Source organism: Manduca sexta, chromosome 10, assembly GCF_014839805.1.
Source record: "Manduca sexta isolate Smith_Timp_Sample1 chromosome 10, JHU_Msex_v1.0, whole genome shotgun sequence".
Classification (NCBI taxonomy): Eukaryota; Metazoa; Arthropoda; class Insecta; order Lepidoptera; family Sphingidae; genus Manduca; species Manduca sexta.
In genome coordinates, this window is record NC_051124.1 from 11,589,231 (window position 1) to 11,877,588 (window position 288,358).

At 35.5% G+C, this 288,358-nt stretch overlaps 9 protein-coding genes, 1 long non-coding RNA gene and 3 other non-coding genes across 25 annotated transcripts in view; 7 read left to right on the forward strand and 6 right to left on the reverse strand.

Annotated features, from left to right (window-relative positions):
• The window catches only part of LOC115448699 (espin), a 71,870-nt gene extending 52,191 nt beyond the window's left edge, over positions 1-19,679 (forward strand). For 2 of the 5 annotated variants that reach the window (XM_037437161.1, XM_030176214.2), the window contains exons 11-14: positions 6,705-7,273; positions 17,185-17,393; positions 18,189-18,373; positions 18,723-19,679. In XM_037437161.1, the coding sequence (XP_037293058.1) occupies positions 6,705-7,273; positions 17,185-17,393; positions 18,189-18,373; positions 18,723-18,832 (1,073 nt within the window). In that variant the 3' untranslated portion in view covers positions 18,833-19,679. The remainder of the gene's footprint in view (positions 1-6,704; positions 7,274-17,184; positions 17,394-18,188; positions 18,374-18,722) is intronic. The other 3 variants (XM_030176216.2, XM_030176217.2, XM_037437162.1) reach the window with 3 other exon arrangements.
• A 2,031-nt stretch (positions 19,680-21,710) lies between these two features.
• Positions 21,711-26,583, reverse strand: LOC115448698 (aladin). Its single transcript, XM_030176213.2, has 6 exons — positions 26,382-26,583; positions 25,723-26,315; positions 25,088-25,300; positions 24,514-24,665; positions 23,808-24,006; positions 21,711-23,525 (listed from the first exon to the last, which is right to left on the reverse strand). Exons 1-6 carry the CDS (start codon positions 26,502-26,504, stop codon positions 23,384-23,386), a joined length of 1,422 nt encoding a protein of 473 aa, XP_030032073.1. The 5' UTR covers positions 26,505-26,583; the 3' UTR covers positions 21,711-23,383.
• A 14,041-nt stretch (positions 26,584-40,624) lies between these two features.
• On the forward strand, positions 40,625-63,435 carry LOC115448695 (aquaporin-11). Of its 2 annotated transcripts, XM_030176210.2 has the most exons (8): positions 40,625-40,838; positions 40,972-41,078; positions 55,588-55,771; positions 56,468-56,590; positions 57,617-57,768; positions 60,599-60,737; positions 61,060-61,161; positions 62,588-63,435. In XM_030176210.2, exons 2-8 carry the CDS (start codon positions 41,028-41,030, stop codon positions 62,812-62,814), a joined length of 978 nt encoding a protein of 325 aa, XP_030032070.1. In that variant the 5' UTR covers positions 40,625-40,838; positions 40,972-41,027; the 3' UTR covers positions 62,815-63,435. The 2 variants fall into 2 exon arrangements, with proteins under 2 accessions (XP_030032070.1, XP_030032071.1); XM_030176211.2 differs by lacking the exon at positions 61,060-61,161 and having other exon boundaries at positions 40,630-40,838.
• Positions 63,436-64,915: 1,480 nt separating this feature from the next.
• Positions 64,916-68,273, forward strand: LOC115448694. The gene is made up of 2 exons (XM_030176209.2): positions 64,916-66,348; positions 68,129-68,273. Exons 1-2 carry the CDS (start codon positions 64,916-64,918, stop codon positions 68,178-68,180), a joined length of 1,485 nt encoding a protein of 494 aa, XP_030032069.1. The 3' UTR covers positions 68,181-68,273.
• Positions 68,274-80,134: 11,861 nt separating this feature from the next.
• LOC115448704 lies at positions 80,135-82,388 on the forward strand. The gene is made up of 2 exons (XR_003939118.2): positions 80,135-80,495; positions 81,909-82,388. It is a non-coding gene; the product is annotated as an uncharacterized LOC115448704 (long non-coding RNA).
• A 2,159-nt stretch (positions 82,389-84,547) lies between these two features.
• Positions 84,548-216,814, forward strand: LOC115448693 (GTP-binding protein rho1). 4 transcript variants are annotated; one of them, XM_030176206.2, is made up of 7 exons: positions 84,548-84,732; positions 171,011-171,169; positions 196,514-196,601; positions 205,321-205,430; positions 208,503-208,637; positions 211,755-211,898; positions 213,497-216,814. In XM_030176206.2, the coding sequence occupies exons 2-7, from the start codon at positions 171,026-171,028 to the stop codon at positions 213,575-213,577; spliced, it is 702 nt and encodes a 233-aa protein (XP_030032066.1). In that variant the 5' UTR covers positions 84,548-84,732; positions 171,011-171,025; the 3' UTR covers positions 213,578-216,814. The 4 variants fall into 4 exon arrangements, with proteins under 4 accessions (XP_030032066.1, XP_030032068.1, XP_037293221.1 ...); XM_030176208.2 differs by having other exon boundaries at positions 213,500-216,814; XM_037437324.1 differs by having other exon boundaries at positions 84,554-84,763.
• Positions 160,076-161,278, reverse strand: LOC115448692 (mitochondrial import receptor subunit TOM40 homolog). Its single transcript, XM_030176205.2, has one exon. It carries the CDS (start codon positions 161,209-161,211, stop codon positions 160,246-160,248), a length of 966 nt encoding a protein of 321 aa, XP_030032065.1. The 5' UTR covers positions 161,212-161,278; the 3' UTR covers positions 160,076-160,245.
• Positions 189,860-189,931, reverse strand: Trnae-uuc. The gene has a single exon. It is a non-coding gene; the product is annotated as a tRNA-Glu (tRNA).
• On the forward strand, positions 203,615-203,687 carry Trnaf-gaa. The gene has a single exon. It is a non-coding gene; the product is annotated as a tRNA-Phe (tRNA).
• Positions 216,815-248,930: 32,116 nt separating the features above from the next.
• On the reverse strand, positions 248,931-253,952 carry LOC115448700 (lysozyme). 3 transcript variants are annotated; one of them, XM_030176219.2, is made up of 5 exons: positions 253,452-253,952; positions 252,542-252,654; positions 251,813-251,995; positions 251,152-251,225; positions 248,931-250,591 (listed from the first exon to the last, which is right to left on the reverse strand). In XM_030176219.2, exons 2-5 carry the CDS (start codon positions 252,618-252,620, stop codon positions 250,451-250,453), a joined length of 477 nt encoding a protein of 158 aa, XP_030032079.1. In that variant the 5' UTR covers positions 252,621-252,654; positions 253,452-253,952; the 3' UTR covers positions 248,931-250,450. The 3 variants fall into 3 exon arrangements, with proteins under 3 accessions (XP_030032079.1, XP_030032078.1, XP_030032080.1); XM_030176218.2 differs by having other exon boundaries at positions 252,542-252,640; positions 253,452-253,945; XM_030176220.2 differs by lacking the exon at positions 253,452-253,952 and adding an exon at positions 253,127-253,218 and having other exon boundaries at positions 252,542-252,640.
• A 2,681-nt stretch (positions 253,953-256,633) lies between these two features.
• On the reverse strand, positions 256,634-261,426 carry LOC115448701 (lysozyme-like). 3 transcript variants are annotated; one of them, XM_037437286.1, is made up of 5 exons: positions 261,306-261,426; positions 259,008-259,101; positions 258,530-258,712; positions 257,476-257,549; positions 256,634-256,922 (listed from the first exon to the last, which is right to left on the reverse strand). In XM_037437286.1, exons 2-5 carry the CDS (start codon positions 259,084-259,086, stop codon positions 256,782-256,784), a joined length of 477 nt encoding a protein of 158 aa, XP_037293183.1. In that variant the 5' UTR covers positions 259,087-259,101; positions 261,306-261,426; the 3' UTR covers positions 256,634-256,781. The 3 variants fall into 3 exon arrangements, with proteins under 3 accessions (XP_037293183.1, XP_030032082.1, XP_030032081.1); XM_030176222.2 differs by having other exon boundaries at positions 259,008-259,117; XM_030176221.2 differs by having other exon boundaries at positions 259,008-259,106; positions 261,306-261,425.
• A 10,072-nt stretch (positions 261,427-271,498) lies between these two features.
• Trnag-ccc lies at positions 271,499-271,569 on the reverse strand. The gene has a single exon. It is a non-coding gene; the product is annotated as a tRNA-Gly (tRNA).
• Positions 271,570-272,391: 822 nt separating this feature from the next.
• On the forward strand, positions 272,392-286,099 carry LOC115448702 (zinc finger-containing ubiquitin peptidase 1). Its single transcript, XM_030176223.2, has 16 exons — positions 272,392-272,576; positions 275,195-275,430; positions 276,943-277,277; positions 277,403-277,464; positions 277,545-277,652; positions 278,018-278,332; positions 278,557-278,664; positions 279,221-279,337; positions 279,867-280,035; positions 280,493-280,616; positions 282,116-282,269; positions 282,513-282,604; positions 282,718-282,848; positions 283,264-283,352; positions 283,423-283,563; positions 284,013-286,099. Exons 2-16 carry the CDS (start codon positions 275,198-275,200, stop codon positions 284,046-284,048), a joined length of 2,214 nt encoding a protein of 737 aa, XP_030032083.1. The 5' UTR covers positions 272,392-272,576; positions 275,195-275,197; the 3' UTR covers positions 284,049-286,099.
• The last annotated feature ends 2,259 nt before the right edge of the window (positions 286,100-288,358 follow it).

A 288,358-nucleotide genomic window follows, 5' to 3' on the forward strand; every position in this document is an offset into this window, starting at 1 on the left:
TGTGTTCCGTCCAACGTAATAAAGGCGACTCCAGCGCCACATCGACCATGAATTCCAGATTCTGCGCTGATAGCAGAAAAACTCAATCATATTATTGATGTTTTAATCCAAGATCAGAAAATACCAAGTCATTGCTGTTTATTAGCAGCTTTAGACGAATGAAGAGCAACTATTATCGCTTGATTAACAATATTTTAACGGTTATTTATAGTTTGAAGTTTGCTTTCGTGCTGAGTGGCTCATTAAAGATATTAGGTATAGTATATTGTATTAATATAAATACATGCGAAAGTTAGTGAGGATTTGGACTTTCGTTAGTTAGTCGCAAAAACAATTAATTAATTAATTTAAGTCCATTATTATTACTTTTATATATTATTGGAACTAGTTATAATGTCCTTATTATAAATAAATAAATAAACAATAACATTACACCAGTGATTAGATTTCAATGAAACTTATCATGTTAGAACAACTGGGTTAATACAGGATATTTTGATCTCAGAATAGTATACAGTGGAATTATACTCCGGAAAAGGATTTCCATGCAGGTGGAGCCGTGAGTAAAAGTAATTATGGAAAGATTTAGAACGTTATTTGTATTTATTTTAATTTGTAATGATATATTTATTTATTTAACAAAAACTTATAACTAACGAGTAATAAAAAATGTAAACAAAGAAAGATAAGTTTCCACAATTAAAATCTAGGACAAATAAAATAAATGCACTTAAGTGATCAAACTTACATAAAATCGAGACACCAGTATTAGTAAGCCATTATGTCACGTTTAGCTTTCTTAAAAAGCTCGTAAACACATCTTGTAAAATTAAACAATTTTATTACCATGAAAGTGATGGAAAAGCGTAAATAAGTCCGCGAAAGTAACCGCACAATGAAAGTAACAGACGATTAATCTTTGACTAAGATGAGCTTTTGTGTGCCGTTCGCTTTAATTGCGATAAAAAGTTTATAATTCTTGAATAATTAATTGGTGATCTCGGAAAGTAGATGAGTGAGCAACTCGGCCGCGAATGTCTGGTCTAGTGTTTTTAGACTAGGTATACCGTTCTCTGCTCATCGCTCTACCTTTTGTGTCTCTAAAACGCCTCCTTAGTTCATTATTTCGTCTCCCGCTTTGCTATGGCGGGAAGTAGACAATTAACATTTCCAACTCCTCCCTATCTTGCTATTTGAATAATTTCGTTGCGGGATAATGTCAAATTGGTTTTCATCCATCCCTGTTGTAGGCCATTGTATTGTTACATCTATCGGGTATGAACTCAATATTATTATTAATAACTATTAAGCCAAGCCAAGCCAGCCAAGGTATCTTATGCCTTGCAAACAAGACCTTTGAAGTTTCTGATGGTTTCCAAGACAAAATGTAGTGATAGGCTCGCCCCCTATCATATTATGAGATGGAATACACACTGCAGAAAGTGGGTGCAGCAGTTGCGTCTCTGTCTACCTTTTCAGGGATCAAAGTGTTGGTGTCTGTGTAAAATAAAAAAAAAAGTGGAGGGTAAATTGGCATTTTGGTCGGTAATGTGTGGTGGCAAAACTATAAAACTGCGTAATAATTTGATTAAGGCAAGTTTGTATAATTTAAGAAGTAGCATTTTTTATACGTGCGCGACATTGACCCCACTGCACCTAAGGGTGAGTTGAATGGGGTCCAATAGAATGACGACAGAGGCGAGATGATTACCCCTTGGCAGTCGACGTAATTATGCCGGCCTGTTGGCACTGAATATACACAGGCTGATCCCGGACCGCAATCCTTACGTGGGCCTCTACGACGGGTTTTAACACCTTGTGTACAGTGGTCGCCATTCAGCCGGATATAAAATATATCCAACCACCAACAAAATAAATCAATAGTATTACTTAGCAATTAAACTAATTAAAGAAACGTCGTTAATTTCGCATCCAGACTGAGATTAATGCGTTATAATGCATAGTGTTTGTTAGAAAGTGCCGACGCGGTGGACTGCTACAGCACAAGGGGAAATCTGTTGATTAATTTTATACACGTTTCATGTGAATTTTATGATAACATGCTTTACTGTTCTCTGTATGTCTTCAGTAAGTCAATACTTTGTTATTTGGAGTGTATACGCTGACGCATATACGGCGGAGAGCAGCGTAGAATTTTTTTTACTGTCAAACTATTATCGACATTGTCTTAATTGAAATAATATTCAAAATCCATTAATACATCAATAAAATCCATTACATTGTAATGTGCTGGCCTTATGTGGGTATTACTGCGGTAATAAGGTGCTGTGTAGACGCTGTTAACGGTTGCAAACACGACGTAAAATAAAATGCAGTTAAATTAATTTTCTTAATATTCCTAGGAAGTCAAAAGCGTTTTTAACTGGATTGCTATTTTAACCACCTTTGCTTACAGTTGCTTCCTGCAAATTTTGGGTTTTTGAAAATAAAACATATTAATGATTTGGGAATTGCATCTAGATCCTCACGATTCGCAATTGAATGACTAAACCATTGACCCGATTGATTCTTAATCCTTCATTCAATTCACGCTTTGATACCTCAATAGTTACCTCAAATGAATCACTAACAAAAACACTATTTAACTCGTTCAGTTATTTTATAATGCGAACAGCGCGTGTAACTTTCATACGTTCCGAACGAGTTCTCTAATTAAAACTGAAGCGGGTTTTCAGCAAACAGAGTGAAACGGCTTCAGCACCGCCGTGACATATGTGAATTTTTAATTAACTACGTCTGCTTGCTGGTGCTCTGTTACCGCTTTCTTATTATTTTGATATTTATAGTCTAGATAAAAGTAAGATAAAATTGTCTACAGTGTATTAGTGTTGTACCAAATATGTGACCAATATAAGCTTTATTCCAAACTAACTTTTGCTCATAGTGTATTAGCATTGTACCAAATATGTGGTCAAACATTAGCTTTATTCAAAATTGCTTGCAACGTCGCTTGCGTGAAAAAGATTTCTCGGTATAAAAGTTTGCCTATAGTACTCTGAAGTAATGTAGATTCCTATTAAAAAAAATAAAATTGCTTTAGTAGTTGCTGAGATTAGCGCGTTTAAACAAACTCTTCATCTTTATATATTAGTAAAAATATGCCTTTGTGTGAGGCGCAATATGCCTGGATTTAGAACAAGCTTGTAGCTCAAGTCAATACTGTCTTCTGCAGTATTGTTTGTTTTCAATGTCATTTTCATTGTAACGTTAATATCGTATGATTCTATATAGATGTGTACGATTTCTTATATATTGATTGTAGTTTGATGTGCAGGCAGCATACTGTGGAAGGGTTAAGAAATATTGATTATAATATTTCAAGAGATACATGTGAAGGTAAATTTGCCCGCGGTAGGATATATTTTATATCCGTCCGCATAGCGACCACCGCACAGAAGGTGTTAAAACTCGCCATAGTGGCCCACGTAAGTTTGTCGCCTCCCGGGATCAGCCTGTGTATATCCGGTTCCAAAAGGCCGGCATAATTGTGTCGACAGCCGCGGGGTAATCATCTTTCGTCAGTCGATTTTGCCGTGCAAGTATGAAAAAAACTTGGATTGTCTTGTTTTAAATGCCGAACCGGGTCAGCATTTATATCATTAACTTCTACGGTTCACTAACCTTGACCAAGAGTAAGTGTTCTTTGAAAATTATCTGTAATATCATGCAATATTACCGAGTGAACTACTAACCTTTTATTTAAGTCAGTTCATTCAAGTTAGCGTATTCGTTTTCATCTGCATTTCTGAACCCAAAAATTTTCGCTTCGTTCGCTTTTTTTTCTGTATTGCTTTAAATGACGAGACGAGCTTGCCGTTCACCTGATGGTAAGCAATACGACCGCCCATAAACAGTAGAAACATCATCTAACACCTTGAATTACAAAGTATTGTCTGGGAATCCACTACGTTCGCCATCTTAAGACATGATATGTTAAGTTTTATTATGTCCAGTAGTTACACTTATTTTTCTTTATTGTATATCTTATGGAAAAGTAAATATGTAATAGAGATTATGAACAAACAGGAAATACAAATGGCGGTTTTATCGCAATCGGCGATTTCTTCCAATCTTTGGATGGATTTTGATAACTAGGAACGAACCGAGCGGGGGGGGGGGGGGGCATTATCAAGTAATAAAACGGATTGGAAACTCGATGGTATCGTTTAATAAGCGTTAATCAATGAGTAATAGTCGCAATATATTGTTTAATACAGTTACTATTACTACTATACTAGTAAACTAATCATAAACTTAACAACTATCAACTATGATACTTGAGTAGATGACGTTAAAGTTTCATTTTGAATCGTAATCAGCTTTTGATTTTAATATTAATTTTCTTATACGTGTTTTGATTATATAACTTTGTACTGTTGACTATAACAAAAGAACATGAGCAGGTGCCGCTGCCAGATGTCTTACTACAATTGTAAATGCTAATAGAAAACAAAAAAAAAGCGGCGATAGCCTAGTTGGTTGTGGAACGGACTGCCGAGACGAATGTCCGCAGGTTCAAATCCCAAGGGCACACACCTCTGACTTTTCTAAAAAATTATGTATGTATTCTTTGTGAATTATCGCTTGCATTAACGGTAAAGGAAAATATTGTGAGGAAACCTGCATACCTGAGACGTTCTCTATAGGAATTTCGAAGGTGTGTGAAATCTACCAATCCGCACCTGGCCAGCGTGGTGGACTAAGGCCTAATCCCTCTCAGTAGTAGAGGAGATCCGTGCCCAACAGTGGGGCAGTATATAAAACAGGGCTGATATTATTATTATATATAATAAAAAACAAAAATATGTACAAGAATCGATAATTCTATCTCATTTTTTCACATATATTTTTGTTTTCTATTGGAGTAATGATTATAGAAAAGCGTCTAGGCTACGTTCACTAGTTCATTGACATATATAGTAGATAGTCCACTGAAAAAACGTACTTATGGCTCTCAGGTCCTACCAGCAGTGTACTGCAGCTGCCATTGGCAAATAAATAGGATTGAAATAAATGCATGAAGCCATAGGCGGACCGAGAGTCGGTTGGATCTTAATTCTAGTCCTACTTCGCCGGGCTATAGCCCAGAAATCCCTTATATAGATCCGCTATTGCATGAAGCTACATTTTTATAGCTGGGTATGGGGTAGGTACGTACTCGTACGTTACTAAAGGAGGCTGGCGTGCAGTATTCACGGATGGATTCATTGGATGGCGAGAAGCTTTGCCCAAGAGCCGACTCTTACGAGGGTTGCGGTTGCGTGTACTTGAGTACCTCGCGACCTTTGATATTAGGGAGAGAGTAGAACGGCGGGGTTGTAGTGGGTAGGACGGTTTATACCGGCGAGTTCCGCAGAAATTTGTAAACGGATTTCCTCGGGTTAAAAACAAAAAAAGGTACGTTAGTAGAACACATGTGGATTCACAGATCTTCAAGCAAATTGTATAGTCAATAATAGAATCTCAAGTTTGAGTAAATCACGTAAAGGTAGCCAAATTTAGATTTAATGAAATACAAAGTGATTACGAAATGCAACCTCCAACTTACTGAACGTAAAAAAAAACCTTGGCGACAGTTTCACTGGACAATTCAGTAGCCAATGGGCTTACCAGTGGAATTTTAGTGTTGCGTTACCTAAGAATAGTTTGTCTATGCTGTGAATGTAAAATTTTTGGAGTGTGAAGTTTTGCAAATATACAAAAACCGTTACTACGGCCTAACAGCTGTTTATTTTTTATTATACTCATTTAAATTTTCGTTGGAGAACAGTAGCGTAGATACGCAGGATCTAGGACCTAAAATTTGAGAATGGAATTAGAATGGAAAATACCTAAGCATAGCAGTTCAAGACTCCAGTACACAAAATTATAACTAGAGTATATTTTCGTGCTAAGTAAATTTTACTTTTTGGTGTAGGAATAACATAGGAATAGAAGCTCTATCCCAACTAGTTAGAGCGCCCATTCACCTATTTATCTTAATTTTAATTACTACCATTTGGAAGATATGTCACTCTAATTTACGATACACGAATAATTGTATATAGTCACTATGAAGTAGACTTTAGTGCCATATTTCACACGAGGACAGGGGAAATGCATTAGCTGTCAAGTGTAATTAGGATGTGAGGCATGCGCGACGCGCGGGTGCTCGACTGTGAACGTTTCTTATGAGATGTTTAGTATGACGCGGTAATAACCACAATATTTGCATAATTTATTGAACTTTACCAAGACTTGATGAAGCGTGCGCAATCCGCATACTTGATTGTCTTGGGATGGAATGGTTATGGGAAATTCTATGCATGAGAAGGTTATCGTGATTGATAAGTGTGTTTTGGTTTTTGGTCCAATTTACATGAAATATTCAAAATTATTATAATTTATGTGTAATAAAAACACATTTGCGAAGCAACGTTTCATAATGCGAGATATTAAATAACACTTTCCACTGAAAGTAATATTATGTTAATAATATTGACCTACATCCGTACAATCACCGCTAAAAGCCGAGCAAACGCGACAACATGAGCCTATTAAAAAAAGAAATTACCAGCAATTAAACGTTTTGGCGTTGATTGTACAATGCACGGCGACACGCTCGCATCAGCGCGGGGTGCGTGCGCGCAGCACCGCGGACTTTCTCTCCCCCCTTGTTCCTTCTAACGAGCGCCATTTCGCAGCGGGGCGGCGCGGCTCGGCGGCGTCCGCAGACGACGAGCGACCGCGCGGGCCCAACCTCGTCAACAAACAAGCAGTGCTCCCGTTCGTGCCTCCCGCCTTCCCTCACAACGCGCCCGATCGGCTCATCAAGCCATCGGAATACTTGAAAACAATCACGGCTCCGTGCAAGCGGGACGATGGCGCGGCGGAGGCGAGACCTCCGCCGCCGCCGCCCGTCCCTGTCGACAACGTGCCGCCGCCGCCGCCGCAGCCGCAGCCGCCCGTCTCCCACCAGCCCTTGGCAGCCATCAGTAGTGCTGAGCTCACTGCTGTGCGCCTGAGGACTCCGGCCACAAAGACGCTGTCGGCACCGCCACCAGCTCGCTCCGTCAGTCTACAATGTCTGCCAAGTGCCGCCGAAAACTACCGAAGCGCGAAGACGGATTTGATCGAGGAGCTGAAGATGTCGAAGGATATCAGTGGGATCAAGAAGATGAAAGTGGAACGAGCGCGTCGGGAGAGCCTGCAGGACAAAGAGACATTCACGGAGTTCACCAAGAGGTTCACCGCGGAGAACTTCGTCGATCAGGTCAGTGACATTACTTTTATTCAGATTAACAACGTACTGATCATTACCAGGTATCGAATGACTAACCAAAAGTTCATTAACCTTTATGTAATGAATTTCGTTTGTTACCGAAGTTTTTAATAGCTTACTTTTTATTTGTTGCCGTGTTTTCATTTAGAGAGTAACTGCAAATTTATGTGCAATACAATATACGCCGTTTATTGCAGGCCCGTTATGATATACATTGTTGCGAGCCACTTTAATCCTAAATGGATTATTTACCGCTCCTATTACTTGTTATGTTCTCGTTGTAGTTTCTGTAATATTTTATGTTGCTTTACTGTCTACGCTTAAATCCTTTTTAGATAATTTGTCTGCAAGATAACTTTGTTCACATAGGAGAAATCGGTAAAGATTTAGTAACAATATGGAAACAGTTAAGTTGTGTTTAGGATAACAATCAAAGATACCCTTTAAGAAGACTTTGTTAAATATTACTCTAAATTATATTGGAAATACAAAATGGATATTTGGCTAGAATGCTAAATATATCTAGCAATCCTTCAACCATTTTCTTGGAATTTGGTTCGATTTATTTATAATTTTATGTGCATTATGTCCACACGTGATATACCAATCACAATTATGGAAGCTATGCACATGTATTATTCCATACAATGATTGATCAATAATTTGATCGCGGAATTCGAACCACGCATGCGCCATATGACACTAATGAGGGGAAGAAATCATGAAACGATCATGAAACTGATGCAGCGTGTGTTGAAATCATTAGAGGATTAGTGTTGTTTTTAGATGACATTACTTGTACGTTAATCATCATCATTGAACGTCCAAATAAAAAAACTGTTTTGCTAATTTAGTAGAATTTGTAGTGGATGTTTACGGCATTCAAAGATTATTTAGTATCAAGGTACTGCGTTGTTGTTTCGCAGGCCTCTTATCAAAATAGAAAGCTTTAGGGCGTTGTGGGTTTTTAAAGAATATATTGAACTTGAACAGGTATTCAAAAACGTTCAGTACGATCTCTTGGATGTTCAATCGATTTCGTAGGATGCGGTTTAACTACTCCATTGAATTATGATAAAGTTTCCTTCCAAAGATCGTGTTAAAATCAGAAAGGCAATGCACGTTTAATGTCCATAATACTGTACTTTAGTATTGTAAATAACTGTAATGGTGTTACATATATGTATCAATAATTTGGATAAACTTTAAATTTATTTCATGAAACGACTTTCAGATAATTTAGTTGCTCATGTTAACTCGCGTCTGCATTTTATTGTCAGTTTGATTTTCACTTTTTATTGTCACTCCTTCATGGCACAATGAGGGAATAACTATGAACATGTCTGTAATTCAAGTCTCAAAACGAAATAAATCGCGAATATTATTTGTCAGGTGTTTAGCACCGTAAATTTACATCATCATCATTAATTTGCATCTTGTATTACGTTGAATCTTGTGTTTTCTCTTAAAACTGATCCTTTTTTATCATGCACATGTATGTACACTCTGGAATGAACTTCCTCCCACGGTTTTTCTTCGATGTAATGCCTTTAAACGAGGTTTAAAAAGTTTGTTTCTGTATCCTTAATAATTCCGACGTCCTTGGTGACGATTACCTTCATAGGGCTCTTAGTTCGTCTGCCTTCGGAAGCAATAAAAACGTTGCTGTCATTTTGTTTACCAACAGCCATAAGATCCCCATAGCATTTCAGCGGTAAATCGGTTGCAGTAACCCAGTGATCTACTTCGCCCCACCCGCTGCAGATATCTCTACGCCACGGCTAATAACCGTGAAACGCATCATGACTGGCGTTTTCGACCAAACTGCGTTCCGACAATAGCCGGCTGATTGCCCAACGGAATATAATGTGATTTTGATTCCAGCTTCTATCAAGAAGCTACACATTAGTGTGGCTTTAGTAGTTTATTGTATATACAATTTATTGATGGTTTCAAGTTGTGATTTGATATACTGCATCACGTTTATTTCCAAAGGTAGGCTTCTGCCTTCTCTTGTAACTCCATATGTATCTCCAGTCATCATGAATTGTTTTCATGCATAACCTTTGCTAGTATAAAAGATTAAAGTAAAATATTTATTTAGCTTTTACAGGTTGTATGAATATTTATAATAATTTCATCAATATCGAATATGATAACTTACCTAATTTGTATATAAACGTGTTACGGATTACATCATCTTTATTTATTATTAGGTATCTATTTCCCACTGACAGTTGCGACTGCGCATTTCGTGTAAAAGTCATTTAAGATTTTTCCGTGTGGCTAAAAATAGACACCTTTTCAATAACATTTAAAAGCGGAATTACGGTAGATTCTTAGAACTTCATGTAAAGGATAAATGGTAGAATACAAAAAATGATAAAAATCGTGTAGTAAAATTTGTTATAGTCTGAAATTAGACTGCCTCGTTAGCGTAGTTGTATTACGGTACGATTGCGGTGCTAAGGTTTCGGATTTGATCCCCGGGTCGGGCAAATTATTGGCTTTTTTTACTTCCTATCAACTCGACTGTGTGCCTGATATAGCGATAGGCTTGTCCCCTATCACATCACGGGATGAAAAACGCACGGCAAAATCTGGATGCGCCTGTGCCGTTCGGGGCTAAAAGGTGTGGGTTTGTGTGTAAATTGTCAAAATGATAACTCGAGACAGTAGTTATCAACATTGTTATCGAAGCAATACTGATTTAGCATCATCATCAATGATATACCTTAGGTAACGTACTACAAACATTCACATAATCATTGTAGTCTTCTGTACTGAACAAGTAACGGAACCAGTAATGGACATTACTTCTCTTATTGCCACCGCGACACGCGGCAACTTAATCGACTTTTAAATGTCATTTTACAGCTGTCATTTATCACATTGAACTAAAAACAAGTGGGGCGTGTTATAACTTGGCATAGTTTTGAGAATTGACATGAATTACACCCAACGTGTTATACAACTTATTTGTATTGTTACAAAAACAATGTTGCAATACAATCAACTGTAAAAATTCGCACAGCATCTTAATTGTTTATTTCGAATGCAATGCAAAGGTCACGACAATTATTTCATGCGCAAGCCGTCCCAGATTGGACAGGTGAATCATAAGTTCACCAACTTTTGGTGTTTCATGTTTCAATTACTTTCTTGAGAATTGTTATTGGTAGAGTTAATTAAATAATTTGATTACGATTTTAGTTTTATTGGTTTTTGTCATTATCTTTATGTTTAAACGATATAATACAGAGAGAGAGAAAGAGACAGAAAGGAGGGAGATTATTTTGCAGTTATATTTTTAACTTACATACATACATACATAACATCACGCATTTTATCCCCGAAGGGGTATGCAGAGGCGCAACTAGGGCACCCACTTTTCGCCAAGTATATTCCGTCCCATGATGTGATAGGGGGCGAGTCTATCGCCATATCGGGCACAAATTCCAGACTCCGGGCTGATACTGAGCAGAAAAACCCAAATATCACTTTGAACGACCCGGGATTCGAACCCAGGACCTCAGAGCGCTATTGTACCGGACATGCAATACAACTACGCCACCGAGGCAGTCGAGGCACATTTTTAACTTAACTAAAATAAATAATTTAAATAAATAAAACTCTGTAGGTAAATGAGAACATTTTATGTATCCGCTTCCAAAAAGCTGAGCTGGACTATTTATATTAATATTCTTAAAAATAAACAAAACGAATACACGTCGTCTAGACCAATTATTTATTTCACAGCATCAGTAATTAAATCAATGATGCAAATTTTAAACTCGTGTAGATCACACTATAGTTTGGTAGATATTATTATCAAATTAAACGTGTTTATTTGGACAAGCTATTTATTCAATCTATATTATAGGAAGTATGATATCCAAAAGCGTACATTATTAAGGTCAATGTATAAAATTTAAAAAGCGTTTATCAGATTGAAGCAGTGACTAACAATTCACTGATAACTTCAGACTCACACTGGAACTCCAGATGAGAGACACGCGTATGAATGATTAAAGTAGCTGGACCAGTGCCTTCAGTAAGGCGGTACCAGCGGTGAGCAGGAACCTGTGCTTTGGCTCAGATTCCCGCCATGATGACACCCAGGGGCCCACGGGAGATTTGACGTTGGCGTGACTATAAAATGGGGGTCCACAATTCGTAAGCGGGGGTCAACGAAAATTTATCTGGTTTGTTAATAAAGTACTATTGGTAGCTTGACTTTACCGTCGTAGGAGGCCAAAAAACTCCACCGCTACTAGCAAAATTTTAAAAGTGGTCTATGAGAATAATAAAAGTTTGGGAACCTCTGCTCTACACGTAAATTCTTAGGTACTGTCCGACAGCCATCAAGTATCCCCTCGTAAAGAAGGTTTGAATTTCAGTCATAGAAATAATTTAATGAATCTGATAACTAGAACGGAAGGGTTTTCTCCAGAAAGTGATGAGATTGATGGAAGATTTGCGTGTGATATACAATTCTACACGTCGCATCACGCACGTACTAGCAATTTGGAATCTTTCCACTCATATCTAGTGGTAAACTTAATTATTATATTCCGAAAGTGGATGTAGACAAGGCTATATAAATAATTTATTATTCTTATCTCAAACACGTTTAGTGGATGCATCTTTGCCATCGCGATCTAAGATCTGATAGAAATTATGTTGCAATTTGAGAGTTGTTTTGCAGGTGTGATGTTATGTAATTTTTTGGCGTTGAATAATATTATATATTATTTATACATTATGATACTAGTTAGACATGGGGAAAGTATTAGATAACATATTTTGTATAGCACAAGTTTAGTTATAATTTTCTTATAGTAGGAAAGAGGATTATTATAGCAAGCGTCATATTTGCCAGTGTAATAATAACAATTAATAGTTAAAATCATTTTGAATAACAAGCTTTTATGTAAATTCTCTAAAAATAAAAAATAACCTTTAAATTGAATTAAACTTTGTTTGATACTATGTAGAAATAAAAGATGGTCGCGAGATTTACATTGTAAAGATCAAGTTACATAATTATTGTATTATTACATTTATTTAGAATTACGTTTCTTAGCTAACTATGTATTGTCAAACTTAACGTGTATGCTCAACTTAATGAGCTAAGAATAACTGCTTTAAAATTAATTTGATTTTTTTTATTGGCTCAGTAGACAAAGGAGCTAGCGGTCTGCCTGATGCAAAGCAACATCTGCCGCCCGTGAACTAAAGCAATGCCAGAGGCACAGCCAAGTCATAACCTTCCTGGAACACTATATTTTACTATTATATACTATTTCCAACTCCTCCCTATCTTTCTGTTTGATTCATTTCGTTGCGGGACAATGACAAATTAGTTTTCCCTGAGACTCGCCGAGCTTTACTGCTCGGTGTCGTAAAATGCATGCCACTGCTGATCCTGGCTTACAGGAGTTGTAGTGGTGGGTGTGAGGGTGGGAAAGTGTCTATATATACTACGATGTATATTTGACTCAAACATACATAGTATACATACGATCATTGTATTAAATAAACGCCCGTAACGACAGAATAACTAGTGAAGTTACAATTAGAAGCGTAATAATACTTATGAAGTAAGAAGTATCGCTTTGAAATCGTATCGCGGTTTTGCTATTACCACTAAGGGATGTTTTGATATATGCCACCGAGTTTCGCTCTCAAGAGCGATATCAGTTGAGACGCTGTCAAATTAAAGTCAGCATTAAGGTCGCCGCTATTTAATAAACAGATATAAACAACATTTCAAATGTTATCTTTAGTCACAGCATGATACGGATTTTGACATGTTTATTAAAAGACACCGACTCAGATGAGAATAAGTTCTAAAACCTTAAGCGTTGTTTATTCAATAATTCAATACATTAAACGTGTACTTGAGATCACACTCAAAGGTGAGATTGAGTAATAATACGGCATTAGAAATATAAAGTATTCAGAGATACCCAAAGATCTCTGAAGAACTGTATTTAGCTTTAAATAATAAAATATAATGTGTGAATACAATATAAAATTCGTATTCTACAATCGATTATCGACAATAAATAATTTAAAATATGGGACCATTAGTATTGTGTTGAGTAATTTGCAGCAGACAAATTATAAGATGACACAATTGATATTTTGCAGAACCGTAAAATGAAAACAAAACATTATCTATGCAATTCGCATTACAATCTTTATAGCAGTGTTGAAATTACATTTTATCATTCGTTTAAAACACTTTTAAACGCTATCTATGTTCTACAAGAAAAAAAAATGCCTTACATTGAGAGGACGGTGTAGGAACTTCTAGTACCAAACATATTTCTTTAAAATTACATACATGCATAGTGTCACGTTTTTTCCCTACTCAGGGGTAGGCAGACACACATACCCACATTTCCTCAGATTTGTTAAGTCCCATGTATTAGGGGCAAGTGAATTACTTACCATTCTTCGAACACAATTCCAGACTACGAGCTCATTAGAATTTAATTTACTTAGATTTATTTTGATTAGAATTACGAGAAGAGAAAACCTTGTACCCCTTTTTAGGCACAAAGCGCGCACGGCATGAGAGATTTGGCATAATTAAAGTTCATATAGATGATAGAGGAATGAAGAAAAAAATAGTTTATGTATAGTATGAGTTTCAAATATATTAAATTCGACGGTCGAATTTCGGCCACTGGAGGACAGGTTTATCTATACTTGAAATATAAAGCATTTTCTTTTTAAATTTCATTTTAACGCGTTCGTTCGAAGAAGACTTTCGACATCTCCACATATAATGAGGGATGAATTTCAAAGTATGTATTTCCTTAAAATGATCTCTGTATATTACAATAGGTCGATTTGGAAATCTTTGCTGGGGCTCATGTTTAGCAGTGGATATCCTGCGACCGATGATGATGATGATTTCTGTAGAACAGAGTTTACAAGCTGTTCATCGGAGGCTATGAATCTTTCATAAGAATGAGAAACCACTAAAAATACTCTCGAATTGTGATTTCCTACATGTAAATATTTTATTATGCGACGAATAATTAGTTTGTTGTATATTTGAGACAGGTAAAGATAGCGATCCTTTGATTTTGATGTTTGTACTAGCTTACAAAAGCTATTGGTTTATTCAAACGATTCACTTCGAATCATATTCCCATCACGATCGCTAATTATTATGTAAATCATGAACAATGACATCATTGTGGCTACCTTAGCGAAAGTCTTTTATGTCTCTCAATTAGTCCAAGATTTGAAAGGAAAATACTTTATTTTGAATAAGCGATGCTCGGCGCACATCCGTTTTCACGCTTTCACTGTTCTGCGCCAGTCGTGCACTTTTGCACGAGTTTTAAAACTTCAGAAATTTGAATATTTTTTTGGGTTTTTGTTTGGTTATAATTTGGTCATGTTTGTCATGTTATTCAAGTCTATTTCGCTCTTATAAAGCAACTTAAATAATGAGTATTTATTGAGACAAACGTTCAATTATTGGTATTAAGTCTTGTTTGGAAAGCCCTAAGAATACAGGGACAGGGGAGACGAAAGAGTAAAAATATGGAAATGTAGTTCATACCTACATTAGGAAAACATCGTTGGGAAACCTGCATACATGAGAAATTTTATTATTATTATTTTTATAGTCCATACTTAGTTATGTTTAGGTGTTTGAAGCTTTGTGTAGACCGTGAGAGCCTTTTACAGTAATTCTCCTCAACACAGTAATATTTTCCAAAACGAAAACTAACTAAATCGCTATGCTGCGCTCTTAAACAGAATTACTACGCTATTAACCTCTGTCGCTTCGGAAGCAGACTAAATAATAACCAACTAGCCCGATCTACTTGTATACTACTCATGAAATCAATTATATTTTCATCAAGGAAATCGATTTTGTACGCCTTATCAAAGGTAACGGTATCATCATGAACTGTTTTATGTGACTATACACCAAATAGCTGATTAGCATAAAAATCGTTACATAAAACTTACTTTCAATAGAAATCGATAGATGACACGAATAATGCTTAGTAACCATCACGTCTGTATGATACCGTTTCATTCGAGTCATTGTAAATCGATCTCGAGTTGTTACATATGTTTAATTTAGAGAAATTTATTTTCTAATTCCAAATATGAATAAAATTGTGGCGTGGGTTATGTATGACTAAATAAAATAAATATATTCTGGTTCAATTAGTAAAAAATGTAGAGGAAGACGTGGGAGGCAATTATTTCGCAGCGGATGAAGCAAAAGACAGTGTCGAATAGAGAGTAGACACCGGGACTATAATATATACCACACTAGGTGATGCTAGCGGTTTCCGCCGCATCAAAAGTCTATCCTGCTATAAAAGTCCCGAAACTTACGACGTCAGCCACGTTTATTTATAAAATTTTATTTAAAATACTTACCATAACTTTGCATTGGAGCAAATTATCGGCATAAATGATAACCCGGTTTAATTTAATCTAAAGATCAGCGTAAACTTTCAAGATTTATTGTATAAGTTTGTACAAAGAAGTCAAAACAAGTTTGCGCCGAGGCTACTAAACGGAAGAATCACTGCTATGCTTTGTAAACACGTTACGTACACTTCACATCTACAAGCCAATCTGATATTACAAAGGAATACAACGCTTAAACTTTTACCATTTAAAATGTCTTTTAAATGTGTTGTAAATTTTGGAGATAGATCACTTAGATTAGAAACCTTACCCAATAATTTCAATAAGTATTTAATCTTACTAGTATTGTGATTTGTAAATAATTTTATGTACAAGAGTGAGAAAACAATGGTTAGTAAAACAATGAATTAATAACGTTTGTTCTAAGGGAGAAGATACATTTCTACGTTGTGTTCTTCAAGAGCTGACTAATGCTTGTGTATCGAAATTTTGCACTTGAATTAGTGTCCAGAATGTTCGATGGAAACATTATATTTAGCTCTTGTATTTTGAGACTAGTTTTCAGGACTTTATAATAATAAAATAAAATTACATCTATCTATGACGGATTTTGAACTTTCAAAAACCTTAGCTCATATCTTTACTTAAACCATATCTAATCGAACAACCTTTTGCCTAACAATAGCGTTAAGAATATGAACACTACACAATGAGTTAGTGATTTAATATCTATGAACAGCTTAGAAACATGATTAATAAGTATCAAATCTGACAGCGCAGATCGGAGATACTACGACTTATCTGAGCAGCATTTAGTGATGGTTAAATGTGGTGTTTACCGTTACTGTTACGGTCAACGAGCATCGCGTGTGATGTAACTGCTTCATATAGCTTGGTTACTGCGATTTATTGGATAGCCTGGCGCTAGCGATGGCTCGGCAGAAAGTCATGATCTCATCCTCTACAAGTTTCGTTATTCAAACATTTGTTTCGGATCTGGGTTTTGTTGGACCTCAAGTTTGTTGGAGTTTTTGAGAAACAAAAGACTTGTATCTTAGTGATGCATGATGGGTCTGTTAGATATTTCTTGTTATTAACCGTAAATTCATCGTTTGGATTTTTTTCCTAACTGTTCATAGTTATCGGGTCCGCTTTGATAGCACCGTTAGGTATATTTTTTATTTAGTTACGCGGTGTTATGTTCAAGTTTTGTTGTCACCCATTATGGACTTTAGGTTTCACCATTAGAGTTACTATTTTAATAGGTTGTTAAATATTGCTTTAATTAAATGTACTTCGTTTTTACATAGCCTTATTAACGGCGTCTATTGTATTGCTAGTATCTTTATTTCCTTTTTTTGTATCTATGCAGTTTTCTTTACATTATTAATTGCCATACAATCTCATCTCTGTTTTCACATAAACTTGAAGATGGTCATGTCCAAAAGTCATCCTTGAATATTCGGGCTGGTCGATGGCAGGGTTTTTCGCAGGTACCGGAACGGGACGCTGCTGGCAACATCATACCAGCATGGAAGCGGCAGATGCTGGCCAGGAGAGCGGCTGAAAAGGCGAGAAAGGACCTGGAGAAGGAACTGGCTAATGAAGCAGAGAGGCGGCGCGCGGCTGCCGTCCCAGCGTGGAAGAGGCAGCTGTTGCAACGGAGAGAGGAGGCTGAGAGCAGGTTGAGGTTGGTTTTATACAGGATGGAAGGTTCTGGAGTGAATGGTGAATGGATATTTCGATCGAGGATTTGTATGGAGACGAATACGGCGAGAGTGCAAGAATTAAATCTATAAGTACGAATAAAAGGTTCCTTAAAAATGATGACATTGTTATAAGGTTAAATAAACATTGTATAATTATCCTTAAGTTTCTTGGTATTCCAAAATTACCTAAAAAGAATTTGTGTAATACCATTTTCGTAGAAAGCCTATATTGTATTTCTAGATATATGGATGTTTGTTAGAAAATGATTCGAAAACGTCTTAATGATTTTAAATGAAGTTCAGCGAAGAGATAGAGCAAGCCTTGAATACCCACGCTGATAGAGCCGTGATCAAAAGCTAATAACTAAAAGTAATACTGCATAAGTAATTCTTCAGCAAGCAGTAACTTAACGTCGGATATCCAATCAACATTTAGTAACCACGGCTAACATATTATAGTGACGGAAGAGATTGTGAGGAAGTGTCTACTCTGATTGCTAACACTAATGTTTTAATGTTGATGAAATGGACCGTCGAGAAGTTAGTATGATGGGAGATGTATGCAAGGATTTTATTTATGACCAAAATACAAATAGGCATACCTATAGTTTTCGATTCAAGGCACATGACTTGTCCAGTAGTCTGCATGGAAATAGGCTTCCCCCTTTCATTATCAGAAAGATAATCTTGGCGATGAGACTGTGCATCAGTTACGACTTTGCTTAACCTTCGACAAAAGCGTAAACTTTAAAGCTAACTAACCCCCCATATTGCAGACAAACCCTATACACTCCAAAAGTGGAAGAGACCAACGGGCACACCAATGGTGGAGAGTGGCGCGCGTACCCGAGCGGCACGCAGCGCGCCGTGTCCATCGACAACATCACGCTGTGCTACGACACGCCCTCGCAGCCGATGCGGGCGCCCTCTGAAGCTAAGCTCTCCAGTGATCATTGCAATGGTAAGTAGAAAAAGCAGTCAACAAAATCGACTTATTGGAATATTTTTTTGTAGAAAGAACTTGTAGTAAAGACAGGAGTATTCGAATAAATATATGTTTTATTGGAATAACTATGCTAGGTTTCTAATTTTGTAATGAGATTAAATTTAATCTGCAATAAATTTACTTTTTGGATTATAAGTTTACTAGAAACATCTGTGTTTTCAAAAAAAGAGACAAAAAATTAACAAATGTACATACCTCAAAATTTTGGGAAAGATAAAAAAATGTTTGCCAACTATAACTCTTGCATTTAATATTATTAATTCTTGCCAAGATTTTTGTTAATCCATTGAAATGTAATTTACAGGTCATTCGACAACAAACGGCAAACACGAGGATGAGGAAGAAAGCGCCAAAATAATACCGTGGCGAGCGCAACTTCGCAAAACCAACAGCAAGCTCAATCTACTCGAATAGATAATTTATTTTTGTATTAAGCCTACTTAGTTTAGCATTCTCTATGGTTGAGACGGTTACAGAATTCGAAATTTAAATGTTGATAGTTTAAAAGAAATCAAACGATGTTATGCCCAGTGTCAATATTGCGATTATGTTATCACTTAAATTAAAAGAAAATATTATTGTAATAATTACACTTAGACTCTAACTTGAATGTTTCATGCTCTATGACCGTCTCAACTATAAAAAATAATTGTTAGTTATGTACATCAAAACGTTTGTAGCAACGCCATAAAACGTAACAAGTTATGACCGTTGCTGGTAAAAGTAAGTGATTTATGCCAAGATTTATACGTCGACATATATAAAGGAAATCCTACAAGTTTAAAATTAAGTAGAGACTTAGAAAGTCGTGTTGCATGTGTTTTTGTGAGAGTACGTCTTGAAAATAGATTTCAATGTATAAAAGAATTATAAAAGCTCCGTAATATCATTTTGGTAGGGCAAGAATCAATACATCTGTTCATAGATTTATTACGTTTGTTTATGGTATTGGTCATCTATCTAGTGTCTATGGACCGATTTATGGATTCTTGCACTCACGCGCAGTAAGGGCTACAGTTTGACTATTTACTTGACGTAAATTCACATCAAAACACGCGGCTTAAACCTATACATTTTGTTGTATAATTTTAAACGTTTTTCATACAAATTACTTTGAGATTTCCAGCTAAATTTTCATACGTATCCGAACGCACTGGATACGTATATTAAATTTAGTAACACGAAAACTTAATTTTTATAGGTACTTACTTATTTTTACTGTAGTCATGTAAAAATGTAAATCTACTTATATTTTAGATTTTTTAACGATTTAAAATATATAAGTATAGACCAGTAAATTTTGATAATTTTATAATGAATTGAATTTGTATAAGATTATTTAATATATTTAAGATTTTTAATGCAAGTGATACCATTGTTGCAATATTAGTTTTAAGCTTCATCGTAAGCTTTGCAATGAACTTTGTGTAATTGTTCAGGCGAGATCTTTACTACGACATGGATTATATATTATAATGTTGTTAAATAAAACGCTGTTGCTTTATCTGTGTTTCTGTCAATCCTTTTTAACCCTCGGAGGAAAAAGATGGGTGTTTTTAAGGTATCTGTGTCGGTCTGTGGCATCGTAGCTTCCAAATATCATCAGCTCTTTTTACTTTCACAGGTTCGATTGATTTGAAGTTTGGTACATTTATTAGGTAGTATTTCTAAGATAAGGCAACCTTGAGATGATGTTGGGCCATTATGTAGTCTGCCGGATATCCAACTCCTCAGCAACTTACAGCTGGTATATCGTGTTTTAATTGAAAATTAAAAATTTTCCCAGACAAAAATCACACATACGGTTAAATAAGTATTTTTATTTTAGGGGGTTTATTCCAACTGTTTTCCCCAATTATTATTTCAACGTAGCCAACGTTATATTATAGTTAAACACTTTCAAAAATAATAATTAAAAATGGTAAGGTCTACAGGTTCAATATCATGCTATCGTGGCACAATATTTTTATAGAAAAAATAATCTTATCAATTGAGAACTATTCATAATAAAATCACATACATTTCAAATATTTTCAGAATATAGAAACTGCTTGCAATAAAATTTTAAATTTAAACCTTTAGAGGCAATATAAAAGATCATAAAACCCACGTTGGAATAAAACCACGTATAACGAGTGAAAATATGAGGGCGATGTAAACACGACAATAAAATGTAGCGAAACTAGATCAAAGTTACAACATGAGACATTTTGCGATATCGAAAGGTTTGTCATACGAATATTTAGTGCTTAATAAATTATTATAAATGAAAACTTTCTCGACATCACTAATAAGCCAAGACTGTGTGGCAATAGCGCGTTCATATTAAAAATAAGATCTGGTACAAGGATTTTACTTCATGGCTAAATTAGTTGACGGTGTGTTCGGAATTGGATAAAATATTTTCTCGAGAATTTAAACCAAAATTATCTACCACAAATTTCCTTAAATTGTAAGTTCTACTTATTTTTCCAGTAATACTGCTGCTCTATGTGCTGACATCAGCAGAATCTAAAATGATTGAAGGAAACCTCCCCAATGCATCACTTATAACTAATTTAATTGATCAGTACGTAAAACCGTATATTAAGTCACTACATTTGCAGCTAAATGATACCTATAACTTTCGAACCTCCAAGGATATGACTATAAAAAATGTAATAACACAAAAAATACTCGAATTAAAACCTTTTTTGCAAGACGACGACCACAAAGTTATTGAAAGTGAAGAAAATTTAACGCTAAATGGAGGGGAAGAAACAACGATTATTGAATTCACACCAAGTGTAAAAAATAACAAAGAAATTGCCAGAAACAGAAAAGGCATTAAGCCAGATGCGTTTAAAGCCGACATAAAGGCATACAAAAAACTTAGAGAAAAAATTATGAAGGCACTAAAAAAAGAACCAGTTTCCGACAAAACGGTAAAACTAGTGACAAAAACATTCGACGGTTTGATGGCGAAACTCATAGGGAGTCAATGTATGTGGAAAAGTGCTGATAATGCAGAAAAAACATTCCGTTTCGGTAAAACAGAAGAAGACACTTTACTAAAAATGCACAACATGACCAAAGACGAATGGGAGCATTTCAAACACCAGTACGTGAAGTTAACTCAAAACAAATTTGTTAATGAAACACTTTTATTGTTTAACAGAATGAAAGATTTTTTCTCAAGAATCAATAACACTATGGCATTACCACATAAGTATAAAGTAAATTGTCGATTAATAAAACTCAAAACACCAAAGAAAGATTACAAAAATGATATAAACCCAAACGTACTCAGAGACAATAGTAATGATGCAGACGAATGCGCAGATTTTCAAATATGTTCCAATGAATTGACTATATTTATGACAGATTTTTACAATTCCCTTAACGATACAGCTGTGAGTGCTATCAGAAACTACGCCGCAATGTATTCACGAGACGTAACGTCTGATCACAGCGTCGAGAAAGATTCAGTAGTCGATCTTATCCATAACGTTAGCAATACTGTCGAACGAAAAGTAATCCGGATATTCGCAAAAGAAACTAAAAAGATAAAACTCAATGAAAATAAAAACAAAGAAGCCAACATAAAAATACTTACACGAATCATAAACAACACCACGGCACACGTAAAGAGGCATATAAAGAAACATCTAGAAATTTACTTAAAATCTTTAAGGCTTAGACTCCTATTGAATGTGAAGAGAGATATAGATGTAAATTTAAGCGTTGATTTAGGGAATTTGGCGCGGGATTTCGTTAGTAGAATTTGTACAGTCTTTATTACATGTAATGGGAGGTATTTATCTAGACGGGCTCAGCATGTTTTAAATCCTTGGGGAAATCTGCATGTACTAGATGGAAAAAGTGTATATGTGAAGGTGCAAATGACTTTTGATGATGAACTAAAAAAGTCACTATTAAGTCCCAGGGGAACACTAAAAAATACTTTGCAAGGAAAAGGTGGTAAAATTAAAAATAAAGACACAAGGCGTATTATTAAGGAGAAATATAAAAATGTGAATATTACTAGAACTACAAGAAACGATTTTAGTAGCAGTTTGACAACTAACATTGATTCTCGTAGAAATGTAACCAATATTGGCTACAGTGCTAATATTGGAGATAATAAAATATTCATAGAATTGAAACGCATTTAATATTATATTCGATGTTTCAGTCAGTTTATTGTTATTTAAATGCACTTTAAAAAATACAAAAATATAACTTTACAGTATTTTTAATAACTATTGGAATATGAGATGAAATAGGCTGTTTATTTGCTTATAATAATTAAGGCAGTTTTATAGAATTTTAACCGAAATTAATAAATGACCCCAAAATTGGACCATCACAATAAAATTTGTTAAACATGACGAAGATTTATTTTTCTTGGTTTGTTCTCAAGATAGATCATAAGATAGATAAGGCATCATTTATCAATTTCAGCCATTGTTAATAATTAGCAATTTATCTTAGGAATAATTATGTATAGTTTCTAATTTTCTTTAAATTGGCAGTTTAGTTTTTTTTAATACAAATAACAATAAATGATGAATACATGAGTATCATCTAGGGTCCACTCAAATGATATTTTTAACAAATTTTCATCAACCAGAGTTAATTTTTTTCAATGATTTTCTTTACTTATGTTAAGGTCATCTTACCAATATATTTATTTTTTTATAATGCCAGTGTTACTCAATAAGTTAAGGCCCTGCTTCAACAATAAGTATTCAATATTATGTTTACAAATTCTTTAATATTCGATAGAAACAAGCAATATTATGGATCCAAACTGGAGTTTTATCTTTCTTGTGACATAACCCTCAAGTCGCATTGAATGCCTATCAGTTTAAACTCAGAACCAGTTAAAAAAATACTCCTTTTAACTTAACTTTTTGACACAACGCCATCTCTGAATATATATTTAAAACTATATTTACAAGATTAACCTACCTTATTTACATATTAATAAGAGTCAGTATACACTATAGGGAAATGCTGTACTCTCCCACTGGACCATGCTACTGTTAAACAAGCACCCTCAGTGAAATTCTGCTGGAATGTCATTGTAGTGGGTAACTCCTCTTCTATGCCTGTTACAAAGCAACTGCAAGAGAACAAACATTTTGAGGAATTAAATACATGCTTAAATAAATTAATTATTGCATTACATGTCAAATAATTACAGGAGTATATTGTTATATTAGACTGTAAAAGGCAGGTCTAAAACCTACTCAAACAATTAAATATTTAAATTAGTTGGTTATCCATGGACTTGAGGGTAGAATGGTTTGACATGATGCCTAGGAAGGAGACAACAGGACCCAACGAAACATGGTCAGTAGACAAAGATGGGACCAAACACCAGAAGAAAAATTCAGTGACTTACCATGGTGTAATCTTCAACTGCATCATAATATGCGTGGTACAGAACACGGCGATCAAACGCGACTCTTCGAACAGCAGCGCCAGGTACTTCCCTGTGGGATCCCAGCACATGTCCAATATTGGCCCACCAACTATGTCACCCGATGCTAATTCCACTCTAGCTACATCTAAGATGGGAACAGCCTTGCTGGTTTGTGAACCTGAAAATTAATATTCTATTTGAAGTAAAGTAATTTGAGTTATAGCTAAGTTTTAGTAGTGCGGAGGGATTTAATAAATATTACAACTAAAATCTGCATTGAATGAACTTTATATTCATTTGAAAAAGTATCAGAAAGTTGTCAATCACAAAAGGTGTAAAAGCAATTGTTGAACAATCTTTATTTCATGGGGAGGGGAGACCTAACACCACCCTGGCTATGACCATGAATAGTACCATACACATCATAAAAACATACAAAAAGATAAAACACAAAGGAAGCCAGGGATCTTTGTTAGTTTGTATTTATATTTATACATCTTTAGTATTGGACCTGCATATTTCCATCTATATCCAGAGCTATTGGGATTTTATCTAGTAATATTGATTGTTATATTCAGTAGCTTCTACTAAAGTTGCTACGAAAATGGCATAAAAGATTTTTCAACTAAGTATTATTACTTAGCACTCATGTGCAAAGGGTTTTAAGGATTGGAAATATAATTACCGCTAAGAAGACCAGTGTTGGTGAGAGCGTAGACCATGGGCTCTCCTTTGGCAGCAAACAGGAGTATATTCTCTGGCCCCCAGCACGCCGCCACCACGCGACAGCCGCGCGCGCACCATCTCTCCGGGGTCCAGTTTTTAGTATCCCACACCCTGAAAATGGATATGTGAGGATTTTTATTTATTTTTATTTTTTATTTCTTCAACTCTCTAAGTATTTGTAGTAATAGTGCTATAATTTTGATTTTATTCTTACATTATACAGGTCTTTGGTATAAATGAGCTTAGAATAACAATAAAAATTATGGAATTTAATTTTTAATTATGAATATTTATATTTTATGAAATTCTATTGTAATTGTAGTAGACTCTACAAAGTTTATATTGTAGTTGTATAATCTATTATGAGATTCAAATAAGATATATTTTTACATAATTATTTTTTTAGTAATCTAAGAACCTTTTTCACAATATCTCATAGATTTCATAACATAACAGTATTACATTGCTATATATTTTAGCAAAATATTTGAAAGCATGACTTAAGTTAGCAAAGAGTGATATAAGCGCCATACCTAAATATAATGGATGAAGTAGCAGCAAACACTTGACCAGCATCAAATGACCACTGTGCGAAGACTATGCCTCCACCTGCCACCCTCTTCAAAGGCACGGCTACCTCCATGGCCACATCCCACATGAGCATGGAGGTGTCTGCTCCACTGCAGCTGATAAGGAGGTCACCGTTCGGAGACCAGCTCACATCTGTCACTGGGCTGTGACCTGGTCTGGGAATTTGAAAGTGTGTTATAAGTATTATTGAATTATCTAATAATAAATAAATGAATAAGTTTGATTTGATTGATTATAAAATTTTATGTGTATTGTAAATATGATGTTATAAAATAATTAAAAAGGTGATTGCCCTGGTTGCATAGTTGGATTACTGTACAATTGTAGTGATGAGGTTTAGCTTTGATCATAAGGTTGGGCAAAGTTAAGTTGAGTTTTTCTAATCAGTATCAGCCCAGTTTGGAAAGTGTGCCAGATATGGTGATAGACCTCTATCACGTTATGTGACAGAATCCACACAGTGAACAATAGTTGCATGAGTTGCACCTCTGCCTACACCTTCAGAGATAAAAGGTGAGTGTGTTATTAAAGTTTAGCAAATTCTCTAATAAGAATAAATGTGTAAAATATGAAATACCTTGTCAATAACACTGCATTGCTTGATGAAGGTTTAGTAAACATTGAGTTAGGGTCCACAGTCCACACAATCACTCCCTGTTCACATCCAACAGCTAACTCAGAAGCTGAGAAAGGCCTCCAACTTACTGAAGACACATGTCCCTGTGTTTTACACTTCAATGTAGAAACAAATGATGTATCTGAGCAATATATCCTTATATTATCATCAGCTGTAACCACCGCAATCTTTGTAGTATGGGGATGCCATGCCAGACATTTAATTGGCACATTGCCCCAATTCCTACTCCTAGAATAGTTGGCCACAATCTTGGGTCCAATGTCTTTTAAATGAGGTTGCAGGAAATACCTAAATGTTGTGAACACATTTGCCACTTTTAATATGTACGATGCAGTTACTGCGAGTAGCGGTCGCTCTCGGTTCACGTTCGGATCCGCAGCAACGCTTAGAGCCTCCAAAAACCCTTGCTTGTACCACACACTGGTTATTTTCTTCAATAAATGATCGTCTACATCGACATACATGGAGATATTTTCGTCCGTTGTTCTGTGGTGTACGTCCCTCGTAACGTTGATAACTGGGTGACTTTTCGTCTGAAAACAATTATATTATAAGCAAGTTGCATGTTTTGGTAAATTTGGGACAGTTTCTAACCTTACCGCATTAGTGAATGTTGTGACATTTCCGTATCGGATGTTGCCGCAGCAGTATACTTCGTTAAGTTTGCAGAATGCTGTCTCGTTTCTTTGAGGCAAATCGGGAAAGTCACAAAAAGCAGACATTTTCACAAAAATAAATTATCACATCAACGGACCGGCGTTAACAAATTTAAAATATTTGACATTTCACCGTTGTCAAACGACAATGACATTGACAGCCATTATTTGGGGTTTCAATATGTAAAAATATAATGTTTTTCGTTATACGAAGTTTTTTATTTCATTTATTTAGATTGAAGACACGCAAACATAATAATTATTTTGTGCAATTTTTTTTATATAAATTGTTCTTCATGTTCTTGTCAATATGGAAGTCATTCTATGCAGATCTCTGTAGATCCATTATTTTTACAAAAATTGCAATGAACTGTTAGAGGTGGGATGCGTTTTAGAGGTCAGGAAGAGAAGGGGAGAGTTGAATCCGACCAAATCTCACGGAGGAGAGGGGGGTGCTGGCTAATAACATATTTTTTTTACAAGAAATATTTTAAAAACTTTGTTAAATTAAGTAAGCAATGTAAATAATCTATAAAAAATCTTAAAAAATAAAATAAAAAACGTACAGTCATAATTGTTATTTTTGCTAATTACCGCTATAAATTGGATTTATAATTTTGAAAACATTGAATTTTTTTTATTTTGATTACATATATTGGACTGCCTCGATAGCATAATTGTATTGCGGTGGGACTTCAGTGCTAAGGTTTCGGGTTCGTTCTCTGCGTCGGGCAAAGCAAAAGCAATTGGGTTTTTTTACTTAGTATCAGTCCGGAGTACTTATTTTAATTAATTTATTTATTCCCGATAAGGCGATAGGCTCACCCCCTATCACATAGAAGGGAATACATACAGCGGAAAGAGAGTGCATCAGTTGCGCCTCTGCCTACTTCTTCGGGAATAAAAGGCGTTGTGTGTGTGTTTCATTATTTCCTTCGGTTTAAAGTGTTATAATATTATAACAAAGAACGTATTCACAATACCTAAAACTTTATAAACTATTAAAGACTGAATCTATGGCAATAAATTTAAAATTACAACTCAGCCGGAGTACTAAAGTGTTACAAACCAGGCTAAACAAAGTATACAAGTTCATTCGAATAATTATGTTACTTGAAGTTGAGAAACTCTTGTAATTTATTATAACAAATTTGAAATTAAAATTCGTCCATTCCGCGTAGGTAATTTTCACCGCACGAATAACGACACAGATAAGATTTCTACTCGCGTATTCAAAGCATAATAGGGGTACTTTGCGAGAATTTACTGCGCTACCCGAAGATTTATGTAAAGTAGCACGTCGGTAGGTGACAGTCAAGTAATTGATTCTTTGCCATTCGCGACTTCGCGTCCTCACGTGTGATATGGTATCGCTAGAGAAGGGCGGGATCAGATGCTTTACCTTTAGTGATTTATGTTTGATTTAAATGATTGCTAAGTTTCATCTCACATATTGTACAATTTATTTATACACACTTACTTGCCTTAGGCGCTGGAACATGGTCGTAGCTAGGGAGTAGGAAAAGCCTTGCACTTACAGTGGCTTCGCGTGGGGTAGACCTTTTGTTGAATTCGCCAAGTATTTTTTTTGGCCCCGCCAATTATCACCCTAGATAAAATCTGTAACAACGCAATATGCGGGCGTAGAGGGCTAGACTTGGTTCGCCGAGATTAATAGGAAGAGCAAATCGAAATGAGTACAACAGGCCAAAAGAATCACACAAAATTAATCACTCAATAAAGAGATAACACAATTTTGCGACTATAGCTGTTCCTTTTTTATTGTATAATGGTTTACCATATGTGGGCCGTATGATCGTCTCTCTTGCACTTTTCTACAAGTATTCCTGAGTGGTTAGTCCATTCTTTAAATCTATAAAGTAGCCTACAACCACTAGAACAATAAAATAATGCACTTGGACCCAATTTATTAACTACCTTCTTCCTTTACCTTACCTTCTTATAAATTAAACTAATTTTCGATAAGACGAGGTTAGACATTTTTTAATTCATGGCGTATTTCTAATTCAAATTCAGTGGGTCGCAAGAATTTGGACCAAGCAAGGAATGCCTTCCATGATGATTAGTGAGGCGGAATTTGTGGGGAACCGGCTCAATTTTGAATTTTTATTTGGTTACGGAATTTATTTAATAATTAAAAAAAAACCTCTTCGCTTCTTTAATTGGAATACCTAGTTTAGAATTAGTAGTTATTAAAGAAATACTTCGGTTTTTATAGTAAAGTTATTTGTTTATGTAAGTGGGTAGTCGGGATCATAGTACGTTGCTTTTTTTTTCGAATAACCATTTTATAATATTATTATTATCAAGGTACTCAAGGTGTCAATACACACTGCTGGCCTTTGAGAACAAGGTAGACTAATTTATATAAGCTTAATTAGATTACTTATTATAAAAAATACATGACTTCACAATAAAACTGTTGACCGAACTTCAAGGCGTAACTTTTCGCTCTCTAAATCCGGTAAAAAAATGTGCAATGTTACACAATGACATGAGTACAATTTAATGAAACTTGTCCAATTTCTAGATTAGTTTCTAAGAATCACATCTGGCGTTAAGTTTCAAGTCCAAGGGGATGAAACAAAGTTGCGAGCACATAAAGTAAAATTGTCCTTTGTTGTTTCCACTCTAGTGACGATTGTAGAGCCAAATTAGAAACGTGTGTTACTGCAGTCATATCGAAATTAAATTGTTTTGAGAACATTGTTTCAGTTTTAATTATCTGAGTTAATTGGAAACCTCAATTACAAATGTTTGGGCGATATTGGACACATTCCAATAAAGTAATTCTTGAAAAAGGAATGTGGGCTATTGGTTTAATGAAATCGTGACAATATTTGTATCATGTAGGTAGATATTTAGTATTCTTCATTAAAAATAAATAAACTTAAATATGTCAACAAACCAGGATATATGATTTAGTTCCTTTGATTTTTGGAGGTAAATTTAAAATACATATCATAGAAATTAAATAAAAAAAACTTTAAATAAATTTACGTGGCCAATTACAGATAAAATATATTAATTTTATTTATTAAGGTATACTTGAAATTGGCATAATGTACAAAAATTGCCAGTAAAAAAGGTATCTTTCTAAGAACACGTCCTTGGTATTTAATAATTTGTACCTACTCATTCCAAAAATGTGTGTAAGTAATGATGGCGGATAAAATTCGAAATTGCAAATACGAGCAAACACTGAAAACTAATATCGCTATTGGGCACGCATGATACTAACAGCCTATCTGTTACCCACACAATTAAAATTTTAATTAAAACGCAAATTTCCATTACCTAGCCATCGTGTCTAGATAATTGTAAATTGCTAAAAAGACTGGACTAAAATAGATAATTTTCGGTTTTAAACTTGATGATAACTCTGGGATAGACTTATCTTTAATACCCAATAGATTTTATTTTCTACAGACGATTTATTTTGTTTGATCGTTGTAGTTGCTATTATTAGAACTCAATTTTTATTATTAATTATAAATTTCACAACCGCTTTCTACAGCTATGTAGAAGTCTTCGAAATTAGTTTTAATACTTTTGTTCTCAAATCAAGGAATTGATTTAGTGGATAGAGAAGGTTGAATCAAAAAGTATCTTGAATCAATATAACAATACTAATGATTGCATTCATTTTATTTTTCAATATAATTATGCACAATGTTGTCGCAAGTTCTCGGGAAAGCGACATATGGAAATTCGAAATGACTTTGCCTACTTTTTTGGAAGAATATTTTTTTAAGAAGAAGTATACAAGGCAATCAAAAATAAATAGTGAGGAACAGTTTGATAACCTACGGATAACAGTAAGTTACTTATGTATAATATGGAGAGGCATAAGAGGGAGAGATTCTCTAACATCACAAGGGAGAGATATGCAAACAACATTACAAAATGAACGATATTCCATGATTTTACACTCAAGCAGAATTGCAATAGAGTTAAGTTGCAGCAGCACTATTATTTTAAGCAATATTTTCCACACTTGCACAGTTTTGCTGACCTCACTCTGATCTGAAATCGGATTATTTTCTTTAGTATTAATGACCGGTCACGGGAATTCAACTCCATCTAGGGGCAATTATGACACATATTGCAATTTTATAAAAAGAATCTGAAAAGATGCGTTGCATTATAATAATATATGTATGAAGACATAAATTATTATAAAGGCATTGAAATAAAAGTGTTTTTCGGATTTTATCACGGTTTTTATATTATGATTTTCTCGACGTTTCGAAGACTTTGCAGCCTTCAAAGTCAAGGGGCGGACTGAGGTGTTGGCCCTCCGAAAAATCAAAGTTACAATATCAACCTATATATTTTTTTTTATTATGCTTCAACTACTTCTGCGTAGACTGGACCGTCAACAGGTAAAAATTTTAAATACTTTTTTTTTAATTCGAAAAGTAGTTTTATTTCGATGTCTTACATTCGCGTAAACATAAGAAACCGTTACTATGAAGGTAATATGACAGCATCGGAACTATAATATTCATAATAATTATCTCAAAATACTTTACCATGTCATATACTCGCTAATTTAACCGCCTTTCGGTAAACAAATCCTTGCATATTGGTTTCAACCAAAGATGTTAAACCATCGACTAAACATAGTTAAGAACTCTTTGGTTTCAACGGATGAAATCTGATTCCACGAAGCACGATGATGACTAAAAAGGCGGGAACGAAAAGCAATCAGTTTAAGCAACTGCTAAGGATTCAATTGCTGGAAACATTATTTAAATTTGTATTTTTAAAACTAACAAACGAGGAAATAGATACCCTAAAGTTATGTGATTTCAAACGGTCATACACAATTCTCCGAAAATTATAGGCGTTTTACCGAATTAAAGGCAAAAATTAGGAATCACAAAGGGGGAGGAATCGCAGAGGCGGCCTTAGGGAGAGGCGAATCGGGCAACCTCCGGGGGCCTCGCGCTTACAGGGCCCTCGCACAGTGCCTTTGAGGACCTTTTATTACGATCTTACCTGGGAACTTTTCATTTTTCCGCCCGAGGTCTCGCGTAGATTTTTGGTTTCGCCTAGGGTCTCGCGTTGGTAAAAGGCGCTACTGCGAAGGAGAGAGTCTACTGAATATACTAAATATAGGAGGGAGTGTTAAACATTTGAAGATATGCCTTACGATACAAATCTAAACAACCTGTAATTGGTTATTCTTTTCTTTTTTTACAAACCTATTAAAAGTTGTATTCAGCTGTTAGTTTTCCAATAAATAAATTAGATACAAAATTCAAACAAGTTGTCAATTTATATAGGGTTTTTTAATTGACGATACCTTTAAGACCTCTTTGGAACCCGTCTATTCATGCTGCAAATAAATGTGACGTACTAAATTCTATTAAACGAATATACTATGTATCTAAATACATGGGCTTATTATTTCGTTTAGGGAGGTGCATCTGCAAGTAGGTACTACATAATAATAATATTTTTTTATATTTGTTTCAAATAAAAATCGCGCAGGTATTTGCATATGTTAAACCATAGTAAAACCTCTATAGTCGATAGTTCCCATAGTGATACCAGTTATTTTTATTGTGATTTGTTCCGGACAGAGGGGTGCATGTGCAGCCCCTTGCATCCCTTTCCCTGCACACATGTCTAAATACAATTCAATTATAATTGAAAATCTTTTTTACTGTTTCTATGTTAATTTATCTCATATTTAATAAAGAACAGCAGCAACATAGAAGATAAAGATTAAATTATAAACACTTTTTGATTAGCTTTCAGGTCCTGGCGTTGCCGCGCTGCAAAGAATATTGGGAGGGGTTGCTCGCAAGTCTATCCAGACACCAGGCGTCGAAGTCGGCCCAGGAGCATTCAAATCCGACATCGTGTCGTATCCACCAAACAAATTTATTGATGATCTAAAAAAACTCATTAAATTGAAGCAAAAAATGGAGGAAAGTAATAAAAATTAGGAAGAGTACCTGTTTTTTTTTCTTATACTTATTGTGTTAAACATCTTTTATAACCAATCTCATCTATTTACATATGGAGCACAACTGGACTTGTCAAAAGATGGTAACTCATCAACCCAGCACAGATAATCCATGATCTCTATTTAAAAAGTGGCGGAGGCCTTAGCTTTTTTTTTCATTTCTTGGATAATAAAAAGAAATAAAGAGTCAAGATTAATCAAAAATGATTCGAAAGCACGTACAATTTTTTAGGTACTGTACTGTTTGGCTTAGGTTTTCTAAGAAAAAATCATTTCTATAAATTTTCTTTTCTATTTCACAGACTTCAAAGCACGCTTTATTCAGCGCAATTGTATGTACATAAGATTTAACTGTTATATTTTTTATATTTAGTTCAAAGATTACTTCTCAGAATTCTCGTGTATATTTTGTTTTGAAGTGTGTTATTGATCATGGTTATTTTTGAAACAATAGTACTTTCATAGTATCTCTTTATAGGATTTCGTTTTTTTTTGTAGCTGATATATTTAGGAGGTAGGTCCCACTTAGTGAAAAATAAAAATAAGAAAGATCAAAGTCTGTTTTTGCTACCGTCGACCAATGCGAAGTTCATAAATATGACAGTTTCAAAAATATTTTATGAAAATTAGACAAATATGACCAACGGAACGATACAATTTTACTATTTCTAGATAAACTCGAGGGAGTATCGAAAAAAAATTAGATAAATTATCATTTTCTATCGTTTCATCGGCTATCATTAATTTATGACACAGAGTTGTAATAAATCATCTGTATCTCAATGAATATACATTGGGTGTGGAACGGACTGCCAAGACGAATGTCCGCAGGTTCAAATCCCATGGGCACACACCTCTGACTTTTCCAAAATCATGTGTGTATTCTTTGTGAATTTATCGTTCGCTTTAATTGTGAAGGAAAACATCGTGAGGAAACCTGCACATCTGAGAAGTTCTCTATAGGAATTTCGAAGGTGTGTAAAGTCTACCAATCCGCACTAGGCCAGCGTGGTGGACTAAGGCCTAATCCCTCTCAGTAGTAGAGGAGGCCCGTGCTCAGCAGTGGGCAAGTATATAATACAGGGCTGATATTATTATTATTAATAAGTAATAAAGGTGTTGCAATAAAATATTTCGAACAATAGCTGTTTGATATATCGAATTTTTAATGCACCGTGATATGAAAAACAAAATGAAGAGGCTCTAAGCTCTATGTTCTTAAACTAACAAACCTCCCCTTCACCCGCTCCTCACCGCTACGTCACTACCCCCAAATTATTCAACGAATATCACTGAGTACACACATAATTTTCAGAGGTCATTTGAAAAGTCAGAGGAGTTAGAGCCCTTAGAATTTTAACCTTAGACATTCGTCTCGCTATCGGCTGTCGCCGTTCTATCTGATGGTAAGTGATCAGCACAAAATATGAGTGTAATATCAGAGGAATTGTGTTTTTGATATTTATACTAAGAAATGACGATTGGCATTAAAGTTTGCTGTATACAAAGTTTCCATAAACTGGTCATAATTTATAAAAATTATCATAGATTTCTGAGGAATGGTAGCGTCATTTAAAACCCTATCGTACTGTAGACAAATCTGTCTACAGAACAACATTAACAATCTTATGCAGCAACTTTGTCTGCTTTCAATGTAACTTTTCATTAAGAAATTCTTGCAGAGTATGATTAAATTTGGTTTTATTAAGCAACTTCAGTTGTACGAATGGTTAAAGGAAATCTCTTATTGCTGTAAACAAGAAACGTCTTAATACTAAATATGTTTACGTTTGTTTCTCGGCTTGCTTTTATTTTCCACTTCACAATATTCATACAGTACGGTTTATTTACAAGACTCTTCAGTAGTTACGTCGCTACTGAGTGTGTTTTTATAAGTACTATTACGAGTAATCCGCACCTGATTGTAAGGGTCATTATTGTCTATACATTGGATTACTACGTTGAATTTTGAATTATGGAACTGCGATCATTTTTCTGAGATATATGGGTACCGAGAAGCTATAAAATTGTTTATTTTAAATCTTTCATATTAGGAAATAACGTTAAGAAATATTTGGCACTAGCTTTTGCTACTGCCGCGTGAAAAAGATTTTCTGGGATAAAAGTTTATGTTTTCCATGATGAAATGGACCCCATATTTTAAGTGAAACCATTAGCAATATATTCGTAAGAACTGCATTCAATTCCATGCCGTAGGTAGTCTTTGAGTGATGCATGTATAAACATACATACATACAAAAAAAAATGTTGCTGTAATAAAGACCCCTTATTTTATTTTTTATTAAATATTTATAATGTACAGACATCGGCTTGGTACAATTTTATTGTTGTAAAAAATGAATATTCCTCGTGTGATAATACGCAATTTTATTAGATAAGTATGTAGTCTCAAAATGCTTATAAATGATACTGGCTATAACACCCCGTGTCGGCCGAGCACTAATTTCCCTTATTACCCATAGATATCGTCGTTCGGATTGTTATTACATTTATTGCATGTTGATATTCATATCATTCGATTGAAATGTGCCTTATGTTTTTAAATAATGATGTATTACTTCAGGTACTCGTCTGAGCCTGTATCTCCGCTTGATATAAAATCAAATATACTTAATGTAGAGATAATTATGGATGTATAATGGACTAAAATTATCGTTGCTTGTGGACAAGGATTAAGCATGTTGGATAGTGGTAGATTTTTTTAGATTAAATATTTTTTCAGAATTGCGACAACACAATCGATGCTATGGACTGACGACTTGAAAAAGGCGGCGGTTAGCGGATGGATGCGGGCTCTTCAAGACTTTCAGCATTGCACGGCGATAAGCTGAATGAAAATCGATGCTAATGTAAAAGACATAAGGACGTATTTACGTTGTTACTACGTACCGCACTACAATCGCGCGGCAGTCGTGCGAGTTTTTTTTACATGGATGTACTTGCAGCGCATCTGCCTCGCTGCAACCGCGCGGTTAATTTGAAGGCGCCCTAATAAGGTGTTTAAATAACGTCTTCCTTTTATTTACAAGGACATGGAATAGTGACCCCATCCTATGGTAAATGAAGTGGGGTTCAGATAGTGTCGACTGTCGACTGACTAGAGATGATTACCTTCGCTATTCGACAATTATGCCGGCATGTTTTGACGGCTTTTATTTGTTTGCTGTCTTTTAGCAGTGCTAGAAATTTATACGGCCATATACAACTAATATTAGTTAAGTACTAATTTATATTAATTTTACAGATGAGTATATATAGTATATACCAAGATACTAGATATAAAATTCTTTTACACTTCAAAGTAACAGTTTTACGGCACTCAGGGCCTGTTTCACAAAGTAAGAATTTGACAGTTATCGTATACAGCTAATTTGGATATTACGCATTTTATTACCATTTTTGAGCATAAAAGTGACTTTTGTATTTGGTCGGCTTATATGTTTATGTTTTGAAGCCTTTCGCTTGTTAGTAAGCGTCACTTCTGACAATAAATTCAGTGAGGAGCAATACTCCTGGATACTGTTGAGGGACGCAATGTTTATAAGCCGTTTCATATTTGTAGTTAAGATAAAAACTAATGGACTCATTGAGGTTACGTATGACAGACGCCATATTAATTATCGAAAACATACCCGTATTTTCAAAATGGCATGTCTTTGGTCGGCTTTTACATTAATATGACGACTAGCACTTAGAAGTAGTGAAACGAGCCCTAATTTTATGAGCAGACTCAGGTGATGCCAGCAGCTATTTTTAATTAAAACGTACCACTCTCATTACAGCTCAGCTGCGGGTGCTCCCGACAACATTATTCACGCTGTTCCGAAAACTGTCCCTTTGTTGTAAAAACACTTAAAAATATTTTAAAGGTAGATGACATTATACTGTGCAAAATTTGCATTTTACCTTTTCACAATTAGATTGCAAATGCATTATGTGCGCTCGCCATGGGTTGTGATTTTGTTGGATATGTTTTATAGGGTATTTGACTATGTTTAATTTGTGCAAGTTTTAATATGTAACAGCAATTGGTACAAAAAAGAAATCCTGTGAAAACAACATTAACATTCGATAAGAAATGAGGCAGTCATTCAAGTTTTAAATATTGCTACAAGCAAGAGTGGGCGGGCTGTCGGAATATCACTCCATGTCTTTCTTTCGCAATCATCGTCATGCCCGCTGACGTCACATGCAAGTTTTTCGTCCCTTTTCTGTTTTTTTTTACAATCAGCCCAGCTTAGGCTTATAAGTTATAGATTTTTCACCAGATTGCAATGGTTTCTTCTGTTTTAAAATTTATTCGATAAACATATTTTATAAGTTAAAAATAAAATTAAAATAATCTCTGTATTTTGGGAAGCAGGTTTAGGCCATTCATATTAAATTTAAGGATTTTTGTTGCGTAAATAATTTGTGTTGTCTTTTTCTAGACGGATTTGTACCTAAGCGGCCAAAAGACGGAGTAGAAGTATTCCAATTAGCTACCAACACTTTTACTCAAAGAATTCCTAGATCTGTATCATAACTTAATAATAGTATGAAGAACTGGGTCACTTTATCTTCTTCTTTATCTTGAAGAATACATATTTTACGTTCATTTTATACAATTCTGTCAGACTTTGTTACTGTAACGAACTAGTTATAAATATTAAATAATTAAGCCAGTTCTTTCGAAAGAGATTTGTGAAAGTTTCCAAAATTGCCAAACGATTGTCACCTCACAGCATAGTCGCCAACTCCAGGTGTCAGCTGGTAGAGACAGCTCTAATGTGATTACACTGGACACGGTAATGTCTTCAAAGGATTTACTTTCAGTTAACAACACTGGCATTCCTGATTTATTTTAAGGAATACCGGCAAACTGCATTCTGTAGTTCAGTAAAGTAGGACAGGGTTATTGTTAATGAATATTTTTTGAGTAAAATGCTTTCGGAACATTGGTTACTTTAAAATTATGAGTTACTTACAATATTTGTGCTATGAAGATGAATTTAGAATTAAAGATATTATTATGAAAAAAGATCTACTTTATATATATACCTACTACTAGCTCATCCTGACGACTCGCCTAACTTGGTCACCCTGGCTAAAGATCACCACACATTATAGTGTAAGTTGCTTTAATAGGAGAAAAATCCGATTGAATAATCAACTTTATCCAATGCTCTTCTTTTAATGGCGTATTGACATCAGTATTGTACTCAAATATAAATAAATTTAACTTTAGGCTGGAATCCACAAATTTTCTCCACTACTATATTATTGACATATTTACAGTTTTTCGACTTCACTAACTCTGTACGCAATGACTTTTAGGCCTTTCGTCCACTCATTGACCACTTCAACCTCACTTGGATAGAGCTGGTCCTACGAAGGTGCAAGGCGCAAATTAATTATAATAATAAGAAAATAGGGAGAAAGATTCCCGGCCAAAAGTCATCATTCAAACAAAAATGTTTTGAAATTTTAATCGCCATGTTGTTTAACTTCTGTGGTTTTAGGTTATTCTTTAACATGAAACGACTTTAGGAATACAGAAAAGTGACCTTTTTTTCTATATAAAATTGTTTCAACCGTCTTCCATATCAACTGTTAAAAATCAATCAACAAGTAATTGTTTTTTTTATTTTTTACCAAGAACGTCAAAATGCCAAATTGATTTTTTAGACTCTTTTGCTTTGTGTCTGCTATTGTTTCTCGACATGGGCAAAATCACCGATAAGCAGTGGCAGCCATAATATAAGAGAAGAAGAAGAATAAACAAATTAATACTTAAATAATAAATAAAACTGACATGCTCTTCTTCGATATAATTACAATTATTCACCGTTCATGATATGCTGGGATGCTAGTACATCACATTCGTCATTTAAACCGTACACATCGCCTATTATTGATCAATTTAACTCAATGATCTCCCGTGGCGTTGCATAGACGAAGAGTATACAGAACCGATAAAATATTTTTTTATGTTAAACAGGTTCATTTTGATATTACGTTACTAGATGAAACTACCTATTTATTTCAAATAAAATTTTGCAATAAGATGTTAAATGAAAGTTTCGAACAAACTAAATATCAATAAAAAGTCATATTAATTTTACACGCTCTACTGCAAACTACAAAATGAAAAAAACATCAGAAAATATTCACTATTCGTGAATGAATTTTGGCATAATGTTAGCAAAAATCGAGACGAGTAGGTACTTATGTGGTTTCATTTATTAATGCACTATTTGCAGGACTCTGTCATGTTACAGGTTAATTTTATAATACTTAATGATGAAACAATAGGTTACTAAGCTGATGATAATACCACAGTCGCCTTAAACAATTATTACATTATAACATTAAAAAAAACAATTATATTTAGAGTATATTATCTTACGCTATAAATAAAAGATATAATCATATCACGTTAAACCTTAAGTCTGCTGGAAAACCATAATAAATAAATCGATGAAAAAATTCTAGACATTTACAATGACTTCGCATAAATCGCATGCTTTAGAATCGAGATAAATCATTTAAATTCTAGAACGTTAACCGATTTATGTTATCGATATACTATCTGTTAACCCTAAATTATACAGTTGACAGCGTAATCGTTACGCTCTACTGAATCGTAGTTAAATGATTTCCGTTCAAGTATTAGATTTATTGAATCGATACATTATAATTGTTATACTATAAAGTCATTACTGTGATAAGTAATTGTGCTAATTGCAATGTTATTCAATTAGACTTGATAGCTTACAAACAGAAATGAAATTTGTTTGCATTTTGTATAATGTGGGGACGATGTTGGTAAATCCATGACCAACATATGAATAGGAATTTGAAGCACTCCACCATGGTCCTCATTCAAGGACATTGAGTATTAAGTCTTACAATGCCTATTAGATTGCCTTATGATTCTTGAATCTGTCTTGATATACTTTGGTTTTTGTGGCTTATTGGCGGAAATTTAAACCGAACATAAGCGATATCCGAAATTTTGGGAGTAACTCTATCCCTTTTCCTGTAAGGAAACGAAGAGGGATGTCCTGTAAGCTCATTTTTTTATTACCTTTTGATTCTTGCAAATATTATCATTATAGAATTCATTTGGGATAAATATTAATACTCTTTTAGATAATAAACAATCGTGTTGAAACATGTACAAGTATATGGACTTCAAGGATCAGTTCAAAATAAGAACCAAATAAGTAAAATTTTTTTGAGCAAGATTAATACACTTTAAATCAGCTCTGATAAAAAATATAAACCCGTAGTAATAAGACATTATTCAATGTTTCAACTCTTGTTTTCAACAATTTCACACCAAAAAGATAAAGCAGCAAGGTCCAATTTAAAGGCGTATTTTCCAGCTTTTATCAATACTTTACGGTATAGTACTACACACTCATTGTTGTAAAACAGGCTAGTTACTAAGGCGAGACATTTGATATGCTTCTCATGCGGTCACGGAAGATGCACAGGTGTAACCCAATGCATTGTGCAGAGAGACTGCCAGCACACTTAGGGATATTAGTTTGTGTGAAGAAAATTTTAAATTAATGGCAAATATAATGGAATGATTCAATTGTTTTAAGACTGCAGAATTTGCTGTGTTGTATTATTTATAGAATTTGCTGACTAGACTTGTCATTTTTATTTTATTTTTTGGGATAAAAACAATTATATAAAAGTGAAATTGCATATATATCGGAGATAATTGTACAACTAACTACATTATCCACAGTTTATAAGTAAACTTCTGACGTACGTTTACCGAGATTGCATAAACTAGGAACATTGAACATCGTGGCCGTCGACTGCTTAAGAAAATATGTTGAATAAACTAATATTTAAAGAACTGTTCAATATAAAATCTAATGAAAGTTATTAAAGCAAGGGAACCAACATGGATAATTCTTATTGATAGATGTCTCTCAGAGACTTTATACAGAAAGGTATTAACATAATTTTGCCTCTTCGCAAAAATTGTCAGCTCTGCCTCAACTTACAGTCCTTACTCTTTGCCGGCCACATGTCGCATCGCTCTTACATTTATCCGCCTTTTTATAACGTCACCAAGGAAATAACCACATGTGGTACCACAGGCGTCGATTGTTCTATTTTTTATCCTCGCACAGTATATAACCGAATCCCGGGGTGATCCGATCCGTTAGTGCTGTTTGTCCGTTTCTATATTAAGATCGCCTTCGTTCGGCCTCGGGGCAAGATGCGTGCGCGCAGACGAAACGTCCGCACAATAAAATTCAAACGTAGTACATATTATATTTTTCCAACGAATCCGACTTTTCTCCATATCACATGAATATCGACGTGATATTGTGAAAAGATTTATCATATATTACAGCAGACACGCAATGGTGAGTTTTTATAATGTTTAAAAATAACTCGTGATGTCCAATAGGATTTTTACTGCCAAACGCGTTGACATGATTTCGTAAGATGGTAAATTGTTAAATAACATTTGTTTAATTGGCACATGTTGGTTTTCAGTCTGTGAAGTGAATGCAAAGTGAAAATCGAAGTGTATCGCAGTGAATTAGAACAAAATGAAGTTCACGGTAGATGTTTTGGGAATATTTCTCAAAGTTGTCATTAGGGTAAGTGTTTAATTTCGCACAACTTATCAAAAAATATTAATGCATAATATTTTTGACTTTAACCCAGTATAAAAATAAAGGTGATGTATTTGATCAGTCCGATACGTAAGGAAAATTCGTTTGATAGCAGAAATGTCTGCCAGAATTCGCTGTCGACAAGATTTTTTGGCATAGTCTAACCAATGTGGCTTGACAACAATGTTCTTAAATATAAATAAACGGTTCTATAGACGTCACATTACTCTTAATTACCGGTGTAAAGATAATTTCAAAATTTGATATAATCCAGAAAATATTTTCCTAAAATACAAAATAATATACAAATTTAACTTTAAGTTTATGGAGAATTTGTTTTTTAGCGAAAATAATTATAGTTATTTTTTCTTTTAGTTTATATTCTAAAATATAATATCAGGACTTATTATAATGCTTTAGGATTTGGTATCACGTCTCTAAATAACTAAAACATTTTTTTTTTATCTAATTCTTGTTCTTCGTCTTATTTTCAACAACTGTTATCGGGTTCTTCTTAAAACAACGACTACATTTTCTACAACAACTGTAACACTGGCTTCACTGGCTAAAGTTAATATATCTTTAGGAATGCGATCAAAAATAGTTTGTTGTTTCCGCGAAGGTGTTGGCAACTGTGTTGATTCTGAGTTATTGGATTCTAGTTTATCTACACAATTACATTGTGGGTGTGTACAATACTATATTTTCGAAACGATATACCTAATTGAACATTTGTAATTGATGTTTACATAAACCGTACTCACTTATTGGACTGTATAAAAATCTTATTGAATTAATTGGTTGTATCTTTCGTGTTTCAATAAAAAAATGTAGCCATATTATTTGACTGCTAGAATCGTCCAATAGTCTTGCGGTTGTAATTTGTGCTCGATATGGCGATGGGGTCATCCTCTACAACGAATACAAGCTCGGCGAACCGTAGCTTTACTAGTTGGTAGTCCGCCTACACGTTCAACAAGGTTACAGAGACTGCTGTATTTTTGCATTCGTTTTTTAATAAGCATTTTTTTGTAACCACCCTGTGGAGTTTTTTGGAACGACCCCCGTGAAGTTTTTTGGACCCATGTTGTAAATAAAGATATCTGTTGTAGGACTCTACAGTCTACACTCTAAAACTTTATTGAACGCCAAAAAGAATACATAATTATGACAATACATTATTTCCAAACAATTGAATAACTGATCTATGCCTTCCTCGTTCATATCCTGCATGCTAAACAGAAGTATGACCTTGTATGAACGCTCCTATGCAGCATTGACACTAGTAAGTTTCTCGTCTGATTTTAAGGTCCCTTAAAAAATATTAAAGTTTTGAATTCCACAGAATAAGGCGCATATTCCTGAGATATTGATGTTAATAAAATGTTCAACGTGAATTGTGACGTTGAATAGTTTCAATAACTACTGAATACAATGTTAAGCCTGATTACAGCAGTGTTTGAACATTACTGCTTGACTACGGATACAGACAATGTGGTGAATTTTTTTTTATACAGGCGTCGCAATGTTACCCTCTGCACCTGATGGTAAGTGGAGTGGGGTTTAATAGAACGTCAACTGACGAGAGAAGAGTATCCGTCGGCAGTTGACACAATTATGCCGGCCTGTTGGAACAGGATGTGCACAGGCTGATCTCAGAACGCGACGCACTTACGTAGGCAACTACGACGGCACCTTGTGTTCGATGGTCGCTGTCCGAGCGGATGTAAAATATATCCTACCACCAGAAAAACGGACGGGTTCTCAGACACGAGAAAGCAAAGCTAGGATCAGGAAAGCCAAGCTGGGATAAGTCTGTTTATAGCCGTTTCCGAACTGGCTGGCACAATTGTGTCGATTGGCAAGGCATAACCCTTCATCATTGAAGACTCCACCTACAATCAAGCGATGTTTTTAGCTAAAGAATGATACCAACTGATAGCCAGTTTATTTAGCCCAATTATACTTCCTATTCACCGAAGTCTCCAGTTAGTCTACGAACTATCCGAAACAGCCAAACTGGATAAAGCAGTGAGACATTAAAATCGGATCACCACGCTTTCGCCCCAGTTCACTGGCTGAAGTTAAATTTGAAATGAATAGTTGCACTAAGTCGTGAATGAATTTCGTGTTGAAGTTTTTGGAACTTTGTTACACCAATGATTAAGTAAGTTCGCAATTAATCGAGTGAAGGTTTAAATGATTGATGAGTGTGTAGCAGAGCTATTACAATTTAAAATTACATAGAAAAACTTTATATCTAAATTTATATCTATATTTATGTTAACTTATAAACAAACTTACATATAGTTTTTTTATTTATAAATTTATATATAAGTCTAGATGTAAGTTAATTTATAAGTAAACATAAATTTTGACGTTTAGACTAAAATTTTTTATGTAATATTTAATGTACTTTATTTATAATGTGGTTAAGAAAGGCGTTTGTACAATTAATTGTTGCAAAACTACATGAGGTTTATAATAAAAAAAAAAAATAGTACAGATATAATAAATGGTACTTGTCTGAAATCAAAACCCGAAACAAGACGTGATATATTCGTTTGTAGGTGCCAAGTTATTTAAATAAGGAAATATGGCAACGGCAAATGAAAATTATAGCCTTCTTTAGGCTCCGCCGTTGTTGGATAATAATAAAAAAATGGTATGTAATATTGTATCGTAGAAGATACATAAACCATCTGTGGTTTCCTTTCGCTGCTTTTTTGTATATTTTAATTGTAGTTTCTTTGTATAGGAATATTCAATAAAAATAAATATATATGTATCAGATTCGTTAAATTTTATTATTATTATACATAAATATCGAAAATCCCTAATTATAATGAAAATTTAAAAATATGAAAATATTTTGTTGTTTAATTACATTGCCATAAAGTAAAATTATTTTTGCGTACGCATTAATCTGATGAAATGTGAATAATATAAAAATTCATGCAATGGTTAATTTCGCTTTGACTCGTGGAAATAATTTTAATTCACTGACGAGTAATTTCGCAATTTTTGTTTACGTTAAAGTTAATTAAAAATGTTAGCGTATAATAAATCTTTTAAATATTATATTCATTTTTGTTGGACTAATTGAGTTTGGCTATAGAGGTCTTTGCACCCGAAATATCTATTACTAATGATGGCTTCTATTAATAATGATGGTAACTAAGTTGGATTTTGGAGTCTGGTTGTCTCGGTCTCCCAAAGTTCGACTTGAAACTGCTACCTCCAGTCTCTGGAATAACGAAAACAAATCAAGCATTTATCCCCGAAGGGGTATGTTCCGTCGCCACGTGTGTTCCGCCCCATGATGTGATAGAGGGCGAGCCTACGGCCATTTCGGACACAAATTCCACACTCTGGGATGATACAGAGCAGAAAAATCTAAATTTCACTATGCCCAACCCAGGTGTCGAACCTAGGACCTCAGAACACTGCCGTACCGCGTTATCGAGGTAGTCGGGAATAATAAGACTGAGATTTAAGTCAAAAAGATTCAATAATTAACTAAGCTACCAGTATTTTTTTTTATTCTGGTGACGTAGCAACATTTCAAAGTGACACTTAGGAATTGGTGAAGACTGTCCCCTAACCAAAATTTGTTAAAAAAATCCTGTTTTCCCGGGAATTTCAAGTCTCGACAGTCTCGATTCATTTTCCCGGGACTCGTAAATAACGAGACTGAAAGCCTCTTTCTCCTGTATCGGACTCAAAATATCTGAATGAGTGTTTTGGCGAAGAGAAGTCATATTACTTTAGCAATATTAAATTTAGGCGTCGGGCCGTCGCTCTCAAGTTGAGAAGCACCTTTATAATACTACTGATAAGACAATACTGATTAATATTTTGCCATATAAGATAAATATCTGACTCCCGCTGATACCGAACAGAAAAATCCAATTGCCCAACCAGAAATTCAAACCCGGGATCTCAGAGCGACTATTGTACCGCGTTCGCAATACAACTCATACACCGAGGCATTCTATCTATCAATTTATACATCATCGAATTAAACATAAACATGGCGGTTCCCCTGCGATGTCACAGTCAAAGCGGTACAAATTGAGAGTTTGACGCGTTCTGTTCCGACTACAAACAGGGCACATACGAATTGATGTACGCGTGGAATAGGGTTACTTGCAACACATACGGGCTGTTATTTTGTACGTACCCGTTGCGAATGTTTTAAAGCGATTATTTTATTAGTAAAATATGATGACTTTTCTTTGTGTTAAAGTACGAACATTTTAATAGCTCGGATAAAGAATCTTACAAACAAAACATTTAATTATGTGGTTTTTTATGTACCTGACTAATGCATAATGCATAAAGTAGTAGCATCTTGAAAGGCTAGTCGAATTGCAAGGGTATAAATACAATGTATGGGTCAAATAAGACGTTGTTCTAGTATGTTACCCGAAAAGTGGAGGAGGTTCTCAATTCAACTGTATTTTTTTTATACATTATGTTTCTATGTGGGAGTAGGGCTAGTGAACGAACGAGTGAATGAGTAGATAAGTTATTTGTAGTCTACGAACATGATCAATACGCGAATATTTCTTTAAGAAAGCACTATTGAATCAAAATGTTTTGAACAGTATGTTATGAAAGTGATATAAACATGTTTTCATTCTCGAATTAGTTTTATGTGCGTTCGCAAGCATAAAGATAAAAATAAAAATTTGTATCGCTTCGAAATTATTTTCGCCATTTGCCTGTTAAGACTTATGAATGGAATTTTATTTATATCTATATCTTGCCGAGGCGTTTTTTCAATGACGAATCAAGTGTATCACATATAACAGTCTGAATATATATCAAAAGTAATTTTAAATATGCGTTATGCTGCTTTTGAAACTGTGAAAGTACAGAATGCTAGAACGACCCGCTATAGCGGGTTTTCTTTATGTGATTCCCACCTAGTTAGTGACAAAATACCACCACTAATGGGTATGAATTATTTTTTGTATACGTATGCTTTCAAATACACAATAGCTCAATCAAAAAATGACGTTTATCTATCATCCCAGCACCAGATAATCCTAAAATAGAACATTGAAAAATAGATTTAAGCCATCTGGCTCAGCTCTCAATCTCACAGTAAATTATAATGAATCAGTGTACTGCATCATGCTAAAAACTTAAAAACACAATGTATTTTTATCAATTTTATAAAGATCAAAAGTGTGTTAGTAAGTTTGCATATAGAGGTCTTATGAAGCTACTTTTATCTGATTCTAAAAATTATTTTCCTAATAAAAGCTACATTCTGAGAGTTGTAGGCTATCTTTTTCTACGTAAGAGTTTAAAAGTCGTAGAGTCGAGTAAAAGTTATTGAAATCTGCTCTATGTTATATGTCAAACCGTTTTTCAATAACTTTTGTTTTTATTTTAAACGGTGATTTATTGTCACAGCAATAAGTTAAGCTGAACAATCTTACCTCATACCCACCGACAAGTACAACGCCGCGCAATCGCTCCAATTTCCCGGCCGTGTGTTTACAAATTTACATTTCGTCAACTGTTGAACTGTCGAGCAAATATAGTACGCGACAGAAACTAGATTTAGGTACTGGACGTTAAACGGAACTATCACTTCAGCCTACCCCGGACCGTGTGGGCTTTGAACCGGACATTGGCATGTTCTAGTGTCGTATTCAGTAACATAGACTTAATTTAACGAAGTGTTTTAGAAATTCATTAAATTTTCCCATGCTTTCTGAATTGTTAATTAAATTGATTTTATGATAAGTATAATTTATTATGTTATAGTATGGCGTTTTATTTCATTTCGAGTAGCAAGTAACACTAAAAGCGGCGGTAACTTTTGTGGGATACATTGCCAAAATTAAGGCGGCAGGTTCAAACCCCGGCAAGGGATGTCAGATTTGAGATCAGTGTAAAACACTTTTTCAAGAATGGTAAAGAAATTAGACTTTATTATCCTTGACACCAGGATATAATATTATAGTATCTATTTACACATGATATTCTGTAAAGAGATTAGCCATAAAATAATAAGATAGAGTCATTTAAAAGTAACACAGACAATGTCGGTCTTACGGGCTAGACGGTTTTTAAATATGGAACTCTAAATAATCATGAAAATCGTTTCACTCAGAAAAAGTTCTGAAATAACAAACATAAAAAAGTACAGTAGAATTGAGAACATCCTTCTTTTTTGAAGTCGGTTAAAAAACCTATAAGACAACGTTTATCCAAACAGTGTCAATTGATTTACAATCATATCGTTACGACCAAAATACCGTGTTATCTGCGAGCTCGTAGCATTCCATTTGATTTACTGTTATTGTAACCTATTATTGAGAATGTTTGACGCGTTCTGTTAGAGCTAAAACTAGGTAACAGTTTGGAAGTGTAGTCTTTTAACGTAGCTCTACCTGGACACAAGATTCTTCTGGTATATTTTTATGGGTGCCGCCAAGATAATTTTTAGGGAGGTGCATCTGCATTTACATACTAAAGTAGGTATTACATAACATCATTAAATTTAATTATGTTTTTTCAAATAAAAATCGCGTGGGTATATGTATATGCTAAACCATAATAACACTTCTATGGTCAATGGCTCCCACTGTCATTCTATTATTTTTATTGTGATTTGTACCGGGGTGCACGTGCATTCCTTTGCACCCACCTCCCGGCGCCCATGTATATTTTACTAGAATAAATTAAGTTTTAATGCTTGGTTGGATTAGCTGGTTGTGGAACGAGGGTGCGAGGTTTCGTTTTCCCGACTGAAATATTTGTGAGCGCGAACTTTAATGTCTGAGTGTTATGCGACGTAAAATTCGAAAGATGTTATTTTTTTTTAATTTGTATATGACGTGATATCAAAAAATATGCAACACAGTTGTATTTATTCATTGACACCATATGCATTAATAAATAAATAAGAACACCGTTATACAAAAACAATTCTGATGCACATGCCCATTAAAGGTATGTACTACAACATTCATACAATACGAGTAACATTATAATATAATTTTATAAGACAGACGGTAGAGAGAGTAATTTAAAAGAAACAAAAAATACTATTAAATTAAAAGAAAAAAAAATACAATAACAATATCATTACATAGTATAAAACAAAGTCGCTTTCTCTGTCTATGGATACTTAAATCTTTAAAACTACGCAAAGGATTTTGATGGCGTTTTTTTTTAATAGATAGAGTGATTCAAGAGGAAGGTTTATATGTATAATAACATCCATTAAATAGTCAGCATTGCACCCGTGCGAAGCCGGGGCGGGTCGCTAGTAAAAATATAAACTAAAATTGTATACATTTCGTTCGGTGAATTAAACATATAAGAAAGCTGTAACACGAACAAGCACCACTCTCCTATTTCATCCACAATTCTATAAGTCCAAGTCCACACCTCCCACTCCACCTCTGTTTATGGTAATGGCTGTGATCCGGACTCTTTGCGTTATAGACTTGGTTTAAGAGCGAAAAGAAATAGATTTTAAAGCTTTCGAACCAACGAGTGCCATTCAGATCGTTTCTGCGATGGTGTTCCGCATTTAGTTGGCATTCAAACCTGAAAATGTTATTTCTAAGATATTCGGTTGAGTGTATTGGATGTACTAAGATTTTATGTTGGAACTAGTTTTAAGGAAGCATTTGGATTAATCGATATCGTTACGAACTTTAACGAGCCTGTGTTTTTTAGCGTATATTTTTATTAAAGACTTGATCGGTTTTTAAAATTCTGACATAAATGAAACCGCCGCATTGACGTCGGAGAAAAATTTAAATTTTGCATTGATTTTTTTTTGACACACACGCTTTTTATCCACCCATTCTCCGCCGTGTTTAATCCGTTCCATGATATGATAAGATGCAAGCGTATCGCCATATGGATCACAAATTCCAGACTTCGGGCTGATACAGAGTAGAAAAACCCAATATCACTTTGCCTGACTCGGAATCGAACCCGAGACCTCAGAACTGCAGTCGTACCGTAATACAAGATGCCACCGAGGCAGTTGAACCGGGTTTTTATTTTCTTACAATTTAAATAAATATCCTGTACTATAATCTTAATATTTAAAGGTGTACATAGGGATTAGGGACACAACAAATAAATCTAACACATCGATATATATTATGTACTACGTACTAGATTTGGCACTCCGAACATTCACTGTGTTCAACTGAATTGAACTGTCATCCATTCAAACTGATTTTAGTATGGTGTCTATATTGATGCTTGTGGTTATGTACGGAGTGCGCTCATAATATAAAAACGCTAGTCTAAGTGCAATCTTGGATGTGAATAAAAAATATTAGTCAAATAAGTAAAATTATTTGTTGTTTAAGTGAATAAATAAGTTATAACAGTGACGTTTTGGTTGCCATTTTAGTTCAGATGTTGAACAAATAGTTTGTATGGACGTTCGTGTCTATAGAATATACGTCAATGAACAGTATTTACTAGCAGTTAGGTACTTACTGTATTACTGAAATCAAAAGCGATAATCTACCTTATTTTTATCAGCAATAAGACAAACACGATTGTTATAAAACGATCGTAGTTTGACAAAGTTCGGTCGGGTCATCGGGGAGAAGACCTACGAGGTAGAAATCGTTAAACATCTCCTAGCAACGGGTAAAACATTTTTATATGTTTGGGGTAAATTATCGCCCAAGAAATATATTGGGGTAACTGCTGTTGTCTGAATGATTATAGAAAAAGTGAATTTGGGAATGTTTTATGTTTGTGTGGATGTAGAAATCTCGTACTGATAATTATTATATAATACTTTCAAAGGTATATGAAGTCTGCTAACCTAGGACTTCATGCTGGTGTAAGACCCTTTGAGTAACATTCGAGACCCGTGCTCAGCAGTGGGTATTATATAATACAGTCCCCTTAGAATGCCCTAAAAACCGCGCTTCGTAAGTCGATTTTTGTGATTGATCGAGAGACCAATGCCTCAGTCATGTGTTACTCTCACCCAATCACAATAACAAGGAGTCGTGTCGTGTTTTGTTGCCACATTTCAAGTACACAAAGCTGTTTTATTAGACCGTTCCAAATGATTTGGTTTGGAAATCTTTGCGGAGGGAGGGGTTCTGTTTATCTTTTGGGTTCTTTAGTAATCTGCATTCATAGACTATGAGCATAAATTTTCAATTTATTTACAGGAAAATCTTTGTTGAAATTTTAATATTGTACATTCGAATTTATTTATAAAAAATATTTCTGTACCTTTTTCATTAATAAATTAATATACAGTTTCCTCCGTGTTCATGTATTATTGATACCATTTTGCAACACACGGAACAAGTACGATTTTATGGGGTAGCCTGGCGCTAAAGGAATAACATTAGGGTAATGTTAAGGTAAACAAAGTGGAAATTATTTGAAACAATGAGGAAATAACAGCACTTATGTTATTGTTGTTATAAAAATGAGTTATACTAATGATTCATAAAATATCGACTCTGGAAAAGCAAGTGTATCTAAACAACATAATGAAATTTTATTACGTACAATGTACATATTTGTTATTGTTAGACTTTTATACGTCGTTTGATCTAGTTATCTGTAGGACAATTTTTATATTAGATTTTATTTTTACCAAATAGTTTTTTGTTATGAATTTTCTTTGATCAATACTTTAAATTGCTTTACTTAGAAGTTTACTGATTGTCGTTGTTAGATATGACAACCTCTCAAGTCGATATGGATATTGTTATCATATATCTAGATTAGACTACTTCGGCGCAGTAGTTGTATTAAGGTACGACTGCGGTACTGAGGTCTCGGGTTCAACCACCGGGTGGGACAAAGTGATATAGGAGCTTTCTATTCAGTATCCGCCCGGATCCTGGAATATGTGCTCGATATGACGATATGCTCGTCTTCCATCACATCATGGGATAGAAAACGCAATGCGATAAGGTGCAATAAGCGATTTAGATTAAAATACCTGAATGTAATTTTTTTTGTCTTAAGGCGATACCTCAAGGTCCATTTTCATACATTTTGTTTCACCTTTAATCTGGGTAACTAAACAAGTATTGGCAAGTAAAGAATTTAAATTCACGTCTAGTTAGTGATTAGTTCTCGCAGTTGAAGAAAAACGTAAAAATAATTAATAATCATGGATATTTCGGCCTTTAAAATTTAATATGACGAAATTTTAAAGGCCGAAATATCCATGATTATTAATTATTTTACGTCTTTCAACTGCGAGAACTAATCACTAACTAGACGTGAATTTAAATTCTTTACTTGCCAATACTTGTTTAGTTACCCAGATTAAAGGTGAAACAAAATGTATGAAAATGGACCTTGAGGTATCGCCTTAATAGCATTCAAAATGATAAAGCTTGTTCGAATGTTTGGATATTTGTAGAAAATAAGTTTAAAAACCTTAATATCAAAATTTAATGAACTTGACATACACGTAAACCATATTTTAGATTAACATAATATAGACTACTTTTAAATAATTAACCAAAGAACCTCGAAGAAAATCTACAGTTCACACATTCAGGTTATTTTAGTAAAATGACTCTTGTTTACCCCTTTTTTGGGGTGTAAACAAAATAATAAGCTCACAACGGCTAATAGTGAATCCACAAAACTACTTTGAACTTTAAACGCAATTATAATGCCCACCAAATAAATTGTTGCGTTATACACAGTATCAGCCTTTATCTGCTTTGAAAAGGGGTGTAATTCTCATTCCTTTCGATATTCATAATTATATAATTAGAAAAGAAATCGGGGTAATTAATTAAAGAGTGATGATTGACTGTTACATACGTAATGTCATCGTGATTTGATTTACAGAACAACTAAATGACATACAGTCTTACTTATAAACTTGTTTTAGCGTTAAGAGTGGTTAAGAATTGCTTAAATAGCTGTCAAAAAAATCACCGGTTACATACCTTATTAAGAGGCAAGAAGAGAAGAGAGTTTCGACTCACAGCTGATCGAGTAAATTTGTATTTTAACTAACCATAGCTTTGCGATTTATTTGTAAGTAAGACTAAGTCGTGCTAAATATTATATTGCAATATAATATTTAGCACGACTCAAATTTTACGTAATGTAACTTAGTAACCCTAACAGATATCAATTTTAATAATGTATTTACAGTAATTATTGGATATTTTGTTTATCTGACCGAACTGACTAAAATAATTCAATCCGATCTTTGACTTACAAAGTACTTCGAAGCATTTTGCACCATAAGAAAATAGACGTAAATTACTTTCACAATCTTTATTTAGTAATTAAATAGTTAAAATTTTCATTCAAACCGGCTCAAAGCTCTCTGATTATACGAAACGTAATTCAAACCACTTCACGCTGGTGTCTGTGTGAAAATGATACCACTTGAAAAGAGCTGACCCATTTGATGCAACCAAAACTGTCTATTGCTTGGCTCTAACTATTTCTTCCTAGTACTATTAGTAGATAAAACAGCAAAATTCAGTGTGTAGGTAAATTGAAAGAAAATTTATTAAAAAGAAATAGGAAGTGAATGTTTTTTTCTACCTGTCTGTTTGTTTGCGCACATGATCGAAACTACTTAACGACGGATTTTGATGTAGTTTTCACAGATGGACAGAGCATCATTGGCAGCAAAATATAGATTGAATTGATTTACCCTGTAATTTATCCAGTCATTTCCGTAGTATAATTTCTATTAGGGCATAGATTTAAGGAAGATAATCTAGTCTTAATATAATTTAGTGCTTTAGTATTGTTTATAATGATTATGTTCTGTGCTATGCCTTTTGTAAAATAATAAAAAAAAGACTGTGTGTGTGTGTTGTTGAATAAAGAAATAAAAAAAAAATCTTCGCTTCATTAAAATCGGATATCGAAAACATTACCCACACGTACCACGTACGAAGTCGCGGATACAGTTAGTCAAATAACAACAGAGTTCCTTATCGATGTTATTTATCATTCGTAATTATTTCACTTAATACAAAATATATAAAGGCAGACTTAATTCCAAAGGTATTCTCCAGTCAACCTGGTGTGGACTGAAGACATAACGTGCATAGAAATTCTTCAGTCTACATAATTCGACGTTTACAATTTACATCATCTATCGATATGTCTATTTCCCTCAAGACGTTCGTAACAAATCGATCGGTTTCAGAATACGAACCCCGACTGTCAGTTCTTCAGGGAATAAATGTTCCACTTGTTTGTTTACGTCCTTTATTCGCATTGAATGTAGTTTGACAGAATTTAGAATGTAACTCTCTGGGGCAGTGTTTTTCATTTTCATTGATAGCTTGAGAGGCTGTTCGTAGAAATATTTACAACTTTGTTATTCAATCAATTTGACAGTTTTTATTGGAAATTCTCCATTAGTTTATTACTTTTGATATTGAACTTAAATGAAACAAGTTTGGTCGAACAATTCAAGACTTAATTGCCATTTCTTTTAAAATTATCGTAAACAATCAAATCACGGTTAAAGTAATGCTTACTTCTGATTCCATACTGTATTTTAGAATATAAATGCTAATCCTACCGACTTACTTATCAAAAACATGATATTATGACCTTAATGTTACTGACGCATACGCGTATATTTTATTTCTATAATAAACACATTATTAAATTATACGTATAAACCTTACTCTTGAATTTCTCCATCTATTAACGAAAACTATGAAAATCGGTTCGGCAGTTTTGAGTTAATTGTGTTCAGAGAAAAGTGTTTTATAATAAGTAAAGATGACTTCTTTAGTTTTGTCTAGACTAAATCCAATTCCATTACGTTATTCCTATAATTTTAAATAGATTCATTTAATCCCAAGACTCTAAAGACCAGCAAAGATGCGGATATAGAAACGCCTTCAACGTAACTGCACTCAGGTAATGTTGAAATAGCGGATGCAAACTATTTGCTTCAGAAACTTTAAAGAAACTAACATATTGAATGTGAAGACGTAAAGAACGGTATTAAATGAATTTTTCCGTAAAAGGATGCTTTGATGTTAAGAATTGCGCATTTAAACGTATGAAATTGATGTAAATGATACTCAATTATGAAACACATATGAGTGAGTTTGAATTGAAATAATTATTCAAATAACTAAGAAGTTTATTTTTGTATTGATGTTACAAGTATGAGTAAATGTAAATTTTGTTTGGTTTTATGTTTTTAGGTGATAGGTTTCTTTTAAATATTCATAGTCTAACTAATATTATACATCGACGCTTGAGGGCAGAGCGACTTCAGGTTTTGATTTCAATAAGACAATTTATATCAATTAACCTATGAGTATTTACTTTATAAAAATATAGTCTAATGATATTCAAATTGTCCTAGAGCTACAAAACCTAGATCAAATAATGCAGAAAAATCTGGTGATTCCAAATATTATATATTTCAATTTCGGTATATTTGTCGCTTAGATACGATTGCTTTTCAAGCATTGATATGCAAAAGTTTGTGAATGTTTGGATGTTTGTTAGAAGTTAACGCGGAAACAACTGAACGGGTTTGGATGAAATTTGGCACACGGATAGACCCCGTCTTGCTATCTTTTAAGTATTTTGCTCCCGTGGGAAATAGATAAAATTTTAATCCAGTTTTTAATGGATGGTGCTGGCATTAGAATACTCTTTAACTTGAAGTTTGTAGCGGAAAGTATCTTCACGCGGATAAAACCGCGAATAAGACACAAGTTATATATACATATGATCATCTAGTTACAGTCAAAACACGAGGAATGCCGATAGGTCTAACCTAAGTTCGGTTTACTAAGTAATCATGCTAAAAACAATATAAGATGTTCCAAAAAAAACTCTGAATCAATCTCATACTGTACTTTTTAATCATAAATATCATCGACATCATTATTATGAATCGCTGTCAAATAAATCAACGAGAAAATGTTACACCATTTTTTACATCGTTTTTCATGAGAACTTTTAAATGTTCAAATACCACCACTGCTTCAGAGCGTATATGTAATAAATTGCAACAATTTATCTTTGAATTCGAGTAAACCAAAGGATTTTTACCGTCGAGATATTCTGGGATTATGTATGCTTTTCTGAATCGTACTGTTGATAGTGCATAGCTTAGTGCTGAGTAAAGATTTTTGTGCTTACAATTTCTGAACTTAGCCTAACCCTATGCTCCTGTGGATTTGTCTAGGTTTCAAATAGCAGAACCTTCCGACATCCTATATGCAAAGACACTTCCATAAAACATTGTCGCGAAATATAATTGTACCAATACATTAAAAAAAAAAAAACTCTAAGCCCCTTGGAAATGTATTGATATTCAAAAAATCCTTTTACAATAGCCATTTTTACGCTTCTTGAGCTGACACTTAACCGACTTCAAAAAAAGGAGGAGGTTCTCAATTCGACTGTATTTTTTTGTTTGTCAGTCATTATTAATAGGAGATGAATCCAAAGAATTGTAATTACATACCTATAAAATCGTGTTTAGATAAACAAAGTGACGTTCGCCCCGTTGGTCGTGTCGACGTTGTTTATCTTGCTGACGTCACTCCTGGCCCACTGCGCGCGGCGGCTCGTCCAGAAGTCGATCAAGGAGCCCTTCATCAGGCTCCTGTTTGAGGAGGCGATAGCTGCAGCTGAACTCTGCGGGTGTTGCTTCGAGCTGATTGTTGGTAAGGAAAGAATATAAAGGCGTTATAAGGTATTCAGAATTAAATAGAAAAAATATACACACAATCCGAGACCTCAGCACGGCTGGCGTACTGTAATACGAATACGCTACCACGGCATGAATATTATTGTTCTTTATTTTTTTTTTATACGGACAAAGTGACCCCACTTCACCTGATGATATGTGGAGTAGGATCCAATAGAATGTCGACTGACGAAAGGCAATTGATACAATTTTGCCGACCAGTTGGAACCGGATATACTGGCTGATCCCGGAAAGCGACACATTTACGTGGGCCATTATATGGCAGATTCTAATACCTTGTGTACGGCGGTCGATTTCCGGGCCAATATAAATTATATCCTACCACCAGCAAAGCTTTTTATAGACTTCCTACGATACTACACTAAGACTAACTTTTTCAAAGATTCCAACAATATTTTTAAATATTTTTCAAAAATAGTCATCTAAAAAAAAATAATATGGCAGATTGCCATTGTACTTTGGATATGTATTTTATTTACACAAGTATCAGTGCGTAGAGAACGTGAGTTTCATAAAACAAATATTCAGCACAGTTTAAAATCACATGTTTTCAAACCCTTTCCAAAACTGTAACATAATGACTTCGAATATCTCTTTAATTTACATCTGTAGATCCTAAAACTTCATTATTGTGTAATGTGTTCTGTTACAGTTGCCGATAACTTTGGGGTGGCCACGTACGCGATATTCCTGTTCGCGTTAACGATCTGGTGGTCTCTCAACTGGGGAGACGCTACTGCCTGCCCTTACACTCATATTGAAGATGTTATCGAAGGTAAATTATCTGTACACCTCCTCCTAGCCGAGTTTCGACCATGGCGGCCAATCTCAACGGAGATCAGCCAGCTACGCAGGATATACATATTATAGTGCAGAAGTGTGTACGCAATACAGAGGTGCACTCTCTGTTCCTTCACTCTCATAGTTCGGTGAGACGGCAAACCGACATTACCGGAAAGAGATCAGGCGCAGGATCAACGGCTTTACGTGCTTTCCGAGGCACGGGGGTATCACACCGCCAACTTCCTGACTCCGAGCTGCGACTGAGTAATTTTTAAGATGGAAAAACCCAGTCACAATTATTTTGGCCTGACCCGGGATTCGAACCCAGGACCTTAGCGCGGTAGTCGTACTTGTACCGTGTACAGTTACAACTACGCCACCGAGGCAGTCAGTATCTATACATATTATACAATAAATAAATAATAAAACAAAGTCCCCAAAAGCTGTCTGTCTGTATGTGATCGATTTCCTCAAAATCTACTGAAAGGATTTTCATGAAATTTGCCAATCATTGCCATAATAAATTTTGAAACTTCCACTTTAAAGAATTAAGTTTTTGATTTCTATAGTTAGTGGTATACTTAGTAGGTTTTATATATTATTATTGGCCTCATCGTAGCGTGTTTTCGCATTAAACTAAGAAGTTTTGGGTTTATAGATTAGCACCTACGATACATTTGTGTGTTTTGATCAAAAATATTATTAGATTTTTTTGATAATTAATTATCGCATTGTGGGTTGAATTTTTACTATTACTAAATGTGGAAGTGGACAGATTACCTAATAAAAGTCGCAGGAGTACACTTAATGCGGGCAGCTTCCAATAGGTCGATCTGGAAATATTTAAGGAAGGCCTAAGTTCAGCAGTGGACATCCTGCGGCTGATAATGATGAGAGGCGTTATACAATACCGCCGTTTATAAGATTTATCTCTCTAGTGCCTAATATAAAAAAAAAAACATAATACGTTATTGTTTATTGTACAGCATTCCAAATAAAAAATTGTTTTTACTTCCAGGCAAAGGTGACATCCGTAAAGCCTTCCTGAAGACTTGGGCGGAGCTGGCCGGTGGTCTTCTGGTCTTCAAATACGTACAAATGTACTGGGCATTGGAAATCTCTGACACACACAAGGACAAGGCTTATGAGGATTGCAAGGCAGATCTGCAGGTATTCATGCATGCTTATCAAATATTTCGGCATAACTTCTTCGAATGGCGAGGGGCAAACAGCTCTGGCCATTCAATACAATTGGAACAATACTACACTTACCATTAGGCGCTGAGGTTTGCTGAGTAAAAAAATATATTTTTGCTTGAATATGCTAAAATACAATGCAATCAACATATTTTATTAAGGTGGTTCACTAACTCCTTTGAGATCCTAACGAGGCACAGTGTGTGTGGTGCATTCTCGGCCAGTTAACGAATCAGTAGTAACAAAACAAAGAACTCTGGACCACCAAGGTATTACGGCCCTCTCCCCTCTTCCCTATTAAAAAGGCGAAATAAGAAAATTAGGTTATTAATTATAGTTAAAATATGAAGTGTAGTCTTCTATTTACTGATTAAAATTATATTAATAATAGCTCTTGCGCCTCGTTGTACATATTTGATATTTTTTTTCTTCAGGCGTTATGTGGAGTTTAAAAATTAATAAAACTTATTAACGCAAGTTAAAAGTCCTAGAAAATATTTAAGTAAATAGGTAGAAAAATAACAAATTAAACTACATGTATATTTTGTGACATTCGCATAAATTGTACAAATGAGCAAATAATATCATAATCCATACTACATTATATTTGCTAAAGTTATCTTGAATCGTAATTCTACCCTAACAAACATTTCGCTTATAGGACATTTATATCGTAATTTATTTCGCTTGTGTAATTTGATTTCTTATCAATGAAACCGCAGTTTATGTCTTCATTTGTAATTAAGTTAGAACCCGCATTATTTAAGCCCCTTCTGAATTAACTGATTTGCTTTAGTTACTTCTTAGTTATGGTTGCAAATTTGATTTGTTTTTAGGGTAAGATAATTTACCTATATCAGCGAAGGTACACAGACATACTTATTCTAGTTATAATGAACCATAGCCTTATAATAAAACACACACGTTACGCATTTAGCTCCGAAGGGGTATGCACAGGCGCAACCACGGCCCCCACTTTTCGCCAAGTGTGTTCCGTCCCATGATGTGATAGGGGGCGAGCCTATCGCCATATCGGGCACACATTCCGGACTCCGGGCTGATACTGAGCAGAAAACCCAAATATCACTTTGCCTGACTAGGGTTCGAAACCAGGACCTCAGAGCGCTGCCGTACCGCGCATACAGTACAACTACGTCACCGAAGCAGTCTTGTAATAAATAATAGCAAAAATTCCCAAAAGTTTATATTAAAAGGTACTATTTACAACCTACAAGGCAAGAAACAACGCTCGTTACCTTATAAGAATAAGGATTTATCATGTAGTTTCGATTCGATCTCGCTTTAATACCATATAGACAGGATCAGAGCGGTGTTTATTACTGAGCAGTCTAAATGGCAGAAATAAACGAACGAATACCTTTCGAAGTTTCCATACCTTTTTTCACAAGCGGAAAACTCTATAACTTATATTTTATTTAATATAATGTCTGCTAATGGATTTATCAACGTAATATTATTATAACGAATACATTCAGTCACCAAAATCTATAAGGAAAATATTATAATTTGAATGCATTCGTAAAATATAATGGTAAGTGGATCATTTCGCCTATTGCATGTAATAGGGTTGTTTGTTTTCCTCCGATGTGTTTGTTTTGGGTTTTTACCACCACCCGTCTAACTTTGGCCCAGTGGAAATTCTTTTGTAAGAATATATTGTGTTAAGATGTTACCTGTAAGACATTGTAATACGCCTTCTAAAAATAGTCTGAATACAGCAAAAAATATGCGTGAAAAAATTCGGACTGCTTTTTTACTATGTTTTAGGATCTGGTCTTAGGTTTTTGATATTTATTAATCTCACTCCACCCTTACGGTGACGTAAATAAAAACCAAATTCGATGATTAATGTAGATTTTTATTCTAATTATCGCAACATTTAAAAAATGTTCTTCAATGCTGGGCGAGTTAGAAAACTTTCGCACACTTACATCCAAACGAAACGATGGAACAACGAATCCCGGTTCGTATTCAAGTGGTGCTATAGTATTACCCTATCCAGACAAGGCTGCATTTTTGTAGATGCAAGCACTAGAGTCCGTTAGGATACATTGTTTTTGTTTGCAAGCGCTTCTGCATTCTGTACCTTGCGTCTATTAGTTTGTTTTTATTTCACGTTCGTTTCGCTTGGCAATGCTGTAAAAATGTCCGGGGCTAATAGCTATGTAAAGCAGGAAAGAGATTTGTATTGAATGTTTAGAAACGTTCCTTGGAATGAAAATTGTGTATGGAAACATAGTTTGTAGTCTCTTACAAATTATCTTAGTTTCATTTCAAATGATTATCTGATTTTTCTGGTTATACATATACATATTATTACGTACCTTTCTTATTTGAAACATAATATCAGAGTTGTGAGTCGCGATTTATATGTCTCGCTGATAAAATATTATAAACAACATACGTCTACTACGCACTACAAATTGCGAGTATAATAATTTTATCGGCAGATACAATTCTTTACTGAGTCTCAGTAAATTTATAACAACATTAACTAAAGATAAATTGATAAGTTCTATCTAAATTTATTTTCATTTACCTCTGATATTTAGCAGATAGGACATTAGTAGACCATGGATAAGATTCCCACCATGAGTCTAATATTTTCGTAGTCTACAAATATTTATTGTATTTGGTGTTATTGGAAACTTTGCTTTACAAATATAACACGATTTGGGGCAAAGAATATGTTCCGCGGTGGACTCCTATGATAGAAGATGATACCACAAGGTTTATGTTTTTGGAAGTCAGGATTGTACATGAATATTGTATTTATTTAAAGGTACCAATGCTCTACGGCGCTGTTGTGGAAGGAATTGCGACATGCCTCTGCCGCCTCGCTTCCAAATCTCTCGGAGATTTGAACCCTCGATTCGCGACAGCTATCGACTCCTTCATTGGAACATCTTTGGTCGTTGCAGGTACGTTTTCTATCATATTGTTTCATATGCCATCCACAATGCTAACTTTTCAGACTAACACTAGTACAATAGGAGTGATTTCAATGTGTTGAACGTCCTTTTGGTTTGCGTGTACATTTTTAATGAGAATATTATGAGGTTTATTTCTAAGACAGTAAGATTCGTTTTTCCTTTCAAAATACAGATATTCCGCGCATTAGCTACATTGAAAATGAAAACATGATTTAAAAATTCTTTAGTTTCAATCATAGCTCTATCTTCAACAAAATAGAGTTCACATTCATCCCTAGGTGCATTCTGACCTCGGGCTTCACTGTTACAGGGGTCCTCACTAGGCACAAGGTATTCGTCTACCGCTATCAGGACTCTAGTGCCAATGCGGACCTAAGCGTCTCCATCTTTTGCAAAATCCATTTAGGAAAAGGTACATTTAAATAATAATGGGACACACTAGCGGGGTAACGTGGTTGCACTTGAAAATTTTGAAATTTATTTTTGGACCATATATGGTAACTGACTGAGTTCATTTTTAGGCACTTTTTAAGCAAATTATGTTTCGATTGCTGTTTAGCGCATCATAAAAAAAATTGCCCAAAACATTTTTTGGTAGGCTACTTCTATTATAGTAATATGGTTTCATTGCATACATTTTAAAAGAATTTTGGAAAACTGAAATTAAAAAAAGAAAGCAAATGGTTATTGAAAATAAAATTAGCAACGTAAAACAAAACAATTTGTCTAGCAAGATTTCATCGACAATTGGGGATCTATAAAAACATCCGAAAGATGAAAATAGAGTAATCCTTAATCATCAACCCTCGCTCGTGTGTCTGTAAGTGTCCGTCATCATAAGTAGCATTAGGTGTTGCATGATTCACGAGAACATTCCATCATTTAATCATCAATCATTGTTATGCGACATCAAAATGACTCCATATTTCGTCATTCCACTGTGCTTATCTCACGTATGTGCGGTCATTATTGTTAATTTTTGCATTTAGTTCCACAATATCTATTTATTAAGGCTCCATCGATAATATTAATAAGATATTCTATATTTACGTATTTTTTAGCTAAGTACCTTTGATGTAGTGAAAAGCCTTTGTGAATCTCTTTATTTGTTTTAAAATCTCCTGTAGTTTTGTTATTTTATTGTTTGGAAGGTTATGAGACCCCTTGGACCGTTGAAAATTGCTTTTCAGACCGTATGTTTCATTAAAGTAAATTATTCAAGCATGTGTGGTCAAGTTTGGTGGATAGAGTTGTAAAGAATTTAAAAATGTAAAATAAATTGGTCACAGTTGGCCTTTAAACGGGATTAAAAGGGTGTCCTTGTGCGCTTTAACGAAATTTGTGGATTACTTTTTTACTTTTATACGTTCACAAAGTATTGAAATATGTAAAGTTTTTTGTATCAGAATTTCGGTGTTAGTCCTCGGAGTTAATTGTTCTTACATGAAATTCTTCCTAGATAGATATCTACTAGGTAGTACCTATTTCTTTATTGGGCCAGAGGTAATTTAAAATAAAAAAAATAAAGAATATCAACTTGTAGCATACAAGTTCTTAAATCTCGACTTTAACCACGTGATTTTTTTTATTCTTTAAACGCACTGTACTGTATCTCTTTATAAGGATATTTTTTGGTGCATTTTACGTTTTATAACTTAGAGCATAATATTTTACTTATTTTCACCTGGTATCTAAAAAAATACTTTGTGTAGCATTCTCAGATTTCAAACAACAGTTGAAGGCCCGTTATCACGTCTGCCTTCGTAGTAATTATATATAAAACAAAATGTTATCTCTCGTTTCATATGTGACTCTTTACCCAATTTTTTTGCTTTCAGCGTTTGATTACTCCGGTGGATACTTCAACCCTGTCCTGGCGACGTCCTTGAAGGCTGGCTGCGAAGGTCATACCCTCATGGAACACGCTGTGGTCTACTGGATCGGCGCGTGCGCAGGTTCCATCCTCTCAGTCTATATGTACAAGCTACCTGCCATCCAGAAGTTCGTCAGAGGAACAGACACTGTCGTTAATGGTGACAGCATTTGGGCTGATAAGGATGATTAAGAGAACAATAATGCGACTGCACTTAATAATTGATATTTCAGATGTTGGATTCGAAAAGATAACAAAATCTCATATTATTAAGAATTCGTTCGAACAGGCCGGCATAATTGTGTTGACTGCCGAGGGGTAATCATCTCTCGTCAATCGACATTGTATTAGACCCCACTTACCATTAGGTGCAGTAGGGTCACATTGCCCTGAATAAAAAAAAAGAAGTCATTGAATCTTTCTACTGAGAATTCACTTTTCCTTCACATGAGAAGTTTGGCCTAATAATTCAAAAGTTTAAGAAAGACGTTCCTAATCTGAGGTGAACAACAATGAAGTCGAGATTTATTGCAAGAAATCAATCATTTTACGTCTTAAAGTTGTTAATAAAACAAACATTAACTGGAATTACAAAACATTTTGCTGTATTAGGATGACCTCAATAGTAAAATAATGATGAGGGCAATGTATGAAGTGCAGTCGCAACGAAGAGTTCAAAGTATGAAAGTGATTTTTATAAAGTGATATTCAGCGGTCTAGTCAAATATTTCACCTAAGAATAGGTACTTGTTCTGTTTGTGAATAAAAGTATTATTTTTGTTGAGCCCTTTGTGATGTAATCGTTTATGAAGATGTATTATTATAGGTTTTATAAGTTATATTTTTCAAAAATATAATAAGTGCTACGTACTCCCGTTGTAAATACATTAAATGTTTAATTTATTTATTATTGTTTTTGTTAAAGTTTATTTGTTTATTCCCAAAGTATATAAAGATTCTGCTTCTACAGTTCTCAGAACTCCTTACCGTAATACAGACAAGTCTTTTAAATATTCATAGACAATATAATGTTTCTACTCCAACATATATAAAATTTTGGATGTTGGATCCAAAACCCAAATAAACCCAGAAGCCCACCTTATAATCTAAGTAGGATAACTAGACAATGGACTCACATTTTTAACTAAACCTACCTCGTTAAGCACAGATATCACTAAATATAATACAAAATATAAAATTTTCGATGTTCGATCCAAATTCCAAGTGAACCCTGAAACCCTAAGTAGGATACCACTAAACAATAGACCCGTATTATTAACTGAACCTACCTCGAAAAGCCCAGATATCACAAGACACATTCCGAGAATCAAGATGTATCTCGATCGGTATTGATCGCTAGTTACTCGAGGATTTATGTGCACTCTCCCGAGGGATGACACAGTATTCTTGTAACTCGCTTGCTTGTAACAAGATATTACGACCCAGATGGAGCATTACATGGATTAATCTGTGAAATGGAAATAAATAGGGCAATACTTCTTGGATGGGTATATTTTCTTATAATTATTGTTTCAGAAGACGTTTGGAATTTAGTACTCAACGGAAAACGTTTGGATGTTTAGCACGCAAAGTATATAATTAAATACAAATAGGTTAAAGCTAAAAAAGACTAGAGGGTCTTAAAAAAATATGGTGAAAAAAAAAATGAATCAGCCATCGACATACGAATTTTTACATTAACGCCTTTTAAATTACTGGTTACCTTAAAACGTTGTACGTGTAAAATAAAGAGGTTTTGAAAGACTTTTCATGTTTGTTAAAACGATAAGAAATAATAATCACTTTGTAAGTAAAGCTAGTCTTATAAATAATTCTTGTCATGAAAATCAAAATAGTGTGACAAAGAATATTGTACACTTTACAATGATTACTCAAAGGAAATAGTGCCTGCTTTCAAATCCACAAAAAAAAAATGTTGCAAAGGATTTTTTTGTTCTGCTGTATAACTTTAGTTTGTTCAACATTATTAGACGAGAAAAAGTCGAATACTTCCGAGCTAAGTTTTGGTTCGATTTCTAAATGCATAAGTGAATTTTGTAAAATCTCCCTACATTTTAGATCAACTGCTATACTCGAATACGGAAACAATGAAACAGTCGAGAAACATTTGTTTTTCAATGAAATCATAAAGACACTTTCCTCGGACGGAATTCAACAGATCATTATCGAAGATTTAACCAAAATAAAAAATATCGAGGTTGCTGAAGCTGATTGGATGGTCGTAGTATATATATACCATTGTGAGTCGTTGTCTAAATTCAATAATGCGATGATGCATGATAAAATCAAATATTTAATCATCGTGCCAGATCATCTTGAGACAGAATGCAAAGACGATTTTATAGACGTTGGGAACAAAGTTGCCTATTATGATGTTACATTTATATTCAATAATAACGAAGAAGAAGATAATACAGAAACGTATACAATTTCGACATTTATACGCGAAGTTGATGAAGCAACGTGTAAAGAAATTGTACATGGATTTATAAACATAAATAATTGTCAAAATGGGATACTTGAATCCAATATAGTTTTTCCTAATAAGAATCCAACGAATATAAAGAATTGTCCGTTAAATATTGGCATGGGAACATTATATCCATTCTCCATTATTCAAGACAGGGACATACTTAAAACTTTTGACAAATTAAACGAATCACAAATAAGAGGATCGGATTTGGAACTAGTCAAAATAGCAGCTAAGCAATTTAATGCTACATTGAACTATAACTACGTTAGAAAGAAGGAAGAGAATCCTATTGGCCAATACGATTTTATACCGTTTATAATGAATGGTAGTTTAGATATTTGTGCTGGGGGTTTTTATAGAATTTACGGCGATGTCGTTTCTTACTCCGGCATATATGCCAGACAAGCAGTTAAATGGATGTACACCGCAGACAGAAAGGATAAATCATGGCAAAATCTTGTTCATAAAGTTAATGGTCTATATATATTTATTATTTACTACGTCGCATATAGTTGTGTTTGGTGGTTGATTCGTAAATTTGATAAGCAATCTGTGTCAGCCACAACTACTTTGATTTTCGCTTGGGGTGCGCTTGTAGGAGCCGGTTCACTTCAAGATACAAGATCACTAAAGCAAAAAATTGTAAACTTGATGTATTTAATAATGTGCCTACATTTATCAGCCTATATTGCAGCCCAATTGTACTCATTCTATACAATCTCAGAACCTCCAGAAAGGCTGGAAACGATCAATGATATAATGGAATCAGGAAGACCAACCTATTTAGTGCCTGTAGTAAAATACTTTGTGATTGACGAGAATTTTAGAAAATATGCCAACCAATCAAAAGAGTGCGATACGTTTTATGATTGCTTTGAAAAATCTTTAATATATAAAGGCATGACGTTACTTTTGCACGCATTTTTTGCTAACTACCAAGCAAAATCGGCTGTTGGTGATGAAGCTAGAATTCTTTGTACTACGCAAAATGTCCTTACTGTTTATTACGAAATGTTAATAAGAAAAAATAGTCCATATGTATCTAAATACCAAGACATTATAGTGAGATTATTCGAAGCTGGAATTCCTGAGAAACTCTACATAGAAGCAATTGGCCTAACAGTTGTTGGAAGAGCTGAAAGTGCAAGTAAAAATATAATTGCCAACAGTTATAGTTGTCAGACAGGTTGTACAGTAACTATAAGACAATTGGATGGAGCTTTCTACATCTGGTTAGTTGGGTGCGGCGTATCTTTTTGTGTATTTATTGTTGAAATTCGTAAGAAGGCTAGGAGAATGTCTTTGCACTTGATATAGAACCGCAGTGCCCAGCAATTTATAATTATAATCTTACTTCGTATTTTAGCTATTTTCGTAGTAACATTATAAATGATAAAGTTTTTGAAATATTTGGATGTTTTGATGTTTGTTAGATGTAAATGCAGAAACAGCTTATTGCAGGTTTAAAACCCAAGGGCACGCACCTCTGACCTTCTAAAGTTGATTGTGTATTCTATGTGAGTTTTCGCTTGCTTTAACGATGAAGGAAAACATCGCGAGGAAACCTGCGTACGTGGGAAGATCTTTATAAGAATTTTGAGGGTATATAAAGTCTACTAATATGCACCAGGCCAGCTTGGTGCACTAAGGACTACCCTCTCAGTAGTGAAGGAGGTCAATGCCAGTAGTGGGACAGTATATAATACAGCTGATTTTATTATACAGTAACAGAGTCCATATTGGTTTAAATAGAACACAATAAATTGGACATCCAGTAACAAAGAACATGTGAAAATATAAAAACGTTAAAAATGTTTCATTCAACTTAATACTTTATTCATTCGCTATTCGGTTAATTAAAAAGTTCAATTTGACTAGTTTCACGATAGTTTTTGCTTTTTTAATCGAAAGTCGGGTACACGCGACTGGAATACATTGGACCTATCCTTTAAAATGAGATATTAAAACGGCTTTAGGATTAATTGAGTTCTGTTAGTTTTAAACAGTGTGGCTTTGAACCGTCGAAAATTTTTGACTTTTAATGAATAAGATGAATTTGAGAGATCATAAAATATACATATATCAAGTAGTCAAATTGATAAATTTAATATAAATGCGAAAGTATAAGATAATGTTTGGATGTTAAGTGTAGAGGAATCTACTGAACAGATTTATAGAATATGAAAAGCAAATTGTAGAACTTTTAATCTACGAAAAGATTGTCACACAGGCGGATCTAGTAGTAACACCTAGTCATTGTATATTCGTGATGAAATATTAGTTCTGTTCATAATTTTTAATAAAATTGTTTCGAAATAAAAATACAATATTCAATAACTGTAAAATGGGGATATTTTCATAAAATAAACTCGAAACTCGATTTTTCTATGTAAACGGTTTTAATAAAATACTGCCTTTGAAGAAATGAGTTTAATATTATGTTGAGTTGGAAATTGTTATTGCTGGGTTAGTGTGTTATTTTATTTTATCAAGAACTCGATTTATATTTTATACTTATGCACCTTTTTGATACGGTTATAGGTAATTTTTAGTTTGTATAATTTGTAGAAAATTTTAAGTTTTAACATTATGTTAAAAAAGTGACTTGATTATTTAGTTATGTCATCACTGCTTCGAGATAATGAATTGTTTTCTGTTGTTTTTGCATAGTATTTACTTACGATTAGCTGGTGTTTTGATAATACAGATTATGTTAATATTACTATAGAATGTACAGTCAACCACAAAAGTAGCCAAACAAATATTTTTTTTAAATCGTATTTTAACTTTTTCACTAAAAAATCTTCAAACTTTTACTTCATTTAAATGACGGAAAAATAATAATTCCATTGAAGGTAATCTGTATAATATATGTTTGAAAGGTTCGAATTTGTTCTGTTAGTTATGTGGCTGACTGTACCTATATGGGCTATGGACTAACGATTCGAATGAATCATCCACTTGGTCAATTTGCCGTTTACATAAAAACTGAAGTATTAAACCTTCTTGCAGTGATCATCTATCACACAGCAGAATGTGCTTTCCCGATAGACATAGTGACTGAAACAAACAGCAATCTGAAGTCTAAGCGGCCAGCTATCATCGCGATGATACCTGATAAGGATCCCATCATATCCAGGAGAGGTCACCACCAAGGTCCTCAAAAATACCACCTCAGCCATCGTATAGCCCCTTATTACTCCTTGGAGCCTCTTCGTCGTCGTCGCGTGACATGCAAAGGCAAATCGAAGGCAGTACCAAGTTTGAAGAGTATTGTATTAAATAAAAGGTATTTTAGAAGATTAATGTAGAAGATTTAGAGGTATTTGTGTATTAAATGTTGGAAATACAGTACCGGTTTGATGTATTTGGAATGTAGATATAATGCTTAGATCAATGAAGTAATTGAGTTTAGAGAAAACTACAAAACACGACAGATAGGGAACGAAAAGTACAAACTTTTCAGGTCTCTTAATATATTCCTTACCTGAATACATCGAATAGGACGACAAATAGCATTTCTTTTTTATAGCTTTGAGTGACGAGACGAGCTTGCCATTTGCCTGATGGTAAACATTACAACCGTCCCTTAACAGTAGAAACACCACCTAACACCTTGAATTACAAAGCATTGCTTTGTATTCCACTGCGCTCGCCATCCTGAGACATGAGATATTAAGTATTATTATGTCCGGTATCATTACTGGTCTTAATTCGAGTTAACATTTATCATTGACGATGGCAAAATGTAGTTTTGAGTATAATTATTTAGGTTCAAACGAGAGACTTCGGCAAACTGTTAAATCGTCACTCTCTTGTCACTCACCTGTTTGTACCGTGAATTCTTTATTGCCTTCAATATCTGCCGTCCACAAATCATTTTCCACAATGAAATCAAATTTTACTTATGATGTATCTTCTAAATAGTCTTAAGAATTTCAATGACTTCCCGAATATTCTAGACTATTCTATGCCATTAATATTTCAATGTGATCTACAACCTTTCCGCTCGACTGACTTTCGCCTTTGACTGCGTACCCAGTTTAGGTTTTAGACCGAGGTATGTTACTAACTTTGGTTCTCCACCATCTATTCTAAGTGAAATAGTTTTGGAAATGTCTGTATTTGATTCAAAGGATTAGATCGAACTGAAATTATTACTTAACCTATAAACTGGACTAGGTTCCTTGGTAATTTGTTGTAAATTAACTCATGACTCTAGGCACCCTGTTATATTATGGTTATCAAGATGTCGTTCATCAGAAGCATTATTTTACCTAAACTTATTGCAATACTATCGTAGGTGACTATTCAATGAAGAAATATCGGCGATTTTTTCGTTTCAAATAGGCATTATATTTTTAAATCACTCTTCCAAAATAAATATACATTTTTTGATACAACAACCGCAACTCCCTACGAACTATTGTTCGAAATTTTAAACAGTTTTACGTTAACGTGTATTGGAAAATCATTGCAACATCCTCGACCGCGGTAATAGAAGGAACTTTATTAAAACTTTGTGATTTCATCTCAATAACATGCCCGTCGGACCTGCCTCAAAGGGATCTTTTCACAAAGTTAGATAGCACCAGAAAAAGGTTGCAGAAGGTTTGGTTGCTAGAGGCCGACAAATTAAAAATGTTGTCACTTGATTGTGATTTGCAATATTTTAAGATGTTAGCAACTGCATCGTCTAGCTGTAAGACAGAATAGAAACATGGGAGCTACTCATAAATTTGGCAGGTATTAGATATTTTGTTAGGTTTTCAATCTAATAAACGCAGGAATATACAAAAATGTGTTTATAAGTAACTGGCTATGATACCAGTCACACACACCACACATACTCTAAAAACATAAACTTGTGGATTTACTGTTTGTTATCATCCGGGGCTCACAATGTAATGTTTATTTTGAAGTCACTTCCACCCAAAGGCGGCCTTAGGGGGAGGCGCACTGGGTAACCGACCGCAGCCTCGCCCTTGCAGGTACCTCGCACGGTGCCTTAGAAGAAATATTTTTACGATGGTACCAAAACTATTAAAACTAGGGAGCAATTTTTTTGCTCTGCCTGAGGCCTAGCATCTTTTTTTGCTTCCACATGTAGTACTTTGTCACAAATTAGATGCTCAACACATATTGACGATCTAAACAAAGGTATGCTAAAAGGTAAGTAAAAACTTACAAATTCATCTTTGGTTATTTACCCTAGCAAAGGCAAAAATCTTTTCCTGTACCTAATCCTTCTGCAAGAAATCTCTTTTGCGGCACAAGTTTACGGTCGGTTCGTCGCATTCAGTCTCAACAGGAAATAGTTTTAATTCGCAGGATCTCAACTGAGTACTTTATGGCTTAAAGAGAAATTCCTTGATATTTCTCGCACATTTTTTAATTAAACTTTATAGCACTTTAATCTTGATTTTATTAAAATCGATTATAAGCTTACAGGGAAGGTACACCAAAACGGTTATATTATAGTTAAATTAACATTAAGAAGACCTTAGACCAATGTTGGACTAAGGCCTAAAAACCTTTCAGTAGTAAAGGAAGCCCACACACAGCAATAGAACAATATGAAGAAAGACTTAAGTATAGTAAGTATGAAACTGCTGTCCATCAACGCTAGTCAAATACCAACAACTAACAAAAAGGTATAAATATCAATTCCAGTATCATACTTCGCTATCCATCCGACCAATAAAGTGCTCATACATTTTACAGCGATCAAACATCGCCAAGTTTGGACGTGTAGACGCAAATCCGATCGCTGCGTATTCAATGAATAGCAAATAGAATTGCAAACGGATTACGTTTGATGTGGTTACCTACAGGTGTTTCATGAATTTCGGCAAGTAGTATGTGATCGGAGTAATTTCTAGAACTTTCGATCTGATTATACTTGGATGAATCCGTTGATAGACATAATCTATGTTTCCTTCACGGTTTTGTTTTTTTTGGATGTAAAATTATTTGATGTAAGGAACATGTGACACGTAGTGATTAATTAAAAGTCTGAATCATTTGTATTCGTAAGTTTGTGGTAAGAGACATATTGTAATAAAGTCACGGATAATGTTCCATTTTGATTGTAAGCTGTAGAATTCCCCCCATAGGAGACGGGCCGCTAGGCGGCACCGCGCAGGCGCGCCTGCGGACGAAGACTTAGATATTTCGTTGGTAGAGTTTTAGTTGGTAGGCCGTGGCATGGGCCGTGGAACTTTCTCGGCGACAAAAAAAGGTGTAGAACTCCCGATACGTGTTAAAGAGAGCAAAATCCACCTTTTTGTTTCACTTCACACAGCACATATGTTCTAGGTCGTAGCACCAACTGCGATATAACTTCTTGAGCTTATATATTCACCCAATGCGGAGTGTAGGCCTCTTGCAATGCACGCTAGACTGTTCCGTCCAAGGCAGTCCTCATCCAGCTTCGTCCCATCACGTAGACCAGGTCGTGGTTCCATCGCATTGAAGGCTTGCCCCGGTTTCAATGACCAGTTCATGGTCTCCATTCAAGAACTGCCTTACACCATCTCTCATCATTTTTACGGCACATGGAGTATATAGGGTGGGTCAAAAAAATAGCGTACCCGCTTATGTAACCCTAACTAAAAAATAACTATAATTTGTACAGTATACGATCTTACCACTTCTTCGATCTTAGCCGAATACACTTTTAATAACAAACAAATAAATACAAATAGCAGTTCAATTTCAACAATTGCAATCTACATTGGTTAAAATTATATATAATAGGACACAATACAGTAAAGTGTTTGTTTGCAAGTTGTATCGAAAAATACTGAGTAACATGTAACGTTCAGTTGTTCTACAACGGAAATGATTTCTCTTTCCCGAGACCTAAAATTTGTATTTTCTTTGCTCGCAGTGTTATTTTAGTTTCTAGGTTTCTGTTAATTTTGTTCTAGCTTGTAGCTATATAAAAGTATTTTAAAAGTTGTGATTGTATTATTAGCAGTAAAATGTTATCTCTTCATGTGTTAATGATTTCTAACGTTTACGTGAAGTTGGCAAATGTCCATGTTAAGTTGTCACCATTGCTCATAGAAATCCAAGATGACAGATAAATTATGAAGTAAATCCGTTGCTGCAAGGTAAACAGGTTGTGGCGGTTAGACGATCTAAACCTTCGCCAACTTGCGTTCAATACATTTCTACTTCTCAATTTGCCATCATGGAACTATTCAATGGCACTTAACCAAAAGGACTTTTTTTATACAGGCATGCTAGTGTGACTCCACTGCATCTAATGGTAAATGGAGTGGGGTCCAAAAGAGTGTCGACTGACGAGAGATTATACTAATCACATCGACAAATCATCTGATTTCCCCTCGACAGTAGACACAATTATGCCACCCTGTTGAAACCGGATATACACAAGCTGATCCCGGAACGCGTCACACTTACGCGGGCTACTGTGGCGGGTTTAAACATCTTGTAGACGGTAGTCGCTATCTGGGCAAATATAAAATATTTCCTATCACCAGCCAGGAATTATGGATGCGTAACCGACTTTAAGAAGGAAAAACGTGTATTGGGAAAGGATTAATTAGGATTCCGACAAGGTCACAGCTATATCTAGATAGCAAGTATTTCTTACTCTTCCCCAGTTTTTCTGATCAGCCAACAGGTTTACGAGCAGAGTTTCTCACCGTTACTAAGCGACATTCCAATTTAGCACCAATATTGACTTACCACATCCGCAAAGACTAAGCTAAGTAAGTTAGTCAAGGTGTAAATTTAGACCTGTCCTAGATACGAGCTAGTGTCACCGTGGTAATCGGCTTAGGATCCAGTTAGTGCAGGCAATAATTATTCAAGAACTAATATGCAGTCTGCTTCCCATTGCGATCCTGTGGTAGAGTCCGTTCTAGAGATCAGATAGCTTGTACATTAAGGGAGAATACAATATTCTAATAAGAAAGACTGAAAAATTGATCCAAGTTGTAGTGCATAATACGTGTGAAGAAAGAAGCAAAAATCAATTTCGTCAAATTCGCAGCTTAAATCAGAAGTGATTCTTATTTCGTTCCGTCCAAATTTCAAACTTGTATATCATGAGAAAGTTTTTATAGCAGCAACGGACTTTTATATGGGAGCGCTGCGAGCAGAAGATAGTAAAAGAACATTGCCTTAATCTTTGTCTCTATAAAAGATAAATCAAAGATTCAAACGTATGTAAAAAAGTTAAAATGCAAATTATATTAAACGTTCCAAACATCCATTATTAGAGTAAAACTCACGGCGAGTTATGAACGAGGGAAATTTACTTTTTATTATACTCGAATAAAATGAAAGCGGAAGTGCTAAAAGAATTCCGTAGTAGGAAGCGAGTTCCCTAGGGTTGCCAGGTTATTTAAAATGCCGGTACTATCGACGTATATTCAGACCTACCTTTCTCAGTTATTTTGGTGTTTTTGCGCAAAATCATAAAAATTACATAACTTGTCAATTAAAACTGCCTCGGTGGCGTAGTTGTACTGCATGCGCGGTACGGCAGCGCTCTGAGGTCCTGGGTTCTGATCCCGGGTCGGGCAAAGTGATATCTGAGTTTTTCTGCTCAGTATCGGCTTGGAGTCTGGAATTTGTACCCGACATGGCGATAGGCTCGCCCCTTATCACATCATGGGACGGAACACACTTGGCGAAAAGTGGGTGCCCTGGTAGCGCTTCTGCATACCCCTTCGGGGATAAATGCGTGAAGTTGTGTGTGTGTGTGTGTGTCAATTAAAAGGTTTTTAAAAAGTCGTTGAATTGATGAAATTGCGCATGTTCATCTTTAAACACACAAGCATATGTGCACACTGTTATAATAATATATTCCTAACCAAACTCAGAATCTAAGTCGTCATTAGTCAAACCCAAGTTCTTTGTGTAGGTAGATTAGGTAATCAGTGTTATTATAATGCTGCAGTTTGATTTGCATTTATTATAAGTGACAATGATTGGGCAAATTATAATAATATCAGCCCTGTATTATATACTGTCACACTGCTGGGCTCGAGCCTCCTCTACTACTGTGAGCGGTTAGGCCTTAGTCCACCACGCTGGCCTAGAGCGGATTGGTAGACTCCACACACGCTCAAAATTCCTATAGAGAACTTCTCAGGTATGCAGGTTTCCTCACGATGTTTTCCTTCACCGTTAAAGCAAACGATAGTTCACAAAGAATGCACACATAACTTTAGAAAAGTCAAGGGTGTGTGCCCTTGGGATTTGAACCTGCGGATTCTTCAAATTATGAAGACAAATTTTATATGGCACACTCGGGATATATTTATCAGAAAATAATATTAAGTATGGTCTTAACTATAATGGAGATAACTTACTTAACTACTATTATAAGTTCATCAGCTAGGAGAAAGTTTAAATTTTAAACTTTTTATATCTTCTCTTTAATTAATAACTGGTAACCCCACGAGAAGCTATTACCGAGATACTTCTTGTAGAAAGAATTTAAGGTTAATAAAACAGAGTTCACTTTATTGCAAAATGACTTGAAGAATTTTTAGAATGATTTTATTCTTTTCGTTTAAATGATTTTGATGTTTGCAAACATTTCAAATGAATTTTATTCCTTTGGCATAATTGATTTATTTTTATGGTTAGTTTTTAACACTAGCGCAGTAACAAAGCCAGTTCCTGATAGAAAAAGACCACCTATACATAAAATGTATTTTTGTTTTGTGTATGAAGTACAAACAAAACAAAAACGCATTGTTTTCTTAGTTATATCTATCTTAGTTATATCTGGCTTCTTATGATTTCGTCGGAAAATCAATGGAGTTGATTTTTTTTAATCCAAGAAATGTTGTTTTGAACTAATTATTTGCACCTGATTAGTGGTAAAGGCTTATCAAATATCGTTTATGGAAAACATTTTCCTCGTTCCATTTTCCGGGAAAGATTGAAAAACTTCGATGAAATGGGCTGGGGAGGAAACAAGCCATTTTTGGTGTTCCGAGCAAAAATTTATGGTCGAATGAATATCAGAGTATCAGAGATTTTTCAAAGCATTTTGTAGTGTCAAATATAAGGTCATGTGAGAGCCAGGCCCAAAGAATAGATGGTAATATTACTAACCATAAGAATATACTTCTTTTTGCTTTTGATTAATATTATGCTTTAATTTGCAGTTAAATTGGCGTATATTAAATTTCAAACTTAGTTTTGTATTATTTGCCACACTGTAGACATAATGACGACATCATTCGCACGGCCGGGAAAGACTGGATGCGGAAAGCCCAAGACCGCACTAGTTGGCGAGATATGGAAGAGGCCTTGACACAGTATTGGGTAGATGAAGGCTGAAGAAGAAGAAGACATAATTATTCGTCACACTGTCTACACTACCAAAAGGTCGACTCGACCAGGATAGTGCCACCTTTTTTATCGATGTCACGGCAAAGTAATTTCACTTGCATCTGATAGTAAGTGAAGAGAAGCTCAAAAACATGTCGACCAGCAATAGAAAATAATTTACGAACGACCGGCACAATTATGCCGGTTTGCTTTTTGCTCCTTCACGCTCTGCTTGAAAGCCTCCACGTTTTAGGATAGAGTACACGTACGCTGGCAAACTGTTCTACAGCTTAATGATGCGCCAGAAATATGAGTTACTAAACCTTTTAACTCGAGCTATAATAGAAGAGACCATGAAGCTGTGATTTCGTAAGCCAGCACTCGAGAAACATGTTGACGTGAATTGTCAAATGACCGCTTGTTTTACGATATTTTCCGAGTGACAGACGCCATGGTGTCATTCTGGTAACTTAACGTCATAACGGCTGGGCCCTTATTCTGTATGATAGTGTAAACGCGTAACGCAGCCGTGTCATGTTATCTTCGAGAAATGTGTGTGGAATGGTATTCTGTAAGCCAAATTTCTATAGTCCTGAACATGATGCGTTGTGTTACGTGCTTGTTACACACTGTCAAAATAACGTGCGGGATAGAGAATAAGGCCCCTGTTTTGTATAATGAAACGACGATGGTCGGACAACAACTGTATTTTACAGATACCCACATAATATTTATGATTCTCATAACCACTACCACAGCGATTACAAAAACGGTTAACTTCAACAAAACATAGAGCTATACAAAAATAACTTAATGAGAGCATAGTTATAGAACCCGTTATCGTATTTATATTAACTGCTCACTACAGCAATACAACTTCCAAAAATCGCGCTAAGCGTGAAGTGAAATCTCTTTGTAGAAAGTCAAGCGGCATAATTCCTGTTGTTTTTTTGAAACAGTACTGAAATGTAACCGTTAGTGTTTTAGTAACAATTCTACTGTTACTTTTAATTTTTCTGGTAAATGGGGAAGGTTTTTGATCATAAAGAGTAGAAATGTCACCCAGGACTTTGGATTACAATCAATGAATACTTCTTTTATCATTGATTACAATACGAGTGGCATTGAACGTTTGACACTCATACACTTTACATGACTTATTTCACCCGATTTAATAACTTTTCTTTGTTTTTTTTTTTGTTGGGGGTGGGCACCCTTTGCTTACTTGGGACGATTTAGGCTATAATAAAAAGACAAGGACCATCTCAAATATAAATTGATTGTCGTTTGGGGTCATCTACTTCAAACATCTTGTTGAGGTTAAGATTCACCTCATTATGTACAAGAACAATTGGCCCTAATTCAGATTGCAGATATAAAGCTAACGCAGTGGTGCATTCAAGTGTAAGTCTAGAATACTGTCCTAGAGTAGCCTATTGTGTCCTTATTACTTGCTGTTTTATGTATAGAAATTTCTGCATGTTTGATTTAGTTAATCTGATTTTGAATAGATGGCGCTCGTGCCGTAGACTTATTATGGATCGCTATAGATATTTATCGCTATGGTTATTTTTTTTGCAGTGGAAGAGGTGTTTATCTCGACAAAGTCGCAAGCAACACTCAGTGCAAAATAAGGATACTTTTCCTCCAAAATGTATGTGAATCTTTTATTGTAGGAGTTAGTTTTGACGAGACAGAGCTTCGATTTATATTAATTTCATCAATTTTCTTCTAAAAAGACATTCATGAGGAAGCACGTATAAATGATGACAGTTAATATTATTTTAAAATAATTACATACTCTTTCCTTGTAGGTCAGAATGAACAATGATTGAGCGATAGGTAATAGGCATCAAAGCGTTTTCCTGTAATGAGCACATTGTCATGTGTTACTGCAGTGAAAACCGCATAATAATCTATTGTTAGTAAAATCCAATTTTGAACAATTTATATACAAAACTTTTGGCGGACTCTACATGTTTTGTAAGGCCCAATAGGCACTGCAAAGTGACCTCACTGTACCTGAATGTAAGTAGAGTGGGGTCCAATAGAATGTCGGCTGACGATAGATGATTACCCCTCGGAAGACGACACAGTTATGCCGGCCTGTTGGAACCGGATGTACGCAGGCTGATCCAGGAACGCGACACACTTACATGGGCCACTATGGGGGGTTTTAACACCTTGTGTTCTTGTGGCTAACCGGGCGGATATAAAATATATCTTACCACAAGCAAAATCATTTGATAATTCTTTATATATTGCAATTCAAGTATGCTAATCACTGTAGCATAATTGGATTGCAATATATATGATTATTAGTTAAGACATTTTAAAGAATTTTCTAAGGGTGGTCTTCTTGGTACAAGCACAAGAGCTGTCACTGAAGAACACGGCACACTACTTTATTCTAAAAGCACGAGTTAGTTTCTTGATATTCCACGATTCATGCACGCTTTTGTTTTTATTTTATTTGTTGAATATAATTCAGGAATATATCTGATCATATAGAAAATACCTTAAAAAACGCAGTAGAAAATAGTAAAGTCTACAATCAATAGATTCGATACTGGCAGTAACAAAAAATAACAAAAGATAAAAAAAATTAACCAGGAACCAAATCCCTAAGCATGCAGTAACAAAAAATGTTGGAGCACGTGCATATGAGGGTGCAAACGAACTTGTCATGACAGGTTCAGACGAGATTGATTCAATATTTACCTGCTTTGTGATTTATGTGAAAGAAATTACATGAGATTTTTTTTTGTAAATTTCAAAGTCAACAGTGGGAGGTGATGGACTGATTGATTGAAATGTCTACAACTCTGGTCGCTCATCAACTGCGCATAAACAGAAGCCTGCATTTGGTAATTTAAACTTAAAGCTTTGATGCTGTCTCATATTGTCAAATTATAATTATAAGAGCGTGCCTCACTTTTGAAGGAAAATTAAGAGGTATTGGGAAACTAAGCGGGACGGTCTTCTTTTTGTTTCATACAGCTTTAAAATATGATATACAGCTTCAAGAATAACTTGTGTGACAAAGACACCCTCTCGAAGGACTCAAGTATTTAGACATAGATAAACCTAGCAGTGCGCCAATGGCTTCTGATAATCTGGGTTGTTATGGTCAGCAAAAACCACAAAATTGTAGGTGTTCTGCGGTGAAAACCATTTATCAATTGACGCACTTATTCGAATCCCGGCCTCTGCAAAAAAAAAATTGCGGGTCTAACCCCATATTCCGAGCACTTGTCTCAACGTGTTCTATCATGATCCAAATTGTTTGCACATGTTTGTAAAGGAAGCGTGCGAATTGAAAGCTATATTGTCCCATTTTGTAACCGCCACGCAGGTAGAAGGAGGCAATTCCTTTTAAATATTTTTTTTATTAAGGTATACAATTTATATAAATTGAAAGATCAATTATGAAATTCTTGAATAATATGCATGAACGAATTTGAATTCCTTCTAGCGGAATTTCGGCCACGGCGGCCAATCTCAACGGAGATCAGCTAGGTACGCAGAAGATATAGTGCAAAACTGTATGCGTAATATACAGGTGCACTCTCTGTTCCTTTACTATGATAATCCGATGAGATGGCAATCTGACATGACCGGAGATCAGACGCAAGACCAATGGCTTTACGTACTTTCCGAGGCACGGGGGTATCACTCCGTCAACTTCCTAACTCCGAGCTGCACCTGAGTAATTTTTAAGGTGGACAAACCCTTACAATTATCTTTGGCCCGACCCGGGATTCGAACCTAGGGCATCAGCGCTTTAGTTGTTCTCGTACCGTGTGCAACTACGCCACTGAGAAAGTCCTAATAATTAGAGGTTGGACACAAATACTAAGTTTTTAGAAGCAAAAATTCATGTTGCAATATTATTAACAATTTGTGCAAACAATGAATTACACGCAAGAATGCTTTTTATCAAGTTGATGGCAATTCAAAGTAGGTTACCAGCGCAGACTACTACAATAAGGCCCAACGTAATGTGGATGCTATAATATTTAATAATACACAAACATACTCATTAAAATTTATATAACAATTTATTTATACAAGGTAATTTCGATATTGCGTTAATAAATGAAAAAAAATACTAGTCTTTATTTCTGCTAACATTGAGGCGAAAATCATCCACGAATAACGAATATTTTCAACAAAAATCTCGATTTTACTTTTCTGATTTTTTTTATAATTTTGTACTTCAGTGCAAATATGGCGTGTATGTGAGTGTATTTCTGACTGAAAGTGTGATGTTCCCGTTCTAAGGAATTCTCTTAGAATATTAATAGTGGCATTACGGCGCGTAAAATTAAAGTTACTTTTTGTTGGTATTTATTTTCTTTAAACCTTACACTATTTTTATATCTACGAGTCGGGAATCTTATTACAGTGTTATTTTCAAGATGTGGTTTATTTAATAACGCAATGTCAATATTACCTTGAATATTATGTATTTATTAAATCTCTAAAGGAACTGTCTGATAATATAAACGGATGAATGCATCATAAACGAAGTCATGTCCGTCTTAGGATGGAGGATGCTTTACTCTCAACATATCGGTTAAAATTAACAATAAAGTGCATGATTTTTTTTTTAATTTTGAAACGTATTAAGTTTAAATTGATTAGATATTAAACCCTTAATTCACAGTACCTACGCTAGACCAACTAGATCAGCGAAATACTGCACAAAAATCCGTAACCGAGTCAGAATGTAAACGAATAGAATACAGTTAAATCCTTTGTACATAAATATGTAAATGGATCAGATGATCGAAGATTTAAATGCATGTTCCATGCAACTCTGGGATTGGATCGCATTCTTCCACGATGCTTTGATCCAAGACTTTGTACACCGTCTAAATCCAGGAATGTCAGGAATTTCCAGAAAAATATGAATAAAACATCCCGCCGTTCGATTTCAAATATGTTTCGTAATAGTGCATTTATCTGAACGTGGTTTGGAGTATTGAGATTTTTGATATGATTGGTCAACTTCAGAGAATAGACGTGAGGTTTTGGTTTCGATTTCTAGGTGAGCAACTGTTATTTTATTTAAACAAATGACAAGGACTCACCTGATGATAAACGACCGCCCAAAACAGTAGCAACACTATACACGTAACTTTGAATTACAAAGTACACTAAATTTGTTTTAAGACTTAGTGGCTAAAACATAACATTCTTAACACATAGATTGTCCAGTCTCATAACGATTAGTAATGACGAGTTCATTTTCAATTAACACTACGTGAGATGATTAAGTAGCGTTCGTAGAAGATGCGAAGTACGATATACACCTACGCTGGTGACTTATCAGACCGATTCTACTCCGAAAGATACGACCACAGTTTTGGTAGCAGATTTCTGTATTTGTGTATGCTGGGGGTAAAACGGTGTAATCGCGCCAAATTTCGCGCTTGTGGGCTTGCTGCTTAAACCAGGCGTTATCACGAGCGGGAACACCGATCAATCACAATCAATGACGAGTAATATGCTTCATTAACCAGACAATGACATATCTTAACAATACATTTAGGCCTTAAGATAAGTGATTCATTGTTAAAAAGACATCTATCTACGATCCCTACTTCGAATCAAAACACTGCCTACGGATCTTGCTCGTTATAGTGTAAAAATGTTTGGAAAATCCTTTGTAATTTAGCCGGATTGAACGTCCAAACGTAGAGGTAAGTGGGATGTGGATTCTCACCAAATTGGGCTTGATGAAGCCGAAAATTTACAATCATTTGCATTTTTGTGTAGGAGTCAGATTGCTCTTGTTTGCACCTATCCGGTATACGAGATGAGGCCGAGAGTAATATCATGTTAACGCCACGTCAAATATTTTTTTACATATCTGTGATACAAGCTTTCTTTTTATTTATTTACGGCAAAGTAACTCTACATCTTAGTTTATAATAAAATAGTGGGCACGGGCCTCTTCTACTACTGAGAGTGATTGAGCCTTACTCCACCACGCTAGCCTAGTGAGGATTGTCAGACTTCACATGCCCTCAATAATTCCATAGAGAACTTCTCAGCTACGTAGGTTTCTTCATGATGTTTTCCTTCACCGTTAAAGCAAACCATAAATTCACAATTAATACACAGAACTTTAGAAAAGACAGTGTTGCTTGCCCTTGGGTTTTGAGCCTACGGGCATTTGTTTTGACAGTCCGTTCTGCTTCCAATTAGACCATCGCTGCTTATAGATTGATTTGGAGTAACCTTCAATCGAAAACAGTAGAACACTTCTACTAACAGCGGGTGATTTTCGTCACATGTAATCCACCGCCAAACTTTTGTACAATAAAAATAGTCGTAGTAACTGACCTTGATCATCATACAATTATTCATTAAATTTATTATTTCTAACACCCGCTGCATTATTTTACCGAATCAAAGTATAAAAAGTAGTACATTGCGCTATTTTCTTTGTTCTCAGAACTTCCTACCTTAACGTGGCCGCCTACTGTGAATGACGTCATGAAAAACAATACCCTGACAAAAATAAACTAAGAAACCTATTAAAGGCATTATTTAGTAAACTAAAGAGAAGATATTGAATTATAGCTCTAAGGACTGTAGGCATTAGGACCCATTATTTATAGCCTTTGGGATTTTTCTGTTTGTCTCAGATGTTTTTTTATCTATAACTGAATGGCAGTTAGAGCTGTCCACATGCCTGGTGTCACCTGGTGAGCTGGTCCACATGATGGATTGTATAAGCAATATACAATCCATGAACAGTAGCAACACAATTCAAAATTTAATTACAAAGCATGGTGCATGGTACTGCCCCGTCCTGAGATATTCAATTTTAAGTTCAAGTTACTATTACATTGGTTTTAATACCTTCAATCCGACATACGCATGCTGGAAAAATGTTATTTGGCGGTAGGAATAAATATTATTGTGTATCCAACCAGTCGGATTTTAGTAATTAAGAAACTACTCAGAACAATAACAAGCATAGAAGGAGTCTAAATTATTCGTATATATATAATAATAATATCAGCCCTGTATTATATACTTGCCCACTGCTGAGCACAGGCCTCCTTTACTACTGAGAGGGATTAGGCCTTAGTCTACCACGCTGTACGGATTGGTAGACTTCACACACCTTCGAAATTCCTATAGAGAACTTCTCAGATGTGCAGGTTTCCTCACGATGTTTTCTTTCACCGTTAAAGCTAACGAAAAATTCACAAAGAATACACACATGATTTTAGAAAAGTCAGAGGTGTGTCTCCTTGGGATGTGAACCTGCGGACATTCGTCTTGGCAGTCTGTTCCACACCCAACTAGGCTATTTAATTCGTATATACTTATCCTATTTTTTCATATACGCCAAAACCATTAAAAAGAGCGAGTCAAATATTATATTGCTAAGATCGGCTTGTCGGCCACTGCGATCATCTCGATGATGCCGAATTAAAAAGCAAATTATTGTCAAATGTTACAACTTGTTAACGCGTAAACACAACGTTATACTTGTGTTAGAAGGAATCTCAACACAATTAAATTTCTTGCTGTCAAAGACGGTTTACACTCAAATATAATAGTATTACTTCTGTGCTTGTTATTATTCTGAGGCAAACTACCACCTAGAAACATCAATCGATTTGATTATTTATTCATCTTACAAACACGTCTTAACAATTTTATAATAGGGAACATAAATGACAGTGATCCCAACCCCATCAATGGGGAACGATTCCCTTTTTTTGCTCTTGGCAGTGACGTTTCTCCTCGCAGGTACCTTTGTTTGTCGTCCTCAAAGACCCGCCGAGAAATATTTAGGGTTGTTAATTGTGGGAACCGTTCTGGAATGCTATCTCGGTATCAGAAAAAAAGGAAGTTATTATGGTAATCTTTGTTAAAGTGTTGAGGTCTTTATGTTTTTGTGATGATTAGATTGGTGTTTTTAGGGTATCTTTTATAAAATTTCTTCCTGATTTAACCAGGAAGGCATATCTTTCCCGCAAATATATGAAATGGCACCTATGCGTTTATCATTAGACAATCTCAGTTTGACACTCATGTAAGCTAATATCGAAACCGCACACATTTACTGACCGTATTCCTTCAGAAAATTATATAATATCTTGCGTATGTTATATGTCATAGAATGTTTAGATTTCATTTTTTAAGACTTAGCAATTAAAACATAAGGAGTCAAGACGCAATACGGAATATATCAACAGGTTTCTTTTTTGCAAAGGAACTGAAGAACAATTTCTAATTTAATTAAAATATTTATCAAGCTTGCCTAGGTTCAATAATATTTAATTCCTAACGTCAAGTTTCAGTTTTCTGCCTGACCGTAAAAATTAAAGCAATTCCCTTTTTTATGCTGCAAACATAAATAAATTGGGGTCAAAGAAGAACGATGTTGAGTTGTCCAATTGACAAACAACTAAAACTCAACAACAAAATAGTTGCAAAAGTTCGTTCCCATTCGTTCACCAGCACTTTAATCACATGCATGCAAACTTCCAAAACAATTTGCAAAAATAGTTTCGCGAACAAACAGCGAACAATTCGCGCTCGTTAGTCAAAGCAACAAGCCCCGGGACTTTTCAATACGATGGTGAATCAAAAGAGGCGATCCAGCGCTGCAGCGATGCAAATGAATATTTCCAGGATCTCCCGAGGAAAGTCTGCTAACGAAGACACCAAACAAAAGCCGCACGAAGCTGCTTTAAAACAATACAATTTCACCCCATCCCTTTCCTACTTAAGGGCGAAACTGAGACGCAAGGACAAGTTGCATTAACCACTATTCACTATTGTTCCGACGCTGCGCTTTTACTGCAAACTGAATATAAAAATTTCACGCCCCAATCATCTTGATGTCGAAATAGTTGCGTCCCTTTCTCGCTTCGGCATTGCGTATCTGCCGTCTCTGTCGCCATGGTCCTAGACACAGCTCTGATATCGACGCAGCGTTATCAGTACCACCGGTGGCATAAGTTCTGTCGCTATTCGTACCACATACAGTCGATATTTGTTTGAAGTCTCGTTGGCGAGGTTGTTCACATACCTGAATGGCCGTAGCTCGTAGTATTCGAGAATGGAACCGCTCACATTTACGAGTCAGTACCGCTCGAGACTTGGTGGGAGGTGGACGTGTTTTGTCGAATTCAGCCGAAAGCCGGCGAACGCGTGTGCAATTTTCGATAAGTGAGTGACTTGGCACATATTTAAATTTTACGTTTGTGAAGTTTGAGATTATGTGTGTGATTGTGTTGTGCTGAGTGCGTAAGGTAGGTTGGTTTATACTACAATTTCCTTTCGGTATGTAATGTAAACCTGTTTTTCGTCCGGTTGCCGTGGGAAGGTATTTGGTCCGCGATCGGGTGCATTGTTTGCAGACCATGTTCTGTATGGATTGCACATCATTTCATTAATTTCTCTGAGTATTGCTTCAGATTGTTCGTTCATTGCCGTACTTTTATTCATATTTATAAATTCTAGGGTATTTATGTCTTGCGAATGAGTAGCTTTCTACCCACATAAACTTATCAAATTCTGAAAATGAGATATGTTAAGTTGTAATTTATAGCAAGGAGGTTGTCTTCAAGGTTTCAAAAGTAATTGCTAGCTGTTATGTTCCGTACAGTATGTAAATAATTGAAGTAATTATGTTTGTTATTGCAATACCAGCTTAAAATAAGCGTAACGTTTTACAGTGGTTTTGCTATCTAGGTTTAGTCTATTTAGCTATTTCAATATCGCTGTGTTAGTTTAAATAATCTCTGAGTACCTACCTACTATTCTCCATTAAGAGAATCTAGTACTTATTTACAGTTTATCTATTAAAATGTCATCTATGATGCTTATTAGAAAGTTATGTTATGGTAAGTGAACTAAGAACTGACCATCTTTTAATTGTAATTTCCGATGGATGTGTGTTTACTTTTTACAATTGAAAGAATGTTATTTGCTGCTCAGAGCAATTGAATAACTTGTTAATTAATCATTCAGCCATGAACACATTTTATTCTACTAGGAACGTGGATCTGAGCGTTTTGGGAGAAATAGGCTTTCGGTAATCATTCAAAACGCAATTATAGCTGTCACTTGTTCTCGTCTACTAAATAGCTCCAACGTTTCGTTACCATATGAAATTATGATAGATAAATATTGTAGATTGCTTTTCTTTTCTTTTGTGAAGGGATCATGGTCTAAATTATATAACTGCTTTGGTAGCAAGAATAGTTACTAGACCTTATAACAAAAGATAATTTGAACCTAAACGCCGTGTCGTAACTTTTTATGGTACTCGAATATTAACCATACAAGATTGCAAGCGGCTTCTTAAAGACAATTTGATGTATCTCCTTCCGATCTTATACAAAGGAAATGAAGGGAAATAAACAACTTCCTTTGTTTGTATTCTAATGCGTTCCCAGTAATGTAAATATTTTGAATAATGATCTACGTAATGTATGTATGTAATGTGTGATAAGATATCAATTTCCCTACATTAGTTAGACGCCATTTTATTTTGTAATGTTTAAAGTCTAGCTATTCGTTATTGATGTTACTTTTTTACGAATACTGCTTGGATGGAAGTAATGGAGTTTTGTGCCCATATTGGGAGAGAAATCAGGGTCCTTATGTTTCATTCGTAATCATTGTTTAACATACTCTTACTGAAAGCCGGCAAATCTTATTTCTTACTAACATTAAAAATGCGAAAGTTTGTGAAAATGTTAAATGCAGAAACAGCAGAACGGCTTTGAAATTTGGCACACGGATAGACCATGTCTTGGATTGAACACAGGCTTTTTATCCCGCTAATTTGCTCCCGTGGGAAATAATAGGATATTTTAAATTGATGGCGTTGACATCGTACTGGAGAGGCTTTAATCGCAATCATGTTTTAAACGCTTTTGTAAAGGGAAAGGTTATGCACACGGACAATGCCGCGAGCAATTTATTAGCACTGCCACATTGTACATATAATAACAGTTACACATAGTGACACTAGTTTTAAGGTTATAGCTTAAGGTCCATTTTTCATACATTTTGTTTCACCTTTAATCTGGGTAACTAAACAAGTATTGACAAGTAAAGAATTTAAATTCACGTCTAGTTAGTGATTAGTTCTCGCAGTTGAAAGAAAAACGTAAAAATAATTAATAAGTATGCATGGATATTTCGGCCTTTAAAATTTAATACGACGAAATTACTAACTAGACGTGAATTTAAATTCTTTACTTGTCAATACTTGTTTAGTTACCCAGATTAAAGGTGAAACAAAATGTATGAAAAATGGACCTTAAGCTATAACCTTAAACAATAATTATAGTCACTGATATGTACAACAAGCAATGTCTAGTTATAATTAAAAGCTTATGATTCCCGTGTTGAAATATTCAATAACTTTTCTTAAACGTGTATGGTAAACTGACCTGCATCTGATGGTAAGTGGAGTGGGGTCCAATACAATATCAACTGACGGGAGATGATTACCCCTCAGCAGTCGACACAATTATGCCGGCCTGTTGGAACCGGATATACACAGGCTGATTACGGAACGCGACACACTTGCATGGGCTATTTGGCAGGTGTTAACACTTTGTACGGTCGCTATCCGGGCAGATATAAGATATATCCTAACTACAAGCTATTTGTTAACCACTTGTGTTTGATAATCAAGTCTTTGTTTGCCAGTACGTGCTGCGTATTTGTATTATTTATTAATTAATTTATTTATTATAACTTATCTAGCTATAATGTAAGCCCAAGTTAGGAAAACTCACCACGCACATAATTTAAAAGTTAAAAGTTAATTACACTATAATGTAGTAGGAATCTAATACGGGATGGGATATTCTAAGTTTCGCAATTTACTTATTTATGCATGTGATGTTTATGTAAATTTGATTATAAATATAAGTCATTTACATACATATTATAGCTACTTCCGTCGCTTACGTGTTTATAAACAAAGATCTGACACAGTTCTTAATTACAATGACTAACTGCTGACACATTCTTGCGTAATGGCAGGTATGGATTCAGATGATAATATTATGGGGATCAGACCCACACTATGTTCTATCACATTTGATATTTTTTTAAGCAAGTATTAGAATAGCTTTAGTAATGTGTAAATTATATTAACATATTGTCAATATTATTTATATCAATGTACCAATGAAGATATTCTCCTTTTAAGCCGTCACATTTGGGATGTCTATGAAAATAATTGGGACACAATATTAGTTGAGCAATATTCAATATATAATGCGTACCGTCATCAGAAATTTGCGTCGTTATTATTTAATACTATTACCGCAATCAAACTTGAGCAATTTGACCCCCGCCTTAAATTTTCACGACTCCATAGATGCGGCGCTTTGTTTACTTAACTGTTAACTAGTTACTACACTAAATATTGTAGCGACAAAATGATAGCCTCCTTGGTCTAGTGACAATATAGTTTGGTCCAGGTTCCTTTTTCGGGTCAGAATTAAACTTTTAGTATCAAACTGCCTAGGGGGCGCTGTTGTATTACTGTACGTCTGTCCAGCTGAAGACTCGGGTTCGATAACCGGTACGGGCAAAGTAGTCTTGAGTTTTCAGTATTAGCTCGGAGTCTGGAACTGTGCCTGGAAAAAGAACGCCCTCTATTACATGAGACTTATCATAGCTTAATGGTGGTTAGATAACAATTCTGCCTACCCCAGAGAGAAAAGAAAAGTGTGATGCTATGTTTGATGATCTGTCTGTCCTTTTAACAAAATCGCCTAATTGTAAGCGTCCGCCTATAAACAGTAGAAACACCAACACCTTGAAAAACAAAGTATTGTTTGGTATTCCACTGCGCTCGCCATCCTGAAACATGAGATGTCAAATCTTATTATGTCCAATAGTAAAAGTAGTGCTTACACACTGCTGTTTGGTGGCAGAAATAGAAATTGCAGTACCCAGGCGAACTCTCACATATAAGAGACCTACCACCAGTACCTCAGACTTATTGATACGTTGTTATTCCTACAATTTTTTCTTTTAGCTTTAACGATTGCAACAAGGCCTCTTGACTTCAGCGATTTAGTTATACTATATTACGTACAATAAAATTGTTATCATATTTTATAACGATCAACCGTAAATAACATTAATTGTTATCACAATATCAATGCAGGAGCCGTTATCGAATACTCATTATCAGATTAATTTGTTATCAAGTGACCGACTTTTCCTTGCGCACTAATCTTTGCCCGCACTTAATATTATTTTAATGTGTTCGAGCCACTTCCCTTCAAGACTAGCTAATGTACGCGCCTTTTCTTTTCAGATATAAAAATGTAATTTTGATAATATATTTTAATATTAAGTCCTGGGGTTAAGGGCCTGGTTACTATGTCAAATCATCGAATGTAATATGCGGCGACTAAACACAAAAGGCTACCATCCAAATAAATGGAAAATAATGGCGCTCCAAGATAATTTTTTATCCGGCACAATATTTGTTCTGGAAAAACTTTCGCGCGCTGCACAACCAAGTTTATTGCATATTTAATATAAATCAAACAATAAATAAAGAACTCTAATATATTTATTTAAGGTTTATAATATGTTCTTATGTCTACTAATCTGATTTTGTTTATAATGATGCGTTTTACCGTTTGTATGTAGGCTCAGCGGAACCCTTTTTAAATAAAACAAACTGGTGTTGAGTGTTGCCAGATATTTGCCTTTCTGTTGATTTTATAAATGGCGATGATCTCTCACCATCAAGCGACCCACTTCCTTAATATCGAAACATTAAAGAAATCGAAAGCGAATCAAAACAAACCCAAACATCTGGCCCAACGTGGTTCGCTAACTATACGCGAGTTCAATGTATTCTAAATTGCGTAAACATCTTCCGCTAATATTTACATACATACATACATAACATCACGCATTTTATCCCCGAAGGGGTATGCAGAGGCGCAACTAGGGCACCCACTTTTCGCCAAGTATGTTCCGTCCCATGATGTGATAGGGGGCGAGCCTATCGCCATATCGGGCACAAATTCCAGACTCCGGGCTGATACTGAGAAGAAAAACCCAAATATCACTTTGCCCGACCCGGGATTCGAACCCAGGACCTCAGAGCGCTATTGTACCGGACATGCAATACAACTACGCCACGGAGGTAGTCGTCAGTAGCATCGGTGGTTCAGTGGTAGAATGCTCGCCTGCTAATATTTAGTTAGACTAGTATATCCTCTACATTGCTAGATAACTTGGTTAAGTTTATTTATTAACGTGTGTTGGTGAAATAGTCTGAATGATGGAGTTGCAGTTGGAGTTTGTTGGTGGAAGGATATGTTTTATATCCGTCCGGATAGCGACCGCTGTACACAAGGCGTTGAATCCCGCCGTAGTCGCTCACGTAGGTCAGTCGCGTTCCGGGAACAGCCTGTGTACATCCGGTTCCAACAGGCCGGTATAATTGTGTCTGCCAAGGGCTCTCTATCGTCAGTCGACATTCTATTGGACTTCACTATACTTACCATAAGGTGCAGTGGAGTCGAATTGCCGTACGCGTTGTAAAAGTTCAATAAATATTATGTTATCTATTTGATCATTTGCCGAACGTCAGGGCTCTAATGCCGTCTTCTGGCACGTATACGTCTTTTCCCAATTAGGTGTCTTTTAATCTAAGGATATTTTTGTATTATTATGCCAGTATTATAGTAGCATTGTTGTCGTTTACATAATATTTATATTTTGAAATAATATATATCTAATAACTCTATTGGATAGTATCTCTTTTTTACTTCTCTCTTGCCAGTCGGAGCTAACTTCTTTGTTTCCTTTGTACTCTTTCATTTATAGCCCAATATAAAATGTATTTAAATAAGCGGCTTAATTGGAGTAATAATTAAATATTCTCATGTTCTTATCACAAGTGCAAGTATGTTCGCCTACGTGATGAATAAAGCATTTTATTTATGTAATTTTTATTTATTTAATACGCACTCACAAAACCGTTGTATCTCGTGAAGTTGGATATAATTATGCCGGCTCGTCTGATTGTTACTTTACATTCATCTAAAGTCGTATATTATAATTGACTTCTTACGTTATTCTAGTTAGCCATTAGTCACAAGAAAAACCGAGTATATTTGCACAATCATAATATTTAAATCACATCTATATCTCGATTTAAGAATGGTCCATTGATGACTGCGTCATTACTTACGAGAAAATCTGAGTGAATATACATTCATTTGTACATTGCGTTACGAAATACCACATATTCGTCTTTAAGGCGATACCTCAAGGTCCATTTTCATACATTTTGTTTCACCTTTAATCTGGGTAACTAAACAAGTATTGGCAAGTAAAGAATTTAAATTCACGTCTAGTTAGTGATTAGTTCTCGCAGTTGAAGAAAAACGTAAAATAATTAATAATCATGGATATTTCTGCCTTTAAAATTTCGTCATATTAAATTTTAAAGGCCGAAATATCCATGATTATTAATTATTTTTACGTTTTTCTTCAACTGCGAGAACTAATCACTAACTAGACGTGAATTTAAATTCTTTACTTGTCAATACTTGTTTAGTTACCCAGATTAAAGGTGAAACAAAATGTATGAAAATGGACCTTGAGGTATCGCCTTAACTCTGTAAAAAATGATCCATGAATAACAAATATTTTCGCGAAAAACTCCGGTTTTACTTTCTGATTTTCTTATTATTTTGTTGTTTAATGCAAATATGGCATGTATACCTAAGTGTATTTCTGACTGAAAGTATGATGTTGCTGCTAAGACATTTTATCTAGGAGTAGTAGTGGCATTAAAATTAAAATTACTTTAATATTTATTTTGTTTGACACTTCACAATTTTATTTTACAATTATGGTTCGAATAACTTGGGTAAAGTTGTTTGTAAATTTGGTTTCATTTATTAACGCAATATCAAACGACGTTGTATGGTAATAATTTATATACATAGTTAATCACATCCGACTCCTAATGCATAAGAATCGTTTATTGCATCTTATACAGTTACCATTTACGGCCCACCTTTTTGCCCGCGTGAGTCATTGCGGTGGATCGCAATGATTTCACATTACATAGTAGCTCACTTCGCCCATAGATGTTGAGATCCAGTATTCCCTTTCAACTGTTAAATGAATATTAGTGTGAGAGAGATAATACGAACGTGCGGCTGTTTTTTTCTTCTATTATTCGAATATTCGCCATGACACATTATTCAAGCATATGAAGGAAAGACATTGCATACCACATATCAACATTGCGTACTAATTTGTGAGTGTTGGGTACTCCTATAATTGGTACACACATCACAATGTGGCTTTACTACTTTTATGTTATGAAAAAGAAATGTGTCTACTGTTGGAGAATCATATTTAAATAATTAAATAAATAAAAGACATACAAAGAGTTTCACTCAAAGGATTTGACTTAGATTTCTAAAATCTCTCAACTTGAGCGTCGAACCCAAACTTTGCTAGTCGTCCATAGTCCATCAGCGCTGTCGCTAGACCTTGAAGGCGGTATATAACTTTGATATGCACATTAAATCAAAGTAACAAAATTATAATTTTTATTATATTAATTTAAATAAATGTTTATTGCAATGCTTATAAAACTGCGTGAGTGTAAGGCCTTGATTCGTAATATATTATGGGAAATCAAATGTATAGAAGCCTACACGTTTAAAGTCTTGATTCATAGCGCCTACTCTAACATTAAATATACAATGTCATGTGAAGTACATTCAAATCATTCGTGTCTTTATGGTGTAGTTGTTATGCGGCTGTCGTGTTGAGGTGTCTTTTTCTATCCCGCGGTTTGTTAAAGTGATATTGGAATTTGGATGATCTTGAGTTTGTGCCAAGTAAATGACAATAGACTTTTTTACACTATACTATATACTTTTTACTATGGCTAACATATGTAGTTAGCGAAATGTAGGTGATACACCTCTGTCTACCCCTGAAAGGGAAAAGGTATCATGCTAAATTTATTCATCGCATCCGAGTTGTTTAGGATAATATCAAAAATAAAACCCAAATTGCTGCTTTTTATGAATACTTGAACAGTCTTCGTAGAGCGCCGCACGAAATGCTGGCCGTAACTAAAGTACGTTTTTAAATCATGCACGATAAAATGACGTCACTGCACCTGATGGTAAGTGGTGTGGGGTCCATAGAATGTCGACTGACGAGAGATGATTACCCCTCGGCAGTCGACACAATTATGGCCGGCCTTTTGGAACCGTAGATTTAACCCCACACAGAGATTTAACCTGCAAACATTTGCATCGGGTTTGTTGTATTAAAGTTTTTGATACCCATGATATAAGATTTATATTTAAGTACAGAGCTGTATTTATTGTGGTGCAATAAGTATTACGATACTTAGTCATAAGTACTCGTTACAGTAGTTTGAAGGGTTCGATATACTAATAAAATGCGGAAGTAACTGTTACGCTGTCATGGTCAAACTACTGAACCGATTATGACGAAATTTGGTACGAAGTAACATTGAATCTCAAGAAACGATATGGCATTTTTTTTAAACGTATTAACTGAATTGCACGCGCGTAAAACCGCGGGAATATGTTAGCTCCGTGTGAATAAAATGCAAGTATAAGTTCGCCCACATTACACCCGTCATTACAGCTGTTTACGCGCGTGCAAAAATACACAAATAAGATATTTGACTGTGTTTGTGCAAAATAAGATATTTGACTGTGTTTGATTTTGCGCATTTTATAATACGTATCAGCACTGAGTACAAAGAGAAGTCCTTTATGAAAATAGCATTAAAATTCGATAAGAAATGAGACAGTAATTCATATTTCAAATATTGCTACGTGCAGAAGTGGGCACGAAGTGGGAATATCGCTCCATCTCTTTCTTTCGCACGCCTAGTAAACCCGATGACGTCACATCAAGTATTTTGTCCCGTTTCTGTTTTTTGACAGTCACCCCTGCTACCTAATTTCAATGGCTTATAACATGTATATTTTTCACAAGATTTCAATGATTTCTTCTGTTTTCAGAATTTATACAACGTATATATTTTATAAAAGTTATTATAAGTCAAATAGCTTATTCTTAAAATGTATGGATTAATAAAAAAATAATCCATACATTTTAAGAATAAGCTAGGAAATAAAACAATAAAACAGCGACAGTAAACTAAAAGCTTACTCCACGTGGTTTCCAAAAAATACTCGCGTTAAAAGCTTTCAATTTTATACCGAGTTTCCGCCATTTTTAGGCATAAACCCCTAAAGACTAAATCTGTGTTATCCGTCACCCGGTCTGATCGATCGTCTCATTGTGAAAACGGGGCAATTTTTCACTTTGACGTTTCTCTAATAAGTTCCAATATTGCTTGAAGGCCGGGCTAATTTAAACGAAATGTGCCTATATTTTACGTATTAAATATTTTTCCTAAACACTTTCTTGATGAATATTTTATTTTATCCAAGTGTTGTATTTATGTCTAGAAAGTAGTAGTTACGTTGTGCACTGGATTGGCTTTCCTAATATAGACAGAAAGTAGTAATGCTGGTCCGGCGAATTCAGATGCATTTTCGCCCGTTTGGAATCGTCTTACGGGCGCAGAAGCAGGCCACCGCTGGTTTTAGTTGGTATGACGGTATAAGATCGGTAGGGAGCCAGAGGTAATCTAGATGCCCTCTAAGTCAGAAGGCGGGTGAGTCCGATATAATCATACTTCCGTTTCCTCAGGTTTAAGAATGGCACCCAGAAAATGGATTTCTAATGCGAGACAAAAAAGGCGGTAGTAATGATTGATTGACACGACGTTGCTTATATTTTTTTAAACTTAATGTGGCGAAGTGAATGTGTGAGCGCTGCAGAGGTATCAGTTTAAATAAAATATCGTGTTGCTATTGCAAAAAATAAATGTTATGCACTTGAAAAATTCCAATTAAAAGTGAAGAAGATTTTATCTCTTAGGCCCTTACTAATTCTACGCATGCCTGTCTACTGCTACATTATTTAAACTAGCGATTGAAGAGTACATACCGATTCGAAAATAGGACTTGTTTTCTGTACAGTCAGCCACAAAAGGATCTGAATACATTAAAAACTTTTGCACTCTTCTACACGATAACTACCGCAATATGTTTTTTATTTAACTAAAATGTAGGTAACCTTTTGAATTGTATATTAGTGAAGAAAAAACGATTATCGATAAAGAAAAGTTTAACTGCGATTTGAAATTTTATTTGTTTAGATATTTTTGTGCCTGACCGTACAACGAGGCAGGAATCTTGACGCAAAGCCTTCTAGATAGCGTGAAATGAAGTACGCACGTCTGTTACACACAAGAAGCTTATGTTACACCGAATAAGAGTTAAATCTGTCATGGAATGTAAATGGCGTGTTAGACTGGCAAGCTGCAGATAATATGGCAAAAAATAAACAGGAAGGTTGTATGGATTTTTTTAAACACACACACGTCTTTAATCCCCAAAGGGGTAGGCAGAGGTGGTACACCCTCTTTACATATCAGGCACAAATTCCAGTTTCCGGGTTGATACTGAGTAAAAAAATAATATCACTGCCGAACCCAGGGAACGAATTTGAGACCTCTGCAGTCGTAATATAACTACGCCATAGAGGTAGTAAGTGTTTTGGAAACATTATGTTATAGATTACACGCAAGAAGAATAAACGTTTATTAATAAAGTTTTGCTATTGAACTTAACATCGTAAATGCATAATTGTATGAAGTTTTCGGAGGTTTAAATATTTTGAGGCATGGATGAACGAGAGCTAGAAGACAAGGCAGAAAATGCTATATAATACGAACCCAACTCTACCTGATGATAATTGGAATAGGGGCCAGATAGAGTGTTGATTGACGAGGGATTACCCTCGCCAGTCGACAGAATTATACCGGCCTGCTGAAACCGGACATACACAGGCTGAACTCGAACGCGATATACTTACGTAGACCACTATTCCAACTTTATTTCTGTTCTAGCAGATACAAATATCCTACAAGCAACATTTAAGCTATTATTCGTGGGAAATGTAGAGTTTGAACAATGGTTCTTAATAATACCATTATTCGGTGTAATATTCAACAAACATTCGCTTTGCATCGTGGGCGGATTGATTTATAATCCGAAGAGAGGCTCGGACACGATTACGCCTTGCGAATGCACAATGCAAGCAGTTGTATTTTTATGGCATGTACGCTGGCATTCCATGGGTTTTCGTATGAAATCCAGGCCTGTGTAGCTACCTTAATAATTATTACTTAATCTTTACGGCATTAAGATTTCCAATAGGACTTAAATACTTCTAACCTTCAAATTAGTATGCATTCGATTTATGAGAAATTAAACGCATTTTGTGCGGCGATAGCCTAATTGGGTGTTGAACTGTCGAGACGAATGTCCGCAGATTCAAAACCCAAGGGCACACACCTCTGACTTTTCTAAACTTATGTATGTATTCCTTGTGAGTTTTCGCTTCCTTAATGGTGAAGGAAAACATCGTGAGGAAACCTACATACCTGAGAAGTTTTCTACATAAATTTTGAGAGTGTGTGAAGTCTACCAATCCGTACTAAGCCAGCGTGGTGGACTAAGGTCAAATCCTTCTCAGGAACAGAGGAAGCCCGTGCCCAGCAATGGGACAGTATAAAATACAGGGCTGATATTATTATATTATAAACACATTCGTTGCATCCGCCATTTCAGATTAATTGATATAATTCCAAAATCGGGGTAGTTGGTTCACGATGATGGACAATCTGCTTACATTTATCTTAAGATTTTACTACATAAGTATATAATATTCGTTTGTCCAATTTGTTATGATTGTTACATTTATCATTATTGAAATACATGCTTACTATATAAGACTAATAAACGAGGCAGTTCGTAGTTCGTGTATTTTTATGTTGTTAATGTATCCATATCGACTATTCTGAGATTTGAAGAGCGATTTGCGTGATTCCTTTTTTATTCGGACGAAGAAGTTCGTGAAGAGGTCCCATTGTAATATATTTTTGTATTGTATTTATCGTTGATATTTTTTTAGCAATTAATTTAAGGAGAATTTATGGTTTGCTAGTCTATTTTATTAGTTTGTGAAGGTGGCATCACTTATAAGAATAGTTGAAGATTTCTTTTAGAGTAATCTAAGGCCCCACATGGTTTATGTAGGTCATGTACCACTCATACAAGCTTAAATTGGGATCATGAAGGGACTTCGAACCCAACGCTTGAGCCAAAACAAATATTTGCAGGTTTGTTTAGTGCGGGGATTATGGAATAAATTGTTTTTGCTTATAGTTTCTTCATATTGTATTTAAGAATATTCGTATAATACGCGTAAATATTCTTTTAGGACTCGTAAATATTTTTTAAACCTATAAAGACTTATCGGGTAGCGACCAACGTATACCCGGTATTAATACCCGCCAAAGTGCCTCACATAAGTGTGTCGCGTTCCGGTATTAGTCTGAATCCGGTTCCAACAGGCTGGCATAATTGTATCGACTGCCGAAGGGTAATCATCTTTTGTCAGTAGACATTCTAGACCCAACTCCTCTTATTATCTGGTGCAGAAGGGTCACTGCCGTGCACGCGTAAAAGAAAAAGACATTGATTAGTGACAGTTCATGAAGATGTTTAGAACTTTCGATGTTGGTGGCAATAAACTGCTGCATCGATTTGGATGAAGCTGGACACACAAATAAACGTCTGGACTCTTCTTCCTGGCAAAGACATGGACAGAGCCGTGAGAAAAATAGATAAATAGGTTGAGTCCACCGACTTTGTGGAAAACGTGGTGCCAAAATCTAGACAGATGTCAAATAATTACTAAATAAATTGATAATAAGGATTATGCAGCCAGTGTTTTTATTTAAATGTAATCGTTAATTTTAAATTGGAATGCGTTTCGAATGTTCTATTTAAAAAGAAGGTTTTTTTTAATTATGTTTATTAAATTATATGTGCCATGACTAGCCCCCAATCAAATTTAACACCAGCATGACAGGTGACGCATAAGCAAAAACTATCTACACGCAATAATACCGCCAGGTTTAATGTTTAATTTTGAATTATTAATTTATTATTGCCTATAATTATACTGTTACGCACAAATGATATTAAGTACTACTTACAATATTGTATGATTCATAAGGATTATTTATTTTAGTTTGTAATAAAATATAAATATTCTTACAAGACTATAAAAGATAATTTTGCGAGTTTTAAAGCAGTTTTTCAACTGAAGAAGAGCCACTACCACATTGAAATAAAGAGTATTATTGCGCTCAAAAACAATAATAAACTAGCCTTTATTGCTTATCGATAGCAATTCGCACACAGGTTGCCTAACTCAAAGATCCCAGGAGCATTCGATTACAATCACGTGTGGCCTGCGCAGGATGTAAGATTATTATTACAATCTGTCCGGTTCTGCCCACTGATTTATGCTAAAATGTCGCCCGACGACATGCCTGCGCGTACGCACACCGCGCATTGAGCACTGATTTTATTTGGAAGTCGTTTGATTGATCTTTTATGTATGTTGTGTTTGAATATAATGAATACTGACATCAGACGTGTTATACCACGCATTTTGTTAATGATTAGGCGATGGTTGTCCAAGGTAACCATAATTCAAGATTTTTATGCACGTAGTTTCTTTCCGCGCACTGAATGAATATTTGAGTAATCCACAATATTTTTCGGTTCGGGTTTGTGAGATCGAAATTCATCTTATTTCATGCACCCGATACAACACTCGTAACTCATTGGTAGGCTAAGACCATAATAAGTATTAGTGTCTAACTCGTGTGTATATTTTTTTTGTTGACTCTACAACCCAATACAACACTCGTAAGTTATTGGTAGGCTAAAATCTTAATAAGTATTATTGTCTAACTCGTGTGTATATATTTGTTGACTCTACAAACATACGACAAAGAAATAATTGCCCTCGACCGAATCACATGTCTTTAAAACCACGATAATAATTAGAAACATATTTGGCATTTTGGGCACAATTTATTTCGTACAATACAAAATTAATTGAACATCAATCGTTCACTTTTAGATCCGCAATTACCTTTTTAATTATTCCTCGTTTGGAGTTTTTTGTGAGATGGCAACTCGTTCCAATAAATTACCAGTAATTGGTGCTTAACCTTTAAAACAATTGTGTTGCCAATGTTTGCAAAAACATACAGCCGATGCCCTTTGCCTTGTTATGTAAAGATGTGTTCGCATGTTCTTGAGAAATGTTTACGCCTTTTGAATATTTAGCATGTGACATTTATACGGTTTTTATTATATGACGAGTGTGTTGTTCGTTTGTTGGAAACGTAATTCCAGTAAACAGTATCACCTGCGTTAAGTTTAGAGTACTCTTTGTTTACTTAACCGTAACTTAGAGCTTATACAATATACCATACTCTCGAGGTTGTAGAAATAGACAAAGCAGTAATACCTGCGCAAGATAGACTCTTGCATGACAAGAAACTTACTGTCAGATTTTGCACATTATGAAATTGATAATAATTATGCAGCCAGTGTTTTTATTTCAATGAAATTATTAGTTCAAAATTCGAATGCGATTCGAATGTTCTATTTTAAAAAGAACATTATATTTAAAAAAAAAATCTTAAAAAGACTGTTTGAAAACGATTTTTTTTAGGGCAGTTACTGGTAAGTATTTAACTTTACTTACGACAGGGTTGTCGAAGCATGACGTCATTAAGAACTTATGCAATTGCAGTTGGTATTTTAAAGTGCGCATGACCATCACTCGATAATTACTACAAGGCTGGCCTTTACAGCTGTTGTATTCCGTTGGGGAAGTTTTTGTAATAATAAATACGCAACTCCAAGTGTAATAACGTTTTTCCCTTCGGTAGAAGGGAGAATTGAAGGTTTAAAACAAGAAGATGGAATTCGATTCTGAAAATGATATATGTATTTGTATGATGAGAATTTATTTGGGTTTCGTGATACTGAATCTCCTCATGATAAGCCAAGGTATACCAACAATGTGGGATTGGAACTATGCATGTACTATTGGGCGTTATTTATTATAGCCACGGATATTTTCTCGGGATAAAAAGGTCTATAGTACTCGGGAGTAATGTAACTATCAGTGAAAACATTTTTTTATCGTTCTAGTACAACTACTAGAACGATAAAAAAAATGCGCTAACTTCAGCAACCTGAAGTTAGCGCATTTCAACAAACAAACTAACTTATAACTAATATTAGTATAGATTATAAAATTTATTATTACATCCTAAACTCAGATTTGGGGTGTGGGCTGACACAAACCATTTTTTGCCAGGCACGTTGGTAAAATGATTTTGCTTTCTTTTACAACGCGCAGCTAACGTCTAGGAGATCTACGTATACGCTAAATCATGTAATAAAACCTATAGTGCTGCTCAGCTTGAAAATTTTCTGAAAATAGAAAGCAAATCGACTTCTGGAAATTTCCAACTCAAAAATTATTTACAAATTCTAAAACTGGGTTCATTGACTCACAATCCGTTGCTATAGGAACGGGCGAAGGCATTCTCCTTTGTCGGCAAGCGATATTAAGAAAAATTGTTCAACGTTATTTCTATCGAAGAAAACTGATATTTATCTGGATTCATCTTATTTATGCTGTAAAATCTGATAATGATGTTATCTTTGCGATCTTTTATAAAAGAGTAATGATCTTTAACTTTATTTTGGCAATTATGTCTGGCCAATCACGGCATTTTGAAACAGAAAAATGGCTGAATTAATTTTAATACAAATTTCATTACTTTGAGATTATTTTTTAAAGAGTAGGTACTAGACATAATAACTTAACATCTCATGTCTCAGGATGGCGAGCGCAGCGGAATACCAAACAATATTCGTAATTCAAGGTGCTGGATGGTGTTTCTATTTATGGGCGGTCCTATCGCTTACCATCAGGCGAACGACAAACTCGTCTCGTCAATCAAAGCAATAAAAAGAAAGAGTAATTCAGACTATATTAGATCTTGGTAACAGACTGCGTGGGCATCAGTGCGAAAAACTAGCCCCTTTAAAATGTCCTAAAAAAACTCGTAAGTCGATGTTTAATTTTATGTTTGTGATTGATCGAGAGACCAATGCAGTCACGTGTTAGCTTTCAAGCAAAACCAATAACACCGAGTCATGTCGTGTTTTTTTGCTATATTCTAAGCACATTGTTATAATTATAAGTTTTTACGAAGTGCTTAGATGACTATAGTATGAATGTATTGGGATGGATGAGAAGGGTATGCATAGGGCAGGTAGGCTTGTAGTGGCTTTTCGTGTACTGTTTCGTTGTGTGCTTATTTTGAGAAACACTTATAATTAAAATTAAACTACTTTTCGGATTTTATGGCGGTTTATTTTATATTTTATTTTTTTCCCGACGTTTCGAAGAATTTGCAACCTTCGTAGTTCCCATTCGTCGTAGTCCCCGTGACCATGAAGGCTGCACATTCTTCGAAACATCTTATCATTAAAGACTCATAATTATAATTATTTTGTAAATGTAGTATGCCTGTAATTGGCATGCATATCAGCCAATTGTTCACTTACAATGTTTTCTAGACTTAAGAATATGTATGATTAATAAAAAAATAAATTATTATATGTGAATGAGGAATCGTCGCTTTTTTACACGTCTTAATCAATGTTGCTCGTCGGCTGATAAGTCTTGACCAAATAAAATGTTCCGTGTGGGCGAATTTAATAACTAATTCAAAAATATTTTAATAAATGTCTCGGTGCCATAGTTGTACTACTGCAGTGCTGAGGTCTTGGCTTCGATTCCTGAGTTAGGAAGTGATTTTGGGTTTCTATACTCAATTTCAGCCCGAAGTCTGAATTTTAGCCCGAAATGACGTCACGATCATTGGTTACACAATATGGTTACCAAGGTTTATTATCCTTTAAACCGGTACAGACTAGGTTACTGGTGCTTGGTTGCAAAAACAAACAAACCATTGCATGTATCCAGATAGTGAATAAGAAAAGCTCCTTGCAAATAATGAGTGGACTTTCATGACAGGTCAAGATTAAATTAGTTGCAGTTAACACACCAATTGGAACTCTATGTCATTGTAATAAAGCTTATTTCGTTAAATCCACTGGCTTCCAACTAAATTAGATAGATTTATAGGGATATAAGTTAAACAACGGTTAATTCACGAGAAACATTTGTATTCAATTTATCATTCAGTTTATCGCCTTCGAGAGGTATTTAATTAAAAGCGAATTTATTTTTCATGGATTTTATAGTTTAGCACTTTAATTCGGGGCTTGATTGCTTAATTGAATTGCGCGATTATAAAATGTATTGGGCTGGTAACAGAATGTATTTTGCTTTGAAAAGACTGATTAGCGATCACCGAAATATCCACTGATTGGTTATTATATTATTATCTTTCAAAATTGAGATGTTGGTTTTTAAATATTGGCTCTGAGGAGGTGAGGCTTCTGAATTACTGACATGATAAACACTAGTACATTAGGAATCAGCACTTTAGACTTTTGGGTCAATTCAAAAAGCTAATAAATTGTACATAAAGTGGCGATGGCCCAGGTTGGAGGGCAATGGACAGTCGAGACGAATGCCCGCAGGTTCAAAACCCAAGGGCGCGCACCTTTGAATTTTCTATAGTTATGTGTGTATTCTTTGTGAATTATCGCTCGGCTTTAACGGTGAAGGAAAACATCGTGAGGAAACTTGCATACCTGAGAAGTTCTCTAAGAATTTTGAGGGTATGTGAAGTCTGTAAATCCGCACTAGGCCGGCCTAATGGACTAAGGCCTAAGCTCTCTCGGTAATAGAGGGGGCCTGTGCCCAGCAGTGGGAGAGTTTATAAACTGCACTAAAATTCAAGCGTAACCTCATCGACAAAACTTAGTGTTTTTTTTTATTTGTGTACGGCAAAGTAATCCCTCTGTGCTGATGATAAGTGGAGAAGATCCAATAGAATGTTGACTGACGAGAGATGATTATTTCTCGGCAGTCGACACACTTATGCCGGCCTGTTGGAACAGACCTACACAAGTTGATAGAACGCGACACACTTCGATAGCCACTATGGCGGGTTATAACACCTTGTGTATGGTGGTCGCTATCGGGGCGGATTTAAAATATATACTACCACCAGCAAAAATAAGCTGCAAAGATAAAGCATTATCGTAAATTTGTTTACAATTAAAAAGGAATTGTGTATCTTTAGAAAAACTCGAGGAAGTTAAAAGAAAGTGTGCGAAATAGCACCGCAGAAATTAATTAATTTTTTAATCAACTCGCCGCGGCTTGATTTAGCGTCCCAACATCCTTCGCGAAGTTATTATTTACCATTCCAACTTGTACAAACTAATTTTTAATTAATTATTTATTTAGATTGCTTTAGTGGCTTTAGTGACGATAGGACACTGCTCTGAATGGATGCATAAAGCAGCAGATCGGGCTCTGTGGCTTACATTGGGAAAGGCCTATGTCCATCAGTGGACTGCAACGGGCAGATGATGATGATGATGGTGATGATGATGAAGATGCTGATAATGATGATGATGACCGCTCTAAGGTCCCGAATTCGAATCTCGGTTGGGGCAATTATTTTGGGTTTTTCTGCTCAGTACCAAAATGGAGTCTGGAATTTGTGCCCAATATTGTGATAGACTCGCTACCTACCACATCATGGGACGGAATACAGGCAAAAAGCATTTGCCATTGTTGCACTTCTGCCTGCCCCTTCGAAGATAATCGTGATGTGTGTTTGTAAACCGCAGTAGGATAAAGGCGAATTTTTTATCCACTTATTAACTTAAAAGAAAATTGTAATTTTTTTTTCTTTTGAAAAATGTGCCATATCTATGTTTTTAAAGATTATGCTCTAATAATTTATTAGCGTGTGACCTAACGGTCGAAGAGATTTTGATGAAGTTCAACTTTTTTTTTCGCGGAGGAAAAACGCTTTCTCGTTACCACAACATGGGCGTGAGTGAAACGGTTATGTTGCATGATAAATGATAATACTCGGGAATATAGCATCATCCAAGCATTGGACTGAGTCCCTAAAACTATGCACACCCTGCACCGGCAGCCAACCAAACCCCAAAGCCTTCGGCGCATACGGTAAGAACCCAATGCGAAATAAGAAAATAAGATATAATGATTTTTTTTCGCATAGAGTTATTATTTCTAAACAGCGAAATTAGAAAATAAGATATAATATTTTTTTTCCGAATAGAGTTAATGTAATATAGTCTAAAAAATTTTACTAAATTACAAATTTATTGTTTACCGAAAGATAGCGGAAAACTGTAATGTACAGAGTAAATAAAATTATCTAAGACCTAATGATGCTTTGTCAAACACATATACCCTTGAAATATCATTATGTTGTTTACGAACTGTAATCATTGTTCGCGTGGTTTTTTCCGTTTGCGTCTTAATGCTCAAGAGAACGGTATATGAGAATCGAATGAGATTTTAGATTCGAAATATTCGAAAATAACTGATTAAAATAATTAAAATGTACAAAAAAATATAGATATTGAAATAAAACTATTTTTCGGATTTTATCTAATGTGTTAGTCTTCCGAAAAGTCAAAGTATATCTACCGCCAATTTACAATTATACATTTTTGTTTTAAATCTTAGCTTTTGACGGTCCGTTCTACGCAGAATGAATTCCCCGTTTCACTTGTAGTCGGACCTCGGTCTAGTTATCCTATTATACTAATGGCAGGGTCATCGGAAAGATTGCTGATGAGTAAATGGCTCCAGAATGGAAATAACTAGGTTAAGGGCTCAAGAGATGAACTGAATTGCTACGGAAGAGTTCTCTTAAACAAAATGACTGACGGCTTAGTTTTGAAAGCGTGACTATGTTCGATAGTTTAGTTTTTTTCTATTATAGGTACAGTCAGGCAAAAAAGTGGCTGAACAAATTCAAAATTTTAAATCGCCTATACGCGTTATGTTTCATTGAATTTCTTTTGCGTTGTGTGGAGTAAAGAAAATCCCTCATTTCTTTGTTTTTGTGAAGCGAAAATTAATGTTAGTAAGAACGTCAGTGTAGAGGCGATTGGAAGTTTTGAATTTTTCAGCTACTTATGTAGTGACTTAACGTAAATTTATGTTCAATATAATAATTAAAGGGTTTTTAAAGGAAATTCTTGGTATTTTTTTGCAAACCAGTACGTCTAAGTCTCATGATGCTTAGTAATTAACTGACTTTAATGTTTTTCCAACTGAGTAATATGGTTCTTTAAAGTTATTAATGTATCTTTGTAAATTTTATATAATACCAAAAAGTATTTTCATAATTAACCCGCTTCGCTGAAGTATTTTATTAATAAACTTTTAAAAGTGGACGAATATGCATTTTTATGTCTGTTTTTTTTTTGTTTATATTAATTTACATAAAAAAATTCCTGGACCAAAGTATTTTTCGCTTAACATTTCCCTTGTCGATACAAAAAAACTTTAATTAAATTCAATTCTTATAACAAGTCATAATAATATTTAAAAGTAGAATTTTTCTGAGAACTCTGTAGAATTAGATTAAAATTTCTTTTGCAAAATCGTCCAGAATATAGACTCAACGTTACCGTTCGTTCTGAAACTTTCTATTTGAGTCACGATTCAAATTTATTGCTACATCAGGGACTTTAGTACTATACTTCTTACGCTGGAGGTACATACTAAAAGTTTTATTCTAGAACAATTAAGTATGCACTTCTTTTGACACAAACAATCATTCTGTTTCAAAGATCGTAATAATTGTGCCGGAACACCATGACATCTTTTTTCCTTTTGTTTGCATTATTGCTACATTCAATCATAACAGGGATATCTGTACACATAATACAATAAAAACGCGCTAATTATGTTCAAAATATTAATATCCAGAGCCGTAAATGACAAAAAATAACCCCTTAAATTCTTTGCAAATCGTTTTCAAAATAAAAGCCAAGGAAAACAAACTGATAACGATATTCAGCCAGTACTCGACAAAAATAGATTTAATGTCGTTATGACTGCGCACAGTGAGTTTATGGATAATCGTGTACACATTGTTTCACTTAATGGACATTAGGTATCCTTGTATGTTTACAACAGGACAATATATTCACATACTGATACTTATATCAAAACTGGGACAAAACTAAGTAAGGTCAGTGCACCTTATTCCATCTATAATAGGGGCTAATTCGTCTTTTTACAATTATGGAATAGTGCTTACCTCCTGGTAGGCAACGGCTTGGCTGTGCTTCTGTCATTGTAGAGTTCATGGGCGACGGATGCTGCTCACCATCAGGCGGACCGCTTGCTCGTTTGCTAAGGCAATAAAAAAAATAAGCTATTGCCGCTTACTTATTAGCAGGCACTTAATATTTAATATTTCAGTCCTTACTATATTTTTTTATTGCTATGAATGACGAGCGTGCCGTTCGCCTGTAAGCGATACGAGCGCCCATAAACAGTAGAAACACCATCCAACACCTTGAATAACAAAATATTGTTTGGTACTCCACTGCGCTTGCCCTCCTGAGACGTGAGATGTTAAGTCTCACTATGTCCACTGGCTACAATGTTCTTCAAACCGGAACATAACAGTAACTACACTCTGCTGCTTGCCGGTAGAAATAGACATTGCGGTGGTACCTACCCAGGTGGACTCTCACATAACAGAGACCTACCACTAATAACATAGCTTCAGTCATTACTATATAAAAATAAAGCAAGATATAACATGTCCATCTTAAACCATTAAACCAATTTCCCTATAAATAAGTACTAAAGCGATCCGAGGAGTCAAAACGTTAATTATTCAAAGTTTTAACAGAACGCGTTGTACGAAATAAGTAGCCATTGTTCCTCTGTTACGGCCGTTTGTTAATGAAACTCTCTGGCCGTAAATGTAGGCTTTATGTCTTGGATTCAGGTCATTCTTGGATAGAAGTTTTTGAATCATTATGGGGTTAAATACAAAGGAGGAATGTTTAGTGAGTTGGGTCATTTAGAAAATAGTGTAGAAATTATTATAACAAATGTAGGTAAGGATAAACTACGTGTTGTTGAATCGGGTATAATTTCAATGTGTAATAAGAAAAATAAAATTTTAGCCAGACAATAAACTTATCCAGGAATTTTTACCTTGAAGTGCTTAGAAATAGACTATTTGAAACGTGGAAACGATTAGCTCACTACCCGCCATTTCTTGCACATTGCAATATTTGAAATATGAATTGCTGCCCTGTGTTGGTTTCAAAAAAAATATTTTTTTTTTTATTTGTCATAATTGTTAAATTTGAATATAGTAAAATACCCTATCGCTCAGTTTTTAAGGAATTTAGAACCCGTCGTTAAGTTAAATATCTGTTAAGAGTAAGAACATTCAGAAGTCATAATAATTAAATATTTTCCTGAAATAAAAAGAAGCCAAAGCTATGTATGAGGTAGTCATAGAATGAGGTATTGTTTGACAGTATTTTCATACAATACCTCATACCAAATTTCATCGAAATTTTTAAGTTTATGGCATTCTGTCAGACGCGGTGACGAATTTTGTTTTTTAATATGTAAATTTGTAGTTTTTCGTTACATTATAATATTAGTAGAAGCAATGGAAAAGTATGTAATTTAATTCAAAATGCAATTCTAACATATGCTAGATTGTTCTAAAATTGCGATCAATGATTTCGTCCCATCGCCATATGTGCAGGCCACACGTGTTCGCTTATAAAGCGATCGTAGCGTGTGCCTGCGTTTATTTTTACATCATATTGTAAGATAAGACCTCCTCCGAGATAATCTATTTGACATAAATAATCACCACGTTTTCCAGAACATGACAGAAATTATGTTTTAATATTACATTAAAACAGACAATTTTGAGTATTCAAAGCATAATATATTATAACATGTATTTATCCCTGAAGGATTATGTAGAAGGTTATAAATAGATCTTAACAGGAAAAAATATTATGTTATTCGCTGCACATCATACCCGTGATATAAGCATTTTATTTTATATCTGCCTGGATAGTGACCACCGTACCAAGGTGGTAAAACCCGCCATAGTGGCCTAAGTAAATGTGTCGCGTTCCAGGATCAGCCTGGGTATATCCGGTTCTAACAGGCCGGCATAATTGTGTCGACTCTTGAGGAGTAATCATGTCTCGTCAGTCGACTTTCTATTGATCCTACTCCACATACCACTAGGTGCAAAAGGGTCACAATGCCGTGCCTGAAAAGAAAATGTTGCGGCGCAAACTACACTCGGAAATAAAATTAGCTGGCTATGGTTAGCCCTACTATGCCCATAGTAGCAAAAAAGTCTCATGATAGTGTTGTTGTATCGTTCCTTCTTCCTGTCTCGGGAAATTCTGTATCTAATCGAAAAACACACAAAGATACATTTTAAATCAGAAGACGAACTTCTCGCTTCTCTTTTAGCAATAACACTACTAACAGTGACTTAGTACAGCGCAAATGACATCTCCCGTCTTGATTTCTTATGTTTACGCGAATGTTAGACATTGAAATAAAACTGTGTTTGGATTTTATCGTTGTTTTTATATAATTTTCTCCCGCCATTTCGAGAAGACTGCAGCTTTTATTGTCACAGAGGGGGGATGGAGACAGGGGTCTGTTCCCTCCAGTTAAGAAAAATAATTTTATTTCAATATGCTTCTAGAGATTTTAGATAAAGCCTCATAAACACCGCTGCGTCTATATAAAAAAGAATAACAACGCGTAAACAAAAACAGACATGCAATCCAAATGACAGGCATCATACAATTTTAATCATTTTAATGCACTTACGGCGTACACCATAAATGTTGATTTAGAGTGAAATCGGTTAAATTGAAAGCATGGCGCAGCGAGGGCTGGCACCAGACACTTTTATTAAATCTGTATAGCACCCAGGATTTCTTTTGTCATGTATATGAAATAGTGCTTTGAAGAGCAGACGTAATATTTCTTAGAATACCTTGTATAAATGAATTATTGTAGACTTTTGCAATAAGCGGATCGAATTTTAAGCAGCATTGGACATGAATGGTAAATCTAAATTGATTTTTTTTAAGTAAATGACAATTAATTTAAGTATGCTAGTTGTTTAGATATTACTTATTACGACGATGTATCGCATTGTGAATAATTATTTCGGCTTTTAATTTTTGCTTGTATTATTTTATTTTGAGTTCATCCTGATTGTATGCGCTTCATTCGCGCTGAATTCTTAAAATATACGAATACTTAATTAAAAAAAGGAACACAATTAAATTAAAAAAACGTTTTGAAAATAGAATGTGATTTGAAAAAGTTCCAAGTTATTCTTTTTTTAATGTGCCACAGATAAAATAGCCCCAGAAAAATCTATAAGTACGTAGTAGACTGGAACTAAATAGACCAAGCAACCCTGCGAGTTTTCAACCGTAATTGCAAGCCAACTGCATACCGATGACACGCTGGGCTACTGGTGTGCAAAAGTGCTTCCTTTTTCACCGTACCATGCAATCAAAATAAAGTAACGAGCTACGCTAGGTCCGAAATTACTGGTATCTACAATGTAGTTTTAATGGTTTTGTTAGGTTAGCTATGGTTATGTTAAAAATTGATGTTTATCGCGCCACGTCTACAATTTGTTATTATTTTTTTAATTTAGATAGGAAATATTTTATTAAACTCTTAAAACACATTGGTTTTTGAAGTAGACGCTTGTTCGTTATTTGTTGGGAATACTTACAAATGGCATGATTATTGCTGTTAGGTTGATCGTTTTTACTATTTTACTCGAATTACACTAAATCGTCAGGCTCTGTAGAGTCAATCGTCGTACTAGAAAAGGTAGCGTGCTACTCTAATAATGATAAATACTTTCTAATCTAAAACAACTTACGTATACCAAAATTAAAATAACTTCAAAAAACGTTAATAAAAGTTTAAAGTTATTGTCTCCAATAATTATTTTCCCTCTATAATCTACCACTTTCTTTGCCGACTGTACAAACGCTACCCGCAGAACTTTCAATTTGCTTATTATCTTTGAAAACAATATAGTATTTTATGATAGTTATTTTTTGCATCTGTCTCCTGCCCAGTGACTGCGTTATTACCTGTCTACTGACAGGATAAAGGTAAAAAATGGTCTCAAGCGGATTAACCATTCGTTTTTATCGAAATGAATGTGTTTTCGAACGGAAATATTGGTTTTTATTTTATATTTTTTATTCGAGGCGGTTTACGGGATAATTGCTATGCTGTATATTATGATTCTTTACTTGGTGTATGGTTCGAGTATGTAAGCACCAAAGAGGGGATGGGGGTCTATGATTTGCTCTTTTCTAATGACATAGGTGTGGGGGGGGGGGGGGTGAACAGTAATTATGTCAGCAAATATGATTGTATTATTTTTGATAAATAAATAGAAATAAAGAAACTGAAACAGATTTATAAACATGATTGATTACGTAAGCATAGGAAAGCGAGGTAAGAATTTTGCTTACTTTTGCTGACAAGGGTAAAATATACTACAATTCTGGTTACGTAATATATGCACGGCCTTATAATCTTGTCTTGATATAAATGTGAAAGTTTTTGAATAGGTTTAGATGTTTGTTGTAAATGCAGAAACAGCTGAACAAATTTGGCCCTAATTTCGTACACAAATAGACTTATACTGGATTAACGTATCCCGGATCTCGGGGACATAGTGTAACCTTCAACCCGGGCTGGGTTTTAGGTTCGAGCGATACCTTATTATAATATTATCGGCCCTGTATTATATACTATAAGGCAATGAAAATCAGCTCCCCGCAAAACATTTTTGTCAAGAAACAAGTCCATCGCCACATCAAACATTTTCTATATCAGACAGGTATTTTGTGATCAAAATCGAAATAATACCCCACCAGGGCCCTTATTCTGTATGATAGTGTAAACGCGTAACGCGGCCGTGTCATGTTATCTCCGAGAAATGTGCGTGGAATGGTATTCTGTAAGTCAAATTTCTATAGTCCTAAACATGACGCGTTGTGTTACGTGCTTGTTACGCACTGTTAAAATAACGTGCGGGATAGAGAATAAGGCCCCAGTCTCCATAACAGATAGACTAAACTAAGAAGCTGTTAAATTTGCTGGTGGTACGATATTTCTATATCTGCCCCGATAGCGACCGTACACAAGGTTGTTAAGATCAATTGTGGCCCACGTGTTTCGGGATCAGTCTGTACATATCCGGTTCCAACGGCCGGCATAATTGTATCGACTGTTGAAAGGTACTCATCTCTCGTCAGTCGACATTCTATTTTACCCCACTTACAATCAGGTGCAGCGGAGTCACTTTGTTCCTATTAAAAAAAAAGTCGGACATACATTTTATTTAACTTTACTTTCTAACTGTTTAAGTTAGCCAGCATCCCTCGATTGATGTCCCAGCTAAAAGGATTAGCTAGTGGTCATAAGACCCGGGGTGAATGCGACTTGGAGTGGAAATCGTGTCTAGAAACCAACGGCGCCGGCTTGCCAGGTCAACGACCTACGTACATTAACTTGTATTTCTAACGACTAAACGATAAATCGTTGCGATATCGTAACGATCATACCTATTATTTGTTGTAATTCATATCAACAACGTTTTTATGTACAATTATTTTGTCTATGTTTCTATCTATACTGTGTTCTGTTGTTTATGGTATTTTATTTAAAATAATAAGTTAGTTTGTTCGTTGTCACCAAACACGTCGTGTTATTTATCAATATTCGTGTTTTATTGTTGTAAAAGTTTCATGAAATTATCGTACTGATATGCGCGATGCGCGTGCTAGGCACTCATTCCCTATTAAATTTTGTTCGCAGCGTCGCCCGCGTGACTTTTCCGGGATAAAAGTCCCGCTTTATATTTACCTGGGATAGAAAGTAGCCTATAACCTTCCCAGGACTTTAAACTATCTCCATACCAAATTTCACAAAAATCTGTTCAGTAGATTTTGAGAAAATCGATAATATACAGACAGAGAGAAAAAGGGACTTTATTTCATAATATGTGTAGATACCACGTTATTTTGACAGTACATAACAAGCACTTAACAAACGGCGTTTAACATCTGATTTCAATAAATGATCTCAATCTCAATCTTCAATCCCATTTCGAGAACGAACCAATCAAAACAACTCATATGTAAGCATGTCAAACTTTGTTCTGATTGGTCCATTTTCGAGATAGAACGAATAAAGCTATTGGCATCGTATATTGAATGGCGGCAAAACAATAGTTATTGATGTACAGAATACTATTCCACGCAAATTTCACAAACATAACATAGCCGTGTTAACAGTTTTCGTTATAGAGAATAAGGGCCCTAGTTACGAACTGACAAAATAATGTGTGACGTAGGGAATCAGGGTTCTGATCTCTGAAGATGCGGATAGTCACCAGCGAAGTGACAGCAATTTTCGGATATTAGAAGGTAAAGATCATGCGGAGAATGCGAATGCGAAAATGCTTGTTTTTTTATTAAGCTGAAGGGAAACTTCAGCCTAATAAAAAAACAAGTCGAATCGAGAACCTCCTTTTTTAAGTCGGTTAAAAATATTGAGGATATTTAGTAATGACAATAGTATCTCCCTATTACAGTGACGGTTAAGTTCGGTATTATGTAGATGCGTTTCTGCTTTACATTTTAATGGTAAAGGCGTGATCTTACGTAGATAAAAACTAAAGACATTAAACTAAGTATATACTTAGTTAGTTATAGACCAGATATCAGATTTAAATTTTTGCTCCAAAAGGTATTACCAATTGGTAACGACTCACTGTGTTATTTGAAATGTTCGTATGACAAGATGTCCTTAAATATTAATAAAAAAATAATATATTTATAGAAATATCCTAATATTCGCATTAAAAACGTGCAAATCACGAGATGGAAAAATGTATAGCACTTTACATTGATGTTTTGTCATTTTACGGTAGATTGAGAGACCATCACATATGCGCAAATTTGTATGACAATCATCCCAATGTTCGCTCTATATAGCCCTAGAACTCTGATACAAACCCACAAACACCTAAAATACAAACTCCAGCGATAAAGGAAACACATAAATAAGGATATTCGCTAGAATTAACTTCGTTACTGACAACGAACAATTTGCTCCTTTAATTTATCTTATAATCTAGTAGTAGGGAACGACCGGGAGTTCATTCAACTTTCATCGTCAATAAAACATATCTGAAATGTCAAAGAAAGTTCGAAAATGTTCTGGAAATGTAGTTTATTGGTGAAGTTGAAGGTGTGAATTAACCTCAATAAACAGTTAATTTAGTGTTTGGATGTTGTAGCTTGTGTTATATGTCACTTGTGGCGCTGCTGTTGTTACTCGAAGAGTGGGTGCATTAGTTATGGACTTTGCCTAACCCTTGGGGGAGAAAGGCGTGAGGTTACGTTTATTCATACTTATAATTGTTTTACTAGATCTGCCTGTACGTCTGTTACACTATCACAGCTGAACCAATTTTAATATTTGGTATCGAGATAGTATGAAACCCTGGGAAGAACGTAGGCTACTTTCATCCCGGGAAAGTATATAGCACGATTTTCGTAGCAGTAAGAAATTTCACGTAGATGGAACCGCGAGCTAAAACTAGACACACGTATGTCTATTTTGTGAAGGAACTAAAGTATGTTTTATACAGGCACAGCTATGTGAACCCAATGCACCTAATGGTAAGCGAAGTGGGGTACAGATAGTGTCGACTGACGAGAGATGATTACCCCTCAACAGTCGACACAATTATGTCGGCCTGTTTGAAACGGATACATTTAGGCTGGTCCTAGAACGCGACACACTTATGTAGGCCACTATGCTGGGTTTAACACCACATGCATGGTGGACGCTAACCTGGCGAATACAAAATATATTCTACTAGAAACAAAGTAAAAATATAGTAAGTAAGAGTATCTTTTTAAATCGAATGAAAATGTTTATTGTTATCGAGTAAATGTTGAGTGAATACCGAGTATTCGAATTAATTGATAGCGGATCCTGTTTCATTAATTATAAATTCCGTTGTGCAAATATACTTCGATATAATGAAACCCGTACAAAGATAATATAAATAATTTTCTCCTTCACTGTTTACAATTATAACATAGCAATATGTTAAAAAAATTAAAAATAATGGGCAATATAACATCATTATAGTATAAATCAAAGTCACCGGCGCGGCTGCCTGAATGTGATAAACTCAAAAATTACTGAAGAGATTTCGATGACATTTGATATGGAGATAGTTTGAGATCCTATAAATTACATATGGGCTATTTTTTTATTGCTTTGAATGACGAGACGAGCTTGCCGTTCGCAGGATGGTAAGCGCTACGACTGCCCATAAACTGTTGAAACGCCACCCACATTGCCCGACCCGGGGTGGAACCCGAGACCTCAGCACTGCAGCCTTTCCATAATACAACTACGCCAATCTCACTAATCTACCTCAGGTTAGTGAGATTTTTAGTGCGATTATTAATTATATTTATGACCTTTCGAACTTAAAATTTCTACCAAACTTCAACAAATCGACATCGGTCCTGTTTTTTGAAAATAGCTCTTATATAATTGGTTTTAAACTCAATTTGACCTAACAGCATTCCATTAAAACATTTTACCCGCACGCAGATATTTGATCTTACTTCTACCCGTTGTTTAATGTTTAGTACATTCACTAAAGAACTTCCGTAATATATGTGTTAAGGCGGAGAAACTAAGACCATAAAAAGGCAATATATCTAGTCTACGCACTTAACTGCTGGAAGGTTTCAGTAAACGAGTTCAACTGTTATATCGCTTTGTCTATTACTGTCGCTAAGCATCTGTATGCATTGTTTTTTTTGGGTTTCGGACTCCGTAGTCAACTCCAGGGAAACCTCCGAATGGGATTTGTAATCCCCTGGCTCAGCGGCTGCAGGGGCCTGGAGGAAAGTTGGAAGGAAGTATCTGGGGGAAAGAAAAGGAATCCTCTTAGTATTGGCGGAGGGAAGGCCAGAAAATGTTTTCGAGCCCTCATAGGCCTTAATGTCTATTAACAACTAAAATGTATGCACACTTAATTGTGCCTAGAGCCGCGACAAATGATTCCCTCACATGAGCGTGCATTCGGTGTGGAGACTGAGCATACAAGAATTGTCTTGGGGGGAACAATATTTTTGTTGCTGTTTTTTTGTTGGGGAACGCCATGGTTATCACCGGGGGTACCCTGCTAATAGTGTACAGGTTATCCCCCGGCTTAGCAACCTTAGCAACCATGGCGTTCCTTAGGATAGGGGATGGGGATGGAGGGATGTGGGGTAATGGGAAGGGAGGGGGAGGGGAGGAGGGAGATTCTTTTGTTGCTGTTTAGAAAATTTTACAAGGTACTATTGGACTTCATAATTAAATGACGAGATGAGTTGCGTTGCGTTCATCAGTTTCGACATGGATTAGATAGCCCTCCGATTGTGCAAAGATCATCACCTGAAGAAGTTCGTTTCCCAATGTCTAGTATTGGCCACAGTGTTCTACAGGAAGATAACAGTGCGCGTATACTATTGCTTGATGCTTGAAATAGTCATTACCCTGTTATCTACCTAGCAAGCATACGAGCGAACTTAGCTACTAATTCATATTGGAATGCTCATGTAATATTATTCATCGCAATATCCAAAATGGTTCAACAAATATTTAATTATCGAGAAATGCAAACATAAACGCATTATAAGTGCATAATTACGGGCTTTAGTTATGAATGCGGTTGTAATATAATAATGTATATGAATAGAAGTAATTGCATTTTCATTCAGAGAAATATGGAAGAAATGTTCATTTTATCTACAACTAGTTTTTGCTCGCGGCTTAGTTCGCGTAACAGTTTTTCCGGGATAAAACTCTCGCTATATTTTTTACGGGATAAAATGTAGCCTATGTCCTTCCCAGGGTCTCAATCTATCTCCATACTAAATTTCATGGAAATCCCGTCGTTAGTTTTTGAGGTTATCGCGTTCTAACATACAGACAGACGTGGCAGAGAATTTTGTTTTATAATATTTAAGGATGATAATTTTTCCGGCGGGAAATAAATACGAAAAATGCTGAATAAGTCTTCGATCTGACCTTCAATAAAAAACAAGATAAAGAATATTGTAAACTAGCAATATATACTTAGAATATTAATTAAACTTTAAAGGAAAATAATTTTTAAACACATATTTAAAGTTACTTTCTACGCCTTAACAAATTATCTTAGAAGCTATTTCTTATGTCAACTGCGCGTAACACATTAGTAAACAATCTCTTATCTCTTGTGCTTTGCTAAATATTTGTTCTTTCTTGTTTTTAAATTATGCTTTATTACATAATAAATGTAGGTATGTAGACTATTTATGTCCAAGATTAATTAGATGTGGAGTCAATTTTAAATAGACCTTCCAAATGCTTGATACTGCATACTATAGAGGTGTCATGCTATTTTAAATATTAACATTAATACTTTGATGCTAGTGTGGGATCTACCCACATAACCACATATCGCTGTTAAGCATGCGAACTGGCTACAGTGGGTGCAATCTCACACCGCGTACATGGAGCGCAAAATGTCTGTCCAATCGAACAAACCAAGACGGTACGTGGCGTGCTCACCGGCATCGGACCTGAGGTGCAATCAGCCATCGGCGCGCTGAGGCGCGCATATTTATAGTGTGCGAGCGGGCGCGCTATAGGTTCGTGCGAGAGAGATGGACTGCTGCCCGCGCGCACTCATTGGTTGTGTCGATCTTACTGGCGTTAAGCAATTGATATAAATATAGGGCACCTGTATCAATAAATCATTCATTATTAATCCGAGCTTCGAGTTTCATTCGTCTCCAACAATTACCATATTCATTCTGTGTCCCTACATTTGGTGACCCCGACGTGATGGAGAAGACCGAAGCAAACCAGGAAACGAAGCTCGAACTCGACGTGGCAGCTGTCTCCATACAGTCCAGACTTCTACCCTTTCTGGCGAGAAATTCCTCGGGCATGGTTCGTGCAATTTGAAGCCGTTGTGGACCCGCTGAAGACTTCGGATGATCAAAAATATCGCTACGTGCTGCAACAGCTACAGGCAACGGACCTCCAGCACCTCACAGATATTCTTTACAATCCACCCGCAACTGACAAATATAATACTTTGAAGACTCGTTTGTTAGCTGCGTACGAAGACTCTGATGTCAGAAACTTCCAAAAACTCACCAGCGGCTTAGAGTTGGTGATCAAAAACCCTCTCAGCTGCTGCGCAAGATGCGAGAGCTTGGTAGAGGGATGATTACGGATGGCGGACTGCGTATTGAATGGATGAAGCATCTACCCGCCCAAGTACGCGTTGTGCTCTCAGTTAACACCGAGTCGTCGCTGGAGACACTGGCGGCCATGGCTGACAAGATGGTAGAGTACTCAGAACCCGCCACAGCAAAGATTGAAGCGGTATCGGGAGAAACAAGCGACCCGGGGTACCCACACAGTTGGAAATATTGGCAAAACAAATTGAAAGGCTGACCTTGGAGGTTGCTGAACTGCGTGGACGGTCAATGCAGCGTTACTCACGCAAGAGACGCCCTGATCGTTCTCATTCGAGACCTCGACAACGCAGTAAGTCGTCTACCAAACCTGGCGACCCGACATGGGAGTGCCGGTTTCACTATCGTTTTGGTGATAAGGCAAGGCGCTGCGAATCGCCGTGCTGCAGAAGACAGAAGCCGTTAAACTAGAACAGACATCGAATGTGGCGGGCGTCGATGTCCCCAATACCACAAACCGCCTATGTGTCTACGATCGCGACACGCGAGAACGTTTCCTCGTTGACACTGGCGCCGAAATATCAGTGTTAGCGGCCACTCCTGGCAGAAAAATCAAGAGATCAAGTGACTACAGACTATACGCAGCGAATAATACCCCCATCAGAACATACGGAGAGAAGACGCTCAGGCTCAATCTAGGCCTTCGTCGTAATCTGTCGTGGACATTCGTTATCGCCGATGTCAAAACCTCTATCCTGGGAGCAGACTTTCTCCGTCACTACAAGTTGCTAATCGATCTTCATCGAAAAAACTGATCGACAAGGTCACAGAATTAGCAATCGACGCCTTTGAAGTGAAAACATTCGAGGGAACAATACACATCATTAACCATGACCAAGCATACCACGACATCCTGATCCAGTATCCGGACCTTTTACGACCGATGTCACTTAAACAGCCGGTAAAACATGATGTCGTTCACCACATAGAAACTTCAAGCCCCCGCTCTTCGCCCAGCCCCGCCCCCCCTTCCTCCCTGACAAGTATAAGGTGGCAAAGGAAGAATTCAACAAGATGCTAGAGATGGGTATCTGCACACCCTCCAAGAGTCCGTGGGCGAGCCCTCTGCACGTCGTAAAGAAGAAGGATGGAGGTCTACGTGTATGCGGCGACTATCGAAGATTGAACGCTGTCACCCTGCCCGACCGCTACCCGATACCTCGCATACAAGATTTTACATATCAATTGCACAATATGAAAATATTTTCTAAACTAGACATAAGGATGGCATATTATTGGATCCCGATTGCCAAGGAAGATTCCCAGAAAACGGCGATAACCACACCGTTTGGCTTGTTTGAATTCAAATGTATGACGTTCGGATTACGCAATGCCAGCCAAACATTTCAAAGGTTTATGCACGAGGTTCTACGAGGCATAGACAATTGTTTTGTTTTGTCGACGATATTTTATTATATTCGATGGACGAAGAGAGCCACAAAAATCTATTACGGCGAGTCCTAGAACGCCTCGATAAATATGGTATCACTATAAAAGTCGAAAAATGCGAGTTTGGAAAAGAAAGAATCAATTTTCTTGGCTACAACGTGTCTGCTGATGGCATACAACCCACTGATGAACGTGTCAAGGCCATATCCAGCTACCCAAAACCAAAAACAGTCGCCGAGTTACGCCGTTTCCTGGGCATGATCAATTTTTATCGTAGCTGTTTGCCACATCAAGCGGAGCTGCAAACTGAGCTTAACAAATATTTGCAAGATAGGAAACGCAACGACAAGTCACCGATAGAGTGGAACGTAGAAGCTAATGAAGCTTTCGAAAAGTGCCGACAAAGCATTTTGAAAGCCACGACTTTGGCGCACCCAGTCATCGGTGCCCCACTGGCAATAATGACAGACGCCTCTGACTGCAGCCTTGGTGCCGTATTGCAACAAAAGGTGGGCGATGTGTGGAAACCACTCGCATATTTTTCCAAGACGATGAGCCCAACACAGCGTCGCTACAGTGTCTATGATCGCGAATTACTGGCTATTTACACTGCGGTGAAACACTTTCGACGACTTATAGAAGGCTGCGAAGTGACCGTATTCACTGACCATAAACCGTTAGCTTATGCACTCAAACGTCCTGCAAGCAGTACCGACACGCCAAAGAGAGAGAGGCAGTTGCACTTTATCAGCCAATTTTGTGGAAACATAGAATATGTGCGCGGCGACGAAAATGCGGTGGCCGACGCATTGTCTCGCATCGAAGAATTACAATGTCCTTCCCCATCGATTACGAAAAGCTATCTCTCGATCAACGCGGCGATCCTGAACTAGAGCAACTTGAAAAGCAAGCCAATTTGAACTTCAGTGACGTCACCGAACAAGGAAACAACCGACCAATCAGATGCGAGATGTCCACTGGCAAACCTCGACCATATCTGCCGCCAATATATCGTTTTGCTGCATTCAGAGCGCAACACGATTTGTGTCACCCAGGTATCAGAGCCACACGGAAGCAGATCAGTACGAAATTCTTTTGGCCAAACATGAACAAAGACATCAGCAACTGGGCCAGAGCATGCCTTGACTGTCAGCGAGCCAAGATACACCGCCATGTAACCACACCTTTAGGCGAATTTCCGCCTTCTAAGCGTTTCGAACACATACATGTCGATATTGTGGGACCACTGCGATTGTCTAATAATTGTCGCTACTGTCTTACTATCATCGATCGTTGCACCAGGTGGCCGGAGGCAATTCCACTAGTTGACATCACGGCGGAAAACGTAACGAAAGCTATATACAACAACTGGATTACAAGATTTGGATGCCCGTCACGCATATCAACCGATCAAGGCCGGCAATTCGAGTCGCAACTTTTCAACTCACTGATGAAGAAGTTTGGCATCTCACGCATCCGCACTACAGCCTATCATCCACAATCCAATGGCCTTATCGAAAGATGGCATCGAACCTTGAAAGCAGCACTAATGGCCCGCGGTAACTCCGTTCAGTGGACGGATGAATTGCCTACAGTGCTTTTGGGATTACGCACCGCACTCCGCCCCAACGGAAAATTTAGCCCGGCAATGATGACATACGGAACAACACTCCGTTTACCGTCTGATTTCATCATCCCGACGGCTAAGTTAAGTCATGAGGAAAATGACTACATTCGTCGGCTTATGGACACCATGGCATCGCTCAAGTCTACATCTTGCTCTAACAGTACTGGATAGTGTTGCCCAAATGCAAGAACAAGACGAGACTTAGCCAGTCTTGGTCTTGGTCTTGCGCCAATACACCTGATCTTGGTCTTGGTCTTGGTCTTGCGCTCCCAGTCTTGGTCTTGGTCTTGGTCTTGCAGCAAGAGTCTTGCAAGTCTTGCAATTACCTATTAGTCTATTACTATTTATTAAAGTTTACTTTAAATCTTAGAAAAACGTATTAGAATTGGAACATTGTGAGCTTGAATTAACATACCCATAGTAAAGATCAAGCAGATTAATAAATAACTGAAGATTTGATAAGAAATTCGAAAAATCAACTGACCTATATGTCGTTTTCCATGGAAGTAACTGTTTCTTAATAAACATTTATGATTTATAAGCTTACTTTTGCTAAAACATGTAAAAAAAACAAATTAATTACAATAACTTGACTGTATTTTAAAGAACAATACTTATCTGTCTAGAAAGAGATTGAACCTTCAACTTATAAGAAATTTAATAAAAGAGTTTTACGATTTATCATTGTATCCCAAAGTAAAAATGAAAAATTATTATTAATATTTCCCAATTGGGACCCGAGTGGGGCCAAAGTGGGAAATCCCAAAGTAAAAATGAAAAATTATTGTTAACATTTCCTAATTGGGGCTTGAGTGGGATTTAAGTGGGAAATCCCAACGTTGAAATAGTAAATTATTGCTAATAGTTCCGCTTGAATAAATCTAACTAAGATAAACGAAAAACAGAAACAAATATTAAACATTTAACCGCAATATTAGTAATATCATCTAGTTGATTCGATGTACATCAAATAAAGCGACGAATGTAATATTCCCGCTTGGACCAGTGGTAACGTGAACGACTGATGATCAAGAGGACCCGAGTTCGAGCCCAACTGACGACAAGGATGCATTCAACCAATAGTTCACTTTCTAATCGAAATATAAAGTTATAGTACCATCAGAGTCCGTAATTCAAAATTATTTTTGATTTTTTGAAATTTTAGATTTTTTATAAATTTAGATTGGGATCTGATGGGGATTTCCCAATTGGGCCCCATTTGGGATTTCCCAATGGGGGCCCAAGAGGGCTTTGCGTGACATCCCAAAGTGGGCCCCAAGAGGGAAGCCCAAGAGGGGCCCCCTTACCATTTTATCCCAATCATAATACTACTTGCGTGATCACTATAATGTATTCATTTTCATTATAAGCACTCTGAAACTTATTTATTCTTTGGAACACCTGTAGGTACTCTTAAAATTCGAAATTATTTTGCATGAGTATACCTACGCCCTATGGCGGCAATCAAATAGTGTCAAATGTTATGATTTCGGCGTGGCGGCAACGATTGTTTTAGATTTCAAAAGAAGCCGCCGGCGCGTGTATCATAACCATGTACTTCCGAAAAGCGGCAAATTTCTTTGAGAAGTAAGTACAAAACCTTTGATGCCGCATTATCAAAGTGCCGATGGTTAAAACATAGCTATGCATGCACTCAGTTTGATTTTAATAGATATTTTTTATTCGCTATGTTTATGGTATTAGTCGTAATGCGCATAGGTCCAGTTTTTCATATTCTTTGATACAGTTTTTGCGTCTCATAGAATTCCTAAGCGTACCTACCTATACACCGAACTGTTACACCTAACTACTCAGTGAAATAGCGCTAAGTCCTAGCTGCAAGACGCAAGAGTCTTGCAGGCTATGTCTTGTTCTTGCTCAAGTCTTGCACGGTCAGTCTTGGTCTTGGTCTTGCTAAAAATACGCGGTCTTGTTCTTGGTCTTGGTCTTGCAAAAACGCAAGAACAAGACCAAGACTGCAAGACCAAGACTGAATTTGGGCAACACTAGTACTGGACGAGAGCCGTTCGTGCACAAAGACCTGGCAACGTGCACACATGTTTTCGTGCGAAACGATCAAGTCGTTCCTCCGCTGACTCCGCCCTACGACGGCCCTTACGAAGTTATCAAGCGTTATGACAAATACTTTAAGATCAAGTTACCGCTTCGTTCAGCTGTGATATCGCTAGACAGGCTTAAGCCAGCCTACATCTGCACTGAAACGATCGAGGAGACAGCCGACCTTAGTTTTCGACAGTCTAACCAGCCCTACGTCACCAGATCCGGGAGAGTGGTAAAACCAAATGTACGCTTCGCTTGAGGGGGGAGTGATGTGGGATCTACCCACATAACCACATATCGCTGTTAAGCATGCGAACTGGCTACAGTGGGTGCAATCTCACACCGCGTACATGGAGCGCAAAATGTCTGTCCAATCGAACAAACCAAGACGGTACGTGGCGTGCTCACCGGCATCGGACCTGAGGTGCAATCAGCCATCGGCGCGCTGAGGCGCGCATATTTATAGTGTGCGAGCGGGCGCGCTATAGGTTCGTGCGAGAGAGATGGACTGCTGCCCGCGCGCACTCATTGGTTGTGTCGATCTTACTGGCGTTAAGCAATTGATATAAATATAGGGCACCTGTATCAATAAATCATTCATTATTAATCCGAGCTTCGAGTTTCATTCGTCTCCAACAATTACCATATTCATTCTGTGTCCCTACACTAGTTTCGGCCCGGGCTGTTTGTGTAAACGTTCATTATAAGGATAAAAACAAGAGTTTTCATAATCTATAGTTTTGGAGGTTATCTTTCCCAATAGAAGTCATAGACAGATATTACCAGACCTTTGTAATATTATAGATGAATGCAATATTCCAACTTTCTGGATTTTTATTGACCGAACCGCATGAATTCGATAGCATCTTAATATCTTCCGTTTCTAATAAAACACGCAAACATGCGAGCTATTATACAATATCTATATATAAAACGTACCTAGTTATATAAGAGTATGGGAAACATAAAATAACATTTTTGAATATATCTGGGTAGCGGAAAAAAAACAACGGCCGTGTGAGTTAGTTTTGCAAACTTAAGGTTCCATACCCTCAAAAAACAAACACATATCAAGCCTTTATCCTCGAACGGGTAGGCAGACTGCAACTATGGCACCCGCTTTCGCCGTTTGTTCCGTCCCATGATATGATAGGGGGCCAGTTTATGACAATATAGGAGTTAAATTCCAGAATGCGGGCTGCGGATAATAGGCAGAAAAAGGTCGCTGCCGGCCCCGGGATTTTAACCCAAGACCAAGACGGAGTAGAGAAGTACGCCACCCAGCCCTTTGCATTATTATTTATTATAACATCTTCTATATGTTATGTTCTGCGAAAGTTTTAGCTCGGATTTTGACATTTAAAAAGTCCTTTGAAAGTATATGATATAATAATAAGATACCTTTAAACTTTTGCACGGAACCTTAAAAAAGACCTCGCAGGATGTATTACCAAATCGATTAATTCGATTTCACGTTACGCAACTCCTGCGCAACACCGTGACAATCGAGCTTTCACTGCTCGCGTGTCGTCTGGGTTCAACGATCTGTTCGGTATTGTTCTTAGGCTTAACGCCGATTAAGGTCAAAAACTAAATTGTCTTAATGTAATTGGCTGACAAAGGTGTTTTTGTGGTCATACATCTTCCATCGGCTCCGTATATGTAGTACATGAAGAAGCGGCGCGCGCGCAAGTTTAATCAACAATAATGAAATTGGTCTACTTCAAGAAATTAAAATGTCTAATGATTTCTTAAGTTTATTTATTATTTTCGTAAAATAGTTTAATTTAAATAAAATGTCTGATATAAATAATAAGTAATATACGTCAAAATATTCGCATTATTGATTAGTCACCAATAGTTTAATCATTTTGTGCTAAATAAATAGGAAATACTTTATACAATAGTTACATATTATCTAACACCACGAGTATTAGATCTTTATTACTAAACCCCTTACTCCATTTTTATTAGAAGGAAATAGAATTACATCCACAGAGTAACTCGGAGTTAGAGATATATTAAAATAGAATTATGAACCAAATTAACCTTAAATCTGAACCCAATTGACCTTTATTTATTTACTTATGAACATCAAAATCACATTCAAGTAATTTTGATATCACAAATCAGCCCATTAGATCCATAATTGACTCCAAAGGCATTCGATATTTCTCTAAAAATTATAGCTGATTATGGCGTGCCATCCGAGAGACAATTTAACGGCCGATATATTTTCCAATAAACAACATAGGTTCTGTACTGAAAGATAAACGGGTATGCCTTACTGTTTGCGTGTGGATTGTCTACGTGTCTAGGTCCAAGTGAAATATTTGAGTTTTATAAAACTAGACCTATTAGAATAAACTGTTTACGGTGAAATTTGTTTGGTGCGAAAAATTGAAAGTTGGATAGCGTGCTTGAGGTTACTAGAATGAGAGCTTGTATTTTTTACTATTAGGGCGACGTCGTATTATTATAATGCTGAAATTGACACTTCATGTACGTTTTAATCTGGGGTTTCGTTTCTTAATTTGGTACACAAAAGGGTGGAAGATGACTGTTGGTGGAAAAGAATAGGTGAACATTCTAGATCTTCTAATGCCGAAGAATTATGACTAAGTTAATACCGATGATGTTAATCATAATCGCAGTAAATTTATCGTAAAATTCTGCGATATTGAATCTCAATGTCTTGAATATAACAAAGGTTCAAACAATGTAGGATTTGTATAGTATTTCTAATTCTATCTAGACTTTCTGTAAACTATATCGTCTAGCTCAGTTCAATACATCAAAAGACACAATCTACAGAACAAAACACAAAAACATTGGAAGAAATAACTGAGTTGTATTTCCAATACCAACGCAGAGGAAATGTTGGGGCAATAAATTGAAAAGTGAACTCTTGACGCCCAGTGGCGGATTTGGCGTAGGCGGTACGGGGCCCACGCATCTCCCGCGAATAACTGTATCGCTTACAACATACCGGTATTTTGTTAAAACATAAAAACATAAAATGCAGTGATTTCCATGATTTATTAGGTTTGACTTTTAGTGAGACCACAAAAATAACGGCTATGTTTTGCTATAGATGTCGAATGACCCACTTAAGAATTTTAATGGATTTATTAAACCAACAACTAAATAATTCTATTTTTGTACTTTATCTGATTAGTAAGATATTTGAGAGACATACTTTTATTATAACTACCTCGGTGGCGTAGTTTTACTATGGCACGACTGCAGTGCTGAGGTCTCGGGATCGATCTCCGGGTCGGGCAAAGTGATATCGGGTTTTTCCACTCAGTATTGGAGTCTGGAGTTTAAACCCGATATAGGGATAGGCTCGCCGCCTATCACATCATGGAACAGAATTTACATGGCGGATGGTTTGCGCCTCTGCCTACCTCTCCGAGGATAAAAGGTGTAATAGTGTGTATAGTGTGAAGAAAAGATTCATTCATTTCATTCCTTCAAGTAACATTTTTTTCTAAACGATGTTTACACCTAGCAGAAATAGCCTTAATCAACGCGTAAACTTCTTAAACCTTACTCAGGCTACGTTTCAAATATTACCTTCCAGCCGTAATAGCCATCAACAACCTCCATCTAACACTACTTTCTAAGTTATAAAGCCTAAAACATTTTTACTCCCAGTAATGTTTCCAAATCCGCCCCCATTGTAAACGTTGATACAAGCCAGACAAAGAGATACGTAATCATCTCTGGTCTTCGGTCGATCATACTTGGGGTTACTACTTCCATTCTACCGAAACAAATAATATGGACTTATTCGTCTCGGGTCTACTGATATTCTGTTGATACACCTACTGCATTTCGATATGAATTTTAGAATATTGGTTTCTTATAATAATATCTGTTGACTTTGCAAGATGGTAAACTTTATTAATATTTGTTATATTCGAATTCAAAATATTCTTTGTAGAAACTGTGTTTGATATTGTATGTTTGTGTAATAGATATTTTTCTTTCGATGAAATGAAAAGTGTTTGAATGAAGAATTTATTTTTCATATGATGACAATGTCTCTAAATTGGAATCAGTTGAGATAAAAAAAAATCTATGATTAAATTGAAGTAGCTTTTAAAAATATATTAATTGTGTATTATTATGATAGATCCATTTCTGTGGATAATTTTGATACTTCAAGATAGTGTAACTCTTGCAATAACACACTGAAATTAAATATTGGTTCTATATCAAAATATCGGAAATCGAGGCTTCGAAGTTTCAGAAAATATTCTAACACAAGATGATACATATTACTTAATAATAAACAACTGCTCAAAACAGTCTGAAGCATCTAATCAACTATAAGTCCCAGTTGAGTTGCGTTTAGTTTTAATAACGTCTGCAATGAATTACATAGAAACAGAAATTAAACAAATGATATGAAGTTTTATGCCAAGTTGGAACGTAGACGAACTTCTTCGGAGTTTAGAAGACATCCTTATAATGTTACATAATGTTCTCGCTGTTAACTAGGACATAACTTATAGTTTAAATTTATGGCTGGTTGCTTAGTATGTGGCATTTTAAGCAATGATGTGGAAGGATGTAGCTGACTTCTAAGGGTAAAGAAATGACTGAATGGTTACTGTCTCGGTGGCGTAGTTGTACTGCATGCGCGGTACGGCAGCGCTCTAAAGTCCTAGGTTTTAAACCCGGTTCGGTCAGTTTTTCTGCTCAGTATCAGCCCGTACCCTAGAATTTGTGCTCGATTTGGCGATAGGCTCGCACCCTATCACATCATAGAATGGAACGCACTTAGCGACTAGTGGATGCCCTCGTTGCACCTCTGCATATCCCTCCAGGGATAAATATGTGATGTGTCTTTGTTTTGTTTTTTGTAAAGAAATGAAAATAGCTTTAGACTAAGTCAGCATCGAGAGAAAACTTCCTGGTGGTATCCTGCCAAGCCGATTCCAGGAATTAGCGTCTATCTTAGATCTAATTTATGGGTTATTTCAAGTTTTCTTTTTATGTAATGTAGTAGTACTAGTTAGTCCGTTTTGTTTCTTAGAAAAAAATATTTTTGCGTTTGGTACGAATAGCGAACCATTAGTGGTTCAAAATATAACCTTCATGTTCTCGTTCTTCTTTTTAATAACTACTACGCGTCCAGTTTTTTTTTTATTTTTTTATTTAAAAATATTTTGCGCACAATTTTTTTTATAAGTAAATTGCTTTAGTATTGTGGGGTACTGCGCAATGACGATTACTTACCATCCAAACTGGCTTCTCGTTTATCGGGTTCGGATGTAAAATAATATTTCATCTTATATTGTCGCCTTTTACTAACTATTTGTTGTTTTTGTTTCAGGTACGTACTGATCAGTGAATATTTTAATGTAGAATCTCGTTCTTCCCTGAGCAAAATTAAAAGGTATTATATTTTACTTTCTTCGTTAGTATTATTAGTAAATTTCAATAAAAAATATTCCTTTAGAAAACAGTGTGTAAATATACCTTACTGAAAACATCGTGCCTTCGTTACTCAGATGCCACACTTATAAATATACAATCGTTACACAAGATATTAAATATCTATATATCTATATATCTATCAATCTTTATTAGGGAACACATAAATCATTCCGCATTCAGTCAGTTGGACCCTCACAAATCAAAAATATGTAACCAAACATCACATCCAGTTTTTCGTTCGATTTACTCCGAAAGGAAACTTGGTTCGCAGAGCAATCTCAGAACTTCGAATAGATAAATGTCACTATTCGGAATTTCTGAGGACGCTATCAGTCAATGGATAAATCGTAAGGGCGTGTGTACCATTGTTGGGGGCAAAATGTGCTTTATGAGGTTTGTGAGCATGGATGAACGTGCAATGTAACGTGAAAAACAAAAAAGATTATAGGTTAGTGACTTGCAAATGGAAATAGACCTTATCACTTATGGACATATAGATATTGTTAATTGGTGTCATGAACGAATTTGATCCAACCGTGCCGGTAGGTACAACGGTGCCAACCGTCTGGGAATGTTATCGCTTAAGATTTTCTTTGGGCCTTACCCCACTCAATAGTAGCAGTGAAGGTCCTTTGCGTTGCTACGTTAAAAAAATCGACTGGTCTGTTATTTGGATGATAGATTCCTGTTTTTAGAAATAATATATTTATGGATACAGCCTTTTACTCCCTTGGAGACAGTGCAGAATTTGTTTAACCCTAATGTAACCATCTGATTAATCTGAATTCAGTTCAATCAACGTGGTGTGAAGGTTGTTATTTAAATATATCGTGACCCGATTCATCAAATCAATGGATATCTTACCCTTTCAGTCTAAATTCAATAACATCAAGATCAAATTGGAATTCCAAATGGCCTGTAATAGCTAACATTAGCCGCACTACAATTCAATTACTCTATATCATCAATACTAAACGTAATAGACACAAAGCGATCATTGGCGTGTATACGGAAAATAACACACTGATTAAATATTAATAGGGATATGAAATCAATCCCACGATGGGATTTGCTTTCAGTATAGTAATAAGGTTTCGATTCAGGAGTTTTACGGCATTGTAGGGTAGAATTTATGAGGCAATTAAGTTAGTATTCGAACAAGAATTTGACCTATTGGTAACTTGGTTCTGTGGCATATTACTTGCGTTTGATATTCTGCTGTTTAGATCTACGTTTGAGTATTTTGGTCGTGTTCTAGGTAAATAAGAACATGCGTAAACAACTTCACCTTATACTATTAGATACTTAGTTAAATATTGTGGATCTAGTCTGTATGAAGATTATGAAACGTAAGAATTATCTGTATTTGTATTCGTAATTTTCTTGTACCTTTGAAAACAATTATGATATTACGAAACGGCAAAGATGGTCTATTATTCCAGTTTAAGTGAGCGGTATGCGTGTTCACCATCTATACATATTATAAAACAAAGTTCCCTTTTCGGTCGGTCTGTAATCTGTATGTTATCAATTTTCTCAATATCTAATGATCGGATTTTTGTAAAATTTGGTATGAAGATAGTTAAGACCCTAGGAAGGTTATAAGCTACTTTGTATCTAGGGACTTTAATTCCGGAAAACTTATTCACGCGAGCGAAGCCGCGAGCACAAGTTAGTGAAGCATAAACAAGTCTCGTTTTTCCAAATATATTGTGTTTTGTATCGCCATAAAATGCGAATGCGCGTTACAAAGGCACACTCAATCCGAGGCTTCACGAGATAGCCGAGCGTTTACCACTGCCTTTATTAAGAGTTGTGTTGATCGTAAGGAAATGGACATACTAAGACATAGAACAATAATTTCAATAAAGTCTGCATAGTTGGCGTACTTGTATTGCGTATGTGGTACGTCTAATCTAAAGTCTCACGTTTGAAACACAGGTCGGGCAATGACATTGAGTTTTGTACTGATTATTATATATAGAATCTTTTACCCGATATGGCGATAGGTTTGCTGCTTACCTCTTCGATGATAAAGAGGCATGAATATGTTTGTGAATGAAAGGGAAATTAGTACAACCCGGATGATAAGTGCTCCCCGTCAGATCAACTCAATATAAGTACAGAATCTGAAATTTTGCTCGATATGGTCTGCTGCCTCATCGAAGATAAAAAGGCATGAGCATTTCTGCGAATGAAAAGGACGGGAAATTAGCACAATCCCAATGATAAGTGATCGCAGCAGATCAGATATTAGAGGAGAGTAATTTTGCTGGTGAAAGTGAAGCGGATGTAGTGAACACGACTGTACAGTAATTAGCGGTGTAACGTGCTAAAGTGGCTCATTCCAATAATTCTGGAATCCAGTGTTGTAAATACGTGAAGTAAGCATAAATAACTGACGATCATCAGAAGACAACTCTTGTTGGTTCAATGTATTTACTACATTTTAAATTTGTGCGTAAGTTCATGATTAATATAGATACCTTCAGAATATTGCCTTACTAAATTAAAAAGGGTTAGTCGTTCGGGAAAAGTAATTTTGACGATAATAAGATCCCACAGTTCGTAACCTCAGCATTAAATTCGTCAAAAACTGCAAGAATTAAGCCACATTTTTACTCTAGTTAAACTATTTATAGAAAAATATAATTTTGAAAACCATACAATTCGTATAATATTGGGATTTTCTACGCCGTATCAGCCTGGAGTCAGGTATTTGTGCCCGATGTGGTCTTAAAACCCCTATCACATCATGGAACGGAACACACATGGCCGAATGGATGCCATGCTTGCACCTCTGCTTACCCTTTCAATTGTGCCCCATGTTGCGTTAAAGCCCCTATTACACCATGGGACAGAAAACACATGGCCGAGCGGATGCCTTGTTTGCACCTCTGTTTCTCCATTCAAGAATAAAGGAGTAATGTGTGTTGCTCTCAATACACCACCGCCCTAACTGGTGTGGATGAAGGTGTAATAACTGCGTAGTTTCCGTGTTCCCTTATCACTCTGCGTTTCGGTTCCTTCCATTCTGTTGATCTCGCTCGTAATATACCAGACTTTATGTGCTAAATGAATATTATGTAGATTTCTTTGGAGTTTGTGATTAAAGTGCTTTTGAAGCGTTCGGAGGATGTTCTTGTTTATATTTCTTGTTAGTTCCATTCTACTAATATTATAAATGCGAAAGTTTGAGTGGATGGGTGTATGTACGTATGTATGTTTGTTCCTCTTTGACGAAAAAACTACTGAACGGATTTGGATGAAACTTTACAGTGATATTGTTTATACATCAGAATAACACACGGGCTACAATTTATATATGGTCATAAAATAACGATACATATGAAGTCAGAAAAAAAATATCCCCGAAAACTGCTTCACGCAGGCTAAGTCGCAGGCAATAGCTAGTACTTCCATTTCATCAATGCGGAAATGATGTTTGTTACTCAATCAGGCCAGAACGGCCGAACCAATCTAAATGACATTTGGCACAGAGATAGATTATAATAGTCTGATATAGCAGATAGGCTACTATTATCCCGGAAAAACTTTTCACACAGGCGTAGCCGCGAGCAAAAGCTAGTACACTATAATCCTTAATCAGTTTAAATTCTCTATTGGACAAAGGCCATGCTTTTTTTAGGTTTTCAATTAGTATCCATAACCCTAATCCGATCTATAGCGGGATCGTTTAATATCTTTTGCGATCCAACGTGTTTATAGTAATTGCCTAGTAATAATACCGTTTCTTTTGACCTCTATTTACCCCGTTCTAATGGAAAACCCGATTAATCTATTCCTAACTACTAATCCCAAACGCAATAGCTACGTTATAAAACTTATCACAAAATCAGCTTTCAAACTAATGACGCTGAAACTACTAATGGTGTTGGTGTTGTGGAAATGCTTAAAGAAAATTGCTAGTTTACCATCGAGGTTCGTAGCGTGCCTTCGATTGTTTAATAGAATGTTCGAGAACAAAAAATCAAATTTGGAGCGCCATTAGGCAATAATACATTTACGTCTTAAATGTCCTAAGGTGTTGGGTACCTTAGGTTTAGAACCTGTAGACCTTTGTCTCGACAGACCGCTCCATACCCAACTAGGCTATTGTATAGCATACCTTTACCGTTTTGTACATAAGGTAACGCTTTGAAGGCGCATACAAGTTGAAAATCTTCATAAAATCGTTTCATAAAATATATAAAGAAAACTTTTTATTAAATTCCAACATATCACAATATGTTATAAACATCGATAATATAAAAACTTACAAAAATCGTAGTAAGTTTTTGTAGAACACAAAATAATACCAAAAACAAGGATAGTAAGCCTTATTAATAACTGGACTTTCTTCAGTCACACTATCTCAAACAATAATTATTTTTTGCATCAAATTGTGTAAAACTATAATTTCCAGTAAATTATATCGCGGTGTAATTAGCGACCGTAATTAATTTTACGTCTGTAATTAATTCTAATTTAATACATCGTATGTGGTTATCTGTAATCAAGTGGTATGCACGTAAAATATGGCTTGTGTTGTCAAAATTATCGGTTATGGTGTGTCATTATGTTTGAAAATATAAATGAATAGTTATTAACGCCACTATCAATATAAATCAATAAAATGTCTAATTTTTATAGATTTCATCGCGGGTATTTATATTTTTTTTTCCAACGTTTCAAACACTGCAGCTTCTATGGTTACGAGGCGGAATGAGATGCTAGTCGTCCGAAGTTAGTAACAATATCTATCTAAATTTTACAATTATACCAACAGAAGCAATTTCTTTAAAATGGCGGGCGAAAATTATAATATAAAAGAACGTGATTAGGTAACGTAATTAAAACGTCTTCATTGATCAAATGTTCCATATTTGTTGTGCTTAAGCATGTTTGTCCGTGTTTTTTATATTTTGTCTAGTCTTTAAAAACACCAAATTTTACAGCACTCATTTCCAATAGATCACCAAATCGACATTCAAACAACACCATATTTTCAAACCAAATAAATATCCCCGCATGAGAATCCTATTTATATCGGTGTTGTAGTCATCGATATAGGAAACCATCTTATATTCGGTTTATAGATAATGTTCCTCTAAAAAGATCACATCTCCAAACTAAAATCCATATATTACACTCAGCTTTAAACGTAATATCACAAAAATGACGTACGTTGAAGAGGGCAAAACCTTTCAAGTCATTCAATTCGGCCTAAAGACCTTGTAATACCTCCATTTGTATTCTAGCCCGGGACCGGTGATCCCGGAATGACCGATGTACCGGGATTCGTAGGGCTTCCTATTCCCCGGACCGAACTGCGTTTTCATTATTGGGTCTGAATATTTATAAGGGAAATGTGTCGGAAAATATACTCAAATATAAAAATTCATTTATCTACTAAAATAAAAATTTTGGTTCAGGAAAGTCATTACGTATATATTACGCCTTTGTCTCAGAAGAGGTAGGCAGAGATGCAACTTATCCTGTGATTTAATAGGGGGCGGGCCTATCGCCTTAAATTCCAGATTCTGGGTTCATAGTGAGTAGAAAACCCAAATATTACTGTGCTCGGGATTTGAACGGCGCACGCGATATGTACAACTACGCCTCCGAGGCATTCATTATGCAAAAACTTATCATATTTTTGTTCCAGCATTTTGATAGGCTGTTATGATAAAATATTATTTTCTACCATTCATTACGAAATATTCTAGATTGCTGATCATAATTTTTATAAGAACCATAAAGTTTAATAAACAATGTCCCTAAAACTTGTATAAATTTTTTACCGAAACGTTAATTCATTTTGCAATCAACAACGTTCAAAACTATATTTTATAATTGAAAATTACCGTCAGTAGTACCTAGACGCAAGTCATACTTAGCACAGCTAGAGGGCTGTTATTATTATTTATTATAATTACAAAAAACCGTTCATCCCTTGACTTCTTTTCAATCCGATACCCAGCCTATTCCTTCACTTCCTACCTCCGCCCCTATTTGCATTCACCGTCCGTTCATTTTATCTAACTCCAGTCAGTTACTGATTACGCCATAACGGATGGCTGTCTCTCGGAAAAAAGGCTTTCATTTAGCGCGATTTGCATCCGATGTCCATTGTAATTTAACTGTTCGTAATTTATAACCTTCCAACGTTGTTTGGGTTCGGTATGAATCGACGAACAATTTGAAACAGTTAAGTTTTATTAGTTTGAATTTTGAGATGAATGGTTTTTATTAACGTATGTGAGTTTTCATTTATTGTTGAAAAAACAAATATCATTTCGGCAAATAGTTATTAAATATTACTAGGGTATGAATAACCACTGATGATAGCATACACAATACACATAGACTGATCGTGTTCCGGAATCAGCTTATGAACATCCGGTTTCCAACGAGCATTGCTTTCGTTAGTAAATGCATGAGGTTGGCCATTCATTGGCGCCTAAGTAATAATCGGATCTAAAAAAAATGGGTTTCACTTTTTACCGTTTCGTTATCTAGGTACAGTTCAGTTCCAAACCCATTAAAAAAGTTAATAAATGGCGGTCTTTTTTTTAGGTTTAGTAGTAAACAATATTTAGATAGCGAAACGCTAAATTATGAAAATCACCGCTAAATTGTGAAAATCACATTTTTTTAGATGCGATAATTTACTTAGGAGCCATCGATTTAGTTGTTTAAAATTCATATCTTTATACTCGTACGTAACAAATAGTGGTACTATGATCAAATTACTTTTTTAAGCTAAAATAAAGACTAAAAGAAATAAAAGTTAAATTTAGCTAACCAGAAAATACATTTAGAAAACCTGATCAATTTTATTACTCTAAGTACCAGGGTAGCATAAACTCCTAGGGTTGTCACAATAAATGTAATGTTCGCGTTTGTACCAAACGTCCCGTAAAATCTCCCCAGTCTACCCTATACGTAGATTGCCTTTATATCTTTCGAACAGTGACATCGTATAATCCTGTTAAGTCATTACTAAGTTTGAAAGAAAATAAATAAGTACTGCAAAAGACGAGGCTTTATGTCTTTGTTGACACTTCCAAGTTTTCAGTTAAGCTTTGGTGGTAGTTAATTAAGTGTTGGTTTCAAACAAATTTTGTACGGAAGGGTGGTTAGTGATGTAAGGAAACATGTTACCAAAATAGGTAAAGCTTTAGGCATAACGTAAGAGCTTAGAGCTTTCGTAAATAATATAATTTTAGTGTTATTTCGGGAGGCAATACAAGTGAAAAATATTAGCAATATTCCAGGTGCAACCTCATTAAATTTAACGAGAAATAAGTCGTAGAATACTAGTAATAGCGAATTATTTACTTTGTACCTCTACTACGATTCCCCAGTAATCATTCGAATGAACATGCATAAGCAATTATGGATACATGCTGCCTTCCACCTGGAAATTTGACCCAATGTGGACAAAGGAGAAATCTCATAAGTAGTCTCAATAATTCAACGTAAATAACAAGATGTAGTATAGACTTAACAACGGTGGAAGCGATAGCCTATCCTTGCCCCTTCTCCCAATTTTATGCTGATAGCTGTTTTTAAGACTCAAACGCTCATTCAATTCTGTGTGAATTATCGCTTGCTTTAACGGTGAAGGAAAACATAGTAAGGAGACCTGCATACCTTAAAAGTTCTCTATAGAAATTTTGGGGGTATATGAAGTCTACCAATCCGCACTAGCCAGCGTGGTGGACTAAGGTCTTATCCTTCTCAGTAGATGAGGCCTGTGCCCAGCAGTTGGAGAGTAATATAGGCCTGATAATATATTATTTAAACGTTCATTCCTAAGTAAACATCACTGAAATGCGTGAATCGTTATTTTGTTCAGCCTCGTAGATGTTAATGACCGCAAACAACACCTTGTAGTGCCATTGTTACTTCAAACTACAATAATTCTGAACGCAACTCTATTGAGATTAGACAAGACAGTTACAGTATAACTTTCTCAGATCCTGTAATGTATTATGGTCCACTTGGGTCGTTCTTTTGTTGTTCGGTGTAGCAATAGGTATATTTCATAGTAAACAGGGGCGTATCAGTGATACTGGGCCCCAGAGTTTTAGGGGAACTTTTGGCCCTGACCTAAACATGCGGTCAAAAGTTCGCACTGTCCTGAAGGCTTTGTTGATTGGTGTAGCAATAGTTATATTTGATGGCAAACAGGGGCGACGCTACCACTGTATGAGTAATACGGAGCTCCCGCGCTTCAGGAGTCCTTCTTGGCCCGTACCTAAACAAGCGGCCTATAGTTCGCACCGCCCTAAAGGGCTCTAAAAAAAAAATATATAAGGTCACTCTATAACAAGCTACACCACGTACAGTAACATAAAACATACATACCTAATATCCTTAAATGGGTAGGCAGAGATGTTACTAATGCACCCATTTTTCGCACTGTGTATTCCATCTTGTGATGTGCTAGGGGGCGAGCCAGTCGCCATATCGTTTACAAATTCCAGGCTACACGCTGATACTGAAAACCCAATATGAGTACCCAGGATTTGAACCTGAGAGTCCAATATACGGGTGAGTAATACAGCGGCACCGCGATGTTGGCGGTCACCCTTGGGTTTGTATGTTGAGAACTACGGCACCGCTCGCCGTTGCCGCTATGATATCAAGACTCGCCGTCACCGCGACGGCGCCTTGTGGAAGACTTCATATAACCCTTCAAAAACCTTCGCATTTATAACATTAGTAAGAAAGATAAGATTATAATATAAGTAAGAAGAGAAATAAGGGTTTATATTGGATTTATTTATGACATTAGTGAAGTAATTTAAAAAATTGAAACTAAATATAAAACATCGGTCACTGCACGCCTGTTAAATAAAATCAACCGCCAGCGATGCCTCGTATAGTATTCACTGTTTCTGTTCTGTTTCCTCGTATAGTATTCGTTTAGTATTCACTGTTTGTCACGTCTGCGGTTTTCCGCTAACAATGCACTGATTTTCATAATTAAGCCACATTTGTAGCTGATAGTTGTCATTGTTGATATCAATCCTCAACATAGTTTATCTTTATTTGGAGAAATATTTGTTTTTATTTTTATGTATCGGACCTCTATAAATGTAAAACACCACCGTTGAATTTATAATCCACAAGATTTGAAAAGTGACAAACTATGGAATGCAACATCGACTTTCGTGTAATTTCTTGCGTCATTGTAATACTAAAGGTTTGATATATTATTTTAAAAATGTCAATGAATATAAAAATTCAAAAATAAATTACAAAAATTAAACCGCCTTCAAAAACCACTCAAGACCAAAAATAACTTCACATAACAGGTACATACTGGATACCAATTTTGGAGTCGGTGCCTAATGAAAATTGCTAGTTAAGCTAGATAAATCCATGAACAAATGTATTGGACTCATCATATTGAATTTCTACTGATGAGAGATGACCTCTCGCCAGTTGACACATTTATGCCGGCCTGTTTAAAACGGTATACACAGCCTGATCCCGGAACGCGTCACGCTTACGTCGGCCTCTATCGTAATTTCCGTCAGAGTGCCTGCAATTAAGGATGCCGAAAGATCCCTTTTCATGCCATTCAACCAGTGGACACCAGGCTTTAGTTACCTTGATGACACAGCTATGCTCTCCTAGTACCCTATCAAGGGTATTAGCTATAAAGTTAACTACGTTATTAAACATTGTTGACGGCTATTAACCAAGTAATACCGATGGAAGAAAACAGTGGATTCTGCTAACTTGCGGACGTCGTAAAGTTCCTCAAACAATGTATTACCGTGATAAAGTGTTTTATTTCATCGTACTTGTAGTTTCTAATGAAGGACGGTGAAGATTTTCAAAAGGAAAGCCGATGTTTTTGACATTAAAAAATAATACCAACCACATTCTATAAAACTGCGCGGCACCGGCTTCCATTACTACTGAAGTTTAGATCTTTACCAAGATGGCCTAGTGCATATTAGCAGACTTCACCCACCTACTTTTTATACATCAATAAAATAAACTTCATTTGAGTGTCCCGAAAGAATACAAAAACACGTTCCGCATAACGAAGCAATGCAATATAAGAACAAAGAATATGAATCGATACGCAAACATACGAATGGTAACTTAAATAAAGTATTTTGCGTATAAATTCTGTTTTTGAATGGGTAATAAAAATATTGGACGCGTCCCGGACAATTATATCGAAACGCATTGGTCTGGCGCGGTGTCAATTTTATCCTTTGTTTTTTACGAAGGTGGCAATTGGCAAAGGAAACGATGTTGTGCAGCCTCGTCTGCTGTTGAATGTTTTTATTTACTGTATGTATTGACTACCATGCAATATAAAATAAAAAAAGATAGTCTAAACATAGGCGTATCTAGGGGTGGAGGTTCGGGTTCATTCCCAGTCTGAAATGAAATTTGTTTTTACAGACTGATAATTTTCTGTTATTTATTTCAAATGAACAGCAGCCATTCAATGCAAATAATTATTGTATTATTTTTTGCCTTTGACCCTTCCAAACTGAATTACGCCCGTGGCTATAAAATACAAATATCGGATTCCAAGTCCTCCAAAACTAAACTACGCTCATGTTCTAAAATAAAACATTAACATACCCAGACCCTCATACTTTCCACACAAAAGTATTCAAAAAGTGTTCGGTTGCAAAACGACAATATTTAAAACCAATTCATAGTACCTGCGGCGTGTAGCCAATAAATATGGCCAATTTTACCCCAACGCAACTCAAAGGATTTGTTTTAGGACGGGGTAATTTGTTACCGAGATGTTTTTCCGGTACATTTTCTTTGTCCCGGGTACCCGGTTCGCGGCAGATACCGGGAAATTGATGAACGAATATCCCACGCCATTACGTTGATGTTTAACATTTTCAATTCGTTTCATAGTTTTATGGGGCACGATTATTCTATAATTTTGTTTAACTTCCCAACATTGTTTGATTATTACTGAATGATTTTATTAATTTTAAAATACCCTCATTGACCTGAATTGTTTTGTAAATCTCTTAATTATTTCTCAGTTTTGATGAAATAATGCTTTTTTTTATGATTTACGTAATTCTGCTCAACGAATTCTAATAAAATAAATATATACGAAGCACTTTCAGCGGTTCGCTTGTTACTTACTACCTGACAGTATATAATAAAGAGCTGGATTTTTACCACATTCAGAAATATTTAACGGCATCTATTGAATATTTAATTACTTATTACATGAGATTTTATAAACGATATCCCTTAAGAGAACCGCAGAAACCGCAAGAAAAACCACCAGTTGACCTCCAGCCTTCAAAAACATAATCACCGAGATATGCTGTCAATAATGTTTATCGATAAATGAAATTATAATTATAATACTGGTTTTAATTGAAGAACAGTTTCAACCTTGAGCCACTTAATTTATATTATATTACTAGTGGACCCGACAGACGTTGTCCCGTCTTAACTATGAATTTGCAGCGTGCATTCTGTCAATCGCTGACAGTTATTTCAAACAATTGACAGTTATATAAAATTAATATTTTCGTTAAGTTTTCTTAAATTTTCTAATATTCCGCGCTATTTTATGAATTTTTTCTTTCATGAGAACCTTCTCCTGACAATCATTAATACAACAAAAAAAGAATTAGCAAAATTGTTCCACTCGTTCACGCGTGCTGCGATGACCAAGGGAAATAGAGATTTATTTTTATATATACAGATAGTTATTTCCGAGTAACGTAATCACTAAATAAGAGCAATTTAATGCATGTACCAACTGTCTTAAAATACCATTTTAGTATTAGACGTATTTAGACTACTCTACCAAAGGAATATTCAACAAACATTTCTTCGGTCAATCATACAAGTGACGTCACGCGGCTTGTTCCGCAAATTGGGAACGGCGACTTTCACCCGACTTGAGATGTGAAATTACGATGGCGCTGGAAATTGTGCCGTGAAGGGCACCGTTTATAGTCAGATGTTATTTTAATGGTGATGTGTTAGTTCCTGAACTGCGAATATATTTGCACTCTACAGTCTATATTCTGTAATTTCTCTCTCCACATTTATCATTTGTGAGAGTCATATGAGAGAGTCCGCCTGAGAAGGTACGTCTAATTCTACCGCCAAGCAGCGGTGTGTAGTCACTGTTGTGTTCCGGTTTGAGCATTGGTAGCTACTCGATATAATAAGACTTAACATCTCATGTCTTAGGACAAACAATACTTTATAATTCAATTCCTTTACCGTTAAAGCAAGCGATAATTCACAAAGAGCACATACACAACTTGAGAATTGTCAGAGGTGCGAGACTCGGGTTTTGAACCTGCAGACATTCGTCTCGGCATTCCTTTTCACCACCAACAAGGCTATCGCCGCTTTTTATGTGTGTCTAATATGAAATTGTACATCCTCGATCAATAAATAAAACTGAAAGTATACCTGCATTAGTTGCACAAAGCACACCGCTTATAAGTGATAGTTTATTCCTTCCTCAAGATAATGGATGATAGGAAATGCTACTAAACATTGTAGGCCACTTGATTTTATTGATCTTATTGCTAACATTATTGCCGCTATTTATAGCTCCGGTTAATTTATCATTATAATTGAGGGGTCTGAGTTTATATAGATGCGCTGTATTACTACCTCTGCGAGGTCTCGGGTTGGAATCCCGGGTAGGGAAAGTGATATTAGGTGTTTGCTCAAAATTTGTTTGGAGTATGGAGTTTGTGTCCGATATGGCGATAGGCTAACAGGAATGCACATCGTGAAATGTGGTTGATCTGGTTGAACATCAGTCTACCCCTTTTCGGCTAATGGCGTTATGATGTGTTTGTTTTTTTCTAATGTAGTTACTATTTTAGATACTTAGATATATGAAACCGCTGTATGGCGATTTCTTAGTTTCTTTAATAATATTATTAGCTTTCACGCTGTCATACTGTTTCGGGTATAGTTAAATAAATGTATTCAGTTCCAAGATGTAGTCGGCTTAGTAGTGTAATATACGCTGTGCACCATGTTTTAAGATTCAATTCTCAACTAGGGAAACACTTGAGGGTCTAATATCTTCACCTGTATTATACACAACTTATGGTTCAAATTTATTTGCTCCAACAGTCAGTTTACTGATAGTCTGACGGGTTACTTAAGAGCGGCTTGCTCATCTTGTCATCATGAATGAAGAAGGGGCTATCATCGAACTTAATAGCGTCCCAGCTCATTTAACTCGATTAACACTTTGCTATTAAACTAAAAGCATATTTGCAAAGGTTTCATATCTGGTCTTGGCGGTGTTCCAACTAGCTGAAGAGGATGCCGCACTGACACCAACATCGCTTTTGTTTAAAGCACATGTTAAATATTTTACATGAGAATATAATTGGGTGAAATTATAGTTTTATGCAGGGTTTTGTGCAGTTTATTTCGGCAATTTAAGATATTAAAATTTAAACTGTTTTCCATGGGTATGAGAGTGGATTTTATGTCAGCATTTTTGGCACACCGCGATGATTGTTAAATTGTCTAAATATAGCTGTAGAAGTATGCTGGAAAGCTATTCACCTACAGTTTACCTGGGCCAGATAAAACCAAAATATATCAGACCTTTACAGCATACATGAGCCAGCTCAAAAAGAAACAAAGACACATCATGCATTTATCTCCGAAGGGGTAGGGACAGGTGCAATCAGGCCTCTCACTTTTCGCCCTACCTGTTCTTTCCCTAAATGTGATACTTGAACTATCACCAAATGGGCACAATTTTGAGACTCTGGGCTAATACTGAGCAGTAAACCCAGCTGATACTGAGCCAACTCGAACACGGAATTAACACAATATCACAGAAATCAATGTTGAAGTGATATCTGTAGCGACTAGAGATTCGCATGCTGAGTTAGATTTCCATAAGGCTCAAATCTTTTTTTTTTTTTAAACAGCATGGAAATGTGACTTCACTGCCCCTAATAATAGGAGTAGTAAAGTCCATATAGTGTTGACTAACCTGATTACCTCACAATTATGTCAGCCTGTTTCAGATATTCTTTCTAATTTTTTTCACCTTTATTGCTGGCTGCCTCTAAATGATTCTTGTAGAATTGCGGTTAAGCCTAGTAACCCCAACAAGTAACTTATTAACACATTTGCCAGACAGCAAATTCCGAACTAAATTCAAATTTATAACCACATTTAATTCTCTCTTCAAGTCTTACAACTACTTTCATTAACAAACAGAGGAATATACCAACGCAGATAACTAAAGGTCGGCTTCCATCTGTCTCTAAAAGCTGTTGTGGTGATTAAAACTCGCGTGTACCCGATGCACAATTTTGGCTTGCGTTAAATTTCCCAAAGCAATTTACTTCGCTTAACATTGTGACGTTTGCATGACGAGGTAAGCATTGTGAAATGGTACGCTTAGCATTCTTAATTACATTGGATGTTGGTGTTTTGTGTTTAATTTATGTTTTCGCTTTTAACATGATGTTTGGAATGATGACTGTGTTATTTTTAAGACATTAGTCGTATCTGAATCAAGCTGACCAATTCATTCTGTAGATTTTTTTATATTTGCACGACTAAATTACACTGCACCTGATGGTAAGTGGAGTTGGGTCCAAAACAATGTCGACTGACTAGAGATTACCCCTCAGCAGTCGACACAATTATGCCGTCCGGTTGGAACCGGGTATACATAGGCTGATCCCAGAACGCGACATAAGTGGGCCACTATGGTGGGTGTTAAAACTTTATGTACGGACTTTGTTTTAGCCAATTCATTTTACCACTTTATTTGCAACTCTGTACAAAATTCAATCGCCGGTCATGATTGAAATGCTACTTACGAGGTACTAAAATGTCTAAAATCTCAATGGATACAGAGCCAATCATTCAAACAGCTGTGAATATTATTTACATAGTTTTTCTTTAGTAGAATTTTGGCAACGCTCCCGCACCGGGTGTTTGCAAATATAATAAAATTGCAATAACTTCGGTGTCTGTACATGAAATATGATTTTATAAATGCAATGTCACTCACAAGAGGTCTGTTTAACGTCGAATATCGTATGTTTTAAAATTCGCTGTTTCATTAATTTACAAGTGATTTATGTTAAAATGTTGAGAAGCAAATTTCAGTTGAATTTTAACGTTGTATTGCTTTTGAAAACTCGAAAAACGCCATCGCTCTGGATACTGAATCACTATTTCGAGACATAAATACTTGAAAATAAAATTCAATACATTTCTTTACGTGATTATTTATTCAGTGCGGCGTAATTTCTTCTTCTTTCAACAACTCAAGAATAAACTCCACAATTTGCATCACTCCAATTGTCCAATGAAACGTATAATTTGACGTAACATCACACAGTGGTGCGTTACGTGAACGTCGGTGACAAAGCGGCGGGACGTCAGACGTCAGCGGGGGGCGTTAACGTCCGCGTTGACGCGTCGTTGATCATTAATTTCATATGTCCATCTGAGCGAGCATTCGTGCCACTGTACGGACGGGTGGTTTTTGTCCCGCGCTTCTCGTATATCCTGCTGTGTGGCCAGCCATATTTTAAAGCGGTTAACTTTCCCATGTTAAAGGGAAATTTAAACAGCTGGTCATTGTTTGGTAATTGAGAGGATTAATTCTGGGATTATGGATTGTATAATATTTTTCTTTACACCTACCTATATTATTTTCGTCTCTGCATCACCCAAAGGTTGACTGGTAGATAATGTTTTTGGCATTAAGTCCGCTTTTATACTTTGATGTAAAATAAGTCCAAATAGAGAGTGGTTTAGTGATTTGGGGGTGGGTTTCGTTTCTGGGCACGACTTGTCGATTGGATATCATAGACTTGTAGGTTTTTGAATTAAAAATACAATAATAGACTCACGTATAACATGAGGCGGATATAAGCCCAATATCATATAGGTACAGTTATTTTATTGCCTTTGTTTTATTTTATTTATATTGAGAGAAACTTGCAACTAGCACAACAAAAACTGGGAAATATATTCTCAACAATATATATGTGCACTAACTGCAGCTATCTAATCTTCGGACTTAAACTCACGCAAATAACACTTTAAATTTAAACCAAATGTCCATTTGTAACAAAAACAAATCCTCACTGGTCGACGTTGAATTTTCAGTATGAAACTTTCAACCGCAGAAGGATGCCGGTGACAAAGACAAACATCATTAATTTTGGCTTATTTTGTCCACGACGTCCCGCGGACCCACTGTGCAAAGATCAACCCGCTAGCTTAAGAGCTTTAAAATAATATTAATCGATGTTAGGTCGCTTGGTTACGGTTTAGATTTGCTTGATAGTTAAATTAGTGGCCTGAAGATATATTGCAGTATTACTTGTACTATTAAAGCTGAAGATTGAACGCGCTTATATCAGCAAGTACTAAACCGTTTTTGATTTTTTTATCATAAATAATTACATGATTCCTAAGTGCTATAGACTTTAATATAATATTTATCCCCGATATTTTTTATGCCAACAAAGGCAGGCAAGAGCTAGTAGCTACATAATATTAAAAATACTATATTATGTACACAGACGTTATCCTCTAAAAATGTCTTAAAATATTTATCAAATTGGAGCGTCGAACTGGGTCCAGGCTCCAGAATCACGATTCTCGTCGCGTCCGCGCTGACAAATTTTATTCAATGCCTGTCAGTCAGTGGAGATCACGAACCGTGGGGGCTTCGTTAAAGTTGTATCTAGGATTTTTTCAACAATGATTATAATGTATACTTACATTCATGCCTTTCATCCTTGAAGGTAGAGGTATCTAGTGTAATCATTTCCGCCATGTATTCCGACCCATGCTGTGGGGACCAGTCTGTTACCATATCGGGCATTCCGGACTGCTGGTAGTGAATAGAAAAGCCTTATACCATTGCCCGACCGGGGATCCAAACCGAGACCTGAGCACCGTAGTCGTACAGCTATAAAACTACGCCACTCTTACAATAATGATTATAATATCTTTCGAAAATTTATGAATATATCTAAAAACCCATACATAACAATTAGCTTAAGTTCACACTATCAACGTGAAAGTATCTCAACTACAAGTTTGCTTGTGGTAGGATATACTTTATATCTACCCGGATAGCGACCACTGTAGTGCTCAAGGTTTAAATAAGTTTAATGCTCTAGAAATTTCTAAGTTTATCTTCTTTGACATTACAATGTCCCTTCTTTAATACTAATTGACGCTTACTATTATCTTAAAGTACAGTCATGCACAAAATAGTACGGTGAAATCTAGATTTGCTAATTACAGTGTTAAGTGATGAGCTAAGTTTGAAGAATGAGCGTATTGTCTTCGGCTTATTGGTAAAAACTGATTTGGTAGAAGTTTACTAAGTAGGTAGACTGTAAAAATCGTACACGAGGTTGTTGAGCGACATTTTCCGTTAGCTCTTTTCTATTAGTATTATGCGACACGAGGCCTGAAGTGCTATTATTGATGGATTCGGTCCATACTTCATACAACGTAATAGTGTATTGACTGATTGTGGATTTATTAGATAAATAAATCCCTCTGGCAAATTTTGAGACACGCAACTTATTGATGTATTTTAACTACATTATAATTTTACTCGCATTGTGCATTAGCGTTAGATAAGATATGATAAGATGTCATGTTGCAGTGCCATCTTTAAAAAAAAATACATTTGATCTCCTTATTCAATAATCTATACTAATATATAGAGCTGGAAATTGTTTGAACGCGCTATCACAGTACTTAATTGATTATGTTTTTTTTCACTAGTAGGTAGCTAGCTACATTACTCCTAAGTGCTATAAGCTACCTTTATCCTCGAAAAACTTTTTACCATACAGGCAAAGCCGCTAGCAAAAGCAAGTTATAACACAAAAGTAGATGTGAAATCATGATTATTATTAAAATTATCGGAAAACATAATATAATGACATAATGAGACCTAACATCTTATATCTCAACATGGCGAGCGCATTGGAATACCTAACAATACTTTGTAATACAAGGTGTTAGATGGTGTTTATACTGTTTATGGCCGGTCGTATCGCTTACCATCAGGCTAACGGCAAGGTCGTCATTCAAACAGCAATACAAATAATAAAAAGAATATAAAGCAAATGCTTTAAAAAATTACACTAAATGAAATAGATCAGTTGATTCGAGTGTACGCGGAGTCTAGATTTAATTATCGGTCGCGATAGACCCTGGTCGTGGCGAAATTGTCAATAAACCGTAATTGGGGTCCGCAATACAGCTGCGGTGTACAATTAAAACGCACGGCGCGTAACAGGACGTAAAATGTATTTAAAACAAAGAGTACTAAGATTATATTGGACATTGAGAAGGCTGTCAAAAAATTTGCGACCATGCGATGGTTGTTCAATCTACCGTGAAAAAGCAAAACAGCAATGAAATACTTCTTTTTTTTCCATATCATGATTTGCCCGATTTTAATATTAGCATATTTACAAAAACATGTTATACTTGTATTAATATGTAAATTTCAAATAAGACGACTTATATCGACCCATTGGTGAGATTTAGGGCACAAATTTAGTTTTGATGTCCTACTAACTATTACTAACTATACTAACTATTCTGTTTAATGTCTCTGATATAAAACAAGTTTTAGGTTTATTTTACTTTGTCTTGGGTAAACCCAATCGGCATATATGCCGATATAGTCATACGTATACGAGGGTCCCTCTGGATTGGCATCATTGTCTATTTCTACCGCCAAACTGTGGTTTAAACAACGCATGAGATTGACATTTGTTAAATGTAACAAACTCAATGCAGTGTTTTGTTACGAAACTAAGCGGTCATTACTATCTAAAGACACTCGAGACGTTTACCAAGCGAGTTATTAGCTCGTCTTATTCAGCACTTATAAGAGATAAGTCTCAGTCTAAGTTGGTTCAGTATTCTTTAGTTCATTTCTTTAAAATACTAATTCTATAAAACAATTCTATAACAAACAGAATCGGTCATATATCCCCGTGTTTAAACACAGCGATAAATCAGCTCTCAAATCTCCGTCTAACACTAACTATAATACCTAAGTCTAGAAGGCTATCGATACAGCGTCATTGGATTACCAAAAGTTTCGGAGACTTTATGTTGTTTATTTGCAATGTATTTCATAGTTATAAGGTTTTGTGGACGCTTCTTAGGTATGGTTCTCTGTGATTAACAGTTAGAAGTACATGGCTAATTTTGACATTAGGTTACTAAATGAAAACATACACTTACCCTCTTCAAAAACACTTTACAATAAGTTACTCAAACCGTGGATGTGTGTGTGTGTGTGTGTGTTTCGTACAAAATAAGAATTATTAAAAAGTAATTTTAATTTTACGCGCCCTAATGCCATTACTACTACTCTAAAAGAATTATTCGTAGCGGCAACATCATACTTTTAGTGAGAATTACTCACGCACACGACATATTCGCATTAAACTACGAAATGATAACAAAAACAGAAAACTAAAACCAGGATTTTTGATGAAAATATTCCTTATTAATGGATGATTTCTAGCAAATTGTCAGCAAAGGTGAAGACAAAATGTCAAAATGACCGTGTATAAAGGTAAACCTACTTGAAAATTCCAAACCCAAGCACCAAATTAGAACATAAAAAAACAGCGCCCAATTTTATAAAGAAAACACGTATCCGTCCGTCGAGTCAAACTCCCGAACTTTGAGCACCGTCTCCCAACTTAGTTTAGCCGATTTTACTGAGCTAGAGTTGTGTGAGGTGACGTGTTTGTTTTAGCAATCTTAGTAAAAGTTTAAATCCTATAGCAGTAGAGATACAGTATGTTGAGAAATTGTAGGAAAGCAGTTTTTACTGGGTGAGGTAATAACTGAACCTGTAAAATGTTATACATTATTTAGATTTGATAATTTAAATTTCCCTAGCGGTAGGTCTTTCATTTGTATACCTGGGCAGGTACCATCGCAATGTCTATTTCTGCCGCCAAACAGCAGTGTGTAGTCACTATTGTGTTCCAGTTTGAAGAACATTGTAGCTAGTGTAACTACTGGACATAATAAGACTTTCCATCTCATGTCTCAGGATGGCGAGCGTAATGGAATACCAAATATTACTTTGTAATTCAAGATTGAATAGTGTTTCTACCGTTTATGGGCGGTCGTATCGCTTACCATCAGGCGAAGGGCAAGCTCGTCTCGTCATTCAAAGCAATAAAAAAAACGCAAAATATTTAATTTACTTTATGAAATGTTATAACGCTACGAGCTCGTCGGATGGCAAACGCCATTACTGTCTTTAAACAGCAACATCACTGAGTATTTAGTTACAAAACTACGTGCTCGTTTTGACTCGGTGGCATTTTATATAACGGTACGAATGCAGTGAGGTCTCGGTTGCAATCTCCAGTTTGGATAGTGATTTAGGTTTTCTACTGATTATCAGCCTGGAGTCTGAAATTTGTGTCCGGTATGGCGACAGGTTCACTCCCTATTGCAATACACACGGCGGAAAATTAGTATACCAGTTGCGCCTTTGACTACCCCTTCGAGGATGAAAGGCGTGGGTGTCTTGTCAAAAAACATCAGTGCCTACATTAATTGGTGGCAGAGATAGATGCACTGATCCTACTCCGAGTTCCGACGTAGGAGAGGCTAATCCACTAGACCGGAAAAATAATATCTCATTGGAGGAATCTATCTGACTTTTCAATCCAAGGTTGGATAGGTTGTTGCTCTAAGGCAAAGATTTGCCAACAATAAATTAGTTCTTAATATCGAAAGAACAATTTCTAAAGGTTTAGATTAGCAGGAAAACTTGCACAAGTCTTTCGCAGGCGATTTTACAGTATATAGAATTATGTATGTATGTAGAATTATAAGGTAAAGTATATGAAAGTTCTTGCGCAAAATATTTCTCAGAGAACTTTCTAGTGTAAAAGCCATAGAAAGAGGACTATATAAATTTTACAATATGTTTATTTCATCGGCAATCTGTAATTTCCAAGCGTTACTCCATTTCACTCGTAGTTAATGACGACCTGTATTAAACCAGCTCGCTTCTCAGTGCGGAGACCGCAGCGCGTGTCCCTAATGAGACACAGACAAACACTGTGTCAAAACTTTGTTGGATACAAAAAAAACTGCTGTTTCATTACTACCGCTCGGTCCGGGCTGCATTGTGACACAGTCTCACGTATTCCAACAAAGTTTTGTCGTGTTTTTACGTTTGTGGCAGTTTTTATTTTACTATCTCGTACGGCGGTCTTTTTAGTAAGATTTCACAGCAATTATAATTTACTTTTATGATATAATGTGTATGAAGACAAATTTGTAAGACTTTTTTAAATTTTGAGGGAATATGGAACTAGAATGTTCTTCACGTTTTAAAAATGCAATTATGAATTTTAAAAGCGGTGTGCTTGCGCAAAAAATAATTTCCGTACATTTTGTATACTTTTTATAGAAATATATTACCACGTTGAGTAATACTTATATTTCTATAAAAACCTTTTTTTACTGTAGTTAGAATTGCGTCTACAGAACTTTTCCATATCTACATGGTATATAAAAATAAATGTCTATTTCCCTTGGTCACGATATAACTTGGGAACGGCTCAAGCGATTTTATTCATCTTTTTTAAAATTTTCTCATACATTGTAAAAGGATCTTACGGAAACAAAAATTAAGAAAATTGCGCAGAAAATTGGAAAATATCAGAAAACGTAACAACTAGGTCTAGGTATTTTACCTCGCGCGTTTGATGAATGTGAATTTAGCACAGAGCTATTTTTTTCGGATACATTTAAAAATATTTATATAATACTTCTGTCCGTTGCTTTAGATTCTCAATTCGACCCGGTAGGTGGCGCTGTACTCTTGTTCTAGGATTTAATCAGCTTTTCGTTAGCGTTTTGAGAATTTGAATATAATATGGTACATGCGCAGTTCATGTTCTGTATTAATATGCTAATTTTAATCCCAAAATATCAAATTCCAGAAAATCAAAGATTTTTTTTATCCAGAAAGGTCTTTTACACAAACAATTAAATAAATATACATTTAACAAATATAGATAGCACAATAGATTAAGTTAAAACTTCTATTCCGTATCCAAGTGACATTAATCCCGAGCTACCTCCTCCCGTATCAAACTTTCCCTCGGGAACTCCCAACTCCCATGATTGTGTGGATATCGCCGATATGTAATTACACTCAATTAGCAATAAATGAAGCTCTCACAGTTTTAGGTAATCGTAGTTGTGTGTCCACTTTCTCACAACTATTAAAGTGTTATTCTTCGCGTTTGATTGTTTATGATTGACATAAGAGAGGGGTCTTTGGCCTACGGTCTATTGTTCATAGCTAATGTATCGATATACATAAACACTGATTAATTTTGGAAGGAATAAGGAACCAACTGAATAACGACCATAGTAAATAATGTTGAGAAATTCGCTGGTGGCTGAAATTGAATTAACTTTGTGTCCGCTTACATATTGTAATACATGAGTGGATACGATGAAAAGAATGCCCGATAATAAAAATATTTGTGCTCGCTATTTAGCTATTTAAATCAAAAATTGATAAAAAAATGGCTTTCATGGATATTTATCCATAGTAGCCATTTTTTTTGTTTCGCGGAGAAAGTGTCTCATGACTAGCCTTCATGGGTGCCCGGATTTGATGATGACTTTTGGGCGATTACCGGGCCGAGCTCCTAACCTATATACAACGGCATACCAACTAAAACTCCGCGGTGGCCCTATTTGGCGATAATAGCCAGCTCTAACCAGTTGCATTCTGTAATCAATAATCAACTTATTATATCAGTCATGTATTATATCAAATCGACTTAATCTCGAATGCAAGGGGTGCGAGACAGAGCACACGGACCACGGGGGTGGAAACTGATAAACAAAAAAACATTTGTCTGAAAAAGGAGTACCTAATTTTTTTGCCCCAACCTTGTAAAACAGGAACATATATATTTTTTTTTGGTAGCAAAAGAGGCGTACGACGTTTATCGCGCAATAACGCTATGGTTACGACTGCCTGTTTCCACACCTCAAAATCACTGTGGGCAGGAAGACAGGAAATTAATCCGCATCCCAAGGACTTCAAAATAGCCTACAACATATAATAACACTACCGGAAGACGAGGTCTAAAAGCAATTACTGAGCCATTACGCTCCAGCGCTGCAAACTTGGGAGTCAACTATCAAAATGTTGGAAATTAATTAGTTTGTTCCAAGTTCTTGTAATGCAGCCTCTGAATAACTTGATTGCGGTATTTATACTTTATTTGTCTAATCACAATGTAAATTAACTGTTTTATTTTATTTAAAAAGATGTAATTGACGATTGATGGCAAAAACGTAAGCTCGGAGTTTCTTTCTGTCTTTCTTCTTCGGGTCATCACTTAGATAGTGAAAGGCTTGTAGGTTAGCTAGGTTAGCGCCTTTTTAACATAAAATTAGGGCCTATTTATCCTCACCGTTGAGAAATGCGACGCATCACAATATAGATATATATTTTTTTCTTTTACTTCCCAGTCAGTGTCGGCGTTTTTAGTTAGATTATGCTTTGCTTTTTTAAATTTTCCTTTAGCACTAAATGTTAGTTATGAAAGTAACTCTAAAATTTTAATTATTATTATCATGTATAATGCTGTCATGAGTGCAACTATGTGTCTACTTGTATAAAATTGCTTTGGTAGTATAACTGTTATAGAGTTTTATATGATAATAAATAAATAAAAAATAATGTTTGCTTAAGTCAATAATAAATCATTATATGTTATTAATAAAGAATTAAAACCCATATAGATTAATGCAATTTTAATCAGACTTTAACTTTTTACTACATTTTTATGAGTTTTATTGAAATAAATATCTGTATATTTCTGGGATAATCTAAGAGCATGCGGGGTAATTAAGTAAAATTTCATGAGGTAAAGAAGAGTAGTTGCCTATAATTATTGACAAACAAGCACTGAATTAAAAAAACAAATCTGAAGCCATCATTTAATTTTATTAATTTCCATTTCAAAATCCAAAGTTGAAATTGCGTAAAGCCTAAAATTTCAAAAAGTTCAAAAACAACAATTACTAAAAGTCTTTAAATCTCCGCAAAGCCGAGATGTTATGAATATAAAACAGTTGTTATTTCATGAAAAAATCTGCCAACTTTGAAATCAGTACATAGGATTAAAAGCTAAATTGTGTATTCATTTTATAAGTGTTTTATTGTAAAACTTTACGTGATTGCCATGTTGAAGATTTGATTTCAAAATTCTTGTAAAAGTTGTATAATTTTACTCTTATTTTTTTATTGCTTTAAATGATGATACGAGTTTGCCGTTCGCCTGGTGGCAAGCGATACGATCGCCCATAAACAGTAGAAATACCATCCAACACCTTGAATTATAAAGTATTATTTGGTATTCCACTGCGCTCGCCATCCTGAGACATGAGATGTTAAGTCTTATTATATCAAGTAGTTACACTGGCTACAATGTCCTAACCGGAGTCCTTATTTCAAAAAACCCAGAACAAATTTTCAAGTATAAGTACATGCTTATCTACTCGTTTTTTTTTTCCATACGGGCACAGCAATGTGGCCCTTTGTAAGCGGCGATAGCCTAGTTAGGTGTGGAACGGACTGCCGAGACGAATGTCCGCAGGTTCAAATCCCAAGGGCACACACCTCTGACTTTTCTAAAATCATGTGTGTATTCTTTGTGAATTTATCGTTCGCTTTAACGGTGAAGGAAAACATCGTGAGGAAACCTGCACATCTGAGAAGTTCTCTATAGGAATTTCGAAGGTGTGTGAAGTCTACCAATCCGCACTAGGCCTGCGTGGTGGACTAAGGCCTAATCCCTCTCAGTAGTAGAGGAGGCCCGTGCTCAGCAGTGGGCAAGTATATAATACAGGGCTGATATTATTATTATTATAATGTGACCCCTTTGTACCAGATGGTAAGTGAAGTATGGTCCAATAGAATATCTAATGACGAGAAATAATTACCTCTCGACAGTCGACAAATTATTCCGGCCTGTTGGAACCGGATATACAGGCTGATCTCGGAACGCGACACAATTGTATCGCCATTCTTTCTTGATCTAAATATAATTGAATCAAAACCCTATTTTACTCGATGGTCCATACTGCCTTAGTAATAATATAAATTCGTAAGTGGATTTGTTCGTCTACGTTTTGCACCATCATTGAAAATCTTAATAAACTTTAGTTTCTTCATAACTTCAAATCTAACATTAGAACTCAGATAAACATGGTTTTTCTATATACATGCTGTTTCAAACTTGTAAGAAGACTCCTCTAGCAATGTCATTTTAATAAAGTTTATTTACCCTATTAACTGGTCTGCCGTTAAATAAATAAATATGTGTTAGTCTTTCTTTGGTCGTTTAAATTAAATTCAAATAGCTCTATTTTCCGTGTGCATTCTGTCTGTATTTTTATTTAATAAATCAATGCAGATCCTTAACGTATATGCTTCTCATTACAGAGGTCGGCTATTAGAAATAACGAGTACGAGAAATCTGAATAAGGCTTGAATGCTGCCAATATATTTAACTGGAAGTCATTATGCCTGTACTATACTTTATTACCGCCATTGTTCTAAGGGTATTTTAATTTCCTCGTAATGTTATTTTAGCATCCATAATGGGAAGCTATGAGTTGGTAATGAAATGATAAGCCACGGGTTCGTTTGTCGGAGTTTAATATTATAATTTCAATTTCTGCGTCCACGTATTTATAATTGATACTTGATAGATTGAAGAAGAAATTTATGAGTTATAATGCGGTACGAATAAGAAATGACGTTTTAAGATGACTTTACTGGTCTTTTATGTGAAGAGTCAGCTTGGGTAGGTACCACCGCTAAGTCTATTTCTGTCCCCAAGCAGCAGTGTGTAGTCACTGTTGTGCACCGGTTTGAAGAACATTGTAGCCAGCGTAAATACTGGACATAAGACTTAACATCTCATGCCTCAGAATGGCGAGCGCAGTGGAATACCAAACAATACTTTGTAATGCAAGGCGTTGGATGGTGCTTCTACTGCTTATGGGCGATCGAATCGCTTACCATCAGGCGAACGGCAAGCTTGTCTCTTCATTCAAAGCAATTAAAAAAATTCGTATGCAGAATAATGTCTTAGACATTCGGTTGATTAGATCTGTATCCATCAGATAAAGCTCAATTAGTTTTATTTAACAACAAAATACCTCTATACATCTAATATATACAACTCAAGTTTTATTCGACAAATTCCTTGCTACAAACTTTCATTGAACAAACCGTCTTTATTTTTGTTCCAGGTAAACTAAAGAAGTACTAACGTGCACTGAACAGTTAGTATTGTCTAGGTAAACCTACACGACCGTTGCATTATCCACTAATGTCTATACAGTCTATATACTAATGCTATTCTCGGTGTTTGTCCGTGACCGTTGGCCATCTGCCCACTGTGCGTCGCGTAAGCTTCGTTAAGAAATAAATTTGAAATAGAGACATAATTGTTGCCAGTATAAGTTATTGGAAACGTTTAAAATATTTATGTGGGGAATTGATTCGGAATGTAGACTGGTAGGTCGTACGTCTAGGTAGGTATTACTGCAATGTCTATTCTTTACTGCCAAGCAGTGGTGTATACTTTACCCATAACACAAGTTTAATCTTACCTTACCAGCTTTGAAACAAACACTTTATAATAATTTGTTATATTGAATCAACTATCATAATTTTATTTGTAAGTGTATGTACAAACTTTTGCCAAATAAATAAACTTAAAACTCTTGTTTCGGTTTGGAGGACATTATAGCCATCGTAATTACGGGGCATTATCATGCCATCTCAGCCACAGGAAGTCCACTGCTGAACATAGGCCTCCCCCAAGGATCTCCACGTCGACCTGTTGGAAGCGGCCTGCATCCAACGACTACCTGCGACCTTAGCCAGGTCGTCCGTCCACCTTGTAGGGACGGGGCATTATAAGATTTAATATTATGCCTCAAGGTGTCGAAAACAATAAGTGCCATGTGGTCCTTTGTTATTTAAAGCTCTGTATGGACTACTGTTTATGAGCGGTCGTATAGCTTACTATCAGGCGTGGGGAAACTCATTCTGTCATCCATTTGCAGTAAATAATTTGTGGAGATTTACCGAATGTAGAATCAGGAATAGTCTATGCCTGTGTATGCCAGTCTATGTAGCACAGATGAGTATTACTATAATAAAGTGATATTAAGGACGAAATCATTGACTTCCTGAACTTTATTTGATTCATTTAAAAAAAAAAATTATAGTAATTAGGTAAGTACAATTAGAGTTTTCTAAAATACCTACGCTATACCTCTCAGTATACCTACGCTAGTACCGTAATGTATTTTAAACAACACATATGCCTCCCAATAGTTTAAGCAATGAAGACATTTCTTACTCCCGCGTACATTTCACTTCTCTCATGCATTATGGAATAGATATAAAAAGTAAGGTTTATCTTTAATGATGCCGAGCGTGAGGTAGCTTGAGAGAATTGGATTTTTGTATTCGAGATAAAATAACAATGAGGTAGGTTGAATTCTGCTTTTTTTGCTGTATAAAGACGTCGAAGTCGTTTAGGAGCTACGGTTTACAATAAATACGAGCAATACTATTTGAAATTTAAATTAAAGTATTATTGGAATTTGCGTTTGATATAAAGATAGGTCCGTCCCCAGTCACGTCATGGGCCGGAACACACGTGACGAAAAGTGAGTGCCCATGCACCTCTGCCTGCCCCTTATAAGATAAAGGCGTGACGTGTGTGTTCATTTTAAGTTTATTGCTTTAAAACGTTGAGAGAAAATTATGATATATAAAACCGCGATAAAATCTGAAAATAGTTTTATTCCAAAATTTTAAATTCGCGTAAACATAAGAAATCAATGCGACTAAAAATTCAACTCTACAGCCCACATAGTGGCATAAAGCCAGGCACGTGAGGTTATATCGTATTCCACAGAACAAAGGCGTTGTAATAACCGTCTAGTACTGATGTGGTGTGCGAAATTTGTGCGCGACATCCGGAGAAAAATAACAATTCTAGTATCATGATATTTATATCTAAGCCCTGATTTTTTAAAATTGTTTTGAATGACGAGACGAGCTTTCCGTTTGCCTGATGGCAAGCGATATGATCGCCCATAAACAGTAAAATCACCATCCAACGCCTTGAATTACAAAGTATTGTTTGGTATGCCACAGCGCTCGCCATCCTGAGACCTGAATGTTCTTCAAACTGGAACACAACAGTGACTAAACACTACTGTTTGGCGGCAGAAATAAACTTTGCGTTGGTACCAGGCGTACTTACGTATACGAGTGTGATAGGTACTCATAATGCATAATCATATTTATTCGCCAAAAATGAGTTATTAGGCTGCCTCTGTGGCATAGTTACTGAATTACTGCAGTGCTGATGTGTAGGGTCTGAGTCCGTCCAATTGAAACTGGGTTTTCTACACAGTATCAACCCGGATTCTGGAATTTGTGCCTGATATGGCGATAGGCTTGCCCCTAATCACATTATGGGACGGAATACGCACGGCGAAAACGGGCGCACCAGCTGCTCCTCTGCGTACCTTTTTGGGGATAAAACGCGTGAGTGTGTGAGGCATTAGATATGTTTATAACGTGCAATGTTTGTATTTTAAAGGGAAGTATAATGCAAAAGTAGTAAACCACTAACTTATGTGTGTGATTGTCAAGTGAGTAGAGAAGAAGAATTATTGATTAACAACAATGAGACGATAAAAGCGTTAATAAATACAATACATTCTGTATATTTAAAACCGTACAAATGATTCGTTACATTCGCATCGTAACCTAGAAAGAAGGAATAAGACGAGTAACCACGTGCTTGATTATTTTCAGCCTATAAATATACAAAACTTTGATTTAAAAAGAAATATAAAGGACACAGAAACGACGATAGTCTAGTTGGTTGTAGAACAGACTGGCGAGTCCAATGTCCGCAGGTTCAAAACCCAAGGGACACACCTGAGACATTTTTGTAAATGATGTATGTATTCTTTATGAATTATCGCTAGCTTAAACAGTGAAGGAAAGTATCGGGAGGAAATCAACATACCTGAGAAATTCTCTATAGGAATTTTAAGCGTGTGAGGAGTCTACCAATCCGCACTAGGCCAGCGTGGTGGACTAAGACCTAACTCCTCTCAGTAGTAGAGGAGGCCCGTGCCTAGCAGTGGGAATAATACAAGTCTGATATTATTATAAAAGACACAGCACATTATCCTGACACGTTACATTATACTCCAAAGCGCCTCAAGAATATAAAATCCCCAACAAATTCTTTTACATTGTAAATGCCATATCGTTGTTTACCCCATACAACGCGAAGCATAATCTTCTTTAGTGCTTGAAAACTCTGAAATATGTGCTCAAAAGGACATTGTAGGTAATCCTTTCCGATAAGCTTTGTATGGCGAACGTCTTAGAAAATATATGCATCACGTCGTAAACTAACAAGGATGTACGGGTATTTGGGCGCGGCATTTTAAATGTGTAATAAATATTTGTGTGTTGTTTGGATAGTCTGTAAATAAGTCTTCAATTTAGTTTCTTCTTTCTTGGTTTGAATTTTAGGAATTAAATCTATTTTACCCTTTTATTACGACGCGGTAAGAATATATAAACATATATAAATATCCTAGTATAGAATTTTGTAAACTTAGCGGTGGTAATGTGACATCCACATTGTTTTTATACAATAAAGTTAAACGAATATTAGTTGAAGTACTGGTCGATATTAAAGTTTTTAATTACACTTGTAACGGGCATAGCCTTCGCCAAATCTCGGGTTATTTCGCGAATTCACTACACTTGGCCCCCGATGACGCGACTTGCGCGTTCAGCCAATAAGAGCGTGTGAACCCGATAGGTAAGTAATGAGCGAGCATTCGATAATTCAGTGAGTGATATATATTTACTTTTTTAAGTAAAGACTTTTATAATTTTTCCTCTTCAAAAGTTCACCATATTAAAGACTACATTTTAGTAAAATCAATTTAAAATTAAACCGCCATCTGTTGCATTTGCTGCTGGCTCAAAGGATAAACGCATGACTTTATAACCAGTAATTGTAGATGTTTATATCCCTTTAGTTCGTAAACGACTGAGCTACTTCATTCAACTCCTTAAAATATAAACTTTATGTCCGATATATAGTATCCGATTACAATTGTACTATCGACTTTGTGATGTAACGAAAATTGGAGTTATAAAATTTCAGTTTTGCTATCTTTCTCAGTATCGTGATTATATCTTTATTCCTAGCTGCCTAAGGAAATCCGTTTAGCAAGTTCTCAAAATTATCGTCTTAAATTAATTCACACAACGAACTTTATAGAGCACCCAGGGTATCGTTACATCTTAAAAATATTTGTTTTAGAATGAACGCAATTTCGACATTAGTGCCTTTAACACTAGTGCTAGTTTTAAATATATATATTTAAAATTAAATTATTTTTCGTATTTTATCGCTATCGTTATATCGTTTTAATGTTTTACTTTTTTCTCGATGGTTTGAAGACTTTGCAGCCTTCGTGGTCACGGGGGGGACTGAGCTACATTTTGCAATTATACAACTTTTTAAATTTTAGCTGTTGGTGGTCCGATCTACGCAGAATGATCTATATATATTTTTTAATACCATATCCACGAAATCGTAACTCAGTGTCACACCACTATTACCTTCGTAGTCGGTCTCAATATAAGGCTCTCAGACGGGCTTAACTTGCATGTAATATAGTGAGGGAACACTACGTCCCTCATAATGTGGATATGAGACGGGCGTCGCTCCGGATTACTACGATATTATGTGCACTCTGAAGGCCAGTTAGGCGGACTGCGAGGTTCTGAGTTCGAATACTGAGTTGTAATGAATCCTGGAAGCGATAAGACATCATTTTGCTTATTGTCCTGTACTAATAGATTTTTCCTTGGATTTCATCCTACTTATCATTTTATGAAGTGACTCTGTCATGGTTTGTCCTGTACTATAATAATAGATTTTTCCTTGGACCCTACATAACATCATGTATGGTGAAGTGACCCTATCATGGTATTAAGTTTGGGACTTGTTCTCCGTCACATGTGATATACTAGGTGAATGGGTAGGGTAGTTTCGTCTCTGCTTACGTCTTTGAAGATTAGGGGCGTATGTATTTGCCTATTTATTTGAGTCTTGGAGTAATTGCCTGTTTACCAAAAATTTTACTCTTTCATATTATTATCTATTTTATTGATTTTCCACTCCTATTGGTCATAGCGTTATGTTATATAGTCTATAGCCTTCCTCGATAAACGGGCTATCCAACACAAATATTGTTTTTACTCGAACCAGAAGGTCCTGAAATTAACGCGTTCCTACAAACAAACTGTTTAAATATACATCTAAACGTTTTCTTTCTTTCATCTTTAAACCAAGCTTATGACTAATTCTCATGCTTTTCCGTGATCAAATCTAATAAAAATAATACATACTAAGTCAATGTTTTATATAAACTTAGTAAAACTAACATTTAAAAAACTTTGTCATCAAATAAATACTTCTTGCTTGACAAAGGCGATAAAAAAAGGTAATTATAAAAGAAATAGTTGTAATCCCACCATAATACATTATAAATAGTGGATAGTCAAATAAGTACGGGAACAAGAATCTGCACTTAGCTGAAGAATGATGGCTCCAGCGACCCAGTTTTTGTAGGGCCACTGGATGCTCTCAACGGCTTTTGTAAACTGCACTGTTGAAAAATCTTTCACCGCATAAATGGTACCCACTAAGTATTTAAAGCCATTCACTGTTTATTATCGTTTAACGCGAATATTTGAATGGGCAGAGTTTACAGTTATCAGTTTTATCAAAAAACCATATTATCCAACTAATCGTAAAGATTTAATAATGTGGAATTGAAGATGTTTGCATATTTCGTAGAAGTTAAAGCGTGACTTCAGTATTATGATGGATTAAATATCGCAAACAAGTAAACCAACTTCTAGGTAAACGTAAAATTAACTTGTATCACGTAGGCGGAGTAGCAAGCAGAAGCTAGTATTAAATAAATACAAAACAACTTAAACATTTGACGCCTATTCTAAAAGCGTAAAGATCAATAAATAAAGACCTTGGTAAAGTCGACCGCTCAAAGTATAATTTAGCCAAAAGTCAGCGGAGACAGCTAAAGTTTTAGCCGGGGCACAATGAGTCCTTTTTGATTAGTTGCTGAACAAAAGTAATCCCAACACTAGAGGCCACTACTCCAAAACTTTGTTATTTATTTGCCAAAAGAAAAAATACCTCTTTAACATAAAACTTTGGTAACAACAATTTGTCGTGTTCATCTCGAAGGATAAAAGCACTTGAAAGTTCGCACAAAAATTCAGAATTGAAATAATACTTTTACATTTTCAAGTAACATTTTTAATCTCATTATTGTTGTTACTTTTGGAAGGGAAACAAAAATAAAATTGCTGTAATTTTAGAGTAATTATTATCTTATTTTTAATATTAAAAATGCCAATACCATCAATAACTTTTAATAACTCTAAACTCCATAATTGAAGAAACATTAACAATATAAAACAATAACACTAATAACTAAAACTTATGTATACTTATATACAAACATATAGATGTACAAAAAACGAGCCTCAGAGTGACAGCCAATTTATTCAACGGAGATATAAAGAATCAAAAATCCAGGTGGAAACCGAAGCCAAACCGCAACCGTCTCTGCCGGTCTATTAAAGTGCTGCCAACAAGCCGCAAAACGCGTATCTCATTATGCGGCTCGTAAAAATAAACATCCTTTTGGTAAGTAAACCCGCCGCATCGTTGTGAATTAACAAACATCTTCAATTCTCCCCCGTTTCCATAATTCTTTTGGAGCGCAACGCCGACGGTTGTGTCGCCTTTGAGGTCCTCGTCCACCACGGTTGCTATTCGCAGATCGGCCGCGAACTGCTTGTACAAACATACCTGAAAACCGCTTTTGCTGATCGTTGATGAGATTGCGAATCTGGGCTTCTCGTATCGCGCGCTGATCGAGTACTCCAGCGTGGACATGTACGATAACGGTTTGAACACGACTTCCGTGCCGAGGTAAAAGTCTGGGCGCAGCTTGTACATCCATTGCGTGACAACACGCAACGTTCTAGGGTCTACGTCCCTGACGGAGCACGCGACCATGCCCACAGACTTCGCTAGCTGCCTTTCAATAAACACTTCCGTTTCTGATGACACAAGGTCTTTGATTTTCGACTGCAACCGTATTATGTAGTCACGGTCAATCTTGTCCGTATATGTGGCTGTAGCACAGCCAGCTGAATCGATAATCATTCCGTCTTCAACGTCCTTAGGTTCAAGTTCCTGGTCAATTAACTGCGCCAAGCATTTATGTTTGTTTTTGGGTATACCATAATTGTACTGCTGTATTAACTTTACTTTATCCAGCAACTCTCTCGTCACTACCAGCTTGGCGCCGATAAAGCAAGATGGGAACACTTTCTTTGCTTCAGCGTGAATATCTCTTAGCCTCGTCAGTCTCGAATTCATTGGCGCGAAAACGATAATATCCTTTTTCTTCGGGAGCAGTCTTTGTATGTTGGACACAAAACTGTTGACTTCCTGCTTAATCATTTCTTCGTTTATGTCCATTGTGGTTTGATTGTTGGCTCGTTGGGTATCGGGTCAAACGTCATTTAAACGTGTATTTTTAATGTCAGCTCCGCCGCACACGGCCAGTCGCAGACTGCGTAGAGTTTGTATATTTTTAGTTGTCTGCTTGACGTTCAGACGGCCGCACTTCCGTTCATACAGTATTAGACATTAATGTCTGTCTGAATATGTTTACAATAACATTAGCACTGGTGGTTTACAGTTCAGTGATTTTATTTATTTATAAACCTAATTATAACACGACAATGTTCTTTATTACCGTAGGTATGAACATCATTTTTAACAATTTCATTTTAAATATGTAAATGTAGTAGTAATTTATGCAAATAATTATTAATGCCAATTCTGAACATCGTTGCGCATCGTATTTCGAAATAAATTAAATTCAACTCAAGCACGTGCCGCCAAAACATTGCATACGATTTAACATTCCTCTCGAAATTAATTACTGTAAACATTTTATCTTCCAGTATAGAAGACTATGACTATAAAGCTATTCATTTACATTGGGAAAGTCGATACCTTTTCATTAGGCAAGTCAAACGAAATTGATTTATTATCAGCTCGCGAAATCGCCACCTGGGCCGAAATGAAGATCCCCCGGGAACAGGGAGCCTTTTAGTAAATTGCAATAAGCAGGTGAAATTGAAAAAGGGGTTCCGTAATCGTCTGACTGATTTATCCCTTGATATTGTGATGATGGGATTTGGGGAATGTAATGGGAAGGTAAAGTTTCTGGTCCGACGATTGGCTTTCGAATTTCATTATTCTAAGATAATAGATTCGTGTAATGAAGTGTTCTACAATATTTTAGATGCTTTTGTCTTAAGCTTACATTGCTTCGAGGGTGTGTGAAGTCTACCAACCCGCACTAGGCCAGCGTGGTGGACTAAGGCCTATTCCTTCTGAGTAGTAGAGGAGCCTCGAGCCCAACAGTGGGACAGTATATAATACAGGGCTAATATTATTATTATTACATTGCTCATTAAGAACAACCAGTACGTGGTATTGTTAAGTCAACAATCCTTTTGTAATAAAATTCTAAGTAGTAATATCTATTAATAAACTGAAGTTTTGAGAACATTCCCTCCATAATTTAGAGAAATATGAAATTCCCTCTACATTTCACTCTTGATGTGCATGCCATAGTAACCCATCGCATATGCAATTTACTTTTCCGAGAACTCTGGCATAGCTCTATAAACCTATTGCATGAAACTTTTTAGAATATGGTACCTACTATGGTTTTATAGATGAAAACATTTATGTTTGCGCGTGTTGGTAAAACTTTTTTGATGCAAAATGAATAATGGATTACACATGTTACTACCGTAATGGGAAGATTTAAGTCAATCATCTGTCTTAAGATTGGACGCAACCTAAGTAAATTATATAAATAAAAGACGTATTAAAATAGATCCTCTATGATGTAAAGACGGAATTATTTACTTATTACAAGCGCTTGAATAATACAATAATCCTACTAATATTATAAATGCCAAAGTTTATGAGGGTAGATGTATGTATATATGTTTGTTCCTCTTTCACGAAAAATCTAATGAATGGATTTGGATGAAACTTTACAGTAATATTGGTTATACATCAGAATAACACATAGGCTACAATTTATAATGATATTGTGTAATTTGGTCATAATATAACGATACATATCAAGTAAGTCGGAAAAAAATATCCCGGAAAACTCCTTCACGTGGGCGAAGCCGCGAGCAAAAGGTAGTGCTTCATCATTTTGTTCTGTGTTTTAAATTTTACCTTTCAAATCTGAATTAGAACAGTAATCAGTTACTTTCTACTAAAGTAAAGCAATTGCAACTGTTAAAATTGCAATTGCCAACATCTGGCTGGCTATTGTTTCTAATTAGGTTTTAATTGCTTCTAAACTTGTAGTCAGTTCATAAAGTTAAAAATTAAAATGATATATTTGTTGCTCACTATTGAATCGTAACATGACAATAACTATTTACAATTGTTATAAAGTTACTGGTGATATTATAGAAAAGCCGTCTAGCCGTTTTTTTAGTTATCGATAAATATTACAACAAATTTGAACTAAACACGTCACGCTTTTATCAAGATGCATGCCATTAGCAGAGATTTAACGAGACTCAAAATACTTTCATAAAAACAATTCAATATCAAAAATAAAAAATAATTTCCATCAGCTGTATGACCAACGACCTTTGCCGCTAAAAAAGCAAATCCAAAATGGCGGATGTTTAGAAACGATAGATGCACCAAACAGGATGTCTTCATTTGCTGCATCGACATAGGAATCTCGTTACGGCGTCCCGCATCCTGGTTCGCTGCCGCCATTCTACATTGTTTGCTTTCATATCGTTTACGGTCTTAGTACACATGCTGTCGTATTTATATCTTCGTTCGATAATAAATGCACGCTGTTTACTCTGAGTAACCAAGGAAGATAAATTTCCATGAATGGTATAGGATGTATGTTTAAGATAAGATTGATAATTATAAATATGAAAACTTTTTTTTAAAGAAATAATTACATACTTACTTTAAAAATATTTTATAATTAATAAAATACAGGTACATAATATTGTATCATAGGTATTTGTCACATCTCAGGCGTGCAACACTAATTAAAGGGATTTTCTTTAAATATATTATAATCCACATTTTTTTACGAATGAAATAATTACATACTTTAAAATATGGTCATAAAATATTGTATCATAGGTATTTGTCACACCGCAGGCATGTAATGCTAATTAAAAGGATTTCAATTGCTAACATTTTTTATATGAATCTCATGGACCAGTGTGACAATAAACCTTTTCTTTCTTTATTTCTTTCTTTTCTAATTTAAGACACTACAGCAGATACGAGCGATACTTACGTAGACAATTTGTAATCACTAGACATTATGAGACTTAAAACATACTGATGTATTTTATGTTAATACGACTACGTGATCTTAGTTGAATAAAAATAAAATGAAAACTCGTAGGTACATACCAATCGGCGGCTGGCAAGCTAAATAAGTCAAGCGATTTTTTTCTTAAAGATTGAGATTACCTTTAATACAAGAATAAAAAATCGTAAAAAACGTTAAGTCCATAAGCCTGCCAACTTTCGGTTCTTACAAATTGTGTCCAGTCATGCAGACTGCAACCTTTGCAATAACATGTTCAGAGATTTGTTGCTACTGTTTACAGTCAGTAATTTAGCTATCAGCTCCTGAACTGTGTGCTTAGAATCCAGTAAAAAAAAAACACGACTACGTGTCGTTTTATTGTGATTGGTTAAGATGCTAACACGTGATTGCATTGGTCTCTCGATCAAACACAAACATCAAAATCGAATGACGACTCACATTTCGCATTTTTGGGAACATTCTAAAAGGGTTGTTCATTATAATTTCGTGCCAAGTATAAAACAATCCTTTATCCTTAAATTATAATAGATTTCGATATTGGAATCTGAGGTCTTCTACATACTTTCTCCCGTAATATAAAAATCCTTAAGATATCTTTAGAATTCAAAGTAGAAAAAAAGCTGCCATTTTAGGCAAAATTATTACTGAACAAAACCTATCCTGGCGAAAACAAATAACTCACAGGCTATCTTATATTTATTGCCTCTTTATTACATTGCAATAAAGATTTAAACTTGAAAATATTAATTTACGAGCGCCGAACTGGGTTAAATGGGAAACATTGCTTTAACTATTGTAATAAACTATGGCTTTATATTTTTACGACGTTTTGTTATGGAAAATAACGATTGACGACCTTCAGATGGAAGCAGGCAGCGTGAATTATGGCCAAAGTGACTTTAGACTACATAACAAATGCAACATTATAACCAGTGTAACTACTGGACATAATAAGACAACATCTATGTCTCAGGATGGCAAGCGTATTGGAATACCAATCAACATTTTGTAATTACTGTTTATGGGCGATCGTATTGCTTACCATCCGTCGAACGGCAAGCTCGTCTCGTCATTCAAAGCAATAAAAAAGAAAAGATAAAATTAAGAAATGTTGATAGTCTTGTCTTTACTGCTAAATAGTTTTATTCGCCTATTCATTTTTTTTCTGCAAATGTTTTTATGTGTCTCAAATAACGTTACAACAAACTTTAGCAACGCTTCTAAATTCGGCACATGTCTGAAAGAAATCGTACTACTAAATTTTGTAATACATTTTCTACACTTAATTATTATCAAATAAAATGAAAGTACATATTAATGAAAAATCCAAATTCATAATTCATCTCTCAAATCTCATCTCCTAATCACAATTTGATAAAATATGATTCGTGAAACCATGTTTCAAGCCTTTAATAGAATTAACTCCATTCAGTACTTTTCAATTATTATAAACCGTTCGAATATAATTTCCACTTTCGCTAACACTTTCCTTTAGAATCCAATGGGCTGTTAATTCGTCGCAGCTGTCACAAACTTATCGATTTATACACAGTTGGTGTTTATTGGCTGCCAAATTCTAGATAGTTCGAACTAGGCAGTTATTTTCAACAAGTTTCTAAATAAAGGGATCTAATGAAGATCTTTGAATGATTATAGTAATTTTTAAGTTAATATTCTGAAGGTGTTTAAAGTTTCCGACATAATTGTGTCGATTGTCGAGGGGTAATCATCTCTAGTGAGTCGACATTGTATTTGGATCCCACTCCACTTACCATCAGGTACATTGGGGTCACTTTGCCGTTCCCCATACAAAAAAAAATTAAGGAAATAAGTAACAATGATTAATTAAGACACTAGTAAAAAGTTTAATAAAAAAAGGTTTTAAAGTACTTTAAAAACTTTGTATTTTAAATTATGTAAAAACTGCACTAATTTATTAAACTCCATATTGGAAATTTTCGATATCTCGGCGAAAAGTTTGCTGATTGTAAGTTTTCTAATCAGCTATAAATATTCAACGTTCCATTTTAGTGAGTTCTTGTTACTTTACCACGTTAAAATTTTATGTTTTTTTATTTCATACCGTTCTAACCTACTTTCCCAATTTTTTAGTTTTTATGAAACAAAGTTCACTATGAATAAAATGTTACCGATGGCTGGTGGGAATTGATTGGTCTTTGAAATTTTATGAAACTCAGGTTTCATTGTGAATTTAATGTGTTAAAATTAAAAATCGTTATTCGAACAAAAGGTCTTACAGCGTTATAGATATTTTAGTTCTATATTTAATAATTTGTAAAGGCACTTTTCGCTGAAGGAACAAGACTTCAATAATGTTTTAAACTAGAGAGAAACAGCAATATGCAAGTATTATCGTGTGCTAAGTTTGAGATATATTGAAAAGAATTTAATTAATGGAGTTTTCAATTAATTTCTAAAACTTATTTTGCTGCCAATTACAGTACAATGCAATACAGTACATAATTAGTTATACATTACAGCAACTGAGAGTTTATTTGATATCACAAGCTCTTTATCGAAGGCGTCAAAGGTATTTTTTTTTGCAATCGAATAAAAATACCTTAATACCATCAAAGAAACATCTATTTCGGTTTGTTTGCTTTTAAGTCAATTACTTGTTTTGCTGTCCTCGTTATTCTGAGCTAGCGGCAGGATGAATACAAAATTCAATTGGTTTTATGAGAGAATACAGAGCAGTGAGTATTTGCGGTTTCATTGGTGAATTTATTTTTATTGACAAAAGAGATATTGAACTGGAGCCTATCAATGCGGGCAATATTTCAATAGTTGATATTCAGGGTAGTTTTTGAAGTACACGTTTACCTATATACGTATATACAGCACCACAGGATGTTGAACAAATTCAATACTCCAAACTTTATAAGTTCGTGTTCTTACTAACGCTTACACTTCACAAAACCGATTAAATTCACACAAAAAATGTTTTAATTCAATTTAATCTGTGTAGCTATAATGTGAATTGTAGGTGTTAAAACCCGCCATAGTGTCCCAAGTAAGCCTATGTATATGTTTCAACAGGCCAGCATAATTGTGTCGACCTGCGAGGGATATCATCTCTCGTTAGGCGACATTCTATTGCACCCCACTCCAATTACCATCAGGTGCAGTGGGATAATCTTTCCGTGCTAGTATATAATAAAATTGTAACCTAAAACCATGACAAGACTCCGTATTGTTGGTATTGGTTGAGAAACTAACACGAGACTGACGCATTGGTCTCTCGATCAATCTTCGCTTCTTATAAAATGTGTTAATTTATGCAGACTGCAAAGCTTTATAATAACAAGTTCTGAAATTTGTTTACAGTTAGTCGTTTCGCTTACTATCAGCTCCTCATCTGCGAGCTAAGAATGTAGAAAAAAAACACGACTCCGTGTCGTTTCATTGTGATTGGTTGCGAGACTAACACGTGACTAGATTGGTCTCTTGATCATAAACATCAAAATTAGACATCGACTTACGAATCACGTTTTTTTGGGACATTCTAAAGACTATAGACGATTTCAAGTTTTGAATTTACTGTTCATAAAAAGCTAGTATGTAGCCAATATACACTGAGCATTATGGCTTTTTATTAGCATAGTAAGATACGTAAGAGATCATCACATTGTTTCGGTTTTGGGTGTTGTAAGATATAGAATTATTTTATAGTTATACCTACGGACCACGCAAGATGTATGTGTTTTATACTAGAAATTACAAAACTGAATTTATTTAAGCTATGTTCAATATTCTATACTATATGAATGCAATAGGTTAGATATTTGGGCCTGGTCAGGAATCCTGAAAGGCTGATCGGATCTGAATCAAATTTAGCACAGAGTTACATCATAGTCAAAAATAGTATATAGGCTACTTTTTATATCGGGACTTTGATCACGGAAAAACTTTGTCACGGGGGTGAAGCCGCAAGCAAAAACTAATAGCTAATACACAACTACGTGTAGTACGCAGTTTCATAGAATAAATACGAAAAACATCAATTATCAAAGCAAATGATATTTACAATTAAAGCTCAAAGAAATCTCGACTCAAACAATTACGTTTAAAGAACTTATATAAAAAGTGTAACTAAATGTAAATATTCTCCACCTGAATAGGAGCTATCGCAGAAGATATTATTCAGAGTGGATTAAAATCAGCATTTAGATGAATATTCTTAATTACTCGCCGGGTAATCGTCTGTCGGCATGAATTTGTAATGTCTTAAGATCCCTTGGATGCTTCTGATATCTTTAAGTATGGTTTATGACGGGAAATACTCTTGAATTAAAAATTTACTACACTTAATTATCGTACTCTTTATTAAGTTTCTTGTTCTTTGGCATATTCTTAACCCTATATACATCTACCTAAAGGTGTATTTTGCATTGTGTTACTGCAGTCAAAGAGACTGAAGAAATTACACAACCCTGGTCTCAGAATTTAGCTTATCTATAACCGCCATCAGTAACCACATTGATAGCAGCTGTTGCCTTCAACAATACAGTTAAATGGGCCACAAAAACTGTGTCAACCACAGTGTCCGTTGGAACTAAACAGAGAAACAATTGCATTGGACGTGTTTTGCGTACTGCAGAACAAAAAACAATTAACAACAATCAATCCCTATTGAGAGCTATCCGTTTTGTGCAACGTTTAAATTCAGTTTTTCATGTCCCGGACGTTTTAATTTCGTTTCGTTTATTGTTGGTTTCCTGCTATTGTTGATGTTGCATTATATCTAGATTTTCTTCGGAATCTTAATGTAAATTGCTATAACAAAACTAAGCAACATCTAAAGTGATAACTGATTTTAGAACTTAGGGAATTTGAATGACTATGAATGAATTTCTTTTATAGATTCATTTTGACATTGCGGTAAAAATAAAACCAAATACTCGGCCCTTCTTCCGCTAGGATTGTGGCAAGAATGATCCTTTAATGACGACTATTTTCGCTAAACATCTCGGTTCTTTTTTTATTTTTTAACACTTTCTAGTTTAATGCAAATATGACGTGTGCATGAGTGTATTTCTGATTGTAAGATTTTCCCGCAGCGACAAATTGCAGCATTAAGACGTGTAAAATTAAAATAACTTTTTATTGATATGTATTTTGTTCGAAACTAACATTATTTTGTTTTATATCTACGGTTAGAGTAGCTAATTGAAGAATGTTATTCTCTAGAAGGCAAGTATGTGGTTTCATTTAGTAACGCAATTTCAAATTCACCCTGTATAATAATCACATAAATAATTCTGCTATAGAATAATAATTAGCATCGATGTTAATAATAGAACTTGTCCTGACGGTATTTTAAAACAGAATATCAATATATGTTCTAAAATGGCGGCCATAAAAATTAATTATTTATACGTCAACATATACAAAAAAAATAAAAACGACCGCGGAAGTTCCAATCCAAACATTGTCGATAGAAACACGATTTAATTATGTGTGAACGTATTAAGGGTCTGCTGAACTTCGTAACATTTTTATTATAAATTTCCGAGTTAATGGAGTTTACTAATTACATCGATATGGTATCGCTTTACAAATTACTCGTTTGTAATTCTAATTTGTAATTTCAATCGCCATACCTTGCTTTAATGCTATTATAATATTTTATGGTAATTACTAGCAGTTCGTTCGCTTGGATAAAAATTTTATTATACTATAAAGGATAGGTTGAATATCCTGCAATCTTAAATCTGAAGCACATTATAATTCAATGAACGATCTTAATCGCTTTTTCGATGTATCTCAAAAATGGACCAATCAGAACAAATATTTTTTGCATGCTTACAAATGAGTTATTTTGATTGGTTCATTCTCGGAATCGGATAGAAGATTGAGATTGGGATCGTTTTGAAACCGCTGGTAATCTATAAAAGCCCGTTCAGATGACAAGCGCTTGTAGGTACTTAGCGCGTTAACAACTATATATTAGATTTGAGATTAAGCAGATGTTTTGGGCTTTGGGCTTCGCTTCGCTTAACATCAGGTGCAGTGAAGCCAATTTGCAAAGCCCCGATAAATAAAATCATGAATGGGAGAAAGTGTACACCGCATTCACTATTAAAAAGTTTGCATTTTAACCTTTTCCATGCAATGTTGTTGCCGATTTAAAATAAGTTAGGTCTTTTTTCATTTTGGAAGTATCTACTAAAGAAATACTGCTGCTTGCTACTTGAAATGTCGAAATAGATATTCCAACAAGGCCTTTTTATACAATGTTTCAATAAATATAATCCGCACATTAGCATATAAGACAGTTAATTCTAAATGTACTCTTTTGTTTACCATTTACATGGGAGCTCGACTTTTGCATTTATTCTCAATATATTACATTCGCCAATTAGCGTTTATTCAGACATTGTACTAAACCCTAAGTACTTCCCATGTCCTATTAATCTAAAAAAAAAAGTCTCGTCCATATGTCGCAGGTAACACGAAATGGAAACTATGTTAATCAAGCATTACCATATTCGCAGGCGGTTAGTATCCTACCTTGAGCCCGATTTTCGGCTTTGAACACAACACTGAACATTCGTACAGATTTACATTTATTCCAAGTTTTATTCGAGTAAGAGTTAGCGAATATAATCCATTACGAATTTATTTTTGAGACGGTTTGAGATCGAAGGCTTTTTCGGTTATTCACTTGATTTTTGATTTATCTGTATAAAAGTATTTATTATTAACGAGGTACGGTTATAATCTACTTTAAAAAATAAAAAGATATTTTAAAATGTTTTATCGCAATGTATGAAGGAAACACTTGGCTGATAGTAGCCACACTCATAGTAATCTAACAATTTTTTTTGTCCACAGATTAAAAACGAAACAATGTGGTCCGGTAAGAAGTGTTCGGAGACGGCCAATGCTGCCACGCCGACAGCCGAGGAGGAGATCAAAGTGGTGCTCGTTGGAGACACACAGTGCGGCAAGACCTCGCTCGTCCAGAGGTTTGTCTCCGACACGTTTATTGAGGTGAGTTTTTAACAGTAAAAGGCAAATTAATTTATTTTTTTAAGAACCTCCAAAGGATACACGACATATAATCAAAATAATGGTGTAGCATTTTCACAATTAACAGTGTGACGTTCGTCTTCAAATATAGGAGACAGCTTGCAATTTTAAATATTTGTACAGCGACAAAAAATGGATATTTGTTATATTATTTAGACATATTAATGAATTTATGAAAGTTACAGTAATTTGTATCTAATGATTATGGTCCTCAGGAATGATATACTAGGAATAATTATGATTGATGTAAAGACTTCTTTTCTTGATGTATAAATAAAAACTATCTCAACCATCAAACGTATCATATGCTTAAAACTGGTTTGTATAGGTAAAATTAATACCTGAGCCTGTACTGTGAAAATTTTAAGAGAGACAATAAAAATTCTAGATGCAGCATGTTACTATAAAATACAATATTTTTATTTATCTTGCTTAATATTAATTAAAAAAAAAATGCAAAAGTTAACAGTGGTACGAAATATTTTATAAAAAATATTTATTAATGCTCAACTATAAATTTAAATCTCATCAATATGAATTATCACTATTGTAGTACATATAACGATGACCTGAATAAAAAAATGCGTATACCTGTAACATGCAATCGCAGTTGTCACGAGCCATAGATTATGACAAACTGTTTCTGAACGTCGAAGCCGAGTAAACACAAGCTAATCGTTTCTAAACGAGAATTGTAAATTATTCGTTTCCGCACGAACCGACTTATATCAACATTGCGAAATGACGTATTAAAAATGGTAGCCAGTCATTTGAAAAATGGATTTTAACGATATTACATACTTACTGTCTTTTGCATAAAAACATTTACGTATTACTGTTATTATAAAAGCAATCTTAACTGTAGTGTCTTTACGGGCTATATTGTCTTACGAATATTATAAATGCGTAACATCTTTGGATATCTAAAGTAAACAGTGTTGCACGGATTTTAATTTTATTAAGCACACGGATAAACCTTATCCTATGTTTCAAGTATTATAAGTATAGTAAAATTATGTATATTTGTAAAATATAGGCAGATATTCAATCTTTGACTGAGGACGTCCAACGCCTCATTCCGCCCGCGACCTTGAAGGCTCCAGTCTAGTCGGGAGAAAATTAAAATATAAAAACCGCAATAACCGAAAACTATTTTTATTCGATGTCTAACATTCGCGTAAACATAAGAAATCGTATTCAATATTAACATAATGCCTACATTACTTTCCATATTATAGCCTCTCGTTAAAGTGTCAATCAATACTTTTCTAACGTAGATTATGTCGTTCTGAAAATCAAACACATAAGGAACCCATTTGACTTCACATCTTTATTTTTATATATTTATTATTTACTCATAGCACCATAACAGTTAAAGTACTGATGCGATGTTAAATTGTAGCCTGTGCAACTACTGGACGTAATGAGACTTAACACCTCATGTCTCAGGATGGCGAGCGCAGTGGAATACCAAACAATACTTTGTAATTTAAGGTGTTGGATGGTGTGTCTACTGTTCATGGACGATCGTAGAACTTACCATCACTCGAACGGCAAGCTTGTCTCGTCATTCTAAGACGAAAAAAATTGTTCACAGACGTAAAGTAAACAAAAAATAAGTATGACTAGTAAAGGTTTTTATCTGTACGTAAATATTCTTATTCCTGTATTTTATGTACAGCTTAGAAACATAAAACTTATAATAGGATTAAAAACATTCTCTTATGTAAATCCAGAGGGAACTTTTTGTCCGACTTGTGAAACTTGGACGCAAGAACTAGTTACAAACTGTCATTTAACTGTCAACTTGACGTTTCGAGGCGTTTGAAAAGCTTGACAACGGACTGGGTGACCTGAGGGTTATTTCAAATAGATTGTAAATGTTACATATTCTATAAATCATTGGGTCATGTAACATGTTTATTTATTACTATGGTACACCAACAGCATATATATTTGAACAAAATTAAAACCTTTACGGATTGTAATTATTAGTGGCTGATATATATACCCATTACAGGTATACACAGCCATATCCATCTTATATCTAAATTACAAGTTAACTTGAGTTAGAAAAAAGCAATAAAAATTACAAACTAAAATAAAATTATTTATTTTTATATTATTTATACATAATATATTATAACAGTTAGAATACTAATGCGATGTAATTTAATTAAGTTTATTATGAAATTTACAATTGAATTAACATGTTACTTACAATTCAGGTGTAGTCATTTATTTTTAGTATGAGTATTTGCTAGGTTCTTTGTTATCAAGGCGTGGAAAATGAGTTTAGTCCTGGGTAACTTTAGAATCGTATTGTACGTATCTTTCATCAAAATTAGGAATTTATCTATCTCTATACTTAACCGGGATTAGCTATTATAATCTTCCTAACGTAAAAAAAGCCTATTATAAACACATACGCAACTATTTAATTTTATTCACACCGACTGACCACCTATTTTTAACCAATTACCATATAAGGTAATCAGGTATCCTTCCAACCCCTTCCAGTAAATAAAAGGGATTTCTCTCACACCCTAACAATATTTTAGTCTCACAATAATCCCTCTATGACAACGCGGACGGATTTATGAACTTTGCACAATTTATAAACTATTTCAAAAGGTATATGAAAGATAAACGGCCGGGTGGCCATTTATTATTTATTTTGTCATGAGAGTTTTAGTGAAATATGCGTATACATATTTTAATATCGAGATTGGATTGTAAAATGTTTTTTTTATTTTTTAGTATTATTACTTTCCTGCCTTTTGTATAGAATCTCTTTAGTGGCAGAGCATATGAGTTGCGATCGAGAGTTCCTAGACATTAAATCCCTATTAAACTTTATACTTTTTCTAACAATTTTCCTGTCTCTCCAAGTGATATTGACGACTGGCGACGCTCGCTTGTAATAAGGGAATTCTATTATTATACTAGCTTTGGCTTGCTGCTTTGGCGTGAAAGATTTTTTCCGGTATGGCAATCCCATTATGTTTTGCCGGGATAAAAAGTAGCATATATCAACGGTTTACTGAAATAACTCACTAATGGCAAAAAATTATCAAGTACAGTTTATAACGCTCTGAACATAATATAATATTTAACGTCCTTACTTGATTTTAAGAATAAAAATATTCAAGAATATAATAATGTTTACTTTTTTTTGTCATAATTATATCTAAGATGATATAGGGATAACAATATAACTAAAATTAAGAGTGGCTTAATTCATACTTTTATATTTGTCAGTTAATTAGTTCTTGCAGTAAATCGACGATATCCTTCCTAGGGTCTCAAACTATATCCATATCGAATCATCATCGAAATCCGTTCGTTATGGAGTTTATGGCATTCAAACAAACAGACAAACGAGGCAAGGACTTTGTTCTATAATATATAAAGATTATTTAACGTGCTCCAAACACGTGTTACCACACATTGGAGTGGAGGAGATAGAATCTCAAATAATTTAGTTATGAATATTAACAACGCTAGAGTATTCTAGATGTTTCTATCCTACGCGGTAATTTTAGCAAAGTCTGAGGCACTGCGTGCAAACACGAAGTTAAAGCCTTAACTAATTGGCGTCACGCCGAAAATGAACTTAATATGCACGGATTAATGAACTGAAGATTTTGAAACTGAGTTCATAACTGCCTTTGGTCTAGATAGTAAATTCTTGAAATTATTCTAGGCGTGTAGATCTAGCTTGGATTTAGATTTGCCTAATATGTCGTTATTTATGAAAAGTTGACCCTCTGTCTCACTTAGAGGTAAAATTTTGGAGACGAAGTGACTGATACCTACATACTAATACATATAATTTACATATACATATGCATATATTACATAGACTTAATTTATTTATTTATACACTTTCTATATAATATAAATTTATAAAGGCGGACTTAATGCCTAAAGCATTCTTTACCAATAAACCTTTGGTTGATACATGTAATAATATATTCTTCTAAAAGAGACTTATCTTAAAGTAAACACTCTATTCTAGATACAACTAAGACACATAATGAAAATCTCTTTGTAATGGGTCTAGATAGCGCGAATTCTGAATGTAGCATTTAAGGGTTGATTCCACCAAGCGACGCCGACAATGTAAAATCAACTGTAACACGAGTGAAGTGTAAATTAATGAAGCTCGCCCCTACCAAGTAATTAACTGTTAATCCCTCGATGCGATATCAATTCGGTATTATACGGAAAACTATTTATTTAACATGATACCACTTGGTAATTTGGGGGAATTAATTGGCTTTTTCAGTGAAAAGGTTGACATTTATGACGTCATGATTATTGATCATGATTCATGATGAAATATGGAGTGTCTTGCTGTGGATGTTATTTTTACTTTATAATAAATCATTGTTTAATGCTATATACTTTATTATTCTATAAGATATTACATCAAGATAGTATTGAACAATTAAACATCTTATACTGTAATAATATTGTTTATAGTATAGTCAAATATGGTTTGTAGGTGTATTAGTCTTTCCAAAATTACATCTACTTGGTTTATAACGAAAACATGTTCAGAACCTACATCTTGATCTAACCGCCAGACTTTTGAATTTTGAAACCACCAAATTGCCACAATGCACGCCTATGCATGGGGGCATTTGTCTATACTGATGAACATAGTGCAATACGCATATCTCGTGATTGAAAACACATTGAAGCCTAAAAGTGCACGCGAATATGTCTTCTTTGCCGATCCTAGAAAGTTTCTATTCTCACATTTCCTTCCTTCCTCTCAGCAACCGCAACAGTTCTCTAAAAAAACACCATAGCCACAAATAAATAGGAATAAGTATTTTAATATCAGTTATAAGTACCCACACAAGAATTGCCTACTGCCTAAACATAACTGATATTTTTGAATGTGAAATGGCGTCCCAAATATAAAACAGCGTGAAATGATACAAGGCAGCATTGAAATGTAATCTGAACGAACATAAAGCTGTACTGTGCCACCACTATGTGTAAATATTACTGTTCCGTTGATATATTCCGCATTTACCCAAAATGGGCCTTTTTTACGTTGAAATATATTATGCTTTTGAACAGGAAATCCTACGGAATAATATCGAACGGGAAAAGAGCGGATTAAAATTTTATAAATGGAATCTGCATTATGGATTCTTTTTGCAATTACCAGGTATTGAATTCTTTGTTACATTCGTTCATAAATATGCTCGATGGCTTTAATTCTTAATGGAGATATATTCATTAATCCTTTCTTAACGCTTCCATTACGAAAGACAATGTGTGCAAAATTTCATGCTTGTACAGCAACCAGTTTAAGCTGTGCCTTGTCTCTCGGAAACAATTTTAGTAAACAATTTTGCTTCGAGTTTCTAATCGAGTTTATCGATCGAGAAACGATGGTTAGAAACTTACAGCTTTACTAAAATGAAGTGAGCAGACTTACTTGTTTGAAATTGATTATTTACAATGGCCGTTCTAAAATGAATTAACAACTTTCTAGCTGTTTGCTTCGAAGTCTTTAGCTTTTATTTTCTTGCCCTTGTACGCTTAAACTTATTAACAAGGAATATTGCGAAGTATAAAATGGATATTTATAATAATGGGTTCGGATAGAGGATGGCAGCAAGTATTTGTAAACCTATGTACTTTTGTATTTCATAAAATTATTTACAACTTACATTTGAATCACATTCGTATATTTTTTGTTGTTGAAGAACCAAAATAATTTTATCCGTGAAAACAATAGAAGTAAAATATTACGTGACGTAATTAATGGTCATTTTTGTTGAATTATTGAGCAAACCGTGAATTCCTGATTTGATATGACGTGAAAGCTAGCATAAATCCAAGGATATTACGGATGGCAACACACTCGCTTACAGGCCCTTCAGCATGAATGAATCCCTCCTAGCCGAATTTCGGCCACTGTACAACGTACAAGATTAGCCAAGTACGCAGGAGATATTATAGTGCACAAGTGTGTGCGTAATATACAGGTGAACTCTCTGTTCCTTCACTCTCTTAGTCCGTTGAAACGAGAGTCCGACATTACCTGAGCGGGATCAGGCGTAGGACCAACCGCTTTACGTGTTTTCTTAGGCACAGGGGTATCACGCCGCCAACTTCCTGACTGAGTATTTTTTTAACATGGAAAAACCCAGTCGCCATTATTTTGGCCCGACCCGAAATTCGCACCCAGGAATTCATCGCGGTAGTCGTACTTGTATCCTGTATAAATACAACTATGCCACCAAGGCAGTCAACAGGCCTAACCTATGATAAGGTCAGCAAGGTAGTCAGAAGTGAGACAGATAGGAACATTAGCAGTTTTTACCAGACCCACGCCGGTAAAAATGTTTTAGTTGCTAATGACCTCGTTCACTAGCGCTCATTACGCTCGAGTCTTCGTATCACTGAGTTTTATTAAAAAAAAAATCATTCAATGCATTGTATTTTAGTTGCTGAAGTTGGCGATGGATCGATATCTTTTTGTCTAACATTTTCACATGTCGTATAATGTTAAAATTACAAAACGAAATGCACTATTTTAAAATGTTAAATATGTAAAGATAGATAACGTTTAAATGCGGCTTCTATTAAAATAATTCCTAATTCTGGAAATGTCAATGTCTCCCAATATCAACGAAAATGGAAAAAATATTTTTTAACATTAAATATTTACCTTTCAAACGGAGTTCTGGGTAACATTTCAAAACCGGAGGAAACACTATTATATTAAAAAAGGTTTTAGTTCAAAACGTCACGAAAAATCTCCAAACATCTGTGCCTTTTACAGCATCAGTCTTTTAAAATGTAGGCCCAAAGAGCTTGACGGACAGCCGGACGGCGTCGACGCCCGACGAAAACAAATGATCGAGTCCTCTCCAATCTGACAAATTGCTTTGTGCCGTATCGGAAACACGAGCGCTAACATTTATGAAATTGCAATATATTAAAGACAAAAAGAATGATAAGACGATGATGCAGTGCGCAATGGTTCAGATGAGGAAAATATAGGAATGGTTCCTGCAACGGGATAAATTGCATCATGAAAGAAAGAAAAAAAGAAGAAAGAAAGAAATACATTTTATTGGTCACGGACATAACAAACAAATGCATCATAAGGCAAATGTTGAAACATACTACGTACGGTTGTTGTAAGACTAAAAACTCCCTTCTAGTTTAATGATAAGGTTGTGTATAAGGAGTCTAGGTGCGGGTTTTAATTTTTAAGTCTTAACTTATTCCCTAATTGAAGATAATAGAACCAATGATAACTACAAAACTTTGTCCTCATAGTCAGCCTTGCAATATATCCTTTGTAACCTCATGATTGTTTGTTAGAAAACAAGTAGCGAAGTCCGGCTTTATGCTTCAAGTACATGTATTTAGAGTGCAAAAATGGCGACCTTTTTTAACTCACAATAAGATAATTTTGGTTGCAATAACTACTTATAAAGTAGCTTGAACTACAAGCCTGGGCAAGAGGGCTCCGAGGTCCAACCTCTTCCTCTCGGAACGAAGGCACGTAACATTTTGCCGTTAAGCCACCTTAAAAAATATCCCCATGAATCCTTCAAAGTAACTTTCTCCGTCCAATCAGTCTTTCAAAGAACTACAAGATATCTGTCAGAAAAATTTCTGAAATCCGATTGATTCGACGCGTCTAAAGGGATTACAAACAATCTGGCCGTACGGTGTTAACTTGCTAACTACGTTGGATTTCCGAGATTCAACGTTGACACGATATGTCATCGAATACCTGCAGGGCTGGTAGAAATTCACGGGGCAATGCCCTTACCATATTCAGTAAATTCTGGGGGAATTGGGACGCAAACGTTCCGCTATGTTTGTTTACTATGAATATAATAGTATTCGTCGTAGTCTTAAAGATATTAGAAGTGTAGTCTTACTTATAAATTTGTTTTAGCGTTACGAGGTGGTTAAGAATTACTTAAATACCTGTCAAAAACATCACCGGTTCCTAGTTTAAATTTTATAAAGAGGCATGATGGGTTTTGACTTACAGCTGATCGAGTAAATTTGTGTTGTAGACAGAGCTTTGTGAAATTTGTATAAGTAAGACTGATAGTATTGTTAAGCACTAAGTCATATTCTGAAAGTATTTGTGACACTTTTTGCTATAATAACCTGAACGTTTGACAGATCGAGGCGGTTAATCATTGACACTTTTACCGGTCGGTTGGTTAATGATATCTTTGTGAAAGTATTTGTGTAGTCAGTGATAGTTCTTTTTATTTTAATCGCTTCAGTTTTTTAACAGTATTATAGTAATTATTAATAAATTTGTCGCATAATACCTCTGATTACCACTATATGTTACGAATTGTGTAGTGTATATATTGTTTTTAGAAAAGGATAATGGTATATTCCCAACATCTTTTATCTAATTTCACGCGCCTTTGTGAGTCAAATGTCATCGCTGAAACCAAAGCAAAGCTACAGAAAAATATAGACAGACTGAAATCTATTTATGTATAAAAATAAATGTAGCTCGCAGCTTCGGCCGCATATACTATATTCCTTTGCTTTACAATTACCATTATTTTAGACAGTAATAAAATAGCCTATGTTCTAGACAAAATAGCTTAATAGTAGCAAAAACATATTAAAATCGATTCAGTATTGAAATAAAACAATAGGTATTTTGCGATGGTATCGTTGTTTTTATATTATAATTTACTTATGCGTTATTAAATTATTATTATTTACTTATTTTTTGTTGTCATTTTTCTGGTTTCTTTTTCTTTTTGGGCACAATGTCCATTTTATTTGCATGAAGTGTTCACTTTTTTATATTGTGGACTTACTAATTACTGCAAATGTATTTATGTGTTTTGATTAGTGTAACAAAACCCATTAAAATAAAATAAATAAGAAATCATTATTGATTCAGTAGTTCATGTTTTGTTCATAACCGACACAAATCTTCTATTGTTTAGATAAAGCACGTTGTTTCAGCTTATTTTTAGAGGTCCTTTGAGAGAGAGGTACGAACGAAATGGTTCAAGAGACTTGCACGCGCTTCATAAATCTAACTTACGAAGTATACGTGACTGAACCGCTGGCGTTTGAAAAACTAAATACATTTAATATTGCGAAAAATATTAACTTATTAATGAGTTTACACAGCTTTGGGTTTTTTGTTTGTTTGCTTTGAATGATAAGACGAGTTTGCCGTTCGCCTGATGGTAAGCGATACGACCTTCTATAAACAATAGAACCACCATCCAATACCTTTAATTACATAATATATTTGTTGGTATTCCACTGCGCTCGCCATCCTGAGACATGAGATGTTAAGTCTTACTCTGTCCAGTAAATGCACTGGCTACACTGTCCTTTAAACCGGAACATACAGTGATTACACACTGCTGCTTGGCGGCAGAAATAATCATTGCGATGGTACCTACCCAGACGGACTCTTCATATGAGAGACCTACCACCAGCTGTTAGTACTAGAAGCCCGCGTCCAGCAATGGGAAGACTTAAGGCGTATATCTGCTAGTTTTTTCATTTAATGCTATACATTTCACATTCACAAATATTAGGTGATGGTAACAGTAGGTAATGTGATGGCGTGTACCGTCAGCAAAACTAACTGACCAATTTCAAAACGATTCTTCAATCGAACATACAATTTTCTTTATCTAATATAAAGTCAACTCTTTGAAGTTTATTTTGCTTAAGAAAACACTATTTTTGTGCGCATAGTAAAAGTTGAAAGTCGATTTGAAATATTTTTTTGATGTGATATTAATTCGCCTACTTTTATAGAGTGGCCATACATAAAATTTTTTCTTAATAAATATTATAATTTACCTTCTTTACTAGGTTTGTAATTAACGATTCCTTATCCTATAATTATCATCCTTCGGTATTTATTTATTATTGTAAAACATTTCCGATACTCATCCAATAAAATTATATTGAGTTATTGACAATTTGATCCAGTCAGCATTACGAACGGGACGGGAGGCACTAATCCTCAAATTAATTAGTCGTGGCAATTATATTCGTTTGTAAATTGTCCGCGCTTCCATTCAAATCTGCAAATATTTGCAAGCAAATATTTATGTTAAACATTTAAAGCTGGATTGTTAGAATTACACTCAAAATAAGGGTTTAATGTACAGTGATCGATTTACGGCTTTTTTCATCACAATCTTAATCTTCGATCCGATATTGAGTACAAGTCATTTGAAAGCATGTTAAAAAAAATCTGATTAGTGTTTGCTAACATTGTGCTAAGAGTTATCCATGAATAAGGTATTTCTCTTATTTTTACTAAAAAAAATATGAAATATTTACGTATAAATTCTTAAACAAAAGAAATCATTGAAATCTGGTGAAAAGTCCAAAAATTATAAGTCATTGAAATTATATAGTAGGAGTGAGTTTCAAAAAACAGAAAGGGACGCAATATTGCATGTGCCGTCAGCGAGCATAACGATGCGTGCGAAAGAAAGAGAAGGAGAGATATCCCCACTCCACGGCCACTCCTACACGTAGCAATATTTCAAATTTGAATTACTACTCCATTTCTCGTCGAATTTTAATACTTTTTTCACAGGATTTCTTTTTTGTATTAATTGCTGTTACATATAAAAAGCACAAATTCAAACATAATCAAATACCCAATAACGAATATATTCACCAAAAATTCCTGTTTTACTTTTATGTTTAGTACGAACATGCCGTGTGCGTGAGTATTTTTAACCGAATGAATGATGATGCTAATTCGATTAATATTTTTGAGTAGAAATAGTAGCACTGAATCGTGTAAATGAATATTTAACTTTATATTGACATTTATTTTGTTTGAAATTTCAAGTTATTTTTACATTTACGGTTCGAGTAACTTATTGTAGTGTTATTTTTAAAAAAATAAGAGAATATAATAATAAGAAAATAAGAGTGTGGCTTCATTTAGTAACGTAATGTCTAAATAAGTCTGTATATTATCCCAAATTTACCTTCCTCAAGCCTATTTCGCTCAAATGCCCCGAAAATTAATTACAACCAGTTAATGATTTTTTGTCTCACCTTGACATAAATAACGGGGAGAGACCAACATTACAGAACATATTTCTTGTTACTGTATACTTGTTCTTTATTGTCTAATAAATTGTAAAGTAGGTGTAATTAGCAAATAATACAGGCCGGCATAATTGTGTCGACCGTCGAGGGGTAATCATCTCTCGTCAGTCGACATTGTTAGGATCCCACTCCACTTACCATCAGCTGCAGTTGGGTCACTTTACCTTGCCTATATAAAAAAACAACCCGACAACTGATAGAAAGTCGCAGATTCAATTCCAATATAATAATAATAAATAATAATATCAGCCCTGTATTATATACTTGCCCACTGCTGAGCACGGGCCTCCTCTACTACTGAGAGGGATTAGGCCTTAGTCCACCACGCTGGCCTAGTGCGGATTGGTAGACTTCACACACCTTCGAAATTCCTATAGAGAACTTCCCAGATGTGCAGGTTTCCTCACGATGTTTTCCTTCACCGTTAAAGCGAACGATAAATTCACAAAGAATACACACATGATTTTTTTTTAGAAAAGTCAGAGGTGTGTGCCCTTGGGATTTGAACCTGCGGATATTAGTCTCGGCAGTCCGTTCCACACCCAACTAGGCTATCGCCGCTTAATCCCGATAACTTCAACAAATTCGATTTAACATTACCTATCGATATTTAGGACGTAGAATACATATGTATAACTATAAATTTAATCACAGCTATATTTTTAATAGATAATATACATAACATCACGCATTTATCCCCGAAGGGGTATGCAGAGGCGCAACTAGGGCACCCACTTTTCGCCAAGTATGTTCTGTCCCATGATGTGATAGGGGGTGAGCCTATCGCCATATCAGGCACAAATTCCAGACTCCGGGCTGATACTGAGCAGAAAAAATCCAAATATCACTTTGCCCGACCCGGGATTCGAACCCAGGACCAAAACCTCGAGCAAGACAGTGTAAAATTCAAATATAGTCTCAATATTAGCCACCTAACCTCCTCACTCCAAAAACTCAATGAATAGAAAAAGTGATGGAATGGTAAAAGGCGTCAGATCTCTATAAATTCGGACAAAGCTCGAGCCGCGCGAGGTAGGGAACATCGCCCTGTTTGATTTATTTACTCGGCCTAGATGGAAATATCAATTTGTGAATTTAAACGAGAAACGTATTCGACTGTTTAAATTGACCTCTATTGTGAACGATTGCTCGTAGTGGGAACGATCAATGTTAATATAAACAGGCAATAGTTGAAATCCATAACTTTATTACTAGTTTTTCTTGCGGCTTTGCCCGAGATTTTTAGAAATTAAAGTCACGCTTCATAATTTTCTGGGATAAAAAGTAGTACGTAGAAGTAATGTAGTTTTCTATCAGTGAAAAAAAATTAAAATGGGTTTAGTATATAGCCTGAAAATTCTTAGAGACTTTTTCAGGTATGCAGTTTACCACACGATGTTTTCCTTCATCGTTAAAGCAAGCGATAATACACAAAGTATATACACATAATATTAGAAGAGTCAGAGATGCGCACCTTGGGTTTTGAACCTGCGGACATTCGTGTCGGCAGTTCGTTCCACTCCCAGGCCATCGCCGCATTTAAACTAGTAAAAACAATTTAAATTAAGTTATCTCAGTACGCAAGTTTTCGTATCTGATTACAGACTTACTTGTCAAAACAAATTAAGTTGATTTAGCGCTAGTCCACACAGATAAAAGTTTAGAAAATGTCTGTGAGCTTGTGATACGCCCGTGCAGTCGTTAGTTTTACATTAAACGGACTTACAAACAATTTACAGTTTAAATATAGTTACCTAAGAAATCTAGGCCCGGTGAAGACTGCCTCAATGAATGGGCGCCTCTAAGATTAGTTTTAGGGAGGTGCACGAGCACCTACGCACTTAATATCATTAAGTTTTTTTTTTATATTCAAATCGCGCGGGTTTCAAAATGGTTTATCATGAAAACACCTGTGAGGTAGATAGTTCCCATTGCAAATTTATTCAATGACTTATTTTTTTGTAATTTATTTTTGGGCAGGGGGGTGCACTTACTTGCACCCCCCTCCCGGCACCCATGCCTCAATGGCGATGTTAAGACGACGGGGGTGTTCATGGTATACTTGTATTGCGCGAGGTCAGATATCGCTCTGCTCGCTCGACTGCCTCGGTGGCGTAGTTGTATTGCATGTCCGGTACAATAGCGCTCTGAGGTCCTGGGTTCGAATCCCGGGTCGGGCAAAGTGATATTTGGGTTTTTCTGCTCAGTATCAGCCCGGAGTCTGGAATTTGTGCCCGATATGGCGATAGGCTCGCCCCCTATCACATCATGGGACGGAACATACTTGGCGAAAAGTGGGTGCCCTAGTTGCGCCTCTGCATACCCCTTCGGGGATAAAATGCGTGATGTTATGTATGTATGTATGTATGTAGATATCGCTCTGTGATCGTGGGTTCAAAACCCACGTCAGGCAAGGATGTGGGGTTTTCTACTTAATATTCTCGATATGGTTATAGCCTCGGCCCTTATAGCCTCATAAGATAACACACAGGTGATAGTGGGTGCTGTGTTTGTAACTCTGCCTACCCTTTCCTGAATTTGTGCCCGATAGCCCCCAATCACATCTGCCTACCACTTCGGGCATAAAACATTTGAGTATTTGTGTACTGAATTATCAAAATAATGAATTTTGTAATTAAAGCAAGATAGTCTTTCTTGTCTGGTAAATAAAATATTTTATCACTTTGTCTCAACTCTGTCTACATAAATATAAGTGAAATTTGAATTTGTTCGAGGGTAGGTACTTAATTATTGTAGCATTGAGTCGATTATAGGAAATCTTTTAGCAATATGAAATTCTCTTTCGCTAAGAATGCTCGCGACGACGACGTGACGTTCGACGTGGAGGTCCTTCGGGGAGGCCTATGTTCAGCAGTGGACTTCCTGTGGCTGATATGATGATGATGATGAAGAATGCTCGCGAGTTAACCAATAAATAAGTAGTTTCTTAATTGAATTTTCTTTATTTTTAGAAACACGTCGACGCGAACAGAGCATTATCGCCGCTTGGTATTCTAACAATTTAATAAAAGTTATTAATGTAGTTCACTCTAGACTTTAAGTTATTTATAATAGAGGTTTATTAGTCAACATTCACAAAATATTTTTATAAATATGAAATGAATTCATTGTATATATTCGAATTTACTTAATTAGCCAGCTAGGAGAGGTATAAATAACAGAATCAAGGTTACAGGTTGTACTAAAACTCACTTTTAACGAACTGGACATACGTCTTAGACAAAGCAAATCTTCTCCTCTTTTCTTCTTGCTTTGTGAGAAGCGTAGATTTAGATCTAAAAATCTTTTTATTCTTCTATTCTTGTATTTTTTTTTAAATGAAATTGCCGTTTAGAGTCAGCTCGATTACCATTAGATGTCTTAAGATTAATAACTACCAGGTTGGTGCCATCAAGGCAATATCGTAGTATGGGAGGAAATTGACACTTATTACCTACACAGTTTTAACTTTTTGCCGCCTTAATAATACTAAAACCAGGGAAATTAAAGACAAAATCTATAGTTAAACTACCCTTTTCTTAGAAACATCTGGCGAGGACCATTTGCCTTCATGTTACAAACAACTAAAACAGCGAAGGACAGAAATAATGTAGTGCATCCCGTCCTTCCAAGAACTTGCGTTAAACATTTCTAATCTATGCTAACGCGTCACTCCCCTGCTCCTGGAATATTGATTTACTCCTCTGCACTTACAATTAGAGCTCGACAGGATTCCAGTGGAGTGCTTCCCTGAATTCCCTTTGTGCCTTTAATTATATCAATGTAAATCGAAATGGAGATTGTAGTGTAGCTATTACAACTATTAATTATTAACTAGAACTATCAATTTATTGCCTAGAGGCTATTAATCGTGAATGTAAGTTCGAAACCCTGGTAGGGTTTCTGTTTTTATTTGAAAAACACTTGGGTTGCCTAGGACTTGTGAAATACCTATCATTAAATTCGTTGACACGCGAACTTTAGGTCCAATTAATTTCACGTTCCTATAAATTGAATTTAATTTTTTTTGTTTAATATTATGAAGAAAACATAATTATTTGAATGGGACATTTCTCAATATTCACAATATACTTCCCTACAAGTACTTCTATATAATTTTAAAACGTTTTTATTCTAATAAATCGGACCAGCTACAGCTTTGAAATACACTGTTCCGTATTTTTACTTCATTTAAATATTCTTGTTGCACGTACTAATCTCATACTCGCAATAACTCGCGTGTTAATGTATTGCAATTATGTTAATTACTTTACTGTATAATCATGAATATGCCATCTAGCGGTACATGTTTGAACTACTTTTTGTACTGCAGAAACGAGCAGTTATTACCGCCTTCAGATAGTAATTACCAGAGCTAATAAATACCATAATGTTACGATAGTTGTAGGTACAAGGTTTAAAAGAGTTTTTTATAAGCATTAGGGGAAGAAAGACTTTGTTGCCATGTGGATATATATTTATACAAAAACCAGCATTAACTTGCCTGATTAAAAGCACGATAATTTAAAAAATAAAGAGTAATAACATCACCTAAAACTTTAAATTACGACTGCATGATGCTAAACTTAATATAAATAATTAAAACATACTTAGGTATCATGCCAAAGAAATTTTGGATACAATTTCGCTCAAACTGATTTTGCCTACATAAACAATCTCATATGAAAGACCTAGTACACTTATCCAAAGCTCCCTTAGTCAATTAAAATACGTATTTCTATTTAAAAATTCGAGTTTTTTAAATGTGAATTAACTGCCAAATTTTTTACGCAAAAATCCGAGTATAGAACATTCACATCGGATGTATAAGTGAAAAGTCCTCGTTCATAATTCCACTGATGCCGTTAAACACTCAAACATTTCCGATTTAAAACCGGGATAGAGAGAAAGCAAAATAAACTTTATTTCAATGATGCGTGATTTAGTTTTTTTTGTATTTTAAAGTTTTGTTTTGGTGTTATGTTCGTAGATTGGTTATTAGTTGTGGAACGTAAGTATTTGCTAATACCCAATGTAGATGCATTTTAAGGAATGTTCCTTTTTTATAATAATACGGGCACAGCATTGACCCCACTCCACCTGATGGTAAGTGGAGTGGGGTCTAACAGAATGTCGGCTGACGAGAGATGATTACCCCTCAACAGTCGATACAATTATGCCGGCCTGTTGGAACCGGATGTAAACGGGCTGATCCCGTAACGCAACACACATAAATACGTGGGCCACTATGGCGGGTTTTAACACCTTGTGTACAATGGTGATTGTCCGGGCGGCTATAAAATATATCCCACCACCAGTAAATTATAATCTAAATTCAATGCGGACAACAATATGCTAAAAAAATATGTTGAAATTTATAAACCTAAACCGCACTGCTCAAAAGAAAAAAAATATTTTTAAACACGACTCTATTATAACTGCATTTATTTAAGTTCTATAACTTATTTAAATTCATTGAAAATTCCTTTGGCAATTGAATTTACATAAAAGAATAACGTCAAAATAAAGGTAATATAAAGTTGAGTTGCCAGACTCCACCGCATTACTTAAGCGTCATTCCAGTTCATTTGGCATCAATAGCTCCATGGGAGACTATTCATTTCGGTGCATTCATTTCTTCTTGCATTTAAACGAGGGCCAATATAACTTGACTTTCAAACACAGGCCAAATCATGTAATTCAGGGTCTTTATAAACTGGTGGACACATCGACAGTACCCTCCTGGTGACTTTTTTTCGTAAATATAAAGAATTTTGCAAAACTCGTTCCAGTTGGTTGATTTGCCGGAAATTTTAAAAGCGGGCTTGAATGACATGAAAAATCTCATTAAACATTTTAACACCGCGTAATAAAATAGGTAAAGGAATAAAATTTATACAGCCAACTTTATTCAACGATTATTCAAAAGTATCATAGTTAAAAGTTTACAACGTTCCGTTACACTTGTTTATTGTGAATTGCAACTCGCTTCTGTGAAATAGGTCGGGATAAACAAACTCAAACTGTCGTTGCGAAATATATGAATATTTCTGTGTATCTTTTCCTTTCCACTGTTATGTGAATACAGTAAAATTTTAATATTACTCGCAAGAGAAGGCGAATATTTTTTGCTCCGAATTGTAAATGACAAACATGATTTCTGAAAATTCTGCAACTCGACATTTTTAATACAGCAAACATACTCTGCCATGTATCTATCCGCATGGTCGACAGAGATTCACCTACAGTACCTACTTAATTGTGCCATATTATTATGGACTTTTGTTAAACAATTAGTCATGATTGCTTACGCCTAGCGGGAGCTCGCCACAAATTTGATTTAATATTAAAAAACAAATGAAAACTTATTACCATAATTAATCGCTTATTTTAACTATAAGAAAATACTTAGGAATTTATAAATAGGTAATACTTAATATAAACTTCATGGGCATTCTATCACTGTCGTACTTTATTTCACCAAGTGAAGTCATGAATAAACTTTATAAAACTACATTTATTCCGAACTTTACTTTCTCTCAAAAATAATCGTAAATACAAATTCCAGAATTTCACCTACATGTACACGTTCCATTTCACGCTACGTCCAAAATTGCCATTAATACAACTAGCGCTAAATATCATAAAGTTATTATACACGGTGGCATGTTAAGAAAAATTTATGGCTCTGTATAATGAAGCGTCAAAATTAAACGAATTGCTCCTGGATGATAATTAGGCTGTACAAGTACGGGCCTTCGTCTTTCAGTAACAGAAAAGAGGTTTTAAGACTTTGACAGATTTATTAGGCGTAGCAATTGCCAGCGCCTTTCACCCGGGCATAATAAAAAAGAGATTTTTGGCGGGAATTGCGGCGGTACGGCCCGCCGCTTATTTCAACTGTTTTTTGACTAATTTTAATCCGAGATAATATCTGGAGTTGGTACAATATTCGTCAACAAATTTTAAATGTAGAAAATTTAGATGTTTGGGGCTAAAACCTCAAAAATTAAAACTGGTTCGTTACCGGGCAGTAATGAGTTATAAAATTGTATTCATGTAAAAAAGGATTTAATTTCAATTAGTTTTGGCGCCTAAACCCTAAATAATCTTTTAATCTATTATGAAACGAACATTTAAAATATTTGTCACGATACTATTCAACTTCTGACGGCATACGTTTGTATGTTACAAACACTTAACGGTTTTTTTGTAACAATGATCCCTTTTTCTCAAGGGTGGCGGAAAAAAATGCTACCTGATAATGTACACTCGTAACGTGAGAAAGTCTGCTTTTTGCCGGCAAAACGGTCATTACGAAATGTTTCGTTCCGTCAAAAAAAGTCTTGAGACTAGAAACGGGCGAGTAAAAAGCCAAGGTCTTTAGACAAAATACGACGAACTTAGTGGCTTTAAAATTATAATATTTTCATTCTGTAACTAATAAATGCATAACATCAGGAAATCGACCTAATAACACAATTAGATATTAAATCAAATTACAAAAAAGATTTCCCGTACCGGGAATCGAACCCGAGCCTCCTGGGTGAAAGCCAGGTATCCTAGCCACTAGACCATACGGGAGTTGGTGATTTTGTTGAAATACAGTATTGTAACATTTTAACTGATTCATGACTACATTTTATTTGTTTTACGTTGTACTGTCCGACGTACAATCTGAATAAACAACAGTCTTCAAGTATTATGTATTTTGTACATGCTTGAATACTGTTATTTTTAATTTATATACTTACGTTACCTTATTTATAACATTTAAACAAAATTTATAGTGATTTCTGGTGCAAATTGCAATGAATAAATGCAACAATCCTTACCTGTGCAAGTCGTGACGTAAATGCAACATTAAAATATGAAAATGTTCAATCCCAAAATCAATTCGCGGATCAAACTTTTGTCTCGAGTATTGAACCTCTCTTTTTCCGTCTCAGTCGGTGTAAGGGAAATATTATTTCGGTAGATGGAAAAATCCTTTCATGGGTAACAAACCCATTCGGCCATTTTCCCCGACTCACTCGTAAATCACAATGCGTCAATATAAGTGCGTATAATTCTTTGTGATACATTTGCTCTGTAATGGAGTCACCAAATGTTTATTTATTGCTGTAATTTTGGAAACGTTTCAATATTGAGGTTTTTATCGTATTCATTATACAAACGTAGATATTTTAATTTAAAAACCAAACTACTAAATCAATTTTAAAAATATTTCTATGGGATCTATCTGTTAGTTAATACTTTTAAATAAAAAAAGAATTTTCCATTCGGTTAATAAATGGTTTCTGCAGTAAATAAACATAAAAAATCGAATTGAGCACCTCCTCCTTTTTTAAAGCGACTAAAATTGAATTAAACCTCATCCTTTTCGGATACTATAATTTTACATCAAAATGTTTGCTTTATTACGTAGTTTTTTCCTTTAAAAAACCTAAAATATTCCATGCGTAACAGGTCAGATTTCATCAAGTTTTCATACTCCTGGCATCAATAAAACTATTTATACTCACAAAAATATAATTAGCGATAATAATACAGCTCGAAATATTTGTTTAAACAACTATAAAAAGAAAAAACTAAATGAATAAAGAAAGGTTTGGAAGTAAATCTATCGCCTTTAATAAGCTACAGTAATACTTACACAGGCCACTGTAACTAGCTTGGAAGTCGACGTCTTACAATGATACCAGAGATTTGGAACACACCTAGCCCCCCATTTATTTCCCCTTAATCTGTATGACTTGTTGAATACAAACGACGCTATTATGCAAAGGAACGATTAACCACCATGTTCCTTGGTAATAAGGAAGAAATGTGTTTTGAACGAGTTACAATGAATTTTGTTATAGGTCATTTCGATATTACGATAATAAATTGTAATAGCTTTTGCACGCGGCTTCGCTTACTTTTTTAGGATGAAAGTCTGGCTGTATATTTTCCTAAGATAAAAAGCCTATGTCCTCGAGGTCTCAAATTATCTCCATAACAAATTTCAATGAAATCCGATCGGTAGTTTTTGAGTTAATCGCGTTGAAATAGACTCGGGACTTTATTTTTTAATATGTAAAGATATTAAATAGTATAGTTATTGTAGATCAGACATCAGGACCAAATATGTGCTTCAGTTTTTACCAGTAAGTAATAAGTCGTCTTGTCTTGAAGATGTCAAAACGTGCTTAGATATTAATACAATAATCTACTTGTATTTACAGAACATTTGCTAATATTTGGATTGAAAACATGCATATAACGATATGGAAAAATATAAAGTATTTTACATTCTTGTTTTGCTATTTCGCCGTAGATTGAGTAACTATCACATGAGCACAATTTTTTTGTATCACAATCTTCTTAATGTCCCCACTATATAATCTTAGATCTCTTTGATAATATGTAAGGATGGAGTCACGTGCAATACAACTTACATAGTATATATTTGAAGAGTATCCTATCTTGTTCACTTCTGTTTCACGTACATCCTTGCAATTCATGACTTCAAATATCAGGTAGATGTGATCATTTTGCATAATATAGTAACGCTGACCTCGACTCTAATATTATCAACTTGTACAGGAAACATAGGAATTTAATAAAAATATTTCGGGTGCAACATAATCAATAAATTTAAAGCAACTCCCACCTGATTTACTACCATTTTCAATAAACGATCACTATCGAATTTTTCGGTCTATCACAAAAATAGACCAATCAGAACAAAATGTTTTGACATGCTATCAAATGACTTATTTTGATTGGTTATTCTTAGAATCGGATTGAAGATTGAGATTGGGATCGTTTATTGAAAACGACTGATATTCGTAAAATATAATACGACTAAATATAAAAGTCACTTAACTATGCTCTCAAATGGTAATAAAAAGAGGTTATTTAACTGACGTATCGTTCACTTAAGTCATTCTGAACCAGGCCCTGAGAAAAGGCCCTAAGGCTGAATGTGTCTGTCACGTTTTGATTTACAAGTCTCTCCCGGATGTCTTTTATATCTCAACAAAATGGTAAAGACAAAGAACAACCATACAAGAATGTTAAACACTTAATTATATACAAAAATACTTTTGTCTTATTGTAACAATATGGAGCAATTAATCACAATTATTGTTTCATTTCTGTCGGCCCACAACGTGACAAGACTGTTACGTGTTGTCAGCCTGGATGACAGACAATTTATTACAGATCTAATGGTTTTAATGTGAGGAACAATGTAGATTCCATTCATCATGGTTTTGAAGTTGGTTTGCCTTTGGAATGGTGTAGTGACATATAATAGGCAAACTAATTGTATTAAAAAATAATTGATTGTTGCTGTTGCGTTGCTGATGGTAGAATGTATTTTATATCCGTCCTGATAGCGACCATAGCACACAAGGTGTTAAACCCGCCATAGTGGCCCAAGCAAGTGTGATGCGTTCTGGGATCAGCCTGTCACTGTGTATGTCCGGTTCCAACAAGCCGGCATAATCGTGTCGACTGCCAAGGGGCAATCATCTCTCGTCAGTTGACATTCTATTGGACCCCACTCCATTTACCATCAAGTGCAGTGTAAATATAAGATTGAGTTAAAAGGAGTTGCAAATGTATTCGCAAATGTTTGTATCTTCTTTGTTGGAAGTAAACCCACAAACAGTAGAACCTATTTGGATGAAATTTAACACATTCATAAACCGTGTCCTAGTTTTACACCTAGGTTCCTTTCTATCCCGGTTATTTGCTTACATAGGAACTAATTGAATTTTATATTGATTATGAAATAGATGGCGCTACACCATCGTATATCGGATGCGCTGTAGATTATTTTAGGGATTTTTTTTATTGCTTTGAATGACGAGACGAACCTTGATGGTAACACCTTGAATTACAAAGTATTGTTCGGTATTCCACAGCGCTTGTCATCCTAAGACATGAGATTTTAAGTCTTATTATGTCCAGTAGTTACACTGGCCACAATATCCTTTTAATCAGAACACAACAGTTACTATACACTGCTACTTGGCTGCATTGCGGTGGTACCTACTCAGTCGGACTCTCACATATGGGAGACCGACCACCAGTAAATTTGTAGCAGGAAAGACTTGAAACGCAGGCGAAGTCGCGAGCAATAAGTCAATAATATCAGAAATAGAAGATAAAATGCGGATAGCCTTTAAGTTCTAGACACGCTCCACAGTAGAAGACCTTTAACTGAATTACGGTTTAAACTCGATTCGTATTGAACGCCACGAGACTTCAACGTGTACAATAAATATTTGAATTTGAATGTTAATTTTATTTCGTAGTTTAAATGAAATATTTACAATACGAAGGATAGTTCAACGGCATTTGAATTAAATAGATCAGTAATGGACAGACGACCTCGAAAATGTCGCAAGAACTCGCTGGATGATGATGAAGATGAGCTGTCTTCTAACAATTTGATCTGAAAATCTTTAGGCGTGGTTTTGTTCAGCCGTGTACTCGCAAGGGCAAAAAGTAATAATGTAGTTATTGTGTGTAATGATTCCTTCCTAACCAAATTTCGGCCACGTCAACCAATCTCAACGGAGATCAGCCAATTACGCAGGATATATTATAGTGCACAAGTGTGTGCACATTACACAGGTGCACTATATGAACGAAAGAAAAAAATAGCTTATTGGTAAAGCATTAACCGGGACTATGCGACATTAAAAGGCATTCTCAACTCGTTTCGCATTGGCCATCGCCAAAACGGTCTCATATCGCCTCGGGTCGGTCATTAGTTGCCCCGGAGGACGCAAATTGCGATTGCGAATGAGATTTAAAGCTGTTTGAGTCCCTTTTCGCACATACAACACGTCTGATCTCAAAAAGTAGGTACAGATGCAGGTTTAGCCACGGTTTGAACTCACTTGCATTACACACATGCCTCTTATCCCCGAAGAGGTAGACAGCGGCGCAACTCATGCATCCAGTTCCCGCCGTGAGTATTTCGCTCCATGATGCGATAGGAGGTGAGTGTATCGCATGGATACGAATTCCAGATTCCGAGCTGATAATGAATAGAAAAACTGAATATCACTTTGCCCTACCCGGGAATAGAACCCAAGAGATCAGCATTGCAGTCGTAATAAAACTACGTCACTGAACCAGTCTACTTGCACAAAAGAAATGTTTTGATTACGTCGCTTGGTAACCAAGGTAAGGTTTTATCGAACAATTAAACAAGAATTTCATATATTGATGCCAATCATTAATCATGAGTATTTCATTCCATATATACAAAAATATTATTAGCATAATATTATAACCGAATACAGTATACCGTCTATAAATGATCGTTAATCAAGACTTCAAGAACCACTTAACGAGCACTAAAGAACATTTACTCCCCTTAAAGCAACTTAAACGATTTCTAAATGCCAATTACAAATAGAAAATGCTATAATTGCAAGAAAATCGCTCGTTATAAAGCCATTTTTCTGTATAACCCTGCAGAATCTAATAGGCACTCTGGCAGGTAAGCTCGACATGCCCATTCGTAGCGAGCTGGTTTCTAAAAGCCCTTCATACATAGTCGGGTTGCAATAGTGCATTGCACTCAGTGTGTGGAACGAGTATTAGCGGTGACGTGTTGATTATTAGGTCCGTTTCTCTGTTTTGTTGTTTTTATTTATTAGCTTTTGCTCGCGGCTTCGCCTACGGGAAGTGTTTTCCTAAGTTAAAAGTCCCGGTAAAGTTTCCCGGGATAAATTTGCAATGACCTTCCCAGGGTCTCAGAATATTTCCATACCAAATTTCATTGAAATCTGTTGAGTAGTTTTTGTATTTGTCACGTTCACACAGAGAGACGCGGCGGGGGACTTCATTTTATAATGTCTAAGAATAGCTGTGATAGAAAGCATTTCCCTTACAAACTTTCATTTACTTTTCAAAACTCTTTAGAGGATACATTTTCAAAAATACCCTCATAGTTATTAAGGTGTTAGAAATCGGCGTATAAAATTTCCTGCAGCTAGAAAGACAAGTTTGAACGAAATTTTATGCCATCTTAATATGCCACGGCAATACGATTAAAAAACAACCAGTGGTGACCATCTTCGGTGCATTAGACGGCTGCAAGGTTCCTCTGAAGGAAAGTTGTCTAGTTGTCTACAACCGCCCCTCCGCGGTGCCTCCTCGTGCGACCTATCTGTTATAGGGGGTAGATATATTAATAATTTTTAATATTTTCGCAGATATATTTATAACTTTTAATATTTATAGCTTTGTTTGCACCAAAATATCGATTTACTTTAGTATATTCCTCTAGATAGAAGCAATAAATCTTCGTATTTCTCAATATAATCAAAATCTCCAAAATCGTTTGCCTTACACCGAGTGTGACAGTTCATTAAACTATCATAATTATTACAGTACACGCAAATATGTTTGGTAGTCACGTTTCATAATTACGTAGACATTGTTAACAATATGAATAATATTTGAAGTATATTTTCATATCGAAGAAGTATTTGGGAATATGTAGGTGTGTAAGGGTAATTCTTAGAACGACTGATCTTATTATGTATAGTCAACGAACTACTGAAATATATACATTATCTATGGTTTCCATGGAGTTTACAAACGACAACCGCCATATTTATTAATTACTAGCCATAACTCGCGATTGCGCCTGCGTGAAAAAGTCCCGCTTTATATTTTGCAAAGATAAAATAGAGCCTATATTTAAAATTGGACCTCTAGCAATACATCAGTGAAAACTGCGTTCAATTCTATGCAGTGGTTTTTGAGTGATGCGTGTACAAACAGATCGATCTGGAAATCTTTGGGGGAGGCAGTGGATATCCTGCGGCTGATAATGTTGATGTATACAAACATAGAAACATACAAAAATCATTAAAACTGTTGTAAAAAAATATAAATACTAGGTTTTCATTGATATGTTCAATGTACAGATATCAGCCTGTTACAATTTTAATGAAGATTTGTGATGGAATATCTGATATCACTTGTACCTATAAAGGATAGCCACCACAACCTTCAAACATAGAATAACGTCAACTAAAAAACCTCTAAAGAATAATGTCCAACATAAAAATATCCGTACTTTACTAAAAATATAACTTTCATTCAAACTTCTAAGAAATGTTCCATAATGTTTTTTCTTTGTTCCAGGCTTACACTCCGACGGGCTTCGAGAAATACGGCTACACGTGCACAGTGGCCGACTACAGAGTTAATTTCTCCGTTTGGGATACATCAGGTAAGCTTGTCCCACTAACATTCCAACTTGTCCAACATGAGGGATTATGTTGGAACACACACACACTATCACGCATTTATTCCCGAAGAGGTATGCAAACCAAGGCATCCACTTTTCGCCAAGTGTGTTCCGTCCCATGATGCGATAGGGGGCGAGCCTATCGCCATATCGGGCACAAATTCTAGACTCCGTGCTGATACTAAGCAGAAAATCTCACTTATAACTTTTAGAGCGCTGTCGTACTGCGCATGCCGTACAACTACGCCACCGAGGCAGTCAAAAGTCGGAACACACTGATCATTATAATCTAAACTAGATGTTAGGTAACTAGGTTCTAGTAAGCGCAGTGTTATTAGGAAGATAAGTATGTGGTTTTATTTAGTATTGCAATGTCAAAATGACCTATACAAAAACAATTTTGGAGAGTTGATTCATCATCATCGGAAGACCTGCTGCTGTGCAAGTATCAGTATCGGCATAGCAACAATGTGGCACGATGAAAAACCGTAATGACTTGATTCGCCACGCATTCCGAAGTCAATGGCGTAAATGTAATTAAGGCTGGCTGTCAAAATGTTCAAAAAGCGCACGTTTTTCATCACACGATATATTTGAGCTACCAGTCCTTAAGAAATGCGGTAACTTTGCCAAAATTAAGATTCCAGTTTTTGCATTGGAATTTTGTTCAATCTAGAAACGGCATGACGTAACTACCATCTTAAACTTCAGCAGGTTTTCTACATTTCACCCTCAAAAATAATTGCAAGAAATAAATAATAGTCATATATTAATATCAACCCTGTAGTATATTAATATTCTGTCCCTCCGCTGTGCACTGGCTTCCTCTACTACTAAGAGGGATTATGGCTTATTCCACCACGCTGGCCTAGTGCGGATTGGTAGACTTCACACACCCTCAAAATTCCTATAGAGAATTTCTCAGGTATGCGATGTTTTCCTTCACCGTTAAGGCAAGCGATAAATCACAAAATACACACATAATTTTAGAAAAGTCAGAGTATAGCCTTTGGGTCTTAAACCTACGGACATTCGTCTCGGCAATCCGTTCTACTTCCACTAGGCTATCGCTGCTTAAAATGCAAAAAAGTAATGTAAAATTTTCGTCAAAAATTATTTACAATTTCGTTTCCTATTTGTACCCTGGAAGCAACATCGTCGTGTATTTTGATCAACAGTTAAAAATAACGTTAAAGTTTTTATCTCCGATAACTCGCTCGTACGTATCGCAAAATGTTTTTCAACTTTAAAACTAATCTCTAACCATTTCGCAAGTAATGGAGCGATGCGACCTATTTAAAGAACTTTGTCTTGACGGCGGGATTACTTGAGTTCACTGTATTAATTACTGTACGTTTTGTGAAATATATTTTAAACTGTTTAGAATAAGATCTGTTTTAGAACAACGATTGTATTTACTAAACACACTTAGAAATAATAATATCGACGGTTAGCAATGGCAATTGAAAGAAGCAACAAATTTGTGCGAGATTGAGTTTTATTTATATTTGGAATCAACAGATTGTTCTAAGTTTTTGAAAATAGTTAAAAAGAAATTGTCGCTTAATGCAATAAGACTTTTTTTTGGTGGGAATAATGCGATATTGCTGCCTACACTTGGAGAGTTAGAACGGTAATGTTGGAACAAACATACATCCATCCTCACAAACTTTCGCATTTATAATATTGGCAGAACTTATGCTTATTATCGCTCGTAAACTCTATTGCGGCTTAAATATCATAGGCTCAATCCAACCTGAGCTCCAGATCGCTAACCCTCGCATATTCTGTTTTAATTAAACTCATTGACCATACCCACAATATTCGCAAACAGCCTATCCAGTTAAATGCTTGTAAAATCTTATATACTTGTGTGGGCAGCGTACGACAGCCGATTCGACAAAATGAAAATTCTAACTACCCACTTTTAGTTTATGCCGTCATAAAAGAGCCTTTATTTACTAATACTCACACGATAGGAATCTGCGATCGCAGTTGTGAAAGACTATACCTTTATTCGTTCTGAATTGAGTTGATATTAGAATATATAGGGCCATTTTGACATTGCGTTACTAAATGAAACCATATACTTATTTACTTGGAAATAACACTTTACAATAAATTACTTGAGCCGTAGATGCAAAGTAAAAAAGTGTAAGTTTCGAACAAAATAAATATTAATTAAAAGTATTTTTAATTTTACGCGCTCTTATACCACTACTACTAATCTAAGAGAATTCGCCGTAGCGGCAACATCATACTTTCAGTCAGAAATACACTCACGCACACGCCATATTCGCAATAATCTACAAAATGATAAAAAAATCAGAAAACTAAAACCAGGTATTTTGGTAAAAATATTCGTTTTTAATGGGTGATTTTTTGCACGATGTAAGCAAAGGAGAAAACGAGTATGTGGTTTCATTTAGTAACGCAATGTCAAAATGACTGTATATACTTATACACTTTACACACACACCATCAAAAGCTAAATAATGCATGAGGAATTAGGTCCTATTACACTTGTTTGTATATAAATTTATATAAATAAATAAAACTCATCGTAAAAGACCTAGCATATTCATGTCCGCGATAAAATGTACAAAGTTAAAAGCATATACGTCAAATCCAGCTCCGAACAAATACAGTCCTGTTCATTTCGTAGGGTGTCCACAATGCCATCGTTCCGACAAACTTTTCCACCAGCTGTGAAATTATCTCGCGTTTACCACACATGTGAACACGAAGTTGGTACGATTTATTGCGCGGTTGTGTGTATGCGGTTTTATTTTTGTAGTTTTGTTAGATTGGCTTGTGTTTTAGGTGCATTTGGCGTTGCAATAGTTTCTGTTAGTGGAAAAAGCTCTATTTGAAATAGCTTTTCTCACGTCTTTGTCTGAGATGTCGAAAATATACCTTCATGATAAATATACGATGTGTTTTGTGACAAAAAATGAATTAAATTTTATTTAATTAAAAAAATAGTATAGATAGAGAATTAGGCAAAATCATTGTACGTAAAAACGTTATTGATATAATTACAACACATCCTATACTCAGTAAAAGAAAAGTCAGAGGTGTGTGCCCTTGGGATTTGAACTTGCGGACATTCGTCGCAGCAGTCTGTTCCACAACCAACTAGGCTATCGCCGCTTTTAACGTACTTGATTGTATAGAAGTACCAACCACTACAATATTCCAATTCCATCACCAATCAGCCGAAATATTAAAATCCATAAAGTCCCCGAATACTATATGTGTCATACTCGATCGGTTCATGACATCCGTGTTTACAGTACACAGTGACAAACATACGCCAGTATCGATATTAATTTAAATGAAACGTACGCTGTTTGATAATAAAATATTGACATGCATATCGAAATGGAATTTTGGTGTTGCTGTTACAATATTCTCTTTTTAAATTAATGCGTGACATAAATGTTAGTTCATAAATGAGTACGTAGAGATGCAACTCACATCATAGGATGAATGATTGTGTGGGGATTGGGGTACAAATTATTGTTAAGTTATAAAGTGTATTATGCCAAGATGTTTCTGTTTCTTGCCGCTAGAGGCGCTTATGTTACTTTCATTATCTGTGTTCTGCGTTTTAAAAAATTCTGTTCTTTCTGTGGTTCGTTTCAATAAAAATGTGCATTTGTTATAGCAGAATTCTTACTTCAATCCGTTAATAATAACCTAAACCCATTAATTATGTTTATATTGTTCTCAGTGATCCTCCTTTTAATTGTTAAAAGGTTGCAAATAAAAGTTCAGAGATGGTTAATTCGTCACCTCCTTATTCATAGACATTATTTATCTAAGGAACATTGCTGTGATAGCAAGTCTGTTTCTCAGTGACGGCATGGTAGCCTTCGCAGTGCGTAGACATAGGGCCATTGTGATTGACTAATATTGAGTTACAAGTTGAATCTCGTTGGCTGTCGGGTAAACAAAGCTGAACAAACAGCAAGCTGTCAGATAAACAGACTTGTTATCATAGCAATGCTCCGTCCTTAGATAAATAACGTCTATGAATAAGGGGGTTTGTCTATATTGGTCACATACATAAAATGACTTAACTCTATAATGTGTAAGGTACTGTCTACGGTTACGCGTGCTAACGTGGCGCGTGACGGGAACGACTAACGAATGCTGGCGAGTGCTCCCGCGCAGCTACATAAACCATCAAAATACAAACTCTATGAAATACATACAGTGTGTTCCCACAATTGAATACAGAAAAAAATAATAATCTTATACACTTACATAGCAACTTCTTTAAGCATTACATACAATAAAACCCTGATTCAATTAATCCTATTAACAAATCAGGTTTCGCGATCAGCCGGTGTATAATCCAGTTAGTGCGAGCCGGCATTAGGATTACAATTAATCAGGATAACCCAGCTTTAATCTCGTCAACGGCCCACTTCATTACCAGTCACCGTTTTTAGAATTATTCAATAAAACCCAACTGTACAGATCTCGTCCCATAATCTTATTACAATTGACAATGTAATGTGGCGACCAACTGACACTCGGCGACTTTTTAGGACTAAAATTGTCATTGAAACAAAGTTTTCAAAACGATATACAATCAAAATATAATAATAACACATAGGGATAATTATAACGTAAGGAGATCTAGTATTATAAATATGCGAAAGAGTATGAAGATGTTTACACGATTGTTAAAGGTAAACGCAGAAACCCCTATAAGAATTTCGATAAGATTGGTTACAGAAATGGTACATTGCCCAAATCACTTATACCCTATGAGTTAACAACGTTGTAATACAGTTATAAAGATGATCTGTTTCGAGTACGTGTCGAAGGGGGGCTGAGGTCCCGATTTGAATACATAGATCCCTTACCTAAATTACTTTAGGTTTTTTATCTCTGAAATTTCACAATAAGGCTTTTATTTCAAGAACGGTCACTCATCCAAGCATGCAAGCAAAAGCTAATACCACATTTAATTATTTTCCTTCAACATGTTATAAACATGACAAAAGAAGAGGAATATTAAACCAATTCACCAATTTCCTTACTCCACGTACGCCAGTATTTGGTAAACGTCGGCGACTGTCATGCAAGCTGACAGCTCGTGAAAGCGGCTTCCGCGCCATGCTTCCATTCAGCTTATTGTATTTTTGTAAGGTTCGAGATGACGATAGATACTATAAACTATATTATTGAGACCACAGGCTGGATAGTGTTATATTCAGATCTGTCAATGTGTATTCCACTGCTGAACGTAGGCCTTCCAAAGTGATTTATTTATAAACACGTCCTAAGTAATTGAAAACAATCCAAGTGAAGATTGCTTTCATTGCTGGTTGCTATAAAAGAACAACATAAAAAGTTCTGAGGAAAGTTTGCGTTGAGGACATCATTTAAAGATTTTTTTGATATATCTCCACAGTCAAGGGTCAAACTACTTGCAATTTATACGGGACCACGCAGAAAGCACCAAATAAATAAACAATCATCAAAATCGGTTCGCCCAGTCAAAAGTTCTGAAGTAACAAATATAAAAAAAATACTTTCGAATTGTGAACCTCCTTTTTTTAAAGTCGGTTAAAAGAAAAATAGGTAGTGAATATATTTCAAACAATAGATCTGTTTTCATCTTAAATGTTAATTTATTCTTAGTTACTTATATAACATTTCATGATGAGCTTGAGCTAGTTACTGCTGAACTGCCTGTCTTAAATACCGTGTTATAATGTTTTGTATTACTAGGTTTAGTATTGTGACATTTCATAGCCATACATCTAAGAGAAACAACAAATTCCCTTTGGATTTATACGGCCATCAAAACTGCCCTTCGATTAGAACGCCCGTGATTGCAAAAAGACGGATATAGCCCCGTAGACGGAATAGGACCCTGACCTTATTATAACTATGTCTAAATTATACTCTAATACTAAATTAAGTAGCTCAAATAAACAGGAATACTTTTATTTACTAGACCGCAAAGCATAAAACCATAATCGCACCCTTAATAAAATAATTATCTATTTCAAAATTTTTAATTTGTAGCAGTCGTCGAAAAACTATTTTTGTTTGCTACCTTTGTTTTTTGAAGTTGATATAAAATTGAGCTTATTAAAGATAGGTAAAAAATGAAACCAAAGCATGAAAAAAAAGGGAAAAAACTAAAAGGCCGCAAACAGAAAATAGTTTTCCGGCGACTGCCACAAATTAACAATTTTGATATTAGGTCATTATTTTATTATGAGTGCGAATTATTTGTCGATTATATTTACAAAAGTTTATGCACTACACGCTAACCATTTTGTTGCAAAAAGTAAAAAGTAGTCCGGATGTATTCTCCGCGAGTGCACAATCTTCCCAAACGGGTCAGTGAATGCCACTGGTCGAACATTCAATATTACGTCTACTCTCCTATATTGCTGTTTACCAATGAAACATGTGTGTAATAGCCTAGTTCGGAGTGGGACGGACTGCCGTTCCGAATGGCTGCAGATTCAAAACCAAAGGGAAGCACTTCTATGTGAAGTCTGCCAATCCGCACTAGGCCAGCGTGCTGTACTAATACTTATTCCCTCTTAGTAGTAGAGGAGGCCTGTGCCCAGCAGTGGGGCAGTATAAAATACGGGGCTGATATTATTATATTATAATGAAACATGTCAGTTTAAAACCAGTAATCAAAGGTAGAGAATTTCGGATTCATTTCCAAAAAAACACAAACTTATAAACGTAAAATTCAAAATATGAATACAATTTATAATTTAGATGTCCATATTTGACTAATTTATTGGATAACATAAACAAAACTAAATAAGGAAAACCATTATCACAAAGAGTTTTTTTTACATATTTTTTTATAACGTCTATAATATTATGTAAAAATATTTTATACTTATCACTTTTATATTATCTTGCGTTATCTGAGGTATATATTCCAATACATTAACAAATAATATGATATTGTGGTACTCTATTTCAACGTGATATGTATCGCCGAAATAGCTCAGTTGGGAGAGCGTTAGACTGAAGATCTAAAGGTCCCCGGTTCAATCCCGGGTTTCGGCAATTGTATACTTTTGTTCTTTTTTTATTTTTAATTATAATTTTAAAAAATATGCAATTTTATAAATTAATAATGGCGAAATCATTTTAAATAAAATTACTTATAACGTTTTTTTTATAATTTACAAGTCATGTTGAGTGAAATAAATACATAAGACCCATTAAATGACAAGGTAGTGCTGAATGTTAACAATATAAATTATGATATTTTCAACATTGTTTTCATATTAACAATATTTCAGTTATAGTAGACTAGTTCTGCTCGCGGTTCCACCCGCGTGCCGTTTTTTTTTCGGTATAAAGTTTTCCGTTATAAAAGTCACGCTATATATTTTGCTGGGATATAATACTTTCTATCCCTATGTTCTTCCCTAGGTCTCAAACTGTCTCTATACCAAATTTCATCGAAATCCGTTGGGTGGTTATTAGTTTATCGCGTTCAATAAGGCAGATAGATGCGGCGAGGGACTTTGTTTAATAATATATTTTTGAGAACTTTTTAAGATAAAAAATTCCGTCATACATGATTGATTAGCTTGAATCGTTTACGCAGCACACGCAACGGAAGCTCTCAAAAGGAATAAATTTTCCCCGTTCTTGCAACATTTTTCATTGATGCTCCACTCCTGGTCATAGCCTAATTATATAGCCCATAGCGTTCCTTAATAAATAGGCTATTCAACACTAAAAGAATTTCTCAATTCGAACCGCTAGTTCCTGGGATTAGCGCGTCCAAAGAAACTCTTCAGCTTTATATTATAATAGTTTAGATTTAACAAAACGCATTAACAAACACCACATAATAGCAAGATGCAAACCAGATTTGATCGCCCAATGAAAATGTATGAATTGTTACTTCTTATTTGGTCTATTACAATACGGGCCTGGAGCCTAGCAGTGGCCGCCATGAACTGATTCTTGTTCTTGTACCTGTGAATAAATAATAAATAAATATTATCTCGTAATACTTATAAAATAACCATACAATTACAACCCTATTAACATAATAGTAAATTGAGAGAAAATCCCGCATTCCCGACAAATATAGACTAGTTTCCCAACAAAGTGGCTCTCATTTCCCGCCGTAACGCCAGATTAGGCTTCTCTATAATTACACTGGACGTGGTAAACCGGCCGCTGACCTGTAATTGCTAGTTGCACCTGTATTCGTGTGTTTAACGTCAAACTGCTCTATAATTGGAACTTTACGTTTTGCAACTGCTTCCGATTTATGATTTTGTATTTGGATGAGATCTGTTTAAGTTTGATGATTGTATGTGTTCGAACATTTTAGGATCTTATGGGTCATTACCCAAAATAATACTTCTATTCTTTGCTACATAAGCAATGGTTCGGTAACGTGAAATGTTTACATATGATTACAATATATTTATTGAATATATACCTATAAAGAAATATTTTATTCTCTTGTTTTTTATCTTAAGCTACGAACAACATCTACGAATGCAGAAGTTTTTTTTTATTTCCCATTTTATTCCATCTACCATCGGTTTAACCATAATTAGATGTGATCTCAGAGGGTATGGTATTTAGGTAATTCTCCATTCAAAGTCACCGTCAAGTATCGTCTTAAATCCAGAAGAATCTAGAAATATAACCCAGACTTCGTCGGCAGGTACAACGGCGTACGACACTGTGAGACCACTGGCGTACCAGGACGCACGCCTCTTCATGCTGTGCTTCAACGTGGCTGAGCCAGAATCACTGCACAATGCCGCTGCTAAGGTAAAGATAACATAAGTTAGATAAGACAAGTGTAAACTGTTTATTTTTATTTATTTATTTATTTACTATAATAGGAACATCAACAGTACATATATTCAACAGTCTAATACACTTTACACAGGCTTAATAACTAATACATGTACCAATTAAAGATGTACACAACATTGCTTGAGAAAATTGCATACTTAGCTTAACCGCGAATAACTGAGGAATACAATATAATATAAATGTTATAACATGCCATTAAAAAGAACTTCTACATTTTTTTATAAATCTATTAAGGGAATCGAAAAATATATCAATATCTGGCACTTTTGTACAAACTTCATTATAGGTAGCGGAAATCCTACGTATGGGCGAATGATATCCAATGTTTGTTCGGCTTTGTAGTAGGTGGAAGAGTTCTGTTCGCGGCTGCCTGGGGAGCCGGTGTGGTATTGATAACCCAAAGCGCTCCAATAAGTGCTCACACCGAGAAAACCCATTGAGACATCTGTACAAAAATACAAGATCATGCTGCCTCCGTCTATTTCGTAAAGAAGTCATATTAAAGAAAGCGAGACGATCTTCATAAGGACATCGGTGTGAGATACCTTGTGAGGTGAACGCTAAGTGTCTCGTGAATGCACGTTGTACAGATTCTATGCGTTGGGAATGCACTGAATAAAATGGATTCCAAACAACACTAGCGAATTCTAAGCGGCTACGAACCAAGGAATTAAACAATAAAATCTTTGTTGAAGGGTTAAATGTCTTTGCGTTTCTCTTTACAAACGCTAACATCTGTGACGCAGCATTAACAACCTGAGAGATGTGACACGTGAATTTTAATTTGCTGTCGAGAATAACACCAAGATCTCGCATTTCAGAGGTTATCACTAGTTGTTCGTTGCTAATGTTGTAAGATGACAATATTGGATGCGTTTTTTTTGTGTACCGAATATAGGAACATTTGGTCGAATTTAATACCATACAATTAGTGTCACACCATGACTTGATGTTATCAAGATCTGTTTGTCTTTATTGTTTTATAAATTTTAAGATCGTCAGCAAAAAGTGCATAATTACAGTGACGAATGTAAGAGGTAATATCGTTGACATACACTATAAATAGAAGGGGGCCCAAATGCGAGCCCTGAGGTACACCAGATTCAGCAGTATACTCATGAGACGCGTAACCTTTGACAACAACCACCATTGGACGCATGTACAAATAGGAACGAAACCAAGACAACAATGATCCAAATACACCGTAAGTGGACAGTTTTTTAACCAAGCGTGAGTGATTTACTTTATCAAAAGCACTGCTGAAGTCTGTGTATATAGCATCGACTTGGTGACCCTTGTCTATTTCTTGGGACAAATCAGAGACAAAAAAGGTTAAGTTCGTTTGTATTGATCGACCTTGCCTAAAGCCATGTTGGTGGGGCGATAGGTATTTTTCAAAGTGACGAGCGAGTATTGGCTGCAACAGCGATTCAAACAATTTTGAAAGACAAGATAAAATTGCAATGGGTCTATAATTTTTTATTTCGGTCCTGAATTCCCTTTTTAAATATTGGAATGATTAGCGCTTTTTTCCATTCGGTGGGAAAAGTACCCTTCTCCAGTGAATAATTGTAAATAACAGTAACAGGTATAGCTAAACCAGATGCACTACGTTTAAAAAATATCGGTGGAATGGAGTCAGGTCCAGCACCTTTGTTCACATTTAGCTGTTTTGATTTTTGAAAAACATCTTTGGTACTAAATTTTATAATAGACGGAACACAGTCAGTAATTAAGCCTGCGCTATCCAAGATGTTTGAATCTGTATGGCCGTTGTGGGAGTATATAGAAGAGAAGTGTGACGCAAACAGATTGGCAGTATCGGATCCGCTTTCAGCCCAGGTATCGTTCAGGTGCATCCGCGAAGGGTAGGAGCTATTGTTTCCGCGCTTATGTTTCACAAATTGCCAAAACTGTTTATTTTAATCGGGGTCTACAAATGGAAGGAGCTTGAAGTACTTTTTTTTATTTCTTTGAATGACGAGACGAGCTTGCCTTTCGCCTGATACGATACGACCGCCTATAAACAGTAGAAACACCACCCAAAACCTTAAATTACAAAGTATTGTTTGGTATTTCACTGCGCTCGTCACCCTGAGAGGAGTCATATTAAGTCTTACTATGTCCAGTAGTTACACTGGCTACAATGTTCTTCAAAGGGGTACACAACAGTAACTACACACTTGCTTAAGCGCCATTATTCTACAACCATAACTTCTTCCTTCGTTCTCTTATCTCGAGAGTTAGAAACCCATATTTTCATTCGTGCATGATCACCATTGCTGATAGACCCTCCCATAGTCAGAAGGATTGTATCTTGGTTCTAAGATGAATCGAAATTGGAGTGCATAAGTTTTATAAATATCCAAAAATCTTGCTGATAAAATTTAAATATAACTTTTCACTTCGTTTTCTTTCTCACAATTATTGCCCGTATCAAGATAAAAACCTAACTGTTGCAAGTTCACTTGAAAAACATAATCGCTTCCCATTTTTTTAAAAGCAATCGAGACATCCAAAACAAGGTGTACTCGACTGTAGGGTCCTCCGCCCGTCTGAGAACCGACTCCGTGCAGTAAAATCTCTTTACATTATTCGCTAACACTTGCATTTCCAAACTAGCGGCTGTCTGACAATTCTTAGTTTTAAACAAATATCAACCAAAAATCTTAGACAATGCAAAGGTTCTTATTCTATTCTCTTTCTAGAATTTTTTGTATCAATTCGGTATCTTATGTATCTTTAACAACGTGGCTTATCGTTAGGAAATGGAATCCCAATATTTTTATCGTTTTCTATTAGCGTTCACGATTGTAGAAAGTCATCTTGTCCAAGGTCCCTGAAGGGATAGATAGAGAAGTCATTAGCGCACCAAAGGTTTTTTAGATTATTTTTATCCCATAATTTTAGGGATGTAGAGTTCATATTGCCATGTCACCAGGCATTTTGAAACGCTGCAAATATTATATTTATTACCTGGTATTATTATATTAAAAGAAATATAAAAATAACTGCCTATTTCAGTGGTACAAAGAAGTGCGCACTCACGGAGGATCAGCGCCCGTACTCCTGTGCGGGTGCAAGGCGGACCTCCGGCACGACAAGGAGACGCTCACAATGCTGTCCAAGCTGAGGTCTCATCCAGTCACAAGTGAAGAGGTAAGTTCAGTCTTATTTCAAAGATTTTACAGATGAACAATCGTTTAAAGCATAAGGTGCGTTGGGGTTAAATCGGACACTTTTTCGACGTGTTAAACAGTGTTTTCGAATTATTTTTTTACAAGAATTCTATAGAAGTTATCATAATGAATCATTAACATAGCTACATGTTATTAAATATACTAAATGGTATATATTTTTTCAATTCTTTAAGGCTTTAAAAAAGTACCATACTTTTAGAAATGGGTGAGAAAGATAGGACCTGCACAGGTATAGTTCGGACTCCTATCTAAAAGCGTCTACCATACAGAGATTCTAAAATCCGTAAAAAGAGCATATTCTGATCTAGATAGTAATTTTTAAACATACAAAAAATTTTATAAATATCTTCAGATATTTTTAGAAGCGAACTTTGTTTTTTTAATAGTTCTAGGCATACGATCTTACCTCATATGACTGATACCGTAGATATTTTTTAAAATATTCGAAGAAATAGTACATACACGTGTAAATAAATAACAAATAAACAACATCGACCTTTCACCTGAACTAAAAAAAATTACATAATTAATGAATTCAGACGTCTTCGTGTCTAAATTTTGGCAAAAACTTGCAATATTTTACAAGTGCTAGATCGAACGATTTTAATCCGTTCTTTAATGACAAATAATTGTATGGGTAAAGATCGGATCTCAGGGAATATACGTGTTTCGACAAATTTGAATAAACAAGTCACAAGATATATTTGCTTTATGATACTATATAGCTACAAAATTAATTAAAAACAGTAAATACTCAATTAAAATTAGGCAAATTCTTGCATGGGGTTAATTCGGATCTGCCAGGGAACGACGAAATACCGATATTCTGTTTGTTAGCACCGTAAACATTATTTACTAGACAGAATCACTTATGTAAACTACTGGAACGTAGAGAACAAGATGGGGTCGCAAGTAGTGTTGTCCGAAAACAAAAAATATAATACAATTACGAGTTATTTGATTTATACGATGTTACACCTCCTACGATCTTATCCCAACGCGCCTATAGTAGGCAACGAGTTCAAATAATATGCAAATCATTTTAATAACAAAACGTATAGAATATTTTTAAATATAATCTCTGTTGCTATTGATCGTGTTTTGATATTTTTAAACAGCATATTAAGCTATAATATAGCAGTAAGTTTATATCGAAAACATACTTTTCTGTGGAATTGAATCTACGTCATAAAAAATACAAAAATAAAATTACAAACTTTTCGCCGGTTTATTTCATCAGAAACTGTAATAGACTATAAGAAACAATTACCAGTAAAATTTAAATCTGAAACTAGAATAATGTAGGAACCTTCCTTCTAAAAGCCATGCGACACTTTATGTTGAAATTAAACAAAAGAATTTTTCACGTTATTTTGATTGTATTGTCGATGCAAGATCAAAAACTAATGAACGAAACATATTTTATTTACGCTTAAAGTATGTATCTATAATTATTAATACTTTATTTAAGTATTACTTAAGTATACCCGACTACTGATTCGAGAATATTGGATAGTGTTTTAAAACTTCGCTATTATGTCTTTAGAATCTTAAATATCTATAACCTTACAGCTTATGACACCCTCTTTGTCTTTCATTATTCGAAAAAAAAACGTTTTAATTTTTTTTACTCTATGATGCAATACTTACATCATTTTAATAACAATCTAATCTTAAAACCAATAAGTTATTTTAATTTAACCTAAACTTCTAATGAGGCTAAAGAATATGTTCAATAAGACTTTTATTATTTTTAAAAGTCAAATTATACTTAATACAAATTAACTCACATACAGACCAGTAGTTTGTTGTTTAAGTTAAGTTGCGGAAGAAATTTCTACATTACGGTAGAAACGGACTCGTCAAAAGACCTAGTCTAGCATAACAAACATATAAAAACTGATAAATGATCAACCACTAAATCAACTACAGGAATTGTTAATTAAGGTGGTAGCTCAAGGTCCATTTTCATACATTTTGTTTCGGCTTTAATCTGGGTAACTAAACAAGTATTGGCAAGTAAAGAATTTAAATTCACGTCTAGTTAGTGATTAGTTCTCGCAGTTGAAAGAAAAATGTAAAAATAATTAATAATCATGGATTATTAATTATTTTTACATTTTTCTTTCAACTGCGAGAACTAATCACTAACTAGACGTGAATTTAAATTCTTTACTTGCCAATACTTGTTTAGTTACCCAGATTAAAGCCGAAACAAAATGTATGAAAATGGACCTTGAGCTACCACCTTAAGGCGATGCTTTCGGGAATATGAATGAACATTATAAACGATATTGAATCGAATATCGTATATTCGTAATAAACGTATCAGAGCGGTTTTATCAAATGTTCGTAATTTGTTCGACGGTATCGGTTTTGCAATCTGTCATATATCGAAACTAGATGATATTAGTTCTAATATATGATATTGTACTGGTTTAGACCGCGATTGTATAAATGAAGTGTTATTTGTAAGTTTACGTTCGTGTTTTCGCGTACGTTTATCTTTTTTATGAATGAATATCTCACTAGCATATTTATTCTATTCTCCAAGTAAACGATCTTTAAATATAGAAACAAATAAATGTTGTGTTCTATTTTTAAAAAGGACAAACCAACAGCACATACAGACATATACGTTAGTAAGGTTCCAAAAAACTTTCAAGTCGATAAAAATGATACAAAAAACATTAGAAACAAATCGAGTCTATGCTTTAATGTAATATTAATAATATATTTTTATTACTTTATTTTATTTTTCCAAAAAACACGGTTTCCTTTATACATGTACTAGACAATGAAAATAAATATTCGTTTCGACATAATTTTTATTCTCGGAAGGTGTAAAATATTTTCCATTAAAATTTCAATTTGCAATATATCACGCTATAGAAATAAAGAGACGATATATTCCATGTATTGTAACAAAGACAAAACAAGAGTTGACGACGGAAATTTACAAAAAAGATTAATTTTAAGTCTAATAAATTTTAAAAATGTAAAACCCTAAATAGGAGGACCTTCTATTTTTTCTATTGGTGTCTTTATACTAAACTTGTTAATATATCTTTCCCAGGCTTTATCAGTAGCAAGACAGCTTGGGGCAACGACCTACGTGGAAACATCTGCCAGGGCGTCCAGCAAAGGCGTGAAGGACGCCTTCGAGGTGGCTGCTCTTGCCGCCCTTGGCAAACTGAACAAGCAACAAATTAAACAACAGGTAGAATACGCATTTCATAGTATAACATTTATTAAAACGTGCGGTTATGAGTGGCGAAATATTATACATAACCACTGGTCCAATTGTTTATTAATTATTGTTTCTTGTAACACTTCCGACATTTACAAATTCGTGGAACCTTGGCATCTGAACTAGAGTATCCTGTGTCTCAGATGTCGAGATTTTACAGAACAAGGTGCTACTCATGAAGGGCCACTTATTACAGCTAATATATTGAACCATTAAACAATTGTGAAAAATAAATAGAAAATAAATTACACTTAGATAAAATTATATTGCAAATGGGTTCAACATCTCTTAAATTGGAAGTACATTACCAACTATGTAGTTTGCAAAATGTGGGTGTGTTACATCTTTGTTTCACCTAAATGTGAAAAAAGCTTGATGCTATGAATGCAATATTGAACTATGAATCCTTTTCTCTTAAATCCTATGCACTATGACAACACTGAACTATGAATCTCCTCCTACGTTCTATATACCTGTAGCAATGTGGACGTAACTAATTTATTCAAAACGCATTTCGTTTATCCACTTCCTCTTTTAAAGAATCCTAACGTACGGAAAATGGTATTTACAAAGTCTTTATCACAAAATATATTTTTTGTTTATAGATATCTTCATGAGGAACAGTCCAATATAAAACAAACAAAAGACATTAAAAAATTTCCGTCCACGTTAATTTTAATACGACACCACGCAGACAGGAACACGGGACGTCCCAAAATATTTCATAATCGTTCACTCCCTCCGAGCCTCTCCCACCGCGTGACCCAATTACTATTTCGTCCTTTACTATTAAACCTATATTCTGGACTGTTATTTATAATTATGTGTTGTTTAACTCCATGATTCGTAATATGAAGTCTAACATTATAATTTCCCATTAAAATTGCTATGCATCGAGTTCAATTCAATTTGATATGGGCTTATTTCTCATCACCGTAATAAGTGTCGTATTTTTTTATGGGAGAGATCATATAATATTTTAATTAGTCGAACGTAAAGGACTTTATGATTATATTATATTCAATATATAAAAGGCCCTGCATTGTACTTTTTCTGCTAAACTAAAGTGCGTTGTATAAAATAAAAACACCAAATTTTATGTTTAAATATTACACAATTTAAAAAACGCTCCAGTAAGCCAATTCCGTTGGCAACTATTTTACAGTTCCACAGAGCCGTTGATTGATGGGCTGACATTCTGTTTTGTGTAATGAAAATAGCTTTGTTGGCTTCAATAGCTATTATCCAAATTGATCAATGTTCATATAAAACATGAACAAGCAAGCCCTTATCGATAAAGTGATCAAAAATTTAGGTAGTGTTTTATCACCTACTATTTTAGGTTGAAAATGGACATTACAAATAGTGTTAGTCAGCTATTGAATATATTTATCTACGAAACTTGTAATTATAATAGAAAATCACGATAAGTTCAAATTTAAATAGTAGGTACTAAACGATGTAAAGAAACAATAGATATCTTTAACGCAATACACCAAACTATAATCGATATTCACATAAAACTAAAACAAATATTTATTGTGAATAACACGTTCATTTTCCACCAGAAGCAAGTCGGCCGCAGCAAAAGCAAGCGCGACCTGAAGGCCGAGCTAAAGGGGCGGGCGAAAAGCTGTTGCGTCATGTGATCCGTAGCCGGCCACCCTTCCCGGTGGCCGCACGACTGCTAGGCGACCACCGCCCTTCCAGAACATTCTACGAACTTGTACAGTTCCTGCGAGGTACGAGTCTACAAATCGGCCTACGAATTGACCAGCTAAAGTGGAACCGAGTTCGTATGTGGTTGGTTGATATGGTGCAATCAGACCCTCAGGGTTGGAGCGTATGCCTGTGATAATGTTAACGTAGATGGATATAGAAGGTCTAGATAGAACACGCTCAAGAACAATATCACACGAGTCCGTATTGCATTCGTGAATAAGGTAACAGAATAAGTGTTTTCATATATTAGAATGGTTAAGATTGATGTTTTTATATCTAATGTTAATGTGTGCACTTGGAACCGTTTAAAGGATTTAACAGTGTTACGTCGTTTTATCAACACAAAATTATTTCAAAATGGGACAATACTGAGTATTGGGCTTGTGGGAAAATTCGCTGAAGCTATTCTCTTAGAAAAAATCATTCGAACAACTAAAATGGTTCAGTTTATCAAGGGACATAATTGAATAATAGTGATCGCCTTATAAACTATAATTAATTAAAAAGTACCTGGCAATGACGTCACAATTCCAACCCATCCTAACCTAACCAAGTGCATGCACGTAGAATTACATAAGCTCCGATTGTTTTAGGTAGGACCAACGTTGCTATTATTTGTGCTGTAGTATCACTACAAGCTATTTACTTTTGTGATATACATACGTAAATATAAATTAAAATGCACAATTATGGACAATACAATTGTACGGAGGTCCATGTTTAGGGTCCCACGTCCATGCTACGATAGATTAGATTTTATATGTTTAATACGATAATGAATGTTTGCTTGCATTAGATCCCGGCGAATGATGTGAAATATTCTATCACCAATAATGCATTTAGTTAAAAGCACTTTACCTAGTTTGAGGGTGTTATGCCAAATTCAATTTGTAAATCGAGATTTATAGTTAAAATTCAATTAACAAAACATATATGTATAAAATAGACTATATTATAAGCCTTTCGAAATATTCACTAAAGGTAACTGTTTCTTTTTTTATAAATCTTTAAAAGATTTGTTTAGCACTCAATTTTTAGCATTCTTGAAATCCAGGCAACCAATGGTGGAAGTGTATTTACGTCACTGGCCGGTGATAAATAGTTCGTATTAATTAAGAATTGTATATTACGTCTATTATTATTGTTTCACGACTAGCCTATCCTAGTTTGATGCTATAATAACCAGTAAATCTCCATCTCTCTGATATCCATTAAGTTCCAATTGGTTACGAAACCGAGGAATTATTTTATTGATAGAGAGACCATATTTCTTTGGTGACAGCGGTTATAAGCATAGAACAGAATAATACATTATTTTATAGACGATATCATAATATTGATTTAGCTGATTCTTGATACAAGGTGTAAATGTAAGTATAGACTGGAGCATTTACTCAATTTAATATTCATTTTCAATTAATGTAACGGTCTTACAAACGGTACAATACCCGCAAAATCTCACTTTTCAAAGGTACATATTTGTGTGTACCATTTCTGCGAATGCTCGGCGCTGCGTTCGAGTATTAGCTGAAGGCAAGTCAGCAATAACCTGTAACATTTCTTTATACTTTGCGTACCTCACTCGCCCGTCCTCAAACCTTTGTTCGATAGAATGTTACAATACGCTCGTAAAACCAGGTCGTAACAAAACATCGATCATCATGTTCGAAATGTGTTCCGAAAACGATAATGCTCGATGTTCTTTAACAAAGTATCTCTAGTACTACCTTATAACAAATAAGATATCAACAAGGAAACAAAATGATTAGGAATAGTTACCTATCAATATCTTTACAGCACTTCGGCCTAGCTGTGTAACGTACTATCTACAAACACACGATAATTCGAGCTAAATTAAGAAATTCTGTCGTTTGTAGTTTAAATTGTTTGTTCTCACAAATACACTGAATATCATAAATTATCGTTTCAACTTAAAGAATTCTAATTATTCACTGGATTATTATGATATCGTCTGAAATAATAATAAGAATTATGCTTTCAACCGGCCCTTTAAACAAAAACCTTTTTTTATAAATGTAAATAATTAAAAGTATTATTTACCAACAAAAGAAATTAAATAAATCACTCCTTTAACAAGGAAATAAACCTTTTATGTAATAAAAATTGTAACACTATTTTTTATATTATTTAATATTAAATGACTGCGTAATTACTTTAAAAATATCATTTGTGAATCAAAATGAACACACTAGTTTTATATGTCTTTTACACAAAGTGATGGAGGCATATTCCTATTATTTAAATTATTTCAAGATATTTCACTTATAAGACACAAAATAAAAACTGCATGATGCTGTATAAATTATGAGAAAAAAAAATAGACGCTTTGTGCGTCAATGTATTCCAAGATTTTTTTATATAGTTCAAGAAAACTGGTGTGTTCATTTCGTATGGAATAAAAAATATTGTAAATATAGATAGAAACAAGAAATTTCCTTATTAATGTCCTAGTTCATTATTTTCGATCATTTAAAATATAGTAAGTCGATTTCAAGCTTTAAAATCAATGTTAGCTTTAATTATTCATTAAATGTTATTTAAAAATAGTTTGTATTTGACGGTTTCTTTGAGTTTTCTTTTATTTCCAAATTTATTCGATTATATTGTCAAAAAAGGACATATCAGATTCATTTAAACGAAAAGAGACCGTTAAAATTATTTTGTTATTTTTTTATTTATTTAAAGCATGCAACGAAAATGTTAATGCATGACATATGTAGCATGCATATTATAAAGTCAGATGTTTCGTAAGATGTCCGGGCAGTTCATATTTTAATTAAAATCGTTTTATCCGAATGAATTTAAAAATCGAATCATCCCAGTGTTACGATTCATCGAATGAAAGAATGTGACCAGCCCCGACAAATACATATATTAATTGAAATCCTCAAACATTATTAAACTAATTTAATAATTATAAATTTAGTATTAATTTCTTGCATAGAAATAATTTCTTGGACGCAAGAATTAAATTAAAACTTAAGTTACGAGACCTAATAAATGCCTTAAACGTAATTCGTTCATTATAATTTTGTAAAAAGTATTATAAATGTACTAAACATGTTTTAACTTAGTTAAAATCAACGTTAAGCCATTTTGGATGTTGTTTGTAGAAAAATAAATATAGCATCTGTGTTTTTGGATATAGTTTTATTTTATTTCACACTTAATATAATTTTATTCCTACTAAAATAGGCTTATGAAACTTTTGGGTATTGTTTGCTAGAAGTAAATGCATAAAACCAGAAATTAATAGCCTGGTGGTAAGCTATAAGACCGTCCATAAACTAGCTTTTTTTATGAAATAAAAAATAAATAAAATAAAATGCTTTATTCATCACGTACGCGAACATAGTTGCACTTATGATAAGTCTAGGAACATGAGAATATTTAATTATTACTTAGATAAAGTCGCTTGAGTATATAAACTAAAGACAATTTATATTGGACATAAAATAAATGAAAGTCTAAAAAGTAAACAATGAAGCCCGCCCGGGCTGGCAGGAAAGAAGAAATAAAATGATGTAAATAATCTTAATAAATATAAAGGGAGGAACGCGACGCGATCCACACCAGTGAGGACGATAAAAACCCTAACCTAACTAACCCACCAGCCTTTCACTAGCTTTTTAACACGACCCTACGTTTGTTAGACTGGCAAGGGCTGACTTATACAAACACACCGGACTTTAGGCTTCTTGCGCTCGCAACCCTTAAAAATTGCTAAAAAAAACGTGAAAACTGCAGCTTGAGAGACAAAAAAAATATTTTGTCGTTACCTTATCAGCCAGGCCCTCACATATGAGACATCTTCCACCATTAGAAAATAAAGTTTATTAGTGTAATATAAAGTAGTATATTCGACAGTAAAATAATTACTACCACGCCTATTACTTGACATTATCGTAGGTAAAATAGAGTCTACAGACCTAAAGCCGTATTGATATATCAATCTCATGGTTGAGCCAATTCGCAAATAGACATTTAACGTATTGAACTATTTAATAATCCAAGCTTAAGATGACTTTTAGGAGCTTGTTCTTGGCTGAGTTGGCGTTGTTAAATAAACAAAACTAAGCTGTCAAAGTCCGTCACATACTTAAGACGTCATTTCAGGTGATGTTAAGTGTCAATAAGTTTAAGCAGCGATAGCCTAGTTGGTTGTGGAACGGACTGTCGAGACAAATGTCCGCAGGTTCAAATCCCAACACGCACTAGGCCAGCGTGGTGGACTAAGGCCTAATCCCTCTCAGTAGTAGAGGAGGCCCGTGCTCAGCAGTGGGCAAGTATATAATATAGGGCTGATATCTTATTATTATAAGGGTCCATTAAAAACGGCTTTCTTAAAATGCTGGCCTTATTTTGTCACCATCTTATTTTCACACTTAATAGTACAACTAAGTTGTATGCGGCCTTTAGGTATAAAATACACTTTCTAACACTTTTAAAACTACCATTGTAACATTAGAATTACGTTACCAATACATATCCAATTGAATACCTAATTATAATTATATAATAATAATACCTTTAATTAAGTTCTCATATTACTTCAGACATTTTATATTGGACATAAAACACATGAGAGTACAAGGTAAACAAAGAAGACAGCTCGGGATGGCAGGAAAGAAGAAGTAAACAATGATAATATCTTTACGTTTACCCTAATAAGGTTAGCGCGCCCTATTCCGTCTACGATCATAGGAACATCTTTTTGGAATTACTGGCGTCCTATTCAAAGAACAAGTTCGATAGCAGTACAGTTAAGAGAGTAAAAAAATACGCTTTTTACATAATAATAATCGAAGCTTGAAAGACAATCATATCTAAGCGACAATCCGTAAATTTTTGAGTATAGTGCTTTGAAGTTTTGATTTTAATATGAAAATTCATAACAATTCAGCTTTTTATTTTATAAAGATAAAGTCTAATAAAATTGGCCTAGACCGACAAAACCTAGATCAAATCACGCAGGAAAAAATGTCGATACAAAATATTTATATAATTAATTTTCGGTATATTTTTCGCTTAGATATGATTGCCTTCAAGCGTTGATATACGGCCATCAAAACTGTCCTTCGATTAGAAAACCCGTGATTGCAAAAATACGGATATAATACCCCCGTAGCCGAAATAAAGCCCCTTACTATAGCTCTATTATATATTACCTAATTGTCTTTCGCAATACAAATAAATAGACAAACAACAAATATCTTTAAAAATCTCTGCTATGGACAACATAAATTCAAACACTTAAACCGAAACAATATTTACAACGTCTCAGAATTGGCACCGCGTTGTAGTAAAACTATAGCGGGACATTACTGTTATTGTCAGATTTTGTTTCAATATAATGGATATTGTACGGGTTTGGATTGTTCCGGGTGTTTGAAGTGGGTCGGGACATTCCGGTTATAACCAGCATTGATGGATATTGTTTTTTTCTTATTAGACTAAAGGGAGAACAATAGTGTATATCATTTGCATAATAACTAGGATTGTGTAGGACGAAGGACATGTCCGCTTTTTATACGGACGCTGGTTATTTCGAACAAATTCTAACTAACAAACTTATTGGATAATAAAGTGGCAAATTGTGGAGCTTGGAATGATTAAAATAAGTTTAGATCAATCTATATATAAGAAAAATAAGAGCAACTCATTAAAACAACTTTATTGATTCTTCAAAAGAGTTGGAATAGGGAAATAGCATTGTTCGGAGGAAATAGAATTATGTTTTTTTTTTTTCATAACATAAATAGCTGTCAGTTAAAAAATTGGAGGTGTTTAAAATCAAACTATTTATTTCAATAGGCGCGTTTTTATATACAAATTATCTTAGTATGGATTTTTAACGAATAAAAAACCGTTTTTGCACATGGTCCTTCATCTTAGTCTATTTAATAAGAACAAACACAAATCACGCCGTATCACCGCAAGGGTAGGCAGAGGGGCAATAAGGACAACCCTAACGCTTAGTAAGTTCCGTTCAGCCTTTGCCATTGATATGTCTATCAATGGCAAAGGCTGAAATTATTCAAAAGGTAACCCGAGGCAAATTAATTTGCCTTAATTAATCTTGCGGACCATTTAACAGAAAAAAAACTAAGACAAACATAAATAAACCTAAAAGGGAAGCCGGTAGGAATCAGGTTGTATGAGCGCTTCACCTCTGGTGTCTATCGCCATATTATGCGCAAATTCCAGACTCCGGGACTCTTGAACATGACAATCAAGTCGAGTATAATATGACATACCTTGTAGGAATAAATCAAATATCGGCCGAGGTCAGTGGCGTAACATAGTTGAGTCCGTAGGAGCGGTTCGCCCCGACTGGCACTTTTAAAAGGGTTGTAAAATATATAAAATAAAAAAAATATAAATTTGTTTCACATTTTGTAGTATGTACTGTAGATAGGAGGAGGGGTATTCGTGGCCCTTTTTTAAGAGTATTGAAATGTGTTTTTGGCGCCTAGGGGTGGCACACGGCAAAAACTAAGCAACGCCACTGACTAAGGTTTTTTAAAAAAAAATACTATTATACAACTAAAATTTTAGGCCATAAGGTAAATATGGAACTAAGAAATGAGTGTAGAACTTTCCGATAAATTTTATCACAATATTAGGTACTTTGGAAATGATAATTATTTAGTGATACTGAAATACTTATATAAGATCAAGAATCTGTTAAATTTTAAATTATTCGTCCGAAGATTTGTTAAAGTTGTGCAGCATACAGCCAAAACTATCCTAAAGTAGAGGAAGTTGGAAATTAGCAGCAAATTGACGCGAATAAGATGCTACATTTATATTAAATCCTATAATAGCGCAATAATCATGCTGGTTATCGCAGATATAACTATATAAGTACACTCAATACACTTTCTTGAGTATAGTCATATAATTTTATTACCAAAACGATCAAATTGGTTCCACGTTACCACCGAACTCGAAAAATTAGAACCAATATATATCCAGTTTGGTCAGAGTTAGAACCACGATATGTGGATTAAACCGCCTACACACTGGCATGCAGAAAATTTACTTGATGTACAATTGCTAACACGTTTTTAACAGGCTGTAAGATTAACGTATCGGTTACTTTTAATCCACAAAAGGTCTTTCGGACACAGAGACCAAAACTTGTTTCCCATGACAGCAACTATCCAGAAGCCTTGTAGCCAGTGTAACTACTGGACATAATAAAACTTAACATCTCATGTCTCAGGATGGTGAGCGCAGTGGAATACCAAACAATACTTGTAATTCAAGGTGTTGGATGGTGTTTTTACTGTTTATGGGCGGTCATATCGCTTACCATCAGGCGAACGGCAAGCTCGTCTTGTCATTCAGAGCAATAAAAAAAAAAAATAGAAACAAAATGAGTGACTGCCTTGGTGTCGTAGTTGTATGGCACAGGTCACCGTTCTGAAGTTCTAGGTTCGAATCCCAAGACGAGCAAAGTGATATTAGGTTTTTACCTAATATCAGCCCTGAGTCTGAAATTCGTACACGATATGGCGATAGGATCACATCATGGGACAAAACACACAGGCGAAAAGTATGGCCTGGTTGCACCTCTGCTACACCTTCGTGGATAAATAAATGAGTAAATACTAACTCTACACGCAGCACCAAAATATGCCACAGTACTGAAGACCTTCACGTCCAATATCTTGAATATACACCGGATCATTATCATTATATGTAGTAACCTAACGAGAGCCTTGCCAGCCATCCGGAGGGTATTCATCGTAATTCAGAAAACTTTTTATTAAAAAATAGAGGGCATGAGGCTTTGGGTATCCGACGCTGTTTTTACACAACGCTGGACAGTTGAGAAGGTTCAGTTTGTTAGTTTTATAAAAATCACGCCTATATCCCCAAGGATTAAGGTGCAATCAGAGCAACTACCTTTTGCCAAGTGTGTTCCGCCCCATAATGTGATAGAGGGTAGCTTACAGCCATGTTAGGCACAAATTCCAAACTCCGTGCATCAGTCTGAGCTGAAAGCCTAATATCACATGTTTTAGTATCTTTTGAGATTTTTTGTATTGTCTATTGTTTCTAGAATTCTTTATATATTAAGATCTTATAGTAAATTAGCAGTTATATGGTTTCCTATACTTGAGCAGGAAAACTTAATATCACATGTTTTAGATTTTTTTGGGAATTTTTGTATGGGTAATTTTTTTAGAATTTCTTAATATATTAAGATCTTGTAGTAAATTAATGGTTGCTTGGATTTTTATTATTAATCAAACGCTCAAAGGTAGAATTATTAAATGAAGGAAAAAATAAATATTCTTATAACGAAGTGAAAATTGTTTAACTACTCTTATTATTAATCGACTGACATAAATTTAGAAAATGATACTCTATATTTCACTTTATGTGTTTGGCAAATAGATGTCCCTGTCTACCTTCTCTACGTTATTTCCACTATGACTATACCATCACACAATATTAGGGTCTCAGTTTAGGACGTGACAGTATTTTGCGAGTATTTGCCCTTTATTATTAAAAAAAGTCGGCAAAGAGTAAGCCGTTTGTTATACGAAACGGTTCCACTCGCAAACTACGCTACCTCTTACACGAGTAATTTGAAACCTTATTTGTAACGTTTAATAAGACTGAAAATAGTTTGAACTTTTTGTATAAAAACTTCCTTGGTTGAATTTCGGTATCTTTTTACCTTAGTTATTTATTGATATTATAAAATTGACTCGAAGGTCGCTGAACAAAATATACTTTAATTTATATTTATATTCTAATTAATTTACATTCTAATTTATTGAAAAATATGTAGCTGTATTTGAGTTTTAAAAGATACAGTTTATTTAAATTGACAATTATATAAGTCCTCAGTACGCAGTAATGTACAAAATATCCTTTGCGTAAAATGTAAAGAAATATATAAAATGTAGTCTAACTCTCCACAATAAGTTAAAAATACAGTGGCTGATAAAATTTTATTATTTTTTATTTCTACTTAAATTTCAAGGAATACAGAAGTTTAATTTCATAAAGACTTTAAAACAATGTCATTCATGGCTAATCAATAAACATGATAAAGAAACAGTTTCCATAACCATAATGTTAAAGTCTTCAATGTAAAATTATATTCGTGTAGTAAATTGTTTCTCAAAGAACTCTGGGGTTTCCGTCTAATAATTCCCCAGTTCTGAAGATTTTTCCCCTCAATAAAATGGCTATAATCCACAACGTCCCAGTGTCACTGGCAGAGGTTAAATAAAAATGAAAAGGAAAAGTCAAGATAGCAGACCGCTCGTTAAAACCTATGTTTATAATATTTTGTGGACAAAAAACAGAATACTCCGGATCTGGGCCGAAAAAACTACTTAGTAATCAAATGTTCTTTACAAATACAAATAGAGATCCGTAGTGCGATTACCTTTTTTGTCCGTTAGACCTATATATTATATTTACTTGCAAGGTACTTTAATAATGACTCTTATTATTTACCCCGGAACGTGTTGCTTTGAAACGGCATTAGGTACCTACAGCAAATCCTTACCAAGATTTGGCATGGTCTAGTACACTATTGATACCAACAAATATAGCAAAATAGTTTAAATATTACCTCGGTGGCGTAGTTGAACTGCTTGCGCGGTACGGCAGCGCTCTAAGTTTCTGGGTTCGAATCCCGAGTCAGGCAAAGTGATACTTGGGTTTTCTGCTCAGTATCAGACTGGAGTCTAGAATTTGTACCCGATATGGCGATAGGCTCGCCCCCTATTACATCATGGGACGGAGCACACTTGGCGAAAAATGGGTGACTTGGTTGCACCTCTCCATACCCGTTCGGAGATAAATGCGTGATGTGCGTTTGTTTTTGTTTTATCTATATAGTTTAAATTCGTGTATTATTAAGGCAAATAGACGACATCATGCTTGGAGGTCCCACTATAAGCAAGATTTGATGCAGATATGTACCGATAACCCAAACCTGAGTGCCGGGTGTTTCGGACACGTTGGTTTCCGTATCAGAACTTCGCTGCTCTTGGTTGCCAATTTCATCTCATTATTGCCCATTTTTATACGCTCATCCTGTCATTGAATGTCTTTTATTACATTTGTTAAGAGCTTACACTCTTAAACTCGTTACTTGAGTGGTTATTACTTTGAATAGCAGATATTACATCGCCATTTTCACTCTTAAGTATGACTGGAGATGTAAAAAATCTTACTTGCTTTTTAAAGCATAATTTCTTGCTGAATTTCATCTTAAAATGATTACGTAGGAATTACCCCAACTTATAAATAAAACATTAGATTCAAAATTATACAACGTTGTAAACCCAAAAAATAATCTATTCAACAAAAATGGACGTTTAAAAACATGTAAATAAAGCAACAATTTCTTATCATTAACATAATGGCGGATTGCCACCTTTCCCGCCTGCCGGCTCGGCGCGTTCCGTTTCACTCATTCGCCAAAATTCGTCCGGAATAGATAGTTAATTTAATTATTACGCTTTTAACAACGACCCTCGTATTTGAATTCCAAAGTGAATAAAGGCAATGATTGTAATTGTTAAGAACCTATTTCAACTCGTGACAATTTTGTATTGTTTCGTTTAATTTTATTTGAATAAATGCAATTACATTCTAGATAATTAAAACTGAAATAACATATAATTGTTACTAAATAAAATGGAAACCTGGCCAGCCTCGGCATCGGCGGTATGAAAGCGCGACGGGTGGCCACAGGTGCCGATCTGTTTGAGGTGTCCGTACCTGAGTCCGAGGCGAAAGCCAACTCTCTCGTCAGCAAAATGAGGGAGACGCTCTATGTGTTGAAAGGCGTTTGCGTCTCCCGGCCCGTCAAGACGGCGAAGCTGCCGAGCTGCTGACGAGGCCATCACCCCTGACGATGTCGCATCGGCTATTGCCAAGGTCGGAGAGTGTTCGGACGAGGACCTGAAGGTGGGCAAAGTCAAGACAAGAACGTCACACAACACAAGATTATGATACTTACTTAAGTGCTAATAAAATATACAGTCGTGGGGCCCCTATTCTGTTTAGGGGGACATGACTGTCTTTTTATAATTACGGGCATTCTCATGAAAGAAGAATTTTGAGTCATAATACTTTATATACTTACCTGTAGGAATAGGACCTCCTGACTATGATCTAATATAGGCTTATGTTTTATTACGTACTAAGATAGAAGCAAAGCAGTATTTAACAAAAAAATCAAACAATTTATGCGGAACCAATTCCTTAAGGCGGTATAGAAAATCATTCAAGCCATTTAAATGAGCAAAATAATGTTCAATTCCGCATCGAAAGAACAACATTATCATAACCGCTTGTAATTATTTAAAAATATCTTTAAATATGTATTCTAAAAAGAGTAGAAAATTCTTGTGGGTTACCATTTAACTTAACTGGTAAATTTACAGCCAATTCCAATGGATTCAAACTCTAACAACGCGTTTTATTTTTGTGTATCGAAAGTGATTCCAAACCCGCAATCAGCAACGGGGGAAACCAGCAAATGGCATACTGGAGTCCTCCAGCTTAGCGACTGCACGACCCTGGAGGAAACTTTGATATTTCGGGAAGAAAGTGTGGAAGAAGAAGAAACCCTCTTAAGATGGGAAGAGGGGAGAAGGCCAGGTAATTTTCTTGAGCCCTCATAGTCCTCAATGTGAATTGGCAGCCATGAGGTATACACACTTAACTGTGTGGCCGCGACAAATGTCTCCGTGCATGGGTCTTATACTATCTCCATATCAAATTTTGCTTTCTTATACCACGTCTTATGTCACGTCCCGTTCCCGTGGGAACGGGAAAAAAATATCCTATGTCCGTCTCCTGGTTCTAAGCTACCTCTCCACCAATTTTCAGCCAAATTGGTTCATCCGTTCTTGAGTTCTAAATAGTGTAACTAACACTACTTTCTTTTATATATATACATTCATAGAAATCGGCCATTATCCTATATTACAACTCGGCTTGGTTTTTCACACCCATGACCATTCTTAATAAAGTCATTTTCACATAATCATATGACTGTCAAACCAGTATTGATGCAATACCATTTAGCGTTACGACACTGAACAAAATACCCATTCCGCGCCACGATACTGTTTCGTATAGGAAATGGCGTCGTTTCAAAGCGCCAACAGCTTCCCGCAATCCGCTACATTGACAAGTAAATGTGAGCCGGCCGTGTTTACTGGCATGCCGAATGGTTTTTACATCGATTTAACATTTACGAATTCAATACTTATGAAATGTTCGCGACCCCTGAGTTTTCGAATTTTATTTTGTATTATGCACCTAATCATGGGGATAAACATTTGGGATAAGATGTTATGGGTTATTTTGACAGTTAAACCCTTTTCCTTGTGCTTTTACAGAGTTATTTTGATATTCCCTTAATAATGAAACCTCATACTCGTCTTTACCTCTGCTAACATTGTACCAAAAATCATTCATGAATAACGAAGATTTTCATAAAAAAATCCCAGTTTTACTTTTATGATTTTTTTGATCATTTGTATAGTAGTGGTGTGTGCCTGAGTGTATTTCTGACTGAAAGTGTGATGTTGCGGCTGCAATGAATTTTCTTAGTTATAGTGGCGTTGAGGCGTGTAAAATTAAAATTACTTTTTATTGATATTTATTTTGTTCGATACTTATACTTTGTTATTTTGCATCTACAGTTCGAGTTACTTATTGTAAAGTGTTATTTCAAGAAGATAAGTATGTGGTTTAATTGCGAATCGCGGTATCAAAGTGTATGATATATCATAATTGAAAGAATTGTACAGTACAATTCTTTCAATTATGAAATAATACCTACTTCCTATCGTATATGCGTAAAATCAATTAATTCAGTATACATTATGAATATCTTCTAAATACGTAGATTTATGCCAGATTAGAAATTTTCAATGAAATAGTGATCAGTTTTACCATTGATTAACTCTAGTTTTTACCTTCTTTAAAACTGTATTAGTTTTCTTACGCCTTTGAAGCCAAACATTTACCACGCAATGTTTTTCCATTTGTAAAGAATGTAGAAGTCTAGACTTTATTTACGATACCGTTAAAGTTGTCTTAGATCTATCGGGCCTAGACAAAGACATTAAACAGTATAGTTATAGACCGGGCTAAAGTTGTGTTCCAAAAGTTATTAGCAATTGGTAATAAGTCGTTGTTTTATTTGAAATGTCTGTATGACAAGATGTCACAGCGTCCTTAGATATTAACATCGATATATATGTACTACGTACTAGATTTGGCGTTTCGAACATTCACTGTGTTCAACTGAATTGAACTGAAATCCATTCAAACTGTCTTTAGTATGGTCAATGTTGACAGCTTGTGGTTGTGTACGGAGTGCCGCTCATGATATAAGAACTCGAGTTTAAGTGTAAACCTGGATTTGAATAAAAAATATTAGTCAAATAAGTAAAATTGTTTGTTGTTCAAGGTAAATAGGTTATAACAGTGACGTTGAGTAACCATCGCATGAACACAAAATGTTTGTATGACATCTTCCTTCCTACATCTTCTCAATATCCGCTCTATATAATGTTAGACATCTTTGAGCCTAGATAAATAATGCAGGGTCGAATACGGCCTTGCGCCCTGACAAATGGCGGTAGAACAAAATCACGCACGAGAAACAAGAATGTCGGTAACGCGAGGCGCCCCACTCTGTACCTGCTAATTCGTCTGTGGAGATTTTTGTTTGTGAATAGGTATCACGGACGTAGTCAAGGTAGTTCCGGGTTCCAAAAAAATTTGTTCAACGAAAATTTATTGATTTTAGACATTGTAAGATGAGCAGTTATTTTTTTTAATGAATTTGAATATCATTCAATGCACTTTTTTGTTTTTTTTAACTTTACCCCGCCCCTGGTTAAGAATATAATGAAAAAATCAAAGCTGATTAAGAATATAATGAAAAAACCTGCAGAAAAGAGACAGGTTGTCGCCGCAGAATCTTTCTACAGAGTGATAGATTCTGTAAGTGTATTAAACAATCTATTATTTGTCGTGATAACTATTTCCAGAACTGTCTCAGGTTCGAATCTCAAATCGGGCAATATTATAATAGTTTCTTCTGCTAAATATCAGCCTAGGGTCTGAAATACATGCCCGATAAACGAAAGGCCTCGCCCTCTGACTTCATGAGACAGCATATTATTAAAAGGCGTGCGTATGTAACTTCAAAATAAATTTGCCAGTTATAGGATATATTTTATATCCGTCCAAATAGCCACCGCACACAAGGTGTTAAAACTCGTCATAGTGGCCCACATGTGTCGCGTTCCGGGATCAGCCTGTGTACATCAGATTCCAACAGGCCGGCATAATTGTATCGACTGTCGAGGGGGTAATCATCTCTCGTCAGTCGGCACTTTTTTCACTTACTTACGTCACTTTGCCTTGCTCGAATAAAAAGAAATCCACATAACCAGAACAACAGTTAAACACAGTTACAAATATCAACTGTTTCTAGGTTAAAGGAGCAATTGCATTCAATTCCAATGCAGTGTTTCGGTTCACTAAATCTTTGTAAACATAAATCGATAGTCACCAGCATTGTTTGCTATTATTACTGGATTTTATCACGTTTCCGATTATGATTCATTAGTGTACGTGACGGTGTGACCCTTTAGTATTCCGATAAATGCATTTAAATGTTTATAAAGAGATTAATCAAATGGAATATTAATTTATTGAAACAGGTCTGTGTATGTGGAGTTAGGTCTGAATTTGTGATATAACTTTATGAACGATCTATATTATATAAAGCTGTTTGTTTGAAAGTGCTAATCTTAGGAATTTCTAAACTAATTTAGATTTTTTTACTAATAGAAAGCCTTACTCCTTAATGCTATATATAGTCTACTTTTTATCCCAGAAATAAAGCGGGACTTTTCTCCCGCCTGTGTTTTTCACACGAGCGGAGCCGCAGGGAAAAATTAGTATAATATAAAGCTAAGCAACCAAAATCAGTTTACATCTCTTAAAAACCCCTTTTCAATTTGTCTAAGATTTGAATTGGACGTACTTGTTAAATCAGACGATGATTTCATGTGATTAAAATAAAAACTAATGAATGACATGCAGCAAAAACTCAAGAAAAACGGGTATTCAATTTAGGAAAATCAAATCACCTTAATGACACATAGTTTTACTTAATTTAAAAAAAAATATTTTGATATCAAGCGACAATAAAAAAAAGTTTTATTCAAAATACATACTTAAGTAGGTATATCAATACACCTAAAAGGCACAAAAAGTAGTGCCTCATCAGATTATCTTCACAAAAATCATATATAAATATGGCAGAAAAAGCGCGGTAGAACTGTATTTTAGACGCCACGACAAAAAGTGCGGACTGAGCACTCTTGTTACGTTTTTACAACAAAGACGCTTGCCCGTGGGATAATCCTATTGTAGTGAAATATGCATATTCAATTTTAATAAAACCCTGGTAAAGTTTAGTTTCGCAAATCTGTTACCATAATTCAAAAATGTAAAGGCGAAATAGGTGAAAGTTTTTATTTCCGCATTAGAACAGTTATAAAATTTTCTCCGAGGTCTTTCTTTTAAACAAATAATATCATCTCAATGTATTAAGTCCTTAAAAATAAGAGGAAACAAACACGAGGTCTTTATTTGGCATAGATACGAATTTACAGAGCAACTGACAGTTACAGAAAAAGAAGTCGAAATCAACGAAAGGCTTGCACCAGGCAAGGTCCATGTCCTAAGGCTTTTTCTAGGGTAGGTGAAGGCTTTTCCCCCTAGCTTTACTTTTTCTGTGACCCCCCCTCCCTCCTCCCTAGTTAAACCCATGGGTCTTTTTAATTTTAGTGTACCTATTGAGTGATTGTCGGTGGTTCAATAGCATATGAAATTGGAGCGGGTAAATACTCTGAACCGGATTTTAATCAAGTCATATGAATTTTCGACATGTTGTTTCCAATATTTAAAACAATCATTGAAAACAGCGCAAAATGAGATATTGTTAAAGGTTTCGATATTTTAAGTGTATTTAAAGCTATCTCTGATGGATACTACTACATTGATCCACGCATATGGAATGCGAAGGTAAAATACAATGTTATTGACTACTTTTTCAAGTAATGTGTTGTCAGTGTTCTTGTACGAAATACTTAAAAGTTACTGCATATTATAACATAAGATTATTTAAAATTCAAATTTTGTTCTGTATTATTATACGCCAGATTGAACGTGTAATGGCCTCAATCTTCAATATTTCATCTATAGCTGATACCCGTGCGCCTGATAAAAAAATAATACATAGGTATTCTTCTTCCATTTGGTTTAACCCCTCGCAAATGTAGGGTCAGCGCAACACATATTTTTAACTATTTATTCACAACATTTAAACTGAGTTTAAACTAGCAAATTCAGCGATATATTGCGCAAGACCTTCCAGGTTCTTTTACACTAGCAGAAATATGTCAATAATTCTATATGCCTAACTGCGAGTCCTACAATCTTTAACATTTCCACATGTCGTCTTGGCGCGTTATTACACATGAAAAAACACCTGTAGAAGTCAATTTTATAATTTTCTTGAATGTTAATTTCGCTTTTATTAAAATTAGAAAAAATATAAAAACGCACAATCCCGCGGGTACCATAAACTGAACTTATATAAGAACAACAGGATTGCATCGTCTCAGAAGCTGTTTCGGTTTTATAACCGCGTAAAAGTTGTTTTGCTTTATGTTTCATTCAATATTTCCTCTATTTTCTTTAGGGAAACTATTTCTGCCGCAAGGCTTTGCGAAGTAGAACAAACTTGTAATTCTTTATGACATGTTAAGTGGCTTTCCGAGAAATCGAAACAAAGAATATTCCCTCCCTATTAATATTATAAATACGAAAGTTAAAATGTTCCTATGTTTAATTGTTTGTTGCGAATTAGGAATAACCGCAGAAAATTCTGAATCGATTTAAATACACTAGGTCATTTCATGGTGATTTTTACCACAGAAGATATTAAAATAAAAATCCATATTATTGTTATTAAACGTTAATTATAAACTTAGAAATAAAGAAGAATTAAAAGGTATTCCTAAACTTGATATTTATCAATATTTATTCACCCGTAAACGGCAACAGCCTAGTTGGTTGTGTAACGGACTGCCGAGACGAATTTCCGCAGTTTCACACACTAAGCGATAGCGATTGAAAGCGGCGATAGCCTAGTTGGGTGTGGAACGGACAGCCAAGACGAATGTCCTCAGGTTCAAATCCCAAGGGCACACACCTCTGACTTTTCTAAAAAATCATGTAAGTATTCTTTGTGAATTTATCGTTCGCTTTAACGATGAAGGAAAACATCGTGAGGAAACCTGCACATCTGAGAAGTTCTCTATAGGAATTTCGAAGGTTTGTGAAGTCTACCAATCCGCACTAGGCCAGCGTGGTGGACTAAGGCCTAATCCCTCTCAGCAGTAGAGGAGGCCCGTGCTCAGCAGTGGGCAAGTATCTAATACAGGGCTGATATTATTATTATTATTATACACACCAAGGGCACACACCTTTGACTTTTCTAAAATTATGTGTATGTTCTTTGTGAATTAATAAGACTCAGACTGGCTTAAATGAAACAGATTGCACAAACAGCCATTTCTAAAACCTTGTTTCACGAAGTAACATAAATTGTTGCTGCATTTATATACTGATAATCCATAGTCTGACGATTTAAAAAAAAACATTAAGAATATTCTTCAAATCCAAGTTCTCCTATAAACCCCTTTAAACGAGGTGTGGAATTTAATAATGAAATACGTTGCCAAAATCTAATCACTCCAGCAGTGAGTTGACGAGCTGGCACACGTTGCTATACGTAAGTTAACAGGCGCTCACTTGCCAACTACCAAATGCGATTACCAAGGCACTCGTTTGAGCACTACACTGATTTTGACGGTAATTAAAAAAGTATTAGAAGAACACACGTTATAAACTTTATATAGCACTTATTTTTTTGGGATGATTTTTGTACCCGATTTTTTTAAGTTAAGTATACGTAAGTACTTAACTCTTTTGGTGCGTTAGCTATAAATGAGGAGAGTAATCATGAAAATCCGACGTCATGAAATTAGCTAGTTATTGTGTACAAATAAAATTAATAATAAATACATTTAATAATTATTGAAGTCCGGAAAATTTTTATTCTTTTATGATATTTCAATAAAATTTATTTAACTGGATAATGCATTATAATAAAACTTTTTTAATGTATTAAACACTTTTTTTATTATTAGTGTCATTTTCTCTACAAACATAAGATAAAGCGAAGGATAATTATTTTAGAAAACTTTTATCTTGTTACGCCACAGAAATATAACTTCTTACGTGCGTTCATAAATACACACGTTTTTTTATGGGATTTGGAAACCTTCATGTCCATTGCCCGGAGAATTCAGCACTGTTGCTGCTGTACTTCCTAATTGCATGGTCCATGTGGGCCCTAACTTCCCCATTGTTAACACTGGGAGGCCCGAGGACCTGCTAATGGGATACTGTTGGCTCCCGGATTAAAGACAACAGGGACCCGAGGGATAGGGACTTGAAAGCTAGGGAGGGGGAAAGGAAGGATTTGCACCCGATTAGAGAGTGTGTGTGTATGTAAAACTATAAATAATAGCGGCTAATACAAATCTTTGTGGATATGCTGGCCCTAACTTTCTAATGCTGGGGCCAAACTAACCTCTTGCGGCATTAACCAAATTATAAATCGTATTAACTACCGCACTGTCTTTTAATTTTAATTATCAATACAATTCGTTTTTACTTTGTTGTTTTCCAAAGGTAAGTGATTTTTATAATTTTCACAAATTACATATTTTTTTTCAATTTTACATTCGCTCTAGATGTGAAAATAACCGAATAAAAAAAAACAGACAATAATCATTAAATTAGTGACGTCCCTGATTTCGACAGTTTAATTTCGCAAGAGAATCCAAGAGAAAAAGCATACACAGTTCACCACGTAATCATTAAAAAACATTAAAAAAGAATATTATAGAGTATTACATGATTTATCTTTCATCACCCATCCGCACTAAGTAGACTAATTAGAGACTGCCCAACAGTGGGATTTGCATAAGCGAAGCCACCATTAGCTAACATAATTATAGTTCTGTTATACTATTAATAATATACCTGATGGTTTTCCTTACTCTGCAATAAGTTCGGCCACAAAAAAACCAAACATGTAAATAGAGTGCAAATAAAAATGTTATAATAACAATTCATCATAAAATGTAAGCAATCTTTATAAAAAATCTCATTACCATCCTTTAGGTTGACGACCATATTACCGTGTTACTGTTGTCGTTTCGCTGCTTGCGTCCTCTTACCGCTTTTTTTATTGCTATACCAATATAACATGACACGTGTCATCCCGAAATCGTCATTACCATATCCTTATGTGGCAAACTTTAAGAGCTATATTACAAAAGGAAAGATAAACTGGCAGCTCGTATACGTTGGTAGATAGGCTCATTATTTTTTGCTGCCTTTCTCCCGTTCTGTCTAATGAGATTTCGCGATATCGTCCGCCTTATTCGGATGAAATTTTGCATTATAAGTAATTAACGATGGTACGTTTTCATGAACGAGGATTTTTCGGTCTCTATGGAATACGTGTTATGATGATCATGGCTTGGAGTTTTATGGAAATGAGTTAGGAATGAAAACTCCGTGTCAATGGGAAAAAAGACGATCTGGTTATAAGAAGTTGTTGGAAGCAGACTGCTTCCAACAAGTTGATCTGAAAACTTTTGGGTAGGTATACGATTAGTAGTAAAGACTATTTCTTGGATAGCGTCGAACCCTTTATATGTGCCAGTGGCGAAGGGTGAAGTTCCGGAAGGTAACCCGACACAACATATAAGTACTAATATGTATGAATGCAGTCTGTAAATCATTTTAATGTTAATTATATTTTACATAAATTATGAAAGGAAAGCCAGCAGATATTTGGTTATATGGACCCTTCACTATTGATATATACAATAAATGTAAAGTTAATGTCGTGAACAAATCCTTATTGTGGCTTCTTGTAAGATGATTGGTCATCTAAAGATTGACAGATGTCATTTATTACCTCAGAGCGACGCACGACTCGAAAATTTCGCCTACCTGCAATATGCAAAAGTTCCACAATCATCGCTATCAACAGCGCAGCAAGTTCTAATAATGCTTCTTACCCAACTGAACAAAAGAAGGGTAGATTAGATAAAAAGTCTACTGTTCATATTTTTTCCAAATCTATATTAATGTATAGCGCTGACTAGTTAGTTTGAATGTTTGAACGCGCTAATCGCTGAAACTACTACAAGGATTTTGATTATTTTCATGCAAAAACTAGCGAAAGAAGAATTTTCAAAATCCACGAATGAAGAAATAAATTATAGAGCCTTGAGGTTCGATGAAAAGTAGCTGTTATATAACAGAAATAGCAAACTGCGACGTCACCATCTGTCACCGACAATTGGTGATTGGTGACCATAAAACTACGTGCGTGAGAAAGAGATAGCGCGATAACCCCACCACGCCCCCACTTTTGCACACAACAATAATTCAAATATGGATAACTGCTTTATTTTTTCCACCAATGTTAACGCTGATTTCACGAATGAATTTCTCTATCGTATTATTTTCTGTTACACATAAAGTATAAAATCAAACACAGGAAACTATTACATCAACTTTAGACTATACATCATCATAACCGAAAACCATTCATTTATATGCTAGCTGTGCGCGAAACGTATAATAATTTACAAAAATTACACGCAAAATTACAGGATTACGGCTATAAATGTGCTTTAACGAGTTTGTGGGCGCGTTAAAACGTCAACCCGGCCGCATATGCCAGATTTACCGTTCTACTTAGTGCCCTTGGTGCGTTACCTCTGAATCTGGTTTAATGGACAGCCTACAGCACTAAACCAATTGTCTCACAACAGGCCGGCATAATTGTGTCGGCTGGCGAGGCAAACATTTCTCGTCAGTTCGTGACCATGAAGGCTGCAAAGTCTTTTAAACTTCGGGAAAAAAATCTTATATAAAAAACAGCGATAAAATCCGTAAAATAAAATGGCAAAGGCGAGATGATGTTAAAGCCATTTAAATTGTCATTTTGATTTTTTTATATAATAGCGCTCCGGATGAGAACAAGTGAAAGGACATTTTAGCTAATGTAACTACTGGACACAATAAGATTTAATATCTCATGTGTTAAGATGGCGAGCGCAGTGATATACCAAATAATACTTTGTAATTCAAGGTGTTGGATGGAGTTTCTACTGTTTATGGGCGATCATATCGCTTAACATCAGGCGAGCGACAAGCTCGTCTCGTCAAAGCAATAAAAAAAGTGGATGCATCGCTGACTATAACGAAAATCTAAAGAGGATTTTAGACTCTCACTGTTCGTATGAAATATTGGCATAGCAAATCTACCAACTTACAGAGACTTTCCCGCCCTCACACCCACCACTACAACTCCTGTAAGCCAGGATCAGCAGTGGCACGCATTTTATAACACCGAGCAGTGAAGCTCGGCGAGTCTCAGGGAAAACTAACTTGTCATTATCCCGCAAAGAATTTAATCAAATAGAAAGATAGGGAGGAGTTGGAAATATTAATTGTCCACTTCCCTCCAGAGCATTAATAATAATCTACCAACTTGTTGGTTTTCAATAAGACTGATAAAGATACTGCTTATATCAAGCCAGCTCAATCAAGCTGTAAATAAAACAGAGTGTAATACTATCAAGTGTTTGGTCATAGTCAAATATTTCAGTCTGTCGTCAGTCAACAGTCTATATGCACCACACTCTACTTCCATCAAGTGCAGTGGGATTACTTTGACGGGGTCGTATAAAAAAAACATGGGATTAAAGGCTGGCGACGATTAAACCAGATTCGAAACGTTCCGAATCAAATCGCGTTTATCACAAGATAAACGCGTATACAAATACGCAATTTTTTGGCTATGTGCGTTTATTTTCAGAAATTTTGCTTTGCCAAAATCATGCCAAAAACAAAATTACTGTATTCAATAACTTATATTTTGGTTTTGAACATTTTTTAAACTTTAACATCTTTTATGAGTTTATTATGGCCTTAGTAAGCAAACGAGCTAGCGGTCCACCTGATGGTAGGCAGCAGCCGCCGCCGATAGACTTTGTAATGCCAGAGGCACAGTCAAGCCGTTGCCTAACGGGAGGTGAGCACTCTTTTTAAGCCTCGTTTAAAGAAGGACAAGTCATAGCACTGGAGGGAGACCTAATTAATTTGAAACGCTACAAATACACTTGACCCGTGCTGTATTTATTTATTACAGCATGAATAATATTGATCATAAGCCAAATGTAGCATATTTCGTACGAGCATAACTATATTATTCACATATTTTAACAGAAATTAAAGATCTTTGAGTTCCAGACATTGTAAACAAACACTTCACTTGATACTTGTCCTTATTAATAGTACATCAAGTTTGATCATTGGGAATTATTCTTCTATGTTTAAATATTAAAATAAACAATTCTTAAAAATAACCGTGTACGTACACTTACGCCTTTTATTCTCGAATGGGTAGGCAGAGACGGAACTAATGTACCCAGTTTTCGTCGTCTGTACAAGACAGGGTTTTTTTTGTAAAGAACCCTGCGGTCTACACGGGGGGACCTGTGAATGGGATACTGGAAACCCCAGTTTAGCGACTGCAGAGGCCCGGAGGAGAGTTGGAAGGGAATAATTTGGAGAGGAAGTGTAGAGGAAGGATAGGAACCCTTTTTATAATGGACGGAGTGGGAAAGGGGGTGAAATGTTCGCGGGGCCCTTATAGGCCTCAATGTGAATTGTTAACCATGTGTTATACTCACTTAACTGTGTGCCTAGAGTAGACAAATGTCTGCACGTGCATGGCTATGCATTCGATGGAGACCGAGCGCACAAGAATTACCTCAGGATGGTATAAGAGATGGATTGGCCGCTATCGCACATGTAATAGAACTACGCCACCAAGATTTCCAAGATTTATGGACTATGAAATAAAATGTAAAACCAAAACAAATATTGCGTTCTTGTCATTAGATTTTTGACACATGTAAGACAACATGAACACATCATGAAACCTTAGGAACAATGCATTCCACATTCCATAGTCTGTCGTGACTGCAGTCCACGGGGAAATTACTGTTGACAACTGTGTATTGAATTGATAATCTCAAGGATCTAATTTAAGGGAAATCTGGTTGTAAGTCACGTATTGCTGTTGCGGCTTCGCTCGCGTTACAAATACTAACCTCATTATTTATAGACGCTATTTATCTAAGTACTGAGTATTGCTGTGATAACAAGTCAACACATACAATTATTTTTCATTTTCATTGAAATTACTAATCAGTTACTTACGCATTACAACTGATGTTATTTTGATATTGAAATTCCTAAGTTCATAAGACTGTTGCAGCCGTAACCCGTCGGTCATTACCAAGGCTCTACACAGCAGGTTCATGTTCAAAACCTGATTATAATTGCGTTGTTGGTGATAAGGAAAATTAGACATTTTGCAATATTTCTAAATTTATATAGAGAAATATGTCAAACAAGAATTTTATTTTTCTTCACTGGTGATATATCTCTCATATATGGGTCCGCCTAGGTAGGTACCACTGCAATGTCTATTTTTGCCGCGAAGCAGCAGCGTGTTGTGACTGTTGTATTCCGGTTTAAAGAACATTGTAGCCAGTGTAACTACTGGACATAATATCTTAAGTCTCAGCATGGCGAGCGCAGTGGAATGCCAAACAATTGTTAAACGCTCTTTTTACAGTAAACATTATATTAGCAAAGTAATTACAGAGTACAATTTTAGACAACGTCCAACCAGAGAGAATAATACAAAGAGAATTATAATATATATGGAAAGAATAATAGAATAGTCGCCGCCTGACATATCTTCTTTACTGCCAGCCTGCCCGCGGAGCCGAATACTTCCGGAAACGCCCGATGTTTTCGGCTAGGATATCGGTGTGTAACACAATACTTTGTAATTTAAGGTGATGGATGGAGTTTCTACTGTTCATGGGCGGTCGTATCATTTACCACCAGGCGAACGACAAGCTCGTCGCGTCATTCAAATATTTTTTTCTCTTTTTTAAGTATTTTCGTTAGTGCAGGCTGAATATACAGAAGGATAATTTAGTAGCAGATGTTAATTCCCTAGTTAATAAGCCAGTGACAGCAGGTTGGAATAAAAACCACATCGTAGTCTTGCCTTCACGAATCAACTTGGAATGTGACCAGTACCTAACTTTGCAAAACGTCTATTAATTGCATTTTCTCCATTCCATTTAAACTATATCAGACGACTCAATTTCCCATGTCAAAACATATTATTTTATAGATTAAAAAATAGAGGTTAAGATCTTTTTATCAACTTCATTCAACACTAATAACAATATAAACAGAGCTTAGTTCCTTTTTCTTTTATAAAGCGAACTAATATTTGTTTAAATATATTTCCTCGAAAGTATTTAGTCCCAATTAGGCCGGGACGGTTTGTTCCCGCGGGAGAGATGTGGTTTTTATTAAACTTCTTTTACAGCAAGCTAGTTGATGAAACTGGCAGCTTGGTTAGTGACGTGTAATATATTTAAATTACTGCATTACTATGCATTGAATAATAACCTTTACACCTCTTATTATAAGGAAAACATAAATATACGCTAAGTAACGATATGTTACATGTAATAATTCAATAATATTAAACCTGATCACGGCTAATCTTCGCTTAGCATAAATAACTTTAGATAGGTATTCAATACTTCTTTCTGAAACAAACTTATGTTAAGATTTATTATATTGACTACGCAAGTGTTCTTAAAATATCAGCTAAAAATATTATGTGTGTGAAAGAAATATATAATAATATATAAAGCTGAAGAGTTTGTTTGTTTGAACGCGTTAATCTCAGGATCTACTACTTAAAGTGATTTTGAAGTTTTATTCACTAATAGGAAGGTTTATAATTCCTGTGTGCTATAGTCTACCTTTTATCTCAGAAAAATATTTTCTCGCAGGCGGAGCCGCAGGCAAAAGCTATAATAAGATATGTAGTACTATATCAAAATTCCTTAACAAAAATAAAACAATAGCATATTAGGATGCATCATGACAGCGCCATTATAAAACAGTAGTAAGCTTGCGATGGGAAAAACACTTGCATTCAATTTATTAAAGAATAACAACTCGTGACGTTACTATGGGTTTTTGCAAAACGTAGGTTTCAATGTATTTTGTAATATTAAAATATAAATTATAAACTATAGCTTTTGGCTGCGGATTAGCCCGCATGTAATATTTTTCTTGGTTAAAAAGTAGCCTATAGTACTCATGAGTAATATAGCTTCCTTTTAGTAAAAAAAAATCAAAATCGGTTTAGTATTCTTGAGATATGCGCATTCAGACAAACAAACTCTTCATCTTTATAATATTATTATTGATTATTGTACTGCCGTACCGGCTCCGTTAATTTATATTTACATTACATAATATTAATAGTGTGTAATAAATCAGAATATATTAGATATTATCATCACCCAGTGGCCGACCTGAGCCGAGGTTCGTAAAAATATACTATTTTATATTATATCCATACAACGACCAATTTGTTTACACATCTTCAAGAAACGTACATAATTACTACGCAATTAGCTACACTGACCAGTTTTTTTGCATATGCGTCACTGCAGTCTCAGGGAAACCTGCGAACAGGATTGTAGAATCCTTCGGCTGAACGACTGCAGGAGCCCGTAGGAGAGTGGAGAGAGAATTAGCGGAAGGCAGAGAGGAGGAAGGACGGCAACCCTTTAGGATGAGAAAAGGAGGGGAAATGTGTAGTTAACAACGAGGTATAGACACTTGACTGTGTGCCTAGGGCTGCGGCAAATGTCCCCCCGTGCATGAGCGAGCATTCGGTGTGGAGACCAAGTGCGCAAGAATTGTCTCGGGTGGGGAATGTACTAACCGGTTAAGTCACTCCACATTACACTGAACAATGTCGAGATCTGTAATGCAATGCATGTTAAAATAAATATAACGTCTATCTGAATATTATATATCACTGTTCACACTGCCTGGATGACTGCTTGCGTGCGTACACCTAAGGTCCCGTATCGAATCTCGTTTTGGGTAAATTCTATGAAATTTGTACCTGTTATGGCGACAGCCTCGCCTTCTAGCACATCATGGGCAGAAGATACATGGAGGAAAGTGGTTCAACCTCTGTCTTGTTGATAAAGGCGTGAAGTGTATGTTTTTATTTTAAGTCCTTTCCAAAAAACTATGCAACAACCATAACCCGTAGACACTTCTCTACAGCATTAACCAACTATCTAAATTGAGTATTACCACTTCGTCAAGCAAAATCGGCGTAAAATGTTACCGGCAACAGCAGTGACAGGAAAGTTACGTCTCGAAGGTAAATGCGACATTTGGAGGATCAACAAAATACTTACTCTAAAATTGGTAAGACACTACCATTTTCCCTGATAAATGTTTGCTTATAGATGGCTTCGTATTCACAATGCCAGTACTAATTTTTAATATTTATGACTCCCTTTTAGCCGAATATCGGCCACGGCGGTCAGTCTTAAAGGAAAGCCAGGTACGCAAAAGACATTATGGTGCACAAGTGTGTGCGCAATACACAAGAACACTCTCTGTTCTTTTACTCTTATAGTCCGGTGAGACGGCAATATGACCGGAGAGAGATCTCGCAGAACGAACGGTTTTACGTACGTTCCAATGCACAGGGAAATCACACCGCCAACTTCCTGACTCCGAGCTGCGGCTGAGTAATGTTTGAGATGGAAAAACCTGGTCACAATTATGTTTGATTCGATCCGGAATTTGTACCTATGACTACACTCGTGCTCGTATTGTGTATAGATAACAACTACGCTACCGTGACAGATATTTCTGATTAAGGCGATACCTCAAGGTCCATTTTCATACATTTTGTTTCACCTTTAATCTGGGTAACTAAACAAGTATTGGCAAGTAAAGAATTTAAATTCACGTCTAGTTAGTGATTAGTTCTCGCAGTTGAAAGAAAAATGTAAAAATAATTAAGTAATAATCATGGATATTTCTGCCTTTAAAATTTCGTCATATTAAATTTGAAGTAATAAACAATTGCGTAACTAAGTAAAGATTATTACACGGGTATTTATGATATTCATTAATAATATTTTATACCATACGTACTGTATTTGTATGTTTTAATGACTAATGATGATAATTGATTAGACACTGGTATGGTGTTCAATATCATATAAGCTATTATTACTAACCTACAGGAAAATCATCGTATAAATTGTAATAAAAAGACTAAAAAAAAGTAATGTTTTGTTGAAGTGTTAGCAAAAAGCATGCCATGAACTGTGAACCTTCGGATAGACTGTAAATGTTTACGAATCATCATAAATGATTCATTAATTAACAGTGCAATACTTTTTTTTGTGTATCGGACCCCTCGGTGGATGAAATTGAATGGCTCCTGTCATTTGAGCTGTTAGATTGTTGACCTACTGGTGGTAGGTCTCTCATATGTGAGAGTCCGCTTGTGTAGGTACCACTACAATGTTTATTTCTGCCGCCAAGCAGCAGTGAGTAGTCTATGTTGTGTTCCAGTTTGAAGAACATTGCAGCCAGTGTAACTACTGGACATAATAAAACTTAAAATCTCGTGTGTTAGGATGGCGAGCCTAGTGGAATACCAAACAATACTTTGTAATTCAAGGTGTGGGATTTTGTTTCTACTGTATATGGGCGATTGTATCGCTTACCATTTGGCGAACGGCAAGCTCGTGTCTTTATTCAAAGCAATAAAAAAAATATATGAAAACAATATGATTGCGGTAGTAGGTATGGCAAAAAGTGACCTCCCTTGGAGAACGTGATTGAGTTTATTATACTGCATGTGAATTCTTGTGTGATTATTGAGGATACAATAATATGTTAATTACAACAGTATCCTACTGAATGCACGCTCATGCACAGGGGGACATTTGTCACGGCCCTAGTCACACAGTTAAGTGTGTATACCTCATGGTTGCCAATTCACATTGAGGCCTATAAGGGCTTGCGAACATTCCCTGGCCTTCTCCCCTACGCCCCTCGTCCCATTCAAAGATGATTCCTAGTCCTTCCCACATTTCCTTTCCAACTATCCCCTCCCAACTTTCCTCCAGGTCCCTGCAGTCGCTAAGCTGGGAGATTCCAGTACACCGTTCGCAGGATTCCCCCTGTGTTGACTGCGGGATCCGATACCCAAAAAAAATAATATATCCTTGATCTATTTTTTACAGACAAGCAGTTAAAACCAAATGAATATCAACAAAGAAAAACTGGTTATACCAGTCATATTTGAGGTCTTCGTCCTCTGGATATCTGGCAGGTATATTGATTTTATTAGGATTTGAAACATTTTTTAAATCAATATTTTTTTTTGCCATACTGAGCTGGGCTTATAAGTTAGGAATAATGCTGCAGATATTTACATCGACAGAAATATAGATCTTAATCCAAGATGGCGGCACAACATTCAGCTGATCCGAGTTTAAGCTTTAAAACGAATTGAATAGGACTTAACTGAATTGGTTTCTTTGCAAAGAAACTGAATATAAAATTCTTTGATATTGATAATAACTTGTGTGGATTTAGTAACGTCTGTAAATACATTGCGTGATTAATGTTTTTTCGAAAAAGGATCAATTAATGACCATGCTAAAATAAATTTAAACAGCAAATCGATTAATAATAATTCGATTATCAACAATCGTTTAAGAAATCGTTTCCATATTGCATTTAGGAAACATCATCAAATCGTATTAAATCTTATTAGTTTTTTGAACCCGCAAGATTACCATAATTAATCAAGTTTTGGAAACTGTATTTGTTGAGGAAAAATATTTATATGAATAACCAGTTTTTGATGTTTAATAAGAGAGGTACATTGGTGATAGAGCCAGTTATGTGGTTTAGTATGAGAGACACGATTTTTTTAGTTTTAGTGTTAGTAGGCGGTGATTGTTACTTTCCTTTTGAATAATTATTTTTTAAAACTTAACGACATATATTGCCTGCCTAATTGCACATAACTTTAAAAGATGGAGCGGAGCGCAATTGTTAATTCGCTGACAAATACTTAATCTCGTAAACTCTAATGTTTACTCTAGTTGTGTTACATATTTGGCACAATATGGCTTATAAACTAATAAGTGTGAGGCATGGTAACTAATCAAACTTCCCTATATTACAGGGGGGGGGTAATCTACGTACATATCAAAAAGCGGACCTCGCCCCCCTTCGACACCCTATCGCGAATTACTAGAAAACCTTTTTTTTTACGCTTATAGTACTTTATTTGCACATGACGGCATTATTGCATTAAGAACAAACATGGAAATCCTATGGACCGCTACACTCGACCACTCCGTGGCAGACTTACTTAGAAAAAAATACTTTTGTATATAGTGATAAATTATAATTGTATTATGAACTCATATAAAAAACTCTTTCCTACACAATAACATACCACCATACATACCTAATAAACGTAGACTGAAGCAAAAGATAGGTAACAAATTTAATATAATTAAATCTGCGAGTAAAACACCACATTTCGACAAAAAATTTATATTATTGTTCAAAGTTCCCGGCTCAAACTGCATTCACTTCATACGACTTGATGGCTTGGCTCGGTGGCGTAGTTGCACTACATGCCCGGTACGGCAGCGCTCTGAGGTCCTGGGTTCGAATCCCGGATTGGGCAAAGAGATATTTGAGTATTTCTACGCAGTGTCAGCCCGGAGTCTGGAATTTGTGGACATCGTGATGGGAGGGACATTGGGGATATCGTGATGTGTGTTTGTTTGTTTGGACTTGATGGCTTATATCGGCATTTGTGATATCACTCCGTGGTCAGACTTCTTCATTTCCTAAATTAAAACAAAGTTTATTCTCCTTCATTTCATATTATTCCACTATCGTCCCATTCTATAACTTATTAAGTGTTTGCAAATTCCAATAAATTATAAACTAAAGTCATGTAAAATAAAAAGAATATACTTTAAATGTTTCCCAAAAACGAAGAAGATTTGCAATCAAATGGCCGTCGTAACCAGTTGTTTTTAATACGGAACTGGTTTTAAATATTTTTTTGCTTTATTATTTTGCAACGCACGCAAAATGTTCTACGGTGGGAATATAAGATATTTCGTTTTTTATCACATAATCCTACCTGCATAACTGTAAATAATTGATAGCATATTCATCATCATCATCATCAGCCATGTATCACTGTTGGGCACGGGCCTCCTCTACTACTGAGAGGGATTAGGCCTTAGTCCACCACGTTGGCCGAGTGCAGATTGGTAGACTTTACACACCCTCGAAATTCCTATAGAGACTTCTCAGGTTTGCAGGTTTCCTCACGATGTTTTTCTGTCACCGTTAAGCAAGCAATAATTCACAAAGAATACACACATTTTTTTTAGTCAAAAGTCAGAGGTGTGTGCATTTGGGATTTGAACCTGCGGACATTCGTCTCGGCAGTCCGTTTCACAAGCAACTAGGCTATCGCCGCTTATTTTTTGATAGCATATTCGTAGGAAGTAAAAGTCTGCCAACCCGCACTGCACCAAAAACGTGTTTAGTAAGGGTTTAACCCTTGCAGTAGTGGCAGAGAAGATCCGTGCCCAGCAGTAGCACAACATGTAATGCAAGGCTGATTTTATTTGTAACTATATTCCGACCAGACCTATATACGTGAATTACTTTATTCAGATATATTGTGTCCCGCTGTTTACTTGCTGTTGGCAAAGGGTTTCTCTTTTTGTCAATGCAATTTAAATATAACAGAAAAAAACTCAACACGTGCTTTGTTTATATTGTAAATGATCATTCATTTTTTGCGACATTTCCACTTAAAATTTATCTCGTCATCGCTCTATCCGAGTACGTAAAAATGTGATCTCAGCGGACCTTTTCAACGAAACTTGTCCCATTTTTCGACCCTTATTTCAACTTTCAACTTGAAAATACAAGACAAACTAGTTACGTAGGAGCCTAACGAATATACTACCGCGATGTATTTACAATCGAAACATTTCGCGATCCATTGCTTGCTTAGTACAGAGTTATTACTCCATCGTCCACGTTGTACGGGCAATGTAAAGCGATGGACCTGTCGTTGTTGAGAATGGTGGTCAAATTCCAGAACATGGTACACGTTTTGACTAGACTAGAGACACCAATGAATATTCAGCCAGGACGGACTGAATACTTAATGAGATTTCGTCGAGGAGGGTTGAAAAAATAAACCAACAAGCTACAAATGACAGACATATTTTTCAACCAGTTTATTTGTATTCAGTGCAAATCACTGAAATACTAGAAGACGGGAATGAAACTGCCTTTGAAATAAAGCAGTGTGCACATAGAAAAAAGAGAAGTGTCACAGAAAATCATAATGAAAACAGTTATCTAGAACGTGGTAGTAATTTAAGTATTGGAGCCAATAGTCTTATCTTATCTGATAGGGAGCTCACGATTGTCTGTGCCTGTAGAATATTAAAATAGCTAAATCTATTGATACCCGTAACTTACATTTTAATCACATAACCAGAAAACAATGAAAAAACTAACTGAACGTTTTGGTTATCAGAAATGATAATAAAAAACAGTCGCTTTGGGTCAAATCTGGTTTGCTGGTAGTTGGATATATTTTATATCCGCCCGAAAAACGACCACCGTACACCAGGGTGTTAAAACCCCCCATAGTGGCCCACGTAAGTATGTTGCGTTCCGGGATCAGCCTGTATATCTGGTTCCAAAAGGCCGGCATTATAGCGTCGACTGTTGAGGGGTAATGATCTCTCGCCAGTCGACGTTCTATTGAGCCAAATTCCACTCACCATCAGGGGAAATGGGGTCAATTTGTCGAGCACGTCTAAAAAAACTGATTACTTTTATAAAATACTGTCTCGGTGGCGTAGTTATATTGCATGCGCGGTCCGGTACCGCTCTCAGGTCCTGGGTTCGAATCCCGGGTCGGGCAAAGTGATATTTGGGTTTTTCTTCAGTATCAGCTTGGAGTCTGGAATATGTGCCCGATATGGCGATAGGCTCACTTCCACAAATCCCTCTGCATATCCCTTCGGGGATCAAAGCGTGATGTGTGTTTTGTTTTGTTTTACTTTTATAAAAACTTAATCTAAACTACTGTATCAATTAGACCTAAACTATCTAGTTTAAATTTACATAAATTAATAGAGCCAACGCCAAAGACGTGGTTCGTAAATCTAGCTTGCGAACTAAGGCAATTCTGACTAAACCACGCAATCAGTACCAACGTGGTTGTTTATCCGTATGTCGAGTCGGGAGATCATTTGTTTCATTCAAATTGTTCGCAGTACAGGCTTTGAATCAACGTAAGGCGACGAGAACACTAAAGGACCTCAGTATAATACTGATTAGAAGACGCCATGGGCTCAAGATCGATAGCTTTGCCAGCAAAAATACTGAAGCCCAAAAAAAAGAAAACTAAATCAGCCAGAGCGCCCAAATAGCCAAAGTCGGCCTCATGGTTAAGGTTTTAAAACCAATTGAACAAGGCTTAACAGTAACAATACATTGAATTGGGATGAAATATGGAATAATATTTGCAACGGCTTGACAAAAATAAACTAGATAAAAAAATATACTTACCTTTTGTTCGCAACTCAGGCCGCGTGAAACACATTTCCTCGAGTCTCTTTATACATATTTTGATTATTGAGTAAGTAATACGTATAATCTATTGCCTTGTTCGCCCCATCAAAGTTCATAGAATATACAAATAAATACCTGCACAACAAAGTTAAATTTCTTGTGTATAAAACACATTTATGTTCAAAACCCTGCGTGTCGCTTATAAATTAGGTGTTTCGCCCTTAACCAAAAAATAAACGAACCTGTCACAAAACCTCCGCGGAGGCGAAAACATATATAAAAAGAAAAAAAAAGTAAGCAAAATAACTGAAAAGTTTGCGTTTGGGTCAGCGTCCGGTGTTTTGTCCATAATTTCATTGTTTATGCGGGCCCGGGGTAATATGTGTGAAAACTGAGACAGCGCTTCTCAATATAACTGGTTTGAACCAAATAACTGTAGTCTGTGCCTACCTACTTATACAGAGTCATTTTGAAATTGCGTTACTAAATGACACCACATACTCGTCTTCGCCTTTGCTAACATTGTGCCAAAATCATCCATTAATAACACATATTTTCATAAAAAATCCTGATTTTAGTTTTCTGATCTTTTGTTCATTTTATAATTATTGCGAAAAGGCACATGCGTGGGTGTATTTCTGATTGAAATTGTGATGATGCCGCGGCGACGAATTCTCTTAGAGTACTAGTAGTGACATTAGGGCGCGAAAAATTAAAATTACTTTCTATTAATATTTATTTTGTTCGAAATTTACACTTTTTTTTTTACATCTGCGACTCAAGTAACTTTATGTGAAATGTTATTTCAGAGGAGATAAGTATGTGGTTTTATTTAGTAACGCGATGTCAAAATGACCCTGTATAATACTAGCTTTTGCTTGCAGCTTGGACTGCGTGAAAGAGTTTTCCGGGTGAAAGAGTCCCGCTATAAGTTTTTTTCCGGGATAGAAAGTAGCCTATGTCCTTCCCAGGGTCTCAAACTATCTATATACGAAATTACATCGAAATGCTTAATGTAGTTGTTGAGTTTATCGCGTACAGACAGACATGCGGCGAGGGAGTGTGTTTTATAATATACATTTAGAACTTTTTAAAAGAAACAAATCCGTTATACGTTGTTCAATTGTTGCGTAACTTTAACCGTTTACGCAACGGAAGCTTCCGAAAGGAATAATTTATCCCCGTTTTAGCAAAATTATTCATTGATTCAACAGTAAAAGAATTTTTCAGGATGAATCAATATTAACAGAGATTACCTGTTTTATTGACTGCAAGGTAAACAGTCAAATTTACTGTTACTTTTGCCAAAATTATTGTGAGAATTCTTATGGATTATACTTCAGCGATATTTTTGTTGTTGAAATTTTATGATTTTTACTTTAACTTCTTTGTTGTGGCAACTACTATAGCTAGTACTAAGTATTACGTCGAAATTCAAATAAAATCACAAATTAAGTAATTTTAATATTAGATATGTCAAATTCCTAATGTGACAATAAATCACAGTGGCTGTTTGGGACCTTGGTGTAAATGTTGAGCACCGTTGCACCCTTTAATTCGTCACACTGTCAAGCCGCTTTCCTGGGGCGTCGCAAAACATAAGCAGAATCCAGAGACATCATTTTACGTAATGGCAACATATGTCACAATAATTGCGTACGCACGTAACTTTAAAAAAGGTTAGATTTCATTTAATGGGACATTAACTTTCGTTCTTACAGAATAGCAATTTTAAAACTCTTTAGCTTGTGGAAATATGTCCTAACCATTGATGGTACGTAGTACATATATATATCGAAGGGCTTGTAACGTTTAAAAGCAATCTGTAAGGTTCCATGTTCAATCCTAAGGTCGGACGACAAAAATTCAAGTGAGTTCCCTGAACTCTACTACGCATAAAATAAGTCGTTTACGATTTTAGACACTTATCCTTTCCTAAGGTTTTACCACTGCCTTGACATAACCATCGAAATTTGGGTGTACTTGTTGGCTTTACTTAAACCTTTACTGGTGGTAGGTCACTCACATGTGAGAGTCCGCCTGGGTAGGTACCACCACCTATTTCTGCCGCCAAGCAGCAGTGTGTAGTTACTGTTGTGTTCCGGTTTGAAGGACAATGTCTTCAGACTTAATATCTCATGTCTCAGGATGGTGAGCCCAGTGGAATACCAAACAATACTTTGTAATTCAAGGTGTTGGATGGTGTTTCTATTGTTTATTGGCGGTCGTATCGCTTACCATTACGCGAACGGCAAGATCGTCCCGTCATTCAAAGAAATAAAAAAATTATAATAAACCTACTTATTTTTTTGTTGTCAATTGTTCCAGGAAATAAACGAAAAAATATGATGAAAACATTAATTGTTTCCGCCAAGTAAATTTGTTTATCATTATTTAAGGATTCGTTAAACAGAAACCATTAAATTATTAATTCGACTTTTTATTACTTTATTTCGTGCTGACAACAATTCTTAACAAAACGACGACAATTTCTGGCGGGAAATAGGGCTATGATTATTTTAATATAACTGATGACATCTTGTTAAAAAATAAAACCTATATATTACTAATTACATAATCCAATATTGTCATATTGAAACTATTTATTGCAATAATTCCATGTCTTGCAGCCACAATAATACAAATATTAAAAAAAAAAACAATAAAAAAAACTTACGTTAGGTGCCCACACATTTTTTATCCACGTGCATATTTTGCTGGTAGGATATATTTTATATCCGCCCGGACAGCGACCACCGTAAGTGATAAAACCTGCCATACTGGCCCACGTGAGTGTGTCGCGTTCCAGGATCAGCCTGTGTATATGCGGCTCCAACAAGCCGGCATATTTATATGGACTATGGTGGGGTAATATCTGATCAGTCCATATTCTATTGGACCCCACTCCACTTACCATCAGGTGAAGTAGAGTCACTTTACTGCACGTATAAAAATAAAAAAAGAATCTATTAGAAACTCTTTAGTAGCAGTCTTATAAATCACCAAAAGGTTTTAGGCAGGTATTTCAATCCTTGCCAAGTTTTTACATTACTTTAGAGTCATTTTCTCTATAGAGCATCAAAGCATATTGGGCTTATAAGAGTTTGTTTTGCATATCAAGAATTATTTAACACATTCAAAATTAATGCGAGTTTATTGAGGTCATTTGTAGGGATTAAAAAATATTGATATTACCTATGTACGTATATTCTCTTGTTTTATGAAGATTGAAGATACCATTGTGAAAATTTTAAACAATATTATAGTAAGTACACTCGTTCATTCCATTTTTACGACCGCAACGTTATGCCCAGTCACAAGACGACGGGCTAGCTCCACTTTTCTACTAGATCTTTAATCTACATTTTTGATGAATGTATTAATAATATTAGCCATTTGCCCTTGTCATGGATTTGACGCGTCTAGTCAGCTGTCAGTTGAAACAAATTATTATAAATTACGGGTTACGGCCGACTTTAATAAACTATCTCAATTCCTAACTGCAGATCAATGGTAATATACCAATCAAAATAAGTCTTCTGAACAGTATAGTTAGTTATAGGCCGGATACCAGGACTAGAGTTGTGCTCCAAAAGTAATTACCGATTGGTAAATCGTTGTCTTATTTGAAATGTCCGTGCAACAAGATGTCACAGCGTCCTTAGATATTAAAAAAATATATTTACTTAAATATGCTAATATGCGCATTAAAAACGTGCAAAAATTATTTTTATTTTACATTGGTGTTTTGCTAATTCGCAGTAGATTGAGCAACCATCGCATGAGCACAAAAATTTTGTATGACGTTCTTGCCTACAACTCTTTGTCTGTCAGCATGACAATAACTTTTATTCTGTTTAGTACATACTAGGTTAGGTTAGGTTGCTTTTTGAAATCGACCGTAAGTAGTTCAATCTGGTGGCATTAGGATATTGTATTAGAGTCTAAAGCTGACACTCGGAGTATCTCTGCAGCCATCTCCTGCCGTTTTCAGACCTATTGAGGGGCGCGGTGCAGCCGTATCCGCCATTACCGTTCACCATCATATAGTCAAAGCAGTTGGTGACGCCGTCACCGTTGCAATCCTGGAAAGAAGATCGGGCAGTTTAAGAGTAAATTTTTGCAATTGTAAGTCGGTTCAGTTAAGATTTTTCGAAGAACATCGCTCGTAACTGCGCCCTGTCTCGAGCTAAGGGGTTAACTTCAAGTGGAGTAAGCCAGTTATTTCAGAAAATACACATTTAGGGATAGAAATATATGCAAAACATGGCTGCTGCTCTTCATACAATTTCTCTGTAATATACCTTCTATCAATTTGCTCTTTTTACTCCTTGTTATAGGTTGCTTTTGCAACTTAATAATACAAATTTCTGAGATATTTATTTACTTACACAATACTTATGCTAAATGAGCAAAAGTGGCCAATTTGTAAACAGATCTGCTATTTTTTCATTTATTTTGGCATATAGACTTTACTCCTTCTGGTGTTAAGTAAAACAATGACCAAAGACAGAGGCGAATTTCTACCAATGTTATATCCCCTGATGATCGCTGATCTATACATTTATGTCGGCTTGCCTAATCGCTTCTTCACGTTTCGCTTACATTACCAATAATCAAGAAAAAAACCAAAATATCTACGAACCTTGCCAAATCTTTGTAAATATCCTTCGATGATCTTTTTAGCACAGAAATAATTTCTAGCGCAATCAGCCCAAGCTGAAACAAAATCTGTATTTAGTTCCTGTGTTTTATCCACTACGCAAGGAATGAAGATGTAAGAAATTGAAATTGGTACTTCGACGAAATCTTTGTTGTCATCAAGAATGGTTAGTCTATCACTAGCATAAGATTTATTTTCACGTACTTTACAGAGAAGTTCAATATTCTATATAATTTGTTTTTTTTAAACGATCACGACAAAGAGTCTGCACTGGATGATAAGAGGAGTAGGGTCCAGAAAGAATGTCAACTAATAACAGATGATTACCCCTCGCCAGTCGACAAAATTATTCCGGCATATACGCAGGGTATTCCGGAAAGCGACACACTCTTGCGTGGGTCACTGTGGCGGGTGGTGAACACAATATTATAGAAGTATTTCGCAAGGTAAATTTACTTAACGAAATTTTTACGTTAAATCAATAAGATTTTTTGCGCCTCTTTCCTCTTTGTAAAAACTATTTCGTTACGTATATTTATTTTGAAAAATATTCATTTCGTACCACCTGCCTTCATTTCACTTCTCGAGCCACTCCTTAAGAGATTCACTCCGTAAAACGTATACGTCATATCGATATGCTTACCGTGATTTCTCTCTGGGTCGTCTTCCTTCATGACTACCTTCCCAGCATCAACCCAGTACACTCTGGATATGTTGAACGGGCCACAATATCCCCCCGCACAGCCATAAGACCTATCACATTTTGTGGACACGTAGCAAAGGCATCTGTAACAGCGCTCTGTTAGATTAGGGATGAAGGTGGTACCTGGAAAAGATATACGCGTTTTGTTATATAAGGACTGAATTGCATTAACAAAAAATAACCATTTCCTAGCAATGGGACGTAGTATAGCTGACGAAAATATAATGTCGCATCTGTGCTATATAATGTCGCATTGCTGCGCACGGATCTACTCAAGTACTAAGAGTTAAAAGTCTTTCCATCACCTTGGATTATTGCGGATGGCTTATTTAAATCGAAAAATCGGAGGTGTATAGCTTAAAATTTGGCGATATTTGTGTCGCATTGCTGGGCACGGACATACTTAAGTACTAAGAGTTGAGGGGGTTGATGTTTTTCTATCACGTTGGCTTATTGCGGGTGGCCGATTTAGCATTACATTCAACAGAATATATACATGTCGAATTGAGAACCTCCTCCGTTTTCGTCTTATTTTCGTTTTTCGTCGGTTAGTAAATCAGAGGTACGTAGCTTGAAAATTAGACAATATTTGTGTCCAAAAAGTGCGTAACTCGAAAATACGTTTTTATGATTACTACAAAAAGGTTTTAAATTTAATGGCCTGCGTACCTGTCGAGCCGGAGATCCACAGGACGAAGACAGCAAACATACAGACTGGTATAACCAGTTCGCGTCTGCTGATGTTCATTTTTAGTTTTTACGTCTTGTCTGAAAAAATAATACTAAATTTGATTGATACATTGATTTCCACGCGGGCAAAGCCGCAGTCACACCTAGTTTGGAAGAATAAGAGACTGTTTCACCAATTTCAAATAGCTTTTATTTAACAGTTATTGTATTAAACAACCAATCAAAATAGTATTAATTTCAGGAGGATAATATTTTTATTGGGGAGCATAGTGTGTGACTTATGTATTTGGTTGACTTATACATTTACATACGTGAGGAGTACCATTTACACAGCAATCGTGAAACAGTTCCTAAACTATGTAAAAAAAGCATCTTCGGACTGAGCTCATTCCTTCTCTAAAATCGACGCGTAACCATTATTTCTATGGTGTTTTTCCAAGTTTATAAAACACTGACACGTCGTCTTTTAACCACCTTTACTTTAAAACATAAACAACAGAACGTGTACAACTGTGTACTAGTTATTCTGTCGCACTATAAACAAGTTTTAAAAAATGTACTTACCTAGCATCACTCGCCACAAATCCACAACCAATGAGGAAAAATACGAATCTATTACTTTTATTTTTGACCTTTAAACTGATAAGTTGGCGCTGTGTTTTTTGGCTTTTGTTCTTTGTTTAATTTTTGTTTCTTTGACAACAGTAATGGTGGGAGGAAGATGCTTTTTCATAATTATGGCGTATTGAATTTGCTCACACCGTAATGAAAATAGATAAACTATATTAACATAAACTATAATAAAAATAGATAGTTATATTGCGATAAATACATGAATATATAATAATTATGATATTATATTAAAATTACAAAACACATTGAAACTTACGTTGTTCTTCGAAAACCCACAGTGACGTCACAAGTCGTTATCCTTCATTAAATTGTATACAAGCGTTCTTTCTCAGAGCAGGTCCACTACTGCTTCACGGTGGCTTTGAGACGCTGCATCCTTGTCTGTCACTGTTATATTTTTACTAAGGAATTTTGCAATAATTCTAAATATTTTACTGTAACCTAAACTGCATCGCTCGCTACTGCTTTTTTATTTATTTATCATATTTACAAATTTATCACATAATAAACATTGAAAATCCGCATAGATTTCTGTACAATGCTATGATCTGAATCAGTCATCGAGCATTTGTCGACGCAGAGCACACATAATATATAACAACAATATATTATAGTTGTCCATAGGAAAAAATAATTAGGAAAGCGTAATTACCTGTTCGAAAAAGCTGATGGTATCAGTGGCAAAAGATGAAATTTTTCTAAAGGTAACCCGAGGGAAAACTCTCCTTACCTAACATATCGCGGCCAATTTAACAGGAAACAAAAAGTAACACAAACGTAAATAAGCCGAAAGGAAGCCGGTAGGAATCGTGTTGTATGAGCGCTTCACCACTGAATGGTATTAAATTGGAAGAAAATACGATATTATTTAGGATTAATGTTTTGATGGGTGGTAGAGTGTAATTGATGTATAAGACGAGGTATTAAATGAGTAATCCTTGCAGTACATATTGTTTGCCCCCGTCGATTATAATAGTTCTCGAGCGATGCCCAGATATGTTCCCCTTTTTTTTTCTTTCTTTGTCGCGGAGAAAGTACGTTATTACTACCGCCCAGCCTTTATTGGGCGGCGACTGAGGGGTTATGTTATGGTAACCGTGCCTTACGGCCCGGCGTTGAGCCGCCCGGATTTGATGTTGGCCTTCGGGCGACCGCCGGGCCGAGTCCCTAACACTGTACGCACACTACGCACGGCCTACCAACTATAACTCCGCGGTGGCCCTCTTCGGCGCATTTTGGACGGCTGCGGGCTTCTTCCTAGGGAACTGTCTAATTCTTCGTCCACAGCCGTCCTTGCGCGGTGCCGCCTAATGCGGCCCGTCTTCTGGGGGGAGGGGGGGGCTCAGAAGCCCCCGCGCACCGAAGGACGCTATCGATGTCAACGGCAACATGAGGCCTACCTTCCACGCTGCCGTCCATCCCGGGGGTCACCCGAATGTACAAAAGCGCACGATGAACGCTAAGGGTGGACAGCCCCCTGCTGCCCGCCGACGACCCCCTGATGGCCCCTATTAGTCGCGTCTTACCACAAGCAGGGGATACCGTGGTGGAATTCTCCAAACGCCCCCAATCCACAGGGCGGGCCCCTGATTGTAAGCAGCATCCGCCGCCCATGGACTTTGCAATGTCAGAAGCACAGTCAAGCCGCTGCCTACCGGGAGGTGAGCACTCTTTTTAAGCCTCGTTTAAAGAATGACAAGTCATAGGACTGGAGGAAGACCTAATTAATTTGAAACGCTACGAATAAATTCGACCCTTGCCGTATTTAGTTATTACACCATGAATAATATTGATCATAGGCCGAATGTAACATATTTCGTACGAGCATAACTATATTATTCACATATTTTAACAGAAATTAAAGATCTTTGAGTTCCAGACATTGTAAACAAACACTTCACTTGATACTTAACCTTCAAAAAAATAATCATAGTTTATAATGTTTTATCGTTGTCAATTATTCTACTATGCATAAATAGTATAAGAAACAAATCTTAAAAATAACATTTTGTTCCTATAAACTAAATGTTATTATTATATACACTCACGACTTTTATTCCCAAAGGGGTAGGCAGAGTCGAAACTATTGAATCCAGTTTTCGTAGTATGTATAAAACAGGGATTTTTTTGTAAAGAACCCTGCGGTCTACACCGGGGGGGACCTGTGAATGAGATACTGGAATTCCCTAGCTTAGCAACTGAAGGGGCACGGAGAAGAGTTGGAAGGGAATAATTTGGAGAGGAAGTGTGGAAGAAGGATAGGAACCCTTTTTTAGGATGGACGGAGTGGAGAAAGGGATGAAGAATGATTATAGGCCTCAATGTGAATTATTAATAATGAGTTATACACACTTAACTGCCTAGAGCCGCGACAAATGTCCGCCCGTGCATGGGCATGCATTTGATAATGACCGTGCGCACGAGAATTGCTTCTGGGGGTATAAGAGAGGGGTTGGACTCTATCGCGCATGCAATACAACCAAGCCACTGAAGCAGAATTTCCAGAATTTATGGACTATTAAAATAAAACGTAAAACCAAAGCAAATATTGCGTTCCTGTCACTAAACTTTTGACACAAGTTAACAACACTACACGTTAAGAATAATGCATTCCACATTCCATAGTTTGTCGTAACTGCAGTCCACGGGCAAATTATTGTTGACAACTGTGTATTGAATTGATAATCTCAAGGATCTAATTTAAGGGAAATCTGATTGTAAGTCACGTATTGCTGCTTTCGTGCTGACAACAATTCTTATCAACATGACGACAATTTATGGCGGGAAATAGGACTGCTTATTTTAATATAACTGATGACATCTTGTTAAAAACTAAGAACTAAATTTTGCTAATTACATAATCCAATATTGTCATATTGAAACTATTGATTGCAATAATTCCATTTCTTGCAGCCACAATAACACAAATACTCAAAAAACTTACGTTAGGTACCCGCCCATACATTTTTTAATCCACATGCATATCTTGCTGATGGTAGGATATATTTTATATCCACCACCGTACACAAGGTGTTAAAACCATAGGCCCACGTAAGTGTGTCGCGTTCCGGGATCAGCCTGTGTATATGCGGTTCCAACAGGCCGGCATAATTGTGTCAACTGTCGACGGGTAATATCTCATCAGTCCACTATTCTATTGGACCCCACTCCACTTACCATCAGGTGAAGTAGGGTCACTTTACTGCACGTATAAAAATAAAAAAAAAAAACTATTAGAAACTCTTTAGTAGCAGTCTTATAAATCATTTCAATCCTCGCCAAGTTTCTACGTTACTTTAGAGTCATTTTCTCTATAGAGCACCAAAGCATATTGGGCTTATAAGAGTTTGTTTTGCATATCAAAAATTGTTTAACACTTTCAAAGTAATGCGAGTTAATTGTTTATTGACATTAGAACATTTTATGGATTAAAAAATATTGATATTACCTATGTACGTATATTCTCTTGTTTGATGAAAATTGACAATATTATAGTCAGTACACTCAATCGTTCTATTTTTACGACCGCAACCGAAATCGACCGTAAATAGTTTAATCTGGTGGTACTAGAATATTGTATTAGAGTCTAAAGCTGGCACTCGGAGTATCTCTGCAGCCATCTCCTGCCGTTTTCAGAGTTGTTGAGAGGCGTGGTGCAGCCGTATCCGCCATTACCGTTCACCATCATGTAATCAAAGCAGTTGGTGACACCGTCACCGTTGCAATCCTGGAAAGAAGATCGGACAGTTTGAGACTAATATTATACAATTGTAAGTCGGTTCAGTTAAGATTTTTACAACGAAGAACATCGCTCGTAACTGCGCCCTGTCGCGAGCTAAGGGTTTAACTTCAAGTGGAGTAAGCCAGTTATTTCAGAAAATACCACATTCAGAGAAAGAAATATATGCAAAACATGGCTGCTGCTCGTTATACAATTTCTCTGTAATATACCTTCTATCAATTTGCTCTTTTTACTCTTTTTTGTAGGTTGGTTTTGACCTTGATAATTCAAAAAATCCGAGATATTTATTTACTTATACAATACTTGTGCTGAATGAGCAAAAGTGGCCACTTTAAACAGATCTGCTATTTTTTTTTTTATTTTAGCATACATTTTTTTCCATCTGATGTTAAGTAAAGCAAAGACCAAAGAGAATTTCTACCAATATTATATCCCCTGATGATCGCTGATCTACACATTTATGTCGGCTTGCTAATCGCTTCTTCACGTTTTGCTTAAATTACCAATAATCAAGAAAAAAATTAAAATATCTACGAACCTTGCCAAATCTTTGTAAATATCCTTCGATGATCTTTTTAGCACAGAAATAATTTCTAGCGCAATCAGCCCAAGCTGAAACAAAATCTTTATTTAGTTCCTGTGTTTTATCCACTACGCAAGGACTGAAAAAGTAACAAATTCAAAGACTTGACGCTCGACTAAATCTTCATTGTCATCAAGAATGGTTAGTCTATCACTAACATAAGATTTATTTTCACGTAAGTACATTTTAGACAAATTCAATTTTCGGTATAATTTGTTTTTTTTTACAAGCACGGCAAAGAGCTCCCACTGCACCGGATGATAAGCGGAGTGGGATCCAGAAAGAATATCAACTGACGATAGATGATTATCCCTCGCCAGTCGACAAATTTATTCCGGCATATACGCATGGTATTCCGGAACAGGGGCGGCTGCGGTCGCAGACTAGACACTTCAACGTCAGAGGAAGCCCGCGGCCGTCCCTAATGCGCCGAAGAGGGCCACCGCGGAGTTTTAGCTGGTAGGCCGTGCATAGGTTAAGTTGTATATAGGGTTAGGGACTCGGCCCGGCGGTCGCCCGAAGGTCACCATCAAATCCGGGCGGCTCAACGCCGGGCCGTAAGGCACGGTTACCCCAGCATAACCGCTCAGTCGCCCCCCACGAAGGCTGGGCGGTAGTAATAAGGGACTTTCTCAGCGAAACCAAAAAAAAAAAAAAAAAAGGGTATTCCGGAACGCGACACACTCGTGCGTGGGTCACTGTGGCGGGTAGTAAGCACAATATATTATGAGTACTTCTCAAAATAAATTCACTCAACGAAATTGTTTTTATGATATATACACAATATAATATGAGTATTTCTCAAAAAAAAAAAAAACTTAAGGAAATTGTTTTTACAATAAATCAATAAGCATTTTTCCTCCTCTTTCTTCTTTGCAAAAACTATTTCCTTACGTATATTTATTTTGAAAAATATTCATTTGGTATCACCTGCCTTCATTTCACTTCTCGAGCCACTCCGTAAGAGATTCACTCCGTAAAACAAATATAGTCATATCGATATGCTTACCGTGATTTCTCTCTGGGTCGTCTTCCTTCATAACTACCTTCCCGGCATCAACCCAGTACACTCTGGATATGTTGAACGGGCCACAATATCCCCCCGCACAGCCATAAGACCTATCACATTTTGTGGACACGTAGCAAAGGCATCTGTAACAGCGCTCTGTTAGATTAGGGATGAAGGTGGTACCTGGAAAAGATATACGCGTTTTTTTATATAAGGACTAAATTGCATTAACAAAAAAGAACCATTTCCTAGCAATGGGACATAATATAGCCAACTAAAATAGGTTCATGCTTTCGTATGATAGTACTAGTCCTGTGCTATATAATGTCTCATTGCTGGGCACGGACATACTCAAGTACTGAGAGTTGAAAAGGTTGATGTTTTTCCATCACGTTGGCTTATTGCGGGATGCGTAATTTTAAAAATATACATTGTTATGATTAGTACAAAGAAGTTTATAACTTAATGGCCTGCGTACCTGTCGAGCCGGAGATCCACAGGACGAAGACAGCAACCATACAGACTGGTATAACCAGTTCGCGTCTGCTGATGTTCATTTTTAGTTTTTACGTCTAGTCTGAAAAAATACTAAATTAAAGATGCACCTGTTTATAAATTTCCTGTCTACAATTTAAGTCTGAAGTCGAGGTTCAGGGTCACTATTTAGTAATCATCGGTAATAGTAGTAATTAAACTTCTAATTACAAAACACTGAATGACATTTCACTGTTTGTAATATATGTACCTACACTTCATCAATCTATCTATACATATTTTAAAACAAAATCCCCAAAGGTGTCTGTCTGTATATCGTCGATTTTCTCAAAATCTACTGAACGGATTTTTGTACGGTATTTGGTAAAAGATAATGCAATTCTTGAGGAAGGATTAGGTTAGTAGTATATTACGGTTTTATGTAAATAGACTGAAATATAACGATTACTGTTGAAGAGGTCGTGTGGTTGTAAAAAATCTCGTAGGTTGGGATTTACGCGGGAAAAACATTGTGACACATTCATTTCCACGCGGGCAAAGCCGCAGTCACACCTAGTTTGGAAGAATAAGAGACTGTTTCACCAATTTCAAATAGCTTTTAACAGTTATATTATTAAACAACCAATCAAAATAGTATTGATTTTATTACCATTTAGGAGGATGATATTTCTATTGGGGAGCATAGATTACAGTGTGACTTTTGTATTTGGTTGACTTATGTACCGAATAACATTTACACAGAAGTCGTTTAACAGTTCCTAAAAAGCAATTACGGCCTGAGCTCATTCGTTCTCTAAAATCGACGCGTAACCATTATTTCTATGATGTTTTTCCAAGTTTATAACATCACTGACACGTCGTCTTTTAACTTCTAAACTTTAAAACATAAACAACAGAACGTGTACAACTGTGTACTAGTTATTCTGTCGCACTATAAACAAGTTTTAAAAAAATGTACTTATCTAGCATCACTCGCCGCAAATCCACAACCAACGAGGAAAAATCTATTACTTTTATTTTTGACCTTTAAACTGATAAGTTGGCGCTGTGTTTTTTGGCTTTTGTTCTTTGTTTAATTTTTGTTTCTTTGACAACAATAATGGTGGGAGGAAGATGCTTTTCCATAATTGTGGGCGCATTGAATTTGCTTACACCATAGTGAAAATAGACAAACTATATTAACATAAACTATAATAAGCGGCGATAACCTAGTTGGGTGTGGAATGGACTGCCAAGACGAATATCCGCAGGTTCAAATCACCAAGGGCACACACCTCTGTCTTTTTTAAAAATCATGTGTGTATTCTTTGAGAATTTATCGTTCGCTTTAACGGTGAAGGAAAAAATCGTGAGGAAACCTGCACATCTGAGAAGTTCTCTATAGGAATTTCGAAGGTGTGTGAAGTCTACCAATCCGCACTAGGCCAGCGTGGTGGACTAATGCCTAATCCCTCACAGTAGTAGAGGAGACCCGTGCTCAGCAGTGGGCAAGTATATAATACAGGGCTGATATTATTATTATTATGTTGTATCTTTCCTGCGGGAAATCATGGCATAAAGGCCGGTCCTTTTGGAAGGCTTGCGTGGGGACATGGATCCAACACGTAGAGACCCCTTTAAGATACATTACTCTAGTTGGGGTTTATACACCTTGCGAGTACTCTCTCTGTCTGTACTTATGGAGGAAATAAGCCAAAGACAGCGCTTGCGAAGTGCAGGGACTATTGCAGAAAACATAGGAATTATACTGGGTCTATGGATGGGATCTAGCTGAACTGGTTGCGGGGCTATTGATTGAGATAACGGGACGCCTGCCGAGTAAAATGTCTCAATCTTATGTATTCAAGGCAGACGGTGACTTGCCCCCCACTAGATGGGCATCCTATAAGGCGTAACCCAAGGACGCAACACCGCTGTGGGTGGCTTAAGGGTGTCGAGAGGTGTGCACCGATTTGACCATCGCGGGTCGCTGTCGCGTCCCGGAGCGGGCTTCCTCGCTATTACGCAGATTGAGCACTTCCACCCTGGAGCTGAGGTTCATAGCTCTTGCGACTTCCACCCCTAGCCGGCCAGTTAAGGCAAGCCAAGGGTCAGGGGGTCTCATTTAGCCCCCACGGAATCAGGGAACGCGGTGTCGCCACTCACCGTCGGCTCGCCACAAGTCGCCCCTGCGGGCTTATTATTATTATAATAAAAATAGATAAACTAGTTATATTGCAATAAATACATGAATATATAATAATTATGATATATTAGCATTACAAAACACATTGAAACTTACGTTGTTCTTCAAAAACCCACAGTGACGTCACAAGTCGTTATCCTTCATTAAATTGTATACAAGCGTTCTTTCTCAGAGCAGGTCCACTACTGCTTCACGGCGGCTTTGAGACGCTGCATCCTTATCTGTCACTGTTATATTTTTACTAAGGAATTATGCAATAATTCTGGATATTTTACCGTAACCTGAACTGCAACGCTCACTACTGCTTTTTTATTTATCATGTTTACAAAATAATCACATTTATCACATAATAAGCATTGAAAAAACCACAAGAACTGTCTACAATGCTATGATCTGAATCAGTCATCGAGCATTTGTCGACGCAGAGCACACATAATATATAATAACAATATATTATAGTTGTCCATAGATAAAATAACGAGGAAAACATAATAACATGTTTAAAAAAGTTGATGGTATTAAAAACAAAGTCGCCTTACCTAACATATCGCGACCAATTTAACAAGAAACGTAAGACAATCGTTAATAAACCTAAAAAGGGTTGGACGCTTTAACACTGAATAGTATTAAATCGGAAAAAAATACGATATTATGTAGGATTAATGTTTTGATGGGTGGTAGAGTGTAATTGATGTATAAGACGAGGTATTAAATGTGTAATTCTTGCAGTACATTTTGTTTGCCCGCGTCGATTATAATCGGTCTCGAGCGATGCTCATGCGTATACGGGATAGTAAATTTTGCTTTGAATGACCTTGTGGCTACGGAATGGTTGATGCTAAATTGTAAAAAAATTGTTCCTTCAGTAACTAGTCTAACTCGGTAGATCGCTACATATTTTTCCCTGTCTTTACTGAATTGTCACCTGTAATGTGCTGTTACCCGTACCATATTATCCTGCCCTATTTTTGTCTATATCTTTGGCTGAGCATCACTACACGGTTTTTAGATTATAATGGTGGTAGGTAGGATATATATTATATCCGCCCGGATAGCGACCTCAGTACACAAGGTGTTAAAGCCCGCCATAGTGGCCCACGTAAACGTGTCGCGTTCCGAGATCAGCCCGTGTATACCTGGCTCCAACAGTATGAACAGCCGAGGAGTAATCATCTCTCGTCATTCGACATTCTTTTACACTGCACTTCACTCACCATTAGGTATCGTGGGGTCACCTTACCGAACTCATATATAAAAAGGACTGTTACTTTGATCCAGCAGGTACACTATTAATTAGCAGCATTGAGTCATGAAATAAATCTTCGATTTGCTCAGCAAGTTGAAAGAACTCTTCAAATTCACATACTTTCATTACGATTTTACAATGAGTTCACATGGAATATAAGTGTGCACATCAATGCGGTTCCAAAACTAAATCAGCGTGTCGTGCCTCGGTGGCGTAGTTGTATTGCACGTCCGGTACAATAGCGCTCTGAGGTCCTGGGTTCGAATCCCAGGTCGGGCAAAGTGATATTTGGGTTTTTCTGCTCAGTATCAGCCCGGAGTCTGGAGTTTGTGCCCGATGTGGCGATAGGCTCGCCCCCTATCACACCATGGGACGGAACATACTTGGCGAAAAGTGGGTGCCCTAGTTGCGCCTCTGCATAACCCTTCGGGGATAAATTGCGTGATGTTATGTATTTATGTGTATGTTATGTGAAGACACACAGGCCTCCTCTAACCTCTTCCGTTCCTCTCTATTTCTTGCAACTCTCAGCCACAGCAGTTCTGCAACCTTTTTTATGTCCTTACCGTCTGTTTAGTTGTCTGCTTCTTTTTCTTTAGGTGTTATATCGTGGAATCCATCGGTAAGGTCTTTAGTCCATTTTGTTGTTGCTTCTCTTAGCATATAAGATGACCAGCGCCATTTAAGTTGCTAAGTTTTCTTGTTTATATTTTTGTTGTCATGTTATGTCATTTGTAAGAAACGCTTCAAAATTTTCCTTAGATGTCTGTCGCTGGCTGTTTATCGTTTATTTTGTAGCCCAGGATGCTGATGAAGCAACTCTTAGATTTATATTCATTTAAACAAATCATAACACCGTTGTCGTAATTTTGTGTTGTGTCTGGTGCAGCAAGTTGGGAACGTCTGCGCAACGCCTTACGTACAAGACAAATACTTAGACATCTCTATCTGCCAAGTTTACCTCAGTGTGAAGTTAACGTACACTGTGGCATTCACTTTCTTCTCACTGAAATATACATTAATCGTTGCGTAATAATTTGACGCTTCAATTTACGTTAACATTTCATTTGCAAAAATGTTGAATAGTTAACTAAAGTACTTAAAAACCATAGATTTTCATGCGTTTAGGCTTATAGATATATACATATACATCGTATCACGACTCTATTCCATAGGGGTAGGCAGACACTGAATTGCCACTGCACGATTCTGGCATACTTTTCTCGCTTCCTACATCATTATCAATATTTTCAAGCATTCGCGCCGGTTCAGGGGAAAATGTCAGATATCTGACATTCTCAGTAAAGGCCTGATTCGAAAGTTCGGTGCGGTCGACCCCTACCGGCTCTTCCATCCACATTCGCCTTATAAACCCTCTTTGTCAGTCTCTTATCATCCATCCTCTCCAAATGCCCAAACCACCTTAGCCTTAGCTATATAGATATATATGCTAAGTATAGTGAAACCCAAGGAATATGTTTAATATAGGTAGACTGTCAACCCCGTAAATTATCTCCACGGATAAAAACCCAAGCAGAAAAAACACGTTGCACCGCCAAAATAAAACCGATCCGCGTTCGGGTACTTTAAATACGTAAACAGACCTTGGACCTTAGCCGGGACAAGTGAAACAAACGTAAAATCACGTGCGCGTATCATGTTATCACGCAAACTGTCCCGCGGGGACTCTGTACTGTGCAAATAAGCATTGGATACTCTTGACTCCATTTAGTTTGGTTATTATGAGACTTTTTTACGAACAGTAATATGATTTTTTAAGCTACAAGTCTCGTTTGAAACTTTTATGACTGCTTTTATGAATCTTTATTTTTAAAAAGAGAAGTATTTTTATCTCTGTCTCATTGAACAATTAAAATTACGTCTGTTTTTAATTCCAGGTTGTAAGAAGTTACTAAAAAAATTAAAAAGGGTCATCTTTAAAATTAAATATAATGATGGACATTCAATAAAACATTTGCGTAAGAGCGCGAGATCGTGCGGCATGCATGATGGCGACGGCGCGGCGTGAGGCGGACTGCGGTGCCCTGAGCGACGAGCGAGCCCCGACAAATACGCGGCAATGATCGCATGCACCGGTTCGGGCGGCACGCTTTGAGCAAACGCACGACTTTGTACCCATACAACACCATGTTTATTATATTATATGTGTTTTCAAAACACACAGCATTTGTTGAAGAAGCATCCGTAAAGTCTACCCATAAATTACGCAATATCTTAACTTACCATACTCCTTTCTCATGTTACCTCTCTTTCACCGGTGGCAGAGCGCTACAACTTCCTTAGTCCTGAGGCGCAACTGTCAAAATGTCATAGCGTTCATATTTGTCACCCGTACGCGCGCCAAAATTTTCAGTCGACCTTGGAACTTCGAGCTGGCCTGGGTCTTTCCACCACCCAACTTGATTCCACAAGTGCTACGGCATCTCAACAGGGCAATAGGCACCTATATAATAATAGCGCCAAATTGGACGCAGTGTTTTTGGCTAACAGACCTGAAAGCGCGGGCTTTATCAAAACCACTGGTTATAAAGAACCTTCACAGCAATCTAAGAGACCTCACAACAGGCAGGTGCCCTGCTCAAGTGGAAAAGTTGGAGCTTTTGGCTTGGAAGGTTGGGGGTGGGCCAATCAAGTAGCACACTGGGCTCCAGAGGAAAAAGACCTCCTAAGAAAGAGCTGGAAAGAGTCAACGTTGTCGACATATAAGGCTCCAGTAGAACGCTGGATTACCTGGTGTGGGAAAAACAGCATAGACCCTAATTGTCCACAGGCCAACGAAGTAGCTCGCTTTTTAGCCAAGTTGTGTCTTGAAGACAAACTTGCTTATAGGACTATACTTCTTCATAAGTCTGCGGTTGGTACTTTTACAGCATCTAGTGAAGCTATTTCCAAAAATTTCTTTGTGCAGCAAGTTCTGAAAGCAGTATCCCTGTTAAAGCCACAAGAAAAAAGAACCCCTATATGGGACACAGAATTGCTTTTTAATTGGCTCAGGAATACATCAGAGTTGGACACATTATTTGACATAAGTAGACGAACAGCAGTCATTTTATTACTTGCCTCTGGGCGAAGAGTACATGATCTCACATTATTAGATGTTTCAAAAGAAAATTTCAACTTAAATGAGAATGGTAAAGAAATAACATTGTGGCCAAAATTTGGCTCTAAGACTGGCAGTGCAAATAACAGGCAGTCTGGCTGGTTATTAAGAGAACACCCAGACAAGAGTTTATGTCCAATCAGACATATAAAAAAATTAGTAAAGGCTACAGAAATAAGGCGTTCTCAAGGTAATAACTTAACAAGCCTGTTTATATCAATCTTAGGAATCATTAAACCAGCAACTCGGACTATGATAGCTGGATGGATTAAGAATGCTTTTAAACAAGCAGGCATTGATGCACCACCAGGTAGTGTGCGTTCAGCTGTGGCTTCAAGAAGCTTCCTCGAAAACAGGCCTGTTGAAGAAATTTTACAGAGAGTAAATTGGAGGAGTTCTGACACATTCAGGAAATTCTACTGTCGTACAGTACAGAAGAATATAGCTGAAGATAACAGTATTAAGGATCATCTTTTAAATAATTTTTTAAATCTTTAGAATTGTTTTTATGTTAACTTGTTCCTTTCTTTTGATCTCAATATTATTAAAGTTAATTAAGGAAGTACTAAAGTAAGACTACTTGCCTTAAGTTATTGTTTTATGTTCATTTTGATTTTTAATGAGAAGTTATTAATTTTGTTTTATTAAATTTTAAATGTTTAATGAGTATTGTTACTTGTTTAATTATTATTGAACATAGCATTGATTTTTGAAATTGGTTTTATTTATTTTCACATAGCATTCATATTAAAGATTGGTATAATCTCTTTCACCAGCAGATACCAAACAGGTCTTCAACAAATGCTGTGTGTTTTGAAAACACATATAATAAGACTGTTTTGCATTAAAACAAAACAGTTATTATGTGTGTGAAAAAACACACAGCATTTAAGCAAGTTACTTGCTGGTGATTGATAGAAGACTATGACATTTTGACAGTTGCGCCTCAGGACTAAGGAAGTTGTAGCGCTCTGCCACCGGTGAAAGAGAGGTAACATGAGAAAGGAGTATGGTAAGTTGAGATATTGCGTAATTTATGGGTAGACTTTACGGATGCTTCTTCAACAAATGCTGTGTGTTTTTTCACACACATAATAACTGTTTTGTTTTAATGCAAAACAGTCTTATTATTTATTTTTTAAAATGATAAGCTACAAGGTGTATTGTACATAATGCATATTGACTCAAATATTTGTATTATGGTAAATGTATTTATTTCTGATATTATTATAATAAGAGGTAAATCACTTCAACAAACTAAGAATATCTTGCTTAATGGATGCTCTTTGGAGAAAAAAGGCTGCAGTTATCATAATATTATTATTAGTACTCTAATGACTGTATGTGCTTGAGCTGAAGCAGATTTCTTATTGTTTTAGGCCTTCCTTAGTTCCGTATATCCTTTTGGTCCCAATATACTGAAGAGAGCAATATTTTACGTAATATTGTTGGCACCTGCTAAATATAATCGCGTGGTTAAGCACGGTCGCCTTCGATAACATGAGAATAGGTTAACATCGCTGCAGGAAGTATCGGACCACGAATATAATTTTACTAAATAATAGACTCTGAAATTCGTTCTAGTTGTGTTTCATGGCTTTCTACATTCTTCAGTACAAAATATTCCGTCGTTGCACAAGGATTTGAGACATGATATTTCGATTTTAGACTTTGAAATGTAGATCTAAAATTAATAGCGAATTCATTAGTAGTATAATTGCATAATTATTAAAAACACATAAGATATTTTTAAGAACGCTACAAATCTAAGGTGTTAATTTATCACGGGTTTTAAACGAAGAAACCAAATCAGTGATTAAATCAAACCGATCTCTTGGTACGCACGATAAAATAATGGCACCGTTACATCTTCCATCTCAAAATCCGCAATAACCAAGTTTCCTGGTCACCGTCGCGAAGGTATATCTAAGATTAAACCTGCACATATTATTCCTTATTACCGGCTTTGTACCTCGCCCGGGTAAACCGGATCCCCGGTCTAATAACACGAGATTTCACGGACGACTTTTATCCGGGGCTAGGTTAACTGGTCAACTCTTTAGGGACAACTTGAGGGACAAAACTCGATCGGAATTGCAAAAATCATAAATTATAGAAATTACTTCTTATCTCTTGAATTTATTTTTACTGAAATTGGAAACAGTGTAATGTTAATAAAACTTGTATTGCAATATATTGTACCCAATGCAACTAGTGGACATAATGAGACATCTCATGTCTCAGAATGGCGAGCGCGGTGGAATACCAAACAATAATTTGTAATTCAAGGTGTTGGTTGATGTTTCTATTGTTTATGGGCGGTCGTATCGCTTACCATTAGGCGAACGGCAAGCTCGTCTCGTCATTCAAAGAAATAAAAAAAAAAAACCTGTAAGGCCGGTTACAGACCTAGAATAAGGTAAGTTAATTTAACTTGGCTCCCTTAACTGAGAAACATGCATACCAGTGACAAAAGGTAAAATTTTCTGAAAGGTAACCGAACACAACATAATGTAGGTACTAATATGTATAATAATATATATCGTTCTAATGCTCGGTGCCTCGATGACTGCTTCGGTGGCGTAGTTGTACTGCATGCGCGGTCCGAAAGCGCTCTGAGGTCCTGGCTTCGTATCCCGGGTCGGGCAAAGTGATATTTAGGATTTTCTGCTCAGTATCACCCCGGAATCTGGAATTTGTGCCCGATATGGCGATAGGCTTGCCCCCTATCACATCGGGACGGAACACATTTGGCGAAAAGTAGGTGCCCTAGTTGCGCCTCTGCTTACCCCTTCAGGGATAAATGCGTGATGTCGTATGTCTGTGTGTAAATCTTTCTAATGATAATTATATTTTACATCAATAACGAAAACGTAGCCGGCAGGAATCGAGTTATATGGCGTCTGCGCCACTAATACATACCTTATATGTTTTGGTAATGCAATCGGATAAAAAAGCCTTGCAAAGATATTCTATCCAGAGCCAAGCATTAAGCCAGGATTAAATTCGTTGAAGATAAGAATCTTTACACAAACTGTTTACATAAAGGTCATACAGTTGTTAACTATATACGGACCTTGCAAACAGTGTAAAAAATTATATCTCATGTACTATATCCAAAGCATGTAGCGAGTGTAGAGTAATACGATCGCAGCGCATGCCGCGGCAATAATTCGCAACTTATTTGTCTCTTGACAACAGAGGATAATCTAAAATGATTTCGTATTTTTCTACATCTGTTTTGTATTTTGAAATGGGTTATAATTGTTGTGTTTTGACCTACAAAAATAAGGAAACAATAATAGACCGTGTATTTTTTGTGTTTGTCTTGCGTCATATGAAAAGTAAGCGATATAACCTTATTTTATTCGCAATATTTTATATGATATATTATTGTTTTATTGTTGATGGATCGGCGGTCGCCATGGTCTCTTAAACCTAAAGATAATTGTATTGATTTTATTGGAAGCGAAAATCAAAATATGCGAAAATAAGTTCGATTCTCACGATATTTTGGTTATAAACACTATTGAATTTTACCCCAGTGATGACATGAAGACCATTGATCTGAAATAAATCAATTTGAATTTTAATTAAGTTTATTGCCTGTGGTATTATAATAAATGATGTGTGCTTCATTACTTTTAAATACGAAAGTAAGTACTTACTTACTTTTAAACTTGTTTTATAGTGTGGTGGTAATAAGCTAATGTTGTTTGATAAATGACGTAGGCTTGTAATGAAGATTTGCCATTATTTAATTGCTCTTTAATTCGCTAAAACTTATTTCTTGCTTCTTATCACAGTTCGCGGTTGGAAACTTATTTTGTGTGTATTCTCAAAATTGATCTTTATTATAAAATCCCTTCACTGTGTGTTTGTTTACTGTTAATACAATTTGTCGTTTTCCTTTTTGTCCTATAATTATATAAGTACTTTACTTATTCAATTTAATAGCAATGAGTAAAACATTTGTGTCATTATTTAACATAATCATTACAGTTGGAAATATTAGGAGGCGCTGTTGTGCACATATCCAATATTAACAGATGCGCAAACGCATAGCACACCGTTACCGCAGCAAAATAACAAGCCGGTTTCTGCGAGCTCATCCGCTATGCATTCTATGTCGCAGTTATATAGGAAGGACTGTAAAATTTATGATAAGTCCGGGGTTTTATATTAAATCAGTTTATAATGGCTACGACTTTAGCAAAGGTCGCAAATAATAATTTTACGTTTCATACCATCCGCGCTCTGCTTGATGACGGGAGTTAAGATTGTTTTATTTCCGAAAGTTTATTAACATATTTAAACGTCTCAGTTATGCAGTCCGCTATTCGAATCTTGGGTTTTAGTGATTCGGTCACACATTCGATTCATGCCAAATAAATATACGCTCTGAGATTAACGATTTTAATACCAATATTCGTTGTATTGTTTTGCCGGAACTTAAAGGTGGTGTTCCGCAATGTCATGTTGATTACAATTCGAAAAATATACCACAAATTATAGTTCTTGCAGTCCCTCTTTCCATATATTGTAAAAAAATTATATTTTAATCATAGCGAGTAGATTATGGAATTTATTGGATGATGTCATTTTAAACAGCCGTGCGGTCCGTATTTACAAAACTCCAAAATGATTTAGTGGTTATCCGGCTCTGTTGATGCGATTTTTTTAAGTAATCATGTACTTATTTATAAAAAACATTCGATGTACTATTTTCTTCTACATCAAGGAATGTGGAGAAACAGTATGCGAGTGGTGTTTGACGGCAGCGCTGTTACGACGTCAAACAAGTCATTAAACGACTTAAAGCTGGTCGGTAGCGTTAAAAAACAATATATTTTCTATTCATTACGATTTAGGCAGTATAGATACCTAGCGTCTGCTGACGTAGAAAAATGATTTTTTTTAATGACAAGCCGAGCTTTCCGTTCGTCTGATGTTCAGCGATACGACCGCCCATAAACAGTAGAAACACCATCCAACACCTTGAATTACAAATTAATGTTTGGTATTCCACTGCGCTCGCCTACCTGAGACATGATATGTTAAGTCTTATTACGTCTAGTAGTTACACTGGCTACAATATTCTTCAAACCGGAACACAACTGTGACTACACACTGTTGGCTGGCGGCAAACACAGACATTGCGGTGATACCTACCCAGGCGGACTCTCACATATGAGAGACCTGCCACCGGTAATTTAATAGTTTTATTTTTCGTTTAACAGAATGGCGCGTACTGCTGCATACATTGTGGCATTTAATTATAAAGTGCGTGTGACTAGTAAACAATTTCGCAAAACCGGTTTGTTATTGAAACTGTTTTAACGCGTTTTGCTCAGGTGTAGTCATTTGATAACAATTATGATACTAGCTTTTGCTCGAGGCTTCGCCCGCGTGATAACGTTTTACGGGGTATAAGTCCCGCTATATATTTTCCCGGGATAGAAAGAAGCCTATGTCCTTCCCAGGGTCTCAAACTATCTCCATACCAAATTTCCCCGTTTATGCAAAAATTTTCATTTCTCGCTCCTATTGGTCATAGCGTGATGTTATATAGCCTATAGCCCTTTTCGGTAAATGGGCTATCCAACCCTAAAATATTTCTTTTAATTCAAACCAGTAGTTCCAGAGATTGCAGACACAACGTTCCGAGCCGATCTTCAAACTAGACGTATTTTTATGTAAGCAACACCCAATCTTATCATATTGTGGTCTAAACTAGCTAGGCGTTTATTTAAAAATTATTTCATTTGACGTAAAGGCTGTCTCATACTAAAAAATGCACAAAATAAAATTATGAATTCCATGATAAGTTTGTGCGTGTGTTATTTTAGATAAAAACACCTAAATCATTTCATAGGCGTAAATTATTATTTATAAGGAATTTAAAAAACAAAACGTAAATTGTGCACTGCCCGGGAATCGAACCCGGGTCGCAAGAATGGGAATCTTGCATGATACCACTACACCAGCAGTGCTTGTTATCCCTTGTTCAACTTACGTAACGCCTGATATGTATGTACATAAAGTATTCATTTTTAATTGTTCATAATTATATTTATACACTAAATTATTGGTTAATAGACTAATAAGACATAAGAATTTGATTCCAAAAACGATAGATTATACATAACATTTTTTTTTTTAATAAGCTTGATTGACTTCTATAAGTAGTTCTCATTTAAGAAATATCTGTAAAGTTAAACTTCCCAAGTCGCCAAATAAATTTAAACAACATTAATTATTTAAACCTAAAACATATAACAATAGTAACATGAATATTGATGTAAAATTTTAGGTTAACGAATAGTTAAAAGTATTGATTATTTATTCAAGTGTTATTAAAGAGTTTTTAATCTTTGGCTATATTTACTTTAATACGTGTAATTTACTGTATATAGCCGAATAAAACGTGGCCATTTATGATAATTGTATTATTTAACACCATCTTTGAATTAACAATCTCATTACAAGGTACTTCAACTTATAAATTAAATGGCTAGCGTGTGTAAATAAATCAACACTCAACAGGAATCCACGCATGGAACTGTGTTCCACAATAATTTCAGAGAGGGCGTTTGCAATGTAAAACAAGACCATAGTTATAAGTATTTTTTGAATCTTGGAATAAAACATTGTTATTATACTTAATCGCAGCTTAACTAATGGTTAAAATTTGTCTCCGATGACGATGAAAATATTCAAATTAAAAAGTAAATTTGACACTAATGTTTACATCCTTCCCCACTAGAGGCGCCACCATTAGCAAGGCTTCGCATGCGTACAAACACGTAATTTTTTCAATGTCCAACATTTTCATGAATGATGATCACAACCTACCGAGAGTTGTGTAAATAATATAATTAATAATTTTAATGTTAGAAAATGCTAGATACAAACGCGTACATTAAATGTGTTGTACCAATTAGATAGTGTTGTGACTGGACGATCAAGTTTGCCGATTTTTATGACAATAATTTGACCCGTAAGTACACAATAGCATTGTTTTTATTTAAAAATATATCATATTATGTAACTATTTCGCTTTAATACCGCCTCAGTTTGATTAGCAGATCTTTCCCCTGCATATTAGTGGAGGAAATAGGATTTTTTCCCATCCGTCATGACGTGTTTTCCTTGAAAACAAAACTGCGGTAATTTTATCGATTTGACACTTCTACCGTTATATCGTTGCGAATGGTCTCTATGCGAAACTCATTACCGTGCAAATAATTTTTGTCATCTGTAATTATGTAATTGAACGATTTGTTTTAATGCCAAGGACACGTGTCCAGCATTGATCTTTAATCAAAACAACTGCGATCCGACTGCGTTATGACGCTATCTTTACTAATTACATTAAAGTGACGTAAATAAATATTGACGTAATTTTTATAAAAATATGTATTAATATCAAACTTAAAGGCCGGCATGGTATCATTTCCTTGTGGATGTTTGTGCACTGTGATCTCTTGATCAGAAATATTATGTAGGACTCCTGATGTTACCTAACAGACTAATTTAAAACAAATTTATTAGTCAAATAACAAACTTTTAACGTAATAAAATATTATTCATCACAGTTATGCCTATTAACTCTATGGTATAAAATCCATATAAAATCAATTACATGTCGTCAACCGATGGACAGAAATAGATGTAATTGTTTATGATTACAATGTGCAAGGTCTTCCCTATTTTCCCACGCACTGTTTACCAGTAAAGGCCGGCTTAACTATCACCTAAATCTTTCATAACTTACTATGTTTTTATTGGGACTGATTCTGTTTTGTTTTATTACTTTAAAATATCATTAAGTGTTGCAAACCATTATAATATGTCCGGAAATCGTTATTAAATTGTATACTACGGTTCATAATCTTAAATATTTTGCCTGAAGTTTAGTCTAAGTAATGAATATAATTAAGCGGCGATAGCCTAGTTGGTTGTAGAATGGCCTGCCGAGACGAATGTCCGGAGGTTCAAATCCCAAGGGCACACACCTCTGATTTTTCTAAGAAAATTATGTTTGTATTCGTTGTGAATTATCGCTTGCTTTAACGGTGAAGGAAAACATCGTTTCTCTATAGGAATTTCGAAGGTGTGTGAAGTCTACCAATCCGCACTAGGCCAGCGTGGTGGACTAAGGCCTAATCCCTCTAAGTAGTAGAGGAGGCCCGTTCTAAGCAGTGGCCAAGTATATAATACAGGGCTGATATTATTTATTATATTATGAATGAATATAATTGTACGTAATTTGAAAACTTCAAGTCTGCTTTGAACCGTGTTAGGCCTTTATCGTACATACGAGTAGATCACGCTTTTATCTCCAAAAGGGTAGGCAGCGATGCCACCCTGGCACCCACTTATCGCCATGTGTTTCGCCTAAAAATAAGTCTATATTATTGTAAACTTGGAAAAACAATGCATTCATTAAAAACCCAAATAAGTTATTTTATTGATATTAAAGTATTTTTTAAAAGCGTAGCGGCAACAGTCTAATTGTATATGGAATTAGACTGTTGCGAACTGCCGGGACAATTTTCGCAGGTTCAAATCCCAAGGGCACACGCCTCTGACTTCGCACTAGACTAGCGTGGTGGACTAAGGCTTAATCCCTCTCAGTACTAAAGGCCCGTGCCCAGCAGTGGAACAGTATATAAGACATGGCTATATTATTTATTTATTATATTTATATGTTATAAAGTATTTTATAACTGCAAAAAATATTCGAACATCAAAAGCATAAACATTTAAGATTTACAACAAAAATCAGCCAATATATTTCATTTTTGGCACTACACGGCTGACCTATATAGCTTTCAATACTGCAAACAGATCTTTCATCCCATTATATGGGAATATTTGGATGCGGGACACAAGAGATGACCCAATTTGAATTCGAACGAATAAACATCTGCAATGTCCTGTTTCGGGTGTGCAGTTATTTTCCATATCTTGATTACAAAATACCTACTATGTGGTGGCGAGTTAAAAGTAATCCAAAGAAGATAAACAACAACAAAGGACATTAACACAGTCGTCATGGAAACTATTTTTTTAACAAAATATTGAGAGGAGTTAGCGTTGAAACAGAACCTACCCAGACGCTCTCGAAATCTGTCATATGTATTATAACTGCATCTAAATCTATCAGATACGACTTGATTCAGGAGATTTCTTAATTCAATCAACAGTTTCAACATTTCTAGTTGTTATTACAGTTGTAACTACGTCCATATATTAAAATTATATTTAAATCTTCACATCACATAAGCATAATTAACTCAGTTAAATATAAGTTTAATAAATAAACCCTATCATATCACTAATTACAATATACCCCGAGCCCATGAAGGCGGTAAAATCTTTAAACTTGCAGGATTAAATTTAAACAAAACATCGGGGAAAAAAAATATTTTCAGATTATTTACACAGGTACCTATATGAAAACTTACCAACTTTGTGACTTTTTTAGGTAATCTATAAACTACATAAGTTTGCAACGATTATGAATACTTAAGGCCATTACTGTAGCGCAGGCAGAGAGCAGAAGCTAATCCCTTTAAATTAGCCACAAGCTCAAGATTAATCTCGTTACAGACCATGTCATCAAGCCCGTTTCCATACACTTGCGAGCTATGTGGCGCAGAAGGGTTGACCGACGAGGGCATGCGATCCCACACGCTGGAAGCGCATGTGGCCGGAAGACCTGAGTGTCCCTTCTGCGATAGTGTGGTGCCGCAGCCGCAACTTGTCGGCCATGTTCAGAGGGCACATCTGCATTACCTCACGCCTGAGAGGGAGCTGATGGCGTTTATTGATGATCAGAGTCCAAGGTAAGAGTTGACGGACTATTATTTTAAACTAATAGTCTATGAAATGATGGTTACATTGAAAGTTTTCGAATCATATATTCGTAGTCCTGACATGAAATTGTAAAACAAAACGCTGTATGTAATAACTAAGTAGGTAGGTACTAAATACCCTGGAAAATTAATTTAGAGAGATATTATTCAATGACTACTCTACTGTAGTTTTCTGATCTTTCTGCTGCCAGCTTTTTAATCAAACCTCCCATGTTTTGTATTTCTAATATAAAGGACCCATACGCTAGATTCTGCAGAAAATACTTATTCAAGTTAATACATTGAAAAACAGACGCATCACAATTTATGCAAAATAAAGTGGATATAACAGCATAAATACATTTTGCCCTTGCCATTTAGGTCTAGACAATATTCACGCATTATAATCACTTAGTAAGTATTTTATGTCGTGTAACTGGCATTTAGAATTCGTTTCCTTTGCACTCTAAGATAAAATATGACGCTAAACCACTGGCATTACGATGCGGTGATAAAAATGGCGAAATGCCAAGCTCAGAAAATATAAGGCCTCAAAACAACGGTCAACAGCCTATACAAATCTATCCACACTGTAATAATAAATTATATAAATGTAGACAAAATACTAAAATAAATACTTAAATATGCCAGTAGGTTACGGCAGTAAGTAATCTTTACTAATATATAAAGCTGAAAGTTTTGTTTGTTTGAACGCACTTATCTCAGGAACTACTACTTAATTACTAAACAGATTTTAATATAGGAAGTTATATTCCGAAATGCTAAATGGTACTTTTTATTTCGGGAAAATATTTATGCAAGAAAAACTTTTCACGCAGCGGATCCGCGGGCAAAAGCTAGTATAAGATAATTTACAATTGCAATGAAATTTATAATTTAAAATCGAATGCCTTAATGCAGGGTTTCTAACGCACTTTAATGCCATTCAGTGTTTTAGAAATAAAATTTAAGGGTCCTTTTTCCTCGTGCGTGGACCATTGAAATGATGGACTCATAAATTTTGATGTATTTTATAAAGTATTTACAAGTGTTCAAAGGTCTCAGTTGTTACGTAGTTGACTTGAATAACCGTTCAGGTTGTAAAATTAAACACTACCAGGCGGTTTCGTTTGCCAAACCAAGGAAAATAGTTGAATATCATAATCTATGGAGATCCTAAATATTATCAATCAATCTTTCATAGTTTGGGAAGAGAGACGCCAGAGTCTAATATCGCTATGAAAAAGTATAAGTAGTGGTAGTTATCTAATGGTGAAAGCATTAGGTATACCCAAGAACACAGTACCGGGATACAATTTCATTATTCATATTTTAGTTAAATATACCTAAGTACCTATATAAATTTTATTATGATTTGTGACTAAGACACATGGATTTCTGAATTAAATTCAATGTTATCAAGTTGCTTTCTGTGTGTATCTTATATGTACATCAAATCAGAGTAGCATAGTTTCCAATCAATCTCGTCTCTAACGGTTCTAGCTACGACGAGGATTCGAAAATGACAACCGATAGCTGCAGCTACAACACGCCAGGCTCAATCAACGGCTGGCACAGCCCCGACAACACATCTTCCTACCACAATGGGGCCATTTCAAAAAACATCAATTATCACAATGGGTATCAGGAAAAAGACAATAAAGATAAAGATAACTATAGAAGCGACAGAGACGACGACAGAGGGAAGAATATTTACGATTTGACTAATGGCCTCTCTAACGGATTGAAAAATATAAATATTAGCAATGGTGTTGTGCCTAAAAAGCTCAAGAGTAGGCAAAATTCTCATGAAGGTGACAGCAACGTTGATAAAAGAGGTTCGTCGATAACATGCATTTTTATAATCGTTTGACCTTGGCCATTTAAAGATTTTCGAATATAATATAAATACCTTATTATTAATCGGAAAGAGTACCTACCGAATAATAATATTTGTTTTTAGGTGTCCATTCAAGTCCAAGTCATAACTCTAGCAGTTACGAAGGATCGCCAAATAAAAATAAGGTTTGCATCTTTATTTATATACTTAGTTGAAGCGAATACAATTATTATGGGCTTTTAGTTTATGAGAATTTATCTTTTAGCTCAACGTGGCTGGAGCTGGCCAAGGTTCACCATTACGATCTCAATTAGCTTTAAAATTAAAACCCAATACGCCTAAAAAGGCTCCTACCCCGAGTCCAACGGTGCAGGTAAGTTATATCCTTACAGTTTATTATAAAAAATATATGGATCAATATTATAACCGTATTGTAAATTAGTTGGTTTTATGCGGGTTCAAATATGTTTATTTAATAAAAAAAATAAGTAAATAGTATATTTACTTCGGTAATAGTTTAGTCTGCATGATTTATGTATCTTTATTAACATCTGTAAAAAATGTTGTTGACGTTTTATTGAAAATGACATTTCAATTTTCAAAACTCAAAATTGTCAAATAATCTGGCGGCAACGTGTTTTTGAAAAATTTATTTGTTTTGAAACGTTTACAACTGAATAAAATTATTATAAATCTCATAATTTGTAATGAATATAAACAACTTCGACATATTTGCAGTGTCTTCTGTGTGATTTTACATCAACATGTCCGCGAAAACTGGAAGAGCATATAAATCGAGCACATTTCGATCTCACGTCTCCATCTCTGAATGCGAATGCAAATTCTAACTCAGAGAACCCGACTCTGGGCCTGTCGAATCCCACGATAACGTTGGAGAACCCGACATTAGCCCTCAGCGCAATGGCGATGTCCCCGGGTCCCCACAGTTCGAGTTTTCAGTGTCCGATTTGCGAACGCGAATTCGCAAACGGATCGGATGTCGAAGTTCATGTAAATGTAGAGCACAGGGATATACTGAGTCCACAGAAAGAGGTAATTATAGCTTAATTATAAGCATTTTGTTAGCATGTCTTTTTTGTTGTTGTTTTTAACATTAAGTTAATCTTGCCTTTAAACTTTTGACAGTTCAATTCTGCAAGTAATGATGATAGATCAGATTAAAATCGATACTCATTCATTAAACATATTACACAATATTACATGTAACTTATTCCTCACTCTTTTGTTTGTACATTTTTGTGTTAAATTGTCCCCAGGATCAAGTGGACAATGCGTCCTGTGAAGATGTAGTGATGATGGAAGAGAGCCCCGTCAGTAACTGTCCCGTGTGCTGCCAACCGCTGCCTCTCTCACAACACGAGCTGGTAAATATGATTTTATAAGTTTTTTTTTGCCCCATTTTCAACTCTAATGCAGGACCTCTGAGGAAATTATTGTGTGCTCAGTATTTACACTGAATGCATGCCCATGCACATGGGTATTTTTATCACAGCCCTATTCATACATATCAGTATCTCATGGTTGTAATTATATATTGAAGTTTGCAAACAGGTCATGTGCTTCCACCACACCTCTCCCGTATATATCCTCTCCCAACTTGCCTCCAGGTCCCTGCAGTTGCTAAGCCAGGGGATTCCAGTATCCCATTTACAGGCTTCCGCCAATGTAGACTGCAGGGTCTGTACACAAAAAGAACTCTAATCCAGGGTCAATAGACATTTGTGAATGGATTTGCTTCAGTTATTGCCACATGCTCAACACCTTCACCACCTCCACCTTTCTCCTCTTCTCAAAACCCCCGTCTCAAGTTTAAAACTGATAAACAGAAGTGAATTTAAATTGAATCTAGGACCGCCTCACGTTTCCCTGCCACTATGAAGATGACAAGTAGGAATTATAAATTTTTTATATTGTTTTAAGATTCAACACATAGAAGAACATTTTGAGAGGGGTGAAGACGGTGCCTCATCAGGACTGACTGCAGCTGAAAGGGAAGCTCAGAAAAACAGGGAGGAACATGAATTCCAGCTGTTGAGGGTAAGTGATTTATTAATATTTATATTATATGTAGTAGTGTTTTTTTTAATTTATTTTTATTAGTGTTTTAAAGTGTCTAAGCAATTGTTACATGACTTGTATTTTAAATTATGTTTATTATACTATATAATAGTATGTCTACTGCCTAGTATGTATGTGGCGATGATTACATATTTTATGTCAATCATGTTTCAGTGTCTCAATAAATTAATTGAAAACATATTAGCTCCAGAACATGGTTTATACAGAACATGATTCTTATAATGTATATATAGGGTGTTTCAAAATGGCGGTATCATATTAAAATACACAAAAAGAGTACTTATAACTCAACAGGCGCTTTATTCTGTATGACAGTGTGAAATCGTAATATGGTTGTTTAACATTATCTTTATGAAATTACTAAGGAATGGATTTTGTATGCCAATTTAAATTATGATAAATTGAGAAAGTACATGCTTATTCTGAACTGTCGAAGTAACAGGTGGCATAAAGAATCAGCACCCTGTACTGTTAACTCGTGGCGCAGGCGCAGTACGGCATGGAGGAGGACGGGGAGGGGTACACGCAGCGCACGTCGCACAGCCTGCGCCGCGCGGTGTACAGCGGCGCGCTGTCAGTGGCCGGCTACTACGAGCGCAGTGTGGGGCTGCGCCGTGCTGCCGCGGGACGGGACCCGGGGGCCTCGCGCACGCATGGTACCATACTAAACCTGTAAATTACACTGTCTTATCTTTGGTCATTCAATATATTTTTACTGGTGGTAGGTCCCTCATATGTGAGAGTCCGCTTGGGTACGTACCATCACAATGTCTATTTTTGCCGCCAAGCAGCAGTGTGTAGTCACTGCTATGTTCCGGTTTTAAGGATATTGTAGCCAGTGTAACTCTGGACATAATAAAACTTAACATCTCATGTCTCAGGATGCCGAGCGCAGTGGAATACCAAGCAATACTTTGTAATTCAAGGTGTTGGATGTGTGTTTCTACTGTTTACGGACTGTTATATTGCTTACCATCAGGTGAACGGCAAGTTGATCTCGTCATTAAAAGCAATAAAAAAAAACGAATGACTTGAAAGTCTCTTGATGCTGTTCCTAGCCACAACATAGAAAAACTTATTGTCTGTCTTTATGTTAGTTGTTTAATTTTTCAGGAATCCTGGAGAGGATAGCTCAATTGAATGCTCAGAATCCAAGTATAGTGAAGACTTATTTGTGCAGCGCGGTGGATCATTACGCGAGCACATACGGAGACAGGGGATGGGGTTGTGGTTACAGGTAAGTTTTCATAAAACCAGTGTTACTTCTGAATAATATGGATATTTTTTTTATACAGGGTGGTGACAACATAACGACATTAAATGAAACCACATACCGAGTATCACGTTAGTAGTATGTACACGATTTTAGAACATGATGTACATACATTACGATTTTGCCACGCAAGTTCATTAGGTCATTCACCTCAAAACAATTTCATTTACCTACATGCGTAATACAACTAAATACAATGTGCTACTCGCTACTCAGAAATAATATTACAATATTTTATTGTATTGCTGGTTGTATTTAGACCTAATCACCATAATGAGAATATTATTATTATTAGCAAAGAAAGATTGCCGAGGCGCACCACTCGTTTTGTAAGCTGGTAAGATAGCTACGTTGTCAATTCGACATTTTTGTCTAAACATGTAGGTAAGTGTAGGCAAAAATACCAGATGTAAGAGAAGCGCTACCGAAAACGAGGACAGCGCGATCGAATGATTACTATTTTACTCAAATTTTCTTAAATTTCTATACAGCGTTACGTATGGATAGATAAACTAAACTATTAATTAGAAACAAAGTTCAATATTATTAAATAAATATCATAATGTAAGTTATAAGACGCACATCAGCTGATGCTGCTGTGCGGGCGCAGCGCGGCGGCCGACTCCTTGTCGGCATTTCTTTTGTAGTTCGTACGCGTGTGTATAAGTTTTGATTAAATGTTCAAGTGTTTACATGAAATGTGAGCCTAGTGACCATGACATTAAACTTTACGCCCAAAAGGGACCGCCAAATAAGTACGTACGTACGCCTCTTACGTGCAGTGCCTACAGGTCAGATGAGGTTAATAAATAATATTATAAAGGCTGGTGTGTTTAATTTAGATTATTTTCGCATTTAGCTTGTTTGAAAAATTAGATTCTTGTAGTTTTGCGTAATAACTTTTTTGATAATTTTAGAGTGTTTTGATCAACTAGTGGGGTTCGTGTTTTCATTTAATGTCGTTATGTCGTCACCACTCTGTATAATATATTTTTGTTATGTAAAGTTTGGCTTGCAAAAGCGCATAATGGCTGGTTCTCGGGAATGAGTCACTATGACGGGTTTTACCATGTTTATGCTATTTAAACAACCAAGCTTAGTAGATGAAATCCGTCTGTATAAGTGGATGTTTAGGAACAGCCTTATCTTTCAGCCTAATACAGTTTACAGCTCTGAACGGATACATTGCTTAGGACTTATGAGGATAATTGTCCACTGTATGACCACTGGTGCATGTGTATTGTGATACCGGCTTAGTAACCCCAAGCCTCTCAATAATAAATATGTATAAGTACTAATAATATACATATATGCAGTCTTCAAATTGCTCTAATGATAATTAGATATTACATAAATTATGATAGGAAACGAGTTGGGTTATTTGGACCCTTCCACACTTGTGTAAGGCATTGTTGCCCAGTCCGTCCCACAGGACGTACAGGTTTAACCCCCCTGTCAAATAGGAACATGCAGATGCTCCTGTCCTCTCTGATGAAGCATCCTCCGTACGCCGACCTGCTAAAGTGCACGGATGAGAGGGACTGCGAGTGCGTACCTTCCATACCGAGACTGCAACTGCTCGTAGAGAGGGCGTGGCAGAAAGGGTTTGATACTCAGGTATGTAGCAAATTGTTCTGGAATGTTCTACAAAAAGTCACTAACGTTATCTCATGTATTGTTTGGCAATACAATTCAATTTCAACAAAAATAATGTGAATATTAATAAATGTAGGTTGAGGAAAAGTAATATTTGAAAGCAAAAATGAATACATAAATAATATGTAAAAAACCTTCGCTGAAATAGTGTGGGATAAACCAAAGGAAGTGGCAATATTGTCAATAAGGGTATTCTGTTTCCAGGGATCAGAACAACTAGGCTCCAAACTTTACAACACTCGGAAATGGATCGGCGCGTGTGAAGTGTTCACCGTTCTGTCATCGCTTAGGATAAAGTATAGAATTCCCTATCAAATATACAAGATACATATTTTAAATCTTAATTATTTTCGTTCTAACTTCATAAAAATCTAAAATGATGTTGCTCACCATAGCGTTATGTTTACAGATGCCAGCTCATAGATTTCCACAAGCCAACAAGCGCGGATGGAAGTCATCCTGCGTTGTTCGATTGGGTGCTAAGATATTTTCAAGATGATCCCAATGGATTTAAGGCACCGTTATACCTGCAGCATCAAGGTATATTCAAATGTACTAAAATTTCTGACCTCTTGGTTTTTATACATGGTGATGTAATTAAGTCATAGATTTTCCGTAAAATAGTAATTACGGTAGGGAGGTAACCCGTCATAGTGACTCGGCTAGGCAAGCTACGTTTTCAATATATGCTATGCTTATCTACAGGTTGTTGCAAATAGTTGGGATTATATTTATAATTGACATTGTAATTTAGGGATATGATTTTTTTCTAAGCATTATAAAATTAAATATTTATTGTGTTAAAATTATGATTTACACCAAAAAATCAAAGTAACTTAATATTTCTTTTTCGACAATGGAAATGAAAAGGCTATTTTCGTGGCTACAACAGAAAAATAATTTATGCAACAACACACTTTTGTTCCTACTTTTTATTTTATATGGCTACTTGCAGGGCACTCCAGGACGATAATTGGTTACGAGAAACACAAAGATGGGAAAGCGACACTACTTGTATTGGACCCTTCGCATTCACCAGCTCAGGTGAGTGGTGTTACATTTGTATAAGTATTTGTGTAGTATTGTTGTGGCGGTGTGACGGTGTGGTGCGCAGGTGCGCGCGGTGGTGTGCGGCGGCTGGGCGGAGGGCGGCGCGGCGCTGCGGCTGCTGCGGCGCGGCGCGGCGGCTCTGCGCGCCAAGCAGTACCAGCTGCTCGCCGTCGCCGGCACGCTCGCGCACCCCGCCGAGTACGAGGTACGCTACATCACTTACTACACTACTACCTACCTTCATAATATCATTTCATTTAACGTCACAATTCTAATCTAACACACAACACAACGTTTTTATCGTATATATATCGAAAAAAGAACGTCATAATTATACTATTTTAAGTTCATCACACAAAACTTTTTTTCGGATATATCGAAAAATCAATTAGACTTGATATATACGACTGTCTCTGTCCTCTTTAGAAAATTCAGTTAATTGACGTACAAATTTTAAATACAAGATCCGTGTGTCGTTAATTTGAACCCTTTTATTTTAAACATCCTATATATTAAAAGTGAAGTAAAATTATTTATCTTTAGTCTATTGCAACAAACTTAAACCAAACCGTAAAGTTCTCAATTTGACTCCCAGTTCTACTAACGATATTTTATTCTCCTAATTTAAATAACACATTTTTCCTTTGTGTCCAGGCCAGCAAAGTACTCCAATCGGTGCGCATCCCATAGGAGTCCCGCGGCTCGCTCGCTGTCACGCGACACAACCTAGCCGAATGTAGGTAACATTACCCCGCGCTATACGTACTTACCTATTACGTTTTATCTAGTCTTGTGTGTGTTGTTTGAAAAACTTTTTAAACGTCGACATTAAAATAGCTTAATTTAATTTTTATGTACTTAACTACAATATATACGAATGAAACATGCAACTGAAATGAAATTCTATAGCATTTGTGACAAATTAATGTGCAAGTACTTGCATATTTTTCAGTGTTTTTTTATATTCAGTCAGGTACTTGTTTAATGAGTAATTTTATTTTCTATTTAAATAGTAATCCCTATAATCAAACCTCTTGAATTTTAACATTATAAAAGACATCCAAAGGTTTAAAATGGATTTCAAACAACACAAAATCCTTTGTCAATGCAATTAGCTTATTTGATTCGCCATTCTACCTCTTTATAGTTTAATTTTATTTGTATTTTATAAATAATTGTAAAAATTAACGAATTGTATAAAAGCTTGTTTTGAACCCGCTTACAAAGCGAATAACACGTTTGACGAATATTTATGAATTTAAATTAACCTTTAGGCCTATATTAAAGGATATGTTTTGGAGGAAATTAATTGTATGCAAAATATATATGCAGTAAATGATTTATTATTTGCCAGATAAGTCTTTATGACATTAGCTTGTCAAATTGAGTTGCTAGGTGTAATAAAATTGGGAAATTGTGGTGCAAACATTTTTTCACCTAGTCCTAAGTTGTAGCCGACATTTCCCCTGATTTAAAACTTATATTTAATTGCGTATAAATTTGTAACTTATCTAAGATTTCAGAAAACTAACCCCAGTTAATAGATATTAATTTAAAAAAGAAAATTTGATTATTATTTATGTATATTCTTTAATAAGTGTCCAATTAATTTCCTACAAACTAATCGGTGAAGTTACAATAATCAGTAATAGACGAAGTCTTCAAGAAGGTTGTCAAATATTTACTATTAGATTTGACAATTTAAACGTTATCCAATGTAATCTTCATTAAAGATAGGCTTTCGAACGTCGCGGTAGTGTCAGACTGTCAGTGACATTACGTCAAGGTCAGACCATGTCAATGACATCACGCCAATGTCAGCGGCTTTACTTCAGTGTCATAATGTGTCAGTGGCCTGACGCAAGGCCCACCACGACTGACATGTAACGCGATGATCTGACATCCATTACGCTTACTTACAGATGCTTCCCCTACACATGATTTAATAATAATAATATTTTGTAATTTGTCCCGCCGTATTAATATAGGTATTGTTATATTTTGATTTGGAATTTGGATATAAAAATGCAAAGATATTTGCAACGTTAAAATTCCTATACAGCTTTACATTGGGTATTATGAAATCATGAAATGAAAAAATGGTTTTATATTAAAGATAAATGTGTAGCGACCGAATATTTCTGATATTAATTCTTTATATATTATCCATCGCAACCTTCACGTAAAGCTAAAGAATTAAACCATAATGCCGAAATATTATTTAATTTTTGAATCAAAATGTAACAAAACAAATCAGTTACCATTCATTCCTAGTAAATAATTGATAATAGTCTAAAGTCTAGATTAAATATACGAAAAAATATCCATTTAACGAGTTAGCTTTCATGACATTGCCTTTGAGTAAAATTAAGATATAATAATAATTGTCGTGGTCTGACTGGTGTAGGTAAAATTGGCTTAAAACCACAGTTTTGCCGTAAAAAATATATTTTTGCTTAATAACAATAGCTATAAAATTATACTGGGTCAGTTTGGATGAAGCATCCCGAGGAATAAGTGCATAATTTGATTTGCATGTTGCATTTATTATTTAAAATGGTTATTACATATCAAATAGACCTACACGGGAATGTAAAGGTGAAATATATCTTAAAACTAGCTTTTGCCCGCGGCTCCGCCCGCGTTATAAAGTTTTTCAGGCTAAAGTTTTCCGTTATAAATGTAGTAGTTTCCCGGGAGCCTATGTTCTTCCCAGGGTCTCGAATTGTCTCCATACCAAATTTCATCTTAATACGTTGGGTAGTTTTGAGTTTAACACGTTCAGACAGACAGATGTAGCGGGGGACTTTGCTTTATAATATATTTTTTAAAACCTTTTAAGAGGAACAATCCCGTCATACATCATTGTTGCATAACTTTAACCGTTTACGCAGCGCACGCAACGGAAGCTCTCAAAACTTATAATTTTCCCCGTTTTTGCAACATGTTTCATTACTGCTCCGCTCCTATTGGTCATAGCGTGATGATATATAGCTTATAGCGGTCCACAAATAAAGGGCTATCCAACACAAAACGAATTTTTCAGTTGAAACCGGTAGTTCCTGAGATTAGCCATTACTACTCCGCTCCTATTGGTCATAGCGTGATGATATATGACTTTGAGCACTCCACAAACAAAGGACTATTCAACCCAAAAATAATTTTTCAGTTCGAATCGGTAGTTCCTGAGATTAGCCATTACTGCTCCGCTCCTATTGGGTATAGCGTGATGATATATAGCCTATAGCACTCCACGAACAAAGAGCTATCCAACGTAAAAAGAATTTTTCAGTTTGGACCGGTAGTTCCTGAGATTAGCCATTACTGCTCTGCTCCTCTTGGGTATAGCGTGATGATATATAGCCTATAGCACTCCACGAGCAAAGGGCTATCCAACACAAAAAGAATTTTTCAGTTTGGACCGGTAGTTCCTGAGATTAGCGCGTTCAAACAAACAAACAAACAAACAAACTCTTCAGCTTTATATAATAGTATAGATGGCACTCTACTGATTACAATTAATAAGTTATAAGAATGCCTCCACACATAAAGTATTGACGTCGCATTATCTAAGCTTTAAGATTATCGAAATGTACATGATTCCGAACACCTCCAACATACTTATAGAGACTCTAAATTTCCGACTAACCAGAGAAAAGTTAAATAGAAAAAAAAATTATGTCATCCAAACTTATCACCTACGCGAGCTTCATCAAAATTGGTCCACCAATCCTATGCCACACTGAACCCTCCAATATATTACAAAAGTACAGTAACACGCAGTTAGATCGCGAGAGAGTTAGGTAATACATAACTTTAAGACTTAGTGCTTTACCATAAACACGATCATTGGCACTCTCACAATAGTTCCTATCAACGGTAAATGTTTTGAATGTATTGCTAGAACTATTACGGCATACATGTTTAGATATTTCGTAGATTTTAAAGCCTATTAAATATATTATTTTAAAAATTATAAGTTACTCCTTAGTTATTAAGGGTGTTATTTTGTTCCCTAATATTAAATAATATGACCATTTTCAGATGTTATGCAAACTAGGGTAACTGTAAAACGTGGATTTTTAAAAGGGTTAAAAATATGATAAATTTTTGTTCTTATTTATGATCTGGCAATTTTAAAAATGTTTAAAATATCATTGATTTATAATCAAACCATATTCGTTGTTATCGTGTCTTGTCGAGAAATAATATCTCAAATTGGTTGCAAGTTCTACGAAATGTCTGGACAAATATATTACTTAATATGTGTATCGCTACGTTATTTTTTGTGTAATGCCTGAATTCTAATGTTAACGTGAGAATGTTTTTGAGTGAAAAATATACTACAAGCATATACAATTTTGAAACTTACCCGTCTCGATTTTGGGATTTCCAAAAATAAATAATAATAAACCTTTATTTGGAATAATACAGGTTTTTTTAATAACACAATGTTCGATAATATCTGCATTAGCTGGGTAACTGTCGCAGAATGATGCAGATGCTCAGCTGTTGGACGTAACCTAAAGCATGTGATGTTATTTTTCACTCAAAATTTGTTTATCGCCTATGTATTTATTGCTTTATGTATATTCAAATCTTTCAATTAATATCTTGTTGTTAATTATGTCAATTAAAATTACAAATTTTCCTCAATGTGTATAAATTATCATTTAGTTTAAAATTCGAGTAAGTGTTGTTTGACCAAATTGTTGTTTTAGTGGTTAATACCTGATTATTTCTAGTGTAATGATACGTTTCTTATATTGTTTGATATTGAGTGGGATTGGATGATAATTAAAATAAAGCCATTTGAAATGTTATCGAATTAAAAATTCTGTTAACATTATTGTAATATCACCTTGCAATTAATGATATAAAAAAGGCACCAACACTTAAAATACGACAAGATGATCAGTTTCAAAAAATATAAGAAACGCAATCGAATTATATTTAAAAATTAATGTACTAATTGGTATTAAAATGATTTGTTTTGGACT

What these genes read in the sequence shown, in the direction of transcription:
- LOC115448693 (XM_030176206.2), top strand. Translation starts at nt 171,026, where the DNA reads ATGTGGTCCGGTAAGAAGTGTTCGGAGACGGCCAATGCTGCCACGCCG. An exon ending in TGCACAATGCCGCTGCTAAG is followed by an intron (nt 205,431 to 208,502) that starts GTAAAGATAACA and finishes TGCCTATTTCAG; the next exon opens with TGGTACAAAGAAGTGCGCAC. An exon ending in ATCCAGTCACAAGTGAAGAG is followed by an intron (nt 208,638 to 211,754) that starts GTAAGTTCAGTC and finishes TATCTTTCCCAG; the next exon opens with GCTTTATCAGTAGCAAGACA.
- LOC115448700 (XM_030176219.2), bottom strand. Translation starts at nt 252,620, where the DNA reads ATGAACATCAGCAGACGCGAACTGGTTATACCAGTCTGTATGTTTGCT. An exon ending in GTGGATCTCCGGCTCGACAG is followed by an intron (nt 251,996 to 252,541) that starts GTACGCAGGCCA and finishes TATCTTTTCCAG; the next exon opens with GTACCACCTTCATCCCTAAT. An exon ending in ATTTACAAAGATTTGGCAAG is followed by an intron (nt 250,592 to 251,151) that starts GTTCGTAGATAT and finishes TCTTCTTTCCAG; the next exon opens with GATTGCAACGGTGACGGCGT.
- LOC115448701 (XM_037437286.1), bottom strand. Translation starts at nt 259,086, where the DNA reads ATGAACATCAGCAGACGCGAACTGGTTATACCAGTCTGTATGGTTGCT. An exon ending in GTGGATCTCCGGCTCGACAG is followed by an intron (nt 258,713 to 259,007) that starts GTACGCAGGCCA and finishes TATCTTTTCCAG; the next exon opens with GTACCACCTTCATCCCTAAT. An exon ending in ATTTACAAAGATTTGGCAAG is followed by an intron (nt 256,923 to 257,475) that starts GTTCGTAGATAT and finishes TCTTCTTTCCAG; the next exon opens with GATTGCAACGGTGACGGTGT.
- LOC115448695 (XM_030176210.2), top strand. Translation starts at nt 41,028, where the DNA reads ATGAAGTTCACGGTAGATGTTTTGGGAATATTTCTCAAAGTTGTCATT. An exon ending in TATTGAAGATGTTATCGAAG is followed by an intron (nt 56,591 to 57,616) that starts GTAAATTATCTG and finishes TTTTACTTCCAG; the next exon opens with GCAAAGGTGACATCCGTAAA. An exon ending in ATTGCAAGGCAGATCTGCAG is followed by an intron (nt 57,769 to 60,598) that starts GTATTCATGCAT and finishes ATTTATTTAAAG; the next exon opens with GTACCAATGCTCTACGGCGC.
- LOC115448694 (XM_030176209.2), top strand. Translation starts at nt 64,916, where the DNA reads ATGCATGATAAAATCAAATATTTAATCATCGTGCCAGATCATCTTGAG. An exon ending in GATGGAGCTTTCTACATCTG is followed by an intron (nt 66,349 to 68,128) that starts GTTAGTTGGGTG and finishes ACCTTCTTGCAG; the next exon opens with TGATCATCTATCACACAGCA.
- LOC115448692 (XM_030176205.2), bottom strand. Translation starts at nt 161,211, where the DNA reads ATGGACATAAACGAAGAAATGATTAAGCAGGAAGTCAACAGTTTTGTG.
- LOC115448702 (XM_030176223.2), top strand. Translation starts at nt 275,198, where the DNA reads ATGTCATCAAGCCCGTTTCCATACACTTGCGAGCTATGTGGCGCAGAA. An exon ending in AGAAAGGGTTTGATACTCAG is followed by an intron (nt 282,270 to 282,512) that starts GTATGTAGCAAA and finishes TTCTGTTTCCAG; the next exon opens with GGATCAGAACAACTAGGCTC. An exon ending in CTTCGCATTCACCAGCTCAG is followed by an intron (nt 283,353 to 283,422) that starts GTGAGTGGTGTT and finishes TGTGGTGCGCAG; the next exon opens with GTGCGCGCGGTGGTGTGCGG.
- LOC115448698 (XM_030176213.2), bottom strand. Translation starts at nt 26,504, where the DNA reads ATGTCTGCTTTTTGTGACTTTCCCGATTTGCCTCAAAGAAACGAGACA. An exon ending in CAACACTGGTCTTCTTAGCG is followed by an intron (nt 24,007 to 24,513) that starts GTAATTATATTT and finishes ATTAATTTTCAG; the next exon opens with GTTCACAAACCAGCAAGGCT. An exon ending in CAGTTGAAGATTACACCATG is followed by an intron (nt 23,526 to 23,807) that starts GTAAGTCACTGA and finishes GTTCTCTTGCAG; the next exon opens with TTGCTTTGTAACAGGCATAG.